Raw genomic sequence first — 237,399 nt, 5'->3', positions numbered from 1 at the left:
TTCCGAGTCCCTGCTCAGCGGGGAGCTTGCCCCTCCCCTGGCCCCTTCCCCTGCTCCTGCTCTCTCTCTCTCAAATAAATAAAATCTTTTTTTAAAAAAAGAATTATTAAAAAACTCTTACAAAATGATGGAACCCCCAAAATTGACCTCACTGGTGGGAATGAAAAAATTATCCCAGACCTCACTAAGAAGAGACTTTCCCGTTCTTGTTTTTTTTTAAGAGTTCATTTTTTAAGTAATCTCTACACCCACCCAACATGGGGCTCAAACTCACAACCCTGAGATTGAGAGTCACATGCTCTACTGACTGAACCAGCCAGGATCCGTGAGACCTTTCTGTTTTAATCTCAGCTCAGGGTGGGATAGCAGGATGGAGAACCTTCTGTAAGAGTTCCTAACCACCAGCAATAACCAGTCACATGCATTTGTGGTTGAAATTCATCCTGCCGCTGAGGCCCTGAAACCCTTAAGCTAACATTTAGTTTGACGTTGTCCTGGGTTGGTAATGTTCCTAGGAGCGTGGAAAAAGTGAACTCAAAAACTCTTTAGAGGGACATACTTTAAATGTAGACCTCAAAGAACGCCCATAGCTGAAGTTACAAAGTTTAGAGATATATAATAAAAAATCACCGAACATACAGAAATAAGCCACTGTGAGCAAGTCGGCAGAAAACAATAACCACAAGACTGGACCTATAGTTTGGGTCAAGTTCTGACTCTGGTGCCTGGGACTTAGCTCTGGGAAATGCCCTTTGAGGCTCCCAACCCAGTTCTTAAAAGCACATGCCAGGGCCCCACATTGGCCTCTCCCCTTAGGATACATCCCCAGCTAAGAAAGCTGTTTATAAACCCTGGAAAAAACAAGCTCACAAGTGAAAATAATCAGCTATTTGAGGAGTGGAGTCACACCAAAAGAGACAATAACTGGAACAAACTGTACTAGTCAAACCAGAAGAGAACAAGACAAATCAAGAACTTAAAATAAGCATAATAAAGATCCTTCCCGAGATAGGAGGACGATAATCACAAATAAGCAGCTATAAAGAATCGAATGGAAATACTGGGTATGATATATGTAATAGTGAATAAACCCCACAGATTGGATAAAAACAAGAATGGCTACATAGCTGAAAAATGAATAATGATCCAGATCAGCTCAAGGAATTCTCCCAGAAGGTACTGGAAAGAGATGGAGAATATGAAAGAACATTTAAGAGATGATGATGACGATGATGATGATGATGATGATAATAATGTAAATATCTCTACAATATGTGTCCCAGAAAGAGAAAACGGATTTAGGAAAGAGAATAGTTACAGAAATCATAAGAACTTTCAAAAATTAAAGATAAAAAAGATTCCAATACATAGGTCTCATGGAGCACCAAACAGAATAAATATAGCAAAACAAAACTCTGACACATTAGAGTGAAATTGAAGAACATCAAAGACAAAAACAAAATTCTAGAAGCTAGAGAGAAGGAGCAGATAGCCCACAAAAGAGTAAGAATTAGACTGACATTCGTTTTTTTTAACAAACACTGGAGACGAAAAAGCAATCAAGTCATATTTTCTAAGTGATGAAGGAAAATAACTTAGAATATTATATCCAGCTAAACTGTTCTATAAATGTGAGGATGCAAAAATGGTAAGTTCAGACATGCAAGGCCTTAGAAAGGTCACAACACAAAGTCTCTTTGGAAACTCTCCTTGAGGAAGTACTTTTATACTTAATATACTTAGCTATCTACTATAATTATACGAATATACTAAGTACTCAATAAGCACATGAAAAGATACTCAACACCATGAGGCATTAGGGAAATGCAAATCAAAAGGAGGAGTACCACTTTATACGTACTGCAATAGCTATCATCAGAAAATGGAAAATAACAAGGGTTGGCAAGGACGCAGAGAAATTTAAGCTCTTCTATATTGCTAGTAGAGATGCAAAATGTTTCAGCTACCATGGGAAACAGTTTTGTGATTCCTCAAAAAGTTAAACAGAGAGTTTCCACATGACCCAGCAGAGTTCCACACCTAGGTACATACCCAAAGAAGTGAAAACATACATCCACACAAAAACTTGTACAGTAGTCCCCCTTATCCGCAATTTCAGTTACCCATGGTCAGCCATGGTCTGGAAGCAGATGATCGCCCTTCTGACATCGTCAGAGGGTGGGTAGTAGCCTAATGCTACATGATAATGCCTATGTCATTCACCTCACTTCATCTCATCATGTAGGCATTTTATTGTTTCATATCATCACAAGGGTGAGTACAATATAATAAGATATTTTGAGAGAAAGGGGCCACATTCACATAATTTCTATTACAGTATATTGTTATAATTGTTCTATTTTATTATTAGTTATTATTGATAATGTCTTATTGTGCTTAATTTATCAATTAACCTTTATCATTGGTATGTATGTATAGGAAAAAACATAGTGTAGATAGGGTTCAGTACTATCCACGGTTTCAGGCATCCTCTGGTGGTCTTGGAACATATACCACTTGGATAAGGGGGGACTACGGTACAAAAATGTTCATAGCAGCATTATTCGTACTATCCAAAATGTGCAAACGTCCTAGGTGTCTATCAACTTCTAAATGGATAAATAAATATGTGATATATTCATACAATGGAATATTATTCAGAATATAGATACCTGGGATATCAAACAACATTAGGACAAATCATAAAGAAAAATGAGGGACATTATATATTGGTGGAAAAAACAATAGATCAAAAAGATATAACCATAATGAACATGTATGTACCCAATAAAATTCATCGTTCCTTGAAAAATTAGTAAGACTGGAGATTGAATAAGACTGGCAAGACTGAAAAAGAAAAAGGGCGTGATGCATATAAACAAAACCAAGAATGAAAGAGGAAAACAAAGATACATCAAAGATTATAAGCATACAAAAATTATGAGTACATTTCTAAGAAATTTTCTGGAGGTGTTGATCATGTTATTGGTGTTATAGGGAGAGCACCTGATATAATCCAACTCATGCTCAACAGTCCCAGAACATTAGGAAAAGAACTTTTTAACTTCATAAAAACTATATGCCAAAAATCTAGAATAAACATCACACTTAATGGAGAAAATTGAGATAAGGAACAAAGGAACAAAGATGTCGCTTTCACCATTACTCTTTAATATAGTACTAAAGGACCAGTCTAATGCTCTAAGATAAGAATAAAGTGAAAGAATTGGGAGGGGAGATTATACTGTCATTTTTTTTTTTTAGTTTATTTATTTATTTACTTAAGCAATCTCTACACCCAATATGGGGCTCGAATTCACAACCCCGAGATCAAGATTCGTATGCTTTTCAGACTGAGCCAGCCAGGCACCCCTACTTGTCATTTTTTGTAGACTATATGATCATCTCCATTGAAAAGCTAATAAAATCCTCAAATGAGTTATTTGAGTAAGAGACTTTAGCAAACTTGTTGAACACAAACTCAGCTTTCAGAAACCAGTAGCATTCCTTGAGACCAGTAAATACTATTAGAATATAAAATGGAGAATAGCATACCGTTCATAAAAGCAACAATTGTAGAGTTCCCAGAAACCAATACATTAAAAAACCTCTATAGATAAAATTTAAAACTATAAAGTTAATAGAAGAAAGTGTAGGGGGATATCTTTGTGACCTAGGGGTAGGGAAAAATCTCCTAACAAACCCCTCAACACATACATGTAAACAAATGGATCAATCTGACTGTTAAATTTAAGATTTTCTGTTCCATAGGATCTCATCGACAAAGTTAAAAGAGAGGTTACAGATGAAAATATCAAACACATCTAAAACTGGTAAAAGATCGTTATCTACAACAAAAAGATAAAATGCAATTGAATAATGAGCAGAGATGAACAGGCAACTCGCAGAAGACTACCCATAGCCTTTCTTGTGATAGTGAGAAACTGGAGGCAATTAGGTACCTACCTCCAGGACACAGATATGTAAAATGTGGTGGGTATATACTGCGGAATACGATGAAGTGATAAGCAACACACAATTTGTCCACATAGCAACACGGACAAATCTAAGGAAAATGAGAAAAGTAGGAAACAGCAAGATCTATAGCCCCAGACCATTTGTATGAATCAAATGTGTATATGCACGAAATAACACTATTTTAGAAGTATACATGGATGGCAGGGGGCACCTATGAGATACAGGGGACTGGGGACTAAGGAAGGAGAAACTGAATTTATAATACAGTGAGGGGATGAGTTCTTGTACTGAGTGATGATGACCACGTGCTCTGAATTGAGGCCCCTGGTTAACGCATTGCGTGCATGTGAGGTACAATAACGCAGAAGTAAACTACATACAACACATTCATAGAGTTTGGAGCTGGAGTGACCATCTGGCCATGAAGAGAGAGCCTGAAGTTGTCAGAGGGCTATCTGTGAAATCTGACGCTTTGAATGCCAGCGCAGAGACAGGGCTAAATTTGACACTGAATCACTGGAGAAAGCTTCACCTACACGAGGCTTACCTCTCGACTACTCAGTTATATGAACCAAAAGATTCCCTTTACTGTTTTGTTTAACAGACTAGTTTTTAGAGAAGTTTCTCTTACTTTTTAAGCCAGGGTTTTGACATCTGCAATCAAAGAATTCTGTTTAATCCACTTCTGTACTTTAAGTATTAAAAAAAGAAAAGACTTTTTAAAAACACAATGGGCTTCACCTCTATAGTTTGGGAAATTAGGAGAGCAAGAGGAAGCATGAATTTAAGAAATGAATTTAAGAAAAAAGGCAGAAGAGAGAGAGAATAACAGCCACCATTAATTAGCTCGTATGTGCTAGGCACTATGCTAGGTGCTTTCCACATCTAGTCTCTAATTCAGCCGCGCCCCCACCATTGGGTATCATCACTGTAGAACTAAGGAAACAGGCTAAAAGGAGCTAAGCATCTTGTCTAAATTAGTGCCACAGCTTCATAGTAGGGCCTTGGGAACCCATCTGTCTGATGGCAGCCTGTTCTCCTTCATGCTACGCCACCTACTAGGAAAAAGATAGTGGGGAAATGGTAGAGGGACAGACCCAGGGACACAGAAGAGGTAAATATACAGACAGAAAAACCAAGCCACGTCAAGGCACATACTGATGGGGGAGAGCATCATTTTCGAGGTAAGGACCCTCATGACATACCAGAGGATACCGGCATCAGAGGGGGCTGTCCTTCGAAAAAGCTCATGATCTCACTTGCCATGTAATTCAACCCACGGTGCACCCAGACAGAATCAGCTCTTCTGCTTTGATTTCCAATGTTCAAAACCCTTTTAAACCAAACATTTCTCAAGAGTTTCTCAAAGCTTTACTTGGAAAAGAAGCAACATCAAAGATTCCAGACACTGACTTTCAGATCTAGTATGTCAAGTCATTATTACCTATGCCAGAATGCACTTCTGTCTGCGCGATGTGCGTCCACGGGATATTACAGTTTGCCTGGCGACAGTCATCTCAATGCTCATCAATTAAAAACAGATACAGTCAACAGTGGTGACACCACAAGCATGGAACCCTGTGAGCCGCCAAAAAGAACAAAACAGACCCCCACGTACAGATGTGGAAAAATCTCCAAGATAACTGAGGGGAAAAAAAGCCAGGTACGGTACAGCAGGGTATGTTTGCTAAATTTATGTTTAAGAGTCAGGTATATATTTATACTTATAACTGTAGAAATTGGTAGCAGTGGTTGCTCTGAGAAAAAGAAATAGGAACCATGGCTAGGAAAGACATGCTTTGCACTAAATGTATGCCCATGTACTTGGTACTTTTTTTTTCCAAGTGCAAGGATAATCTTAAAAAAAAAAAATGTTTTTTTTAAATTAAGTAGGCTCCTTGCCCAATGTGGAGCTTGAACTCATGACCCTGAGATCAAGAGTTGCATGCTCTACTGAGCCAGCCAGGTGCCCCCAAAACTCTTTATTTTAAATCAAGCAGTTCAGTGTGTCTTCCCTCCAAAACAGATCCAATTTTGGGATCTAGTAGGATCTCAGTAGAAGAAACAAGGTCTTTTCTTTTCCCTTCTCCCATTTCTTTCTCCCTTTTTTCAACCAAGGCCACCTGTTTTTTTCTTAAAAACTAACAAACAAAAAAACCGTTTCTCACGTCATCCACGTTTGTTGAAAATACTTTTAGGTGAAAGGATTGAGAAAAAGCACTCATACCACCACTCTTTCGATTTGGGAGTGTTAGGTCTTCCTGTATATTTTTCTGTGCCTACGTGCATTTACACTTGTAACTGCTCTTTCTTATTGCCTGGACATCTTGGCCATTCCTTATTTTTAAAAATTTCTATTTAATATTATTTTTATTTACTTAACCAATCCTAACATGGCATTAGGCGGTTTCAAACTTTTACATCCTTGCACAGAAATCTTTGTATAATCCATCTCCCTCTTAGAATCAACTTATAAAAACAAAGTAACTCCATCACCGACTTGTGTTGCCGCTCCGTGCACCCGTGTCCTACCAACCACTTTCCGGTCCCAGAGCTCAGGTCTGACACAATTTCCTGCCTACATGGACAGTGTAAAACTTCCTGCTCCATGTATTCTTCTATACTCCCTTGAAAAACCCCACCTTCGGGACACCTGACCTTCATTCAACTCTAGAAGATTGGTTGCATTTCTTTACCGGATTACTTGTTGGCTCTCTAAAGGTTATTATTCTGAAATCCTTAACTCCTTGAGCCAAGTATCTTCTTAGAAACTTTTCTAAAACTGCAGAATATAATAAATAGTAAAACAGAACCAGTTTGAATGATCAGAGCTAAGGCTTACTAGCATGGATTCTAAGTGACATGCCTATTATATAATTTGTTAATTGGAGTTACATGAAGAAAAAATTCCATGGTCAAATAAGCTTGGGGAAATTATAGATTTAAAAATATCTTGCTTACAGGGGCACCTGGGTGGCTTAGTTGTTTGGGCTTCGGACTAGTGACCTCAGCTCAGCTATTGATCTCAGGGTCATGAGTTCAAGCCCCGCATTGGTCTCCACGATGGGCATGGAGCCTACATTAAAAAGAAAAAAAATTTTGCTTGCAATAACACCTTTAATATGTTAATACACATTTAAAGATGGCGATAACATAGTTGAGTGCAGTCGAATAACAACAGGTATCTTTAGGGGCTATTACTTCCCAAGAACTGGCTTTGGCAAATCTGTCCTTAAAAGTTTTTTAGTAAAAGCACTTGCAGTCTATCCTCCTCCCCCATGCAGGGGGACCGTCCCTTTTAAAAGTTCTTCATCTTCGCGATAAAGCACCAAAAATACATGTAAGTAAAAGGAAAAAGAAAAAGCACTCATATAACCACTCTTTATATTTTCGGGTGTATGTCCTTTTTCGTATTTTCTATGCATATACACACATAAACCTGTAAATGACAAACTGCTCAATTTCTCTGACAAGTTGCTTTCTATCTCTTCATCCTTTCTCCCACTCCTTCTCCAGAGCTCTAAGGTCGACTTCTTTTTCTACCCTTTATCTTTTTAATACTTTTCCTAGAAGTCTTCTACAAGTAAGGATTTAAATGATCACTTCTTTTTTTTGGTCTTTATTTTTAAAAAATTTTAGAGTAATCTCTATGCCCAATGTGGGACTTGAACCCACTCCTCCAAGATCAAGAGTCACATGCTCTACCAACTGAGCCAGCCAGCTGCCCCAAGGATGGTCACTTCTGCAGATAATTCCCAAATCTGCATTTCAAGCCTTGACCCTGGTAGCATACGCACGCGCGCCCGTGCCCTATAACCCAAAGGAAGAAGCTAGTGAGCCTGTGTTCCAGGACTCCCAGGCTGGCTTCTACTAATCCCAGTGTACACCTCACACCAGCCTAGTCTCTTTCCTGCTTCTTCCTGACTCTGCTCAGACATTCCCTTTTCCTTCTTCCTAGCCAAATCCCACTATTCTGAGACCCGGCTCAAGTGCCACCCAATTGACAAAGTCTTCCCAGATCTCTCCAGTCCAATTTCTTCCCTGCTCGGAACTCATATGTCAGGCAGCAACGGACCACACCTTTGTGACAAATTTTGAACTGTTATCTTTTAACTTGTCATGAGATTGCAAAGTGTTTGTAAATACACTCAGGGTGGGGACCCTGCCCTTTACTTCTGTTTCTGATAGTGCCCAACACAGCACAATACAGACAAGATACTCAACCACTACGGGTAAGAATGAGGTATTAAAACCCAAGTTAGCCAAATAATACAACAGACACGAGAATAATATGTACATTCCTCTTTATTTAATACAACACATAACACATACAAAAAGAAAAAAACACTCATGTAAAAGTCCTGTCACAGAAGAATAGACAGGAAACATCTACACTGAATCAAATAAGGCTCCTGCTTTAAAACAGGGGTTTGCTAGCTACACCTGGAATATGAGCAAGGCTGTTGCAAAAAAAAAAAAAAAAGGAAAGAAAAAAAGAAAAGAGAAGAAAAAAAAAATTCCCTGCACTGAAGGAGTATATCCATGGGGCTAATTTACTAAATTCACAGGTCCATATTTAGGAATGTTTAAGCCCTCTCACATATCCAAAATTCATCAGGGTTTATGAAATGTGTGATTATTTTTTGGTTAAAAAAATTTACCTGTCCTTCTTTCTTCTTAGAAAATAGTGACAAGAGCTCTCTAAAAACTAGAGACCAGCAAACCACCCAGAGTTTGGAAAGCTTTACCACTGAAGTTCAAAGGGTGTGCAGAACAGAGAATGCAAAGGCAAGATGGCAGCGGGAAGAAGAATTTAACTTCTTGGTCATTTCCTGGCAGCCCATATTCAGTCACCCACGGGGAAAGACAAAATGGAAATACCCAGGCTCAGTGCAGGCTTCAGTAGCAGCAGTTTGTCCATATTCCTGCTCTAATCAGAGCCGGAAATTAAACAAGCACCAGTTCGTCTCAAAAGAGCCTTATTACAAACACACACACATACACACCCACACCCATTCACATGTCATCGCCACCCCCTTTTATTTAAATTTATTATTATTTTTTTTACTAAAATAATACAAAAAAGGGAGACAGGTAATATTTACAAAAATCCATGGCTGGTACAGTACATAATTTTTAAGACACACTAAATGCTACAATCTTTCAGGTCCTGAGATTATTACAAATATCAACTCAAAGCTGTGTTCAGGTCCAGTTTTAAAGGAGGAAAAAAAAATCCCAAAATATTAAGTCACACACTTATTTAAAATACAGTATATCCCTTCAAGTTAGCAAAAATGCACCTCCCTAGAAACAAATGCAAGACAGCCGTCAGTGCCCTTCACCCCGAGAAGCTGCAATTACTGGGGCTCCTTCCTTCAAGATCGGCTGTGGAACATGCTGGCATCTCTGTCAAGTGTGGAGGCGGCTAACAAAAGAGGAAGATGTGTACCTGGAGGGAAGTTCCTCTACGGAGTGAACATTCACTGTATCAGTAAGTCCTGTTTTCCCGTCTATTACCAAACAAAAGTCTTTCCCTTATCAAAATTCATACCACAAGTGTTGGAAATATGTGCTTACCCAGACTAAAAATCAGAATCCTTATTCCCAATCAGTTATAACAAATAGGTCTGCAGTCCCACAATAATTTTACAACTGCAAATAAACTTTCTTGCTCGTAATAAATGAGAGAAAACACCATCACTTAGTTACCTTGGTAGACTTTGATTAACATATTATTTGGGGCACAAAATTCTCACCAGCCAGAGATTTCTTTTCCTTTTCTTTTAAGCTTGACAATGTTTTAGTGAGCAAAATACAAGGGCAAGGCCCAGATCACATATTCTTCTTAAGGACAATTTGATAATTCTGATACTTTCTATAATAAAATTTTTCAATGACAGCCAACATAAAGGACAGTACAAAGCTTGAATCTTTTCTGTGGCTGGCCATAGATCAGAGGAAATTACGTGTAGGCTGGAAACCTGCCTCTACTGGTGGAGAGGCCCCTTGCTTATCGGAAGGTCTCAGATGGTATACGTAATTAATTATGTAGGCATAGCCAGGATTTAAAAAGTCGGCCAAAGATGGCCAACTTTCTAACTAACTATATAAAACAGCAATACTTTTATCAGCGGAGAATAACTTCTTTGTTTTTTAGTGTCCCTAGCCAAAATCAGGGTAATCCTTGGTAGTTTTGCAGGCATGGGAAAGAAAAACTCTTATGTGCTGGTCCAGGGCACACGAACCTTGCAAACAGCACAGAACAGCAAAAAAATGAGGAAAGGTTATGGCCGCAAGGACAGAGAGTACAAGATAGGTAAGGTCTGACAAAGTAAAGGCAGGTTGTCACACAGAAAAACAAGCCGACTGGCTGGTCTCGGTTACTGCTGACTCTTAAATGTGCTTAGAGGGTAGATGGAGTTGTTAACTTGAAAACAGAAATATTTCCAAGTTATCTTGAGTAATAGTTATCCTTTCTGTATTTCAATTAGGGTTCCATTAGTGCTCTATTATAAAATATTTTAAAACTAGATTTAAGATAAAATAGAATTATATTATCATTAGCAAAATGGGAAAAAATAATGTGCAGAGTTTTCTGAGGAACATAAAACTGGTTCTAAGAATTTATATGGCCTGTGTGACGCAGACCTTTGCAAAGCAGGTTTATTCCAGGGGAAGTATATGAAAATAAGCAAGGCAGAGTATTATGAGAAATAAGAGCCCTTAACAAAGGTCTGCATCTCTTTTGAATAACCTTGAAAAGTATCAAGAGGAGCCATGAATTGTAGCAACCACACTGTATAGTAGTAGAGAAATCTAGTTTTTTAATACAAGGGAGAAGAGAAAAAACAAGTCCAGTCACCAGTGAACTAACTTGATTCCAAATCCTGGACATATAGACCCCTTTTATTATACTACTGAAGTTTCTGAAAGCATCCTTGACCTGTTTGGGAAACAGTTCAGAAAACTGCTAACCCACTATAAATGGCAATATGTAAGAAAGATTCAGAAGTTAAAGAATTACAGTATGAAGAAATTAAAGATCACAAATAGCTACTTTCAAGCAAATGATACTTGGGGAGTATCTGAGAAAAATGTACTTTATTATCAAGTTGTTCAAAGGCAGTCTGATGATAATCCTACGAGTCCCTGTCAGAGTCTGTGCTAGGATTGGAACAGCGTCGGGACAGTGTCCTGGACTATGCCTGCAGTCTTCACTTCTGAACGCAGTGGAGACCCGGGAAAGACAGCCAGAGTGAGTGAGAAAAGGAGGTGAAAGTCTAACCTTTCCTCGCTGGACTCTGAACAAAATGCAACTGGTATTCTAGTGTAGCCATGGCTGACGAAATGGTTAGCTTAGAGCTCAAACTAGAGGTAAGAAGAAGGAAGAAAGAAGGAATTCAACATCAAATATTCAAAGCTATTGTTAATTAGAGTCTGACCAACTGTTCAGCTCTACAAACCTGAACACTGTGCCACAGAATCTAGAACTTTCTCAGAACTGAACACTGGGATGATTTCATCTTAACAACCCAAAGACATTCCATGATTCTCACTACAGTTTTGCACCAGTAAAAGGATCTATACTTAAATTTTTGAATACAAAGTTCACATTTTAGGATAGATGAACACACAAAATACCTGTTTTATGCTTCTGTTAATTTTCCCTAAAGGAACAAACACACATTCAACAAAATCCTTATGCCTTATTTCTTTGGGTAGAAGTCCTTTAACAGCTGTATTTGAAGAATGGAAAAAGAGGGAAAATGTGGAAAATGAGAGTAAGTTTATCTGCATAGTTGATATTTAGAGATTACTAACTAAGGCCTTATCTTGAAAAAAGCAAAGAAAAACCAAAAAGTGATTTTTAAGACAAAAACGTCCTACCGCTGGAGATTAAACGGGCCTTGGCCGATTGTGGGAATTAACCCAGATGCTTTGTCTGCTTGGGCCTGGTGCTTTCTCTTGACTCACGTGAGCTGGGTAATTTGTTCCTCACCCTCTACATTCTCTTTCCTGACCCTGAATATGTGCTGTAATTTAAGTCTTCACACACTCTCTAACAACTGTTGCTTAGCATTTAGCCCCAACTACAAACGCAGCATCCATTTTTCCTGTTGCTGTTGGTGTTTGAAATGATAAAGGAAAATTCTAAGTATCACTAGTTAACATGCCAGGATGAGAGGTGGGATAAAACGATCTTCATTCTTTCCTCAGAGATGGGCAAAACATGTTTCCTTCTACCCCACCCCCTCCCACCCAGCGTCCCAGCTAAGAAGTGAATCCTGCCTCCCCCTCCCAGTTTCCTGCCCAGCTGACTGTGTGTCGTGCCTGCCCCATCGGCACGAAGCTAGGTAGACCGGCAGTGACAGAACTGGTACACAACCTCTGATGTACAAGAATGAGGAGACGCCCGTTCATTCTTCGAAGGTTAAAAGCTTAGCTATCCACCACCAGACAAGTGATATAAGGAAATTAGACTGAGAAGATGGAAAAGGGAGGCAGATAAAACTTGCAGGATCATTTATCAACTCCAATAACCAATCATCCAAACTACCTAGCTGTAGCTCCACAACCTTGGCAAAAATCACACATGTTAACATCATAAAAAAAACAAACACAAACTACTTATAATTAAGAAACTTAGTGTTATTCCCCCCAACCCTTGTTAACCTGAAACTAACCATTTTAATCCCACCACAAATACGTTTAAATAATATGCATCTAAAGTAGAATTCCAGTGATCTTTCTTTAAACTTAAAAATCATATGGTACTTTTTTATACCCATCATAGGGAAACATTTTTTAGCCTCTGTGGAAAGATGGTAATACTTTTTTCATTATATAGGACATTTTAGAAAAACTCAAAGTATTTTTGAAATAGTAAAGTCTCTGATATCCCTGGGAGGTAGGTGAATATTATTATACCCAATTTTCTAATGGGTAATCTGAGGCACGAAGGTTAAACGATATTCCCCCTGTTAAATATAGTAATTCAAGAGTAACACGTCTGAGCTGAGGTGCTTGATACGCGCTTCGCTATCCGGTAACACCACCAGGAGCCGCTGCTCTCTGTTAGGCCCCAGTCTCCTCTTCCCAATTAAAATGTCTTTAAAAGGGGGCATTTGTTAGATATATTTGTACTGGGCTCTGAGGACTGGTTCATCTTAGTCTCCCTTTATGTGTCACGTCTGTTTTCAACAAGAAACAGATGAATCTTAGATACTGAAGATTACACTAGTCTGCTCAAGGGAGAAATCGAAATAGCCGTAAAATCAGATTAAGCCGAATGTAATTATCTGGCAAATGAAAAGAGAACTGAAGATCGCTCAAGAATGCTATAGGTTATATGAGTGTTTACATGAGTATCTGAAGACTAAGTTTATTAACGTTTTCACAGATATGCAGCTGTATGAATTCTTCGAAAATCATTTTCCAGAAGAAAATACGATGCACGTTTAATGTGGACAAAGTTAATAACTTCCTTCAAAACTTACTCAGATACAATAGCGAGCTTCTGACTCTAGCTCCCCCGCGTCTTTAGCCTTGCCTTCCACAGCGCACCTTTATCAACCTGACCCTCAAAAGACGCTTGTTATTCCAATGCTTTCTCCAATACTACTCCTGCCAAGTCTGAAGGGCAGAGAGTAGTGGGTTACATCCGGGGATCGTCAATGAGTCCACTAAATTTGCTTTAATGAAATAAATGACTTATTATATTTATGTATTTTTGTTAACTTCTACAAACAGATATTCAAAGGGGGAAGATAGCATCTCGTGTAAAGACAATTTCCCAATCTACCCATTTGAATTGACTAAAAGCAATGGAATAAACAAGCCAGAAGTTTTGCAAACATCGAAAGGGGTGTGTTTGGAAAGGATGCAATGGTACAGCAGCTACTAGTTATATATATATTACATATGTATACATATATATACACATATATATGTATGTATTTTACACATATATCCTTATACATATAAAGAAAAGGAAGAATATGACAGCATGACATGACGTTGGCAAGTTTGAGATTCTTCCTCCTGAATCCCCTGACTTATTGTGGCCTGTACTTAAGGATATCTGAGAACACTTTCAAGAGGGGGAAAAAAGAAAGAAAAAAAAGGCACTTAACAAAGACAAAGGCCTGAATTGAGCAGGTTTTAGAGGAGTAATATAAGCATTTTACCAGAGCTAAGAAATGATTTACAGAGAGTTTAACTTTTCCCCTTCAATTTTATAAAATAAAATTGCATAACATGTTTGTAATCAGTCATTTACCCACTACTGCATTTTTCTTCTGCTTCATTATTACAAAAGCAAAAAACAAAACAGAACAATCATACATGCACAAGAGAAAGTAAAAGTGCCCCTGTTGAGAACATACGGTCAGCAGAAACTCTAGTGCTGAAGCACAGGGAAAGTTCTCAAGTTTGGCCTGATTATAGATTTTTCCCACTCTGCTATTTCTAATTTAAAACAAAGAGAAACAAAACATCAACGAACAAAAAAGAAGCCAACACAAATTCAAAACCTACATGATAATAAAAAGAATACAGGGACCAGTGTGCTTTTATGGTACACTCCTAAAATAAAGTATCCTAACTCTACATATGGGTCAAGTTATATGACAAAAACCTCCTAGAGATAAAGAACTGTAAATCAGATTATAATCGACCAATACAGGCAAAGTTCATTGTACAAGTGTAGCAGCAAATACGATAGACAACTGGAGTTCTAGGAGACGGTCCCAAGGGACAGAGAGTTCTCACAATCAATGGCAGTTTGAATAACAGTAGAGTTTCCATCTCAGAAACTGTCGTGAACCAAGTAGAGGCGGGAAGGGGTGTGGTAAGGGCAACCGGAGAAGAAAGACTACAGGGGCCTGCCCTTTCCAACCCTGGGTAGTAAACAATTTAGATATGCTTTGGGAAGAAAAAAAAAAATCCTGGGATAAAAATCTTTTCCAGTAAGTTGTTTTCAAACAGGTGTCAAACCCACAGGATCCAAACATGTATGTGCCCGGTTCTTCCTCCTACCTTGGTGATGCAATAAATCCTATTCAACTTCTGTGATATAAAAAAAAAAAAAATGTAATTTGGGCTAACAACATCCATCAAAGGGGTGGTAGGCATAAAAGAATGTATGAACACAATCCTCTGATTTCCTCAGAATATCAGGATTTTGTGACTTCAGATTAACTTCACTTCTTTTTCCAAAATGTTTTTCTTCAGGCTGTTTTTAAGACCATGATTTCTTTTACCCTCTGATCTCAGAAGCATAGGAGAAGAATTATAATTGAGTTACAGTGGAATTATTGCTTGCGTTGATTTTGGAGGCTCTGAATGAGCTGGACACTTTGCTCCCAAACAGTCTCCAACTGAGGCTCAGCACTGCTATCTCTGAAGACAACTCTGCTGACCATTATTGCTTGTGAATACTGAGGATTAACTTGTATGTACAGTAACAGCTTATACATCAGTGAAGGCAATTTAAAACACAAGACAGTTGAAAACAAACAGCTTAATTTTCCTGAATCAAGAATCCCGCTGAGTGGGACATAATTAAGTGTGCTGATTATTTTTGCATTGGGGTGTTGCTAATGCGCTTCAGAAACACACATTGCTCTATATCCTTTCTGATTACTCACCATTTTAAAAAATAACATAATTTGACTTTTAAGTGCAAAAATACAGTATGAGTCACAAGTCTCTGTGCTAAAAAATAACCAATTTATATGTTTGTATTTAGTAAGAAAAACTGTAAAGACAGGTGCCCATAAAGTATGGACACCATTTTCAATGTTATGATCTAGAAAAGAAATAGTTCTGTATTTACATGTAGGAGCTCTCTGATCATACTTATCTATTAAGAAATAGAAGGATGCTTATTTCATCTGTACAACACAAAAGGGGCAGTCTTGATTGGAACGGATATAAGTTAGTGAAAATGTGGTATGGGGCTGAGGGCGGGATCTGGCAGCAGTCCTTACGGAATCAAGACTGAAGAGAATAGAATATCATCTCCATATATATGGACTTCTCAGAGCCAAGGGCCTCCAGATATTTTTACTGGTTAGTTATAAAATAATACTTGGGGGAAGAACTGATAATCCTGTTCTTCTCTAATGGAGACAAAAGAATCATCAGGGATCTTCACGTGGCATGATTCAGAACTGATGGATTTAAGAAACTGAAATTATTCCCGGACTTAAACTAGTAATGAATTTTTAAAAAGAAATAAATTTATGTATACACACAAACAGATGAATATATGCACAACTATCAGCAGGAAGAGAGATTATTAATACGCACTCGGACTCGTGGTGTGGGAAGTGAAACCAAGGCTAGCTTCCCAAAGGCAAACTCCTATACAGTAATAGCAAAGACTTTTTCTTCCAAATTAGATAAAAGCAACAGGTATACTACATTGGAAGAACTCAAGAATTGGGTAAGCTTCCCTAATTAAATAAACCAAACAACCTTTAATCAAACATATTCAATTCAAGGCAAACCTCTCGGCAGCATCCCTATATCCTTCCAAAGTATCTACTGGGGTTGACACAACATTCTTACTTGTTCTACTGGTAAGCTAAATTCTTAGAGGCAAATAATTATATAAATGATTCCTCTGAAATAATCCTTTGCCCTTACTGTAACAAGTTCTTGGAACTAAAGTTTTCAGTTACTTATTAACTTTTTGCTATGAAGCAAGCCAATGTGACTTTGAAGTCAAAATACAGGTAATACAGATCAGAATAGATCTGTGGTAACTCATTCAGTCCTATAGGCTATTTGGGACTTTTGCTTATAAAAGGAAAAAAGGGCCACGTTAATACACTTATTTGAATAAATTTAAAGGTATAGGGTAACTTGTAATGAAAACATGCAAATCTTGCTACTACCGATCTGATGCTGTTTTTTAGGTTAGTCTGTTACAAACGGATCAAGCTTATACCAATCTTGGGTACAGTTTGAAAACATTCAGAAGTCTAAATAGGGAGAAAAAAAGAGAGAGTGAGAGAAAGAGATTGACAGAGACAGGACCAATGATGAGGCAAAAAAAAAAAAAAAAAAAAAATCAAATGTAACCAAAAAGAACCATAAATTTCTCCCTTAACATCCTTTGTTGAATATGTATTTGCATAAGGAAGCTATAATAACTAAGCAGTTTTATTATTATCTGCAGGTTTACTCACATATCAATATTCTCAGTAAATATTAATAAAGCTGTAAGATCCCAAATGCTCCAAATCCATTTCACTACGCTGGATACAGGGAGTAAAAATACATTGTGATTGTTATAAAAAATAATCCCTTGTACACATAATGATCCTAATGTAATTCCTCCCTTTAAAATACTATCTTAAAAATTCCAAAAATATATATATATGCCATCTGAATGACCAATGAAGAGGCATGTGCAGTACACACTTACACCTGTCTATATCGATAATTAAGAATCACCTGAAGTACCACTAGCTAAAAGACCAGAAGTTGTGAACTGAGGGGAAACTGGGGAAATTTACAGTTCAGAGTGGTAGGCCTGCAAGGGCTAAGAGCACCAAAGTCGCAGCCCTACGTCAAAGATCCCCCATTTCTGAAGAGAAAAATGTGAACAAAGCCACATTTTAACATCAAGAATGGAAATAAGAATTAACCAGTCAATACCAGATGCACAAATCACCTGAAGAAGAGTTAAGTACCTGCTTCTGAATGGAAGATTTAATTGACCCTTTTACAAAAAGGGGACATCTAAGTTTCGTCTGTTAAGAGCAACAGGCTCAATTTCTTGACTTTTAAAAATCTCGATGATTTAATAATATATATCACTGTGCTAAAATAACTTTCCTGAAGCATCTTTAGTCCACTGATTTACACGGGGAGTTGCTACACACTGGAGAAGATTCAAGTTTGTTCAGGATTTGTGAGGGTATTTACTTGGCTACCGTCTGTATCAGACACAGGGTTATTAATTTGTGTGGCGAATTTGCTGCATAGTCCACTCAAATAGACATGATTGTTACTCCTGACAAACTGGCCTAATTCCAGATATATTGCCTTTTATTACGCAATTATGTCTACAAGTGTTCAGATCCAACCCCCAGGATGGATGGAGTATACCCAAATCCTCAGATTCCTTCTTCCTCCCCCAGGGAAAAATCAAATTTGTACTTCTGTGGGTTTGACAACTGAGTCTCTTTCAAGTCAGTTAATATGGTAACTTTGTCTTTTAGAGGAGACCAAAGGTCACTAACTTTGCACGAAAGCATTTCTTCCTCCTGCACCTGGCTTTACTCAAGTAACGTTCTCTTTTCTTTTTTCCTCCTCACCACAGTGCTTGGGACGAGAGAATGTAAACATCGACAGAACAGCAGCCCTATGACCACATGAGGACTTTCCCATCAGGTAGATTCCATCAGCCAGCTGAGTGTCTCATCTCCATTGCTTGCTGGGAAGTCACTGAGATTTCCGTGGTAATTTAGTGTCCCCTTTACTTTGGCCTCCATCTGAGAAAAGAGGTGTTTTATTGGCATGGGTTGGCATGTTATAAAAAAAAAACCAAAAAAAAAAAAACAAAGAGAACAATTAACTTTTAATTTCCATGTGAATGACATCGCTAAAAAGATAACCTTTAATATCTTACATGGTATAGTGTTACAGAGGCTGAGAAACATAAAGGAGATAAATTAACTCAACAAAAATGATCCTCTTATCTCAAGTGATTGTGGTTCAATTGGTTTTCCGTTGAAATACTACTTCAACAAGTATTTATTATCTATCTCAGAGCCAACTGTGTCAAATGCTGTGAGGATTATAAAGGAATATAAAAACATAATCCCCACATTTAAGGAAACTACCACATCTTTCGATTTCTTTAGAAGACAAGTCAATTCCATTTTCTTGCGAGTGAAATTAAATTTCTTGCCACAACATGGCATTTGATAATGAATTCTCAATTATTCAGGTAAATGAATGCGACACACTGGTTAAGTGAAAAATCCATCTGAGTCTTTGTTTTGATCCTAACCTGGAAAAAGTTCTAAGTGATAAGGAATGTCTGCTCCTGGGAACAATGGTTTCTAGGTTTACATATGGCTTTTTAACTTTTGTTGGGAAAATGTTGGTTACTCTATTTAACCTGGGCAAGAATAGAACACAATGAGCTTGAGAGCTAACAAAATGTAGAGAAAGTTTAACAGGTTACTGCCTTAGCAAGGACAATGAAGCCTCCTTCTCCTAGGCCTGAGAGAAGAAGTCGGGGGAGGGCATGAATGGTAGAAACACGCAGGTGAAAAGGAACAAATCACTGTACTATAAGATCAATCCTAAGGCTGGAGGAGACCACGAAAGTCACATTGCTAGGTTTCAGTCATGTGATATCTAAACTACTCCCATAAAACATAAAAAACTGCCCCTATTGAAGAAAAGATAGATCAATGAGACAGGATAATTGTTTCAAAAGCTGTATAAATAGAACACTAGTAAAATAATTTTGGTGACAACAGCTAAGGAATTGGCTTTTCCATTTATAATGAGATATTATATACTTGTGTTTGTAGAAACAATGATTTGACCTGAGGTGTAATTAAATTCATAAAATGGCAAGGTAGGACAGTGCTCAAAGAGGTGTTGGTAAATTAGCAAAATAAAATACTCACATTAACTGGACTGTGAGATTCTTTAGACCAAGGTTTGGCCCAGGGGCCAGATGTGGCCCACCACTGCTTTCTAAAAGTTTTATTGGAACCCAGCCACGCTTACATTAATGTTTTTGTCTATGGCTGTTTTCGCACTATAACGGCAGAGTTGTGTAGTTGCGACAGAAACTATATGACCAGCAAGGCTGAAAGTATTTACTATTTAGGCCTTTTTAGAAGTTTATATTATATATAAAATGACTATATAAAAGTTAGTCATTCTTTCGAGGGCTGAGTCTGGGGCAGCTTACCACTTAGGGCTTTTACAGAATTAATTATCACCTGCTGCCTTGAGATTGCCACACAGCTCCCATTTCTGCATGTGGCCAACTGTAAACTTGCTCAAAGAGCATTTTAAGTGCAGTGGCCAAAAAGAACCGTGAGGTCCCAGTCAACCTCCAAGGTTAAGAAGGCAGCTGAACAGTTATTTCTGTTGAAAAGATCCTGAACATGGTCTTCAAGAATACTATCGACGGTCCACCAAGGTCAACTGCTGGTAAAAGCAAGAACCTGGAGGCCAATATGTGATGTCCAATGTCCACTATCTAATTTCAGATTTCAGGGTGATCTAGCTGGCCTGCAAGTATCTAATGCAATAATTTGGATCATATAGACTGAATCACTGCTAAAAGGCATAAAAGTTTAATGGTTAAGAATACAGCCTATCAAGTCAGACTTCCCAAATTTGAATTTCAGCTCACTTCCTAGGATTCTCATCTTGGGCAAGCCGCTTACCTTCAATTCAGTTTCCTGATGTATAAAAATGGGGACCGTCACTGGCTCACTCATAGGCCTGTTACAAGGATTCAATTAGCTAATGCATGTAAGTAGTCACAAGACTACCTGACACTTAGTAAACCTTCAATACATGGGAACTATTACAATCACTGGACATGACTTTTGTACACTGTTTTATGAATCCTCTTCTTTGTCATCATTTCAATATAACAAACACACGTCTTAAAAAAGGTTTTTTTTTTTTTTTCACATGTAACAAAAGGTCTCATACCTATTTCCTTTTTCTTATAAGGAGTTTGTTGCTAATGAGGATTCAGTCATATGAAAATCTGTTTTTTCCAACCTTTGTCATCCTATTCAGTTTTCAGAAAAGATTTACAATCCAATCTATAAATCTACATAAATATTAAAAGGTGAAAAAATAGGTGGCTTTCTTACCATTGAATGTTTGCTGTAAGTGAGTAGGCAGAGGTGAGTGGGAAAGTGTTGCTGCATGCTGAGCTCCTGGCTGTAAACCCTTTAGTAAATCTGAGAGAAAAACAGACTTGTCAGTGATCTTCTTCAACCTAAGATTTGAGCCCTCTTAGATAAAAAATGAAAATAGTTTAATTTATCTAATGTAAGTACAGCCCCTGACTTCAGAGTCCTTCTTAAACTAGAGCACATACATTGAAAAATTTATATATATAAATGTATGTGTATGCAAATAACCCAGCAAATACGACTTCCTCTTATTATCACTTTCATTAAGATAGCAATGTGGTATAGATGATTCCTGTAAGAATTGCAAATAAAATCTGATTCCGATAATTTGACTTATAATCGAATGAAATAAACTGCATTTCTCAAAAAACAAAAAAATTCTGTTATCTTCACTAACTCCAAATGGACTACTCTCAATGAGTCTAAATTCATGAGGCTTCCTGTTCTGTCAAACCAGGTAGCCAAGTAACTAAAAGAGCCCCACTTACTCTGAGTTAGGCTATGGTGGAAAGCGGCTGAGGTAGATCCCGAGGTGGTTGTCACTCCAGCTGTGTCCGTTCCAAAGCCAAGTAGCTCCAAGGGAAACTGGAAGGGCATGGTCACTGGAACAAGGCCACCCAGCATCCCAAAAGGAGTCACATTTTGATTTGTTACAGACAAAGGTGATGTCATGAGAGTCAGAGGTGAGGCATTAGCCAATAATGACGCTCCTGCTGTGGACTGCAGAAACCAGGGGTCAAAATACATAAGAAATCAAATCTTTACCCTGAATTGATTTATTTTATTTACTATCCTCACGGGCGCAAGACTGTGTCCTATATCTACTCTAGCAGAAACGTTAGGAGACAGAAAATGAAGACTGAGGTGAAAAATATATTTCTAAGAGCTACCCATATTGGTTGTGGAATTAATTGTCTACTCAGCTCTTCATTGCCGGGTTAAAGTCCTTATTTTAACACCTGTATTAACACTCATTCATTCATTCCTCATCTCAGACTTCCACTTTTCCACTTTTGCTCCTAGCCGCTTGATCTGAACCACTGGTCATTAATTCCATACAATTTCAATCTGGTCTTTGAAAATGCTTGGTAATTTCATTGTTTGTTTTACCATCTTTCCTAATACAACCCATGTGGTTACTGTTCCAGACGATGACTCTCTCAGAGCCTATAACACAATACCCTCTGCTTTCATCATAACGCCTTAAAGAAATGAGGCCATCTGGACGTTCTTCCTCTTTCTTTATCAGTTTTACCTGCCTCTTCTCCAAAACTAACCATCTGATCTATGCCATGAATCCCCCTATGCCAAACTTTCTGGTACAAATATCTAGTATTACACCTTTTTCCAAGTTTCCTTTGCCTTGTCATATACAGAGACCTCATTTTTTTTTTCTTTTTTTTTTTGTTACAACCATAGTTATTCCTGGCTGTTCCTCAACCCCTAGAAACAACCTGACTTATTTGTATTCTTTTGTTAATCAAATTTACTAAAGGACACCCTCCATTCCCCACATTATTTAGTTTCTCCCTAACCTCTGAAGCTGGTTTCCATATTCACTACTTTTCTGAACTTAAAGACTCCTTACAGTAAAAGGTGTTTTAACACCCCTCTATCTGGGCTTTGATGCCATGTGTATGAGAAGTACCATTAAGCTAATTTTATTCTTTGAACAATTTTCTATTCAGCAATGATCTTTTCCCATTTTGACTTTCTTTTCTACATGTACTCATCAACGAACACTGCAATGAAATTGTCTCAGTATCGGATATTACCTATGATAGTTTGTACAACTATGAATTTTCTTTTGTAGTCTTTTCTTACCAATTCTAAGTTTCCCTGGCCAAAAATTTTACAGTTCTAAATTTATTCAAGAAAATTGAATTCTTCGAATATTTTTAGTGAGTAATCAATGTTAACTACTATCAGGTTTATTTTGTGTGCTCACTCCTCTTCCAGTAAACATTATTAATAAAGAGCTGATAATTTTCTTAGTTAATATATGAGAAAAATTTAAGTGATCTTCCCACATATACGCCACAGTACATACATTTCTTACACCTAACAGTCTATGCCACTGCTAAACCAAAAATGAAGAATACCCTCCAGAAGGCTTTGAATCTGGGTTTTTGCACTCCTCCAATAGGCTTCCCTTATCTCCTTTGTTAGCTCTCAAATATATATCCTCATCTCAGTTTCAATCCAGTAAATCTAAAAGATCAGGGAACAATGGCACTCGGATATGGAACACTCATCAACAAATGAACTCAGCAGCTCCTATAATCATGTGACCCCACCCTATATCTCAACTGTTATCATTAATAGTCTCATTCTTTCCCAACACCAGGGCTTGAAATCTTAGTTTGTAGGCATCATAAAAAAACGGACAAGATGAACTCACTGTCAACATACCCATTCTTTTTCTTTCTTTCTTTTTTTAAATCACCATTTTCTCCAACACTTAAGTACAAATCTTCATCACTTTATGCTTGGACTTGGCTACTTTTCTTACTTTCTAGTCTTTCCCTTACTGGCCAACCAAGATACACAAAATGGATACACTGGAAAGAATTACTAAGTTAGAAATAAGGACACTTTGAAGCAATTTGGATAGAAGGGATCCTGCATCAATTTAAGAATTAAAAAGAGTTTTTTAAAAATCATAGTTCTCTTGTAATCTCAAGATGATATGAGGCACACACTCCAAGACCATGTGTCCCAAGTGGAGCCCCCTAGAGAAGAACATTCAATACTGCTAATAAGGAGAACTCAAGCTTTTCTGGAGAAGGCTAACTGAAGTATTAAAAAAGCTGGAAAATGTAAATTAGGGCAACTTCCCAAATTAACTGAGCGATAAAAAATGATACCATGCCATAACTGTGTAACATTTTGTACTTTCAAAAAACTTCCATATCCACTTTTGTTTATAAAACTAAAATGGAACATTAGACTATCTAAATATTACACGGCATTTATAAGTTTCTCTCTCCCTAGAAGACGGAGACCTTTCAAAAGTCGGGTATCCTACTGTTGATGTCATTTGGAAATGTACAGGCGAAGCTGTCACACTGAAACAGACCAACAGTTCAGGAGAATGCTCCATAATCAAAAATACTTTCACGACCCTTATATTTCATTTCCCGGGGAAAATATGAAGGAAAACCATGCTCTTCCTGTGGTGGGCATTCTATATCTAATATATAGATATATAGAGAGATATCATTTTTCAAACCACATTTTATTTTGCTGAGTGCATCTACCCCCCATTCTCTACAACAACCAGAGGGATATTCTGAAATATAAGTCAATGAAGACCCTCCAATGGCTTCCCACTGCACACAGATTAAAACCCCAAGTTCTTATCGTGGCCTGCAAGGTCCTTCATCGCATGGTTGATTTCAGACCTCATCACCCATCCATCTCTCCCTAGTCCAGCCATGCATACCTACACCTCAGGCTCTTTCCTATCTCAGTGTCTTCACACCTTCCATCTCTCCAGCCTGGACTGTTTGTTCCCTCCTATCTCCAAATGACTAGCATGCTTATTCAATTTTCAGCTCAAATGTTATCTCCTGAAAGAGGCTGTCCCCAACTCCCTTATCTATGTTAGCAGCAATCACACTTTATCATATTATTGTTTTAATTTTTCATAGCACTCAACATTTTTTAAAATTTGTTTTATCTTTCTACCTGGAATATATGCTCCATGACGGGCGAGACCTTGAATATGGTGTTTACCTCTCTCCCCAGCACCTAGAAGAGTGCCTGGCACATATTAAACACCTCAGAAACATTTGCTTAAAAAGTGAATTATTTTGGGAATTATAAAGTGGCAAACACAGGATTCATAGAACGTGAGTAAGTTGAAAGGCAAGAAAGAAGAGGAAAGCCTTGGGCAGGAAGTTATTAAACAGAAAGTAGTAATAATCTGAATGATCTGAACCCAGAAAGATTTTAATTTCTGTTAAACTCAGGACCTGTCCTTTTCACTCCGCAAATGAACAGATAGCTGAAGATGTCTTTCAGACAGGAGCTGAATGTTTTGCAGGGACAGATAGGGAATCTCCTTTTAGTGTTAAGAGTGCTAGAGAGACAGGATCTAGAGGCCACGAGGTTTCAATGAGAGGCTATGTTAAAAAAAAACAAAAACAAAAAAGTCAAACCATAGGTTCTCCCAAAGTTACAAACAACCTTATTCAATTACTGACCTTTTCTTCTGTCAAACCAATAAGACAGAACAAAAAGGATCAGATCTGAAGGCAGGAACAATAAGGCCTTCAAATCATAAAGTCATTTCTGAAAGGATGAAAACCAGAAGGAAGTAGTTAACTTTTTGGAAACACAAATTTTGCCATACAGCTTCCCTGCTGACAAATGAATTGGTATGCTAAATATCTAGGTTCTCCTGGGATAAATGATCAAATGGGGGAGGGGTGGGGGGGGGTGGCAGCAGGGCGGGGACAGAACTGAGAGACTCTGGAGATGACAAAGGACAGAGAAAGATTTAACCTTAAATTCAAAGTGAAGGGGGGGAAAAGGCAATTTTTCTTCAGGAAAAAAGCCAAAAACTTAAAATAAGAAAGCAAATGAAATCTTAGTTTACAATTTAGTTCAACAGAGACAATATTTGACATAGTCACGGATTTAACCAAGAGTTGTAATTTTACTCTTTCAGGAGAATGGCAAAGGTATAAACACAGCTAAAAGCTTTATCATGACAAGAAGTTAAGAGATAATAGTAAAATGAGTAAATTGTCTTCCATTCTTAATATTTAAAAACACAGAAAAAGCTATGAGAATTAAAAATAATTAATACTAGGAAGGAGGACCCATGTGGCAGGGAACTGGCATTTCTGTTATAATTCTCTCCTTCACGCAAATTGAAGATTTAGGTCAAACACAGTCAACATTCTAATAAAGGTAATACAAAGAGGAATGTGAACCGACTCCCAGACCTTAGTTATAACTTAAATTTTAACATACAATCCCTAATCAGTGGGGGGTTTTTTCATTTTATTTCTGATAAAAGTAAAATTAAACAGATAAAACATCAGTGAGTCCTAGATTTCAACTAGTAAAGCATCAGTTAATTGAATCTTGTTTTATATTAGAATTCTGGAATAAATGAATCCTTACTAAGCCTACAGTAATGGCAGACTGATGATCTGGGTTTCATGTGCTTATGAATACCAATGCTTAGCTTGTACTGAAGAGCAGAAAACATCTACAAACATACGGTAAAAATTCTTTCATTAGATGTTCCTATTCCACGTCAACAGGAAGCAGTAAAAAGAATACTTTCTGAGACAACACAATTCCACAAATCAACAAAAGTCATGTTTTCAAAAAACATTAGGAACCTAAGAACTAACACATCATAAAATGTTACATATTTTTTAAAAGCTTGTTATGAAGCAGCATATTATGTGAAACCCATTTTCTTGACAAGAATCCAAAAAAGTACCAGGAAAATATAAACAGCGGTGGGATGATGGGGGGGTTTTCTTTTTTGTGTAACTGCCTACAGTGAATACGTATTACTTTTTGGAATGGGGGACAGGGAAGAACAATCTTAAAGAAATCAAACTGGTCATGTGAAGGACGAATCTGACAAGTCTCAGAATACAAGGAATGGCAGAAAGATGTAAACAATGACAGAGAAGATGACATGGAAAGGACAGAGATGAAATATGAGCGATAAAGAGTTCTCAACCCAGGCCAAATGGATCAGAAATGATAATGAAATGCATCCCAGAACAAAATATTCTTGAGCTGAAAAAGCCACCAGGTATAAACTTATAGATAAAACCTAGCCATAATTTGAGAATACTTCAATTTCAAGGAAAAAGAGAAAATCTTACTAGCATTTAGGCAGAGAAAACACAAACAAGGGAACAAAATATTGGAATGGCCTCAGACTTTCCTGTAATCCTCAATACTAAGCAAAGGTCAGCGGAACAGTATTTATAACATTGGAAGGGAGACAGTGACCCAAGAAGTCTATATACTTTAAATGAGACATGACAGAAACTATCTGGTATGCCAGAGCTAAGGCAAAATAGGTTTTGTGTTAGTCTTCTTGAAAAGACTCCCTGAGTGAGGCACACCCACTAACTTTGAGATAAATTTAAATTAAAAACTCACAAATGGGGAAATGGTGGTATAAAAGGATTATCAACAGTAATATAACATAGAGAATTATATATGAGTAACTACAAAATTCATGCAAAATAAAAATTTTATTTGAAAAGACAAATGGCTAAAGGAAAAAAAACCCCATGAATGTATAATCTTGATTAAATAAAAAAAAATCAAAAAGTTGGCAGGAGAAAGGGGACTAGAGAGAGGGAGAAAAGAGACAAGTGAGGGTATGTTACACTCTTAAGTTACTGCTTTGTTCTGGACTTTGACAACGTATCATTTTAAATATGCATTATGTGTTTTTCAAAAATTGCAGAAGTTCGTATGTGCTACTTTACCGGGAAAAAAAAAAAAATTCACATCCCAACAAAAATGTCATCCACCAAGTATCCCCATCACTGTGATATCAACATCAGGAACATCCCTTGGCCATAAGCTGTAATAAGCTATTATGAACCACCTATATACGTGGTTATCTAACGGACTCACAGGAAAGATCACACAATCTTACACTTTATCCCATGAACGTATATAACATACATACCTGCACACTGGCTGTTACCACTGAAGACCCTGAGGCAGAGGATGGTCTATGTGGAGTAGACAACGGTTTAGTAGCACCCTGTGTTCCACTTCCTGTTCCCCCAGAGAGACTAGTCCTATTCGCTCCGCTTGAGTTTAGGTTGCTACCTCTGCTGGCAGGTACATTCACTGCAATTCCACTCAAGCTATTCTTCCCAACAGTTCCAGTGGATGAGGAATTTGTGAGCTTTGAAGGGGCCTGAAGATTTTTTGTGGATGGAAGGCCTGAAGTGCGGTTAGAGGGCAGCAAATTCAAGGTAGGCGACTGTCGGCTGAGGTTTATCCCACTGGGCTGTTTATGGACTGGGTTGTTACCGCTGGAGTGGCTACTCTGGGCTACTAGTGCATTTGGACTGGAAGAGCTTGGGGGTACAGAAGGCTTGGGAGTGGGGTTGGATTTAGAAATAAGTTTAGTTGATACTGAAGGCTTAGCTGACAGAGAGGGCTTGGGTGAGGCAGAAGGCTTAGGTGAGGGCAAGGGTTTAGGAGATGTGGCAGGTTTTGGAGATGCGGCAAGTTTGGGGGATGCAGCCATTGAGAAGGGAGATTTGAAACCCTGCGTGGACATCTGTGACACCATAGCCTTGGCTAAATAGTTACTGGAGGTAGTGGTGCTGGGTACTGTCCTAGAAACCAGGGGGTGGGACCCTTGAGAACCATTTCCAGGTGAGGGAGTAGATAAGGGAAGGCGGTACATAACTGGCTTATCCGAAGTCTTAATAAGCGGGGATGAACAGGCAAGTTGGGGATTATTACTTAATTTCACCACTGGGTTGGTCTGTGATTTACTAATGGTTGCTTGTAATGGAGACACATAGTTTTGTTGGACAGCTGAATGCTGGTGCACCTTTGTTACTTGCGTTAACGAAGAAGCATCCTGGGCCTCTGGTGTTCCCAGAGTATGAGAGGAGGCAGCAACTTGGGCTTGGGAAGAAGAGGACACATGGGTCTGTGAAGAGGAAGAAGCATGAATCTGACTTGACCTCTGCAGTCCTTGTTGAAGCAGCCTGGCTGGCAAAGGTTCCAAGGAAACTTTAGGGTTCTGAATTGAAGAACCAGCAATAAGGCCTGAAGAGATGCCAGTATGAGCTAAATCCTGGGGTTTCTTTGGTACTGGCCCTGTGTGACCAGCAATAAGACTTGATGAATGTGCAGTCTGAGCAGAATCTAGTTTTTTAGGAGCAGCCAGGGGCAACTTACTCATGATACTTGCTAATTTTTCTTCTCTCAGTCCCGGACGAGGTTTTGCAGTTGGCATGCTTATCCGCGAGCCAGCTGGAGGGCCTTTGTTCCCATTGTTGATAACAGCTAAAGCTTCAGAAACAAGATCCAGTGCCGGTGGATGGAAAGAAAGGTCTTCGTCTAGTGAGTCGTCAAGGCAGATCGTCTCCTGGGCTGGCGTAGAGCTAGAGCTGGTCGAGGCCACGGCAGATGTGCTAGAGCTCGTCGAGGGACCGCCAGCTGAAGCCACCAAGGATACAGGGGTTTTCTGGTCCTTTTTGGGACTACACTCCTAGCATAAACAGCATTATATTGGAACAAATTAAAGGATTAATAAACAATTACTGAGTATTAGTTTTTAAAGGACTAAGAATTTCTCACAATGATTAAAATTCTACTGGAAATCTTTAGACTGAAAAAACCAAAATAGTTCTGAAGATAGAGCTCTTGACTGAACTGTCCTCAGAAGCCAAAGCATCTGATACATTGCACACAGCTGCCATACCTTAGTAAGCTCTTCTAAGAAGACTTAAGAGCAAGCCAAAGGAACATTCATTTACTAGTCGCATTATTGGTGAAACCCTCCCTCACCCACCCACCTGCATCAGATCTTCAGATACTATTCCAAATCCACCTGTTCAGGGACTATTCTCTTTTTATTTTCCCTGTACCTAGGAGAAATTGTGCCTTTATCCTAAGACTCTACCCTTCTTCTGTAGTATGGTTTGCTAGGATACTGACCCTCTTTTTCTGCTCCCTTGTATTTCTGCCTCTGTATGCCCTGTCCTATAGCCACCCATAGCCAGTACATAGAGAAATGTACATAGAGTGGTACATCAAACTGGAATTCAATCCAAGCATACTTAAATTATGTCTTCTATTCATTATGGTCATTTGTAATTTATTCAACAAATATTTACTAAATGTCTACTATGAGCAAGGCACTGTACACTAGGAAAACAAGGTTATGGGAATTAAAATTCTGAATACCTAAGAGAATTGTGCCTTTTAAAAAAAATTGTTTCTTAAAATTCAAGGGAGAGAAAAAAGAATTAGAACACAGTTTAAAATATTCAGAAAGCAAAAGAATTAAAAAGTAACCGTTTCAGGGTGCCTGGGACTAATGTACCGGTTGGGCTTCCCACTCTTGGTTTCGGCTCAGGTCCTGATCTCAGGGTGCTGAGATCAGGCCTGCGTGGGGCTCCGAGCTCAGAGCAGAGCTCTCCCTCTCTCTGCCCCTCCCCTCCATCGTGTGTGCTCTCTCTCAAATAAACAAACAAATATCTTTAAAAAAAAAAAAAGCTGTTTCCCTTAAAAGGGAAATACAAAGTATTTGACTCATGTCATTTTTAAGATTAAGAAGAAATTAAACTATTACATAAAAAGCACTTCAAAGTTTTTTTGATTAGTTTCTTATAAACAAACCCAAATAAACCTAAACCCAAAGTCTTGAATTACACATCATTTACAACCACAGCACTTACCTTCACCATAGTGGGGAAAGAATGGAGAGGAAATGTCTTTACCATCACCTTCTAAGGTATTACAGTAAAGAAGCTGTTAAGAAGGCTGTTAAACTCTAACTCCCGCAGCAATTTTTCTAAGCTGTTATTCTAAAAGCCCTGATTGAAAACTCCACTGCCTCTCAAAATTCTGTAGTTTAATTGCATTAAGGTCAAATTGTCTGTTAAGATGAATGGGTAATACAGATGAGACACGTTTGCTTTGGCATGATTAGTGAAAATACCATTTTTATATAAAAAAAAGTACAGAAACTGAGGGTGGGGGAATGTATTGGAATAATAATGGTAGCATTACCAATATAAAACTGCTTTTTAAAGCAACTTTTTTTTAAAGAATAAACTGGTTTCATTTTTTACTTACTGTTTACTTACTTACCTATTTATTTATTTATTTATTTAAAGTTCTAGGCCCAATGTGGGGCTTGAACTCACAACCCTGAGATCAAGAATCATATCCTCTTCTCACTGAGCCAGCCAAGTGCCCCTAAATTAATTTTTTCTTTTAGAAGGATGTTAATCCACCCATCAGAATACTATATAAATTTATACTAGCAGAGATAATTGTCCAGGGTATATATTTGAGTCTAAAATGCAGGTCATCCCATTTATAAAATGCTATTTCAATCTGAATAAATGAACAGCTGTTTGGATGGATTGAAGGAACGGTGGTAAGGACAGAGATCCAGAAGAAGGGGATGGTGGGTGTGTACCAGAAAGGAAGAGCTTTTTTTCCTGGATACTTTTACTTTTCTCCTTCTTACTTTTCCGTATTTGCATTTTCTACTGTACTTCCTTATATTACCTTTATAACTAGGTAGTTGAGGGGTGGTAGGGTAGGAAAAACACAAATCAGCAATATAGTTTTTCCATTTGGGGAAAAGGAAACAGTAACTTAATCACAAAGACAAAAACAAAATAGGTAATTCCCCTATACCATCCTTGTCATTATTAGAATTCTGATAAATTTAATCATATGCTTGAATAAATGTATCAAAATTTAACCAACACTTTATGGCGAGTATTAGGAGTTTAAAAAAAGTGTCAAAGCAAAACATGAACTCAACAGATGTGATGAAATACTGGCTCAATATTATCTGGATTAGAAGACAAATGACGTAGGAAAGAAAAAGAGAACTATTTACCCTGTATTCAAAGAGCGTCTAATACCTAAAGTTAAGAAGGCCACAGAGTAACAAATACTGACCTTCTGGCCATAGTCTCTTAAACCGAGAAACTCATCTATTCAGAGAGATGAAGGCTATGGGGAAAGTCTAAAACCTAAAGGGTGTGGGCTTTCTTTACAATTTTACTTTCAAGTAATTACAATTTTCACTTCTATAGGTTACACGTGGTTCTTTTTCAACTCTGCTTTGTCTATTTTGGTATTTTTTATCCCTTCTTCTCCTTCTTTAAATATTAAACAAGTTGAATTCCTTTATGTTCTAAACCCGATAAATCCATCACTTGCCCTTCTCAGGGACCCAATTCTGTCGGATGTTTCTGCTGACTCTCACTTATAGTAACTTATTTCCTTACGTATTCTGTGTTTTCACATTTTTAAGCTCATGTTTGATACAGTATATGTCTGGTAAGCCTTTGGGGCCTGGGATAAAACTGCATTATTCCAGAAAGAATTTGATTTGCCATTTGCCCTGGGTTAATAACTAATCTAATACCTTTAAGTTATTTTCAAAGCTTAAGGATTTCCCAGATCTTATAGGCAGTGTAAATTAAACTCCTAAACCAGGGAAAATTCCCAGGAAGGACTTCCTTCCCCTAATCTAGAACTCAGGCCAAGACACCCAAGTTTCTTAATCTTTCTGCTGCTGAGTGGATTTCTTTTCTAGTCCTTTCTTTTACTAAAGATGTTATCCTTTGAAAGTCCCAGGTTTATGCAGAGTTTCAGTCTAATTCCTAACCTATTTAAGGCTAAGAAACCCCTATATGCTGTGGTCTGAGAAGAAATTAAAAAATAAACCATAAAGTGATGGATGAAAATCAGCAAATGCACCAAAAGGCAACCAAAGTTTCAGTGACAGACTAACACTCTGGCAGCTGCTTCTTTGTTTTGGGCTTTAGGGATTTCTCAATCTCAACTATGTTTTAAAGGATATTTGTTCCATTTTACAGAATACTTCTTATATTAGGTTAAATCTTACAATTTAATTCTTTGAAATACATTGGTTCTAGGATTTTTACAAAGTTTAAAAACACTCTTCTTAAAAGTATGGTACCTATCCACCTATGCCAAATAAATATATCCTTTGCATCTTAAGAATGTATTTCGACATTCCCCAATTATGACTAATTAAAGATTTGGTTCAATACTTACCTTCACTTTGGGTTTAGGTGCAGGAATCACCTTTTTCTTTGCCCTAAGACAAAAGATACAAAAGGAGAACATTTCAGTAGCAGTTAGGTTGCCATTAGGAAATTATAACATAATCTTGTCATTACATGGGTAAGTAACTTCTTACGCTATTTGGAAAACTCTATGAAGGAAGGAACTACATGTAAGTGCTCAGTTTATATGTGAATATATAGTAATATTTCCTCCAATTTCGATCAATAGGAAGAAAGGCCAAACCATTAGTGAAATATCAACTGTAGATAAAGGTTTTTAAAAAAATTAAATGTAAATACTCAAAATTTAAAAAAAAAAAACAAACCTCAAGATAGGGTACCAAAGCTGCCTAAGGAGATTCACTTCAAAGAACTGCTAAGAATTTATAATTATTTATAAGAAAACAGAACCTCAAGAAACTTTCAGCTCAAACCATAATTTGAGGAGAACCATTGCCAACAAGTTGTAAATGAGATATCCTTTTAAAAACAAAACAAATCCTTGTTTTTTAAAAAAAACTATTTTAGTATAAAAATTCAAATAAAAAATGTCAAAATGACAGGAAAAAAGGCAAGAAAAATGCTATGGAATCTTGAGACCTTTCGGAACCAGTGTGAAAAAGTTTGAAGACTAAAAAAATCTTATGGGTTCCATAATAAAAGTACTCAAATGTCTATTGAATAATTAAAGGGTTAACAAGCCAAAATTCCTCACAGTGAGTATTTCTACTTCACTCAGTTGAAATGTCATCCATTAAATTAACAAATATCTTGATTAAAACTGTCAATCTACAACTTCATTAAGGCAACAGTCATTTTCAAAATTTTTTGGATAAAAACCACTGGGGCAAAAGATGTCCAGGCCCACATATCCACAGATTCCACTTTCTTTTTTTTTTTTTCTTTTTTTTTTTTGAAGATTTTATTTATTTATTTGACAGAGAGAGAGAGACAGCCAGCGAGAGAGGGAACACAAGCAGGGGGAGTGGGAGAGGAAGAAGCAGGCTCCCAGCAGAGGAGTCTGACGCGGGGCTCAATCCCAGGATCCCGGGATCATGCCCTGAGCTGAAGGCACCCCTCCACTTTCTGATACAAAACACAAGTTAGTCATAAAGCTACTAAAAAAAAAAAAAAAAAAAACACCTGGGGAACCTCTTCCCTATGTAAACATCTACTTTAGGTTTAAAGGAATTATTTATACCTGAATTGTAACACATATGTGATTTTATAACTATGGGGAAATTAAAGGCCAGAAATATTACTGGCACCAATACATATGTATCGCCTGTCCCAGGGTAACTAAACCACCAGCAATAAACAAGAGCAAGAAAGCAAGAACTGAAAACCACAACCAGCTCAATGCAACTCTGACAGTATACTAACAAAGTATCCTTCCTAAGAGTTGTACAAATTTCCATTATAACTGTATACAAGAAGACGGAGAGTTTTGTAAGGCTACCCAGTTGTTAACCAGATCTCTAAGAATACTGAATTACAGTGAACCATAAATTCTCAGTAACTTGCTAATTAATATTTTATTAACTATTACTATACTTCTGTGCTACAGAGAAATAGCCCTAAGTTGTAGGTGAAAATGAAATTCTTGAAGTCGACCAGTATTCACCCAAAAAATATAACCACAAAAACCCCAGCATTTTACTACTGCCCATCAGGTTAAGAGACCTTTTTTTAGTAATCACATCACTAAGGAATACCCCATTTTGAAGAGAAGGGAAGGAAATGAAGAATAGGTTAATTTTGTGGAATAAAACACTCTGTGAGACAAGGTAGGGTAGGTATGTATACGAAACCATCTTGGAATGCACAAGGCTATAGGTTAGCTACGCTGATGGTCGCTAAGAGGGAAAGAAAAAGGACACCAAAGAACTGGAGGGAAGAAGGCCCAGGGACAAAGGAAACCATCTTACATGGCTCCTAACTACCAAATCTCAGGCCAGCACACATTCAGGTTTTTGGAGACTAGCCTGAGAACTATTTAACAGATAAATGTGTTCCCAGGTCTACACAAACAGTAAAAATGATTTTTTTTTAAAAGGCAGTAGTAAAATGAGAGATTGTCTAAATGTATGTTTAAGTACTATTTCACCTAGCATTTAATAAATAGCACTTTTGTTTACTAAAGCACATAATGTGAACAAAAATAAATGAAGAAATCTAGAGTCTGTTTTACTCACGGAGCAGAAGTAAGATGATTATGTACACTCCGGCTTTCCTTAAAAAGCATTCTGCAAAAGTTAAAAAGACATGATTATTTTTGTGTAACAGATAATGATAGCCACTTTCTCGTTTTAGTTGCATGGTTTTCAACAGTCTATTACTTGCTTATTTATCAAATGAAAGTTACTATGGCACAGAGTAAATTCGATAATCTATTTTATGGCGAGTTTCACAGCACATTTATTTATTTAAATCTTTAACAGATCAACAGGTGTTAAGACAGAACACTTTAGGATGACAGAGATAGCCAAGTCTATTAATTTTAACATTCTTAACTCTTTAAACTTTAAACTGGGCTACTCTTAATTTTTGAGATACCACTCTACATTGACTATTTTCAACAGAACCTAGGGTTGGGATCTCTTTTTCTACACTCTTTTGTATTCAGTTCCTTATCTTCACGATACCCATGTGAAGCTCCCCTCCCAAAGTTCACAACCATCTTCTCCTCCTCCCATTTCTCTATGAGCGAATTCAGGTGCAAAATAGAAAAACTGGTTGGCAAAAAAAAAACCAAAACAAAACAAAAAACACCCTTTATGTGTATCTGTGTATCTCCATGTCCACGTGACTAACTGCTTTGTCTTTTAAGTGCTTGAAGTTTTCAAGGCAGAGATCATCTGAGATGACTAGGTTCTTAGCAAAATGAATGTCATAGGTGTGTGTGTGTGTGTATATATATATATGTATCTTTAATAAGAGCGATAATAAGAAAGTAAAGTAAAATCTAGGATGTCACATTTCTTACCTTGCCTGCATCCAGCCCTTAGGCCACAATGGTTTCACCTCTGTCTCCATAAAGGATTTAAGATAATCCTCAGCGGACTGGCTTTTATTTGGCTCTAACTCATAGCATCCCAATTTGATCTCAACAAGGTTACATAACAAAGTTCTAAACAGATTAAAAATATATATTTATATATAAATCTGACTGCAAAATTGTGGAAAATTAAGCTTGAAACAGATTTTTTTAAAAGCACATAAATCTGACAGCAATAATAAAGATTATCTTAAGAATTCAGAAGATGACATGAAGATAAATCATTTCTAACACACATCACTCATTGCATGGCAGCCAAATCCCCAATATGAAACAATTTCCTTTGATACCTTTCATCTAGGCACCAAAGACTGAAAGGGATAGTCCTATAGCCGAACTTTCAACTTAGGGTACAGAAATACTGGTAAAAAAGATGACTGATTACACAAGTATATGGAGTACTTCACCTTCTGAAACCAGTATGACTTACTTACTTATTAGAAGATCAGCTTATAAAAAGTAGGATATAAAATAAAAGTGAGAGCACTCTAAGAATATCAGGATCAAATCAATATTCCTTTGAATGAATTTTTCCTACATACTAATCTTTGGTTGCTTCCAATCTACTCTTCCATTTACTGTATATTCTTTTTATTAGAAACCTTAGTTCTGCATTATCTATTTGGTTAAAAGTGAAGCCTTTGGTTAAATTTTACCTGATGGTGTCATTCCAGTGGAATTTCTTTCTTGGTCCTATGACACGTTTCCCTGGTTTCTCATCATCATCTTCCTCGGATCCATTTTTTTCTCGTTCTTCATCTGTTTGCAGCCTAAAAATGAAAAAGATTTCATGAAGCAGAGTTTTTGTTTGTTTGTTTGTTTTTTAAAGATTTTATTTATTTGTCAGAGAAAGAGAGAGAGCATGCGCACACAAGCAGGGGGAGCAGCAGGCAGAACAGACATGGGGAGAAGTAGCCTCCCCGCTGAGCAAGGGGCCCGACCCGGGACTCGATCCCAGGACCCTGGGATCATGACCTGAGCCGAAGGCAGTACCTTAACTGACTGAGCGACCCAGATGCCCCATGAAGCAGAGTTTTAACCCAACAGTGCCCATGATATGCTCCAGAGACACTTGTTAAATTGCTTGACTGAATGTTAACTCAAAAGGGAAAGTAAATGGGAATTCTACCTTTATACATAACACTTTGAAATGCGCTATAAATTGGTTTGGTAAATAAGATCTTCAAATTGTAACATAAGGCTATGAATACTTATCTTTCAGTTCAGAAAATATTTGTGTCCAACTTCAGTCAGTCAAATTGGTTGATGTGTGAAAGGTCTGACCAGTGCCAGCTCTTGCTTTGATCACAGCCATACACTAAATCAAGAGACCTTTTGCTTTTGACACCAAAGCAATTGAATATTGTGTCATTTAGAAAATACTCGACTACACCATTTCAGTGGTATACGCGGATTTTTACTTGGTGATAATGTCTACAACATAAGACCAATCCTTAAGAGCTAAAAATATTTCTCAAATGCAAAAGCCGGTCCAAATAGAAGAGGTACATACTTGGCACACTTAGCTTGACTACGAGCTTGGCAGTCCTCCTGGTATTTAAATAGCTGTTCAGGCATCACGTTACTAACAGCCAGTTTCAGTTTTTGCAGAGGTTCTCTTAAACGATCATCCTGAGGAAAAAATATACTAAAAGTTTTTTAAAACATATTTACAATAATTAAAGCAGATCCACAAAAGACACTGATTATGGATCTGAAATGTAAACATATATTTTTAAAATGTAAACATATTTAAATGTGGACATTTCTTTTACCACACTGACTTTTCATAATACACACTGGATATAAAAGTAGGATGACCATACTTCCTAGGCAGCCAACGAGAATCCCAGTTTTTGCTTGTTACCCCAGCATAATTAATAGTGTTCCTTACATTTAAAAAAGAAAAAAAAATTTTTTTTATTTGAGTTTAACTGACACACAATGTATTCCTTTACATTCTTAAAAACACCCTGGCCAACAAATTATATGGACACTTTAAGATTAAATAAAGAAGAAAATCTACACTGTGCAGACTACTACTGATTGATCCCCATTATGATGGGGAACCAGTACCACAAGAGGAGATACTGCTTTTCTACACTGGAACATAGGATTTGGTCTGGGTGACTACCAACAGGATGCTGACATCCTACTCTTTCCTTTATTGTTACTAATTGCGACTTATGATGCAAGTAAAAATGCAAAGTCAAGGCCAAAGAGAAAGAGGAAAATTGAAGACTCTTACTATTTTCATACATACCAATTAATAAATATTACTATACATATGACGGTGTGTGCTATAAAAATTCCATTAAAAAATGTGAACATCTAAATATCATGGTTCATAGATGATCACTTCTTAATTATGTAGCTGAGACTGTCTGGGAACAACCCAAATATCCATCAACAGTAAAATGAATAAATTAATTGGGATATATTTATAGAATGGAACACTGCACACACTGTACAGCAAATGTACTCCAAAAATGGAGCTCACAACATGCAAAGACACAGATAAATCTGAGGTACATAATGTTCAGTGTAAAAAAGCAAGCTGCAGATGAAAAGTATGGAGACAGTATGACTCCATTTATACAAAGCTCAAGAATGCAAATCAAACGATATAATATTTAGGGATTAAAAGTGTACATGATAAAACCATATAAAGAAAAGCAAGGGCTAAGATAAACATCTTCTTCTATAGCATACAGGGATATTAAATAACTTCAAACATCAAATCTGAAATGTTCCTTAGAAAATATCTTATAATGTATAAAAAGTTGCTCTCCTGCCTCTAGATCCTTTTTTACTGGTACCCATTTCTGTCATCTGAATATATGGTGGTAAGCTCCAACTGTCAATGTCTGAAGGAGCCCTCAGGCACAGACACAAAATCTGTGACCTCATGTAAATTTTATTTATTTCACTGCTTTCAACTGAGAAAAAATTCTCAATTAAAAAAAATTTTTTTTTGAGAGAAAGAAAGTGTGTGTGTGTGCACACATGTGGGGAGTTGGGGAGAGGCAGAGGGAAAGGGAGAAAGAGAATCTCAAGCAGGTTCCATGCCCAGTGCAGAGCCCGACAAAGGGCTCAATCTCACAACCCTGATCCCTAAATAAGCCAAAACCAAGAGTCAGAACTGTTTTATTAACAGTAGTGTAATACCTACAATAAATAATTCTATGTCTCTCAGATCACATAACTAGTGGTCCAGGGCACCACATTCATTCCCCATTAGAGCCATGGGGGGCCTTGGACAACCATGTTATGCTATGTGACTCCCAACCTCTGGCCAGAAAAATCTTGGTTGACCCAAGATAGTATAATCAGATTTTCTGACCCAAGAACTTGGATTGGGATGAGAGGGCTAAGTCAGTCTGTGTGTGTGTCTTTTCCATAATATAAAACCTTGAGAATAAAGTAATCTTATTTTCAGATGCACATAAAAGGATAAAAATGAGACATGGGGAGATGGGTAGAGAAAAACAAGAGTTAAACCAAATTATCAGTTCCCATCCCTTCCTGGCAATATTTTTAATATCATGAAATACCTTTATTAATAGAAAAAATATATATCCTCTTTTGTCTTAAACAGCACTTAAGTCCTTTTTCATTACTTGCAAGTTATAAATATTTTAAAAATATATAATCAAATAAATCATTAAGGGAAGAGTAATCAGGACAGTGAAGGTACTAAAAACCATATTACATGAAGTGAAGAAGGGGACATAGTACAGACTTTCAAAAACATTTCTGAAAGCTGTGAAGGTGACAAATGATTAGATTTATGAATGGACTCAAAGGCAGAATTAGGACCAATGGGGTGGAAAGCCCCTGGATTTGTCTCAGGGCATGGAAGAATTTTCTGATATTACGATGAAATATGTTTCTGACCAATGGAAGCATTCAAACTTGGATAATTACTTAGTGGGGTTGTAGGGGAGGAGAATCGAACAAAATATGGATGATTACACCAAAAAATCTCTAAGTTTACATGTAATCCTGTGATTCTTTCCCATGGTTTGTGTAATGGAGGTATGAACCTATCTGCATAGACCCACTTCAGTAATAAAAAAACTGAGTTATAAATCTTCAGATATTTGTGGAGGGCAAAGCTGTGTCAGCTGTGGAACTGAAGTTAATTTACCAATCGAGCAATCTATGCCTTAGAAAACATTCTCATCTAGACTTACCAACTGTTGAAAAGTTTTTTTGAAGAGATCCAATGTGCCTTTGATAACTCCTATAGTTATTCAATACATACAATAAGACTACAAAGCAACTAATATGCAAAAGCCCCAAATAGAAACCAGTATCTTTACAGGTGACAGGGCCTCAGATATGGATTATCATTCCTCGTCTTACCTGGACATTGAGATGTAACTTCTTTAGACGTTTTACCAGTGTTTCTTTATTGCATGGCACAAAAGCTTCAAGATGGGAGTAGACACCACTACGAATGACAGGGCCTAGTTCCTGTAGCTGTAACTCAATGCTGAACAAAAACAACAACAATTAAATAGTATAGAATTCCTTTTAGGCACCAACACAACCAAGGAGGCAAAGGCAGTGACTCCTCTCTCGTTTTATCTTTCCATGATTTCCTAGACAGTATTTTTCAAGGAGAAAATATAGAGAGAATTTATATAACCATAAATAAACTGGTGAATAATTTTTTTTTAAAGATTTTATTTATTTATTCGACAGAGATAGAGACAGCCAGTGAGAGAGGGAACACAAGCAGGGGGAGTGGGAGAGGAAGAAACAGGCTCATAGCGGAGGAGCCTGACGTGGGGCTCGATCCCAGAACGCTGGGATCACGCCCTGAGCCGAAGGCAGACACCTAACCGCTGTGCCACCCAGGCACCCCTGGTGAATAATTTTTTGATGAACAGGGGCAAAGTCTACATTTTTGGGTAAAGCACAGGAACTCTATTATTAACCAAAAGCTCATTTCCTCAGAGGGATATTCATATCCTTTCTCCCCCAATGCAATTGCTAAGCTAGAGAGTTACATAGTTTCAGTGAGTATAGAATATTTTTTCCTCAGAGGTGTTTGAAAAAATTGCAGATTTGGAAGAGGTGAAGCCCTTCTGGCTACACATACAGACTGTTTCATCCATCTTTGTCTCCCTTATTGTGCCTTCATTGCACAAACTATTCCAATTCTTCAGTTCCTGTTTCCATTTGTAAATTAGTTTTTTAGACCAAAAATAAATCGTTAAATAGGTATTTAACTTAATATTTAAAAAAAAAAAGGAAAAGAGTTTTAACAGCTGCCATATTCTCAGCCAGACAAGTCTACTAATAAATAACTGAGGTTTCTTCCAAGATGGAAGACACTAAATCTGGCAGCTGCTATTGTAGAAGGATAGGAACAGATGTTAATTTGAAGGCCAAGACCAAACTGGGGCTCTTGGCAACAAACTATGTTCAAATCATCACATTCTATTATAGGAGAAGGTGCAGATAGATTTAATAAATAATTTTCACAAATATAAGATGAAGCCAAAGATTCAATTAACAGCTTTTGGGGAAGAAAAGAAACACTCCCCATATCAAATATATACCTCACTTATAAGATACACTGCAATTTCAGAAACAACAAAATGTAGAAAACTATGCTCTTAGCACTGGCAATAAAAATCCTTGGTATTAGAGAAGTCAGACATGTATATAAATGGAGAAATGTTTAGAATCTATAAGAACCAGAAGGTCAAATGCAGAGGATCATATGGGAAACAATCACTATTGTCATGAGTTTTGTGTATAAACATCTGGTTAAATAATATTATGTGTGGATCTTTATTAAAAGTCTATAGACTCTGGGCAGGAGGCTTTCTAGGCTTGCCCTGTTATTAAAGATTGGTTGAGGCTGAAAATAAAATAGAAACGCTAAGTAGTAAGAGATTCCAAGTAAGAACAGAGTGACTCCATGACATACTTCTAAAAATCAGTGGTTTCCAAAGAGGGAGGAAACTCAAAAACACAAAGAGCTGACTCCCTGCTCCTAAGCCAATACTAAGTAAAAATTAGAGAAACATCTTAATCCTAAAGGTTAAGGATCATATCAGTCTATCACAGATATATACAAATTCCTACCTCACACATTTAATTTTTTTTCCCTAAGAATTCCAATCTTCTAAGGCCTAAGAAGTACCTAAAACACATGGTAACGAAAAGTCTGAATTTCAGTTATTTTCACATTTCAGAGAAATAAAGCTTCCCCTAAAGCAACAAACGTTCCCTGAGCCTGCCTCCTTCTATCCACCAGGTTCTTTTGCTTCTCCAAGTGAAGTCTACCCCCAGAGCAGATATCCATGCATGAAAATTACAATGGGTGGCTCTCAAACCTCTGATAATAAATTATGACCATGCAATCACTACAGGTTCTAAATGGATAAAAATATACTGGGACCATCTGCTGATAATGCATTAGACGACAAACACCGGGTTTTGTGAGTAAATAAGCTTGAAACCCACTATTATAGTCCTATCTTTACAAGGCTCTCATTTGCCTCTGAAGCAGCCTCCAAGAAACACAACGTAGGAATCCCTCGCTGAAGCAATGGTCAACTTTATAAACAAGATTCTTCTGGCTCAGGAATACTTAGTCTTACCTGTATTTTCACAGAATTCTAGAAACAAGTCATTTCCCCACAGTTGATACATGACATATCTTCCTATACCATCAACTACCTCTTTTTATTTTTTTTATTTATTATTTTTTTAAAGTAAGCTCTACACCCAATGTGGGGCTTGAACTCATGACCCCGAGATCAAGAGTCACATGCTCTACCCACTGAGCCAACCAGGCACCTTTCTCCCTCTTTTTAAAAAACAGAATATAGGGGCACCTGGGTAGTTCAATTGATTAAGTGTCTGCCTTCAGCTCGCGTCATGATCTCAGGATCCTGGGTTAGAGCTCCATGTTGGGATCCCTGCTCAGTGAGAAGTCTGCTTGTCCCTCTCCCTCTGTCCCTCCCCCTGCACTCATGCCCTGTCTCTCAAATAAATACGCAAAATCTTAAAAAAAAAAAAAAACCCAGAATATACATCTCATTCAATCAGTGTGAAAACACTAGTAAAAGAAAAATGACTAAGTCCAAGTGAATTCTGGAATCTTCCTGATTTCCTGAATTTTTCCTCAAGTATTCCAGATATCTCACCAATACTGTCCACATAACAGAACCACTGGAAACTAGTAAGTGAAGAAAGACTCAGGGAGCAGTAACCCAAGCGCAAAACCCAAAATAGCTCTTATTTTATAGCAAGAATTCAAAAGCCTGCTGATGTGTTGACTGATGATACACAAGAGGGATGTAAATCCCTCCTGTCCCTAAACAACTTTAGAGCATTTGCTGAACACAACTCAGGTTGGATTGGGATCACAGGCAAAGAGTATCAAGGCTTTGTTAGCAATGTATGCCCGAGGGAAAGGAGGAAATAGGGGAAGAGACCAAGCTGGCAAGTTGTATATTTGCTGAACCAAGTCAAATTCAATTAAGCAAAAAGAAAAAGTGTTCCTATTCCAACAAACTCACGACCTCTTTCTGCCCAGCATAAGGAAGCAGTGGTGAGGCAGAGCCAATACACCTGGATAATTTCATAGGAATTTACTACCCAAAATAATCATGTACCATGTGTCCTTAGATTAACTCAGTCCAGAGAAACAAGGGATGTTTGTTTAGGAAAGTAGAAACAGAGGCCAGGGGCATAAATAAGTGATTAAAATGGAAAAAATTAAACTCTGAACACTACGACTTTACAGAACTGGAAGCACACTCTGTGAAATAAAAAATAGACGGGTTCCAACAAAACTAGAGGATTTAAAGTAGACATAGGGAGGATTAAGGAAAGTCTGTCGGTGGGGCGAGGGTGCCTAGCTGGCTCAGCTGGAGGAGCACGCAACTCTTGATTTCAGGGTCATGAGTTCAAGCCTCACATTGGGAATGGGGCCTACTTTTAAATAAATACATTTAAAAATAAAAACTTTTTTTTTAAAGTGGGGAGGGGCAACTGGCCAGCTCAGTCAGTAGAGCACGTGACTCTTGATTTTGGGGTCATGAGTTTGATCCCCATGCTGGGTGTAGAGATCACTTAAAAAAAAAAAAAAAAAAAAAAAAAGCTTAAAAACAAAAACAAAAAAAAAGAGAGAAGCCTGTTAATGGAATGCTGATATTCTGCTTATCTGAGATGGTATGTCCCAAGGATGGTCCTTTCTTTCTCTCAGGGGAGAAAAAGCCAGTCCCTCTTTACAGAAGAGTAAAATTAAAAAGCACTGTCTCAGTCATAGGAAAAGGACCTGATCCAGTAAACTTAGGCTCTCGAGCAGAAAGAAAAAGCAGCCAGGCAGATTCCTGATTAGGGAATCTGGGACAGCTCTGGTGAGTAATGGTTACACTGTTTATTGAATCTGGGGTGTAAAAGGAGCTGAAGCAGGCAGGAAGCATTTGCCTCGCTTCCAGGCAGACAGAACCAACCTGAAAATCCCTGGCAAAAAATAAAGAATAGGAACAAGAAACTCCGCTGTCCCCATACCAGTAGCATACTAGTTCATATGTTTCATGGGTCCACAGGGGACCAAAAAGATTTTTAAGTACTCCGGAGAAAGAGAGACTGCACTTAACTAAAACAGTTATCAAGGGGAAAAAAACAAAAAAAGAAAATAGTTATCAAAGCAAACCAAGCCATCATCCTTTGTATCTTATGGGAAACTACCTCCCAATACATATTTAAAAGACAGGACTCACACACAGTATTGGAAACACTGCTTGTTTCTTTGTATATAATACTACCAAGCCACCAAGAGCAGGCACACATTATTTCCGTGTGAAAGGAGTAAAATCTGCTGCTTTCTCCAGGATTGCTTCTTTTACCCACTTCTGCTTACAGCCAAATATACACTTCACTTCTAAAACCAATGGTCAAAATTTACAAGCCAACAGGTTTACAAGGACAGTTTGCTAGATCACAATCTTAGAACCTGCAGCTTCCTTAGTAGTCAGCTAAGAGTAAAAACTGTCACTAATTTAAATACAATCTGTATCCCATCTCAGCCTTCAGCCTCCCCTTCCCATTCTTCCTTATGTCTTCTCCACACTGCCTCTCTCCCACCTCACAACCAGAATTTCTTCATTGAACTATACTTTCCATTTGGCTATAAATGTTTGTATGAATTATAATTAACCTTGCTAGACACCAGTGGAATTATTTTTCCCAAATCTGAATGAAAATAGAAGGAAAATTATACCAAATTTAATATGAATACTCAGAGCTGTTCCAGAAAGACATTTTCATATAAAGTGACAAAAAAATACATTTAAATCTAAAATAATATTCAACTTGTAAAGTTGTAACCAACTATATGTTTAAATGAGTTCTTACAGTTTTTTTTTATTTTTATTTTTTAAAGATTTTATTTATTTATTCGACAGAGATAGAGACAGCCAGCGAGAGAGGGAACACAAGCAGGGGGAGTGGGAGAGGAAGAAGCAGGCTCACAACGGAGGAGCCTGATGTGGGGTTCGATCCCATAACGCCGGGATCACGCCCTGAGCCGAAGGCAGACGCTTAACCGCTGTGCCACCCAGGCACCCCATGAGTTCTTAAAGTTTAAATAACTTTTTAGATTTTTTAATTAAAGAAGAGAATTACTTACTCCAGAAGAATATTATTCATATCCTGTGTAAAGAATTTTTTCCTTCCTTCTTCATCAAAAAGTTTGGCAGCCTAGAGAAACATAAGATTGTCAATATTTTCTTTCTTTTTTATCTTTTAAAGATTTTAATTTTATTATCTTGACAGAGAGGACGCGCACACACAAGCAGGCAGAGGGAAAGGGAGAAGCAGGCTCCCCGATGAACAGAGCCCGGGCTCGATCCTGACACCCCAGGATCATGACCTGAGCCCAAGGCAGACCTTTAAAGGACTGAGCTACCCAGGCACCCTGTCAACATCGCTTTCAATAAACACACTGTTTCCATATCTATTTACTAAAGAATAAGCTTCCTGAGGTTGGGGCTACTGTGATTTACTTCACTTTGTATCCTCTATACCCAGCTTAGTACCTGGCATGAGTAGGCAAATACAGAGTGTTAAAATAATTTTAGCATATATACCATTGTTTCCTATTATCTCTGTATTTAATTTTTCTTAATCCTGCTAAATTAACAAAATTATACATACAAGACTTTTTAGTGCTTTGGGTATCTTGTGTACGTTGACTATCCATGGGTTTATTAATTATTGCTGTGATCTCTAAGATAACAAGCAGATGTCTCAATTTCTACTGACAGTGTCTACAAAATATCTGATATTCTACACGTTATACTCATTACCATGTTTAATCCTAATGACAGCCAATGACACTGGTATGACAGCTCCCATTAAACAAACAAGGAAACTAAATCTGTCAGAGGTTACATGACATGCTCCCAAATCACTACTAGTAAGTGGTGGATCCAGGACACAGACCACAAGCTTTCTGACTTCAACTGTGCAACACTGCCACCCTGTACAAAGATACCTGGCTTACCACAGGTTCCACCTAATTACTAACAACAAAAAAAAAGTAGGCAAGGTTATTATCAAGGGATAAGCAAAAATTAATGCAATGAGCTTAATTTCGTCATTATGTTTGTCACCTCAACCAGAAGACCAGAAACCAAGTATACCAGCACACCCTACCATAAGCAAAATCTACTGGGAAAATCACAAACGATGTAGTTGAGGTCCATGAGATATAAAACATCAAGAAGCCTGATCTAATAATCTGAGCAAGCCATGTGCTGATTCTATCAGCCTACCAAGTTATTTGACAACTTTACATGCAATAAATAGAAGAAAATTTCTAAGACGTGCCTTAGTACTTCTTAGAAAGAACGAAAACTGGGTATGTGTAGGGGGTGGAAATATATGAAAGACATAAGGAAAACTAAACTTCAAGAAAGAAAATAAAAAACAGTCAACAGGTTGAACAGTGGAAGAATATTACAAAGTAAGAAAAGAGCCACAAGCAGCGATTTCTTATCACACAGACATAAGCATTTAAGCCAAGGATGAGTTCTCACCTCCTAAAGAAAAAATACCATCTCACATTTCAAAGAAAACATATAGAGAAGTCCAAGATACCAGTAAGTGAAATAAAAACTTCTTACTGATGATTTCCTACTAAGGAGTTAGGGAGCACCTGTATGAACCCTGGCAGGGCTATTACCGGGAGAGGAATAGTTTTGGGTATATAAGATATGACAAAGCTTTTACAAGATTATAACACACTCATTACTAACCAATTTTGTTTATTAAGTGAAAATGAATGGCATTACCACAGCAGACTGCCTACTATGGAGCTCCACGGTCCTGCCTTTAAATGCTGACTTTGAATCATGGCTCAGCCACTTAAAAATGATGTAGCCATGGGCAAATTACTTAACCTTTTGAACCTTAGTTTCTTCATCTATTAAATGGAAGAATACTACCTACCTCACTTGATTGTTGGAGGATTAGACTCACAGTAGGTAAAGTACCCAATCACGGTGCCGTCTCCTGAATGATAAATGCTATGTGAGACACCGCAGCACTGCACTCAATACAGAGTACAGGTTTCTGCTAAATAAACAAGAGCTATTATTTTTACTTTATTTTTTTAAAGATTTTATTTATTCATTTGAGAGAGAGAGAGACAGAGAGAGCACAAGCAGCGGGAGAGGAAGAGGGAGAGGGAGATGGAGAAGCAGGCTCCCCGCTGACCTGAGAGACTGACATGGGGCTCGATCCCAGGACCTGGAGATAGTGAGCTGAGCCGAAGGCAGAGGCTTAACAATCTGAGCCACCCAGGCACCCCAAGAGCTATTATTATTAATAATATCTTGCAAAATTGGATCACATCACTAACACTTTTTAAGACCTAGAAGAAACTAAAGGTTTTAGGGATAAGAAACATGGAATAGCAAAAAGCACATGCTTTGGAGTCAGGTGAACCCTTGTGGCTGTAAGTGTGGCTCCACCACTTACTAGCTGCGTGGACCTGACCAAGCTATTTAACCTAGCTCAAGTTTCTTAACCATAAAAAGGAAATAATACCTTTATTTCCTACGCAGAGTAGCTGAGAAGATTAAATAAAAAACCCACTTATTACCGAAACTACAGTATACTTTTCAAAAAATAAGCACAGAAAATAGCAAAACAATGAAAACAAAAGAGTAATAGAACAGGATAAAAAAGAAAATGACAAAGATCAATTATATAACAACTGTAGAAAGATAAAATCATTTGCTAAAAGAGAAAAGACTCAGATGAGGTCAATAAAGAAATTACATGCTGTCTGTAAGAAAGAGCTAAAATAAAGAAAATCGAAGAGGTTGAAGGTAAATGATGAGAAAAGCTGCACCATGTAAAAATAAAGAGAAAGGAGTCTACGGTTAAGTCAGACAAAACTAAATTCAAGGTAATAATAGCACCAAAAGTCACCTTCAAATGATAATCATCACAAAGATCTAGCCATCAAGAATTTTATGGGTCAAACAATAGAGCATGGCAATAAAGCAAAAATGATGTTAAACACAATTCATAACCTAAGAAATATTGGCAATGAGATATTTTAACAGACTTCTCTAAATCCTGGACTAATGAAGTACATTAAAATAAGTAAAAATACAGGGGAACTAAAATTAAGTCACAACTTTAGAAGAAATGCTAAAAAATAAAAAATGGAAAAAATAACAGAATTGCTAAATAAAATCTGTGGACCAGTTACTAGAAAAATTAGATAAACCGAATACTCCTGTAATCAGATATTTAAATTTCAGGAAAAGTTATGAGAAATAAATACAATATAAAGATGATTAGTAAATTTTAAAACACGACTTAAATTGGGTTACTATAATCCCAGGAGAAAGAAGCAAACTGAATAGTCCATACATTACCATCCCATTAATTATTTTTTATAATAACATTTGCAAATGCATGGATTAAAATCCAGAAAAATAAATAATTTAATGTTGGTTATCTCTGCTGGGTGTGGGGAATGTCAGATTATGGGGGATCTTTCCCTACGTATAATACATTTTGCATTGTGCATTTTACTTTTGCAGTCAAGGAAAAAATTGAGGACTAAAATATGGCATGGGTTCAAATAAGCATGCTAAGTAATCAAGAAGGGCATTTTAGGGGCGCCTGGGTGGCTCAGTCGATTAAGCATCTGCCTTTGGCTCAGGTCATGATCCCAGGTTCCTGGGATCGAGCCCGGCATTGGGCTCCTTGCTCGGACGGAAAGCCTGCTTCTCCCTCTCACACCCGCCTTGCTTGTGTTCTCCCTCTCTCGCTGTCTCTGTCAAATAAACAAATAAAATCTTAAAAAAAAAAAAAAAAAAGAAAGAAAGAAAGAAAAAAGAAGGGCACTTTAAACTAGGTTTGGCATGTTATTATTTTTTTAAAGATTTTATTTGAGAGCGTATGTGAGCACGAGTGAGGGGAGGGGCAGAGGGAAATGGAGAAGCAGACTCCCTGCTGAGCAGGGAGCCTGATGTGGGGCTTGATCCCAGGACCCTGGGATCATGACCTGAGCTGAACACAGACGCTTAACCAACTGAGCCACCCAGACGCCCATTGGCATGTTATTTTAAGTGAAAATACTATTTCCCTGAGATTAAATGGATAAGTGTGATGACATTTATCTGGATTTGCAGCTAGTTAATCAAAGATAATGAATCCAAGTCAATCTAGAGAGGTATCTAATGTGACATACTAAAGCTCAGCTCTCAAGTTTCTCCTAATGGGAACACAATGCATGATTACTAAACGTGCTGATTAGCTGGAAAAATCAATTATAAAATAGCTAGATGTCAATATAGTTTGGACCAAGTTCAGGTATACTTTTGTAATGTTATTATTTGCTCCTACCATCCCTTTATTGTCTTTACATGACTGTTTTTACAACAAAAATTGTATTTATGAACCTATGCTGAAAAATATTAATAAGATGAGGGACACCTGGGTGGCTCAGTTGTTTACGTGTACTGGGATCAAGACCCGCTTCAGGCTCCTCGCTCAGTGGGGAGTCTGCTTGAGGATTCTCTCCCTCTTCCTTTGCCCCTCCCCCCCACACTCACTTCTGGGAACATCCTCTTTCTCTGTCTTTTCAAAGTAAATCAATCTTTTAAAAAATTTATAAGATGAAATAAAATAATAGAACAATCACCCATATGATGCTATAATTATAGTTATACATATTTCTACTTAAAATCAAAGGCCTATGCATACAGCCAACACCTAAAAGTAAATATAGAAAATTATAAATTGTTTATATGGGTGCTGGGATTGTGGGTTATTATTTTTGTTTTATAAAAAGTATTTATTGTTAAGTTTATGTAGCAAATAAGAAACAAGGGGATTATTACACTTACTACACGGAGGTCTTCAATGCGTTTTTCAAGAAGGACCGGTAGACCCTCTGGGAGTGTAGGCACCACCTTGGGCATAACCTGAGAGGCATAGGTTGGCTGGGTGGTGTTTCCATTCTCTCCCCCTGACTCAGAGAGGGGGCTACCATCAGAAGCAGCATCCAGTAATCTGTCAAAGTCGAAATCATCTAGCATCTCTAGGGCATTTTCAGCTTCCTGAAACAGTTCATGTTCATTTGTGCCAACAAAAATGGGGAGGTCCGGATCAGCACTGTTCAGATTTAAGTCCGTGACATCATTTCCCAATGCTACAGCATTGGAGGGGGGTTTATGCAGAGAGGACGTCGTTAAGTTCACTGGGACTTTGGGGTTAGGCTCCTTCTTTAATGCATCCTTCTCTTTCTGAAATTTTCGTATCATGGCAGCTAGAGAAAGAGAATCTTTATAACGTTTCTTCTTTTTTTCGGACTTATGGGAATTTAGAGCCACAACTCTGTGAAGAAAAATGTCATCCGTTAGGCTATGTATGATTTTAAAGTTTAAAGCCCCATGTAAATAAGCAGGCACAGATCATCAAAACAACTCTGACAGGTGGAAGAGCAAATTTCTTATTAAATTATCCTTTTATCACACCATCTTCCTCATCATCTGGACTGTCAGTGAGGAAAGGTGGACAGGTAAATGGCCATCAGAGTGAAGAAAATGAATGGACTAAAGTTAACAGAAAGAAACAAAACTGAATGTAGCGCAGGTTTATGAGAGTATATGAAGTTAAACTTATTACTCTTTTTGGAATGTTCACATTCTTAAGCACTTCTATAAAGTGATCACCTAAAAAATTAACCAAGTAAAGAAATACACTTCTGAAAACAGAGTTGCCTTACGACCAGAGAAGCTCACACAAGTACAACCTCAAGCTGGTACTCCAGGTGGTTTGTGCTACAAACTGCCAAAGAAATGCATAATCTGTCTAGACCCTATTCTATCTGCTGCTACCTTCTGATCATTTTCACTTTTCATTCTGGGAACAGCTATGTGAGGCAATTACATATACGTAATTTTCTATGACAATGTTCTCCCTACAGAAACCATGGGGAAAAGATGGTTTCAGTTTAGTTATCACTTTCTCTAGACATCTTTTCTACATTCTATGGCTTATATGCTTCTATGCGCACTACAGAATCAAAAAGATGACCTGTACCTTCGAGGCAAGCCCACGTTTCATTTACTGTTATATACTCCAAACCACAACAACACCTGGTATACAACAGATACTTAATAAATATTTGCTGTATGAATAAGCTATGAATTTGAGAAAATGACAAGTTCAATAAAAAGGCATTACAAACTTTCCCAATGAAGCTTACTTGTAAATAATGAACTTTTAATATATGCATTAGTAATACACGTTTTTCCTTATTTCTTAATGACTCCGGGGTCACTAAAATCTCGTGCTTACAGGAGGATAAATACCTCCCTACATCAACTTTTTGAATACCGATGGCCCAAAATTCAGATGCACAACCCCTGGTAAGGAGGGGAAGAAAATCCAGCCTCTCATAGTTTCTGTCCCTTAATTCTCCAAAAAAACCATGGAGAAGCAAGAGCAACTGGTAATTCTATGAATGCATGGTATGAACGTTTTATTCTTACGGCTTAAGTCTTATGAGAAAGTCTACTTGATTTTTAGAGACAACATCATTACCTAAAGTTACAAGCGTGAAGAGCTAAATAAGTGACTTTTTAAATAGTAAAACAACTATAAATTGTTCACACAAAGACTACTGCCAATCCTCAGTCCTCTAATAAGCTTAGTTTTAGCACAAAAAGTTTAAAACATTTGTTCAAGGTTGATAGCATCTTTTCAAACTGGTTCTTGTTGGTTAAAAGTTGTAATAAGCAAAATACTTAATGAACTAATTTGTAAATCTGATCTAAAACACCGTGAGTGTCTAAAATGATGAGGCCTTCTACTTATTAATCAATAAATACAATATTAATTATTTAAAATCTAAGATGACAGATTGAATACAGAGTGTCGTAAGAGGTCAGATTGCTGTCAGACATGGCCCATAGACACAGGCATGAACATGGCCATAGTAAACTGAAACTTCCAGATTATAAACAATGGAAGACAGAAGGGACACCATTAAAAATTGTCCAGAAGAAGCTGGCTGCACGAGGGCTAAGGGATCCATGGGGCCACAATGAAGCTTGGAGATACACGGGTGGCTTTGCAAACAATGGTTCCTTTGTTGGTGCATTATTAAAAGGATTCAAATGGGGATTTGCTGCATTTGTGGTAGCTATAGGGGCTGAATATTACCTGAGTCCAAGAATAAAAATAAGAAGCATTACTGAAGAGAATACCTGGAAGTATCTTAAAGGCTTCTTCTATTTTTTTTTTTTTTTTAAGATTTTATTTATTTGACAGACAGAGACAGCCAGCGAGAGAGGGAACACAAGCAGGGGGAGTGGGAGAGGAAGAAGCAGGCTCCCAGTGGAGAAGCCCGATGTGGGGCTCGATCCCAGAACGCCAGGATCACGCCCTGAGCTGAAGGCAGACGCTTAATGACTGCGCCACCCAGGCGCCCCCTTAAAGGCTTCTTCTTAATGCTCTTATAAAAATTAGATTTCTTCAATGTAGGCTACTCGTCTGTGTGTTTTTCCCTTAAAGAATACTAGTAAGATTTAATAAAGAAAACGTGCAAAACAAAAACAAAAACAAAAAACCACGATGACAAAGCTTTCTACTTACTAATACTTAATACATATTAATATTCTTAAAATATAAGTTAACAGTCATTGACATTTATAAATAGAGTTATTAAATTAGATCTAGCTAAGCTGAATGAATTAATGCTAAATATATCTTTCTAAAAGGGCAGCGGGTCATGCTATGACCCTATGTTTAATTTTACGTACCCCAATTGTTTGGGTACTTTTTTCCTTGGCTTCTTCTCCTTTTCCCCTTCCTCTTTCCGCTTCCGCTTCTTCATTTCAATATCATCTTCTTTTATTTTGGGAATCTGCAAATGATAGAAGAATGTATCACTTATCTGAATATCAATGGTTTACTCTTTGATGTTCTCAATCTAGCATCCAGGGCAGTGTTTTCTCTCAAAGTTCAGTGTAGATTAGTAATGCTTGTTATAAATGCAGATTCTTGGGGTCTAGAGCATTGCCTGGTTTTTAAGAAACATTTTGGTGATTCTGGTACAAGTAAGTCCTTGGATCACACTTCAAGAAACACTTAAGGACACTGTGCATTTCCTAAAACAATATATACATTCCATAGAATTAGCTTTATAAATTACATCTTAGGAAAGGTAATGGCTTTTAATCATTTCTATACCAAGTCTTAACTTATCCTAGAAACGTACCCTTATCCCCCAAACAGTAGATTATTAGACCACATATGGAGAAAGAAGTTTTTTGTTTTCTTAAGATTTTATTTATTTGACAGAGAGAGAGGCAGCGATAGGGAACACAAGCAGGGGAGTGGGAGAGGGAGAAGCAGGCCTCCCGCTGAGCAGGGAGCCCGATGCGGGGCTCAATCCCAGAACGCAGGGATCATGACCTGAGCCGAAGGCATATGCTTAACGACTGAGTCACCCAGGCACCCCTGGAGAAAGAAGTTTTAAAAGAAAGTACAATTCTACCATGATGCAAGTATCGATTTCCCCTTATCTACATAATTTTACCTTAATGCATGTAAATAACTACAGATTCATTAAACAATGGTTAGCATTTTACTTTTCCTTATCTTCACAAGTAAACATAAAAAGTACACCCTATTAACTGAACATTCATTACTACTGCAATGCTGGATAAACTTACTTTGGGTGGCTTGTGCTTTTGGCTGTCTGTAATATCTTCTTCTTCAGTATCTGAAGCTTGGCGAAACTGCAGAGTGCCAGTGTTGATGTAAAAGCCTCCATACTTTGTTGTTAGAGAAGCAGGAACTAACTCGTCATACTATATTAAAAAAAAAAAGGTTTCAGATATATCCTATTATTAATTCTATAAATATATCAAAGAAATTCAATCACTATGTCAGAATCTTCCTTAAATCCTAACTATAAAACTGAATGCAATGAGGATGTTTGTGGAATAAATTTAGAAAAAGTTAGTATCTGGGATAAAAACGAGCCCAGATTACTCAGTATTTATAAAGAATGGAAATTCTGGAATAACGACACAAATTCTATCATCTGCTGAGAAAAATTTAAAGATCACTGCTACTATTCTTAATTAGTCTTTTTTTTTTTTGTTTTATAAATCTTTATTTATGTATTTTTTAAGTGACCTCTACACCCAATGTGGGGCTCAAACTCACAACCCAGAGATTAAGAGACCCAGAGATTAAGAGTCACATGCTCTACCAGCTGAGCCAACCAGGCACCCCAAGAACAAATGATTCTGATGAGAAATTGAAACAAGTTAAAACAGATGACTAAATGTCCAGGCAAAGAATAAATTTCATTTCCCACCATATCAGTATATAATTTTATTTATAAGGAGATTATAAAGAATAATAAAAATATAAAAAAAGAGTAATAATAAAGAATAATATTTCTTCTGTCTTAGCTCTACGCTTTTAGGTGAAAATTTTTAAAACAAAAATAGCATATGTGTTTAAAAAGGAAGCAGAAAAATAACTGCCCAGTTCAGTAAGCATACACTGTAATGAGCCAGGTACTTTGCTTGGAGCAAGAGATGCTAATTATCTAAACTAGACTGAAGGTCTGACCGAAAATATCACTTAAGCTGATGTCCTCTAAGCTTGGATTTTAAAGTTTATCACTTCTCACCTGATGAAAATGGACAAAAAGCTAACATTAAATGAAAGTCAATCTTCACCAAATGATGGAGTCCACAGTGGCTGAGAAAAAAAGGAACTACTTATCTAATAGAGCTAGATACCTGCTACCTGAGGTCCCCAGAACTCTACCTACAGGTTCTTCATATTTTATATTTTTAAGAAAGTCAGATTTTTAAGGAGAATCCTTTGCCATGGACAAGGAAGATAGAGAAGGTACTAGTTACTGTAAGAATATTAAGGCTATGTACAAAAATTTTGCTTTTAACCTGGATCCTTTTCAATTAAATGGTGAACAGAAAAAGAAAGAATTTCCAGTTTAATCATATTGAATCAAAAAGAAATGAAGTGGGGGGAAAAAAAGGAATGAATTGCTTTCTTGTTGCTTCACTTGATGGGCTACCATAAAGACCTACGGGTAAAACCTTCAGAAAGGGTCCAATACTATCTGTAAGCAAAGGAGTGATGTGAAGAGTAGAGAATTAAAAGTGAAATGACTTTGTAGTAATTATTTTTGAAAATGTGTAATTGTGACAAACACATCTGTACTTTTTGCTTACACTGCTTTATAATTTACAATGCTTCTTCATATAAATTATTTCACTTGGTCCTCCTGATACCTTTGAGGCAAAAAAGACAAGTATTATTCCCATTTTATAAGTGAAAACCAAATTTAGAGGTTAAGAACCCTGCCAGAGTAATTTTTTAAGCTTATGGTAGAAGCTCTGGCTGTATTTCAAACTATCCACTACACCAAGCAGGTTCTCCGACAGGAAACACATTCATCACTATATTAAAGGACAACGCAGGTGTATTCAACATCTGTATGCTGCAGTATTATACTAATAAGCTTTCCCTATCAGAACACTCTTCAGGAGAACAAGCTCTTTATGCATATTTAATTTACCCTTTTAAGTAGAACGTGTTAAGAAGCAAAGGAACACTGAACTTGAAAATCAGAAGGCCTGGATTTAGATCCTTTGCCAATGACTGGCAATTGTGACCCAGAGGAAATAATTTAACACCAATACTTTGGGGTTGTGTAACAGTGACAACATTACTTCAGAAAGTTCTACTGAAATTTAAAAGAAACAACCTAAATAAAAGTGTTATTCATGCCTGGTATTATAATTTATTAATAATAAAGAAAAACATTTTCTTTCAGTCTTTACAAAATCTGGCAATATCAGTGAGACTAAAAATAATCTTCACAAGCATTTATTTCCAGGTATTTATAGTAATAAGTAGTACATGATTCTGACAATTAATTAGAACCAGATTATTTTCACTCTCTATCAAATAATTACAAACAGTGAAAGCTTACTGGTAATACAATCAATGAAAAGAACAGAAAATCATTTGGTTGGATTATAATTGTCTTATGTTTGAATTATCTCATGAAAAGAACTCAATAATCTGTTAAAGATAACAACACGAAATTATTTGGCAAGTCAATAAACAAGCTGTATTCTATTCAACTTCCTCTTACAAAACAGGAAACTACCTCATCCTCTAAATGTCAGCAACTAATTCTAAAATTTTTATACAACAACTTATACCTACAAAATTTGTCCTTATTTATTAAAGCAGTAGCTTTCAAATTTTCTTCACCACCACCCAAGGGGAAAATACATTATACATCAAAACCCAGTGCATGCACACACACATATACACATTAAAAACTCACATAACCTACTATGATTTGCTATGATAGCTCCTATTCTGTTCTACTTCATTTTCATTAAAAATGCTGGCCACACTCTCTAAATTGATACATAATCCAATTATGGGTTACAAAAGTCAGTCTGAAAAACACTTTATTCAAATAATCTGCCTGCAGCAGAGAAAACTGGGTAACGCCAAAAGATTTGCTTAGAAATCTTTAGAAACCTCGTCAAGTCTAGAATCTAGGAATTTTGACTTGTGTTTCATATCAAGGTCAAGACTCTTAAAAACATTCCATCCCTTAACCTACAAAAACATTCCATCCCTTAACCTTTCTGGTAACAAGAAGCCTTCTCTACTCCAAAGGGCATTGTTAGTATTTTACTCCTATACACCAGGCTGTCTGGTATGGTAAACCAGTTTATGTCAGGACACTAAAATAACTTAGGAGTATGACAGGGTATCCACTATGCCTCCTGCTGGAAGTTCTACCTGTCACTCTTCTACCACTGTATGCCTTGTATTCATCTACATAACCAAGCAGTGTAGTAACAGGAAGAAGAAAAACTAATTTGTAGGTAGTACTATAATGCTTACCTTGGTGTCACTTTCTGTGTATTTTAAGTAATCACTTAACAATGCAGAGGATACCATAAGACCAGGGTTTAGATTACTCTAGTGCTCTGAGAAGAATGTAAGAACATATACCTTACCTACTTCCAAACACGGTATGCCCTCTTTCACTTGCTATGGGATCGATGGACTGCTACAGTCCTTAAATGCTTTCCTAAATTCCTTTTCATTTTATAAAAGAAAGAAGACTCCCGGAGAAAAGCTGTAGGGCTTGATCAAAACAGACAGGCAATAAAGGCTGGCATTCAATCATCACCAGTGTAGTAAGGGTTGGCAGCAAAAAAAAAAATGAAGTACATTTTAAAGACGTCTGCCAGATTAACTTCAACCCAGTAGCTCCAATCTTCAAGTTCATATGGTTCTTATCTAGAAGTCATTTGAAAATACACCTGCCCAAGTTTGGAAATATCAATAAAAATTCAAGATGTAAATACCCTTGATCAATAAATCCCACTACTAGAAATTTATCCTATACATGTATTTGCACTAATTACCTTACATATTTACTCAAGTACACAAAGATAAATGTACACAGATGCTCAACTATTTGTAAGCACATAAAAGTGGAAACAATTTAGATGTACATCAACAAAGGACTGGTTAGTAAAAACAAATACTGAACTATTTTAGTAACTTTATCCTTGACTTCTATCCCAAACAAAGAATTGCTGCTATATTAAAGATACATTACTCACAGCCTCTGAGTTATCAATAAATGGATCTGTCTCATCATAGCCAAAGCCTATATCAATTAAATCTTGTAGCCGATCCTTCCGGTGTTTACGGGGTTTCCCACCCTGCAAAAAACAGATACGTTAGACTGGTATCAATACTCGTGCTGTTTCCATAAACTTAAAAAACACCTGTCAGAAGAATTCCAAATAATTTCTGTAGATAATCCCCCCCTCCAAGAGGTTGAATTTAAGTCCCCCCATGCTTTGAATGTTAAATTGTGCTTAGGGCCTTGCTCTCAAAGAGTAGAATATGAAAGGGAGGGAACAAAGTAACTTTATAGTGAAAAACCTGGCCAACATGACCCCAGCCAGGTGATCAAGTTCAACATCAACAGGATAAATCATGTTGATAGCGTGTCCTTGATATGATGCAACAGCCCTTGATATGATGCAATAAAAATGGCACCTTTGTGATCTTCTCTCAAAAGCCTATAACCCCAGTTAACGAAAAACATCAAACAATCTAAACCATGAAGAAAACAATAGGCAAACTAAACTGAGGGACGTTATACAAATAACTGACCAGTATTCCTTAAAGCTATGAAGATAATTAAAAAGAAGGAAAAATCTGAAAAACTGTCATAGTCTAGGTTAATCTAAGGAGACATAAAAACTAAAAGTGATAGAGTATCCTGGATGGGGTCCAGTAACCAAAAAAGGCATTAGGGGTAAACTAGTAAAATCTGAATAAAACATGGAGTTTAATTAATTGTAATATAACAATGTTGGTTTGTTAGCTGTAACAAATCTACTATACAAACCTAAGATGTCATAGGAGAGAGTGGGTGAGAATTATATGGGAAGTCTCTGTATTATCTGTGTAACTTTTCTCTAAATACAAACTATTCACAAATTTTTTTAAACACCACAGAATTACACACATTAGACATATAAGAAAATGAAACATGAGTGCATGCAAAAACTGGTATATCTGAATAAGATCTGAAGTTAGGTTAACTGTATCTAGTCTCCCAGTCTTGGTAACTATAGTTATGTAAGATATTACCAATGTCAATCTCCTAGTCTTGGTAACTATAGTTATGTAAGATATTACCACTGGGAGAAACTGGGTGATTGCTACAAGGAGACCTCTCTGTACTATGTGTGCAACTTCGTGTGAGTCTATAATCTCTTTAAATAAAAAGTATTTTAGGGGCACTTGGCTGGCTCAGTCAGTAGAATGTGTGACTCTTGGTCTCAGGATCATGGGTTCCAGACCCACACCGTGTGTAGAGATTACTTAAATAAATAAAAACTAAAAAAAAAAAAAGAAAAAGAAAAAGAAAAAAAAGTTTTTTAAAAAGAAAAACAACAACTTGGGGTGCCTGGGCGGTTCAGTTGGTTAAGGGTCCAACTCTTGATCTTGGCTCAGGTCTTGATCTCACCATCGTGAGTTAGAGCCTTCCATTGGGTTCCACGCTGGGCATGGAGCCTACTTAAAAAAACAAATAAATAAGGGTGCCTGGGTGGCTCAGTTAGTTAAATGTTCGACTCTTGCTTTTGGTTTTTTGTGTTTGTTTTTTTTTTTTTAAAGATTTCATTTATTTATTTGACAGAGAGAGACAGCGAGAGAGGGAACACAAGCAGGGGGAGTAGGAGTGGGAGAAGCAGGCTTCCCGGCGAGCAGGGAGCCCGATGCGGGGCTCGATCCCAGGACCCTGGGATCATGACCTGAGCTGAAGGCACACACTTAACGACTGAGCCACCCAGGCGCCCCTCGACTCTTGCTTTTGGCTCAGGTCATGATCTCATGGGTCATGGAACTGAGTCCTGTGACCGGCTGTGCATTCAGCGCGTGTCTGATGATTCTCTCTCTCTGTCCCTCCCACCCCCACACTCTCTCAAATAAATAAATAAATAAATAAATAAAATAACAACAAAACAAATAAAAAAAAACCTGTTAGTGTACATTCCATTATTCATGTCATACTTTTTTTTTTTTTAAGATTTTATTTATTTATTTGAGAGAGAGAGTGCAAGTGGGAGAACACAAGCAGGGAGAGCAGCAGAGGGAGAGAGAGAAGCAGACTCCCCACTGAACAGGAAGCCCCATGCGGGGCTCCATCCAGGACCCCGGGTTCATGACCTGAGCCCAAGGCAGACGCTTAATGGACTGAGCCACCCAGGCGCCCTTATTCATTTAAGAAGTCTTTATTATAGTTATAAAGAACTTACTCTATCTTAGGTATAAATGTTACATGTATGCTAAAAATTATATATAAGCTTGTTGTAAGTAGTTTAAGTGAGCAGGACACCTACTAATGTTGTAGCACTACTAAAACAAGTGTTTAGTTCAGTCCCTAAGATTCATTTTAGATATTCAAATATACTCACTCGAATTTACCTATACTTTCTAAGCATCTTCCTAACACCTCCTGACCCCTGATTTTTTTTTAGCACAGGAATGGGCCATGGGGAAGAAGATGTTCAGAAAGAAGACAGAAAACAGTAAGCGGTAAGTATTCTGCCTACCAACATGCCACCATTGAACCAGAGTAAGTCTAGCAGAAAGCATGGGATGCAAGATGTGAATCTCTTATTTAGTTTCAATTCTCAGTGTGTAATCTTTCAACGTAAAGTGAGTCTAATGGTGAAAGATGGGTAAGTTTTGTGCAACATGGACCTTAAATAAAAACAAACTGCTCTATCTTATTTCTATACAAAGAAAGAAACTGTTCCAGTGTTTGATGAAAAAAGTGGTTATGTTGGACCTGCTGAGAGATGTCACCAATATGGTGCCATCCCTTTCTAAATAATTTATAAAAGTAATTATGACTAAATGTTATATTTGCATTACACTGAGATGTTAAAAAGCTAACCCCCATAAGCTATGACTTCACTGTATGCTTTTTTGGGGGACAAAACAACACACACCATTACCACCAAGAAAATCATCATGGTGTGAGATAAAGTAGTGGTTCCCATATTTTTAGATTTTACAAGTTAGGTAAATTTCAAAAACAATTTTGAAGACTGACACAACCCTTAATTTTGCTAAGTAGGGCTATTAAAGACATAATCTCACAACAACAATCCTTCTCAAGAAATACTCCTTGGCAACCTTAAACACATACACACATATGTAACATCTATACATATATACACATATACACATGTGTGATTACATGCAATACACATAAGAAATTGTTCTTATTTTTTCCATTTGCCAGGTCTGCAAACTGGAACCCTTACAACTAGGTTATAGAACTACAGTTAGAATCAGAAGTTAAAAAAACAAAAAAACCCAACAAAACCCCAAATCAGAAGTCAGGTGACAAAAAGAGGTATTTCTAGGATAGGAGTTATCCTGTTGAGAAAAGTCATATGCAAGCAATTAAGTACACGAGGGGCTGTTTCACCCAAAAACTAGAGAGCGAACTCTAAAAATATAAAAACCCAAAGATATATGAAAACTAATATAAAAATATCTTAGTACATGAAAAAACATAAAAACAAATGAAGAATGCTAGCCCTGTCACATATTAAATATATTTAAAGTTATGGGAGTTAGCAACATAAAAAAAAAGCCATATATGAAAAACCCACAGCTATCATCATCCTCAGTGAGTAAAAATGGAGAGCTTTTTCTGTATAATCAGGAACAAGACAAGGAAATCCACTCTCACCACTTTTATTCAACACAGTACTAGAAGTCCTAGCCACAGCAATCAGACAAGAAAAAGGAATAAAAGGCATCCAAATTGGTAAGGAAAAAGTAAAACTTTCATTATTTGTAGATGACATGATACCTTATACAGAAAACCCTGAAGATTACCAAAAACATACTAGAACTAACAAACGAATTCAGTAAGGTCTCAGGAAATAAAATCAATTTACAGAGATCTATTGCATTTTTTCCCTTTTTAAAGATTTATTTATTTGAGAGAAAGACAGGGACAGAAAGAAACAGGGCACAACTGGGGGGAGGGGCAAAGGGAGAGAATCTTCAATTCTTCAATCCCCACTGAGCACAGAGTCTGACATGGGGCTTGATCTCATGACCCATGAGATCACAACCTGAGCTGAAACCAAGAGTTGGACACTTAACTGACTGAGCGACCCATGCACCCCAATTTACTGCACTTCTATATGCTAAAAATGAAGCAGCGGAAAGAGAAATTAAGAAAACAATCTCCTTTACAACTGCACCAAAAATAATAAAATATCAAGGATTAAACTTAACCAAGGAAGTGAAAGACCTGTACTCTGAAAACTATAAAATACTGATGAAAGAAACTGAAGATGACACAAATGGAAAGATATGCCATGCTCACGAACTGGAAGAACAAATACTGTTAAAATGTCTATACTACCCAAAACAATATATAGATCTAATGTAAATTCTATCAAAACACCAACAGCATTTTTCACAAAACCAGAACAAACAATCCTAAAATTTGTATGGAACCACAAAAGACCCCAAATAGCCACAGCAAACTTGAAAAACAAAGCTGGCGGTATCACAATCCCAGATTTCAAGTTATATTACAAAGCTGTAGCAATCAAAACAGTGCGGTACTGGCACAAAAATAGACACGCAGATGAATGGGACAGGATAGAAAGCCCAGGAAAAAAACCCATGATTATATGGTCAATTAATCTTCAACAAAGGAGGCAAGAATATATAGAGGGACAGTCCCTTCAACAAATGGTGCTGGGAAAACTGGACAGCAACATGCAAAAGAATGAAACTGGACCACTTTCTTACACCACACACAAACATCCAAAATGGATTAAAGACCTCAATGTTGAGACCTGAAACCATAAACATACTAGAAGAGATCACAGGCAATAATCTCTCAGACATCAGCCATTGCAGCATTTTTCTAGATGTGTCTCCCAAGGCAAGAAAAACAAAAGCAAAAATAAACTATTGGGACTATATCAAAATGAAAAGCTTCTGCACAGCCAAGGAAACAATCAACAAAACAAAAAGACAACCTACTGAATGGGAGAAGATATTTGCAAGTGACATATCCAGTAAGGGGTTAGCATCCAAAACGCATAAAGAACTTATACAACTTGACACCAAAAAAAACCCAAATAATCTGCTTGAAAAATGGGCTGAAGGGGCGCCTGGGTGGCGCAGTCATTAAGCTTCTGCCTTCGGCTCAGGGCGTGATCCCGGCGTTCTGGGATCGAGCCCCACATCAGGCTCCTCCGCTAAGAGCCTGCTTCTTCCTCTCCCACTCCCCCTGCCTGTGTTCCCTCTCTCACTGGCTGTCTCTCTCTGTCAAATAAATAAATAAAACCTAAAAAAAAAAAAAAAAGAAAAAAGAAAAAAGGAAAAATGGGCTGAAGACACGAACAGACATTTCTTCAATGAAGACACACAGACGGCCAACAGACATGAAAAGATGCTCAACATCACACATCTTCAGGGAAATGCAAATCAAAACCACAATGAGATATCACCTCATGCCTGTCAGAATGGCTAAAATCAAAAACACAAAAAACAACTGTTGGCAAGGGTATGGAGAAAAAGGAACACTTGTGCACTGTTGGTGGGAATGCAAACTGGTACAGCCACTGTGGAAGGAGGTTCCTCAAAAAATTAAAAACAGAATTACCATGTGATGCAGTAATTCCACTACTGGGTATTTACCTGAAGAACATGAAAACAGTAATTCAAAAAGATATATGCACCCCCATGTTTATTGCAGCATTATTTACAATAGCCAAATTATGGAAGCTACCCAAAGGTCCATCAGTAGATGAATGGATAAAGAAGATGTAGTGTATACACACACAGAGGAATATTATTCACCCATAAAAAGCACGAAATCTTGTTATTTGCAACAACATGGATGAATCTAGAGAGTAAAATGTTAAGTGAAGTTAAGTCAGAGAAAGACAAATACCATATGATTTCACGCATACGTGAATTTAAGAAACAACAGAAATGGGGCGCCTGGGTGGCTCAGTTGTTTAGCGTCTGCCTTCGGCCCAGGGCGTGATCTCAGGGTCCTGGAATCGAACCCCGCATCGGGCTCCCTGCTCCGCTGGGAGCCTGCTTCTTCCTCTCCCACTCCCCCATTTGTGTTCCCTTTCTCGTTGGCTGTGTCTCTCTGTCAAATAAATAAATAAATCTTAAAAAAAAAGAAAAAGAAAAAGAAAAGAAACAACAGAAATGAACAAAGAGGAAAAAAGCGACAAACCAAAAATCAGATTTCTTTTTTTTTAAAGATTTTATTTATTTATTTGACTGAGAGAGACAGCCAGCGAGAGAGGGAACACAAGCAGGGGGAGTGGGAGAGGAAGAAGCAGGCTCCCAGCGGAGGAGCCTGATGTGGGGCTCGATCCCAGAACGCCGGGATCACGCCCTGAGCCGAAGGCAGACGCTAAACCGCTGTGCCACCCAGGCGCCCCCAGACTTTTAACTATAGTGAACAAACTGATAGTTACCAGAGGAGAGGTAGGGAGGGGGGAATGAAATAGGTGAAGGGGATTAAGAGTACACTTATCTTGATAAGCACTGAATAATATACAGAATTGCTGAATCGTTATACTGTACACCTGAAACTAAGAGAAACACGATATGTTAACTATACAGGAATTAAAATTTAAAAATTAAATTAAATTAAAAATAAATAAAGTTCTGGGAGTTATTATTAAAAATAAATAAAGTCCTGGAATAGAAGAATAAACATAAACAGACAACAATGTTCAAGAATTTAACATGAGAAAGGCAACATTACAATTCAGTGGAGAGTACGTCATAGATCAAATAAATGGAATTAAAGATACTTATATCATCTATCAAATTTTAAACTTTTTAAATTCTGGGAAAATGGAGAAGAAACAGGACTGCTCAAGCAGTGCTGGTAACAGTATACCATGAAACTTCTGGAAAGCAATCTGAAAGAATCTGCCAAGAATTCTGCCATACTTTCACACGGTCTTCTTTTGCTTCTTCTTTATTTTCCAAACTTTCTATGAAGTATTAATGTCATAACGGAAATACACTAAAATAATTTTTAAAACACTTTATTTGACCTGATAATTCTATGTAAGCTTATTTCGAACCACTACTTAGATTCAAGAATATCTGTTAAGAACTTACGCTATAGAAAGTAATATGTTGGGGTGCCTAGCTGGCTTAGTTGGAAGAGTATGTGGCTCTTGATCATGGGGTCATGAGTTCGAGCTTCATGTTGGGTGCAGAAATTACTTAAATAAAATTTTTTAAAGAGAAAGTAATATATTAAATATCAGAAAGAATTTAAATTTAAGAGAAAAAGACGCAGGAAGCAAGCCATAAGAGACTCTTAACGACAGAGAACAAACTAAGGGTTGATGGGCAGGATGGGCTAAAGGGTGATGGGCATTATGGAGGGCACCTGTTATATTAACACTGGCTGTTGTATGTAAATGATGAATTACTAAATTCTACTCCTGAAACCAATATTACACTATGTTAACTAACTAGAATTTAAACAAAAGTTTGAAAAAGAAAAATGAAATAAAATAGTGTTAATAGAAAAAAAGAATTTAAGTATGAAAAGTCCTGTCCTGAAGAAACTTAAAAGATGACAATCTACTCAACAAATTAACTAAGTACCTACCAAGTGCCAGTCTTCATGGATTTTATAGTATTGTAGACAGGAGAAAGATTATACAAATAATTACAGTAATGATAAATAGTAGAAAGGAAAATACAGGTGGTACTAGACCTTTTTAACAGAGGACTTAACCAAGGCTTTCCTGAGACGTTTATGCCCAAAGACGAGTGGAAGTAATCACTTGTGGAAGCCACTGAAAGGATTAGAACAGGGAAGTAACCTGACAAGATTAGTGCTTAACAAAATCATTCCTGCTATTGTGGTGGGGGATGAACACAGACAGGGAGATCAGTTAGGAAGGGAGAAAATTCAGAGATCTGCAAGAAAGTCCTAAGTTACTGGGGGCACAGAAGATATATTCAAGTACCAATGCTGCTGCTGCTGCTGCTAGCTACTACTCTCTGAGGGCTAATTTTGCATTAGCACCTATTCTTTTTTTTCTTAAGATTTTATTAATTTATTTGAGAGAGAGAGTGTGTGCACAAATGGGGGGAGAGGGAGAAGCAGGCTCCCCGCTGAGCCAGGAGCCCAACACAGGGGTTCGATCCCAGGACCCTGGGATCATGACCTGAGCCTAAGGCAGACGCTTAACCCACTGAGCCACCCAGGCACTCCACATTAACACCTATTCTAACTGTAACTACCTATTATTTCATAATTGACAAATGCGAAAAGCTAAAGCTTGGACATGGCAAATAAGCTGTCTAAGATCACAGGGAAAGTAATTGAGCCAATCTTCAAGCTCATGATTAGCTGACTTCAAAGTGTCATTCTATTAAAAGTTCTATAAAAGAAGGGTGCTTGGGTGGATCAGTCGGTTGAGTGCGGTTGAGTGCTGGACTCTTGATTTCTGCTCAGGTCATGATCTCAGGGTCGTGAAGCACTCAGCAGGGAGTCTGCTTAAGATTCTCTTTCTCCCTCTGCCCACCCCCCCACCAGCACTTGTTCTCTAAATAAATAAATAATTTTTTTTTTAAGTTCTATACTAAAAGTTATAGAATCTCTGCACTCATTTCCCCACTTGGAGACATCTTAAACTCAATACCAAGAACTGAAACCAGTGTCCCCACTGTCAGTCACCTCCAAATTAGCTTCTCCCATTTGACAGTCCCACTTTATTCATTCTATTTTTCTGCCTTAAAACTCCACTGTTAGCTAAAATTTAAAGACTGATGATACTGGAGCGCCCGGGTGGCTCAGTCGTTAAGGATTTGCCTTCTGCTCAGGGCGTGATCCCAGGGTCCTGGGATAGAGCCCCGCACTGGGCTCCCTGCTCTGCTGGGAGCCTGCTTCTTCCCCTCCCATACCCCCTGCTTGTGTTCATTCTCTCGCTGGCTGGCTCTCTCTCTCTCTGTCAAATAAATAAATAAATCTTAAAAAAAAAAAAAGACCGATGATACTAAATGTTAACAAGGATATGGAGCTAATAAGCTCTCCTACATGACTGGTGCAAAAATGATATATAGCCACTCTGAAAAACAGTTTGCCAGCTTCTTATAAAGCTAAACATACACTTCCCATATGACCTAACAATCCCACTCTTACTATTTAGTCAAGAAAAATGACAACATGTGTTCACATTTAGACCTATATGCTAATGTTCACAGCACCTTTATTCATAGCAGCCAAAAACCAGAAACAACCCAATGCCCATCATCCAGTGAATGGATAAACTGGGATACACCCACATAAAAGGATTACTATGTACCAACACAAGAGAAGGAACTGCTGATAACATGCAACTCATGAATTAATTCATGTTAACTGAAAGGGGCCAGACATAAAAGACTTTAAGACTCCCATTTACAGAAAACTCTAGAAATGGCAAAACAAAAACAAACAAAAAACCTACATGGACACGAAGTAGATCTGAGATTGCCAGGGACTAAGGCTAAAGGGACAGGATTACTTGTAGAGAGGTAAAAGGGAACTTTCTGGGAAGATGAAATTGTTCTATATGTTTGAGGTAGTGGTTATATGACTGTGTGATTTGTCAAAATCCATAAAATTGTACGATTAAAATGAATTAATTGTACGTACTTAAATTATCTTTCAATAGTGCTGATTTTTAGAACCTCCTCATGATGATTCCTACTTTAACTCTCTCACCACAAACCTCTGTTCATGTGAATATTCACATCTACAATTTCCATTCCACCTGCCATTGCTATAATGTCGGCCATTGTTTTCACTTAAATGTGATGTGTTAATTAGCCTCTCTTCCCTCATTTATCCTAACTTATCCTTCATATCATCTAATTAATATTTCTAAAATACCATTTCATATCATTTCCCTGCTCAAACTGCTTCAGAAGCATCTCAGCTATTATAAAATAAATCCAAAACCCTTAATATGGAATTAATTAAATGCCTTCTACATGCTGATTTAAACTACCTTTCCAACTTTTTCTTATCATTTTCCAACTTGGACACTTTGATCCATTCAATCTATCTGTCCACTTTTCTCCGAAACACACTTAAGCTTATCTTTTTTCTGCCTTCCCCTTATTGGGAATAATCTCTTACTCCTCTCTGAATTCTCCCACCCTCTCCAGCCAGTAAGTTTAAAATTTTTTCTCCTCGATGCTTTCTACTTAAAATCAAAATGATCTTTTTCTGTTCTCCTAACATATTTTTTGTCTAGGCACAGCTAGCTGCCTGTAAGACTTACCTAGGGAAAACTAAAATGTAAACAGGTTCTGTCAGAATGGGCACATTCACACATATGCAGAAGTACAAATAACTTAATGCATAACTAGAGAGATTTAGGAACACTTAAGTCTAGTCAAGGTGATCAGCAGTTACCACAGGAAAGTACAGCTGTTATTAATAGTTATGAGTCATAATCTAATATATGCAATAAAATGGCTAATTAAGTAAATGTAAATCAATGACAGTAAACAAAATGGCTAAACCTTTACTTAACGGTCATAGTATTAATCTGAGTAATAATCCTTCTCAACAAAGGATCTTACAAGTCTAAGATCTTCACCAAGCATCCTATCAATTATAGCATCATAACAATAATGAAGGCATAAATCACATATTCTATGATACATGCATTCAACATTAACAGCCATTTTAAAATAATGTGGTAGAATTATGTTTAATGCAGTAGAAGAATATTTAATAATATAGAAGGTAACAAAAGCATTTACCAAATGCTATGTATAGTTCAGGCTATTCACAGAAAAGGTAATATTCACTAAGCATTTGACAGTGTTCAACTTAACTGGTAATTGTGGAGATGACATTAAAATAACAAGATCTTACTTTTTTAATTCTCATATAAACAATAAGATCTCATTTATGAGAAACACAACACAGCAATATACGCCTACAGATGTATATTAAACGTTCAAAGAATTCTAACAAGGAGATCACCATGGTTATTACCAATAGGGAAGGGATATAACTGGAGGCAGTGGTGAAGAAAGATTTTGGCTTAATATGTATTCTTCGAACTTTTTTTCCTTTGGTAGGAACTGGAAAACCTGCTGGACAAATTGCAAAGGAGCTGTAACACTTTGAATTTGTTTTTAATAACAGGCACGTATCCATGTGTTACTTGGATGATTAAAAGGAATTTTTTAAAGTGCAAGAGAGCACATTCATAAGCATACAGTCATCTTCAAAAGCCCTGAAAGGATGCACATCCAACTACGAACAGTGGTTATGCCTGGCAGTGGGGTTACAGATGATTAGGAGATTTTTATTTTATTCTGTTTATCTGTATTTATATATTCTTTTACAGTGAACAAGATCTTTGAAATATGTAAATGCTTACATAAATACATCTCTAGGAAAAGAAACTCCAATGGTGGTTATCTCTGAGGAGGGAACTGGTTAGCTGGGAGTCAGGAATAGGAGAGAGATTTACTTTACATCATATTCCCTTTGTATCTTTCGAGTTTTTCTTAAGTATATGTATGACCTATTCAAGAATTTTATTTTCTTAGGTCTGGACCACCAAATATTCAATACCATTTGTGTTTTCACTCCGTATACGGTTCTGCTTCCTAGTCCCATTGTGGGGAAAGTGCTTTGGACAAGCTGTATTTGACACACTCATGCCCAAGTAGCTCTTTCCTAATTTCCTCCCCAATAGCCAGGGTTAAATAGCCTTTCCTCTACCTACCAATGGCTTTCTGCCAAAGCATTTACTGTCAGGCACACCACAGTTCCTTCCTTCATCACAGAGGCCACCAGAGTATAGTTTTCTGGCCTCAATTTACTTTTCCTCATCTCCTGGCCTTCCCTTGGCTCGCCCTTTCTGCCTCACCTCTTCTTTTCTATTCTCCACCCTGTAGTTCTCTAGTTCCCCAATTACGCTCAAGTCCAGTGATATGCAAATGGTATAAACTGAACCAAATGTTGGAGAGTTGCCAAAAAGACTATTCACAAATATTAAAATTTCACCTAAAGGAACTCAACATAGATTGGCAAAGGATTATATTAGAGTGTCCTCCCCACTAGGCCTTTTTTGAACTGGTCTCTTTTCCAGCAGCCTTAGCAAGGAGACTCCCTGCAGTAGTATCAGTCTTATTTGATAAATTCCCTGGACTGCTGCAGCTGCTGATGTTTCACAGTTTACACAATAAATGCCTCTGATAAAAACACAAAGTTTACCTTCCAAACTAAGAAAAGAAAACCTTGAGTTTTGCTACACCTAAAATGAAGAACCCCCTTTAAATCTATTTCCCTAGGGTACTGGTTTACTATGACTCAGAAGAAAATGACTTACTGAATCATTAGTACCTGTTTAACCTGATAATCAGTGTTTCAAGCCAATGCTGTCTGATTACACTATAAACACTAAGCTGGAAAACAAACAAGGGGCGCCTGGGTGGCTCAGTCAGCTGGGCATCTGACTCTTGGTTTTGGCTCAGGTCATGATTTCACAGGTCATGAGATCGAGCCCTATTGGCCCTGTGCTCAGTGGGAGTCCACTTGAGCATTCTCTTCCTCTCCCCACCCACTGCTTGCTCTCTCTCAAATAAATCAATTTTAAAAAGAAAAAAAGAAAGAAAAGAAAAGAAACAAGATGTTCTTAGTACAGGACCCCCTTCCCCAGTTGCCTCCAGGTAATAAGAAACCTAACTAATAAGCAATGTCCACTGATCACCTCTGGAAGACAGAGGAAGCATGATACTGTATGTTAAGACTGCAGTCTTATAACTGAGAAGAAAATATCTCTTGGTCACCAAGCTTCCCTATTTGTCCCAGCCCAGTCACAACCTTATCCTTCTCCACTTCTGTTGATTTCCTTAACCTACCGATAGAAAAGAGGAGAAATTTAAGTCAGTGGAAAGACAGCCAAGAGCTGACTTAACAGCACAGATACAGTATAAACAGATTTCTTTAATCACCACTTAGGATTTGGGCCTTCCTTCCAAATACCCTAAAACTGCTGATTCTCGATTGTTCCTAATGGATTTAAGGAAGTTGAAGAGAATTTGTTTAACTCAAAGAGGCCAAGAAACTGAAAGGGCATGTCATGGCAAGTGATTACAACTGGTAACTGCAAAAGAGAAAACTCTTACTTAAGAATTCTTCCTTGCCCTGTATTTAAGAACCCCTCCAACCTCAGTTTGTTTTAAAAGGTTATGATATACACAACTAATGAATCATCGAGCCTTACATTGAAAACCGGGGATGTACTGTATGGTGACTAACATAATATAATAAAAAATCATTATTAAAAAAATAAATAAATAAAAAAATAAAAGGTTATGATGTTTTTGCTGTATATGTAGTATCATACTACATATAGTAATGTTGTTGGCCTATAGAAGCTAAATACACTGGTACTTGTGCTTCATAAATAGAATTTATTTTGTGGTGGTGTTAACAAGTATTTATCCAAACTGTTTTACTCAAAGTCCTACCATGTTATCTTTATGGACCAGACCTAACATAAGACCAAAACATACAGAGGAAAACCAGCCAAGGAAGTTCCCAAGGAAGCACTAATCTCAGCAAGTGCAGATGATTGTCTAATATGAGTAACTAGAGAATTCTTAAACCTCCCAGAAAGAGTGAATAAATATTTTCTCACATCCACTTGCATCAGTCTCATATTTGAGGACACTTTTTAAACAAGCCATAATTATTTCAAGTGTAAAAGCATATTTCCTTTCCACTTGAGTAGTATTTACTGTGAAGAAGTCACTCATTGGAAATTATACAATTATTCCAAATATTGCCATTTTCTTATTGCAGTATTTACAGTATTATTTACATTATTTACAGCATTACTTCCAAATTATGGAAGAAACCCAAGTGTCCATCAGTAGATGAATGAATAAAGAAGATACGGTATGTGTATGTATGTGTACACACACGCACACACACAATGGAATATTAGGAGTAAAAAAATGAAGTCTTGCCATTTGGGACAACGCGGATGGATCTAGAGGATATAATGCTAAGTGAAGTAAGTCAGTTAGGGAAAGACAAATACCATATGATTTCACTCATATGTGGAATTTAAGAAACAAAAGAAACGAACAAGGGAAAAAAGAGGCAAACCAACAGACTCTTAACCATAAAAGAACAAACTAATGATTACCAGAGCAGAGGTTGGTGGGGAGGGAAGGATGGGTGAAATAGGTGAAGGGGATTAAGAGTATACTTATCATAATGAGCACTGAGTAAAGTACAAAAGTGCTGAATCACTGTATTATACACACCTGAAACTAATATAAAACTATATGTTAACTATACTGAAAATAAAATTAAATTACATTAAAAGATACTGTCATTCTTTAAAACATATCAGGACAAAATCAATTTTAAAAGCCATACAACAAGAAAATCAAGACTTTTTATAAATATACTTTGTTTTTGATTAAAGCAATATTAACTCCATTTGAACTGCTTTTTTTTTTCCAACTGCTTTACTTAGAAGACTTCTCAGAACTACTTTTTTACCATCAAATCTACCTTTATCCTCCCTTTTAAAATAAATATGAAGCTATTAGGGCTTTAAGAGTTTAAAATCGCATAGAATTAAGCATTAAATGTTGTATTCAAACTCTATACGGTAAAGTAAGTGAATTTTAAAGTCATAATGAGATTTCAGAAATGCTAATAAATGCTTGGCAGAATACACGTCTTCCTATTCCATAGGTCATTCAGATTCGAACGTCTTAGCTGAGCCACTGCTAGGCACCCGATACTGTGCTAAGCACTTTCATTTAGATTACTGAATTTATATCCAATTCCGGAATAGCATGACCTTTCAAGATGGCTGGGGTAACAGAGTGAGAAAAATCACTAAAAGAAATCTTCCAAACACCACAGGTGATCTTATACCCTATGCACTATAAGAAGGCTTAGAGAAAAAGTGCGAACCGCATTCATTGATCTACGGTACGTATGGCCTCAGAAAAAGGGTACACAATCTAGAAACCATCTAAGAACTGAGCTGGAAATTCAGGATATTCAGGAAAGTAGGATATTCAGCCTAAACATGTGGAGCCTTAAAATTGCCAATGAGGAAAAAAGAACACAAGCCTCTTTAAACTGCATCCTGCTTCCTTCCTATAGTAACCAACAAGAAAAATCTGGAGCCTATAGAGAAGTGTCCAAAGTTGGACTTAGCTCTGTAATAAGATTTATGTACAACAACCAATTTAGTATACTCTAGGTAAAATTAAGTACCGACTAGTTTTTCTTTTCCCAAGAAAATACGTAGCAATTGATGCTGAACGTGCACGGTCACGTTACCTGAAGAGTAACATAAGAGGAAACAAGACACAGGCAATAAAAACAGGACCGGATAGAGGGGAAAAAACAAACCATTCGATACCAGGTGCTGTTTTTAATAATTTTATACTCCCTATAATTTCTATTACTGCATTTCAACTACCAAGACCGTCTCAGTCCTTCTTCCCCAAGCAACTGCTGTAAGAGAAAGGACACGTCCTAGCTCCACAGTTCTCCTTCCCTCTCCCACAAGTGGCAGCCTGTTCCACTTCACACAACTCTCCAGCACAAGCAATGGCTACACATACTCAAGACCACGAGAAGCCCATAAACTTGCCTCCCAGGCCTCCAACACACCACTCAATTCATCGATAACATCACTTATAGACCCAGCCACCCCTCAGTGCATCTTATTTGTCCCCATATCTGGAAACCCCCAATAGTGTTTAACTTGCTCAGTTCTCTGAAACTTACTGCAAACACATTCTCCTCCACAATGGAAATGGCATGCCCTCCCACTTGTACCAACCACTCCACTCACAGAAGAGAAGGGGCAGGATATAAGTGTGGATGGACTGCTGAGTTAAATAAATTAGAAAAAAAAAAAAAATACTGAAGCAAGTATACCCATGTCTCCAAACTAGGGCTTGAGAGCTGGATGTGACCCACGGGTGTTCTATTTTATCCAGCAGGTGTTTTTTTTTTTTTTTTTTTTAAGATTTTATTTATTTATTTGACAGAGACAGCCAGTGAGAGAGGGAACACAAGCAGGGGGAGTGGGAGAGGAAGAAGCAGGCTCCCAGTGGATGAGCCTGATGTGGGGCTCAATCCCATAACGCTGGGATCACGCCCTGAGCTGAAGGCAGACACTTAACGACTAAGCCACCCAGGGGCCCCAAGCAGGTGTTTTAACTAGAAGCCAACATTTAAAAGTAAGAAAACAAAGAGGAAAATCCAGATTTCAGCCTTCTTTTGAGAAATGTAAAGATCTGGAAACCCTAAGGCCCGGTCCCTGCGAAGTGACAAGGGCTGGAGCTGAGTAGCAGCTGTCCTCTAGTTCAGATAACCCCCACCTTTACTGTCCACCTGGCCTGCTTCACTGGTGTTCAGTGGGCATCTTGGGGACATCTGAATTTGCTACTCCTGAACTACAGAACACTTAAGGAACTATTTGACAATAAAGTATAGTTAATAAAGATCTTCAGTGATGGTTTAAGAGTGATCTTTTGGGAAAACCTAGCACTGGACAAAGTGCTGGTCTTCTCCCAGGTCACTTTTGACCCAATGAGTTTCTTAAAGGATCCCAAATAATTTATTGTGGTCTTTAAGAAGTCCCTAATAATTAAGAAGAACCTGTAAACAGTGATTGAAGGGCTAAAGATAAAGGCCATTTGGAACAGAATGCCCGAACTAAACTAAAAGATCAAAATCCATGGGGTAGTCAGTTAACAGAGGTTAAAAAATCCCATACATGTTTATGTTAAAAAGAATTTATGACATGTACAGAGTAAGACAGAGCAGTTCTCTACAAGAGTGATATGTTTAAATAAACACTATTTCATATTTAGATAGCACTTTAAATATTTCCAACATTAAAAATCTATTTTTTCATCTGACGTTGACAAAACCCCTGTGCTATAAATATAAAGTTGGCTAGGCAGATCTTGTTTTCCCCTCACAAATACCAAAGCATAAAAAAGCCAAGAGCCTGTACTAAGGTCACCCAGCTAGTTAATATGGCAAAGACAGGATCAGAATCCAGCTGTGTTAACTCATAATCCTGTGCTCCCTCCACTAGAATACATTGTCACTGCCTCTTATCCACTGAATATCCTACAAAGGGTAGAAAAGCTATTCCAGGGATTACAGAGAAATGTGGTTCCACGGGAGACTGGAAGAACCCATTCAAGGACTCTGCACCAGAGTCTCCAAAATTCCTTCCAATTTCAAGAATGGAACTGGCCCTTCTACCCACTTTCAAATCCCCAGAGTCTTTGAATCCCATAGACACTGCTTGGTACTACATTTGTGTGTCATATGTATGTCTTGTCTTTCCATGTATTTTGAAAGTTCCAGGAGAGAGGAACTATCATGCCCCTTTGTACATCTAATGTAAATGCTCAAATACTTTTTTATACACAAAACTTAACAAAAAACTGCACCTTTTATTCCAAGAAACAAAGAGCTAGAAGTAACCTTAAGTGATTTTCAGAAATAATGATGAGGACATCTGAATTATAATACGAAGGAAACAAAAATAAGAAGAAAAGGTGGCTAGCTTTTGTTTTATAAGCCTCCAAGAATTAAGTCCTCTTTTTATCCCTGCCAAAAGAAATTTTTTAAGGGAAATGTAACCTTGGTAGGTTAACATTTTGCAAGATTTTACATACAATATTTAAAAGTTTCTTTACTTAAAATATACATATAACATAATACATAAGTAAAAATAGACACATAGACACCTGAATTTGCTATCCCTGAACACCAAAAAAACCTCAGTTGTTCAGAAGTCATCTTTTGTGATAGCCCAGAGCCTAGAGCTGGATGTGGCGTCTTCTTCCAGGTCACTTTTAGCTGGATGGTTTTCTTACAAGGGTCCTAATAATTTGTTATGATATATACATTTAATGCCTATAATACTCATGGCACATAAAGGCTTCATGAGGTAGGACATTTTAAATCTCTACTTAGAATGGAAATAAGAGAGAGAGTAGCCAAAATAAAAATATAGAGAAGAATTATAGCCCATTAATTTGAATTATAATAAGAACAACATTTTATCCTTGCACAATGACAGGGCCCGGAGATATCCCAGTTATCTGGAACTCAATTTTATACATCAACCAACTTCTTCAGAACATTGGTTTTTCCATGCCAAATATGAACCAAGGGCTCCCCAAGATGATTTAATGCTAACTCTGAGGCAACACATCACATACTGAATCACATTACTTATAGGAGCATATGCTAGGAATTTTTCCATTTATAAAGGACAATTCTAATCCTTAGTTTTAAAACTTACGCAAAAATAAGGACTCTAATGTAGTGCTGGAGGGAATGGAAACTGGTAACTTAGGAACTGGTAATTTGGTAATCTATACCCAAACTAAATAAACACATAAATTTTTTGACCTAAAAATTCCACTTCTAGGAATCTGTCCAACAGATAAACTTGCAAATGTGTGAAATGCCATGCTACTAAGTAATTTACTTTAGCACTATTTACAAGAGCAAATTTTTGGAAACAACTGAGATCATCTGGGGACTGGTTAAATAAATTGTGATATGTCCATACAATGGAATACCATGCAGCCCTAAAAGAGAGAGAGAGAGAAAGATAAGAAAGCTCTCTTTGTGCTGATAAGAAAAAATCTCCAAGTTAGAGTAACTGAAAAAAAAGCAAAGAGCAGAACTGCATCTTCTGTAGTATGTGTAAAAAGAGATGTTGAGGGGGTAGGGGGTGCCTGGTTGGCTCAGTCGGTTAAGCGTCTGCCTTCAGTTCAGGTCGTGATCTTGGGGTCCTGGGATCGAGCCCCATGTCAGGCTCTTGGCTCACTGGGGAGCCTGCTTCTCCCTCTCCTTCGGCCTCTCCCCCTGCTTGTGCTCTCTCTGACTCTCTCTCAAACAAATAAATAAAATCTTTAAAAAAAAAAAAAAGAGAGAGAGAGAGAGATGTGGGGTGGGGGTAATACATTACATAAAATACATAAATACATAAAATACCTCTGGAAGGACCCCCCCCAAAACATGCCTCTAGGAAGTGAGATTATGTGGGTGAACAATAGGAAGATTTTTCACTCTAAAATTTTTTAGTTCTGAACCATGTATATATATTGCCTGGTTAAAACATTAAATTTAACCAATGTGTTAACTTGTATAAAAAAGTCACAGGGGCACCTGGCTGGCTCAGTCAGTAGAGCATGTGACTCTTGATCTTAGGGTTGTGAGTTCAAACCCCATGTTGGGTGTAGATATTACTTAAAAATAAAAATCTTAAAAAAAAAAAAAAGCCATAGTATGTTAGGATTTATAATTTGAGAACATTATATTGTAATCAAACACTACAGTTTAACAACTTTTGCTACTCTTTCCATCAAAATACCCACCAGTCCATCCCTAAAATTATTATATCATCACAGAATATAAAGCCAGGAGAAGCCTTGAAAAATCTTCAAAGAAAGAAAACTGGGGCCCAAAAAGGTTAAATAACTTCACCAAAGGACAATTTGTAGGTGGTAAAGTACGGCCTACAACCTGACTTTCATTCCAAAGTATTCTCATATATTTCCCCCACCCCAAACATATTCATTAGCACAAGGAGCCAGCAACGGTCCACCAAGATCCCACTTGCATCTGGAGGATAACATAAATGACAGGGTTAGTGTAAGCTGACTTCCTATCTCTGTGAGATACTTTTCAATATTCACTAAGGAACCAGAAGGGGTCTTGTTTTTCATGAGTTATGCTTTAGCAAAGTGCCATGAAGTAAAGCCATAGGATAAAGATGGGGAAGAAGGGAGCTATCCTACAATCTCAATTATATTAGAAAATGTGAGAAAAATGTTAAGCAATGTCACATTCAGGTAATCAGAATTCACTTTTATATTAAAACAAATATCAATCTATTTATGGCATAGAACGTAAAATGTACATGAATGTTTAAGGTAAACAAGATACTTTCAAAGAAATTTCATGCTGCTGCTGATTGATTCTGATCCCAGAAATGTGTATGCTAGAAATACACACATTCATTCTCTTAAACTCGAAAGAGGCAGGAAGGCTTAAGAACTACTACACCAAGGGAATTAAAGTAGCCTTCTCAATGGTAGTAGGAAAGGCAAAAGATTCGAGCTAGACGGACCTGGCTATGCAGCCTGGTTCTTGCCACTGTGTGACACTGAGCTCAGAGCCTCAGTTTCTTCATTTGTAAAATGTGGTCAATATTACTTACTATGTAGTTTTACTATAATGATGGGAGATAATGTATGTTAAGCAAGCTGCCTGGACTCTAGAAGGAGTACAATAAATGATGGCTACTATTACAGCCATCACAAACCTATCAGAATCTTTGTCTAACCATTTATTTGGACTCATTAGGAGAACAAAAAAGGTGGGCAATGGATATTACAAGCCCTCCCAACCAGTCACCAGGAGGAAAAAAAAAAAAAAGCCAATAAGGTAAAATTACCTAAATGAAGAGGATATTATACTCACATATTTCATTTCAAACTTCTTAGCCAACATTTCCACTTCTTGCCTCTCTTGATGCTCATCATTAAATGGGTCTTCTGTGTGAATGGGCTTCTTCTGATTCAAATAGGAAAAGAAATAGAAGTATTAATATTACTTCAACCAGAGTTGAATGCATCCTTAAATTTAATAATTAGAGTCAAATTTTCCAAATATTAACAAATAAGTTAGAAGCATTAAAAGTAACTAGAAAGAAATGTTGGTTTGTAGCAAAAATACTTGCAGTTTTAATGGATTCTTACACATTCTCAGGTTTTTCGTTCATTAAGAACTCAACAAATTGTCTCCTCCTACAAAATGATCTATGGTCACCCCATCCAAAATAAAAAGGCCAAAAAATCCCCAAGAAAATTAGGTAAAAATGAAAATCCCACTTATAACTCTAGTTTGAGATCTTTCCCCCAAAAAACAACTGCTTTGGTCAGGAAATGCTTCTTAAAGGCTCTCCAGGTTATTAATTAGCATCAACCCTGAATCATCTGCCCTAAGCTATCACAGGGTATCTGTAGCTGCTGCAAACTTCTGCTGAGGCCCAGCATCAAAAGCTCAATCCACATCACCTCCTTCTTGTCCATGAATATTCACTCAGGGAGTACATGCTACTCTTAAACAAAGCTAGAAAAGTGAAAGCTGCAAACAGATTACATTATTGTGGTTTCTTCTAGCAGAGGAGAATGAAAGGTTAACATAATACATGGCTTTAAAAAACCACACACACAGCTAGGATCCCACATTCACCATCTATTTACCAAAACAAAAAGATAAATCACATCCTTTATTCAAGTTTACTATTTTAGCAGACACCTTTCCTATACATAAAGGTTTTCAATACAAAAAAAAAGGGAAAACAAGGAGCTGAATATGAATAAAAATGCTACTTGTATCTAATTATGGACAACTGACTTTTTAATCTAAAAAGGAAGGCTAGATGTTTTAACTGAAGTAAAATACTGGAAATACTGGATACAATTCGGCTGAACCTGAAGAAAAAACTGCAGAGGGGACAAAGATTTGCACACTTTGGAACTGACACATTTCATCCTGGATATGAAGGCTGAGATACAATTAGTCTAAAAATATGACAGAAAAATATGAAGAGGATGAATACAATTCATCAGACATAAGGCATTAGAATGAAAGGTATATTCTGAAAGCCTAAAAAATTAATCTCAGAATCAATGATTTAAATGATCTATTGTAATAAGTAATGTATTTACAGAATCCTTTATCCCAGGACTTACCAGTGGAAAAAATGTATATGACCTGAAAGGAATAAATAAACCAGGAGGAAGAGACCGATAATGAAATAAATACTAGGCATGTTCAGGAATAGCCTTAAGACTAAAGGACAGTGAGCAACCACCATGCCTTGACATAATCAACTGTTGCTTCATGTCACTGTGAAGTCCAAGTACTAGGTCCTATTACTGGTCTGCCCCATTTTATATGTGAAATGTAAACACATGGACATATATTTTTAATAAGAATCACCTTAAATCCCATTGTATAATGTTCTGTATAGACTTTATTGAGGAATCAAGAGTAAACCTCTTACTCTCCACAGTCTATAAAAAGCGAGTTAAGAAAAGTGACTCACTTTTCTCTCACAGTTAAGAAAGAAACCCCTACCCACAATCAAGGCTCTAAGTGAGTTTTATGTTTTTCAGGTGAAAAGATAATCTGGAAATCAGTGAATATCAAAATTACCAACTACCCACGGGCAATTACATTATAATAATTTTGTCCTTTGATGTTAACTCATTAACACCACCTTCCGGAGATCTTTCACATGTTATCGAAAATATGCAGTACGACAAGCATTGGAATAGCACAGAATTCTCTAACAGTGTAACTACATCGGCACTATAATCACTTATTCTTTTTATAGTAAATGCTCAACTAATCACATTCACAAGTGGATGTTCCAGTTAACTGATTTTCTGGTTTACTAAGAGTTAAGCAAAAATTACTTGCATATCAATTACTGGCAGAACTTACTTCTAAACCGTGCTATTTCTCTTCAGCCAGAAATGGTGAACAGATTAATCTTTGAGGACAGAGACGATTGCAGAGCCTCAGTCACCATCCTGAACCACCTCAATCAGGGCTTAGTAGTCTACAGAGATAGCTAACCTGTGTCCTTTTAACCTGACAAGAAGGGGTTTTGTTTTTCATATGTTGCCAACATACACTCATTTAACTGTGCTTCTCCTCATCAAAAAAATATAAGAGTATACAAAAAACTGTGATTGCATTCAGTTAATCAGGGTTTTACTCTTCATTTCGTATTTATGAAGGGGGATGATTTAAATGCACCCCAATATAGGTGGTATTCATATGCAAAAGATTTATATATACCTATACCTATCAACTAAAATCTTATTCAGTGATAGAGAGCTATTTCAAAATTTAGAATCTTTCTTTTCATTCTATACCATCTCTTTCCCTCTCCCCTTTCTACTAAAACTCTGTTACATAAGTTCTTCAATTACAACAACTCAAAATTTAGACTACTTTGAAAATATTATAACATCCTTAAAAATAACTAGACTCTCCTTGAGGGGAAGAAAAACCAAATTTGGGAATCGCCACTCTGTAGATCAATTCTATTGGTCTCATTTTGCTTTCTGTTGGTTTCTACTACTAGGATTTCCTTTCACGGAAATATGACAACTTCCTTTCATGGAAAACAGAGAAATGTCTTCTACAATTCCTTATATAACAAATATGTTCATTGGTAGTAATTGTTGGTAAATCTGGCAAAACTTGGTCGCAAAGGTGCACTGTATAAACAATAGATTTTTTTTTCGGAATACGACAAATGATATATGGCTGAACATACAAGAAAATCTGACCAATATACCCCTAAGTTGATAGTATAAACAAAAAATTAAACTAAATTACTTATCTTTCTCCTATTACATGAAACTAGTAGTTCTGATATTATCAGATTAGCAAGGCAAGCTATCAAAATTAACTTTTTTGTCATAATAATTACAAGGTACATATTATTAATTTATCATGGCATAAATATCATGGCATTAAGAGGATCATAACAGAAATCTCTGTATTTCTACCGTAACTCTCCTTTCAGTTCATTTTGGCAGGATCCTCTAAATTTAAACTATACAACTTTAAGAAATTTTGTTTTACTGAGAATTGGTATTGGTATAGAAAGAAGTACTAATATAATTACGTACAAGCACTTTGTGCATTAGCCTCCTCATTTGTTAAGTGGGGATAATGGCTCCTACCTCAAGGAGCTCTGCTGAACTAAATTCCATAAGCCATACACCTTACTTAGAACTGTGTCTAACACGCACACAGGAAGAATTCAGTAAATGTTAGCTACCATAATGTACTTTTACCCAAATATGAAGCTTTTCATCTGTAATTTATAAAGTAGGTTAGGGAGTAAAACTGCAGACTCACTTTGATTAGATCAAATACAATTTATTTGAAAAATGCTCCAATCTAGTATTTTCAAAATCCTTTTGGAAAAAAATAACATCACATTAATAAATAGTAGGGGCACTAAAGTGAGTCTGAAGAACAAAATGTGGAAATGGCCAAAATGATCTCTACCCTTAACAATTCATTTTGGTTGCAAACGTTTAGTAGTGATTTGACCACATAACAGTATTTGTAAATAATAATAAAAACATAAACTGGCCTTAAAAGAAATAAAATCCAGTGACATTGTTTAATATGATATTTTTAAACTAAAGAATCATTCAACTACAAAGACCGTTGAGAATGAAAACAAAACAAATGACTTTGGGAATCCATTAGACCGGTGCTAAAGCAAAACCTAATAAAGAGCATAATCTCTAAACAAGAGAGGAAACTGTTCTCTTGTTACTGTTACTCTATCATTTCACTTTCTAGTTTACTTCTAAAGATCACCAAAATCTACAATAAAAATTACAATTACCAACAAACCTCTCTCCAATCGCTGTTGTTCACCAGTTCCATCAAAGGCATACCTATATATTTTCAACAATTCCTAAAAATTCAAAGCAGCTTTTCATCATTCTCCAAAAATTACAATGGCCAGTGCAACATCACCCAACTTAGACCTATAAACTAATGATATACACTCAAATAAGAGAGTGTGACGGTGGGCGCCAAATAAAACAGGAGACACCTTCCCATTCAATTACAGTAAAAACAAACTCTAGAGAAAACAAAGCTAAGTAGGTGTACCAATACCAAGGTGAGAGAAAAATAAGTAACCAAATAACTAATCCGCTTCTTCTTCATTCCTGGAATGGAATCCTTAGTCTGAAAATTTTTAGACTACTTTCAAATACCCTTCAATTAAGAGAAATACCCCACGTTCGCAAGCACATCTCAGCGCCAAGCATAACAAATAGTGATGAAGAGGAAGATGATATGGAGGGGTTACACTATCTCGCTGCTTCGGATGGGGGGCGTGTCCCCCCGGGTTTTCTCTTCCTTTCTACTGGAACGACTGCTGGAGCTCCACAAGGAAAACCCAACCAGTAACTTGCAGAGCCCCCAAATATTGTGTGGGGAGCAGAAAGGAGTAAATTCTGAGGTCTCAAAAGGTGCAGAGGAAAACCAGCTCGGAGCGGCATTTGGAGACGACGCACGAGGCGGGGGGGGGGGGGGGGTTGGTGGAGCCGGGTGGGAGCCTTGGCCAACCCTGGGGAGCAGGGGAAAGCAGCACCAACCACTCGTCCACCCGCTCGGCCCCAGCCCCCTCCAGTCCACCCTCCCAGGCGACCCCAGACGCGCAAAGCGGGCGTCGGAAGGTGCGGACCACCGGGAGAGGAGGACGCGTCCTGAGGCTCCCAGGGTCTGGGGGGTGAGGGAGAATCTTCTGTACCCGTTGTTCTCCGCACAGCAGCAGCTCCGGGTAACTGAACTCCACGCAGCTCTCGTCGGTGGGATCCTTGAGCACTAGCTCCAGGCGCACTGTCTCCCTCGGCGGCCTCTGCTGCGGCTCGGCCCGGGAAGCCGACTCTCGCGGCGGGGGCGGCTGCAAGTGCAGCTGAGGGAGCGGCGGCGGCGGCGGCGGCTCGGGCCGCGGGGGCTCCCGCTGCAGCGACATGGGCGGCTCGGCGCGGCTGACCTCGCGCTGGGGGAGCGGTTTCTCCCGCGGCGGGGGCTGCGCGTCAGACGGGGGGGCAGCCTCCCGCGGGGCCGGCTGCTCCACCCGGGCCGGTTCGCGGTACGGCTGCGGCTCCAGCCGGGGGGGCTCGCGAGGGTATTCGGGCTCGCGTTCGGCCCCCGGGTAGTCGGCCTCGCGCCGCCTCACCGGTGACAGGCTAATAAACGCTACTCTGCGTGGCTCCGCCATCCCCACTGTTCTGGCCCTCTGCCTTCGCTCGAGCCGGCGCTCGGTTCTACGCCGAGTTGTTTGCCTGCCCGCCCTTCCTTTTGCTTTCCGTCGCTTTTCTTCCCTCCACCACCCTCAGTCGTCTCTGCCGACGCCACCGTGAGTACGGACCGTGCCCCCTTCCCCGCCACTATGTTCTGATGGTCTCCACCGCCATCGCCAGGGTCGCCGCAGCCGCCATGTTGGATCCCCCACATAAATAGAAGCAGGCCGCTGAGCGGGCGCATGCGCAGACAGGAGACGCTCGCGTCCACCGTCGTGGCTGTGGCTCAGTTTTCCTCTTTTCCTCTCAACAGTCGGGAGTCCAGACAGGTCAGCGGAAGTGACGTTATGGCAGGGCCGGTTTCCTTGGAAACGGAGACGCCGTCTGCGCCCTTCCTAAAAGGGAGGGGTCTGGGGTTTCCCGAGCTTCCCATTTGCACCCGGAAACCGGCGACGCATGTGGGGCTTAGCTAGGAGCGAGCCTCTGGATGTGCCTGGGACTGACCTAATCATGGCGCTGGGTCCCGTCCGGCATATACCTCCCGCACTCGGCTCTAGAGAATCGGGGTTGTCAAACAGGTTATTCGAGGCGAATACGGAGAAGGGGTTGAGGGACGGGAGGACCAACCGCAGTGCGAGCCCGCCCAGCGCCCCGCTGCCCGAAGTATCGAGGCAAGAAAGGAAATGGCTAACTCCAGCAGGACTAGCCCTGCGGCTTCTCTCCGCAGAACGCCACACTGACTCCCACAGGCCTCCCATTCCTAGACCGACTCCTGTTTTTCTCGCCCGGCCGCGGTGGGGAATGTGTGTGGTACAGTCGTAAAATGCTCAATACCGTTTTAAAGTTGGGTGATTGAACGAGTAAATGAACAGTTCTGGGCTCGCCCGTAAACTGTCGAAATTAACAGAAAACTTCTCAAGAGAATTTGGTGGTATTTTAGGGAACATACTCTTCGAAAGTAGAATGCTAAACGACCCATTTCGGGGGGAGGGGAGCCTTGTTTGGGAATGCCTTGTAGGCACACCTGCGATGAACTAATTGGAATTCAGATTTAAAAGGATGAGAGTTATTGCCCACTTTAATCCATTAAATAGAAAGCAAATTCGAGGGCCCGCGCTCTAAATCCTGAAGAGAACTCACTCCTGCTAATTTCATTAACTGGTTTAACATATTGATGACTATTTGATTGAGTCAGTGTGACGTCATAGACAAATTCTCGATTTTTTTTCACTTTATTTTTACTAGTTGTATGAAGATAGTGATGGAATGGTTGTCTCCAAAGTTCCCTCCCAGCTCTAAATTGCTATCATTTTTCCTTGGCGCTATGCTTATCTCCATTATCTTCTTTGTAGTTGCTCCCATTTTGATTCTGCACTAGTGGTCTCATTTCTTGGTTTTAGTAGCACTGAAGTGACGTTTCTGTCCCCAGTCTCTTCCTGCCAGTCTTGCAGTGGGACTATATTAATGCTTCTAAAATACGTGTGTGTGTTTTAAGATTTTATTTATTTATGTGAGAGAGAGGGAGGGAAAGAGAGAATCTGAAGCAGACTCTGCACTGAGTACAGAGCCAGTGAGTGGGCTCGATCCCACAGCCCTGAGATCATGACCTGAGCTGAAACCAAGAGTCGGACACTTAACTGAGCCACCCAGGCACACCTAAAACACGTTTTTGTTACATCATTATTTGTCCTAGATGCGACTTACCTACAAAGTAAATTCTGTACTTCATATAGAATGCATAGTCGGGGGCACCTGGGTGGCACAGCGGTTAGACGTCTGCCTTCGGCTCAGGGCGTGATCCCGGCGTTATGGGATCGAGCCCCACATCAGGCTCCTCCACTATGAGCCTGCTTCTTCCTCTCCCACTCCCCCTGCTTGTGTTCTCTCTCTCGCTGGCTGTCTCTATCTCTGTTGAATAAATAAATAAAATCTTAAAAAAAAAAAAAAGAATGCATAGTCAATATCCACAATTTAGGTCCGACAGAGAACTGGTGGTCTGTGGGCGAAATCATTCTGCAAGTGTGTTACTCCTCCAAAGTTATCTTCTAACTTCTAACGCATTGAGTGTTTTTCTGACTTTTGAACCACAGCTCAAAGTGAGAAATAGATTCTACACTGAAACCCAGTATGCACATGTATACATATCCGAAATACAAGTTGCACAAAACTTCGTAAAATGAAGAACAACAAAATTAATATAATATAAATGTATTTTATAACACAACGTAGAAACCAATCTTAATATAAATAGTACAGAAGCAAATTAGTAAAAGTTTTATTTAATGCCGTGGAAGTCTTTGCCTGTTCATAAGTTTATTCCAGTCCAGAATGCATGAGGACAATGCTGCATGTATATCTGGTCTACCTATTGAGCCTGATCTCTAACTTTATTTTTAAAACAGGTCAAATTGAAAATCCTAGTTCACATACATAGGCATTGTGGATAGTAACATGAATCCACTTTCTTCTTAGCAATAATTTCTTTAATCTTAATCCAACATAATGGTAAATTTCATGTGTAGCAATCATTTTTCTGTGTAAATGAGGTACTAAGCCACAATAATTTATTCTCTTCAGAGAACATCAACTTTAATTCAATTATTTAAGTTTTGAAAGCCAAATGAATCTTATATACAATTATTTTCATTTAATATTTCAAATTATCTTGTTTTTAAGTTTTCAATAATTTTTTGTATCTCTACAGTTTTACGATTGTATTTGTTGTCCCATCACTTGCAATTCTATTATAAATTGTATAAAGTTTTTTATACATAATATTATTATCCATTAATATAATAGATAACATATTTTATCCATTATAAACTGTATAAAGTTTTTTTTTTTTTTAAAGATTTTATTTATTTATTCGACAGAGATAGAGACAGCCAGCGAGAGAGGGAACACAAGCAGGGGGAGTGGGAGAGGAAGAAGCAGGCTCATAGCGGAGGAGCCTGATGTGGGGCTCGATCCCATAACGCCGGGATCACGCCCTGAGCCGAAGGCAGAGGCTTAACCGCTGTGCCACCCAGGAGCCCCTGTATAAAGGTTTTTTATTGACTTACATGCTGTTTTCTGATTGTGAATATATTTTTCTCCATACAGACAATAACTCCTCTATAAAATTGTCTTGCTACACATATCTGACACGAAAGTATTAAACAACTCGCAGTATTAGTACTCTCATCAAGTTGGAATATAACTGCAGAGTAATCATTGATTCTTCTCAACGTTCTATGGTAATTGAGTTGATGTTGTGTTATTGCCAGGAAGTATAGCTTTGAATTTATCAGCCTCTTTGACACCAAAAACATATGCACCAACATATTGAAGGAAGCAGTTTCTTTTTTTTTTTTTTTAAGATTTTATTTATTTATTCGACAGAGATAGAGACAGCCAGCGAGAGAGGGAACACAAGCAGGGGGAGTGGGAGAGGAAGAAGCAGGCTCATAGCGGAGGAGCCTGATGTGGGGCTCGATCCCATAACACCGGGATCACACCCTGAGCCAAAGGCAGATGCTTAACCGCTGTGCCACCCAGGCGCCCCAAAAGGAAGCAGTTTCTTAGCACTTAGCGTGAACCTTCTCTTCTGCCACAACTAAACACAAAGATTGTCTTTCTCATTAATATTTGTGAAGCAACTGAGAAATTGTGCCAATAACTTTACGCCCTTTTAAGAACATATTTTAGGGACTTATATGCTATGTCTTCAAATGTCCTTTAATTTTGAAGATATTAATCTTTCTTTTGCCAGAAATGCATTATCTTTCTCTTCTTTGAGTGAAATGTAAAGTCTGTTCTCTGATTATTAGAGGAACATTTTTTTCTCAGTATTTTCACTGCACTTCCAAATATAGCAGCTATGCCTGAACACAGCTCCTGTATTTTTCACTTTATTTCTTTTTCATCTAATAATAAAGCACCTTCTTTGAGAACAATTTATACTGATCTGATTAATAAATAGTACACACACACACACGCCATATATATATATATAGCGCACACATAAAACATCCATGATGACAAACCTTTCCCCGAAAATATACTTTAAGTTCTTCACTGGAACTCAATTGAAAAGTCTGGATTTTCTATCAGCAAATAAAATTCCCCTGTACATCATTTCACAAATCACAGGTAGTTGTGATAAATAAAATTAGACTGTACAATGTTATCTGTCCAACAAATCAACCCAGGAATTCCAGTGAGATAACTGTTCATATATCAGCTCTCCCTCCTGGACTCTAGCCTTGAATAAGGATTAGTGAGGTGCCCTGATACTTTCAATCCAATTAAATTCTGTTGTAGCCTATTTCATTTCTTTTTTCTAATGCTGCTTTGACCTTTAAAATTGATCTCATAGTCTTCTAACTGGTTGCAGTCACCAGTTTGAAATGGATAGCCACCTTAGCAGTTAGAGACTGAATAGGTGAGGAAAAATTAATTTGGGTGCTTTTAGAATTTTTTAGGGGCAGAGCACGTCTATCTGTGCATTTCCTTGAGAATTTGGGAAATCCTAAATACTCTTGTTCAGTAGTAAGGGCCTTTGAGGATGATGCAAAGAGGTCAAAGTCAATTCCTTTTGAATGCAAAGTCAGAGTATCTTTGCCTAAAATCTTAGATTATGTAAGACATTCACGTTTTCTAATTGTAATGCTATAAGATCAGGCATTTTGGGTTTTTTTGGTATAAAATATAGAACAACAATAAAATAATCCTGTGAGATCAAGCTACTCATACCCTTTTCATTAACAATTAACTATCTACACATCTTCAGCACGGCAATATGATAATTTTACAAACTCTCAAATTTTTTTTTTAAGATTTTATTTATTTATTTGACAGAGAGAGACAGCCAGCGAGAGAAGGAACACAAGCAGGGGAGTGGGAGAGGAAGAAGCAGGCTCCCAGCAGAGGAGCCTGATGTGGGGCTCGATGCCAGAACGCCGGGATCACGCCCTGAGCCGAAGGCAGGTGCTTAACGACTGAGCCACCCAGGCACCCCACATACTCTCAAATCTTGTGTTGAAGATTAATGTTCAATCCAGGGTGTGGTAACCTTGCATCTGTGGAGACATATACTTAGAGAAAAGGGGCAAACCAACCCCATTGTTTAGTGCTTCTGCTTTAGTGTTTTATCTTAGAGGAGGAGCAGCAGGGTTGTCCCCAGATTTTCGTTTCCCATCTTCTCCAAAATGAATACGATAAGATGGCTGCCTTTTGGAGTTGAACAATAGGAACAAGCTTAATTGGCAATAGCAGTGACAATCAACATAAGAAGGTAGAATGGACCACAGTTCAATGTTATGTTGATCCTTCTTCTGGAAGTCCTGTCAGAGGAAGACACATTTGAGTCAAGACCAGAATGTTCTGGGAAGATCTAAAGGAAGAATATAACAGAGGAAGAAAAGCAAGTGCAAAGTCTGCAAAGGGAGCAAACTTGGTGAGTTAGAAGCAAGGTCAGAGTGGCTAGAGCGCGGTGAACAAGCTGGGGAGAGAAGAGACAAATCTGAGAGGGAGATAGGAGTCAGCTTACACGGAATGGTGTAAGGAGTTGGGATTTTATTATAATTGAAACCAGAGCTATCGGAACATTTTAAGTAGAAGAGTAACATGATGTTAGAAGAAAAGCATTTCAAGAAAGTGGCTTGTCAACTGCCTGTTGGATGCTACCAAGTCTAGTAAGATGAGGACAGGAAGATGATCCCTGCACTTGGCAAAATGGAGATTATTGGTAACCTTGAGTTTGGTTTGGTTTGGTTTGGTTTTCAATTCAGGCAAAGAAGGCTGAATTAATCATAGTTGGTTTGTGGCACGTGACCATCATTGATGACCCTTCTCAAGCTCTCTCTCTCCTGCCCCTCTCTGAAATTTCATCTTATTATCATTCCTTATCTCCAATGACAGAAATTGTAAAGTTTAACTTTTTGTTTCTATGTGACTTTGTAAATATGTGGTTTTATACACTTATATTTTTAATAGTAAATTTATTATTATATATCTCATTCTGTTTCTTTTTCACTCAACACCGTGTTTTTAAGATCCACCCATGTTACCTGTGTGTAATAATAGATCAGTTTATAACTTTTTAAAGAAGATTTATTTATTTGAGAGAAAGAACAGGGGGGAGGGCAGAGGGAGAGAGAGAGAATCTCAAGCAGACTCCCTGTTGAGCACAGAGCCCAACTCGAAGGGCTCGATATCCTGACCCTGAGATCATGACCTGAGCCAAAATCAAGAGTTGGCCCCTCAATCGACTGAGCCACCCGGGGCGTCCCAACAGTCATTATTATTCTAATTTGCATTTCTCTCATGACTAAGGGAGTTGAGCATCACTTCATATACCTGTTTTTTTAATTTCCTCTTTTGTAAATTGCCTGTTTATAATCATTTTCCACTTTTCCACTTGTGCATTTTCCATTTCCTGTCTCTCTCTTGTTGAATATACAATAATTTCAAATCAGTGAGGGAAGAATGGGTTATTCAATAAATAGTTTAAGACAACTGGGTAGCCATCCACACGAGAATAAAATTGTATCTCCCACCTTACAAAAGGATACATTTCTAGTGAATCAAAGTTTTAAATGTAAAAAATGAAATCATAAACACTTTTGAAGAAATCAGCTGAGACTGAGAAAAATAATCTCACACTAGGGAAAGCCTTTCCAAGTACAACTGATAATTTCGAACATTTAAAACAAATTGCTGCAGGACAGAAAAACAGCACTAATCAGAATCAAATGACAAAAATGGAAACAATTTTGCAACATATTTCACAAAGGGTGAATTTCTCTGCTCTATAAAGAACTCCTACAGATCAAGGAGAAACAACAATAATAACTTAATAGAAAAGTGGAAAGATATGAACAGTTAGCTCACAGGAAAGGAAATTGAAACAACTCTTCAGCAAATGTAATGTGCTCAACCTGACTCAACTGCTGATTCAGAGAATATGTGCATTTTGAATTTGATAAATTGCCCTCCAAAGGAAGTATCAGTGTATATTCCACTAGCAATGTATGAGGGTTTTTTTCTTTTTTAAAAAAGATTTATTTATTTGAAAAAGAGACAGCACAAGCATGAGTGGATGAGCTGGGGGCGGGGAGTGGGGGGATAGATGTGGGGGAAGGGAGAAGGAGCAGAGGGAGTGGCAGAAAAGCCTGGCATGGGGCTTCATCCTGGGACTCCAGTATCATGACCTGAGCCAAAACCAAGAGTCTGATGCTTAACCGACTGAGCCACCAGGCGCCCCTACTTCTTGATAAGATGCTTAATTTTATTAATAATAAGGATTCAAGACCTTCACCTTTTCTCTGAGCTTTATCGCCAATCCAGTTTGAAAACAGTTTGGATATTCTCTTTTACCCCAAAATTAAGAGAGGGTTTTTGTCTAGATTTTTATTTGCTATTTGTTCATTTATTATTTTTTTTCCAGTTGGTTGGTTAAATTGTTTTTTCTTTTCCTTTTTGATGTTTAGGTGGCAGGGTTCTTAATTTTGTGGGTAACTTCGACTTAGACATTGTGATTTAAAACCTCCTTATTCGTTCTATTTTCGAGATGCCTGCTTACTAAGTTAACTCCTGACTTTGGTGCAAACAACTTCAGCATTCCATGCCTTAGTTTGCAAAATGCGAATGATAATATACATACTGTTTAAAGTTGTTGGGATTCAGTGAGTTAATACATGTGACGTGTTTTGACAGGTGGCTGGAGCATAGTAAACACTTGCATAACTGATTGATGTTATCTGCTTTGTGGCCTAATTCACAGTCAGCTTTACTGAATGTTCTATGGTTCCCTGAAAAGGAAGTTGTTCTGTTTTCAAGGCATAAGCTGTGTTAACAATGTTCCTTATTAGTTGTGATACTTAAGTTACCTATATGCTTTTCCTTACATTTTTTTCATTTCAACTGTTGTGAACTGGAATTTTTTACTACTACTGTCCTTGTAGCTCTTATCATTTTTGTTTGTTTAAAGATTTATTTATTTATTTAAGAGAGAGAGAGAGAGAGAGCGCACACACATGAGTACGAGAGGAGGAGTAGAGGTGGAGGGAGACAAGCAGACTCCCTGCTGAGCAGGGAACCAGATGTGCAGCTCAAATGAGGAACCTGAGATCGTGACCTGAGCTGAAACCAAGAATCAGAGGCTTAACTGACTTAAGCCACCCAGGAGCCCCTCATTTTTGTTTTTTGATGCTCTCTTTCTTTCATTGCATATTCATAACTGTTATATCTTCTGAGAAATGGACCTTTTATCATTCAAAGTGTGTTTGTGTGTTTCTTTGACTTGCTTAATGATTTTGACCTGGATTCAACCCTGTTTGGTTGTGACACCTGCTCTCTTTTATTTGCATTTGCCCAATTATACTATTGCCCATCTTTTTATTATCAACATTTATATGTAAACAGCAGAGTTAGGTTTTGCTTTGTGATCTAATCTGCCAATCTTTTTCTTGTAATAGGTGAGTGGAGCTCATTAGCATTTTCGACATGAGAGGTATGTTTGAGCATAGATCTGACATATTATTTTATGTCATGTTTTCTCGTTTAAACCTCTTTAAAAATCCCCCTTCAACTGACTTTTTGCTCTGTTTAGTGTATGTCACTTCTGATAATTTGGAAGATTTGTATTTTTGTTCTAATAAGATCATTTTATAATATGCTTAATCCTTAATTTCTTTTTGACATCGTCTATAATTCCATACTGTGACCAGTGATGAAATTTAGTGTTTTCTCCTTTTTTTTTTTTAAGATTTTATTTTTAAGTAATCACCACACCCAACATGGAGCTCGAACTCACAACCCTGAGATCAAGAGTCACACGCTCTAACCACTGAGCCAGCCAGGTACCCCAGTAGTTTCTTTTTCTTATACTTTATGTTTAATTTGGAATTGTAAAGTACCCTTATATACTATTTATTACTTTAATGATGCCTTAAAGATGAAATACCAGGGAATTACTACTATTTCCTACCTTTCTGTCAAAGTATGTAGTTACAGCTTTCATGTACATATCACCAATTTTCTGGTGATTTTTTTTTGTTCACCCTTTGACTTCCTTCCTTCCTTTTCTGTTGTGTTAATTTTCTGTAGACTCTTAGCTGCATTGTCCATTTGTTCGTTTGAGTTGCTCCTCTTTGAGGAAGACGCGTTTTCCTGGACCCGCTGTTTTGGTGAATATGCATATCCGGGGACCCCAGGGCCATGTGCCCACCTGGCAGGTATTAAGCTTATGACTCGAAGCCTTGAATTTACTCTTCTCCACCTCCTTGATGAGCAGCTGTGGAGCTGTTCACAATGATGTCTTCTCTGCTACAGGGCAGAGTGCTTCCTGCAAACATGGCTCGTCTCTACGATTCTTTGGTTTGCTCGGCTTCCTCTGCTTATTAGAACTAAATTGTAGACCTTTTTTTTTTTTCATTTATCTTTGTGCAATGAGATCTGAAGACAGCTTTTTGTCACACACAGCCTCATACATGGTCACTTTCTATCCCCCTTCCTCGTAATACTGTTGGATCAATGTTTGGTTGAATCGGTGTTCAGTGCTTATAGTTGTTTTTTTTTTTAAGATTTTATTTATTTATTCGACAGAGATAGAGACAGCCAGCGAGAGAGGGAACACAAGCAGGGGAAGTGGGAGAGGAAGAAGCAGACTCATAGCGGAGGAGCCTGATGTGGGGCTTGATCCCATAATGCAGGGATCACGCCCTGAGCCGAAGGCAGACGCTTAACCGCTGTGCCACCCAGGCGCCCCTCAGTGCTTATAGTTTTATGACCCATAAACGCTTTTTTACAGCATGACCCAGTACGTTATGATTACTTTTCCTTCCCTGCACATTTTAGTAATGATTGTCTCATTTCCTTCGTTTTCTGTGGAGCTTATCTCCAAGGTCCCTTCGCAGTATGGTAATAAATGAGGTATTCTATTTAATCTTGAATGAATCTCTCCTGGAGCCTCTGACCTGCTCTGGTCTGTATTGGTTGATCTCTGGGACTGTTGCACAGTGTCTTGAAGTACGTCCCTGTCGTTATCCTGGGCATTCCTTTCACCAGCTCTTAACCTGGAGTGCTCACTTCTTATACACTATGTCTTCTTGTTTCCTTAGTTTTTTCCCCCCGTGTTCTTGGTCTAGCACATGATTCGGGAGATAACTTTATGTTAGATGTACATGTCTGAAAAGCTATCTGTTCTACTACATATTTGAATTACAATTTCTAGTTGGAAATAATTTTTCCTCTGAATTCTTAAGGCACTGCAGCATTGTTTTTTATAGCTTTCAGAGTTGCTGCTGAGAAGTCCAATGCCATTTATGGATCAGATTTTTCTTTTTTTATCGATTGGATTTTTGACTGTTTGCAACTTGTGTCTACCTCCCCTCCCTGCCCCAGAAGCTTTAGTTCTTTGTCATCAATGCTCACTTTAATTTTCCTTTTTAGTTCCTCTGCCACCCTGGACAGATGCCCAGGTCAAACCCCAGTCTCTGAATGGTGGTTGTGACCATAGAGAGTGAGCATAAACTTTAACCTGGGATGCTTTATTAAAAATAACTTTATTAGGGGCACCTGGGTGGCACAGCGGTTAAGCGTCTGCCTTCGGCTCAGGGCGTGATCCCGGCGTTATGGGATCGAGCCCCACATCAGGCTCGTCCGCTATGAGGCTGCTTCTTCCTCTCCCACTCCCCGTGCTTGTGTTCCCTCTCTCGCTGGCTGTCTCTATCTCTGTCAAATAAATAAATCTTAAAAAAAAAAACTTTATTGTACAAAACCAAATCATCTCTCTATCTATCTGGTGCTTGTTACGTAACAGTATAAATTTGCCAAAACTCATAGGACTATATAAGTTCATATATATATATATATTATATATATCACATATATATTATATATATTTCATGATTTCCCCAATCCTTTCCCAAAAAGGACCTATGGCCATTTACTCAGGTGACAGGACACTAAGGAATACCCAGCTCTTTTGAGGACTATGAGACTCAGGGTCCTAGAATGTGCCATGACCCCACTGCTGGAGTGCAGGCACCAGATAATAAATACAGTCCTGGCCAAAGACCACAGACCCATCTAGTGGTCATTTTCCCTTATTTTAATGTATATTTAGGACCCACACACTTCATAATTAGAGAAATTCCAGTAATGGGTCCTCATCCTGTGGTATTAGAGCCTTTAAGGCACAGTGGAGTGTGAATTATTTTGTGTCAAATTAGGTGGCAACACATTATGCTTACTATGTAATGACACTGTGGGAGTGGGGAGGGAAGGCAATATAGGCCACGCGACCAGACAAAGCAGTCATTACAACCATCCCAAATCACGGGAAAACACTGGTCCAAAAAATTAGAAAATTTAAAACGATATTTCATCACAGAATTGCTTCACAAGAATAAATGAGAACGAGGCTTCAACCAAAGTACATTTCTGAGTAGTTCCTTTGTTAAACAAGCAAGGAGAGCCGTTTACTAATGGTGAGTTAATTAAATTCTGTTGGCTTGCAGCAGCTGATAAAACTATCCAAAGAAAATAAATTAGCCTTTGGCAAGAACGGTTGTTCAAAGAGCTGGGGATATTGGGAGTAACATTGATACTTGGAAAACGAGGTGAACGATTCAGGTGGTTTCTTGGGCTCTTCTCTCTGAAGTCTTCTTTGTCTGCCTCTTCAGACAGCCCCTCCAGCTTTCTTCTCACTAGTGTTGGTAGGGCCTAGCTTTTTACAGGACTTTACTTTTTTACTGTGATAAAAAAAAACCCCATAACATAAAAACTTAGCATCTTAATCATTTTTTAAGTCGTGTGAAGTATCTTCACATTGTTGTTAAACAGATCTCTAGAACTTTTGCATCTTGGGGGACTCAAACTATACCCCTTAAACCACTGCTATTTTCCCTCTCCCTCCAGTCCCTGGTAAGCACCGTTCTACCTTTTGCTTCTGTGATTTGACAGCTTTAGATACCTCATGTAAGTGGACTCATGCAGTGTGGAAGCTCAGTCATGTCCCAACAGTCGGTCTTTTTAAATGTTCCATCGCAGAAAGTTTCACTTGAGGCTGATAAGGCGATATTCTAGAGCAGGGCTCAACAAACCTTTTCTGTAAAGGTCCAGATTGTAAATATTTTAGGCTTTGTAGTCCAAGAGGCAAAATTGAGAATATTATGTAGCTACTTCCATGACAAGAGAGAAAACAAATTTCCCTAAATTTCTTATTGAATCTCCTCAGTAAATGCATCAACTACACTATCCCTTCGTTTCACTGCTTTTACAGTACCCACATTTTCATCCCAACATACACTTGTAATTTCTTTTCTTTTTTTTTAAATTTTGAGTAGGTTCCACACCCAACGTGGGGCTTGAACTCACGACCCTGAGATCAAGAGTTGCCTGCTCTACCAACTGAGCCAGCCAGGCAGCCCCACTTATAATTTTAAACACTTGAATAATATGTCTCAGCTCCACCACATTAGTAACTACTCCTTGGTCAAAAAACTGGCAAAGGAGAGTGTAATTATGTTTCTAGAGGAAATTAAAAATAGAAGGGCAAGTGTAATTATTTAATTGTACATAGTAGGAATGACCTGTACATGTTTAGGGAAGCAATAAGACTCCCTTGAAATTTTTGTGAAGCATGTAGTTATGTCTCAGTTGTAGTGCAGAGAACCTAATTAGAATCCCATAAACAATCAGAGATCACTGAAAATCCAATTTTTTCTTCCCATGAGGGAGTTCATTCACATAGGTAGACTGTGAATTTTTTATCTGGTTATATTTTGCCCTTTGCTTTAGTTGGTAAGAAGCCTAAAGATTAACTTCTGGCCCATCTTTAGTAATTCTGGTATGTACTTTTGTGTATGAACTTTACTCTTGGCTTCTTTCACCCTTAAATGCCTTCTATTTATATTTTGTAACATGTATTTTGGTAATTTATCTCAAATCTTTTCTGGAACACAGTGGGATGTAAATAACTGACCAAATAAATACATGGATATCTAAATGGATATACAAAAACTATGATGAATAAAATTAGATAAGATGTATCCACAGTTTAGGCACAGTTTAGGTTCACCTAGCAGTGTTCTCACTCCATACATGGTCTGTAAAGTGTGTCGCCTGAGGGGGGCAGCCTGAGTGGGGGCCCTGCTGCATCTGCTTCTTTCCTCCCTTTTGCCCCAGCCACCAAGGTGGTCCCTCCCTCGTTGTATATGGCATCTAGATTTTAAGAAGGAAGGGTTTTGATGCGACACAAAGTATAAATTAGACTGTATACTGCACATCAATACACACGCATCGGCTGGTTGTATTCATCTGGTGAATGTGTGCTGTCTTAGGTTCCTCGCTTAGCCCTGCAGTCCGGAGTTCGGGGTATGGGCACATCATCCGGTCTCCAGGGCTGCTTCTCTGACAGTCATCTCTAAACAGGCAGGATACTGTTTGAACATTATCATCAAATACCTATAAACCTCAGAAGTATTTTATAGGATGAAGAAGCAGAGATGACCATTTATCTAAATCAGATTCAGAGAATCCCAAATAGAGGAAGTAGTAAATCACTAATTCATTTTTGCCATTAGAAAGTGGATATAACTAGTGTCATCTGGTAATGCCCACTTGCTTTCCAAGATCCAAGTGTACCGAGCCTTAACGGAGGGAAGCAGTCCTTGGCTTCCACGTGCCTGGATGCACGTCACACACACTGCACACATGCTGGAAGCCGGGGCATCCTGCTAGTTGCAGGGTTTCAGGATCCATTCTGATGGCTGCTCCCCAGTGAGGCAGGAGGTGTCGATTTACAAGGGGCACAAACATTCCCATTGCCTTAAATCTTAGATTTAATTTATTTACTTTAGAGGGCGAAAGCGAGCATGAACAGCAGAGGGAGAGGGACAGACTCCGCACTGACTGCGGAGCCAGATGTGGGGCTCGATCCCACCACCCCAAGATCACGAACTGAGCGGAAATCAAGAGTTGGACTCTTAACTGACTGCCCCACCCAGGTGCCCCAACCCATTGCCTTATTTTCTCTCAACACTTTGTTCCTACTGCCATCTACAATCATACACTATCATGTTAAGTTGTATATACTCCGGTGGGACTGAGTTCCTTAAGGGTCAGGACTAGCATTATCTATCTTTGCACCCCTAGCTCCTAGGATATGCTTGGCACACAATAAAACAATAATTAGATGGGAATCAGAATTATATGAGGTCAGGTCTCACAAGTCCCTTGCTCTACCAGCTATGAAATGCTTAATTATTCAGTGAACAAGTATCAGTGAGCTTTCTTGTGCGAGGTATCGTACTATGCACTGGCTATAACACTTGTGAAATGAGCTATGACTCAGCAAAGAGCCAAACGTAATATGACCACGGAGGAACCACAGCCTTAGGGGACAAGGCTTCTATAAAAAATATCTACTTTCCTCTTTCATAAAGAGTACCTATGGAGCCCCAAACTTTATTTTTTCCCCTCCACTCTGGGGTCAAGAAAGGGGAGAAGGCACATGACATACCCAGGACCGGCATTCACCACGCTCAACAGGATACATAGTAAGACCAAATAATAAACTTTAATTTGAGTATATCACAGTACAATATAATAATTCCTTTGAAGTAGAAAAATAATTATAAATTTTTTCCATTTGCAAGTAATCTTTGCTATCAACTATAAATAGTACATGGATGTTCTGAACTGTACATATGACACTACATTCCTCAGCCTGCACCCTCTTCTCTCCTGTATCATCACATGTAAGAAAAACTGCCATGCCCAAGATTGTCGATTGGGACCCCGCCAACACAGTTCACAAGTAGCTATCCTTACTAACAGAACTGGATGGTATCCCTCTTCAACTAGTCCCTACGCTTTTTTGACTCACTTCTATAGATTAAAAACTCTTTAAAAATTAGTTTAAAATTCCAGGAATTGCTATGTTTGGAGTATCTGCTTTTCCCCAAAGACAGGAAAATGGCAGGGAGACGCTAGACTGTTAATTCAACAAAACCTCATTTAAAAGTAAATCACCATCAATGGAAAAGCTTATCAAGTAGAAGAAATTTGAAAATAATAGCAATCAACTGGAAAACAAATTTCATTGCCAAAAGCCACTGTGGTGTTCCGTCTTTTTCCACTACTATGTTTCCTAATATTTTAAGTTAGCGTAATAGGAATCACAAGATAATTCTAAAATTAGAGCAGGTTCTGCCCAGCTCTGATCCACCGAGTACCTTAGATGGTAAGAACCAACTACTGAAAACGGAGGAACAACGTTAATGAAAAATAGAAGCTTTGGCGTTTGAAAAAATGATACAAATTTGTTTTTCTAAAATTCAGTTATTCAGGCCAGTTTGTTTTGACTTGTGCTCTGAACTGATTAGATCTGGGTCTAAGATAAAAGGAACTGAAAGAACCCCTTGCAACTGTCCAGAAGGCAAAGGCTACCTGCAGTCACTGATCTCCTCTCCTTAGCTACTCCCCTGCCATGCTCCCGGCTCCGTTCTGTCCGGCTTCCGCGGCCACAGCACATGCGGGGGGCATACTGGACAACTGAGCCAGTGCTTCCGTGAGTTCTCTAAGCTGTCTATAATGCTTCAAGGAATTAGGACTTTTTTTCGGTTCTCATGCCAGATAGGGATGGCTCTACACTTTGTATACCTGTAACGCTGGGGACCTTAAACTCATAGGAACAAAATACAGGGTGTGGAAACAAAGGTAATCTGGTACAGAAAACCATGTATGTCTATTTTCTAAAAAATCAGTTGTGAGTCTAAAACTGCTCAGTTGTATAATAGGTTTATGTTGCAAGAGCTCAGAAACATGGGGCTGGAATATGACTTAGGACAGAGTCCAGCCATTAGGAGGTTCCTTAAAGGGCTCTGCACAGTTCATGCTTTATTATCATTATATTAATAAATAGCCACATTGCATATATATAATCTCTGTAGCCCTACTTTCAAAATTGATGTTTATTCAGCATGATATATGAAAAAAAAATCCCTAATCTGTTTTGTTCCCTAAAATAGAACAGAGAAGTGACTAATGCAATTTGTATACTATTTCTTGAATACTTTTAAATATACCACACAGATTTTTTTCACAGTACTCACCTTTAAAAAAACTCTAATACTCCTGTTACTTCACTGTAATATGTTATTTATCAGCAGAATGACTGCAAGAGTAATCCTCAAAGTCCATTATCCATGAATGAGTTTGATAAAGGATCTTACTGCCACTCTTAGAATCATATCACTATTTATAACCTCTGCTCTCCTGAAATTCAGAAATGCGTTACAAAATTCTTTATGGAATTCCCCAGTAAAATGGGATAATGTACAGTTGGCTAAGATGAAGACGACAGAATGAGGGTGACTCTTGAGCATTAAAGGCATTTGTTATTGCAGCGAGGGGAAAATGCCATGGGATGCCAATATTTAAAAAAATTATGCCATTCTCCTTAAAGTCAGTAAATTACGTAAGAGTTCTCTGAGTATTTTTGGAAGAAAGGCACCAACAAGTCCAAAGTCTTATTGCTAGTCGGATCATACAGGGGCCACAGCACGGACTATGGCACTTAGTTCAGCCAGGAGGCTAGTTCTAAGCAAGTCAGTCACTGATCTTGAGGCTCAAAGGGCAAGGAAGGAAATGGCAAAGAACAGAACCCTGCATCTTACATTGATCTTGAGGAAAATGATTTCCAATTTCACATCAAAGTGGTGACTGGTTCCCTAGGGCTCTGGAGCTGTTTTAGACAGGCACTCTGTTTTCTTTGGCCCATTTCTTCATGATCCGGATGATGTACTCCACTTGGGTGTTACCTGTGCTTCTCAGTAAATGGAGCACTTCTCGAAGTGTCTCTCTGAGGAAAAGATTGGAAAGGACAAAGTGTTTCAATACAGCATGTATATTAACAGGTAAAATAAACTCGTACTTGTTCTTCACATACTTCCAGTAGGACATCTTCAGTAATAGACTAGGTCACTGTGTATTCACAAAGTTATGAACTTCCAAGCCTTCTATTTTTACGGTGGCATAGTAAAATGGAAGTTCTTTTTTTTATTTAAACTCAACTAGTCAACATATAGTATATCATTAGTTTCAGATGCAGTGTTCAGTGATTCATCAGTTGCGTATAACACCCAGTGTTCATCACATCATGTGCCCATCACCCAATTACCCCATCCCCCCACCCACCTCCCCTCCAGCAACCCTCAGTTTGTTTCCTAAAGTTAAGAGTCTCTCATGGTTTTTGTCCCTCTCTGTTGACTTCCCATTCAGTTTTCCCTCCCTTCCCCTATGATCCTCTGCGCGGCTTCTTATATTCCACATATGAGTGAACCCATATGATAATTGTCTTTCTCGGATTGACTTATTTCGCTCAGCATAATACCCTCCAGTTCCATCCACATCAATGTAAATAGTAAGTATTCATCCTTTCTGATGGCCGAGTAATATTCCATAAAAAGGAAATTCTATGAAATCCTTCTCACTAACCCAAGTTTTATTTACTTATACTATCTATATACATGCTATTAATTTTTCTGTCCTAATATGACATAAGTATTGCTATTTCTATGTCTATTCCGTATGACTGTGTAGAAAGAGGGTACATCAAGGAGCTGGGTTCAAAGAGTTGGGTTCAAATTCTAGCTTCGTACTAACAAGTTGCTTCTCTGAGTCCGAATGCTCCTTTGTTTGGTAATCACCATAAACTGGGTGTCACTGCCATATTTGTAAAATTTTACAGAGCCAGAGGAATGGATGATTTCTTCAAGAAAATTAATATATTAATACGCATGGAAGACAGGAAAGTTCAGGGCCAAGATTTGGCAAATACCTAGTATTTAGGGGTTTTTGTTTGTTTAAGTAGGCTCCATGCCCAGTGTAGTGCCCAGTGTGGGGCTTAAACTCATGACCCTGAGATCAACACCTGAGCTGAGGTTAAGAATCGGATGCTTGGGGCTCCTGGGTGGCTCAGTCAGTTAAGCATCTGTCTTTGGCTCAGGTCATGATCCCAGGGTCCTGGGATCAAGCCAGCATGGGGCTCCCTGCTCAGTGGGGAGTCTGCTTTTCTCTCTCCCTATGCCCCTTCCCCAGCTTGTACTCTCTCTCTAGCTGGCTCACTCTCTGTCTCTCAAATAAATAAAAAATTACTAAAAAAAAAAAAAAGAATCAGATGCTTAACTGACTGAGCCATCCAGGAGGCCCCCCCAACCAATATTTATGTTTTAAGTAATTTAAATTTAATTAAAATTGAAACTCATGTTTTAAGTAATGCATACTAAAACTTCCCTATTGCCTTATCAAATGTATAGGTGACTGCCTATTGATCCTCTTCCCTAAGAGTTCATTTGTATTTTCTATGTTTTTTTTCCCTCAAGCATCTTCTTTCACCTAATCAAATTCTTTAACCTTGTATTTAGGATTGGAAGTAAATACAAGGCAGGAAGTAATTTTTGATAGATTTACTTATAAAAAATAATCACATCTCCTGTTCATTTACCAGTAACAAATACATTCCACAAAGTTATTTTTAGAAAACCAAATTTAGTTTTAAATATTTTTATTTTTGTTACAAGTGGAGCTGTATGCTATTTAATTTTATGTAATCTACTGTCTAGGTATTTCCTGGAAAATGGGAAGGCAAAAGAAAAAAAAAAGAATTATCAACCATACCCACCCCATTCCTAATTCTCTGAAGCCTAAACTAAAAGACATGAAAAAGCCAACAGGCAAAGGAAAGAGTAGAAGAGATTGAAAAAGACTTCGTTTATGAAAATGACTATTCATTTAGAGCCAAATATAGATCTTGCTCTTACATTTGAAAGCTATAGTATGCTCAGTGTCCCTAGCACACATGATTTAGAATGACCCGATTTTACAACATAAAAAATTTCTGGAGGAAAAAGGTCAGACAGAAATATGAAACATCTTAATCTTCTATCCATCATTGTAATTTTGGGTTTTCAGTAGATAGCATCCAAGAAAACAATTCTTTTCCCTCACAAACCAGCAAAAGAATAGAGGTAGTGTCCCTTGTCTGATTACTTACTTGGGTTCTCTTCCAGCTAAGATCATCTGGAAAATGCCCACACAGGCACCCCTCTTGCCTTCCCAGTATTCAGGGTTGGGATCCAGCCGCTCTAAGACATCAAAAGCTTTGGCTGAATAGTAGAACTGGCCCATCTGATTAAAAGAAAATATTGTGATAATACTTGTACTCAAAAGATTACACAGAATGAAACTAAATGTAAAGATAACATGAAACAGAACTGTATAAAAAAGTGTAAGGTTAGTGATACCATTTTCAGTTAGCAATTTTTCATTAAAACAAAAAGGAAAATCACAATTTGAGAACATGGTTTAATTTATATCAACTTACGTTCATTCAGTTTTCAACAACATAACATTTTTTTTTCTACATATAGTCAAGTTATGCTGTGATCAACACATTTACCCTTTCTTCTAATTATAGTGTAATCTTGATGATAAACTGATGATTGTGATTTGAGCAGGGTATCTTTCAGGTTTCCTCGATACATTCTGTAGATGACTATCATTCATTTTATGCTTATTTGATCATGTTCAACCCAAGAGAACACTACTTTCTCTGACCTCGTTCCTGAATTCTCAAAATGCCTAGATGGATACTACTACTCTAAACACCAAATCTTCTAAACGTTTAATTCATTTTGACAGACCTCTTTCCCAAATATACTACACATTTCCTTGGCCTAATAGAGCACGCCTAATACCATTAAATTCTGCTTAGATGAGTTTTCTTGATTGGCCATTATAAATGTAGTGTTGCCATTTTGCTGAAGGCTTCAAATTGCTGGGCAATCCCCCTTATTCAGGGTGGTTTAGTTACCTCTCCATTCCTGTGAACTGTTCTTCTAAACCTTTGCCAGTTTCCTTAAGATTTCTATTGCATTCTTAGCGTTTTTCTATCTTTCAGGGAAAACACAACTTTCCTCCCTTCAATTCAAATTATATTTGTACTTTCATTCATCCTTCCCTCATTTCTGCCCATTTCACAAGAAGAAGTGTTTTAACTCCTTTTCAAAGTTAATCCCTCTTCCTATGTTCTATTCAAATTACTTTTGGTGAAATAACAATGTGAATGGTACATGAAACACAAATGTACAGTTTAATGCCTATAACATGAACGCAAGTGTAATCACCACCCAGGTCAAGAAACAAGACATTGACAGCAAAACAGAAACTCTCTCTGTGTCCCTTCCAGACCACAACCTTCTCCTTCCCTCCAGAAGCAACTACTATTCCAACTTTTATGGTCATCAGTTTTTGTCCAAAGTCTTTGGCTTTTTTTTTTTTTTTTACAGTTTTATTTCCTATGTATATACCTTTAGACAATATAATTAAATTCTGCCTCTCAAAACTTTATATGAATACCATAAATATTCTTTTGTGTCTTACATATGTTAAGATGCATCTATATTGCTGGATGTAACTCTAATTGGTTCATTTTTTAGAACATTTTATTTTGAAATAATTCTAGATTTACAGGAAGTCATGAAGATAGTACAAAGAGGTCCCATGTACCTTTCACCCAATTCCCCAGTTACAGCTTACCATAGTACAATATCACGGTATTGAAACCAGGAAGTTGATATTGCTACAATGCGTGCGAATAGTTCTGTCATTTTATCAAATGTGTAGACTCACTAGCAAGATACTATCAAGATACAGAACTATTCCATCACCGCAAGGCTGTGCCACCTGTTTATAGTCATGTGCGCTCCCCTCCCTGCTCACCAGCCCTAAACCTCGGTAATCACCAATTTGTTCTACATCTCTACAATTTTGTCATTTCACAAATGTCGTATATGTATGTATATATATATGTATATATACATATGTGTGTATATATATATGTATATGTGTGTGTATTATATATGTATATGTGTGTGTATATATATATATACATATATATATATATACATATATATATATATATATATGTGAAATCAAGCAGTACAGGACCCTTTGAGATTAGCTTTTTTCACTCAGCATAATGTCCTTGTTATTCCTTGTTAATCCAAGTTATTTTGGCACAGCATAGGAAATAGAGTCAATGGTTTATAATAGCATATGGTTACAGATGGTAGCTACACCCGTGAGCACAGCATAACACACAGAGTTGTCGAAACACTATGTTGTACACCTGAAACTAACGTGATATTGTGTGTAACTACACTTCAATTAAAAAACAATCTGAGTTATGGGATGTCTGGGTGGTTCAGTAGGTTAAGCGTCTGCTTTCAGTTTAGGTCATGATCCCAGGGTCCTAGGATCAAGTCCTGCATTTGGCTCCTTGCTCAGGGGGGAGCTTCTTCCTCTGCCTGCTGCTCCCCCTGCTTGTGCGCTTTCTCTCTCTCTGACAAGTAAATAAAGTCTTAAAAAATATTTAAAACTCTGAGTTATTGTGTATACCAATAGTTTGCTCCTATTATATAACTCTCAGAAAGCAGGAGGGACCTCCACCCAAAGTTTGGTTTGGATGTCGAGTGATGATGCCACACACACATCAAGAGAGCATGGAAAGATTTCTTACTTACATAATTGAGGTCTGTGGGGGAAGTAGGGCAGGCCTCTCAAGCAGGTTCAAAATGGCCTGAGACAGCAAGGCAAGGAGACTGGCTGGGTTTTTATTGTGGTTGGTGGTGGGGCTGGGATGAGGTTCCGGAGCAGGAGCAGGGGCCTGTGTCATTTAAATCACCTAATGGTGTCAGAGAAGGGACTACCTAGCATTTCTTATCATTTTGTCCACATATGGGGCACAAGGGGAAGAGGGAAGGGTGAGGCTTAAAAGCTGTCAGCTATCAAACATCAAGAAATGGAGTCAGGCTTGTCATTGCCATTCCTGTTTATTAATGAGTAGTAGTCCATGCCAAACCAGTTTGTTTAACCATTCACTACTGAAGGACACTTGGATTATTTCCAGTTTTTGGCTCTTACAAATAAAGCTGCTGTTGACATTGGGAATATGTATTTGTGTGGACACAGGTTTCATTTCTCTGGGATAAATGCCCAGGAGGGTGGTTGCTGGATCATATGATAAGGTATGTCTGTTTGTTAAAGAACCTGCCTATTTCACAGTATGTGTTTTTTTCATCCTTTTACTTTCAACCTTACAACCTTTTACATTTCAACTTTGAAATGAGTTTCTCGTAAAAAGCACATAGTTGGGTTATGATTTCTTATTCACTCTGTCAATGTCTGTCTTTTAATTGGTATATTTAGACCATTTACATTTAATGCAATTATTGCTATGTTAGGACTTAATTCTGCCATTTTTTTCCTATTTGCTTTTTTTGTTTTTCCTGGATATCTCGCACATGTCTCTGTAGTTTGCGGCTGGAGAAAGACGTGATTGTGCAATTAGCACAGCGGAAGGGCAAAAAAGTCTGGGCTTGACCTCTCCAGTCTTGTATACATATCTTTTTCCTGCTTTTTCTATATTGTAATAAGTCTTAGCCATGAGTGTAACTTTGAGTCATGTGAACCCTTCTAGTGACTCACCAAACTAGTGGGTGGTCATGGGACCACTGAAACAATAGCTTATGCTAAACTGTTTTTCAAGGTCGATATCTTCCTTTGATCTTTACCCCATCTTCCTCTCATCTCTTTTAGGGTCTTCGTCTGTCAAAAATGTTCCTACTCTCTTGAATCTTTAATTTCTTTGTTCAACAGCTCCTCTGCCTAAGGATATACTCTTACTCCCTACTCTGAAAGAAAAACCTCTCCCTCCACCTGCAAAAATACTCCCCCACCCCAAATCCCTAACCCTGTTTTTCCTTTTAAGTTGGCAACACATTTCCCCCGTTATCCTTAGCTTTATTTTTTTATCTATCTATCTATCTATCTATCTATCTATCTACCTACCTACCTACCTACCTACCTACTGTGGTCTACACTCACTGAGTCTGCTTTCTAATCTCATTCTCTTCTCTACCCACTATTGTTTTCTCACGTCTCATACAGTTCCATCAGGTTGCAGATTTGACATTCTCCTCCCTTGGCTTTTGATAAATACGAACAAGAAAAACAGGCATAAAAAGCACCTTTTCCCCACTCCCGGTTCTTTTCTTTCCTTATGTCCATCTTCATCCTTTGTCTCTTTCACTGATTCTTCTATTTCTATTCCTTAAACACTGGTGTCCACGTGGTTCCTCATCTCATTCACTGGTTAACCTCATTCTCTCCCATACTCTGCTGCTGCTGCTACTACTACTACTACTACTATTACTACCACTACCACCACCACCATTAACTACTGTTAACTTTCTCTCGCTCTCTTTTTTTTTTTAGAGAGAGAGAGAGAGAGAGCATGCACATGGGTGGGGGGAGGGGCAGAGAGAGAGGGAGGAGAGAAGAGAGAGAATCCTAAGCTATCTCCATGCCCAGCACACAGGGCCAATCCCACAACCCCAGGATCATGACCTGAGCGGAAATCAAGAGTTGGATGCTTAACTGACTGAGCAATCCAGGTGCCCCTGTGTTAACTTCTAAAACTACATTTCTAATCCTGACCTCTCACATGAACAACTGAGCTCCAGGCTTGCCCTGATAATTTCCTACATGTAATATCTCTACCTGGAGCCCCAAACACACTTCAGATTTAATACATTTACAACTGAACTAAATTCCTCTCCGAATGTTTTCTTTCCCTCTGCCTTCACTAACTCACTTAATGTCACTGCCATCTACTAAGTCATGTTAAACATTTTTAAGCTTCCTATGTTTTAAAACCTTTTCCATTGATGGTGATTCACTTTATTTTAGTAATGATTCACTTTGAAATGAGCTATTATTAATTAATTTAACACTAGATTCTCTTTACCTAACATTTGTTTGTCTTTTGGGCAGGAAGAAATATTCCAAAAAAAGGAATTTCCAGAATTTGAGGCTAATTTGTAAAAAAAACCTTTTAATCTATAGGATAGGGCCGAAAAGTCCTCCCTCCTTCTCTCTGCCTTTCCAACTCCATACACACACACACACGCATGCACCTGCTCCCGCATACACACATAGAGAGCCAATCCTTTAGTAAATCTGATTGGTTTTTTATTCTCTTTTTCTGGTTCCTTTGTCTCTCCTGTCTACAATTTGCACCTAAGTATTCCCCAAGGTTTGGTTTGCAACTCTCTACTCTTCTCACTTTCCTTCCTTACCTGGGTAATCTTGTTTTCTAGGGCTTTAATTACTATTGAAATGGCGATGATTTCTCCAATCTATGATGTCAGAAGACATCTTTCTTCAGAACCAAGTTTCCAACTACCAGATGAGTATCTCTACTTGGATGGTATCTAAAGACTCGCACACAAGCTTTAGAAATCTAAAACAATCTCTCTAAATCATTGTTTCATATACATTGTTTCATATTTCATTTATATGCATACATACTTGATATACATATAGAACCCTGAAATGCTGTTTTATCTCTGAGTTCAGTTTGTTCATGAAAAGGATGACATTTCTTTTTCTTTTTTTAAAGATTTTATTTATTTATTTATTTATTTATTTATTTATTTATTTAAGTAGGTGCCACACCCAGCAGGGAGCCCAACATGGGGCCTGAACTCACAACCCTGAGATCAAGAGTCCCATGCTCTTCCAACTGAGCTAGCCAGGAGCCCCAGGGATGACATTTCTGATAGTTCTATGTGAATCCTCTTACCAACGGCCATTTAATCTCTAGGACACCTCTCCCTAAAAATTAATCAGTGTAGTACATGAAACTGATCTTCAGTTTTCCCTTTAGATCTCACTCAGACTCACCTTGTAGCAGTCATTAGCAATGAGCTGTAAGAGGCTAAAGGACTCGCCAGAGGTTTCCATCTTGAGATAAAGTTCCCAGGCTAGTCTTGGTTTCTTGTTCATGATATCTACAAAAAGAAGCAAAGCTTTTTGCCTCTTAAATATATAGGAAATACAATTCTGCATCTTGCTATTCTTTGGATTTGGTTCTATGTTCCAAACAGACAAAGAAATGGTAAACAGCTCCTATGCAGAAAGTTTGCAATGTTAACATTAAGCTGGTTCTCCATCAGAACTATACCATATGTAAAATACTTAAGTTAGAAGTCACATAATTATATCTTTTTAGATTGGGTTCATTTCCAGTAGTTCCCACTTTGCTCATCTGCTTAAAAGTCATGTATCATTCATTCAATCCTATTTATATAGTTTCAGCCTCACTTTAGAACATCTGATTGCTGAAATTTTCCCATGACTTTAAGAACTCTGTGAACATTTTAAATCCAGGTGGAAAAAAAGGAGCAAGAAAAGATAATGAAGGGGGAGAGACAGACAGACAGAGGTTATAGGCTATATAATATTAAAAAATCTTATGCGGGGCGCCTGGGTGGCACAGTGGTTAAGTGTCTGCCTTCGGCTCAGGGCGTGATCCCGGCGTTACGGGATCGAGCCCCACATCAGGCTCCTCCACTATGAGCCGGCTTCTTCCTCTCCCACTCCCCCTGCTTGTGTTCCCTCTCTCGCTGGCTGTCTCTATCTCTATCAAATAAATAAATAAAATCTTTAAAAAAAAAAAAAATCTTATGCTTTTGACATTTTATTACTTTTCAGGCCTGCATCATAATGAAAAGGTAAAATTAGCATAATAATATCATTTAACAAAGAACCCTGTAAACTGAGATTCTGGAAACTTTAACAGGGCTGATGGAAAAACTTGGCATCTTTCAGGACTGTTCATGCTAGGTCAACATTGTATGGTGGAACTAATCACAAGGTAAACATATGTAATACATGTTCAGTACCACCCTTACACTCAGTAGCATTAATGATGCTTAATTTCAGTGTTTACTCATTCTATGAAACATAATTAGAAATGTTCACTGTAATTTCCATCCAGAAGATTATGCAACAGAGAAGAAAAAGAGGATTCCTCTGTAACATTTAAAAGAAAACTCACAGCACCGAGCTAACCAACTGAGGTAAATGTAATCATTTTTCATCTTCTCACTTTGGATTAAAAGGAAAACCTGCAAGAAGAGGAAAGAAAAGGAATAAACACGAAGCTATTTTTGTGGTAAAAATACCATATCGGCTTGCCTTAGATTAATACTTAGTGTAGCCTTACAGACGGTCAAATTCTCTACAGGGTGCTAAGGAAAGGACAAAACTATGGTGATGTTGACACACTTCTCTCAGTTATTGATATCACAAGCTGACTGAAGAAATTTGGTAAGGATATAGAAGATTTGAACAGAATAATTACAACCACATAACACCTATTTTGTTCAAGGACACATGACCATGTTACTGGACAGTAAAGTAAGTCTCAACAAATTTTGAAGGACTGGTGTAATACAGAGCACACTGGATGACCACAATATGATTAAGTTAGAAATCAAAAGGAAATAGCTTGGGAAAGAATACACATATTTGAAAATTATGACACACATTTTAAAATAACTCACAAAGAAGACATAACGGAAGGCAGAAAATAATTAGAATTTGAATTAAAACAAGTGGAACAATTTGGTAAATAATAACAAAATTGAATTGAATAATTCAACTGAATTGCTTTGAATGATTCAGGCAAATCAGTCTATGAAGGTTGAAGTAAAAAATAGTGGTTAGCCTTGGGAGAAAGGGACGAACTCAAATAAGGCGATGAGGGGGTTTTTATGGGGTTAAGGTAATACTGTTTCATGATCTGAGTACTGATTATTTGGCTACGTTCACTTTAAAAATTCATCAAGCTATATACTTTGATTTGGATATTTTTCTCGACATATGTTATGCTTTTATAAAGTATAGCAGAAAAAGGAAAACAATAATATGGTTATAAAATCTATATGTCTATTTACATTGTACCTTTTAATGTAACCTAAGAACAAAGGAACCTTTCATAATCCTTTGTCCCTGAACATTTTATTTCAGTGAGAAAAAGATAACAATGTTTTTATTTTTATTATGCCTTTTCAAATTTTTATTTAAATTCCAGTTAGCTAACATATAGTGTAATATTACTTTCAGATGTAGAATTTAGTGATTCAACAGTTAACATACAACACCCAATGCCCAGCCCAAGTGCATTCCATAATCCCCATCACCCGTTTAGCCCATCCCTCATCCCTCCCCTCCAGCAACCCCCAGTTCGTTCTTTATAGTTAAGAGTCTGTTTTATAGTTTGCCTCACTCTTTTTTTTCTTTCCCCTATGTTCATCTATTTTGTTTCACTCTGGAAAATAGTATGGAGGTTCCTCGAAAAGTTAAAGATAACAATGTTTTTAAATAGAATCATTTGAATGCATCAAAAGCATGTACCCACCTCTTCACCCTCACTGGTATTGCCTGTTGCAGCTTTGGCTTGGGCATAATTAAAGTTAAAGATGTCATCATTGTAGAAGTAACTCTGAAAAATATCCCAAGAATAGGTCACATTGAGTATAACATACGAATATAACATATCGGTTATACTAGATAAACTCAAAAATAATTTTAAGAAATTAGCTGACACCATCAATGCCACTGTAGTAAAAGGGCCATCTCTAAAAGTATCTTTTTTAAAAAGATTTTATTTATTTATCAGAGAGAGAGAGAGCACACAAAGCAGGGGGAGTGGCAGGCAGAGGGAGAAGCAGACTCCCCACTGAACAGAGAGCCAGATGTGAGACTCGATCCCAGGACCCTGGGATCATAAGACAAACGCTTAACCAACTGAGCCACCCAGGTGTCCCTCTAGAAGTATCTTACTTCTGACACATTATATATAGTATTTTGTAGACAAACTCATCTAGAAAATTCTATACTGACCTTAAATGAGTTGAGGTAAATCAAGACATCATCAAATTGCTTAAGCAGAAAGAAACAGGAAGCCATGCACTGCCTCCCAGGTATTGTATCTGAAAGGGAATGGGAAAAGAAATCAGGTATATTCATGAAACTGAAAGTTCTCTTTAGCTGAAATTTAAGTTACTTTATAATTTAGAGATAGGAATGTATTCCAAGACATCTTTTCAGATTCTGAAATTATAGCTTCTATTCAGTGGACAAAACCTCAGCATAATGGAGGTCACAGTACTTGAGAGTGACCAATAGTCTCTCTTGGGGCTAACTCACAGACTCCAGAATGAACACACACCCTGCAGGCTACAGTACTCCTCAGATGTTTTTCCCAGGCTTTGAGTCTGTCATCAACTCTGACACGTGCACATTCAACTAACGTGGCTTAGTCTCCATCATCACTCATCTAAGACACTCATCTAGCACTTCCAATCTCAAATGGAGAAATAATTTGCCATGGAATCATCTGGTCCTGATCCTGACCAACCTTCTGTCTGTTACCGGATTTCTGTTTGAGATAGTAGAGAATTAGTATAGCCCCCACCCTTGCCACTTGCACTCCTATTCGTTCTTGCTCTGTTCAATTTTTCCCCCATAGCACTTATCACAGATATACTATATAATCTCTTTCTTTATTGTGTTTATTGTCTGTCCCACTAGACCGTATGCTTTACAAGGATGGAGAACTTGTTTTGTTTACTACTATACCCCCAACACTTTAATAAATTTTTGTTGTATGAATGAATCAAATGAAGAAAAGAAATATTATTCAATAAATGGTTTCGGTGAAACATCTGAAAGAAAATGAATATCCAGGGGTGATAAAAATATTTAACAACTAGTTCATCACAAATACTGTCCATCAGAATAGAAGCTAGCCTTAGACAACTGGTACAAATAGCCATATCAGTTCATACCGGCTAACTATTAGTGCTTTTTATAGCCCTTTCTGAAATCTAACACTCAATCCTGACTGATGAAGTAAATATTTTAATAATAAAAATGAAGCAACAAAACTACTGGTGGGAAAATAAGTAAATATTATATAACTGTGGGGGTACGAAAGCACTTTCTAAGCTAGATACCCATGTAAAATATCATTACAAAAATAAAACTTCAATAAGATTTAAATTTTTTACACGTGAAAAAATATCATAGGCAAAATTAAAAGGCAAATGACCCACCAGAAAAAATATCTATGACATGATGAAAGTTGAATACATAAAGAGCTCTTGAAAAATCAATAGAAGTTAACATTTCAAATAAAAAACAGAATCAAATTTTAAAAACTCACATGAACTAAAGATTACATTCATTCTCTTCTATTTATATAATCTCTCATCCCACTTTATCTGAGATGTTGAGAAAAGCTAATCCAATATTCTCTCCTATGTCTCTCCCACAGGACTTCCTACTTGATACTTTGATACTTTGCTTTCAAGCCTGACACATGTAACCCTGGACAGAGACTCAAACTTCACCAGTCAATATATGACCAACTTCAATTATGAATCATGTGAATGAGGACTGATTTCAGACCTACCACACTCACTCGCTGACCCTCCCACCAGCTGGAAGAACTGCTGGGCAATTTTCATATGGTCCCTCTGAAAAACAAAGCAGAGCTGAGATAGTTGATAGAAGCTGAAAATACTTTATTTGTATTACACTTTATGGTTTTAAAATATGTGCCAGGATTTAACATACACCCTTGTTTTACATCCTCTCCCAAACAAACTAATTCTTATTAGCATAAGCACTAGAGAATTATAACCTGAAACTAAATTAAAACCTACCGTGGGTCAGATAAAAAAAGAAGAAAAAAATCCAATCCCCAAACTCTATCCTAAAAGTAACTTCATTAAATGAACTCATTCATCTAGTCATTCATTCACACATCCAACAGACACTTACTGCTCTTTTATCACACTTCAGACCTTGTGGTAGGAGCCACGGTTATAACAAGGAGTATTAATTCAATACACTCATTCACTTATTCAATAACCATGTACTGCCTATCAGTACAGTGCCTAAGGCACTGTAGAGTGAGCTAGAGATAAAAATATTTATTCCTATATCCAGCTTGTTCCCAAAAGAACTTGATGTGCCATATTCAGATGAATAAGAACTTAATTTTAAACAGTTATGGTGTTTATAAAAGTCTTTGCCAAAGAAACAATTATCCCCATTTTACAGATGCCAAAATTATAGCTCAGGGGTGTGCAAGGTTAAACAAACTCACTGAGAATAAGAATGAAGCTGTGCAATGATTTGCAGTTATTATTAGATATAAATGCTGCTTAAAAATTGGGCTGTTAAAAGATGAAGCAGCAACTCTTAAGAGTTAAAGCTTTCTTTTTTTTGGTCTTTAAATAACCGAATTCTTTTTATAATGGAATCTGGGTTGGGGGATATGGAGAAAGGAAAGGAACTGCAGATGAGCCTATTTGTGAACTTGTTGGTAGAACTTTAACATTCATTTTGATCTCGTCCACACACTATAACCGCAACTATAGATTACCAGTGACTTCATACTCACCGAACCCATTTCCTGGCCAAGGGCCGCACTGACCACTCCTTTGAGGATATACTCCTGGCAACATGGAATAACACTAATTAATTTCCAAAGAATGTGTAGCTATGAAATCTCTTTCAAATTAATTTCAACTTAATGCTTTATATATATTATCAAAAGTTACCCAGTGTCACTTTTCTCTGTTCCATCCCTGGCTTGAATGAAAGAATTAGGAGACTTTCATTTGTTTTTCAGGAAAGTGTCCATATAACAGAATTTACCATATTTGTAAATTCACAATCTTAAGCAGAAAAACTCAGTGGAAACCTCGAGAAATTAAGTTTTATTTCAACTCAATGGAACAAATTAACAATAAAACATGTATGTAATAATTTTTATCACTTTATTAGCCACTGCCATTCTTTGTGACCACATCACATACATTATTTTCCCTTTCTAATCATATAATAACTTTTATTTGCTAATAATCCTTTTCCTAAAAAAAAAGTATCCTCTGATCTCCATTTGTAAGGTATTCTCTCTTTTGGAGCCCTGGAGCCTCACCTTTATCGCTTTCAGACTTGGCTCTATTCTTTAACAGACATCTTCCTTAGCAGCTTTATAAATTTTTTATGTAGGCACTATTTTTATTTAAAAGGGCTCATTAAAAAAGCAGTATAAAAGATGCTGAAACTTTTATACACTTGAGAAATATATCTGTTTAGATTTCATGGGGTCTAGAAACATTTCAGTCTTTCATTCAGTAAGTGCAATGTCTGTTACATGCTTAGTTGCACACAGTGTTGGAAATACAAACTGACACAGGCCCTGACTGCAAAGAGCTAACAATCCAGTAGGGGAGAAAGACAAGTTACAATTCTACTGGTGAGATAAGTTTCTATATCTTGTTAGTTCCATTAGAACTCTAGATTTCAGTTTTTTCAAGCCTCAACCCTTTGGAGGAAATGACCACATATAAGGGAGTTTAAAAACATTAAAAAATCCAGACTATTCATTCTCATATCGAAAGTCTCACAGGACATTCCTAGATCAACATATATGGTCTTTTCCGAGAGTCTACAAGCTGGGATCTTCTCTAATATGCCTTCCCACTAGCTTTCTGAAATTCTACTTTCAACAGAAGTTGGTTAGTAAAATGGTAACACATTTTCAATTACCTGAGGAGTAGTAGGTTCCAGATCCTTAATTAAGTTATAAGCTTCTTGTACATCATCTGAAATACAAGAAATAAGTAGCTATACTAGTCTGTATTCCAGCAAACCCTTCTAAAATAGTCCCGAAAAGGTAAGATCCTTCAGCATTCAAACATTCATGGGAAGTATGATTTGTTTCATCTGTCCTCTAACTCTCCATCAACTTCAATGTGGAGTAATTATCCTAAAGATAACCAAATATCTTAGGAAACCTGTAAGTCATGAAGCACCTAAAAAAATGTTCAAGCTAAGAATATGGACTGAGTATTATATAAAAATGGCATTGTAGTTATATAAGTAAAACGACTGGTTTTTTTTAAAAAGGCAATATATAATAAGTATGTAGGAGTGAAATGATATGAAGTCTGGGATTTGCTTTAAGATGTTTCAGTGGTAGTGGGGCACCTGGGTGGCTCAGTGGGTTAAGCCTCTGCCTTCAACCAGGTCATGATCCCGGGGTTCTGGGATCAACCCCTGCATTGGCTCCGGGGAGCCTGCTTCTCCCTCTGCCTCTCCCTCTGCCTGCCGCCCCCCGTACTTGTGCTTTCTCTCTCTCTCTGTCAAATAAATAAATAAGATCTTAAAAAAAAAAGACGTTTCAGAGTAAAAAGGGACAGGGAGAATGGATGAAAGAATGGCAATATTTTGAAGATTGTTGAATCTGGAATGAATATGTTGGGTGTTCATTTTGGGTGTTTATACTAGTTTGCTTAATTTGAAAAATTTTTTATAATTTCTAAAATATATAAGATATTTAATTCTTGTCCAAATGCCTACTTCTTTGTGCTTTCATATCAAATAGAACTGTTTGCAAGTTCATGTTCTTATTTTAATAAACACTTACATTTTCCTCGAGGAGGAATATGTTGTCTGGTTGGTTTCTACCATGCACCTAAAAAGGCCCACACTGTTAGTCCAAAGCTCATGACAGAGTGCAACCACCACCGCATGGCAGCTACTATCCTGTACTCAGAACTGTTAGAGCAAAGACTGCTTAGGCATGTGTCTAACAATTTTAACCTTACTTAGGGGCAGTAAACATCACATTCTCTTTGAATCATAATATTTCTCATAAGAAGCTGGAAGTACAAAGAAACAGAAAGGCAGACAACTAGAGCAAATAAAAAATAGTTGATGATAAAAAAAAAACCTGAAGAAAATGTGGATGTGCATTATACATAGAAAAAGAACCACAAGGAAGGGGAAGGAAAACAGTGGGAAAACTGGAATAGAACAGGTAGGGAACAGAAGACAGAAAAATAAGAGAGAGAAAGAAAACCAGAATATGGGAGAAGGTTGGAAGCAACAGAAGAGGAAAGAGAGGATAAAGAGAAAAGGTACAACAAATAAGCACCAATAAATTTGTTCTCCCCTATGAACCTGTTGTAAATATATTTTAGGAAGTATTATGGATTTTAAAAGTTAAGCAAGTAGTTCAATTAGAGGTTAAATGCTCTAAAATATCTCATTATAAGCAAGACCAAGACCAATTTTTCTTACCTTGACGAAGGTAGTAAATCACTAAGTTTAACCGAGCTTCAGGAATAACATCAACCAGGGGAGGCAAAACCTGCAAAGCCCCTTCACCTCCTCGGAAAACCACCTACAGATAGAGAAAATCTGTTATTACAGCAATAAGTATGAATGTATTTATTGGTGGAAATGTTTAATTAAGGAGTTGCCACTTATAACTGGGTACTCAGTTATTCTTTGAAAGGATGAATATATTTTTGAAGCTCTCAGTATACACACCACCTTGACCTCATTGAAAAGAAAGCTGTTAACTAAATTATAATAAGTGTAAGAAACAGAATAAAGGCATAAGCCTATTGTATACATTTCCTTTTCTCTTCATAAGAACTGCAGAAAACTCATAAAGTACCCAAATTAATAAAACTTTTTTCGAGACAGGTATTCTGTATCAAAAACTCCATGAAGGGGGTGCCTGGGTGGCTCAGTCTGTTAGGCAGCCAATTCTTTTTTTTTTTTTTTAAGATTTTATTTATTTATCTGAGAGAGAGAGAGAGAGCCTGCACAAGCAGGGTTAGGGGCAAAGGAAGAAAAAGAGGGAGAAGCAGACCCCCCGCTGAGCAGGGAGCCCAATGCAGGGCTTGATCCCAGGACCCTGAGGCCACTACCTGATCCGAAGGCAGAGGCTTAACAAACTGAGCCACCCAGGAGCCCCAAGCATCCAGTTCACTCTCTCTCTCTCTTTTTCTAAAAACAAACAAATGAACAAACTCCACGAAGGAATTTATATAACCTTTCTGAGCCTGTTTCCTCATCTCGAAATGGAATTAATAATGTCTACCTTTCAGGATTATTATGAGGATTGAATGAGTTAAAGTGGGCTAAATGTGTGGTACATAGTTGTAATTTTTAATTAACTCAGTAAATACTCATTAGCCCCTACTATATGCCTGGGATTGTAGTAAGCACTGGGGTTACAGCAGGAACTCCTGTTACACTCAAGTGGGAAGACAGCCTCAAACAGCAAACACATAAGCATGTTGTCATATGACAGTAAATGCTATAGAGAAGAGATCAAATAAAATACCATTCAGGACAGCAGGTCTGTGCACTGTTGTGTACCCACAGCCTAGCAGTGTCTGGCACGTAGCAAGTTGTTTCACAAATAAATACAGAGAAATCAAGGCCATCAGACATGAGCTACCTAATCTCTCGTTTCTTTTCTTTTATTTTTTTTTTAAGATTTTATTTATTTATTTGACAGAGAGAGAGACAGCCAGCGAGAGAGGGAACACAAGCAGGGGGAGAGGGAGAGGAAGAAGCAGGCTCCCAGCAGAGGAGCCTGATGCGGGGCTCGATCCCAGAACGCCAGGATCACGCCCTGAGCCGAAGGCAGATGCTTAATGACTGAGCCACCCAGGCGCCCCTAATCTCTCGTTTCTAATTCAAAAATATCCACTTGGTCACCTTTCTTGATTCTTCCTTGTCTGAGATATTCCCTTCTTTTTTTTTTTTTTAAAGATTTTATTTATTTATTTGACAGAGAGTGAGACAGCCAGCTAGAGAGGGAACACAAGCAGGGGGAGTGGGAGAGGAAGAAGCAGGCTCATAGTGGAGGAGCCTGATGTGGGGCTGGATCCCAGAACGCCGGGATCACGCCCTGAGCCAAAGGCAGACGCCCAACGACTGAGCCACCCAGGCACCCCATGAGATATTCCCTTCTTTTGCCGAGATTAATTCTTTTACTTGTCGTCTTCATCTCATGACTTTAAAAAATTAATTTCAATATAATTTACAGTGTTATATTAGTTTCAGGTGTGCAATATAGTGATTCAACAATTCTATATATTACTCAGGGCTCATCTTGATAAATGTAGTCTAAATCCCCATCACCTATTTCACCCATTCCCCCACCTACCTCCCCTCGGTAACCACCAGTTTGTTCTCTATAGGTAAGAGTCTGTTTTTTGGTTTGTCTCTTTTTTTCTTTATTTTGTTTCTTAAATTCCACATATGAGTGGAATCATATGGTATGTCTTTGTCTAACTGACTTATTTCACTTGGCATTATACTCTCTAGATCCATCCATGCTGTCCCAAATGGCAAGATTTCATTGGATTTTATGGGTGAATAATATTCCATTGTATCCACTGGAATCCATTGTATCCATTCTTCTTTATCCATTCATCTATCGATGGACATTGGGTTGCTTCCATATTTGGCTGTTGTAAATAATGCTGCAATAAACATAGGGGTGCATGCATATTTTTGCATTAGTGTTTTCATGTTCTTTGGGCAAATACCTAGTAGTGGAATTACTGCATCACATGGTAATTCTATTTTTAATTTTTTGAGGAACCTCCTTACTGTTTTCCAGAGTGGCTGCACCAGTCTGCATTCCCACCAACAGTTCACAAGGGTTCCTCTTTCTCCACACCCTTGCCAACATTTCTTGTTTCTTGTGTTTTTGATTTTAGCCATTCTGACGGGCATGAGGTGATATCTCATTGTGGTTTTGATTTGCATTTCCCTGATGATGAGCGATGTTGACCATCTTTTCATGTGTCTGTTGGCCATCTGTATGTCCGTCTTTTTTGGAGAACGTCTGTTCATGTCTTCTGCCCATTTTTTTTTTTAAAGATTTTATTTATTTATTTGACAGAGAGTGAGACAGCCAGCGAGAGAGGGAACACAAGCAGGGGGAGTGGGAGAGGAAGAAGCAGGCTCTTAGCGGAGGAGCCTGATGTGGGGCTCGATCCCAGAACGCCGGGATCACGCCCTGAGCCGAAGGCAGACGCTTAACCACTGTGCCACCCAGGCGCCCCTCTGTCCATTTTTAATTAGATTATTTGGGGCTTTTTGTTGTTGAGCTGTAGAAATTTTCTTTGTTTTGTTTTGTTTTGAAGTAGGCTCCATGCCCCGTGTGGAGCCCAAGGCAGGGACTAAATGCACAACTCTGAGAGCAAAACCCAAACTGAGATCAAGAGCCAGACACATTTAACCAACTGAGCCACCCAGGCGCCCCAAGTTGTTTAAGTTCTTTATACATTTTGGATACTAACCCCTTATTGGATATGTCATTTGCAAATATCTTCTCCCATTCAATAGGTTGTCTTTTTGTTGACTGTTTCCTTGGCTGTGCAGAAGTTTTTAATTTTGATGTAGTCCCAATAGTTTATTTTTGCTTTTGTTGTGCTTGCCTCGGGAGACATATCAAGAAAAATGTTTTATGGCCGATGTCAGAGAGATTATGCCTGTGATTTCTCTGAGGATGTTTATGGTTTCAGGTCTCACATTTAGGTTCTGAATCCATTTGGAGTTTATTTTTGTGTATGTTGTAAGAAAGTGGTCCAGTCTCATTCTTTTGCATGTAGCTGTCCAGTTTGCCCAACACCATTTGTTGAAGAGACTTTTTCCCATTTTATATTCTTGCCTCCTTTGTCGAAGATTAATTCACCATATAATTGTGTGTTTATTTCTGGGTTCTCTGTTCTGTTCTGTGGATTTATGTGTCTGTTTTTATGCCAGTACCACAGTATTTTGATTACTACAGCTTTGTAGTGTATCTTGAAATTTGGGATTGTGGTATCTCCAGTTTTGTTCTTCTTTTTCAAGATTGCTTTGGCTATTTGGGGTCTCTTGTAGTTCCATACAAATTTAGGAATATTTCTTCTAGTTTTGTGAAAAATGCTGTTGGTAGTTTGATAGGGATTGCATTAAATCTGTAGATTGCTTTGGGTACTATTCTGACATTCTGACAATGTTTGTTCTCCCAATCCATGGATCTCATAACTTTTAACTCGACCTGGATCTTGTTTCTATATTAATTATTCTATCTTCATTAGTCCTGGTCCTACTTCTCAACTTTAAATATACGTGAGGGTTTTGCTGTCTTGAAAAATCTTCCTCTTGGTGCCATTGTTCCCTCTGGATAGTGCCCTGTTTTTCTCCTTCCTTTCAATGCCACAGTTCAAAAGTGTGTGGCTTACTGCTTCAACCTTACTAATCTCTCACTCCTTAACTCCTATTCCCAGCACACTAGTGAACTTACTCTCACAAGTCATGAATTAACCCCTTTAACCAATTCAATGGATTCTTCTGTCCTCTTGCTCATTGATGTGTCTGTAGTTTGGACGCTGATAGCGGTAGCATGACCACGAAAGCATGATTTACTAAACACTCACCATATGCTAGATACTATGTAAAGTACCTTGCATACATTACCTCATTTAATCCTCACGAGAAAATAAGGCAGGTACTGTAATTTCCCCTATGGCACATATGAGAACACTGAGTCTCAATGATGCTAAGGGACTCACCCAAAGGTCCATAGCTAGTACATGGTGTAGCTTGATTTTGACCTCAAGTCCGACTGCAAAAGCCAATGCTCAGAACAACCATTTATATTGCTCAGTATATTTAGACTTTGTTTTAAACTAAAAACTATAAAACTAAAAACTATATTTAGGCTTTGTTTTAAACAATATGTGTTCATTGGGAAAAAATATATAGTATCACAAAAAGAAAAAGGACAATTTCATACTCTCACTTCCCTCTTTAATCCCACTCTCTGAGGCTAATCTCTATTTACTAGCTGATATACCCCCTCTAGTCATATATACATATGGTGGTTCTTTAGTCTGGCTGTACATTTTATCCACCTGGGAAGCTTTTAAGAAAAATACTGATAGGGGGTCCTGGGTGGCACAGCAGTTAAGCGTCTGCCTTTGGCTCAGGGCGTGATCCCAGCGTTGTGGGATCGAGCCCCACATCAGGCTCCTCCTCTGTGAGCCTGCTTCTTCCTTTCCCACTCCCCCTGCCTGTGTTCCCTCTCTCGCTGGCTGTCTCTATCTCTGTCAAATAAATAAATAAAATCTTAAAAAAAAAAAAAAGAAAGAAAAGAAAAATACTGATAGCTGAGGCCTAGCCCAAGCATTAAATAAGAATCTCGGGGGGGGGGGGGGGGTGAAGCCCATGCATCATTATTTTTAAAAACCTCCCAGCTGATTAAAATGTGCAGTTGTAAATGTCATTGCATTATCTAGGTGATCTTTCCTACCTCCCCTTTCTTATCTGGTTATTCTCCTTCCTTCAGCTCCTTAAATACAGATGCTCTCTTGGGACTATATTTATCACTGTTTTTAATCCTTTCTTCCATGTTTAGTTGTCAGGACTGTAGCTATCAATTCTCTTATGAAACTCCTAAATCTACTCTCCAGTCTTGATCTCTCGTCAAACTTGATTTCCAGAGTACTATCTCTAACACATCATTCTCCACAAAAATTTAAGTTGATAAACTAGATGAGAAGTGAAAAGAGGCAGAAGCTCATAATAGAAACTATCCAGAGAAAATTATATCTGTGATGGAGGCCTGAATTAGAGAAGGAATGGAATAAATATAAGACTTTGCCAAGAAAGAATCAATAGGATTAAGTGACCAAGCAGATATCAGAGTTAAAGGGGAGGAGAGAGTCTAAGCAGAATTGGTGCTAAAAAAAGGAATAGAGAAATTAGAAGGAAAAGGTGTAGCTACTACTAATGCCATTTTCAGATGAGGGATCTGAAACTCAGCAATATTATGTAATTTTCCCAGTGTCCCCAGGTGTCTGAGTTGAAAGCAGCTGCTCTGTATCCACAATATTGTATAATCAATTAAACTTAACCTGAATATGGATACATTTTTTTTTTATGAATGGCCATCATAGTCCAGTCTTAACCCTAACCACCTCTTTCCTTCTTCACTAAGACTTTCCTTTTCACTATGCTCCTGTGCACTTTCTGTTCGAGTAAGCTTAGCCTGCTCACATTTCACATATGTCATTTTTGTTCTAACTCTATATCCTTGCCTTCAATGAACCCTCTAAATCTCACTCATCCTTCAAAGACGAACTCGAGTTGGATTTTCAACAGAAAATCCTTCCCGTTTACTGTAACCCACAAGGAGGCATGTTTCTTGGTCTTTGCCAACAGAATGGACTCTTGGACCTACACTGCCTTGCACTTCTTTCTAAATGTTATGTATGTATTACTGCCCTCCCAGTAGGGGTTTCCTTGAGGAAAGGACCTGATATCTGAAACTTAATTTTCTCTCCTCCATAGCAAGGAGGAGTTCACTTGGAGTAGAGAAGTATTTGTTGCAATATTTCCCTTCATTCATCCTTCTAACTGCTGTGATATGACAAAGTAGGCTAAGACTTAATTCAGTCAAGACAGGAAATTGCTATTCACCAGATTGTGCCTGATGAGTTCTTTAGCAAATTCAAAGGAAGAAGAAGCGTTGTCCATCAAGCTTTTGAGTTCTGCCTGAAATTGAAAAAGGAAAGACTTAGAAAAAGGGCAAGTGTATAGTTCTTATACCACATATTTGCACAATGTTTTATAGTTTACAAAGAATTTAACATGCCATTTCATTCATTCCTCAGGATTAAGAGTCAGTGTGATTGTTAACCTCATTTTACAGATGAGAACATTGAGGCTTATAAACGATAAATGACTTGAACCTTACACTAAGCAGCAAGTCTGAAACTGGGGAGCCCACGTCTGAAGACTCCTACTTACTCTTTTCTTGCAGAGTCAAAAGTGATAAACGAGCTAAACTTTTGAAAACTGGGGTTGATTCTTCAATCTGACCATTCCACCTATATCCCAAACTCTCAAAGTCGCTCCTTTCTGCTGCATTGGCCTTTATTTACAGAGCACAATTAAAATACCTTCTCCTATTATTTATTAGACCTATAGATCTCTTCTGTATTCTCTTACCCTCTTAACTCCCTGTAGAACAAATGGTCAGCCATTTCCAGCATCTTCACTAACACCCTAGATTCATTTTCTTCCTCAACTTTGTTATTCCTACCTTGCCAATCTATAATTTTGAGTAATCTTCCTCTCCTCCTTTTCCTACTTTCATCAGTTAGGTAGCTAAGCTTCTCAGAATAAAATGATTAGATTCTTGATTGTTCTCACTAGCCACTACAAACTTGTTCTATTTGATCTCATATGGGATTGCACACTTGCCTCGGCAACTTTTTATTAATCCCTTCTCTTGTCCACAGCAGCAATTCCAAAGTGTTCGGTAATATTAGGCTAGATCAGCAGTTTTCAAGCTTTTTGATCTCAGGATCTCTTTTATAATCTTAAAAATTATTAAGGATCCCAAAGAGCTTTTGTTGATGTGGGTTATAGCCCACATAAATAGCCCATAGTACAATCTAGATTGTATTAGAAATTCAAACAGAAATTTTAAAGTATTCAATTAATCAAAAAAAATAATAAGCCCACTACACATTAACATAAGTATTTTTCATTTAAGAAAAGTGCATTTACAAAACAAAAACTTAGTGCGAAGTGTAGTACTGTTTTGTATTTTTGCAAATCTCTTTAACGCCTAGCTTAAAAGAGGACAGCTAGGTTGGCATGTCTGTATCTGCATTTGATCTATTTTGAAATTATGCTGTTTCTGGAAAGCTTCACTGCACACTTGAGCAAAAGAAAGTGAAAAGACAAAATCTTTTAGTATCGTGAGGACAGTTCTGATTTCAGGCAGGGCCAGCCAGAACTAGGGCTGGGCCAAGTGGGATGCCTAGGGCACAAAATTTAAAGCAGAACTCACTGCACATGAAAAGATGTTCAACATCATTAGTCATCAGAGGAATGCAAATCAAAACCACAGTGAGATTCTACTGCACATCCAATGGGATGGCTACAATAAAAAAGTCAGATAATAACTGCTGGCAAGGATGTAGAGAAATTGAAACTCCTATACACTGCTGGTGGGAATGTAAACTAGTGTAGCTACTTTGTAAATCAGTCTAGCAGTTCCTCAATTAAATATAGAGCTCCATATAGCCCAGCAATTCCACTCCTAGGCATAGACCCAAGAGAAATGGAAACACATCCAACACATGTCCAAAAACATGTATACAAATGCTTGTAACAGTCTTGTTCATAATAGGTCAAAAGTGGAAATGACCCAAATGTCCATCAGCTAACCAATGGAAAAATAAAATGTAGTCTATCCATAAAATAGAATATTATTTGGTCATTAAAACGAATGAAGTACAATACAGGCTACAACATGATGAAATTTATAAACATGCTAAGTAAAAGAAGATAGTCATAAAAATTCACATATTATGTATTACTTTTATATGAAATATCTAGAATTGGCAAATCTAGAGTCAGAAAGCAGATTTGCAATTGCTTGGGCTGGGGTAATGGGGAGCCAGTGATTGATGGAGTTTCTGAGGGGCATGGGGTTTCTTTCTGAGGTAATGCAAATGCTCTAAAATTGTGATGGTGATTGCACATATCTGTGAATATAATAAAAACCAACGAATCGTACACTTTAAAAGGGTGAATTACAGGGTCTGTGAGTTATATCTCAATGAAGATGTTAAACAATAAAACTATAAATGGAAGATATGGATCATCTTATCCATGTTAAGGTGAAAATGACCTTTCTAAAAGCATGACACTAATGATAGAAACCATGTAAGAAATATTCTGCATGAAACATATCCTTTTATATTCAAATTTTCTGTCCTTATATTTAAAACATATTTTAGGGTTTTGTCTTTTCAATCTAATTTGCCAATCTTTGTCTTTTAATTGAGAAATTAAACTTTTTAGATATAATATACTTATAGGGGTGCCCGGCTGGCTCAATCAATGGAGCACGCAATTCTTGGTCTTGGGGTTGTGAGTTTGAGCCCCACGCTGGGTGTAGAGATTACTTTAAAAAAAAATAAAATCTTAACAAATAATTAAATATAAGATAGTATAATTATAGATAATTCGGATTTGAAAAAGGCAAAACAAGAAGGCTTTTAGAAGATAATACCGGGGAGCCTGGCTGGCTCAGTCAGAAGAGCATGTGACTCTTGATCATAAGTTGGAGCCCCACACTGGGGGCAGACATTACATATTTTTAAAAAATAAATTAAAAAAAAAAGGAAAATAATACCACAGAATATGATCTTAGCCAGGAAATCATCTTAAACAAGATACAGAAAGCATCAAAGGAAAAGGTAGATAACTTTGACAATCTTTCTGTCTACAAAATCTGTGATAATTGTTAATATTTACTGAGAGTTTACCATATATATCAAGTTAGGGACTTCATGTATGTCGTATCATTAATCTTTATAGCAATCTATAATAAGTCAGTCTATTACTTTCCTTATTTTGCAGGTGATGCTTAAAGAGGTTAAGTAGCTCACCAAAGCCACACACCTATCACCCAGAAATGGAATTTGGGGTCTATCTGATTTCAAAGCTCCTGCTCTTAATCATTGCCCTGGAGGCCTTCCCAGTTTGGGGGGAAAAGTTCTTTTAACTCATTATCCTCTGAAACTAGCATTCTCTTTCCTTTCACCAGCATCTTACAGCATCCCTGCTTCTACTGCTCCATGATCTACTTGTCATCCCTCTGCCATAGCCTTTATGACAAATCCCAATCCAAGCAATTACTCACCCGCTCCTTATCTCTTTGTCATCCAGTTTCAAACTCCAATAATAATGATATCCTAATTACAGTAGGAAATTGTAGGAAATCCTAACTATGAAACCCAATGGCTTTTTTTCAATCTTTGTTTTTACTGACCTCTTTTGAACCTTCTTCTTTAAACACAAGTCTCTCTTAATTTCTTAGTCATATTAAATGTGAAGTCTTAGTATTCTCATTCAACCAATACTTAGTTGACACCAACTTTGTGTGTGCACTGTGCCAGATACCAGGACACACATGTCAAAAGACACAGTTTCAATCCTCAATAAGCTTGCCTAGATGAAAGATAACTAGGAAACCATCAAATAGCACACATGATATTTTATATATATATATCTACATACATACTTATATCTATCTATATCTATCTATCTCTATATATAATCACATATAAGTGAAAAGAAGAAAGTACCCCTAAATTTGCAGTTAAGTCAGTAAGGCTTTAGAGTCAGATAGACAAGGGTTTGAGACCTGAATTTGTCACTTGTTAGTTGTAAAACTTTGGGCAAGTTATTTAAAGTACCTCAAGAATTAAGTGAGTCTTTATAGATTAAGTCATGCTTACTACAGAAGGGCAGAATGCTATTGGTGTTTGTGGAGAGAATGAACGATAGAATATTGAACATATTACACAAATTACTACAGGAATGCCTGATTTTTAAGCAGTTTAATAGAATTATCAGCAAACACAAACTATATTCTACTGCTAACACGTCTCCCCCCAGAAGCTTGTCAGGGTACATCTGACATAGCACATAGTACATCTACTGCTGGAATACATTATAAAATTAATATGTAAACTGCACAGACATAATTTCAAATGAAAAAGCATGTCTTTTGGGGGATAGGAAATATAGTTTGGTGCCCTGACTTGCATTATGCTAGACCTACAGAATATTGGCTAACCATGCTACCCATACCAGACTATGGAAAGAACACATGCAGACAAAACATAAACATTTAATAGACTGGAAAAAATTTGGCAAATCCCCCAAGATTAACTCAAGGTAGAAAGGCAAGAATATACTTCTTTTATTCACTCCTACCAAAGGCCATAAACTCTAAAGAGATCAAATTGTGAACCGGCTTAGTATTAAACTGCTGACACTGGAAACCAGCCAATTAGGCAGACTCCGGGGACTCTTTAGTTGAAGTGAGTACACCCAAGAACGTATTGTACATAACATATAAATGGACAGCTCAGTTGCATACTAAGCGACTGAAGTGGTGGGCATTTGTATTGCCATAACAGACCACTTTCATCGACATAAGCCACAAAAAGTGAATCTGGGCCTATGCTAAGGACACATGATTTCCACTCCACCCCTCTCGCACAATTACTAAACACTGTTTCACTCAGGAGCTGAGTCTGCTGTCAGCTAAAGCATGGTAATAATGTCCATTGCTATTACATTTACACAGTGAAGTTTGCTTTGATAGTTAGTTTGCTGGTTTCAGTTCCTATCCCTCCTCCCCCAATGGCATGATGCCAGCTGGAACTGTTTTTTGCGCAAGGGTGGGATTTTAAAATTCTGACACGTGCACAAATTTTACATTGAATTTTGATGGTTTCTGACATCAACTAAAATAGTGGTTGAGGAAGTAATTTCCATGGCCCCCCACTCAGTTAATCTAAAAATAACCTGCATAGGGGCGCCTGGTTGGCTCAGTTGGTGGAGTGCGTGACTCTTGATCTTGGGGTTGTAAGACCGAGGTCCATGTTGGGTGTAGAGATTACTTAAAAAAATAAAATCTTAAAAAAAAAATCACCTGTTTATTACATAAACAAATAAATATCTGTAAACAGATATAGTATAAAACATGCCCTCTTTTTTTCTCTCTCTCTGTATATGTGTGTGTATGTGTGTGTGCATAGTGTTAAATAATAGGAGGTCCCATGTATGGCCTACTATGCACTCTCGGTTTCCTATATAAATAGAGCTATAGCAGAATTTATCCACAGGATTGTCAAGGAAACTAAATGATAGATACAAAGCCTTTTGCATAGTGCCTAGAAGTTAGCTAATTCCTAAGGATTTATAAAATGTTTACCACTATTGCCTCTTGGGAAACCCTGAAAGAGATGCTGAATTGTGCCAACCAGAATAAGGCATTCCAGGAAATGTGAATGCAATGTGCAAAGCTACGACAGTAGGAGAGCATGGTGTGTGGAACAACGTCAGTGGCTAGACTGGAGAGGACAAGGCTAGAGGCACGGAAATTATTTAAAGAACGAAAATAAGAGATGAGGAGTGCCCAGACTAGAGCAGTGGTAGAGGAGAAGAAAGGCTAGATCAAAGAGATATCTAGGATGCAGAACTGATAGGAACTGGTAGATGATTAGATAGGGCAGTGAAGAAAAAGACTGATGGAAATCCTAGGTTTGTGATGTGATTTACATGCTGGTGACAATGAACCACAGAGCCACAAACCTTTTAGAGGAAGAAGCAGAAGTGTTTGGTTTTGACAGTATTTAAGGTAAAGTAGAACACCTACGTAAAGATCATCTACAATACATCAGACACACAGAATTCAGAAATCAACATTTTTTTAGAATATCTAATCAATATAAATATTTATATATAGTTGATTCTCCTGGAATCACCCTGCCAATAACAAAGGGATATTATGTCAATCAGGAGTTACAGATAATAGAGTCTAATGAATAACCCAAAAAGTATAGGGTTATTCAAACTGGAATTAAGTAAATTAAAAAACACATTTCCATCACTACCTCAGCTGCTTTGCCGTTGTAAAGGCGAAAATGATTACAGGCCTTAAGATTGAGTGCGATGGTGCTATCAGGAATTTGCTGAAGGTAAACTGCCAGAACTTCTTGAGACACATCATAGTAATCCAACTTGTAGTAACATAGGGCCACATATACATTGAGGGCAAGGTACTCCCTATTAGATGAAAGAATTAAGGGTTAACAGTTTAAGTCTACTTCATAGTAAGGTTGTCAAACTACAAAGACTTTTTATAATGGCTCAAATGGATAGCCAGGCGAGGACGACATGAATTTGCCCTTTGAAGAAAGAAGGCAAGATATCATCAGTGCAATATTTTTCTTTTGTATTATAATATATGGATGTTTTGAGTTAAGTAGAATGAGAGATGACAACTGAAGGAGAGAGGAAAGCATCCAACTCCTACTGGTTCATGTTAAAAAGACTAAACTAACGTATGCTGTAACTGGGCAAAACTGTAAATAAGCATACACCGGACAAAGGCCGGACACACAAAGCAAGCACTCGATGACTGAGAAGGGGAATGGGTAGGGTGCAGGCAAACAAAAGGGGAGAAGGCAGGTGGATGAGATATTTTTGGGAAGTGGGAGAGATACCCAGTGGTCAGTGGTAAAGTTGGAGTGTTAATTCTTCTGAATGGTTTATTTCTAATTTTGTCAGCAAGTTCCCTACAACCTAATACAATATATTTAGACCATGCATTTTCAACAGGGGCCATATCATCCCCAAAGGGGTAAACATCCTTATGAAGAAGTGGAAAATCATACTAATTTTAAGTATAAAGAATAGATATATGTTCAGTACATAAATTGACATACAGTATATCTGTGGTTTTAAAATTTCACGAGAAGGGACTGGTGGGGGGTGGGAGGGAAGACCAAAAAGGCTCCTCGGAAGGGTGATTGTGAAATAAAAGTGGAGAAATCCTGATCTGGAGAATAAGGAGTTCTTAACCGGACCACATTATTAGCTAGACATATTTGAACACATGGTGATAATAGATCGAAAGGACACTAGGTCCTCAGCCAAACTAGTTACAGAAAAAGTTAACAAAATGAGATTTGGAGTGGACATGAAAGGACACAGACCTGTTATCTAGCAGTATTCGCTTATAAATATCAATAGCTTCTTGGTAGTGAGATCGCATATAGTGGATTGAGGCCAAACTGAGTTGATCTTCTGTGATATCCTGAAGATTCTGATGAAAGTTCATTAACTTCTTCTCATCATTAAACTAAAATTGTCCGAGGGAAAAAGACACGTAAAGATTCATGTTAGAGTACAGTTAATCAACTCCTATGGTACAGATTTTAACTCCTTCTCCTTCAGCCATTTTATTTCCCTTCAGTCCCTTGTCGTCTTCTCCCCTGTCTGTCCTTCAGAGAAAGAATGAAAACAGCCTCTAGAGGCATAGCCTTGACGATGGAAAGCCTTTCAATCACAGCTAATACCAATTACTTTACTCCTCCCCCTTCTTCTTCCTTTCTATTTTTTTCCTGTGTCTTTTTATCATTCTTCTTTGCTGTTTATAAGAGAGACATTTTGAAATATAAAGACACAATAAGGTAGAAAGTTTATAAGTATGTAAAGAGAGGGACACCTGGGTGGCTCATCTTAAAAAATATTTTAAAAAAGCATATAAAGAGGGGCGCCTGGGTGGCACAGCGGTTAATCGTCTGCCTTCGGCTCAGGGCGTGATCCCAGCGTTACAGGATCGAGTCCCACATCAGGCTCTTCCGCTATGAGCCTGCTTCTTCCTCTCCCACTCCCCCTGCTTGTGTTCCCTCTCTCGCTGGCTGTCTCTATCTCTGTCGAATAAATAAATATAATCTTTAAAACAAAAAAAGCATATAAAGAAATATAATAGACAAAAACTAAACAAAAGAGAGAGGTGTAGCTATACAAATATGACAAAGTAGAGTTTATGTGAAGAGAAATTTTTAGAGATAAAGAGAGACATTTCACAATGATGTTTCAATCCACTAGATGGACAGAACAATTCTAAATTTGTATGTACTTAATGATAGAGTCTGAAAAACATGTAATGCAAAACCCAAAAGAACTAAACAAAGATGGACAATTACACCATGAAATTTTTAAATGCACTAAGAATAATTATTTTCATATACTGCCTATGGATGATTTGATAAACTTTCTGTAAAATAATTTAGCAATATCAATTAAAAGGTTTATTTTTTTTAAAGATTTATTTATTTATTTTAGAGAGAAAAGGAATCCGTGTGTGTGTGTGTGTGTGTGTGTGTACACAACGGAATATAACTCAGCCATAAAAAAGAATGAAATTTTGCCATTTGGGACAACATGGATGGATCTAGAGAGTATAATGCCAAGTGAAATAAATTAGTTAGAGAAAGACAAATACCATATGATTTCACTCATGTGGAATTTAAGAAACAAAACAAATGGGCATAGGAAAAAGAAGAGAGAGACAGACAAACCAAGAAACAGACGCTTAATGATGGTACCAGAGGGGAGGTGGGTGGGGAGATGGATTAAATAGGTGATGGGGATTAGGAATGCATTTGTGATGATCACTGGGTGCTGTATGTAAGTATGAAAAAATTAAAAATAAATAAAGACATATATACATACACACATACAATCTAAAAGTTAAAAACTAGGAAACATTAAATAAATTATGATACATGCATACAATAAAATGTTATAAAAACCATTTTAAAAAGTCCCAGTATTGAAGACTATTTAGTGACTCAGGGATATGCTCATTGTATAAAGATAAATTTTTTAAAAAGCAGAATACAAAAAATATATATTCAGCATGAGTCTCATTCTGCAAAACAAAAAATGAACAAAATATAAATATGCATATAAAATAATTATCTTTATTTATTTGAGAGAGAGAAAGCATGGGCAGGGGGAGGGACAGAGGGAGAAGAAGACTCCCTACTGAACAGGGAGCCCAATATGGGGCTCAATCCCAGGACCCCAGGATCACGACCTGAGGTGAAGGCTGATGCTTAACCAATGGAGCTACCCAGGCACCCCTTAAAAATAATTATCTTAAAAGAAGACATAGGATACCAAAAGGTTGAAATGCAGTTACCTTTATTATTTATTTTATTATTTTTTTTAAATTTAAATTTTAGATAGTTAACATACAGTGCAATATTGGTTTCTGAAGTAGAATTCAATGATTCATCACTTACATACAATACCCAGGGCTCATCATAAAAGGTGCCCCCTTTAATGCCCATTACCCATCTAGCCCACCCCCCACCCACCTCCATCAACCCTCAGTTTGTTCACTATCATTAAGAGTTTCTTATGGCTTATTTCCCTCTCTTCTTTTTTTTAATCTACCCCCCTCTTCCCATATGTTCATCTGTTTTCTTTCTTAAATTCCACATGAGTGAGATCATATGGTATTTACCTTTCTCTGACTTACTTCACTTAGCATAATACACTCTAGCTCCATCCATGTCGTTGCAAATGGCAAGATTTCAATCTTTTTTATGGCTGAGTTATAGCCCATTGTATATATATACCACATCTTCTTTATCCATTCATCAGTCAGTCGATGGACACTTGGGGTCTCTCCATAGTTTGGCTATTCTTGATAATGCTGCTATAAACATTGGGGTGCATGTATCTCTTTGAATCTGTATTTTTGTATCCTTTGGGTAAATACCTAGTAGTGCAAATGCTGGATCATAGGGTAGTTCTATTTTTATTCTTTTAAAGATTTTATTTATATATTTGAGAGAGAGAGAGAGAGCGCGCGCATGAGCATGAGTGGGGGGAGGGGCAGTGAGAGGGGGAGAAGCAGACTCCCTGCTGAGCGAGGAGCCTGACTCAGGGCTCTATCCCAGGACCCTGAGATCATGAGCCAAAGTCAGACGCCTAACTGACTGAGCCACTCAGGCACCCCACGGCAGTTCTATTTGTAACATTTCGAGGAACCTGCATACCATTCTCCAGAGTGGCTGCACCAGTTTGCATTTCCACCAACAATGCAAAGAGGGTTCCCCTTTCTCTGCATCCTCACCAACACTTGTTGTTTCTTGTGTTGTTAATATTAGCCATCCTGACTGGTGTGAGGTGGTATCTCATCATGGTTTTGATTTGCATTTCCCTGATGATGAGTGATGTTGAGCATCTTTTCGTGTGTCTGTTAGCCATTTGGTTATCTTTTTTGGAAAAGTGTCTCCTCATGTCTTCTGCCCATTTCTTAATTGGGTTATTTGTTTTTTGGGTGTGGAGTTTGATAGTTCTTTTTAGATTTTGGATCTACAATGATCAGAAACATCATTTGCAAATATTTTCTCCCATTCTGTAGGCTGCCTTTTAGTTTTGTTGATTGTTTCTTTTGCTGGGCAGAAGTTTTTTTAATCTTGATGAAGTTCCAATACTTCATTTTGGCTTTTGTTTTCCTTGCCTCAGGAAAGGAGTCTAGTAAGAAGTTGCTACGGCTGAGGTAAAAAAGGTTGCTGCCTATGTTCTCCTTTAGGATCTTGATGGTTTCCTGCCTCACATTAAGGTCTTTCATCCATTTTGAATTTATTTTTGTGTATGGTGTAAGAAAGTGGTCCAATTTCATTCTTCTGCATGTTGCTGTCCAGTTTTCCCAACACCATTTGAAGAGAATGACTTTTTCCATAGGATATTCTTTCCTGCTTTGTCGAAGATTAGTTGACCATATATTTGTGGTTCCATTTCTGGGTTCTCTATTCCGTTCCATTGATCTATGTGTCGTTTCTGTGCCAGTACCATACTGTCTTGATCACTACAGCTTTGTAATAAAGCTTAAAATCTGGAATCATGATGCCTTCAGTTTTGTTTTTATTTTTCAGAATTGCTTTGGCTATTCAGGGTCTTCTGTGGTTCCATACAAATTTTAGATTGTTCTAGCTCTGTGAAAAATGCTGGTGGTATTTTGATGGGGATTGCATCAAATGTGTAGATTGCTTTGGGTAGTATAGACATTTTAACAATGTTTGTTCTTCTAATCCAGGAACATGGAATGCTTTTCCATGTCTTTGTGTCCTCTTCAATTTCTTTCACAAGTATTCTATAGTTTTCAGAGTATAGATCTTTTATTTCTTTAGTTAGATTTATTCCTAGGTATCTTATTGTTTTGGTGACAATTGCAAATGGGATTGATTCCTTGATTTCTTTTTCTGCTGCTTTGTTATTGGTGTATAGAAACGCAACAGATTTCTGCACATTGGTTTTATATCCTACAACTTTGCTGAACTCATGTATCAGTTCTAGCAATTGTTTGGTGGAGTCTTCCAGGTTTTTTACATAGAGTACCGTGTCATCTGCAAATAGTGAAAGTTTGACTTCTTCCTTGCCAATTTGGATGCCTTTTATTTCTTTTTGTTGTCTGATTGCTGAGGCTAAGACTTCCAGTACCATGTTAATTAATAATGGTAAAAGTGGACATCCCTGTCGTATTCCTGACCATAGGGGAAAGGCTCTCAGTTCTTCCCCACTAAGGATAGTATTAGCTGTGGGTCTTTTATATATGGCCTTTATGATGTTGAGGTATGTTCTCTCTATCCCTACTTTGTTGAGGGTTTTTTATCAGAAAGTATGCTGTATTTTGTCAGATGCTTTTTCTGCATCTATTGACAGGATCATATGGTTCTTATCCGTTCTTTTATTAATGTGGTGTATCACATTGATTGATTTGGGAATCTTGAACCACCTCTGCAGCCCAGGAATAAATCCCACTTGATTGTGGTGAATAATTCTTTTAATGTACTGTTGAATTCGATTTGCTAGTATTTTATTGAGAATTTTTGCATCCATGTTCATCAGGGATATTGGCCTGTAACTCTCCTTTTTAGTGGGTGTAGATACTATTCCCTCTTTCAATTTTTGCTTACTTATATTTTGTTTAATAGAATTAATGTGTAACTTCAATAATATGGAAAATTATTTTTAAAAAACCATTTTATGATGATGATCAAAATTACCACTATAAGCCAGGGGTGCTTGGCTGGTTCAGTAGGTAGAGAATGTAACTCTTGATCTTGGGGTTGTGTGTTCAAGCCCCACTTTGGATGTAAGCTTACTTAAAAAAAATGAAAGAAAAGAAAATTTGGGGTGCTTGGCTGGCTCAGTCAGAAAAGCCTGTGACTCTTGATCTCAGGGTTGTGAGTTCGAGTCTATACCCAAGATGTTGGGTATAGAGATTACTTAAATTATATAGATTAATTTTATAGACATAGATATCTATATAATTATCTATATAACTAGATAGATAATTATATACTTAAATATAGAGATTACTTAAATGAATAAACAAAAACTTTAAAAAGGGGGGCACCTGGGTGGCTCAGTCAGTTAAGCATCCAACTCTTGATTTCAACTCAAGTCATGATTTCAGGGTCTTGAGATCGAGCCCCGCATCAGGCTCCACCCCAGGTATGGAGCCTGCTTGAGAGTCCCTCTCTTCCTCTCCATCTGCCCAACGACCCCCACCCCCTGCTCTTGTGTGCTCTCTTTCTTAAAAAAAAAAAACAAACTTATTGCTATAAGGCAATTCTGAAAAGTGTGTATTTCTAGGAGTTAAGGTGTCTTAGAGTCTGCTTCCAAGACACAATACGATAGTTGAAACAAACTAATCTTAAATGACTACTACTTCAGAAGAAGTAAAATCTAACATCTCTTAATTAGTAGTATGAAGAACACTAAAGGGAAGAAAATCCTATAAAATTAATACCCATATTCTACTTGTTCTGGAAATATCGTTAACAAGCATTTCTAGCTCATCATCTTTCACTATTGTTTTTAATAAGAAGGAAGAAAAAATATTTTAAAAACAAAAAATGTGAAATGAGAACATAAATACCTTATGAGCCAAGTGGAAGAGGAGGCGGTTTTGAAGTCGGCTTTTTGGAGCTGGAAAAAAAAAACACATTCAAGCTGCTTATTAATTGTCACTGGCACTTAGTCCCTTGCAAGAATAGACATGGAACTCGGATAATCTTTCCAAATCCTTATTCTGCGTGACCCTGATATGTCTCTACTATGATATATATTATTTTAGTCTGGTCTCTACCTGCAGTAGCAGCAACAGCATCAGGAACCAGAAAAAAAATGTTCTCTTCTTTTCCAGCACTTGTTCTACTTGCTTCTATCATGGTGACCCACAGCACAGGACGCCACACACACAGTTCCAGTAGCAGCCCACTGCTGTGCTGTTCACACACTCACCAAACACTGGAAATAAAGTTATGTTTATCTCAACTCATGTAGAAATCCATGTCACTCAGCTGTTCTTCCAAGTATTCTTTGTCAATTCCTTCTGAAATCTACTTTTCTACAATTATACGGCCATATTTTCTTAAATACTAGCCCAATCTCTACTCCACAGATCTTCTAGCATGATAATCTGCCACACTGAAAGTCAACCAAGCGAAAAGGTTAATACCTTTCAAGCTCCAAATCCCCTTTGCACTGTTGAAGAATTTTCCTAATTCTAGATACCTAACCCTATACCTTTTACAGAAAAAACACATACTTCAAAGCATAAAAAAGAAAAAAATTATATGGAAAGATAGATAGCTACCTTGATCACTTTCAATGTGTCTAACACTATTTTAGGCACAAAGTCTGGAAACATGAGATAAATAAGTAACTTAAAGGTATAACTAGATTAAGAAAAACTATATTAGTACACAGGAAACAATTTGGGTACAAATCAAGAAAGGCTTCAAGTTCCTCATGATCCATGAATTTGAGCTGGACTAGTTCCCATATATGTATATATCAGTTAATTCTCTAAGAATTCTTATCCTGGAATATATTCTTCCCTAACGAATTTCCTAACAAACATTCCCTTGCCCAGTTTCTCTACATTTCTTTGAATTTAATTTGATTCATACTCTCATTATTCTTAATCTTTCCTCCCCTGTTTCTCTTTGCCCTATTCTTTTTTTTTTTTTTTTTTTTTTAGAGATTTTATTTATTTATTTGACAGAGAGACAGCCAGTGAGAGAGGGAACACAAGCAGGGGGAGTGGGAGAGGAAGAAGCAGGCTCATAGTGGAGGAGCCTGATGTGGGACTCGATCCCAGAACGCCGGGATCACGCCCTGAGCCGAAGGCAGACGCTTAACCGCTGTGCCACCCAGGCGCCCCTCTCTTTGCCCTATTCTTATTTGCAAGTTGATGTCCAGTTCTTAGACAGCTGTCAGGACAAGTAAAGCAAACAAAAACAAGTCTGGATTCTTCAAGCAGAAATTACTTGGCATCTCACTCAGAAGCAGGGAAGACAGGTATAAAATGCACCTTGCTAGGGCTTTGACAGCTACCTCCAACTTCTACAATAACATGAGTATCCTACCATGAGGTAGGATAACTTTCCCTTTTGCTTCTCTAATACTGCTTGTCTGCTGTAGCTTCTGTGGAAGGTGGGGGTGGGGAGAGGAAGCAGCAGAGAGATTAACTCTCTCTTTAAACATAAAGTTGCTTAGATCAAATGTTCTGTGAAGATTAAGTCTATTTTTTAGTTTTCTTTCCTTTTTTTTTTTTTAAAGATTTTATTTATTTATTTGACAGAGAGAGAGAGAGACAGCCAACGAGAGAGGGAACACATGCAGGAGGAGTGGGAGAGGAAGAAGCAGGCTCCCAGCGGAGGAGCCCGATGCGGGGCTCGATCCCAGAATGCTGGGATCACACCCTGAGCTGAAGGCAGACGCTCAACAACGGAGCCACCCAGGCGCCCCGTTTTTTTAAAAAACCATTTTATTTTTAAATAATCTCTATACCCAACATGGGGCTTGAACTTATAACCCCAAGATCAAGAGTCACATGCTCTACCAAATGAGCCAGCCAGGAGCCCCTATTTTTTAGTTTTCTAATTGCACTTGGTTTTTCCTCAATAGAAAAAGAATTAAATACATTTTAAAATCTCCAAAATAACTCATACCATTAATAATGAATACTGGATATTAAAAGGGGCCATTTTACCTTTAAATCCAGCGGCCTCAGCTTGTTTATACATTCCGAGAAAAAAGTAGGTACAGGCTAGGTTCACCCAGACTTCGGGATTGCAATTTTCATCTTTTGTTGCATTTTCATATTCCTGAAATATATATTAACCAGGGATTTCATTTTGGCAGTAAAGCAATTGATGAGCCATTCCTCTATAATGGAACAGGATCTCTTACTAAGATTGGGCAACTTCGCATTTACGGAATCCTATATGCTCCTCAACTATTCTGTACCTGAAAGGTTAAGTACCGAAGCTACAGCTCAAACTTACCCATGGGGGGCCGGGGAGCTGTCGTCCACAGTCTTCTTTTTAAAGATTTGTTTATTTGAGAGAGAGAGAGAGAGAGAGAGAGGAGATGCACACCCAGGGGAGAGGGGCAAAAGGAGAAGAGAATCAAGCAGACTGCATGCTGAGTGCGGAGCTGGGTGCAGAGCTGGGTGCTGGGCTCCACCTAACAACCCTGAGATCATGACCTGAAACAGAGTCCAATGCTTAACTGACTACACCACTCAGGCACCTTTCCCACGTGTTAAACTTGTTTTTTTTTTTTCCTTTTTAAAATTGATATGGGCTAACCAACTGCAGAAATGAAAACTAACTAAAATGTTTTATTTTGCTAACTTAAAAAGACAAAACAAAAGGGGTGCCTGGGTGGCTCAGTCGGTTAAGCCTCCAACTCTTGGATTTGTCTCAGGTCATGATCTCCCTGGTCATGGGATCGAGCCCTGCTACTGGCTCTGAGCTCAGTGTGGAGTCTGCTTTGGATTCTCTCTCCCTCTCCCCCTACAAATAAATAAACAAAATCTTAAAAAAAAAAAAAAAAAAGGAGGAGTGTCTGGGTGGCTCAGTCTGTTAGGCGTCTGCCTAACAGGGAGGGAGGGAGAAGCAGGCTCCCCACAGAGCAGAGAACCCAATGTGGGGGTCAATCCCAGGATCCAGGGACCATGACCTGAGCTGAAGGCAGATGCTTAACTGACTGAGCCACTGAGGCCCCCCCATAAATAAAATCTTTAAAAAATTTTTTTTAATTAAAAAAAAGGAAAACAAAAGATACCTTGTAAGAAATGCATAGGTTCAGTTAACTTAAAATCTGATAACCTTCATATACTACAAACATCAGTGCATTTTGTTTTCTGGCTTCATTTATTTGACTTAACATTTTAAAAAGGCATTTTCTTCCTGCCAAGAACACTTTCTGAGATTCACTTTGTCAACTACATTTTCCAATATACTCTTACTATTTACCAGTCTTTACCAGATGCCTTTGTTTCTTTTTCTTATACACTTGGGCTACTTTCTTTCCCCGCCATCTTTCACAAACACTACAAGCTTCTATCCATCCTTTTTGTATCCTCCCTTTGCCCTCACTGATTTTGTTGTTTTTGTTCTTCGTCATACCTCCTCATTATCTGATCTTGGACACTTTCATTTTGGTTATGCATGTTCTATAAATATCTTGAGACTACATTTAGGGGGAAAGAATATGTGGGAAATGTTTAAACTATTTCATTTATGCTTTAAAAACTGCTTGACAGAAGTCAACTATAATTTTATCTAGATTCACATTCCTACAGATTGCTCATTATGCTGTTTACAATGACCAAGAAAAATAACTTTCAAAACTCAACTTGCACAAATATAAAGATAATATAATCCTTCCTATGTCTAAAATTAATCAAGCAAAATAAAAATGAGCTTCTTTTGAGAAAAGCATCATGGAAATTTTATCAAAAGGGTTTATTTTTCTTCTTCTGAAGATTTCCTTAAGAAACACTAATATTGGGGTGCCTGGGTGGCTCTGTTGGTTCGGTGTCTGCTTTCGGCTCAGGTCATGATCCCCGAGCCCTGGGATCGGCCCGCATCAGGCTCCCTGCTCAGCGGGATGTCTGCTTCTCCCTCTCCCTCTGCCCCTCTCCCTGTTTGTGCGTGCACTCTCTCTCTCTCAAATTAAAAAAAAAAAAAAACTCTTAAAAAATACTAATATTAATATTTTGAACAAACTCATTAGTATATATATTAGTACATATCTAAAAGCAGAGAGTAAACAAGACATACATATACACACATGTATACATTTGAAGTATATATATATATATACACACACATATATACACACACACACACACACGCACACACACACACACACACACACACATATATATGTATACTGGAACTTATATACAAGATTTCTTTCTTTTCTTTTTTTTTTTTTTAAAGATTTTATTTATTTATGTGACAGAGAGACAGCCAGAGAGAGAGGGAACACAAGCAGGGGGAGTGGGAGAGGAAGAAGCAGACTCCCAGCGGAGGAGCCCGATGTGGGACTCGATCCCGGCGCGGGATCATGCCCTGAGCCAAAGGCAGACGCTTAACGACTGCGCTACCCAGGCGCCCCTATATACAAGATTTCTGATGCAATACATCAAACAAGAGCCAATGGTTGCCTCTGTTAACAAAGAAATAGGAATGGGAAAGGCAACCAGGTGATGTTTTTTCTTTTTACTTTGTTCCCTTCTGTATTGTTTGAATTTTACCAGGAGCATGTATCATTATAATACAAAGCTTAACAACTTTTTCAAAATCCTTGCGTTGTAATTTTTTTTTACTAACCTCCAAAGCTCTCTTGTAGTCACCCAGGTGAAAAGCACAGTATCCAATCCACAGATTCGTATCCTCTTCTTGTTCCCCAACATGACGTTTGAACTTCAGGTTAAAATTTCATTAAAGAAAAAAAGAAGGAAGGAAAGAGGAAGAGAGGGAGAGAGAAAGACAGACAGACTTTGAATAAAACCTCTATTTAAAAAACTGCTATGTTGTGGCACCTGGCTGGCTCAGTCAGTGGAGTGTGTGACTCTTAATATCGGGGTTGTGAGTTTGCACCCCACACTAGGTGTAGAGATTACTTAAAAATAAGATCTTTAAAAAAATTAGGATCAAACCAACCAACCAAAAAAAAACCCCACAAAAAAACAAAAAAACCCTGCTATGTTAAACTACTGATAAACAAATCAGCAAGGAAATCACAAGTAATAGAAGAAAGACAAAACTATTTAATTAAGCATAATTACTTTCCTTTTTTTTTTTTTTAAAGTAAACTCCACACTGTGCCCAACATGAGGCTTGAACTCATGACCGTACAATCAAGACCTGGGCTGAGATCAAGAGACTGATGCTTAACCAACTAGCCATCCAAGTACTCCAGCACAACTTCCTTCTAATTGTCACAGAAATGTATATTTTTTTGGATGTTGCAACAACTAACAGAATATACATTATATTTACTCGAGGAAGCATCATAAAATGCTGGAACAATTACTGCTGCAGAGCAACTGAAACAGCCTATGTTGAAACAGTGTGTATAACTGTATGATCTTAATTCCTTTCAATGTTAGGAATTAAGAGAATTTCAATGTTCGCTATATACCTTATTTGAGAAAATTATAGCACAGATAGACTGTTTCTTAGACACTCACTGGATGAAAATTCTGGTTCACTTATTATTTCTGGTTGAAAGAAACATATATTTTCAAATATTTCACATTTGTGTTCCTGTATTTACTGACACCTTATTCCAGAAAATATTTAAGAGTTATACCCATAACACGGGCACCTGGGTGGCTCAGTCGGTTAAACGGCCGACTCTTGATCTCGGCTCAGGTCACGATCTCCGGGTCCTGGGATTGAGTCCCACGTCTGGCTATACGCTCAGTGGGGAGACTACTTCAGGATTCTGTCTCTCTCCCTCTGCCCCTCCCCCCAATCATGCTCTCTCTCTAAAATAAAAAATAAACGAATCTTAACCAAAAGAAGTGAGTTATCCCCATAATTCTGGGGGCTATTAAGGAACATGAGAATTATGTGAAGTCTGAAGGTTAGAGAGATTAAGTAATTAATTTAAGGCCACCACAGCCAAGGAAGGTAGTAGCAGGAACCACCACAGCCCACTGACTCCATCACCTGTGTTCTTACCCTCCATGCTCTACTGCCTTCCAACTCACTTCAAACCTGTCGCATTAGCATGCACATTTATTCATAGGTATGACCTTTCACTGAGAATAAGCCATTACATTATTTTGTTACTCTTCAACAGGCTTACCAGGGCCTAAGAGAATTAAGGATATTCAGAAAACTGGCCTCATTTATATCCATTGTGAAAAAATATTTATGAATTCCCCAGCCAACAGAAGTCCTGTTTTGGAGGAAAGAAATGAGGCCTTGAAGGAGCAGTAAGAATTTTCCATTATAAAGGCTGATAAACCAAAAAATTGGTAAAAACAAACAAACAAACAAACAAAAACAATTAAATAGGGAGCCAACACATATTTATAAATCATTGCTACAGAACACTGGGTGCCTTGATTGTTACAAGATGAAGACATCCATTAATACTTTCTGGTCTAGGGTAAGAACTTACTCCTATAGTTAACTCCATAACGTTAGGAATCTTCCTTTCACAAAATGCTGTGGATTTGAGTACAGTACCTTAAGTCTGAAGAAATTCTTATTTGAAGCTCCCTGATTTTGCTTCAGGAATTGCCTGGCACCACAGGAAAGCTCATGAGACCCCCTTCCTCCAAAACCACAGCAGTTCCCATTCCCTTACATCGTGGCACTTTGACTAGCCCCCTAAGAATATAAGCATAGAACAGGGCTTCCCTGACAACTTAAAAGCAGTGTGGGATTACACAGTAAGGAAAATGTGGTCATTGTCTTAAGAAAGAGAAGAGAAACAGGGACTGATAAAAATTAGACATACACCTACCACTTAATCCACTGATTTACAGAGTCAGAAGGTCTTTCCAAGTCAACTTCCCCACTTTATTTTTTTAAAGATTCTATTTATCTATTTATTTGACAGAGAGAGAGTGACAGCATGAGTTGGGGGGGGGGCAAAGAGGGGGCAGAAGGGAGAGGGAGAAGAAGATTCCCCGCAGAGCAGGGAGTCTGACGTGGGGCTCAATCCCAGGACCCTGAGATCATGACCTGAGCTCAAAGGCAGATGCTTAACCGACTGAGCCACAGAGGCACCGCCAACTTTCGCACTTTAAAGATAAGAAAGCTGACACCAAAAAAGTCAAACAAGGTACTCGATATCAGAGCTAGTGAGAAACAGAAGACTATATATGGAAGACTGAGAAGTATATAAAGCTAATTAAAATAATTATGGTTGATAGATTACAAGTAATATAGCTGGAGTAGTGCTTTGGAGAAATGATCGGCACAACAGAACCAGGTTGTGCTGTCAAAACTCTTCCTCTCTTCATTTTTTGGTGCACCCCTTCCTTCTCCTATAACGTGTGATTCCCACAAGGCAGTTTCTCAAAGTGTAGTATCTTTGGACCACCTATATCAGAAGCACTTGGGCCACTTGTCAAAAATGCAGGTTCCTGAGCACCACCATAGACTGATTTTGAAAGAATCAGAATCCCTAAGGCAGGAGTCCAGGAGTACACATTTCAATAAGTACCCTAGGTAATACTGATGCATATTAAAAGTTGAGAACTATTGCCATAGAGATTCAAAGTATTTTCTGAAGATACAGTATTCTAGATAATAAGCATGAAGCATGGTGCTATTATTTAAATGGCCCAAATTTTATAACATATAATATGAATAAACCATAAATTGGTCAGGGGTTGGGATAAACTCTGTGTGAACTGATGCTACATTAAATGTCCCTCCACAGTTTTAGCTGAATTCACCATAGTGGGACTAGACATGATTAAAAGCGTCCCTCAAGAAGTCAGTCTATCTTTTTAGTTCATCTTTAATCAGGTCTATCATTGACACGGAATCTGCGATCTGTGCCTGACTAGCTTTACAGGAGGCCCCCCAAAAGCACCCGCCTGTTCCAAAAGCATAGCAACCAGCATTCACCCAAGCATTCATCCATATTCTGGTATCCACCTCCTAAGAAGCAACCTTCTTTGCACATTACCTCCAGCACGGTAATAGCTCCAGTAAAATCTCTTTGTGAAAGTAGCTCCTCTAGTTTCGGAATCTTCCTACCTTTCTTCTTTCTTTTGTCAGTGTGCGGGAGGTCCCCGCCTACAGCAGGTTTGGCCCTTGAAAGCATCTGTGAAAGAAGCAACAAAGACCCCATTCCGATGGTCAGTTTTAACAGCTCCAGGATGTGCATGTCAAATTCTTACCAACGAACCTCAGGCAAACCGGTTCAAACTCTCGGTAACACGTATTTTACTACAAGGGCCATCGCCCTGTACTTGAGCTGAACCCAATGGCATCAATTCATTCGAGCGGACTAAGAGAGGCTTTCGCGCAGCTTCTGTCATCTCAGCCTTTCCGCGGTCTGCTTTCCATCCCACGCGGAGCTTAGGTGCGGGGAAATGGAGAAGCAGCGGGAAGAAAGCTTCGAGGTGTTTACGGTTGCATCCCTGTCTCCCGTGAGAACAGGGGTAGGCAGGGAGTTCATCCTCCGCCGACACTTCTAGACTTCACCCCGAAGCGTGCTGGGAACCTCTTTTCTCCAGTCCTAAATTCTACTCAAAGTTCTCCCTCACTGCTCAGAGCCACTAACCATCTTGGCGTTCGTTCGGTGAGCCCCTTCCCCGGACGGAGAGCAAAGGCCCAGCCTCAGCGCCTCTCGGCATCCACACGTCTCTCTCCGTCTCCACGGCAACCCTGAGCGGGTGGGGTCTGGTTCGTCACGGAGAAGCGCTCTCAGGAGAACCCGCGCCCACGGCTTTTTGGTTCCGTCCGCTTCCGCCGCGGCAGGAGTGGAAGTTCTTCTCTTAGGAGGAGAGGCATCGTTCTCGGTCCTGGGAGCGAAAGTTTGTATCTCTATTTATGGGTTTACTTTAGGGAAAAAAACCGAATTCGAACGACATTCTTTTTCAAAGACGAGTTTCCTGGGAAAGTCATGTTGAGGGACCACTTCCGATTTGGACCGTATTGGGCTCCATAGCAACCCAGGGAGCTGACTGGCACGTGATCTTGGGCGTCGGGTCTCAGGGAAGCTTAAAAAGAATAGCTGAACCGAGGAGTTGGCGTTTATAGGTGGGAGTTCGCCCAAATACAATTTCGTATCTACATAGATAAACATAATAAGGAACTGTAATACATATATGTTGATTGGACGACTTAATTTACCTACTTTACTCCTGAACCGAGTTAATACGGCTGCAGGAGGATGAAATCACCGCATTGGGGAATGTTAGAGCTGGAAGGAATCTTAAAGAACATGCAGTCCAGCCTTTGTAACCGAACCGAACGAGAGTTCGTCCACCCGATGGACAGCACGCCAGTAACAAATGACACGGAGCTTTTGCGGGGAAGAAAGGCTATTTACTGATGTGTCGCCACCCAGGAGAAGGAGGGAATTAATGCTCAAAAGTCCCAAACTCCACAGTGCCTTACAAGCAGAGTTTTTAAAGGGTGAGAATTCAGGGTAAGGGTCTCAGGGCCTTGGGTCATGCTGATTGATTACGGATTAGGTCAGTTACATTTCTTTTCTTGATCATCTTATCCCCTCTGGCGTCTCCCAGTCTGGTTTCGGTGTGATTGTAGCGAGGTGGTCGTTCTGCTTTAGGGGCTTGGAACTGCAAAACATTCTGAGCAGTTTGCTTTGGTGATGTCATCTCTAGAGTACAAAGTTCTACATCCTGTAACTATCGCTAAGCTGCAAATTATTATTTTTTTCTTGCATACATGGCACATTATGTTTGTTATCTCAGCATCCCACAGACTTTTTGGGAGGCAATTTTATATTATTTCCTGAGGCATTTTTACAGGTTTCTTTTACAATAACTAAGGACTACATGGCTCTGGCCAGAGGCAGCTGTGAGCAATATGTCTAAACTGTGGGGTCTGTTGGCTCTTGCATCCCGACTTTCACCCTGAGGATTAGCAGACTAAGGAACCAACATCTGGAGCATTCTTCCAAGTGTATAGGTAGTTGTGGCATAGTTGAATTACATTAGATACCACTCTATACAACTAGCCCTATAGAGACTCATGTATACCATAAGCTCATAAAGGCTACGGATAGTTTCCTAGATTCTTTCCCATCCTCCTAATCTCCAGCCCTTGCCACTACCACCCATCACTTGGAGAATAAGTAAATGACTACATACCTTAATTCACTGATACATACACTTTTGTATACATGCAGATGTCCTTATATTCAGAGATGGGAACATGCATAGACTTAAGAAATGCACAAATTCACCAGCACTATACTTATATTTCTTTTGGTTCCAAATATTAGAAATATCTCTACTTTTGGTTGAATTTAAAGCAAAATTATTTTTCAGCTCTTCTTCCAGAAGTCGACATATTTTTGTAATTGCTTTATTCCAATATCATACAAATATTAAACTCATCCTTTTAAACCATATAATTCACTGATTTTTTAGTACAAGTATCCCCTGCTTTTTGAAAGTTCATGTTTTGCCACTTCACTTTTATGGAAAACCTGCAGTAGTAGCTGCTTTTGCTAACTGGAAGAAATCTGAAGAGGGTTTTCGCTTTTACAAAGAAAAGGGAAAATAGCATGCAGCATTTGTTTCACATCAAGAGGGGCAGCTCGCACCTGAGCAGCAAGAGTGGCGCTGCCAAGCTCCTTTACTGGGAACCACACTCAGCATCCCAGCAACAAGCCACCTGAGCTTTAAATTGTGTCTGTGAGCCTCCCTGCTTTATCTAGATTTATTCTGTGCATCTGTTAGCAAGATATGTCCTAAGGTATCAGAAAAGCCTAAGAGAGGTGATTATTTGAATCTAGGAGAACTCAAAAATTTTCCCATATAAATTAATAGTAATTGCTGCTGCTGCTTCTTCTTTTTTAAGATTTATTTATTTATTTTAGAGGGAGAGAGTGTGTGTGCCCAAGCAGGGGGAGGGGCAGCGGGAGGGAAACTCAAGCAGATTCCATGCTGAGCTCAGAGCTTGATGCAGGGCTCAATCCCATGACCCTGAGATCAAGACCTGAGCTAAAATCAAGAGTTGGTTGCTCAACTGACTGAACCCCTCAGGCACCCCAGTAGTAATTGCTTCTTTGCTTTAGGACATTTTAGCTTACAAAAGGTTTCACAGGAACACTCTATGTTTCAGATAGCGGGAGAACCTGTATTCACAGAGTTGTACATCCATCACCACTATGAGATTACAGAAAACATACATCATCCCAAAAAGAAACCCCACATCCATCGGCAGTCATTCATCATTTCCCTCCACCCTTTAGCCTCCGGCAACCACTAATCTATTTTCTATCTCAATGGATTTACCTATTCTGAACATTTCATGTAAATGAAGTCACACAGATTTCCACATACCATATTTTGAAATACTGAAAAATTTTAAGTCAGTCTAGCAAACTGTCAGGTAAAATGTTTTTATCCTCCTATCTTTTTTTTTTTAAAGATTTTATTTATTTATTTGACAGAGAGAGAGACAGACAGCGAGAGAGGGAACACAAGCAGGGGGAGTGGGAGAGGAAGAAGCAGGCCCCAGCAGAGGAGGCTGATGCGGGGCTCGATCCCAGAACACCGGGATCATGCCCTGAGCTGAAGGCAGACGCTTAACCGCTGTGCCACCCAGGCGCCCCTATCCTCCTATCTTGACAAATATACCATCATGAAGAAGGTCAGGTTGCAGTTTAGAATTCTCAGACTTCCCAGAATTCTGTTGCTGGAGATGGCAGTGTGGAGAGAGTCAGCCCTAGCCCTCAGCTGCAAGAGCACCTTGGCTCCATGACCTCTTTACCCCTGGTGAAGCTGGAGCCAGAACGCATAGCTCACAGCAGGCTCCTCTCACCAGGGTTTAAGGGCAGTATTGCCAGTAATGGTATAAACAACCCTGTAGGTCTTGCTCAATCTGTTAAAATGATCTCTGATTTCCTGAGTTTGGGATACTTCTTTAAGCCTCTGAATTCCCATCGAGGCTGTTTGAACTGTAGCTGTAATTATGAAGGGAAGAATATGGCCTATTGAGTGTACTTGAGAAGAAGCTATTATGCCCAACTACGGCTGAATTTAAGGTGTTATGAAACCTACGATAAGATAGACACACAAAAGCTGATTGCATGGGTAAGAGGCAAAGTTGGAACTGGCAACTTTATTGCAGTTGCAATAGAACAGAAGTTTCTGAGAGACTAAAAAAATAACCCAGACTGTGATGATGGTTGTGTGACTATGTAAATTTACTAAAAATGATGAATTGTACACTTTAAACAGGTAGATTTTATGATACATAAATTGCACCTTGCCAGATCTATGGGTTTTTAACAAAGATTTATTTATTTATTTTGGAGAGAAAGAGAGAGCACCCTGCATTGGACTCCACACTGGACATGGAGCCTACTTTTAAATAAATAAATAAATAAATAAATAAATAAATAAATTATAAATAAAAAGTTGGAGAGATAAATTATTAAAAATCAAATGGTAAAAAAGAAGAACCCTCAGCATTTCTGTTACAGAACCACAAAGACTCTGAATAGTCATCAGCTCTACTGAGTGCTATTAGTTTTGTTGTCTTTTGTTCACTAGTTTCACGAATAGTCCACTTTACCACCAAAAAGAATTTTTAAAAACCAAACTTTAGGGGTGCCTGGCTGGCTCAGTCAGTGGAGCATGCTGATTCGATCTCAGGGTTGTGAGTTTGAGCCCCATGTTGGGTGTAGAGATTACTTAAAAATAAAATCTTAAAAAAAAACCCAAATTTTATTCCACTCCCTTCACTAGGTGATCTGGGCTTATGGAGAAAGGACCTTGTTTGACTGCTCTAAGCAAGAGCAAGATGACTCTTGGATTATGCATTTGAAAATATACTCTTTAAAGAAATATGTTTTTCAATTGTTTTAAAATAACTTATTTTTTCTTATTACAAAAGTACTCCATACTCATCATGGAAATTTTGGAACATATTGAGAATTAAAATGAAGAAAATAAGTTATCTATAAATTTATAACCAAGAAATGACACCTTTTAACATTTTCCTTTTTAAAACGTGAGTTAGGGATGTCTAGTTGGCTCGTTCATTGGAGTGTGAGACTCTTGATTTCAGGGTTGTGAGTTTAAGCCCCATGTTGGGGATAGAGCCTACTTACAAAAAAAAAAAAAGTGATTTAACCAGTAGTAACAGGTAATATAGTCATGGCTGAGCTGCTGATAAATTGGAAAACTAGATAATAGGAAATCTGTGGGTAGTAATTGTTGAAATTAGGTGATGAGTATGTGTTTATTTACCATTCTATTTTTATATAGAACATTTCCATAATCAAATTTTATTTTTTTTTTATTTTTTAAAAAATTTTATTTATTTATTTGAGAGAGAAAGAGAGGAAAAGAGCATGCGGGGTGTGGGGGTGCAGAGGGAGAGGAACAAGCAGACTGCGTACTGAGTGCAGAGCCCCATGTGGGGCTCCATCCCATGACCCGGAAATCATGACCTGAGCTGAAATCAGGACTCGGGCACTTAACTCACTGAGCCACCCAATTGCCCCCAAAATCTAAATTTTAAAAGAGACATCTGTTTGAAAACTCCCAAATTCTTACGTGTGAACAAATTTTTAACTGGTATGAGTTAGAGACGCAGGAGTCCATATTTATTCCAACATGCAAAGTAACGTGCATTTATACCCATTAAAACTAAATGGCTTTGTCTATATGAGATTACTGAGAAAAATAATTGTCAACCTCTGATTGCTAATGTAATTATTTATTTGGTGGAGAGAGAATGGCAAATTAGAAAGCAATATAGGGGCGCCTGGGTGGCACAGCGGTTAAGCGTCTGCCTTCAGCTCAGGGCGTGATCCCGGGCGTTATGGGATCGAGCCCCACATCAGGCTCCTCGGCTATGAGCCTGCTTCTTCCTCTCCCACTCCCCCTGCTTGTGTTCCCTCTCTCGCTGGCTGTCTCTATCTCTGTCGAATAGATAAATAAAATCTTTAAAAAAAAAAGAAAGAAAGCAATATAAACATAATAAAATGTAAACAGGACAAATACGAGGGGTTGCGATCCATTGAGCCCTGAGAGAAGGGACTCAGTGTCAGCCCGCTGCTGAGGTGAAGAATCCTGGGAAGATTCCTTTCAGTTCATCCCCTACCGCTGAAGGCAGCCAAAAACAAGAGCTGAAGGTAACATAGGATCCGGTGCCCTTTCTTTCTTTCTTTGGTTTGTGTGGTTTTGAGTCAGCAGAACCTGGATTTAAACTCTGCCTCCCCTGTTTCCTACCTGTGTGACCTTGAGCAGGTTACTGAACCTCTATGTGTTTTAGGTTTATTCCTCTGTAAATAAAGGAAATAAAATCCACCTCACAGATTTGCTCAGGACTCACCCGAGATCATTTATAAGCAAAAGGCAGTATAACGTAGTGGATAAGTGTGTAGCCTCAGGAGACAGACTACTTGGGTTCAGTTCTTGGTTCTGTCACTTGCTTTAGCTGTGTGACCTGGGCAGGTAACTTCACCTCTTTGGACTTCAGTTTCTCACCTGTAAAAAGAAAATGATAATAGTAGTATCTACCTCCTAGGTTCATCGGTTATGAAGGTTAAATGAATTGTATATAGAAAGCATTTAGAATAGTGCTGGGTCGGGGTGCCTTGGTGGCTCAGTTGGTTAAAACATCCAACTCTAGATTTTGGCTCAGGTTGTGATCTCAGGGTTGTGGATTGAGCCCTGCATCGGGTGTGCTGGGTGTGCCAGTGCATGAAGCTTGCTTGGGATTCTCTCTCTGCCCCTCCCTGCCTCTTAAAAGTAAAATAAAAAAAAAGAATAGTGTGAGGTGCACTGTAAATGCCTTTATATATGCTTCAATCTTCATATTTTTTATTGAGATATAATTTGCATGTGATGAAATTCACTATTTTAAAATACACAATTTAGTGTTTTTTTAGTATATTCATAAAATTGTGCATCATCATTATCTTATGTTATTTTATTTTTTAAACGATTTTACTTATTTATTTGAGACAGAGAATGAGCGAGCAAGAGAGCATGAGCAGTGGAGGAACCGAGGGAGAAGGAGAGGCAGACTTCCCACTGAGCAGGGAGCCTGACGTGGGACTCTATCCCGGGACTCCAGGATCATGACCTGAGCTGAAGGTAGACGCTTAACCGACTGAGCCACCTACGTGCCCTCCATTACCTAATTTTAGAACATTTTCATCACCCTGAGAAGAAATCTTTACCCATTAGCAGTCACTCTCCATTCCCCTTTTCCCTCCTAGTCCCTGACAACCATTAATTATTTTCTGTCTGTATGGATTTGCCTATTCTGGACATTTCATAAAATGGAGTCATGCAGCATGTAGTCCTTTATGTTTGGCTTCTTTCACTTAGCATGTTTTTTTTTAAATCTGTTTTTTATTTTTATTTTTATTTTTAAATTCTACATCCAATGTGGGGCCTGAACTCATGACCCTGAGATCAAGAGTCACATGCTCTACCAACTAAGCCAGCCAGGTGCCCCTTTCATGTAGCATGTTTCTAAGGCTCATCCATGTTATAACATACACTAGTACTTCATTCCTTCTGACAGCTGAATAATGTTCCATTGTATGGACATGCCATGTGTTAGTTTAAGCCTTCATATTATTTCAAGCACATAACACGTAGTAAATGCTTAGAACCTGGTTGTCTTGTCACCTAGTGCCTTGGGGTTCAGGGCACAGCCTAAATTGTGTTCCATCCCAGGTGGAATAGTACCCGAGGAAGAAGCCCAAGCTATGAATACCCACCCGGATGCAGCCTGGTCCTGGGCCTCTCTTTGCCTGCCATGCACAGTGCTGCCTCGACCTTCCGTACACGAGTCTCAGAAACCTCAGGTTCCCTGTTCTCTCTCTCCAGCCACACACAACCTGGTAAGTGGTTCTAGTTCCCAGTCCCTCTCATCTGCCCTCTTCACTTAATCCATGGTTTTAGTTCTCCTCTGGACCCGTTTCCTTAAACTGTCCAATCACTTTGTGTTTAGGACTTTTGTTACAGCATGTGTTTGTGTATATTATATTAATTATCTATTGCTGCATAACAGCTCATCCCCAAACTGAACAGCTTTACAATCAATATTCTTTTTTTTTTTAAGATTTATTTATTTATATTAGAGTGAGCAGGGGGAGGGCAGAGGGAGAGAGAGAGAGAAGGCGGGAGAAAGGGAGAGAAGCAGACTCCCCACTGAGCGCAGAGCCCAATGTGGGGCTCGATCTCACAACCCTGATATCATGACCTGAGCCAAAACCAAGAGTCAGATGCTCAATGGACTGAGCCACCCAGGTGCCCCTATAATCAGTATTCTTATCACACATGGTTTCTGCCAAGCAGCTCAGCTGTGTGGTTCTGGCTCAGAGTTTTTCCTGAGGTTGAAGTCAAACTGTCAGCTGGGACTATACTCACTGGACATCTTGCCTGGAGCTGACGGATTCCATTCCAAGGGGCTCACCCACCTGCCTGGCAAGTTAGTGCTGGTTGTTGGTGGGAGGCCTTCGTTACCTGCCCCATGGACCTCTCCATAGGGCTGCTTGATGGTCCATACAACATCATGACTGGCTTCCCCAGAGGGAGTGATGGAAGCACGAACAAGGAGGAGGTCACAATGTTTTTTGTGAAGTACCCTTGGAACTCAGACTGTCATTTCTGTAATATCCTGTTGATTACACAGATCAGTCCTGTTTAGTGTGGGAGGGGACTACATACGGGTGCAAATGCGGGAGGAGTCAGCCTACTGCATTGGGCCACTGTCACCAAATCAGCCCCACCTCTGGATTACTACCGCCTATTGCATCTGCTTTCAGACTAGCGTCACCAGGTGAAGGTTTGCAGCCTGAAGTTCCTCATTTGAATACCACCAAAGCAGGAACTGTAAATTCATCCTCACGGAGAAAAATGGTCCTTCTCACGCTCAGGTTGACCTGTCCGCCTGCACCTACCTAAAGCCCCATCCCTTCCCAGTTCAGGAAAATCCCCTCTGCTTGCTCCATACCTTTGCCCTCCCCTGTCTGGTGACTAATGCCTCCCTTGACTTCCAACATCTCCTAGAGAACATCTGTTTGCCATGGACTTTGGACATTCCATCTGACTCAACCCTCTGATGTTTATGTACTTTTAATTTCTATGACTTAGCATAGCTGACTCACCACTGCCGGGTGCATATTTTGCTTCCCTCTCTGATTGGTGGTTCAGTTTTCATGTAGCCTGGTATCACACTAACACGCCCCAGCAACTGCAGCTTTGCACTCTCCCCAGATTTATTCCTTTGAAATGTTCACATTTACCCAGATCATCCACTAAAACAACAGCAATAAACAAGCAAACAACAAAAAAAATCTCTCTCTCTGGCTACCTGAATAATTTCTCACCCCTTCCCCCTGTCCCCTGTCCCTCCCCACTTCTCTCTTCTCCTTTCCTGTCAGTCCTCTAAAATGAGCTATCTAGGGGCACTCTCAGTTGGTAAAGCGTCCAACTCTTGGTTTCTGCTCAGGTTCCTGGGATCAAGCCCAGTATTGGGCTCTGTGCTCAGCGTGGAGTCTGCTGAAGATTCTCTCTCCCTCTCCCTCTCTACCCACTCACACTCTAAATAGATACATAAATAAAATAAATAAATAAAATGAGCTATCTTTTTTTTTTTTTTAAGAGAGAGAGCGCTTGTGAGCTTGGTGGAGGGGGGGAAGTGATAGCCCATGAAGAGTGATGTTGAGATGCCTAAATCTTTTTGGGGTACAGTAGATGAAAGGATTAAAAGAGTCAAAAAAGGGGGAGGGGACACCTGGCTGGCTCAGTTGGTGGAGGATGCGACTCTTGATCTGAGTGTTGTGAGTTAGAGCCCCACGTTGGGTGTAAAGATTACTTAAAAAAAAAAGATTCAGAAAAGTGGATCCGTTATGTTAGGCCAGCAGAAGACCCACCCAGGGATTAGGCTCAGAGGAATCCCATTTATCAGGGCTATCAGGAGTGCACTGGTGAGAGGGACGCTGACATCACTAAGAAGCTCGGTGGTGCTTTCCCTGTAGGACATAACTGATGGAAGGAGGGGCTGTCCTAGGACTTGGCTCACTGATAGGGATGGGGATGATAGGACCCTGATGTAATATACCCCACATGATGGCCCTTAACTACAGAAGTCAGGGGTTTGTAAATTCAGAGTAGCAGCCAGTGGTCCCGACCAGTGGCAAGTTTCAGAGATTTTGAACAGAACAGAATTTCCCTAGGAGGAAAGTAGATGGGTAGCCAGTGAAATACTGCTTCCCATGTATTATCCAAAAAGAACAAGGATTAATAAGCAGGACAGTGAGGAAGACAGTCATCCCAATAAAAGTTCACAATTCCTTGCCCAGTTTCCATTCCTGAACCTGTGTTCAGACATAGAAACCAGGGACCAAAAATGTGGCCAGGTCCCCAGGGAGAAGGACCTAAACACTATGGCAAGAATGAACTGTAATAGTTGCTCCAATCCTTCCCCAAAGAGATCTCAACATGTATATGGATGACAGAACACTGGGGAAAGGGAATGTGAGAAGGTGGAGGAACCGTAGAGTATCCTCCAAACTGGGAAGGCACTTTGAGACCAAAACATGCAGCAGGCAACTCCATATGGTTCACACAGAGTTTTATTCTGGTGACTTATGGACGGGGGGTCGGGCTGGTGACGATCCGAGGCTAAGCAGCTATTCTCTGCAAAGATTTAATTCATGGATTTTATAAAGAGAGGGGATGTGAGAGAGAGCATAGTGGTAGGATAAAAATGTATACATTAACATGATTAATTACTAACTGTAGTTATCCTCCTGGTATCTCTGTACTTCAGGAGGGGAATATTACGTAACCAATTGTCTTGTCTCTCTGTTAGTGAGCTGGGGACGGTGACAGATCTCCCAGTGCTCTCTCTGCAGGATGTGATCACAGAAATGTACCTCATTTTATAGGGGGCTAGGAACAAGTGGTGCTGGACTGGCCATTGAGCTGACATAGTTAAGATGGCGGGCCAAAGATAGAGTCACTCTGGCCATACCAGACATTTGGATGACTGTTGTGTACTAGGTCATAGGTCAACTGATACCCTGAGACCTGAAGGCCCCCTTGTTAGAATGAGGGCAAATGGATTCCTGAAAAGAACCAACTCATGGTGAGTCTTCTGGGTCTATGGACTCACTGGTTGTCATTTCCCTCATCCCTAAATGTGTAGTTGCGACTGACATTCCTGGAAGTTGGACTAACCCTCACATTACTTCCTTGTCCTGTAGCATACGGGTTATCACAGTAGAGAAGGCCAAATGGAAGCAGCTGACGCCACACCTGACCCCCCCCAGGCCAATATCGTATCCATAAAATAGCATTGCATTCCAGGAGTGGGGGGGCAGAGATTAGTGGCACTCTAAGATATTGCAAAGATGAAGAAATGTTGCTATCTCTGTTTAACTGGCCAGTGTTGACCTTGCAGCCACTGGATGGACCCTAGAAAATGACCACAGACTACTGGGAGGAAGTAATCTCGGTCAATACCAGCTGTGCCAGACATGATGTCTCAACTGGAGCAGAGCTCTGCAGCCTCAGGTATGTGGTTTGTGGCCACTGATTTGGCAAATGCATTCTTCACATCCCATTCAGGAAAGAGGATCAGACGTAGCTCATATTCCCAGGGTGGCTCAGTCAGTTAAGCTTCTAACTCCTGGTTTCAGCTCAGATTGTGATCTCAGGGTCATGAGATTGAGCTCCATGTGGGGCTCTGCACTCTTTGTGGAGTCTGCTCCAGGATTCTCTCTCTCCTTCTGCCCCTCCCTCTGCTCACGAGTGCTCTCTGTCTCACTCAAATAAATAAATAAGTAAAAATTTTAAAAAAGAGAAATAGTTCATATTCCCACAGAATGGATAACAAGCATTTACCGTTTGCCATAGGGCTATGTTCACTCTTCAGTCTGCTGTCGTGATACAGTCGGAAGAGAACTAGAGCATTTGGACTTCCCACGTAACATCACGTTGACCCATTACATGGATGATATTGTGCTGCTTGGGCAGGATGATCCTACAAAGATTTGGTGACCTGCCACTTCACCAAAGATTCTAGAAGTCTGATGGTCAGCAGCATGCTGGGACATTTCCTTCTAAGTAAAAGACAAGTTGTTGCATCTCCTATCCCTTACTGGAAAGAAGGAAGCCCAAAGCCTGTTAGGAATCTTTGGATTCTCGAGGAAACACATTCCACACCTAAGAACAATCCTGCTGCCCAAGCACTGGGTTCCATGAAAAGCTGTTGGCTGTGAGTGGACCCAGAGCAGGAAGTAGCTTCACAGTAGGTCCAGGCTGTGATACAAACAGCCCTTCCATTTGAATTGTGTAATCTAGCAGAGCCTCTAGTGTTGGGGGAGTCAGTGATGGAATAAATGTGGCATTTAATGCAAGTCCCAGTAGAAGAATCACAATGTAGACCCCTGGGATTATGGAACAAGCTCATGCCAACTGTGGTGAAGAATTACACTCCTTCAGAAAAGCAGCTCCTAGCTTGGCACTGGGCCCTGGAATAGGATGTGTCCAATAGGACACATCAAGTCATAAAGTCAGGCAGGCCTAGCATTAAAGCCATCATAAGATGACACCGGTATCTCTGGGACTGAGCACAAGCAGGACCAGAGGGTACAGGCAAGATGCAAGAGTCCATAGTGCTCATAGCCCACATGTCCATGTCACTCACTGTGCTTGTCCCCGCACCCCTGCCCTAGCTTACATCTATGGTCGTATGAGGAGGTCCCACATAACCAGTAAGGAGGAAGGAAAAGCCCAAGCTGAGGGTTATGAATGAACATCTCAGGATGCAGTGCAAGCTGAAAATGGTGGCTGTAGTATAGTCTCACTTGGGGGGAGGTCTTGAAAAACAGTGGTGGAGGAAAATCTCACCAGTGGGAAGAGCTTTGAGATGTGCACCTGGTCATCCACTTAGTTTGGAAGAAGAATGGCCCAAAGTTAGAACATCTGTGTGCTCATGAGCAGTGATGTGGCTGGCGGGTGGAGCATCAGAAAGAAAGACGTTGGAAAATCGGAGGCAAGAAAATCTGGAATAGAAGTATGTGGATGAACATATAGGAGTGGACACAAATGGGGTGTCATTTGTGTCACATGTTAAGGCCCATGAGTATCTATTACAAAAGATGTGCCAACTAGACAAAATAACTTGACCAATTAACCTAGGCAATCTTTGTCAGAGCCCCCTCTACCCTCACTGTTGCATATGGGTACCTGAACGAAGAAACTATGGTGGCAGAGATGGAGGGGAGACAAAAACCTAACAGCATGGATGGTCATTTACTAAAATATAGCTACTGCTCCTACTGAATGTCTAATCTGCCAGCCATAAAGACCAACGCAAAGCTGTCTTCCTTCAGGAGACCAAGGGGATGCTTGGTGACCTGCTGACTACACTGGGCCCCTTTTCTCCTGGAAGGGTCAGCTCTCACAGGAACAGACACTCATTCCAGGTATGTGGTTGCCTTTCCTGGCTGCAGGGACTCAATAGCACCATTCTCTGGGGGCTTAAATATCACCTGGTCTACACACATGGGATTTCACATAGCTTTGCATCTGACCAGAAGACCCTCTTTATGGCACAGAAGGTTGGGGAGTGGGCCCATGAACCTGGGGCCCACTGATCACATTACATACCTCACCAACCCAGAAGCTGCCGGATAGGTCAAGTATTGAAATGGCCAATAAAGATGCAGTTGAAGCTTCAGTATGGAGGCAATACACTGCAGTGATGATGTTTCCCCCAGGCCATCATGGTGTATGCCTTCAATCAGACAACTTAGTATGATGCTGTGTCCCCAACAGAAAGAATCCATGGGTTGGGAAACAATAAGCGGAATCCATGAGTGGCCCCAGGTAGCATCATTCCAGTGACCCAGTGGGCTTCTTTTTCCCTACAACTCTGGGCTCTACAGAGTTAGAGGTCTTGGTCCCCAAAAGGGGCACGTTCTTACCTGGGGCACAGCAAAGTTCCCATTGGACTACAAGTTATGGTTACTACCAAGCGCTTTGGCCTCCTAATGGTCAGAGACTAGAAGGTAAGATAAAGAATCCCTGCCTTATCAGAGGTCATTGACCCCATCAGTGGGAGGAGCTAGGGCAGCTGTTAGACAGTGGGGACAGACAGGGGTCTGTGTGGATTCTGGTGACTTCTCTGGGTGTCAGTTGGCACTCTTTTGCCCAACTGTGACTGTGAATGAAGACAAGAACAGTAACCGTGGCCTGAGAAGGTCCTTGGACCCCTTAGGCACTGGGCCTTGGGGTACTCACCCAGGGAAGCTAAGATGGGAGCTGAGGATGAGGAGAATTAAAATGGATAGTGGTGGGGAGCTATGATGAGGACCATTGTAGTGACAGAGGCTAGAGTTCATCCCATGAAGTTCCCTCTTCTAAGTTTCCTTTCAGGGTCAGTGGCCCCTGAGAGCCCCGAGGGAGCTGTTCCCTGAGTATGGATGGAGAAATAGAATCACGCGTTGTACAGGGTGGACTAGAGCGGACACAGTGTGTCACTCAGACGCCCCCGTCGAGTCAGGGCTTGCTGCCCAACTGCAAGAAGACATGTTTAGCTGAGAGCCTCCAGTTTTAGCTCCTTCAGGATCTGCTTGTGCTCACTCTCTCTCTTTGACTCAACTAAATAAAATCTTAAAAAGAGAGAGAGAGAGAGACCATGCTCCTCCAACTGAGCCAGCCAGGCACTCCCATTCTGAAGAATTTCTAAGTTGACAATCAAGTTGTATCATTTAAACAAAACCCTATCTGATCAATGACCCATTTATTTTACTTGGGAGAGTGTTGGGAGGAAACCTTTTTCCTCTTCCAACTTGGATACAGTGGTTGGAGATCTGCAAATTAACTGACAACAGACAGATTAACAGGAGAAAAGACAAGGTTTATTTTCACTTTGGGAGGTGGGGGGAGCTCCCAGTAATGGAAAAGTCCTGGAACAGCCAAACTTTATATACCTCAATTTAACAAAAGAGTTTATTTTGGGGCTTCAATGGGAGAGTATAGAAGGTTCTGTTGGGCTTTCTGATGTTAATGGAATGGGCAGCCTGTCTCTACCAGGCAGCTGAATTAGCAGGAAGCTCCCTTTGAAGGGGGTTAATGGTAGCTGTCAGGAGGCTCCACTTTGAGATAAGAGAATTTCAGATAACATTTCTTTATGCATTTTATGTAGCTCGAATGTTTTCACTTAAAAATAGTCTTTATACCGACCCTGGGGGTCCAAGAGGGTCTCCACAAGGGGTAAGGCCTTGTCCAAACATCTAAAGAGGGGAACCCACCTGTGATCTTGGCAAACGTCTAAGCCATTTGCTGTTGGGAATTAAGTGGTACCTGCGGCACCCCTGTTACCGATCGCAGGCAAGAAAGTGTCAAGAAGTGTTTCTAATAAAAGCTCTTGAAAAGGCAAAAGAAAAAAAAAAAAAAAAAAAGAAAAGAAGAGGAAGAGCAAGCACCGCTGTTTTTAAGAAGGCATGGTGCTGGGGGGGGAAATGCACATCGGTTCTGGCCGGGTGGACCACCATCTGGGGCGCGAGGGCCAGATATGGAGAACCTCGGGTAGCATCCAGGTTCCACCTTGATGGCTGTTTGCTCGAGTTACTTCCTCAAGTACAGATTGAGGATAATAGTATCTAACCCTTTGGAGTCGCTGACAAGATTCGCATATTGCGGAGGTAGGGCGCCCAGCTCCGCACGAGCGCTCGCTAGAGTCTGTGCTTTCCCGGAATGGGTGGGGTGGAGAACAGAAACCTCCTCAAGGGGGCTCCCAAGACTCGCGTCATTCGTCACTTGGGCTGGCTTATAAAAACTCCACCAGAGCCCCAGATCAGTTTTAGTTTCTCTTCTTTCGGAAGAAGCCTCGTCGAGCCCAGCTGGGGAACGTCACCCTCACGGAGCCCAGAAGCGTGCGAGGGTTCGGGCGGGTGCTGCGGTGGCCCGCAGTTCTGCGAGCGCCGTTCGCTTTCTTTCCATTCGGCTGCCGTCGCGGCTGACTTGCAGTCTGGCACGGGGATCGGGTCGGTGAGTTCTGGCCTCTCGACCCGGGGCCGAGCGGGAAAGCGAAACCGCTGGATTCAGCTAACGGCGGCAAGGAGCGCGCGCTCGCTGGCCCGGGGCGTGCCTGGCCGAGCACCGCCCGCGCTCGCCCCCGGACTCCTGTAAGTTTCGATTCTCCCCGGAGCAGAGTCCCGCGCCCCGGCCGGCTAGCGCAGCGCGCCATGGCGGACCCGGAGGTGTGCTGCTTCATCACCAAAATCCTGTGCGCCCACGGGGGCCGCATGGCCTTGGACGCGCTGCTGAAAGAGATCGCGCTCTCCGAGGGGCAGCTCCGCGAGGTGCTGGAGGCGGCTGGGCCGGACCGCTTCGTGCTGTTGGAGACCGGCGACAGGGAAGGGGTCACCAGGTCCGTGGTGGCCACCACCCGCGCCCGGGTCTGCCGTCGCAAGTTCTGCCAGAGACCCTGCGAAGACCTGCACCTCTGCAAGCTCAACCTGCTGGGTCGGTGCAACTATTCGCAGTCGGAGCGGTGAGTGCGCGGAGAGGGAGGGGTGGCGGCTGCCCAGGGCCGGGATCTAGGAGCACTGTCAGGGCTGCTGCTCCGCGAGGAGCGCGCCCTCGGGGGTGGGGGGCTCGTACCTCCAGCTTCGCGCCTCTGCTTCTGCGGGAGAGCCCCTGCTCCGCCAGCGCTTCTGCTTCCGGCGGTTCCTTGCGCCCAGAGCCTCCAGACCTGTCCTCGAATTTGGTTAACTCCATATCGCCCCGGGGAAGACCACGATTAACTCTCCACCCCCGGAGGAATACAGCTCTTTTGGGTCAGCCTGGGTCTAGAGCATTTCGAGGCAGGTTTGAGAACGAAGGAAAATGCCTCCACTGTGTGGAATCTTGAGTCTTTCGCTCCCTGCTACCGTCGTCCCCAGGCAGGTTGCGCCCTCCGCACCTGGATTGTCTGTGCCGTAGCGAGCTGGCCCTGCCCTTGGCCCTCCATTCCTAGCCGTCTCCATGCTCCTCATTATCACTTTTCTGATCTCCGACGCTAGTCCGCACCACCTGACCAGAATGCACCTCGTCAAGGTTACGGGTGAGGTAGTGTCCTCTGCCAGCACTCCTGCCCCAAGGTCTCCGTGGTTTCTTGAGCTGGTGACTGCCCGATCTTGGGACCACTTTGAAAGAGTGCGCCCTCTCTCTCAGGCAGCTGCTCCTGGGTTTCCACTTGTTCATTTTTTGCCTTCTAAATATAGTGTGCCCCGAGGTGTGGGTTAAGCCATTTGACCTGTCTTCCCAGTCTCTCCCTAAGAGAGCTCACTCCCTTGGGTTCAGCTGTCACATCTACAAAGATGGCTTCCATGTGTATATCGGCTGCCTCCGCCTTCCTGCTACATCTGGATTCTTTCTCTCTCAGTGTCCGGGCAACATCTGTACCTGAATAGGCTGCCAGTCAGTCACACTCATCTTCTTTCCTCCAGGGCAGGGGCTTTGGCATTGCCCCAAGCCCTTCTTCACCCTTCACAATACCTTCATCACCAAGCCTTTTTCTTGAAAGCTCCTATCCTCTTCCTGCTTGGTTACCCATTCCATCCGCTTCTGATTGAATGCTTGGTCAATTAGTGAATGATTCCCTCTGACCATAGTCTTTCTCCCCGTCTTTTCTGTCCCTGTGCACTTTTGCTGAATTATTTTTCTTGTTATACCACTTTTCATCCTTGGCCCCTCCTTAAAAACTTTTAAGTGGTGTCTTGGTGTCCAAAATGGTGGCCATCAATCTTTTGATCTTGTGCTTGTTAGCAAAAACCTTTGGATTACCCACCCCCATTATGTGTAGTAAAGCATTCAAAAGACCGGTGTTTTAAATGGATGAAGTAGAGGAGATAATATTTAAAACAATTTTTTTTAACGACAAACTTAAAATTTTTAAAAAGTGCTGAATGTGCGCCATTATTAAAAAAAAATACTTATTGAATATGTTGTGAGGCCCCAGTTTGAAAGTCTATTTCTAAGTTTTGGTAAATTATAAATGAGTATAGAGGGAATCCTCAAAGTCACAGCGACCCAGGAAATCTGGGCAGAGGAAAGGAGGGCAGGGGATGGAGGATAGAAAGGGAAGGAACATTCTGGTACTATACTGAGTAACAACAGAGTTGGAAGGATTTATCTTTTTTTTTTTTTTTTTTTTTTGGTGCTTTTCTGTTCTGTTACTAAAAATTCTTCAACTAGTGTTGGCTTTTAGTTTTAAATACATATATCTTTTATGTTTTAATTTTTTTACTCTAGATATTTTCAAAATATACTAAAGTAGAGAAAAGAGAATGATGAACTGCTATGTACCCATCATTTCAATTCAACAGTTTTCAAAATATGGCCAGTCTTGTTTCATTTATTTCCCCCTCCCCATCCCTGTCCCTAGTTCCTAACGTGTTATCTTAAACCAAATCCCAGAAATTATGTGTTCCATAAATTCTTTAGTATATCTAAAGGGTAAGGAGTCTATTTTATTAATGTAACCACAGTACAACAAGCACGAGTTTTTCCAGTTACAATTTTAATATAATCTAATATACAGTTGGCATTCAAATTTCCCTGATTGTCTTATAACAGGACTTGCATTTTCAGGAAGAAACCTGCAGAGACATAATCCGTGATTCTTTAAATATGTTACATATCCAATATATTTAGAACCTTTCAATTTCTTATATACAATATGCTTAGACACTTTCATTTAGTTTTGTTTTGTTTTAGAAACTTCAGTTTTTTTGTTTTATAAATATTATTATGGTATTTTTATGTGTGTGGTTTGAAACATCAAAACCATTTTTTTTTTAAGATTTTATTTATTTATTTGACAGAGAGACACAGCCAGCGAGAGAGGGAACACAAGCAGGGGGAGTGGGAGAGGAAGAAGCAGGCTCCTAGCGGAGAAGCCTGATGTGGGGCTCGATCCCAGAATGCTGGGATCACGCCCTTTCTGGGATCACGCCCTGAGCCGAAGGCAGATGATTAACGACTGCGCCACCCAGGCACCCCCATCAAAACCATTTTTAAACTCCTAAATTGGGTTGTTAACCAGCATTTTTATGTATTTTAAAAGGGGAGATTTAATACAGGGATAATTTGGTCTATTCAAATTTGGATGGATCCTTTGGGGAATTCATTGAAGTCTTTTTTTTTTTTTTTTCCCTTTTAGTGAAGTGACAAATTCTTCTTACATTTATTGGTCTAGTTGTATTTTTTATTTCCTTTTTCATCACTTTTGAATTAGAGAATTACAAATTTTTAATCCATTAAAGTGTATTGTGTCCTCATAATAGGGCCCTTGGGAGAAATTTTTTTTGACTCAAAACCTAGAAAATATGTTTTTTTCCCCAAGTATGTTTTAAAAATATTCCCCCCTTCTTAGAAATTTATAAAATCTTCTAAAAAAAAGTCTAAGGACTTTCTTTGTGGATTACAGGTTAATGGGATCTGTTGACCAGTTGATACTCATATCAATTGCCTGAGGTCAGTTTGCATTTTGCTGGACTTACAAAATTTCTTTTATATTGCTTTCTGTAAAAATTCCTTTATATTCATAGATAGGACTTCTATCTATCCTGCAGTTCTAGTCTTTCTTACATTGCTTTTATTATTATTTTTTTTAATATTTTATTTATTCATTAGAGAGTGAGAGCACAAGGAGGGGAGCGGCAGGCAGAGGGAGAGGGAGAAGAAGGCTCCCTGCACAGCAGGGAAGCCTAATGCGGGGACTCCATCCCAGGACATTGGGATCATGACCTGAGCCACCCAGGCGCCCCTCTTACATTGCTTTTAGCTGTGCACGTTAGTCAACAGTGCTTGCTTCAATGTGGGGTATTCACCTGTTCTCGTACATCGGTTTGGATGTTTCTGTTTGCTTTGCCGAAATATATGCCCACACATGAAGTTCTAATCCCAGTTCTGATGCAAACAATAACTACCATTTATCGAACAAATAATTATGTATCAAGCACTATGGTAAGCACTTTAGAGATGGTATCCAAGATAGTCTTTACCATGGCTCCTGAGGTAGATATTCTAAATCACGTTTTAGTATAAGGCAACTCAGGCCCAGAGCTGTTTAGAAATTTACTGAAGGCCACAGAGCAGATAGCTGGCAGAGTTGTTGAACCCAGATCCATCTGCATGATTTCTTAACTAGCTACTTCTGTGGTGAGGTAGCTGTGTGTAGGAGCTTTCGTTAATTCAAGTTGAGTGGGGTTTTTGTGTGTGTGTGTGTTGTGTGTGGTGTTTTTTGTTTTTTTTTTTTTGCAAACATGACTGTTTAACTGTGTGAAGCAGGCTGTCTAGCGTTTTCAACTGGCTTTGCGGTTTTTGCCAATGCGGGTGTTTCCTCTGGGCTCTTTCCTGTTTGTATGCCTTTCCTGTTTGGTTAGTTGTAACTTTGGGTGGGGTGAGTAGATGGGAAGAAATTTGATTGACTATTTAATAAATTGGGGGGATAAAAGTCCAAATCGCAAAGAATAATATTCTTTTTTTAAAAAAAGATTTTATTTATTTATTTGACAGAGAGAGAGAGAGAGCCAGAGAGCACAAGCAAGGGTGAATGGCAGAGGGAGAAGGAGAAGCAGGCTCCCTGCTCAGCAGGGAGCCCGATGTGTGGCTCGATCCCCGGACCTTGGGATCATGACCTGAGCCAAAGGCAGACACTTTTTTTTCCCCAGAGGTACACACTTAACTGACTGAGCCATTTAGGTGCCCGCAAAGAATAATATAACAAGCATTGAGTATTTATGTATATTCTGAGTATGTAATATAACAAAAGATATAAAAGATAATAAGCTTACAACTCACCTTGCAGAATAAAGAAATATTTATGCTTTTCATTTTTGCTTATCTTTTAAAGTAAAATAAAAATCATAACAGGCCGAAAATTATTTTCGATTTCCTAGTCTTGTTGCCATCTCTCCCCAGAAGCAACCTTTATCGGAATTACGGTGTGTGTTCTGCCCCCCCATGATTCTGTAATTTCCTCACGTACATATTTGTATCCATGTACAAAATGTAGTATTGTTTTATATAGTTTAGAATTTTTATTCAATGTTATGTTTTGGGGATCTATTCCTGTTGATACATAAGGATCTGATTTATTCATCTTAACAGCTGTATAGTATTTCATCCTGTGATTTATGGCACAATTCAGTACCTATTGCTCCAGGAATGGTCATTTGGGATATTTCCAGTTTTTTGCTGTAGCAAACCATGCTGCCAAGAATATATATGGCTCTTGGTGCTTCTCCAGAGTAGACAGATTATTAGGAAATGGAATTGCTGGGTAGAATGGTTGAACAGCTTCAACTCTTCCAGATTCTGACAAATATTTTCATGTTTGAGAGTCCCAGTTTCTCCATCACATGGCCAGCTGGCACTTGGTATTATCAGACTTTTTTTTATTTATGCCAATTCCAGGGGCATAAAATGATATTTATTGTTTCAATTTTAAAAGAACTTTCTCTTTAAAGTTTTTATTATGTGATAGTTAAGTCTTAATAAAAATATATAAAGCATCCTATGAGTTATCTGTGTACTCATGAACAGCTTCAAAAATACAATATTACCCATTTAACCCCCCCAAATTCTCTCTCTCTCTCTTTTTTTTTTTTTTAAAGATTTTATTTATTCATTCATTCAACAGAGATAGAGACAGCCAGTGAGAGAGGGAACACAAGCAGGGGGAGTAGGAGAGGAAGAAGCAGGCTGCTAGCGGAAGAGCCCTATGTGGGGCTCGATCCCATAACGCCGGGATCACGCCCTGAGCCGAAGGCAGACGCCCAACCACTGTGCCACCCAGGCGCCCCTCTCTCTCTTTTTTTAAAGTAGGCTCCATGCCCAGTGTGGAGCCCACCATGGGGCTTGAACTCACAACCCTGAGATCAAGAGTCGGATGCTTAACCAGCAAAGCCACCCAGGCACCCCTGAATTCCCTTTCTTGATCATCTCCCCCATCTTCGAGGTGATAGAGATAAATACTGTTCTTTTTTTCTCTTCAGCTTTAATAAGGTATCATTGACTGAGAAACATTGTATATACTTAAGGTATACAGTGTGATATTTTGTTTTTATTTTTTTAAGTAATCTGTACCCCCAAAGTGGGGCTCAAACTCCAGATCTTGAGATCAAGAGCCTCGTGCTTCTCGGACTGAGCCAGCCAGGTGCCTCTGTGATATTTTGATATATGTATACATTGTGAAATAATTTCCTCAATCAAGCTAATTAACCTATCTCCTCATCTGTTTATTCTTTTTTTTTTTTTTTTGATGATGAAAACGCTGATGATCAACTTCCTTAGCAAATTTCAATTATACATTATTATCATCTGTAGCCACTGTGGTATACCTTTGATCTCCAGAATTTACTCATCTTATAACTGAAAATTTGCATCCTTTGACCAATAGCCCCATATTACCCCCACCCCCCACTCCAGTTGCTGGCAACTGCCATTCTACTTTCTGTGAGTTTGACTTTTAAGATTCCACATGCAAGAGAGATCATACAATATTTGTCTATCTGGCTTATGTCACTTAGTATAATGTCTTTTAGCTTTATCCATGTTGTTGCAAATGGCAGGATTTCTTTCTTTTTATGGCTGAATCATACATATTCCTTTTTTTTTTTTAAAGACTTTGCTTTTTTGTCAGAGAAAGAGCACAAGCAGGGGAAGAGGCAGGCAGAGGGAGAAGCAGGCTTACCGTTGAGCAAGGAGCCCGATGCGGGATCAATCCCAGGACCCTGGGATGATAACCTGAGCTGAAGGCAGATGCTTAACTGACTGAGCCACCCAGGGGCTCCATACATATTCCTCTGTATGTCTATATATCTGTGTCTGTGTCGGTATCCCACATTTTCTTTATCCATTCATCTACTGATGGACGTTTAGGTTGTTTCCTTATCTTGGCTGTTGTGAATAATGCTGGATTGAACATGGGAGTGAGGAGATCTCTTTGAGATAATGATGTCATTCTTTTGGATATATACCTAGAAGTGGGATTGCTGATTATACAGTAGTTCTACTTTTAATTTTTTGAGGAATCTCTGTACTGTTTTCCATAGTGGTGTACCAATTTACAATCCTACTGATACTACTCTGCATTTGGTTTTTATTTTTCCCATACATTTATTATTATTTTTTTTAGTATATGCATGTATTTCTAAGCAATATTTAGTATTGTTTTCCATGTTTTCAATCCTGTAAATGTTATCAATACTAGGTGTGCAAATACTTGATTTATTTGCTTTTGTGTGCTCAGCATGATGATTCTGAGACTCACTCCTAATGTACAGAGCCCTGTTTGTGTTTCTGTACCATTTTGAGACCTGGACAAGATGGGCTTCTGCCCTGGGCCCTCTGCTTTACAGTCCTAGTTCTGCCTGTATTTTATGTATGTATGTATGTACATATGTATGTATGTTTTTTTTTTAAGATTTTATTTATTTGATAGAGAGCGAGAGAGCACAAGAAGGGGAGCAGCTGGCAGAGGGAGAAGGAGAAGCTGGCTCCCTGATGAACAGAGAGCCTGATGATGCGGGGCTTGGTCCCAGTACCCTGGGATCATGACCTGAGCCGAAGGCAGACGCTTAACTGACTGAGCCACCCAGGCGCCCCTCTGGCCGTCTTTTGGTTAATATTGCTACTCACTCTTTGAGGAGTCCATGGGGCCAAGGAATCGTGCCCGTCTAGCACCTGTAGTGCTCACTTTAATTCTAGACCATGCTCTGGGTTTCTGGAACCCTGCAATTCCCGGGCCCACTTCTAGGCCTGGATGGGCTTCTTCCCCAGGTCTTCCTACACGTGGCTGGCATGGTCATTTCCTGTGAATGATGACTCTTAACAGTGTGGGACACAGCCTGAGGTGGGAAGAGAGAAGGGGTGGGCCAGAGTTGGAAGCTAGGGCCAACTTGCTTCATTCTCTTGTATCTTATCAGAGAACTCGGAGGAGTCTCAGAAGAATTCACATGTGATTTTCCAGGTCATTTTGCAAGTATGTTTGTCAAGATAAGAAGACAGAACAAATTTTTTTTCCTTAAGATTTTATTTGTTTATTTGACAGAGAGCGAGAGAGAGAGCACACAAACGGGGGCGGGGGGGGGGGGGAGTGGCAAGCAGAGGGAGAAGCAGGCTCCCTGCTGAGCAGGGAGCCCCATGTGGGACTCCATCCCAGGACCCCAGGATTATGACCTGAGCCAAACGCAGATGCTTAACCGACTGCGCCACCCAGGCGTCCCCAGATAGGAAGACAGAATGTATTTCATTGAACCATTTTGTAGCTTCATTTTGTACTTTTAAATTTTCAGGCGCTTGGTGCACGGACCTCCATTTTATCTTGCCCTAAGTCCCACACGTTTTAGGAGAGGGACTGCTTTAGTTCTTTCAAACGTATGGCTTTCTTTTGTATGAATGTGTGCAATTTGTATACCAATTTTTATTATCAAAATATGGATTGTTTTAAATTTTTTGGTATTACAAACCATGATGCATTGAATATTATGGTATATCTCTCCTTGTGTACACGTGCAAGAGTTCCCTGATATCTCCTAGTAGATTTATCTTTAGTTTTATGAGATAATACCACATTGTTTTCCAAGTGTGTATACTGGGTTTTACTCCCATCAGAAGAATACGAGCATTCCCTTGCTTCATATCCTTGCCATTTAACAACATTGGCCTTTTTTGGGGGGGGTGGGGGTAGGTGGGGAGGGGTGGGAAGAGGTACATTAGCTTTATTGCTTTGCCAGGCAAAGGAGGCTGCAGCAAACATCCGCAGGCCCCCTGGGGAGGACCCATGATCAGCCCTTTAAAATTTGTGCCAGTACAAGCAATGCAAAATCGTACCTCACTGTGGTTTTAATTCTTTATGTATTTCTGCATATCTAGCTGTTTTAAGACCTAATGCTTATATTTTTGGTTTGTCTTACTTGGTGTCTAAATCTTAGCAGTTGCCTCTTATTTCCATTTTTGCATTTTTTTGGTCGTCTTACTGGTCTATTTACTTTTGCTTGTGATAGTCTTTTTTTTTTTTTTACCATTTTCAAGTGCATAGTTCCCACTTATCTTGATGAGCACCGAGTAATGGATAGAATTGCTGAATCACTAGAACAGACACGTGAAACTAATATAACCCCGTGTATTAACTGTGCTGGAATTAAAATTAAAAAAAAAAAGAAGAGGAATGACCTCCAAACTTGGGCGGGGGGGGGGGAAGTGTACAGTTCAACAGCAATAAGTACATTCATGATGTGCAATCATTACCACTCTCTGGTTCTAGAACATTCTGCTCAGCCCAAACAGAAACCCTACACCAATCAGCAGTCATCCTGTTCTCCCCTCTCCCTGCCCCCCCACCTTTAATCTACTTGTTGTCTCCATGGATTTGCCTTATTCTGGATGTTTCTTGCAAGTGGAATCGTACAATATTTGTCCCATTGTGTCTGGCTTCTTTCACTTAGCATGTTTTAAAGGTTTGCCTTTTACTTTTGCATGTTACATGTCATCTGTGTGGTGTATTTGCTGGGGAGGAGTCATCTTGGAAGTTCCTTCAGTTACTGAGTGTGCTCTGTCCTTGGAGTCTAGCTGTCAAGTTGATGCCACAGAGACTGTGCTGTTTTCTGTGACATCAGGGCCCAGAGGGGCGTGTGCCCCATAAGAGTCATTTGGGAATTTTTATTCTCTTTTTATTTTATTTATTTATTTATTTTTTAAAAGATTTATTTATTTATTTATTCAACAGAGATAGAGGCAGCCAGCGAGAGAGGGAACACAAGCAGGGGGAGTGGGAGAGGAAGAAGCAGGCTCATAGCGGAGGAGGCTGATGTGGGGCTCGATCCCATAACGCTGGGATCACGCCCTGAGCCGAAGGCAGACGCTTAACCGCTGTGACACCCAGGCGCCTCTTTATTCTCTTTTTAGATTTGCTTCATGTTTATTTTCACTTGGCCAAATCTGCCTTTCCATTTCTGCCACTTTCTGCAGAAATTAAGCTAAGAGGCGTAACGACATCATAAGTGATACTGTAAATCTTGATAAAATATTGAGTAAGGGACAAAGAAGCATCTGATAACAAAATATTTTTTACTCTTTACAAAATAGAGAGATGGCAGAAGTGAACAGAGAAAACAAATACAGGGTTGTTTTCCTTCCATAAAAGGGTTCTAATTTGCTTATTGCTCCTGACTGTATTTACTTCCAAAAGGTATCTTTGATCTTTACCTACAGACTACTCTGGAACTGACAAGGCCCCAGGATGGGGGTGGAAAAGGAGTTAAAGAATCCAGGAGGACCTAGGATTTCAGGCCCAGTGAGGAGTCAGTTTAAGCAGGTTGGAGCAGAGGAGCTGGATGCAGGTTTTGAGGAGAGTGGAGCCCTGTTTTGCCATCCTTTTTGCTCCTCCACACCGAGAAAGATTTTCATCTGTTTCAGACCAACTCAGAACATCAGGTCACCAAGGGGGCTAGTTTCCAAACATTTTGATTCTTCACCCCTCTCAGTAGAGAACATTTTGAGCATGTACTACGATTATGTATATATTTACTTAAAAATCACGTAAAGTATAACTCTTAATTTGAATATTAAATACTGACTTTTTTATCTTTTAAAAAACTTCAAAATCAACTTTCTTGAGGTATGATTTACATGCAGTAAAATGTACCTGTTTAAAGTATCCAGGGCGAAGAGTCTCAGTAAATGGATATACACCCATGTAACCATCACCATGATCAAGATACAGAAAATCTCTATGAGAAAAAGAAAAAAGAGAATTTCTGTTACTTCTAAAGGTTATCTCGTGCACCTTCTGAGTTAACCAGTTGATCCTCCCTACTTCTCCACCTCTTATAGCCCAGGCAATATATTTTTTTTTACTTTTTTAAGTTAAAAAAAAAATATATATATATAAAGGATTGTAACATTTTTTTCCTGTACCCTGAGCTATCAGTTCTGGGTAGCCCCTGGGGTATAGTAGGTGGCCAGCTTTGGAACAGTACTTCTCAAACTTTGATATGGATCTGAATCACTTGGGGGAGAGCTTACTAAAACACAGATTTCCACGTCACACATCAGAGATTCTGGTTTAGAAGCGGGAGGGGGTGTGGATTGGGCCGGGGGATCTGCTTTTTTACCCTTACCCTAAGGATTCTTTTGCAGGGGTCCATGAACCACACTTTCAGAAATAGTACCTAGGGGTGTGCTTCCTGGCAGACTGCAAAAGCAGGGTGTTACGTGGCTTCAGACTTCGAGGGTGTAAAAGGGAAATGGGATGGATTCTTTAGTGCAGAGTGAACAGAAATTGAAAAAAAGTATTGCTTTCTCCAAGGTTAGGGTGACCTGTTACTTTTCTATGATAGAACCACAAGACATACAGGAAACGTGGGGCATTCTTGCCACTCCATCAACAAATATTTATTGAGCACATGCTTTCTATGGCAAACAGCCTGTTCTAGAGGCTTCTGCCCCTTTCTTTCCCACTAAAGGAATCTTTAAGCCACCATTAAACAGCTTACTAATCTTTCTCTCTGGTCTATTTGAATCTTGCTCTTACCTTCCAAAGGGATTGCTGTTGGGGAGTATGGCAAGGGGAGAAGGGAAGGGGCCTGTGTGAAGAGAGGATCTTGGGGGCTCCCTTTTTCTAATCCTCAAGATTCTGGCACTACCACCACCACCCCTGAATGCTTTACTCTTCACTTCCTATGCTTTTTCTCTGTCCTGATGTGGACTTGGGGTGATGGTTCCCAAACTTTGCTGCCCATTGGAATCGCTTGAGGAGTCTTTAAAAAAAAAACCCTGAAGCCCCGTTCTCCCACCCCCACAGATTCTGATTTAATGGGTCTGGAGTATGGCTTGGGCACTGAGATTTTTTTAGAAGTCCCTAGGTGATTTTTTTTTTTTCAAAGATTTTATTTATTTGACAGAGAGAGAGCACGCGCACAAGCAGGGAGAGCGGCAGGCAGGGGGAGAGGGAGAATCAGGCTTCCCTGCAGAGCAGGGAGCCCGATGCGGGACTTGATCTCAGGACACTGGGATCATGACCTGAGCTTAACCACCTGAGTCATCCAGGCGCCCCTCCCTAGGTGATTCTATTGGGCAACACTAACTTGGAGCGCTGGAGATGGAAGGCATTGTCTGCAATAACAGAGACATGATTCCTGGGTGCCCCAGTCTTGGTGCAGTAGACTACACACAGGTCCTGGGTGCTGCCCCCCCAACCCCGTCCCCTCCCATCCCCCCGCAGGTCTGGTCTGCTCCTGTTGCCCTCTGCTGTCCAGAGTTTTGCAGCCAACCTGGTGCATTCCTGTCCCCGGGGCCATGGCCTGGTGCAGGTGCACCTGGAGCTCACCCTGTGGCCGCAGTTGGCTGGCCTTCTCTTCTTTGTACCTTGTGGGTTCCAGATGGTGCAGTGGTGGTTAGAGCCGGCCCCTTTCTTCAGCTCCAAGCTTCTCTTCGCCCACACAGTCCCTTATCCTGCTCCCGTGCTCTCTGTTGGCCCACTCTGATTCTCCCCATCTCACCAAGCCTCCCAGATTCACCGAGCCACCCCTACCTCTCGTAGCTTGGCAGTTTAACCTTGAACATCAGCGGTACAAACATAGGGAATGGGAGTCTCATGGCTTCGAAATAATACTTCCTTACGGTTGTTTCTGATTGGTGACATTTTCCTCTTTAGACCAGTATTCTCTAGATTTTATCTTTCACACGTCCTGGTTCCTTTTTCACCTGGTGTATATCATGGTGAGCTATTTCCTGTTTTCTGTACAAATCAACTCTCTTTGTTTTTATCAACCCCTGCCCACAAGGTGTTGGGGAGCAGGGGGGGTGAGTGGAGAAGGGGAGGGGTATTTTGAGACAAATTACTGTCAAAAAAACAAGACTCTCCCTTAGGTGGTTGGTTATCTTTTCCTGGTGGGTCTGGTTGAGGAGCCCAGAGCTGGCTCTGTGTTTACCAGCTTGGGAAGCACAAGGGCTCCGAAGTGACCACCTAGTTCAGGAACCTAGCTTAAACTCTGATCCAACGAGTCCAACTAGCAATTCTCAGCTCCAGCTGCACGGTAAAATCACCTGCCGCCCCTTGTCAAATTAAATCAGTCTCTGAGGGTTAGGCTTAGGTATTTCTAAACACTCCCCAGTTGATGAGTATGTGTAGCCAGGGATGAGAGCCACTCTACCGCCCAGACCTAGTCTGAGTTGCGGGGGAGGATTTATTGCCAGGGCTAAAATAACATTCTGTTCTGTGGCTGGAAGAGAAAAGTGAAAAGGTCATTTGTTTTTAGTCTTCAGCCAGAGATTCCTGAAACCGAGACAATTATGTTCTTTCAAGGCCATCTTTGCTCTTTTTATAATTTTTTTTTTTATGAAGTTATCATCTCCTCTCCCAACTCACGCTGTTTGAAGTTTATCTGCTGCAAGTGCAGGCAGAATTCTGCAAACACTTGTCTTCCCCTGGGCCGTTCGTAATGGTTTGTAGGAGAGCTCTTCTCTGCGCCGGCAGGTGGGGAGCTGTGCGCCAGCCTTCTGCAGGCCCAGTCGTCCTTCACAGGAGAAGGCAGCCTGAGTCTCCATCCTCCCAAGTGGAGCGGTGGTCCCAGAAGGCAGGCAGGCAGCAGCATCACCTGGGCACTCATTAGAAATGCAGATCTTCAGTCCCCACCCCAGACCTACTGATCAGAAACTCTGGGGGTGGAGCCCAGCAATCTGTGTTCTAGCAAACCTTCTGGACGATTCTGACACACACCAAGAGTTTGAGATCCAGCCAGTAGGTCCAGGGTGGGGCCTGAGAATTTGCATTTCTTTCTTTTTTTTTTTTTTAAGATTATTTATTTATTTATTTGACAGAGATAGATAGCCAGCGAGAGAGGGAACACAAGCAGGGGGAGTGGGAGAGGAAGAAGCAGGCTCCCAGCGGAGGAGCCCGATGCGGGACTCGATCCCGGAACACCGGGATCACGCCCTGAGCCGAAGGCAGACGCCTAACAGCTGCACTACCCAGGCGCCCCCAAGAATTTGCATTTATGACAGCCTCCCAGTGATGCTGGTCTGGGGACCTCACTTTGAGAACAGCTGGCTTAGAGAACCTGAGGAGGCCATGGCGGACTTTCACGCCCTTTCCAGGCTGAAGCCTCCTGGTGGATATTAGGGACCTGGAGCTGGGGCAGAGTGATCAGCAGAATGTGGAAAAGAAGCTTCTGCCACCCTAAACCTAAAACATGACCTCCCTTAAGCTCTAACGATGCCCGGTGCTGCTGAACTTGTCTCCCCAACGCCAGTCCTAAGACGCAGTTTCTATCATCTGTTGTCCCACCTTTACCAGATTCATGTGCATTTGCTCGCCTTGTACTCTGCTCTCAGTTTTCCATTGAGTGCTGGGGAACAGTGGTTTCAAGAAGGGCTTTTTTCCCCTACTTCTTTTTCTCCCTCTTTTCGGTTTGGAAAAGTTTTGATCTGCTTTTGTTTTTCCAGATTAGGTTTTGGGTTTTTGTTGTTGTTATTTTGTTTGTTTTGTTTTGTTTTGTTTGAGATCAGGGTTCATTTATCAGATCTTCCTCTTATTTGAGTTACCTTGGATTTCTCATTTTATTTTATTTTTGATTTCTCATTTTATCAGCCTCAGTTTCCCTAAGTAAAAAGTAAATTGCTTCCTCATAGGCGTACCATGTTACTTATTAAATAACAGATGCGGAGTTCCTGTCACTTACAACACAGGTAATAAACGTCGGTTTTTGTCCTCCTGACCTTACTCCCAAAGAGATGGGCACAAACTGCCCCATCCTGATGGCCGACCAATATGCTGAAATTGGGGTAAAGAGAAAGCGTCTGAGAAGTGGGGGGAAGTCTAGGGAATGTGGGAAGATGGAGGAGGCTGCTAGTCAGAGACCAAGGCTAGATATAGACGCTGCAGACTGAAGCCGGGTGCAGAGTGAGTGTCTCGGATCTAGAGGAATGAGCAGTTTGCCTGCAGCTGGAGGTGAGAAATGACAAGTGAAACTGAGCCTTCGGACAGGCTGCAGCAAGGACCCAGTGGCGCAGGGCCAAGCATGAGTGTCTTGGGTGAGCATGGAAAAGCCTAGAGACTCAGGGTTCCAGACAAAACCATTAGGCTGCCTGGTGGCCTCTAGTTATTTAGAGGAAATGTTGACGTCAGGGACCTTGGATATGCCCTCCTTCTCCTCAGCTAGGACAGGTAGGACCATTGCTGCATCTAGCTGTGACCTGGAGAGGGGCTGGGTCCTCTTCTGTGATCCTGATTTCTCTGTCAGAGAGGAGCCATAGTCTTGGCACTGGGGGCAGGATGTCTGGATTGGAGGCTAAAGAGAAAGCAAAGACTCTAAATTCCTTTCCGGTAACAGTTGTCATGTATCTCTGAGACAGAAGGTGGAACCTGTCTAGCGGTGGGGTGTTTATTTCACAGAGGTCATTTTCAGCTCCATTGCAAGGGAATCATTTTTTTTTAATTTAAATTCAATTAATTAACACAGAATATATTACTGGTTTCGGAGGTGGCGTTCAGTGATTCATCAGTAGCATTAATGGCACTGGCCAGTGGAGTGAGAGGCCTTACAGTTAATGAGTCTCCCATTCATCTGGTGATGGAGGGGCTTTCTGTCTGGGCTGGAGTCTGAGGACCCCTCCTGTAGGGGGGCTGGGACGAGTGATAAGGGGGAGTCAGTCCAGCTGAGGGCCCTGGGTGGTGGGGACTGCTGGGAGCAGTTATATCTGAAACCACAGAACCCCAAAGCAAGCGGAGGGAGCTGAAGTCGGCTTATCAAGGAGTGCCGGAGACACAGAAGGCCCGCCTGAGGAAATGGCTGGGATAGAGGCGTCACCAGAGCCCCATGAGCTGCCCTCGACTTCTCTGCGTAGCAAAGTGTACGGGAGGGCTGGTTGGGTTTTAAGGGCTCAGATGGTAGCAGACACAGTCATCGATTCCGTGGGTTTTGTTTTTTTTCTAAGAGGTGCCACAGCTAGATCTGATGGCAATTCCAGAGGGTTTCAGAAGTGCCTTACACACAGACAGCAGCATTTGAATAGTGCCATTTTATTTTTATTTATTTTTTTTAGTAATCTCTACACCTATCGTGGGGCTCAAACTCATGACCCTGAGATCAAGACTCACATGCTCTACTGACTGAGCCAGCCAGGCACCCCAAAATAAGTTACTTTTAAAGATTCATTCTTAGAAAATAACTTTTATCTAAATGTTTACATTTAAAAAATTACTAGCTTCAGTAAGATAGTTTTGCAAAGTCATTTGCATTTCTGCTTATTAGTGACAACTAAAAAATAGTGGCAACAGATAAATGTTTAATATTTGGGAAATGGAAGAAAACTATTAAAAGAAAGATTTTAATTCTCCATAAGAAAAATAGAACTTGAATAAATGGAGAGATAGTTTCTGTTTCAGAATCGGAAGATTAACGTACTTAAGGTGACATAATATCTGATCTAATTTATGGAGTTAACACAAATTAGATTCTCAATATGATATTTTTGTGGAAATTGACAAAACCGTAATAAAATTTCTATAGAGAAAATGATAGGTAAGCACACTAAAGGGGTTTTGGAAAAGGAGTAAACCAATGATGTAATAAATTACTCCATTAATATTTAAAATATGGTGCAAAGGAGATTTAAGTTATATTAGATTTAAAGCAGAACAGTAGATTGATGGGGCGCCTGGGTGGCTCAGTCGTTAAGCGTCTGCCTTCGGCTCAGGGCCTGATCCTGGTGTTGTAGGATTGAGCCCCACATCAGGCTCCTCTGCTAGGAGCCTGCTTCTTCCTCTCCCACTCCCCCTGCCTATGTTCCCTCTCTCGCTGGCTGCCTCTGTCTGTCAAATAAATAAATAAAATCTTAAAAAAAAAAAAGAACAGTAGATTGATAAAATCATAATAGACGTTCCAACAGTTCTAAGTTTGTTACAAGATTATCACATAATAGTCCAGAATTACAGAATAATAAGAAAGAAATCCTATTTAATATTAGGATTATTATTGAGGGGCGCCTGGGTGGCTCAGTCCGTTAAGTATCTCTTAATTTTGGTTCAGGTTATGATCTTAGGGTTGTGAGATCAAGCCCCGCATGGGGTTCTGCACTGGGCATGGAGCGCGCTTAAGATTCTTTCTCTCCCTCTCCCTCTGTCCCTCCCCTCCTCCCCCCCTCTCTAAAAAAAATAGGATTATTATTGAGAAAAGTTGATGTAAAGCATTTCTGTCCATTTCTGACACTATTTGTCATAATAAGCTCCAGATGTATTAAAGAATTGTAGTCGAAGGTATTTCTTTTACAAGTGAAACAATATATATTACAGTTACCCCACTATGGTGGAGGAATTAATTTCTGACGTATCAAAATTATGAAAGGCAAATTGGAAGGGTCTGATCATATAAAACTTTAGCAGCGGCAACCTTAATTAAAGTTCTTGGTAAAAAGGGAAAAAATGCAAAACTATTTGAAATAAACAAGGCTGGTAATGATTAATTTTTAAAAGCGTAAAGAACAATTATAAATCTGTAGGTCAGTAACCATTCCTACTATAGATAAACAGTTAAAGAATATGAACAAATAGTAAGGAAGTAAGGAAAGTAAGGAGTAGTAAGTAAAGAAATATAAGGATCAAGGCAACATTTGGGAATATTCCAGTGTCATTAGTAAATTAAGTGCAAATTAAAAGCATAAGTCTATTTCTTACCTATTGAAGTAGCAGAAGTGATAAAACTCCTTATTAATGTGCTTGCAGGGAAATAAACACACTCACAGATTGCTGGTGTGTTTCCTGGAGAGCCCTGGATCAAAATGAAACAAGCTGCCAAGAAAATTATTGTGTCCTTTGAGGCAGTACTCCCGAAGGAATAAATCCCAGGAAAATATTGTAGAGGATGGAAGGTTATTTGTACAAAGGTCATCGTAGCCATGCTATTTATATAGTGAAAATCCGGCCATGACCTCACTGCCTGGCAATTTGATGACAGTTGTGCAAACTAGAAAATGTTAATATCCCATCATATTAATAACTATTAAAACCATAAATCTGAGGACTTTGGCTATAATTGTAGGTAGCACATGTAAGTTAGAAAGTGTAATGAGTTTGTTATGTGGACACTGATAACTGCCAAATTACTTTTGTCTAATGAAAACGTTGCCGTCAGGGTTTCTCAGTGATCTGAATCGGTGCTTCTCGGACCTTAATGTCATTAAGTCATTTGGGGATGTTGTTGAAGGGCAGATTTTGTTTTGTTTTGTTTTGTTTGTTTGTTTTTAAAGATTTTATTTATTTATTTATTTGACAGACATAGAGACAGCCAGCGAGAGAGGGAACACAAGCAGGGGGAGTGGGAGAGGAAGAAGCAGGCTCATAGCAGAGGAGCCTGATGTGGGGCTCGATCCCATAATGCCGGGATCACGCCCTGAGCCGAAGGCAGACGCTTAACCGCTGTGCCACCCAGGCGCCCCTGAAGGGCAGATTTTGATTCAGTGTAAGTAGGGTGGGGCCTGAAACTCTGAATTTCTGACAAGCTCCCAGGCATGCTGATGCTCCCTCCTCTACCACTACACTTTGAACACGGAAGACACAGGTCTCTGCCCTCGGTTGGTAGCCACTAGTCCCAGGTGGCTATTCAAATTTAAATTAATTAAAATAAAGTAAAATAGAAAATTTAGTTCCAAAGTCTTACTAGCTATGATTCAAGTAGCCATCTTTGGAAAGCTCAGATCATAGAACAATTGCATCGTCATAGAGTGTGTTCTCTTGGACAGCGTGGACCTAGATCATCAGTGTCTTAAAATGCAGGAATTTCTGTCTCTTTTTTTCTGTAGAGTTGTTTGAAACATACAACTAAGAGTTTGTTCCATTCCTTTGTAGTCACAGATCATATAGGTATACATACGCTGGTATATAAGACACAGGAGAAATAAAGCAATGAATAATTTTGTATCATTAATATATTTGATAAAGGGGGGCGCCTGGGTGGCTCAGTTGGTTAAGCGTCTGCCTTCAGCCCAGGTCATGATCCCAGGGTCCTGGGATCGGGGCCCATGTCGGACTCCTTGTTCAGGGGGAAGTCTGCTTCTCCCTCTGTCTGCCCTCCCCACTCATGCTCTGTCTCTGTCTCTCAAATAAATAAATAAATAAATAAATAAATAAATAAATAAAATCTTAAAAAAATATTTGATAAATGGAATCTCTTTTCTCATTGACTTTTACTGTCAGTCCCTACACGTATTTTTTTTAGATGATTTTTTTTTTAAAGTAATCTCTGCAGCCAACATGGGGCTCAAACTCACAGCCCTGAGATCAAGAGTCATTTGCTCTGTGGACTGAACCAGCCATTCACCCCAAGTCCATAGATGTATTATACTAATTATTCTTTGCCCCACAGTGGGCAATCATTTCCAAGAAATTGATTTTAGTTTCTTTGTCAATTTTTTCCTCTAGTAATGAATACTAGAGGAGATAGTGTTTAAAGAAGTATTGCAACAATTTATAGATGTGTATAAATTGTGAGAGAATACATCCCTGGGGCACCTGGGTGGCTCATTCAGTTGAGAGTCTGGCTCTTGGTTTACGCTCGGGTCCTGATCTTGGAGTTGTGGGATTGAGCCCCCACTTCTGGCTGTGCACCTAGTGGGGAGTCCGCTTGTCTCCCTCTGCCCCTCCCCCAGGGTGCGTGCATGCGTGTGCGTACACATGATCACTCTCTCTCTCAAATAAATAAATAAATAAATAAATAAATAAATAAATAAAATCTTTAAAAACTACATCCCCTGTACCCCAACTTAGGTGTTTCATCAGTTTATACTTTTAAAGCGTATTCTCTAAGCAGAATTAGTTATCAAAGGATGTAGCATTGATAACCGAAAGCTCGCTGGATGATTTGTTTTTCTTTACTTCTGTGGTGTGGAAACACTGACAATTGTTGTTTTCTTCCAGGAATTTGTGCAAATATTCTCACAACGTTCTCTCAGAAGAGAATTTCAAGGTCTTGAAAAATCATGAGCTGTCTGGACTGAACAAAGAGGAACTAGCCGTGCTTCTCCTCCAAAGTGACCCTTTTTTCATGCCTGAGGTAAGTGATGAGTCCTTAGTTTAAGCAGCAGAGAGAATATGATTGGCAGTGTTGTGTCATGGATGTGTTGGAACAGGAGCACAAAAGACGCAAAGTTACCACCAGGCTCTGCAGATAGCAATCACCAGGTGCTTGTTGCTAAGGGACCTAAAGATTCCAGCAATTTCCTTCCTGTTTGAAGTGATCTGAAGGCACAGTACTAGGACTAATGGATGCTCTCCATATAGTAGCTTCCTGGAAGGAGATGGTCTTTGAATTGAGGTTTTGGAAGATGATAGGGTATATTGGTTGAGGGTCTAGGCAAAGCTGTTACACCAAAGAGACCCCCAAATTTAGTGACTTAAAGAAAATATAATTTTATTTCTCTGTCCCTCGACAATCTAGATCCAAGGTCATCAAACTATGGCCTAGGGGCCAAATCTGGCCTGCCACCTGGTTTTACAAATAAGGTTTTATTGGAACCCAGCCACACTCATTCATTTGCATATTGTCCATTCCTGCTTTCTTTTTTTTTTTTTTTAAAGATTTTATTTATTTATTTGACAGAGATAGAGACAGCCAGTGAGAGAGGGAACATAAGCAGGGGGAGTGGGAGAGGAAGAAGCAGGCTCATAGCGGAAGAGCCTGATGTGGGGCTCGATCCCATAACGCCGGGATCATGCCCTGAGCCGAAGGCAGACGCTTAACCGCCGTGCCACCCAGGCGCCCCCCATTCCTGCTTTCTTAACACAAGAGTAAGCTGAGTAAGTTTCAAAGTCCTGACCCTGCCACCGACTGCTTGTGTGATCTTGGACAAAGCAGGTAATCCTTCTGGGTCTCACTTCATTTGCTGTTGTGCATTCGTTCAACTAACATTTAGGAGTGCCTGCAAGAGGCAGGCACTGCGTTAAATCTTGGAGGCAGCAGTGAACAAGATACATTCCTGCCCTGAAAACCTCAAAGTGTTCACACTCTCTCGCTTTGCCTTGCCCTGTGAGAATATAAAAGCTTCCGGCAAACCTGACTTCCTGGTTTATAAGCTTGTAAAATTTAAATGTGCTTATTAAAGGCAGAAATGCTGTCGTTTGTCCTGGTCTAATGAAGGCCAGGAGCATTCTTACTTCCTTATTAAAATAGTCCTAGGATTGTTAACCAAAGCGTCATTCGTGAAGTTGCTAATTGTTCTTTTTCTGCCATAGCCTTGAGGACACTGGTTCTCAAACTTTAGGGAGCATCGGAATCACCTGGAGGGTTTGTGACTTCAGAGTGCTGAACCCCACCTCTGGCAGCTCTGACTGTAGAGACGGGGATAGGTCTGAGGATTTGCATTTCTGATACATTTCCACGTGGCCCTGATGCTGCCAGTCCAGGGACCACACTTTAAGCCCGAGATCACAGTGAACCAGGCTGATCTGGGTTGCTCAGTCTGTTGAAACAATTTATAAATGTTTTGATCTTTGGGATTCTTTTATGTAATGATTCGAACATTTGCAGTGCATTTTATATTTTGCACAACAAAATATTTTTTGTTTGCACAACAACATATTTTATTATTTAATCTGCTCAATAACTTGGGTTAGGTGGACAGAGCAAATATTTTCCTCCTTCACAGCAGAGGAAACAGAGGCGGGGAGTAGGTAATTCAGGTGAGGTCACATAGCTGGTTCTAGGGCTACGGCTGCGGACTTTGAAATCCGTTTCTTCCAGTCCTGCATCATACGGCCTGGCCTCCGTGACAGTACTTCAGTAAAAAATACGTATGCCCTCTTTTCAGTAAGAACTACATGTCAGCAGAGCTATTTACATAGAAATTGAAAAATTACCTTCTTGGGTTTTTTAGTTTTGAGACACCTTGTCATGTTCTGCCTAGCAGAGACAACAGCTGCAAGTAAGATCCACATGTCCTTTTTTTTCTTTTTTTTTGATGATTTTACTTTTAAGTAATCTCTACACCCAATGTGGGGCTCGAACTCACAGCCCTGAGATCAAGAGTCACATGCTCCACTGTCTGAGTCAGCCAGGCGCCCCCGACATGTCCTTTTAGTTGCAGAATGACTTGATAGCCTTCCTCTTTGGGGTTCCTTTGTAATGTAGGGCTCCCTTTGGGTCCTGTTTGGTCCTAATGTAGCTGGCCATGGCCATCTTCTTTTGGTTCTTCCAAAGGGTTATTAAATTCATGGTTCGTTTAGTTAGTTTGCATGCCTCCTCTACCCCAAATAAATCATAGTTGACTACAACTCGTCTAGATGGTAGAAGACACATGTATTTTTATCCTTTGGTTTATCTCTGCTTACTGCCAACATTTTTGTTGACTTCGGCTTTCCTTAATGGCTGTGTGGCAAATGCGGGAAGGTGTATTGTCTCTGGCTAGTGTTTGTTTCTCTCTTCTGCAGATATGCAAAAATTACAAGGGAGAGGGTCGAAGAGTGACTTGTGACAAATATCCACAGTGTGAAAGGCTCCACGTCTGTGAGCACTTTACCCGAGGGAACTGCGGTTATACCAACTGCCTCCGGTCCCATAACCTGATGGACAGAAGGGTGCTGGCCATCATGAGGGAGCATGGGCTGAGCTCCAGCGTGGTTCAAAACATCCAGGACATCTGCAACAGCAAGCATAGCCCGCAGAAACACGCTGGGCACAGAGGTAACTGCTTTCCACATTTTCTTTAATAGAAGGCACAGAAATAAACAAATCACAAGGGAAGTGTAACTTTACCTATAATCATTGTACCTCACCACGCGAAACTGTTGTTGCCTTCAGACCTTGTCTGTATGTATACATAATTTTTACTTCGTTATAATCATAGTATATATGTAATTTTGCAATTTGATTTTTTAAAATTTTATTTATTTATTTGAGAGAGAAAGAGAGAGTGAGCACGAGAGGGGGGAGGGTCCAAGGGAGAAGCAGGCTCCCCACTGAGCAGGGAGCCCCATGCGGGATCTCCATCCTGGGACTCCAGGATCATGACCTGAGCCGAAGGCAGATGCTTAACCGACTGAACCACCCAGGCACCCTGCAATTTGATTTACATGCTAAGTACTAACCACTCCCCCAGTTTGTTAAAGTGTTTATCATTTTTCTAAAAGCTAATTGATCAAGCTTTTTTTTCACCAGCTATTAGCATTTTGTCCCATTAAATTTTGTCGCAGTTGTTTTGTCACTTCCTGTCCATTTTTGTGCACCTGTGAACACTGACACGCACACACATAACATTTTTGTGGTTAGAGCATTTGAGGTATGCAGTCATCCGGAGCCTCCACGCCTGTGTATATAAGCACACACTTCCTTAAAACAAGGCCACTCTCTTCCATAGCCTCAATACTATTAATACAGGAAATCTAGCATTAATGCAAAAACCATACACAATTTAATTCACAGTGCTCAGTACTATTTCTTTAAAAATGTATTTATTTTTACCATTTAAGTTGTGTTAAGAGATAACATTCCCTTTTAACCATTTTTAAGCGTACAGTTCAGTGGTATTACATTCACTCTGCTGTCAGCCATCACCACCATCCATTCCCAGAACTTTTCCATCTTCCCAAACTGAAATTGCATACCCAGTAAACAATAACCCCATTCCTTCCCATGCCGGCACCTGGCAACTTCCTGTTCTGTTCTCTGTCTCTATGAATTTGATCTCTGCAGCATCCTCATAGAAGGGGAGTTATGTAGGATTTATACTTTTGTGATGAACTTATTTCACTTCCATAATGTCTTCAAGGTTCATCGAACCCATGTTATAGGATGTCCTTCCTTAAAAAAAAAAAGACGATATAAAAAATATTATATATAATTCTAAAAATGGGGTAAAGATATACCTAATAAAATTTACCATCTGAACCATTTTTAAGTGTTCAGTGGCATTAAGTACACTCACATTGTTTTGCAGCCCATCCCTAAACCTCCCTTTACCTTGCAGAACTGAAACTCTATACCTATGAAACAATACCACATTCCCTCCTCCCCCCAGTCCCTGGCAACCACCGTTCTTCTTATTTATTTATTTATTTATTTATTTAAGATTTTATTTATTCGACAGAGATAGAGACAGCCAGCGAGAGAGGGAACACAAGCAGGGGGAGTGGGAGAGGAAGAAGCAGGCTCATAGCGGAGGAGCCTGATGTGGGGCTTGATCCCAGAACGCCGGGATCACGCCCTGAGCCGAAGGCAGACGCTTAACCGCTGTGCCACCCAGGCACCCCTCTTCTTTTTTTTTAATAATAATTTTTTATTATGTTATGTTAGTCACCATACAGTACATCCCTAGTTTTTGATGTAAAGTTCCATGATTCATTACTTGCGTATAACACCCAGTGCACCATGCAATATGTGCCCTCCTTACTACCCATCACCGGCCTATCCCAGTCCCCCACCCCTCTCCCCTCTGAAGCCCTCAGTTGGTTTCCCAGAGTCCATAGTCTCTCATGGTTCATTCCCCCTTCTGTTTACCCTCTCTTCATTCTTCCCTTTCTTCTACCGATCTTCCTATTTCTTATGTTCCATAAATGAGTGAAACCATGTGACAATTGTCTTTCTCTGCTTGACTTATTTCACTTAGCATAATCTCCTCCAGTCCCATCCATGTTGCTGCAAATGTTGTGAAATCGTTCTTTTTGATGACTGAGTAATATTCCATTGTATATATGGACCACATCTTCTTAATCCAGTCATCTGTTGAAGGGCATCTCGGCTCCTTCCACAATTTAGCTATTGTGCACAATGCTGCTATGAACATTGGGGTGCATGTGACCCTTCTTTTCACTACGTCTGTATCTTTGGGGTAAAAACCCAGTAGTGCAATTGCTGGATCATAGGCAGTCACCGTTCTAATCTCTGTTTCCATGAATATGACTGCTCTAGGTACCAAATAGAAATAGAATTTTATGTGATTTGTCTTTTTATGACTCTGGCTTATTTTGCTTTGCATAACATCCCACTGTATGTATATGCCACATTTTGTTTACCCGTTCATCCCTGGTTGGATACTTGAGTTGCTTCTACCTTTGCTATTGTGAGTAATACTGCGATGAACATGGGTGTACAAATGTCTGCTTGAGGCCTTGCTTTCAATTCTGTTGGGTATGCACGATCACGTGGTCATTCTAGGTTTAATTATTTGAGGAACTGTCATCCCATTTTCACAGCAGCTCCGCCATTTTGCTTTCCCACCATCAGCGCACAAGGGTTCCACCTTCTCTACCTCCTCACCAAAACATGTTATGTTCAGTGTGTGAAGTGATCAGTTCTATTCCTTAATCATTTTCACATTGTTTAATGGATATTAACCCTCGGCAATTTTTTAAGCCTTTGTGAAATGGATGTGAGAGAGGTGAATTTTATAAAGCAAATAGAATATATAATTCTTGGACGCTATATTACATAATAAACAATTACACCTCCTTATATTTGAGAAATGCTTTATAATTAACCAGGGATTTTTCACCCAAAATATCTCATCATTGTTCCTGACAGCAAAGCTATGAAGAAAGAAAGGTGTATTATTAGCCTTATTTAATTGATAAGGAGATTGAGCTCAGAAATTGTACTTTTATTTATTTATTTAGATTTTATTTATTTTAGAGAGAGACAGCATGAGTGGGAGGGGCAGAGAAAGAGAGAGAGAGAGACAGAATCTCAAGCAGACTCCATGCTGAGTGTGGAGCCCAATGCGGGGCTCAATCCCAGGACCCTGAGATCCTGACCTGAGCCCAAATCAAGAGTCAGATACTTAACTGACTAAACACCACCCAGGCACCCCGAGGCTCAGAAATTTTAAATGACTTTTATTGCAAGCAGTCTTAAATCGTTTTTGCTATGAGTAAATAAAAGGGATGTTTCCAAGGCCTCACACCACTAGTTAGTGGCAGAGCTTATGTGTTCTGGTCCTTCATCTGGTGTTTTCTCCTCCCACATCACAATGCTCTCTGAACAGAGAAGCCCCTGGAGGGATGTTTTCTGGCGTAGTTTCCCAAGAAATTCATTGTACGTGAGAGAGATCTTTATTATCCCTTCTGGTTAATTTACTTAATTAACTATTTTGTTGGCAGGAGAAGGATGTTTGCTTTTATTCTATTACCGCTGCTCTCTGAGTTGGGAAGAGAAAGGCCCTCTTCCTCCCCCTTCCCCCACACAGTAGCACAGCTCATATGCCACACACGTGTACACACAACACACATACCACACATACACATACGTACCACATACTTGTACACACCACACACAAACACACATGCATTCACACCATACACATACTTCACACCACACATAACACACACACACATCTTACTGACAGACACATCTCACACACCAACTACATGTCACACTCAAGTGCATCTCTCTCTCTCACAAACACACTCCTCACACACGTATACCACACATGTACGTCTTACACACATATACCCCTCATTTATGCCCGCACATCCAGCATAACACACACCACACATAAACGTCACACATGTGCCTGTCCCACACGCACACTTCACACACACTCACAAACACGTGTGCTCACGCATTCCCTCCTCTTCCTAAGGAGTGTGACTCATCAGATTTCTTGAGAGAGGCTAATTCTTTTTGATATTTCTCACTTAAGCTTGGGCATTTGGAGACGGGATGAACTATGGAAAAACTTCTAGTTTAAATGAAATCAGAGCTTTACACTGTGGTTTTAATTAATTAATTAATTTATTTTTGTGAATCCTAAATTTGTTTGGGAACCTTCTTCACAATATGAGCAAATGTAAATGACTTGGAAAATCCTCCCTGACTCACTCCTGTGTGTGTCTCCGTTCATCATAGCACAGAATGCTGACTTGAACCAGAACGTAGTGGAGAACCGCACCTAAGAGTCTAGGGGCTTCGAGGTTACATCCGAGGCCCAGGAGAGAAGTCGAGAAGAGCCAGGGTCACTGTGACTCTCATTCTAGGCTGCGGGGTGGTGTTTCCTGCTCTGCCAACAAAAGAGCAGATTCCTTCATCGTCTTTAACACCCTTCTCAAGATTTTTACACACCAGATTGGGACACGTAATTTGACAGAACTCAGAGAGCAAACTTGGAAAAGCTGAGGAGGAACCGTGGTAAGAACCCAAACCTGTTAGCGCTCATTTTCCTGGTTTCGTTTTTCTTTTCCTAGCTCCTCCCGCCTATCGTAGAGATCCGGCCTACAGAGGAAGAAGCAAGAGCAGAGACCGATCATTTCAGGGCAGTACCGAATTTCTTCCATCGGCTTCGGGTCCTACTCAAAGGCCCTGCACACCCGGTCCAGATCAGATTGGCCACAGGCCCCCCCTGGATGACGCGCCCGTGGAGGACCTGGCCCACAAGTTCGTGCGTTTGGGAAGTCAGGATGGCCCTCAGCCTTCCCCCGTCCCGCCTAAGGCGGATAATCTCAGAGGAAGAGGTCAAGTGGGAGGAAGCCAGCGGTTTTCAGAGAATGGCGGTCCAGAGGATCTCTTTTATGGGAATCAAGGTAGCATTTACCTCCCTTCTGATTCAAAGCCTGCTTCCAACCGGAAGGGCCCTGCATCCTGGCTGAACGGCAAAGGCACTGGTAGAGAGCGTGTGTTTTCCCAGAGTCAAGCTGCCCCTGGCTCTCCTGTAGATCAAACACCCGACACCATAACCACCAGAAAGAGCACGGGCGTGCTTTTCTCAGACAGCATGAACGCCGAGGACAGAAGTGGGAAGCAAAATGTCCAGTATGTCCCGCTTTTTAATAATAACGTTGATGGAACGGCCGTAGATACAACTTCCACAAGATCTTTCAATTACAAAACCACAACCAGCAGACAGAGGGAAAAATCGTTACCTAGGAATCGGGACACCGGAGCCACTCACAGTAATCTCCAGACCACTGGCAAAATTACAGATGGTGATGATCCAACAGTGGGGTCTGTCAGCGGTCAATACAGAGAGAAGATGGTTTGGGCTAATAAATCTGTCCACGGCACACCAAATGGCACTAGTCAAGTTGTGGATGAAACAGCCGAAGTCAGTACAATTGGTGCCACTGGGTTTGACTTCACATTGACGTGTAGAGGGGATAAAAATGCGTTGTGCTTTGGAAGTCAGAGTCTGGAACCCCAGGTCCTGCCCACACCTCGGGAGACCTCTGTCCCCACACCGCAAGTCCGTACTCAGTCCAGGATGCCACCGTGTACATCGTCCTCGAGCAGCAGAGCTGCAGCCTGTGCAAGCCATGGTCAGAACGCTGCCCAAGTCCCGGTTAGCCCTGCCGCTGAGCTTGCAAGGACCCCAAGATGTGCTCCGTGTAAGTCACCAAAGGACAAAGGGGGCCCCATGTCTTGTGTTGGCCACAGAGCAGTTATGGCTGGTGGCCTCTCTGTGGACGTTCCCCAGTAGTTACTAAAGGGCATAGAGTTGGAGGGTTTGGTCAAGGGGTGGTACTGGTGAGGAGACTGATTCAAGTACCAACAGTCGAACCGTGTAGAGAAAGCTGCCACATTTACTGAGAACAGGAGTAGTTTGGTCATGGCTTAAACAATAAACATACCTCTCACATGACCCAAACATCCATGTTTGCTCTTATGGAGGGGCTGTCGAGGCTCTCATGAGCAACACACGAATCTGGAATTTTCTTGAACATGGTGCCAGTTACAGATACTCTTTCCCATTGTGAGATCAGGTATCTTGAATTTTGGTCTGAACACTAAGGTCAGCGTACGCGCATCTTCTTTTGTTTTGTAGATTCTGCGTTGAACGCTGAGAGTACCAGCTCTTCCAGGATGGCTGACTGTGGCTCAGAGGAGATTTGTCTTGACCATCTGTGTAGGGGTTGTCAAGTTGGTGAGTAACTTAAGAACTTTCTAGAAGCCAGCATTCACTGAGCACTTACTGTATATTAGGTGCATTGCCAAGAAACTTACATGCATCGTCTTTAAACTTCACATCAACCCTAGAAGCAGGTTCTGTTATTAACCCATTTTACAGATGTGGAAACTAGAGGCACCAAAAGGTTAGAGTAGCCAAGTTGGGTTTTGACTCTAAATTGCCCAGCCAGCCTGTGTTCTTGACCACTGCATGATATTATACTTTCTCCTTTTGCAGTTCACTTTTAGGTGAAATATTATACTTCATCAGGGACCCTCTTTTCATATGCTAAAAGCAAACAAACAAAAAACAAATCCAAAAAATAAAAGTATCCCAGCCGACACACTTTCACAGTTCGTGTCCTGTCCTTTAGGCGTCATGTCTCTTCTGGGCCGTGGGCCCTTTGCAGTTGGTCCTCACACATGTACTGAGAGTCCTGCACACCCGGACTGTCTGTCCTTCCGGTCAAGGGGCTGCACCTGTTCACTAGCCCACTCCACCAGGCTTCCACCAGAGCTGTGTCCCTTGCACCTATATCTGGGGCAGATGGCTGTCCTCCCAGTGTGATACCACCTGCTCACTTGCATGCCTCTGTCCCAGGTATCACATTGGATCGCCTCTGTTTGACCCCATAGTGGTCTTAGTCTCATTCACCTGGTGTCTGAAAAGGAAGATTCTGCCCCGTGTTCTTGAAATCCTAAGTCTTTAACCTAAATGTTTTTTTTTTCCTTTTTAATTGTGGTGAAATACACCTAACATAGGTTTTACTGTCCTAATCATTTTTTAACAAGATTTTATTTATTCGAGAGAGAGAGAGTAAGTGCACACACGAGTGGGGGGAGAGGCAGAGAGACAGGGACAAGCAGAATCCCCACTGAGCAGGGAGCCTGATGCAGGACTCGATCCCAGGACCCCAAGATCATGACCTGAGCTGAAACAGACGCCTAACCGACCGATCTGCCCAGCCGCCCCTACCCTAATCATTTTTAAGTGTATAGGTCAGTAGGGTTAGATTCCCATTACTGTTCAGCCAATCTCCAGAACTCTTTTTCGTCTTGCAGAACTAAAACTCTGCGGCCCTTTGGACAGCAGCTCTTTATTCTCCCTGTCTCCAGTCCCTGGCAGCCACGGTTCTAATTTTTGTTCTCTGAGGAGGACGACTGGAGGTCGGAGGAATCACACAGTATTTGTCTCTTTGTGATGCTAGCCTATTTCACTTTGTGTCACGTCCTCAGGTTTTATCCATGTGAAAGAGAATTTCCTGCGTGAGAATTTCCTTTTCCTTTTTAAGGCGGAATCATACTTTATTGCTTGTATGTGCCACATTTTGTTTATCCGATCGTCTGTGAATGGATATTTGAGTTGCTTCTACATTTTGGCTGCTGTGAATAATGCTGCTATCAGCTTGGGTGTATGCGATCTGCTCAGGACCTTGCTTTCACTTCTTTTGGGGTATACACCCAGAAGTGGAATTGCTGGATATTATGATGATTTGGTGTTTACTTAAAAATGTTGTTTTGGGGGGCTCCTGGGTGGCTCAGTTGGTTAAGCATCTGCCTTCAGCTCAGGTCATAATCCCAGAGTCCCAGGATCGAGCCCCACCTCAGGCTCCCTGCTCAGCGGGGAATCTGCTGCTTCCTTTTTTTTTTTTTTTTTTAAGATTTTATTTATTTATTTGAGAGAGAGAGACAGCCAGCGAGAGAGGGAACACAAGCAGGGGGAGTGGGAGAGGAAGAAGCAGGCTCCCAGCGGAGGAGCCTGATGTGGGGCTCGATCCCAGGACTCTGGGATCATGCCCTGAGCCGAGGCAGATGCTTAACGACTGAGCTACCCAGGAGCCCCGGGGAGTCTGCTTCTCCCTCTCCCTCTGGTCTCCCCCACTCGTGCTCTCTCTCTCTCTCCAACAAATAAACAAATAAATAAAATCTTTAAAAAAATTAACTTTTGTTTTGATAATTCTACGTTTAATGTTTCAAGAATCTGCCGCACCATTTTCCGTGGTGACTGCACCCTGTTTTATGTTTTCGGTAGCAGTGCACAGGGTTCAAGTTTCTCTGTCTCCTTGCCAACACTTGCTTTTGTTTTGTGTTGGTTTGGTTTTAGAGCAGCTATTCTAATGGGCGTGAGATACGGACTATCGTGAATGGTTATATAATTTTCAGTCCACTAGACCATGGGCAATGTGGCTCTGTGATTTTCCCTGGGATGTCTGAACCTGTCTCTTCTGGTTTTATTTTATTTTTAAAGCTTTATTTATTTATTTGAGAGAGAGAGAGAGCAAGAGTGAGAGGGGCAGAGGGAGAGGGAGAAAGAATCTCAAGCAGACTCTGCACCAAGCACAGAGCCCAACATGGGGTTCGATCTCACGGCCCTGAGATCGGGACCTGAGGTGAAACCAAGTGTCAGAGGCTTAACTGACTGCGCCCCCCAGGCACCCCCCCCCCCGCCGCCTCTTTTGGTTTTAAGTTAATCACACACCGGGGCACCTGGCTGGCTCAGTCAGTGGAGCATGCGACTCAATCTCTGGTTGTAAGTTCAAGCCCCACATTGAATGTAGAGATTACTTAAAAATAAAATTAAAAAAAAAGGAATCACACATCTTTTGAGCATCTCGAAATGGTTTAAACATAACAATGCAAATTTTCAAAGACAGAACTATTTTCTGCATTCCTGTATTAATGGGCTTGTGACGTTAATTCGCTGTCCAGCAAGCACTCATGTAATAGCCATTCAGAGCCCCATACCCGTCACGCAAAGGGGGTGTAAGCCACAGAGTGATGCAGGCCTTTCTTCAGTGAGTTTGTGATGGAGGCGGGCATCGAAACATCCCCTAATGAGAAGCCTGCATAACATAAGTAAATGCATAAGTAACATAAGTACCAGCTGGGGACTGAGTGCTGGCTAAGGGAATACAAAATACAAGTCAGATCAGAACAGAGTGAGGTGAGTGAGGGAATCTTTCTGGAAGAGCCGAATCTTAGGCCATGGCTTCAAGGAAATGCATACAGTTGTGGACACTAGAGAGCATCTCCAAGTACCCCTTGGGGGTGCAGAGGGGGTAATAGTACATTTACAATGATGTCAGATTTCCATGTGGATAAAGTGACTCTTTGGGGAGTGGGGAATTTTTATTTTCTGAGGTGTCTCTGTTGGTGACAAGGGAAGCTGACGGTATGGATGTGGGGCAGCGTGGGCAGGAACCAGCATGGGCAAAGGCGTAGACTGGAAATGTGCTTGCATGCAGGTCCTGCGTGGCGGGAAAGGCAGCCTTTCCTGGGGAAGGTCAGCAGTGAACTTAGTTGAATTGGTAAGAACCCCCACTTAACAGACCCTCAGACCTCCTCTCTGTCTTTGCAGAAAGTTGCAACAAAGTTCACTTCCACCTGCCCTACCGGTGGCAGATGTGGCTTGCAAACACCTGGATGGACCTCCAGCCCATGGAGAGTATTGAGAAGGCCTATTGTGACCCCCAAATCCGCATGTAAGTTGGTGGCCGGACTCTGGCTTGTGAGGTCCACAACATCATCAAAAGAAAGCACAGTGCTAGGCTTATGGCAAGAAGAAGAAACCATTTTCCTTCAGAATCCCATTCAAGTCTCATGTACCTCTTGAGATAAAAATGGCGGTTGCCTGCTGAGTTCATGAAGAAAAACATGAGCTAGATTTGAAGTCACAAAGAGCCTGGCAAATACTAGACGTTCTGGGACTGTTAGCCAACTCGTGTGATATAAACAGTGACACAGGTTTCATCACTGTGTCCTGCAGAAAAACACATTGCAGAGGTCAGTTTGGATTACTGCGAACTCACAATAGGACTATCGCAAGTACAGTGATTACAGCTCGGAAGAGCCTCTGGCTTAATTTTATGGCTGTAGAGCTCGAGTTGAGTAATTTCATATAGTTCTAGTGCAGAATTTTATTGTCTGCTTGAGCATTTTGTATCTTCCTTTATGTTTGCTCTTTTCTCTATCCTGGAGGTTTCTTAAGAGGATACCTTACATTTCTGTTTCTGCCCGGGGTCAACTGGGTGATACCACTCATGACCGTATTTATATGGTGCATCCTCGTTTTATAAAGGAAATTCTTTTTTTCTTATTCCCTATGCTGTACTTTTCATCCCTGTGACTTATTTATTTTATAACTGGAAGTTTGTACCTCTTACTCCCCTTCACCTATTTTGCTTCCCCCAACCCCCTCCCCTCTGGCAACACCAATTTGTTTTCTGTATTTATGATTCTGTTTCCTCCTCCTCCTCTTCCTTCCTGTTACAACGAAATTCTTTGCCCGGGTGGGGATGGGGCAGTCACATACATTCCAACGTTTCATAGTGAATTTTTGGTGAAGAGTCTGTGTTACTGCATTTTGCCACTAGAGGGTAGCATCAGCTGCTTTCTTGTTTGGAGGTGTGTTTCTCCCCCCTAGGTAAATCTGAAGCTGCTTTTCTCAACCTTAGCACTATTGACTTTGGGGGCTAGATAATTATTTGTTTTGGGGGGGCTGTTTGGCGGCATTCTTGGCCTTTATCCACTAGGTTCCTGTTGTGATAACCAAAAATGTCTTTCAACATTGCTGAATGTTCCCTGGGGGACGAAACTCTTCCTCATTGAGAATCACTGATTTAGGAGATGTTTCTTAGAGCAATAATTTTCAAACTTGTTGGCCTCAGGACCCCTCTACAGTCTTCAAATATATTGAGGGTCCCAAAGAACTTCTGTTTATGTGAATTATAGCTGTCCGTATTTACCATATTAAAAATCAAAACAGAAAAATTCAATATTTATGGAGTCATTGAAAAAAACAATAACAAACTCATTTATGGTAACATAAATACCATATTTTTATATCTTATGTAATTAGAGTTATATGTAATAACTATATAGTACAACTAAATAATAACCTGTTTTCCAAAACAAAACAAAACAGAATTCATTCAGAAGAATGACATGGTTTTATATTTTGGCACAGCGAATCTGTTGGAGAATCACACATCATGTAGCCCCTGGAAGACTCCACTGTGCACCTGTGAGAGTATGAAAGTGAAAAAGGCAAATAATGTCTTACTATTATTATGAAAATAAGTTGACCTTCCCGGCTTCCTGCGAAGGTCTCAGACCACATTGTGTAGCTAATTAAATAATAATACTTGAAAAAACCTGACCTACTGTGAGTTTCTAACATTGAGCCAATCATTTGTTTTGTGGGCCCACTTTATTCCGGCATATTGGCTGAGGAGAGAATATATGTTGTGAAATCATTAACTGTATGAGGTAGGTAACTTATCTACCCTCTCTGCATGTCAGTTTTTTCTTCTTTTGTATGTAAGACCTGGGGCCTTATAGAGAAAATCTGAAGATCCCTGTCAGCTCTAAGATCTTCAGTCTGTGCTTTCGTTAGGGAAGGCCAGTTTGTAGAAGATCAAGGTCACTGAAGTGTTCCGTTAACTTTAAACTTTTCCCTCTCAGCTTTTCTACTGGAAATGAAGATATCGATTTCCAGAAAATGACTTGTAATTTTAATCCTATCCGACGCCTCTCCACACCCTCGTCTGTCACAGCACTGACCAATTTTGTCTTTGCCACGAAATGGATTTGGTACTGGAAGAGTGAATCGGACAGATGGGTTGAATATGGAGAGGAGGTGAGTACCTCTCCTCCAGGAGGCTCTTGTTTAAACATGACACCTTCAGAAAAAACCACTAGTAAAATGTTTGATGTCTACATGGTTACCCATGGGGAGCAGACGGGGTAGTAGAAATAGTGCTTTCTCACGTTATGCACAGCTGTGTTTGCCTTTTTCTTGGTAAGCATACACTCTACTGTCATAAGCAGCAGCATCTATCAATTATTTACAAGGAAACCCTGGAGACCCGAGTTAGCCACACACCCTTCTTTCCGCACGATCAGGCACCAAGGTGGAACCTTGAGCTAGTGTGAGTTCGTAAATGTGCAGAGATGACTGCTTCCAGCCAGCGGAGAAGGCGGGGTGAGAAATCAACAGACTGATAGACGGTCACCAGGATTCGGCCAGGATCTGGATTCAGATGGATTCGAAAGACCGGGACTGGACGATGGCAGGCTTACCCACACAGGGACATGGAAACAGATGATAGAAGTTCAGATAAGCGGGGCTTGTGCCTAGGATTAAATTGAGAGACAGAGAGAGAGAAAGCGATGAAATCAGAGTGATAAGAAAGAAAAAAGGAAAGCAAGATGAGAGATTAAAATGAAGCCAAAGCCGGGGTGCCTGAGTGGCCCCGTTGGTGAAATGTCCAGTTCTTGATCTCAACTCAGTTCTCTATCTCATGGTCATGAGTTCAAGCCCCGTGTCGGGGTCTCTGGGTGTGGTACCTACTTAAAAATAAATAAATAGGGGTGCCCGGGTGGCTCCGTCGGTTAAGCATCTGCCTTCAGCTCACGTCATGATCCCGGCAGATCCTGGGATTGAGCCCCACGTCGGGCTCTCTGCTCAGTGGGGAGCCTCCTTCTCCCTCTCCCCCTGCCGCCCCCCCGGCTTGTGCTCTCTCTCTTTCTCTGTCAAATGAATAAATAAAATCTTTAAAAACAAACAAACACAAATTTTAAAAAAATGAAGCCAGAGCCAGAGTAGGGACAATGAAATGCCAGCAAGAGGTTTTATTCCGCATAGAAGTCGATGGGTCATGAGTTTGGCTGTGAGCTGCCCCGCATCCAAAGCACAGGGAGACACACCCTCTGTCACGGGGTCCCCCGTGCCTCTACGGGGAGAACACGCCAGCTGCTCAGGAGGAGCACTGCTCTTTTCTGTCAGTGGAGCCTGAGGGAAGCTCTCCTTTGGGGCCACCAAGAGGGGGGCATGTACGCTGCAGCCAGTGAGGTCCTCCCCGGGAGCCCTTCTGACTCGACCTAGTCCAGTGGTTTCCCCGCTGTCGTAGCAGCAGATCCGTGTCCGCAGACCATCGCTCACAGAACCCGAATGAACACACGGGAGTAGAGCAGAGCTGCCCTGTGGAAGTAGGAGAGGGGCTCAGAGCCTGGTCTCTTGCTCTCCGTCCCCCTTGCTCTTCTCCCTCCTCTGATGGCTTGCGGGACAGTATGGTGTGAAAACCCCCGTCCTGTCGCGCTCTGTCCAGGTTCTTCCTACGGTCGAGCCGAGGATGATATCCAAGTGCAGTTCTGCCTAAGTGATTCTGGGAGTTGACTGTGGAAATAGATATTACAAACTCAAGTTAATTAGCCTTGGTTAAAATAAAAACAAACTATAGGCCTCAGTGGTTCTTACATCAAATGCTTGCAGTTTTTGGTAAGACGGGGAAGAGGGTTGGAAAAGATTTGCATTCTAGTGACATCAGGGGTCCCAGAGACCAAGGAGAACCGTCAGTGGGGAATAGATGATATTTAAATGTACATAAGTCCCATTGTTCATGTTCCCTAGTAAAACATCAAGAAATCAAGGAACTTCTGAGAAAACTTTTTTAAAAAAATGATTTTATTATTTGTTACAGAGTGAGTGGGGGAGAGCACACGCAGAGGGAGCGGCAGGCAGAGGGAGAGCATGAGCGGGGGGAGGGGCAGAGGGAGAGGGAGCAGCAGACTCCCCGCTAAGCTGGGAGCCCGATGTGGGGCTCGATCCTGGGACCCCTCCTGGGGTCATGACCTGAGCCGAAGGCAGACGCTTAACCGACTCAGCTACCCAGGTGTCCCGTCTGATAAAACTTCTTGATATAAAGTTCTCCGTGGGACATTTGGTCTGTGTTAAATGCAAAGTTCTAGAATGTCTCCTGGAACTTCATGCAGACATGTAGAATGTTGTTGGATTCCTTTAAACTGTGGCACATGTTATTGGTGATGTGAATAAATTCTTACCCTCTCATATTAATTAGACCCATCATTATATAAATTGAGTTGGTTCTTTTGTTACTAAAAAAAAAAAGGAGGAAAACAGACCCTAGGTTTGATGTTCTCCTTGCTGTCTGTCCAAGTGAAATAAAAATTGGTGGTTCCAGAAGATTTGAACCACAATATCACGAGCAGCCTGGTTTCTTCCAGAGTTCAGTGTGTGTGGGTCAAGTCTGCAGCTCTTCGATGGCCTGGTTTGATCCAGTATAGAGGTTAGAATATTTGGAGAAAAGAGTGGACCATATAGCCTTCAGATAGGGAGAGTCCTGCCGGTTTTATTTCTTGCAATTGAATTTTTAACAAGAGTTGGGGCAACTGAAATTTCTGGGTTAGGAGCCTCCCTAGGAGAAACTGGGAGAACAGCTTTTGCCAACCAGGGGTCGGTGCATATGCTTTGACTGTGAGCTCTTTGGAATATAGACTTGATATTCTTTTATGGAAGTTCAGGTGCTTAGTCAGGACTTGTCCATACATAGGTGGCAGACAGGGAGACGATGTGGCATTGGGAGGAGGGATGGTTGAACAGCCGGACAGGTGGGCAGTAATGGTGCAGGGCGGAGTGACAGCAGGAGTGACAGCACGGGGACAGCACGAGTGACCGGAGGGCGCCTGGTGGCCGTGGGGTTTGCATCTGGCAGCACCTGCAGATCCAGCCCCTCAGAGACGCTGACTAGCTGGGAGCTGAGCTCAGTAGCTGTGACAGCTGGTGTTGAGGGGCTGGAGTCCATGGCCTGAGAGAACCGCCCAAGGCAAAGGCACCCTAGCGCTAGAAACCAAGATCAAGGCAGTCATGTAGGCAAGGGACAAAAGCCAAGGCCTGGACACTGAAATGGAGATACGCATTCAAGTCTTTTGGGAGAATAAATCACTGAAGGCCCCATCACTCATTCACTCCTTTGCTCCCGCAGAACTGGAGTATACAGTGTGAGGGAAGGGCCCGAGGAGGGACCAAGTGTGAGGCACGCTGGGCTGTCCAAAGGCTCAGACACTGGAATTGCCTCGCTCTGTCCAGTAGGACAAGCACCAGCCACTTGTAGTGGCTGTTTCGTTTTAATTCAATTCATTACATTTGAATAAAATGAACGCTTCGGTTCCATGGTCACACTAGTCACATTTAAGTGCTCTACAGCTACGTGTGGCATGTGGCTCTCAAACAGGAGAACAGAATATTTCCAGTGAAATGTTCCGGAAAGTTCCAGCGGACAACACTGATCTAGACCCAAAAGTCTGGTCCGGCAGCATTGGCACCGTGGGGGCTCTTTGACATGCAGAATTAAAAACCCTGTCCCTGAATCTCAGTCTGCATTTTAACATGATTCCCTATGATTCACACACACAGTGTGAAAGGCCCTGGCCTAGAGCTCGGTAGGTTCCGTGCAGCCGGGAACAGGGTCCTGTAGAGCTGAGCTGGCAGTTGAAGGATATGGGACTTTGGCTGCCAGAATGGGAGGTTAGGACAGAGATTCAAGTTGGCAGATGAGGGTTCCCAGAGGTGACAGGTCTGCCTTGCCACCCCCTGTGTTCGTAGGCATTTGCCCACGTCAGCTGTTCTTTGGGGTCCGGGAAGGGCGTGTGACTCAGCCCCGCATCATCTAATCATGGCAGTCTCATTTCCTGCTGCCCGATGAGTATGGCAGCCTTGTTTACAATCATCCTGGTAGATGATGTCCCAGCAGCTGTTGCAGCAAACCTCTTCGAGGTGTAACTGAAGTGTTGGATGCTGTTGTTCAGAAAGTTCCGCTAAAGGTAGCCTCCTTATCACTTCCAGCCGTTTGTCCTGGTTCTTCCTTCTGAACCCCATTCTCGTTTATTCCTGCTTTGCACTGTCTGCAGATATCTGAACCCAGCTTCCCAACCCTCACTGTAGTCCTCCCCAGGCTAGAGAGACCTGGTTCAGGCCCTTCTCCATCCAGGACATTCTCCTTGGAGGCTTTCATTGCGGCCCCCTCCCCTTACATCCAGCAGGCTCGTTCACTGGGGAAGAGGGAGGGGGTGGGTGTAGCTGAAAGCTGCAGAGCCCACAGTGTCATTAAAGGGACAGAGAACCCCCTCCCTGCCACCGGCTGGGAATTTGCTGTCATTAGCTTCTACATTCTAGATCATAAGGAACAAGTCTCTCTTCACCATTAAATATTGGGAACCCCTGCTATTAGGGCTTACATCCAGTCTGCCCTGGTCTGCCACCCCTGCATAGGGTGTGGACAGTGGAATGGTGGCCTAGCTTGTCTCCTTGCTAGAATCAACACGCTAGTGTTTACCCACCCAATTCTGAGGGTCAGACCCTTCGTACAGGCCTTGAGACCAGAGATTCTATATTTACATTTTTGGGGCGGTGTTCTTTGCCTCTTTCATTACAGCCACAGTGAGTGGCAAATCCAAGGGCTCTTTCAGTGTTGTTGACCAACTGGTGGGGGCAGTCCATTTTATTTGCTTAGCGTGGTTCAGGGCAGAGGAGAAGGGGGAGGTCATTTCCATTTGGACTGCGGTATGCTCATTGGAGCTTCCCGGTTTTTTACGACAGCTCGAAACTGCTTGCTCACACGTGATGGTGTAAAAACAGCTAGGAACGATGTTCTACGATGTTCTACTTCATGCCCGAGTGTTGGATTCTGTTAGGCAGCGAGGGCAGACGTGATTTCTGTACCATGGGTATAAGTGGCTCTGTACGCTTTGGGTCTTATTTTACAGAAGGTGTAAAAAGGACATTACAAAGAGCTTCATTTTTCAGGCATCCACCAAGCATGGTCCATTCCTGCAAGGTAGACTGTTCTCTTCTAGCGCCGTGATGGGGACGCCACAAGACAGTGTGACCTGGCCCCAGCCCGGCAGCCTTTACAGTCTGGTTTGGGAGGCAAGATGCATTCCTGTGGCAATCCCATGGCTAAAATACAATTGTATAGGATATAATGGTAGAGATTTCTTAAAAGCTTACCCGGAAGTGTCTTTACCTTTTGTTTTTGTTTTTTGTTTTTTTAATTAGGCTGACAGTCAGCAAGCTTCAAGCGTCGACTCCTCCTACCTGGAGTCCTTCTTCCTGTGCTATCCAAGGGGGATTGTGCCGTTTCAGGCGGGTTCGCGGAACTACGAGCTGAGTTTTGTGGGTAAGACTCTGCGCTTGGCAGCGGTGCCCGTCGTTCGGATCTGGCCTGCGGTGTCCACGTGGGGGTGGGAGCAAAGGGAGGTCATGCCGTACCGAGGACCAGGGATCTTTTCAGCAAGGCATGCGGTACGGTGGGGCAGGAGCCAGTGGCTGTCAAGAGGCCTGTGCTCGAACCTCGGCTCTGACAGCAGTAGAGACTTTGGGCCCATCGGTGTCTTCAGAATTGTAGAACCTTGCTGTTCCGTCGGGGCTTCATCATCTAGGCGATTGGTTTTATCCATTAGCTTTTCTGAAGACTTTGCCTTCCAGAATGTTCATTTGAGCCCCCCTGGAAAGGCCTTCAGCTTAGCTTCTAGCAGTCTGTGTTAGTAAGAAACCAGGGCAGGAACCGCCCTCCCTCTGAATGTGCTGTCCCATTAGCTGCACCCCTGGGACACTTCCCTGCATACGGTCAGATGGTTGCCCTTTCTCCATCAGCCCTGCAGGAGCTTTGAAAGAGATAAAGACTTTCTCGGGTCCTTGACATTCCAGGTGGTGCCTGAGGTTTGGGCCCTGTACCAATTACTGTGTCTTAAGTAATGTAGCTTTGAAAGACCTTTATACCAACTACTGTATTTTGGAAAGCAATCTGGTTCTGCATATCAAGAGATATTAAAATATGCTTGCTTTGGGGTGCCTGGCTGGCTTAGTCAGTAGAGCATGCGACCCTTCATCTCAGGGTCGTGAGTTCAAGCCCCATGTTGGACATGAAGCCTACTTAAAATTAAAAAAAAAAAAAAAGCTTGCTTTTTCATTCTCTTTAGAATCTTTCTAAGGAAATAATTCACCAGAAGGAAAAAAAAGCGATGAGCATGAAGATCTTTAGTAAAGCCTATTTGACATGCTACAGCAGAGGAACAGCCTGTGGGGGTAGTAGCATAGTGACCAAAGCAATTGGGGTATTAAATTTCGGTGGAGAACTGCTTAAAAATTATGATTATGAAAACTGCACAGTAAAAGCAAAATTTATGTTGTTAAACGAAAAAGGCAAAACTCCAATTTATGCCTTTGTGCCTTTCTCTTTAGCTGTTGTATTTCAAATGAAGAGTTGTTTTTTTAAAGAGAAGTTTTTTTTTAAAAAAATTTAATATGCATGGTAAATGCAACAATGTATGCATGTAGACCAAGACCAGAAGAGAATAGGAAGAAATGGACATCTCTTCTGTTGGGTGGTGAAATTAAGAATGGCTTAAATCAAAATTTTTTTCTTTGGTTTTTATTCTATTGTTTTGGCAATTTTGAAAAGGTGGGGGAGAGTGGAGAATCAATAATGTACCTTGTTTCCGAATCTGGAGAAATTTGACCAGCAATTTTGTTCACTTGGTTCATAGAAACTAGTTCAGAGGAGTTTGTGGTATTCTAGGTGATTTTTTCCTATTTCTTATATTCTGACATTCATTAAACTAGTATTGGAGTGCCGGCTCTGTTGCTAGGCACTGTTCTAGGTGTGGGCATTAGGCAATTTCTGAAAGTGGTAACAGCTCTGGGGAAAATGAAGCAGTGTGATGAAGAAGCCAGAGAATTGGAGGAGTCCCTAGGAGAGCATCTAGTTTTGTCCCGGGAGGAACCTTTGGAAGGAAGGGAGCAGCCCGTGCACACGGGAAGGAGGGCCCCCAAGAGAGGGAGGGGCTCGCCCTAAGACTGTGAACTGTAGACAAGCTGGAGGTTTCAAAGAACAGTGAGAAGGTCTAAGAGATGAGAGCTGCAAGAAGGTTTGGAGCAGAGTTGTGGCACCACCTCATTTTTTAAAAAAGATATATTTAATTATTTTGGGGGGGTGTGCACGCGCACGAGTGGGGAAAGGGCAGAGAGGGTCAGGCAGAAGGAGAGGGAGTAGAGCAGACTCCCTGCTGAGCTTGGAGCCAGACTGGGGCTTGATCTCTTGACCCTGAGATCATGACCTGAGCCAAAATCAAGAGTCCAGCGCCTAACCAGCTGAGCCACCCAGGCTCCCTGCACCATCTCATTTTATCTTTTGTTTATTTTTGTTCACTTTGCATCAACTATACTGAAGCATGATTGCTTCAATAAAATGCATGCATTTTTTTAAAGATTTTATTTATTTGAGAGAGAGAGAGAGCACAACCCGGGGGAGCAGCAGAAGGAGAGAAAGAGGCAGGCTCCCCGCTGAGCAGGGAGCCAGACGTGGGGCTTGATCCCGGGACCCTGGGATCATGACCTGAGCCGAAGGCAGATGCTTAACTAACTGAGCCACCCAGGCGCCCCAAAATGCATCCATTTTAAGTGTGCAGTTGGATGAGCGCTGACTTTTGCATGCAACTGCTATCCTGAAAAGATCTAGAACATTCCCATCAATCCAAAAAGTTTCCTCATGCCCCTTTGCAATCGGTCTCTCCCCACCCCCGTTTCCTCTCTGTCACTAGATTAGTTTTATCTATTCTAGAACATCATATAAATAGCATCTTGTGGTATATACTCCGCATGTGGGTGGCTTCTTTCACTCAGAATGTTTTTTAGACCCATCTATGCTGTTGCACGTACAATAGCTCTTCCCTTTCCAGTGCTGAGTAATACTTCATTGTAAGGCTATACCGTGGTTTGTTTTTATGCATTCACACTTAGTATTTTGGTTGTTTTCACTTTTTGGTTATTAGAATAATGCTAGTAGGATCATTTAAATGCAAGTGTTTGTGTGGGTGTAAGTTTTCATTTCTCTTGGGTGAGTACAAAGGAGTGAGATTGCTAGATCACGTAGGTGCTACATGTTTAACTTTATAAGGAACTGCCTAATGGTTTTGTAAAGTGGCTGTGCCATTTTATACTTTCACTAGCAATGTAAGAGGATTTACTTTTTTTTAAAAAGATTTTATTTATTTATTTGAGAGACCAAGAAAGAGCACCGGTGCGTGTGTGAGGGGAGAGGCAGAGGAGGAGGGGGAGAGAATCCCAAGCCGACTCCCCACTGAGCACAGAGCCCGATGCAGTGCCTGATCCCACCACACTGAGATCACAGCCTGAGCCAAAACCAAGAGTTGGTGCTCAACTGGCTGAGCCACCCAGGCGCCCCAGATGGTTTACTTTTTCAAGAGCTCCCTCTGACTGCAGCTTGGACCCGGGTCTGTAAGATGCATGAATGGAAAATGACATTTCACACTTTATAGACAAAAATCCTTCAAGATCTAGCTACCACATTCCAAACCCTAACCATTGATGACTGGTTTAGGGCAGCTGACCTGGATGATGTCTTGTTATCTGGCTGCCCTAGTCCTTCCCTTTACGATCGGACTTTGATTTACAGATTAGATTAATTGCGGACTGCTCGTCTCATTACATCTTTATTTTCTGGGTCTTAGCATCAGGGCAGTGAAGGATACAAGTGTTTAATCATGGCCAATTCCCATCCGAAAGGGTTTTCTCTATTCATACGTATTACAGTTCAGTCGTGAATATTTGCTGTGTGACTAGCCTACAAAAAGTAACAGGACGTCATTTTCTAGGACTAATCCTTGGTTCTTGTTTGTTTTCCTTTTTCTCTCTAAAGGCATGATTCAAACAAACCTAGCTTCCAGGACCCAAAAAGATGTTGTCAGAAGGCCAGCATTTATGTCTTACAAGGATGTGCAGCAGATTAAAAGTGGGTTCAAGTAAGTACTGGGAAGCGCTGCCTCCCGGCAGATGTTTGAGATGGTCAGCCACAGGTGTCAGCAGCTTACTCCTGAATCTGTGTTCTTGACATCTTCCTGCTTGCCTTACACAGAGGCTTCCTTAGCACTGTCTGTGCTCGTGAAGCAGGGCAGTGTGCCCGAAGGGTAGGCGAGCAGGAAGTCCACCTCTCCTCTGTCTGCTCATGAAACTCAGGAAAATCTACATCATTCATGAACGGTTTTGGAGATGGATCCCCCCCCCCCCCCGGGGGTGATACGTGGTTACATAAAACAGATTTCAAGGCGGGTGTAAAGTCAAGCAGGAATTTTTGTAGTTGATTTATACAAATTTTTATCCAAACAAGGTATATACATTTGCATTTGGTGGATTTGTCTTTTAAGGCTCTTAATCTATTACATTTCCCCTCATTTACTTTTTTATAAGAAACTAATAGCTGTGAATTGTCTGTAAAGAAGACTTTTTCTTCCTGGGTAACTATACCCTGAAATACAGTTTGTACAGGACAGACAGCAGGATTCTTCCCCTGGTGCCTCAGTGTACCTTCCCCCCATGCCTCGGTGTATCTTCCCCCCATACCTCGGTGTACCTTCCCCCCATGCCTCGGTGTACCTTCCCCCCGTGCCTCGGTGTACCTTCCCCCCGTACCTCAGTGTATTTCCCCCCCATGCCTCAGTGTACCTTCCCCCCGTGCCTCGGTGTACCTTCCCCCCGTACCTCAGTGTATTTCCCCCCCATGCCTCAGTGTACCTTCCCCCCGTGCCTCAGTGTATTTCCCCCCCATGCCTCGGTGTACCTTCCCCCCCGTGCCTCAGTGTACCTTCCCCCCGTGCCTCAGTGTACCTTCCCCCCGTGCCTCAGTGTACCTTTCCCCCGTGCCTCGGTGTACCTTCCCCCCCTCCCCCCCGCCTCGGTGTACCTTCCCCCCGTGCCTCGATGTACCTTCCCCCCCGTGCCTCGGTGTACCTTCCCCCCGTGCCTCGGTGTACCTTCTCCCTCTCCCCCCCGCCTCGGTGTACCTTCCCCCCGTGCCTCGGTGTATCTTCCCCCCGTACCTCGGTGTACCTTCCCCCGTGCCTCGGTGTACCTTCCCCCCGTGCCTCGGTGTACCTTCTCCCTCTCCCCCCCGCCTCGGTGTACCTTCCCCCCGTGCCTCGATGTACCTTCCCCCCGTGCCTCGGTGTATCTTCCCCCCGTGCCTCGGTGTACCTTCCCCCCGTGCCTCGGTGTACCTTTCCCCCGTACCTCGGTGTACCTTCCCTCCCCTCCCCCCCGCCTCGGTGTACCTTCCCCCCGTGCCTCGATGTACCTTCCCCCCGTGCCTCGGTGTATCTTCCCCCCGTGCCTCGGTGTACCTTCCCCCGTGCCTCGGTGTACCTTCCCCCCGTGCCTCGGTGTACCTTCCCCCTCTCCCCCCCGCCTCGGTGTACCTTCCCCCCGTGCCTCGGTGTACCTTTCCCCCGTACCTCGGTGTACCTTCCCCCCCTCCCCCCCGCCTCGGTGTACCTTCCCCCCGTGCCTCGATGTACCTTCCCCCCGTGCCTCGGTGTACCTTCCCCCCGTGCCTCGGTCTACCTTCCCCCCGTGCCTCGGTCTACCTTCCCCCCGTGCCTCATTGTTTATTGTTTCACAAAGACGCTGTAAGATATCTTAATGCTCACATATTAGGTCCTCTGAAGGTTAAGCAGAAATCTAAAACAGAATGAATGCTTTTGCATTTTATTTATTTATTTGTTTTAAGATTTTATTTATTTATTCGACAGAGATAGAGACAGCCAGTGAGAGAGGGAACACAAGCAGGGGGAGTGGGAGAGGAAGAAGCAGGCTCATAGCAGAGGAGCTTGATGTGGGGCTCGATCCGATAATGCTGGGATCACGCCCTCAGCCGAAGGCAGACACTTAACGACTGCGCCACCCAGGCGCCCCTGCTTTTGCATTTTAAATCAATGGGAAAATCACATTCACTTACCAAATTATGAATAATGACTGCATTTTTTAAAAAGCATGATTACTAGTACATCTGTACCAGGAATATGCAGGAATATAATCCGAAATAAAGTACAAAGAAAAAATTCTCTGGGAAACCTTGGCTTAGTGGCTGGAATTTCAGGACAGAACTTGGGCATATGGAACAGGGAACGAAGTGAGTTCTTTCTCTTCTTTGTAGCTGTCAGCCGGCGCAGACCCGGTCAGAGCCTTTAACCTCGACATTGCATTCTCAGTGGGACTTTGGCTTGAGTGGATATAAGGTACTTGGTTTTTACTTTTTAGTGTGTAAATTGTTTAAAGTGGGGGAAAAGTACTTAGCTGTAAATGTGTGTGTTTGGATGAAAGGATGAATGGTTTCTGTAAAACTCTTGGGTCAAGATTCCAAATGGTAACTGTGTTACCTTCCCAGAGAGCAGCTGCCCTCTCTGGGGCACCTCATCGTCCAGCCACACACAGTCTCTTATGGGCGCATCCTTACAACAACCCTATGAGATAGATACCATCATCTCCGCTTTATGGATGAGAAACCTGAAAGAGAGTAAAAGCACCTCGTCTCTAGTTGGAGTTAAAAAGCAGGTTTCTGTGGGAGCATACACACTGCCTCACCTCATCACCTAACTTGGATGGGGCAAGACTCCTTCTGCATCACTTAGCTTCCACATCGTGCTCCAGCTTTGGGTGTAGGCCTCTCTGCTTGGGTGCCTTGCTCTAGCTTTAGGCAAGGAACTCACCAGGTCTTAAGAGTAAATCTGACACCTCCAGGGGGCGTCCCTTTGCCTTTAAGCATAATGCTAGCCCTAAGTCAGCCTGCACAGATGGGCCCAGTGCTGATGGGCCCGTGCCAGCGAGTTCATTACTAAAATGAACCTCCAGATGTGGAAACCCTAAACCAGCTTATCCCACCTGCTACCAGAAGTCTGGCAAGGATACTCCATGGCATAGGGGCCATGCGTGTGGATATAACATGCTTTAAATGTCTCCTGTTTCACATTTTACCTATTTTTTAAAATTTTCAGTTGTTAGAGATCGATAATCGCTGTCCGGAATATTCCATGATAAGTGAGTATTTCAAAGCTTCCATGAAAAATTTCAAGATTGAAAAGATAAAGAAGATCAAGAATACAAAGCTCTTGAACACTTTTGAAAGGTTGGTGGCCATGTTATCAGGTTTTGTTTTGTTTTGTTTTAACATAAAGTTTGAAAGGATCAGTTAAGAGCTATATTTTGAAACCTGTTCATTGGTTGATTTTACAGTCAAGAGTTTTTTCAGTGTCTGGATATTTTTTCATTTTGTAAACTCGAACTTCTCTCTTTCGGCTTCAGTATTACGACTCTTTGATTTAATGTATCTGTCATTTAAAAGTTCTCATAAATTTACTTTTCTGCGCCTGGTGCATTAGTGTTAGAAGCTCCATTCTGAAAGTGGGTGGAATCCAATTTTAAGATGATTAGACTTTATTGGGATTAATGTCATTAACCAGAGTGGGAGAGGATTGCTCTGGGCGTTAAGTCTCACATTTCCTCTATTAGGAAAAAAATGAAGATGAACAACAGAACGGAGAAAATCCTATTTTATGCAACAAGCCGCATGCACGTGGAGTCTATCTGTGAGAATAATTTTGACTGGATCTTACATGGAACTGGTGGTGAAACCAAATATGGAAAAGGTTTGTGCTGGAATAGAGAAGCCTAACTAGTAGAGTTATAACTCAGGGTCAGTTACGTGGTGTAAGTCATGATTTTGTACTAACCAGCATGTGCGGGCTCTTGCATGCATGGAGAATTAAGCTCATGTTAACCTTAATGGCCCAAATTAGAGTAGTACATTGACTTGGGACTTGAGTGCTGTATCAGCCCTGCTCCCGTCTTGGGTTTTTTGGGAGGTGGAAGGATGGAAGAGTCTCACACATGCTTTGACCTGTTGGCTACATCATCTGCCTTACTATTCACTTCTACCCATGGCTCTTCCTGACTTAAGTCCAACCCTGTGAAGCCACTACAAGTAGCCTGCCGTCGCCACTGATGGGTTCTTTTTTTTTTTTTTTTTTTTTTTAAGATTTTATTCATTTGCGAGAGAGCATGAGCGGGGGGGAGGGACAGAGGAAGAGGGAGAAGCAGGCTCCCCTGCTGAGGGGGAAGCCCTCCTCAGGGCTCCATCCCTGGACCCTGAGATCATGACCTGAGCCCCCAGGTGCCCCGCCCTCATTTTTTAATAAGATTATTTTTTGGTGTTGGGTTGTACCTTCCGTGTAATTCTTAAAATAAGCAAACACAACGAATCACTCATCGTAAGAGAAAAATTAAGAGTATATATCAAGTTTCAAAGTGGGCTCAATTCACACAATGAAGATTAAATTCACACACACTGCGGAAAGCAAGAAACCAATCAGTCAGCCAAAAAATATTTTTGAGTGCCTTCAATACACTAGATACTGGGGGACATAGCGTGAACAAAGTGGACATGGCCCCCACCAAAATTACTTCCCATCATTAATCAAATGATGGCAAATGTGTAACTACTGCAGAGGGAGTGAACAGGTCCTATGGACCCCTAACCTGCTGGAGAGGTGTTTCCAAGGAAAGGCACAGGAGGGTCATCTATGTTTCAGAGTCCCTGTGGAGAGTGAGCGCCAAGTGGTGTAAGATACAGTGCCACGGGAAAGAGTTGACACTTGACCCTGAGGGCATGGGAAGCTAATGAAAGAGTTTAAGCAGGGGAATGACTTGATGAGAATTTCATGTGCATTAAGTTTAAATGCATCAATAAAGGGGCGCCTGGCTGGCTCAGTTGGAAGACTATGCGACTCTTGATCTTGGGGTTGTGAGTTCAAGTCCCATGTTGGGTGTAGAGATTGCTAAAATAAATAAGTAAACTTTAAAAAATGCCTCACTAAAACTGACCCAGAAATGTTTGGAGAAAGCGGGATGACCACCTTGCGTGAAGTACGTCTCTCTTATGTTAGAACTCAGAGGAATATTTATCGTAGAAAATGGGAATATGGTACATACATGTTCTTAGGTTTTGGCCCTCATTGGCTCTGATAGTGACATGCATGGGTGTGTAGTCTGTTTTTCCTGTTTTGTACATGAAAGGGCTCTGAAACCCTTTGAAATGTATCTTGATAGTTTGATGGTGTTACTCACTGACTGTCACTTCTCCTTAACTTGACGAAAGAGGAGAGTTCCTGATAGCCAGGAAAAACCCCTGTGAGTGGTGTGAAACAGAGACTGAGTTGGAGTCTGCAGTTCTCACAGATGGGCAAGATGTCTGTCTGGGAACTGTGCCCCTTTTGCCCACGCCACCCTCCCTTGAGAAGGTGGTGATCCTTCTACCTGGCCTGCCTCCTGTTACCTGGAGTTAGAAGATGTTTTTGTGTTGTTCGTATTTATTTTTCATATCCATTTTTCACTTCCATCACCTGTGATGGTATTAGCCCTGGCTAGATAGATGGGTATGAACCACTGCGCCCATAATCTTAAAAAAGTTCAGGCAGTTGTTCTAATAGAGGCCAAGTGGTAGACTTCAGAGATACTGGTCCTCTCTGAGGGAAAACGAAGCCCCCCTCTTGCACATGTGAAACCTCTCCGGTTAGGCTGTTAGCTGCATGATTTTGCATATGACTGTGTTAAGGAGAGTATCAGGAGAGTGAAATGTGCCTGGGACAGTAGGAGGGCTCTGGGTTGCCTTTGATAAATTGGAGGCAGGAAGAGAGCATCCGATGGGAAATGGAGGATCAGAGAAGAAGGCAGGTTAGTCGGAGAGTTGATAAGAGTTGGGACACGGGAGCCAACCTGCTGAACAGTCCACACTGAGGATAAGAACAACATTTAGATAAAAGGCACTCAACTTCACAGTCAGAGGAGATGATGAAAACTCCGATTTGGATAAAAAGTGGAAGCAGGGTGAAATTAGAAAAAAAAAAAGCACATGTTTGGGGGCATAACTAAGCAAAGAAGGACCGGTCCTGGTTACAAACTGGGTTTAAGAGGCCGTAGGGGAGGCATATAAGGCTGGGGAACATACCTGGGATCCAGAGTGCTGCAGGCATTGACATATATAAATCTCCCCAAATCCTCAACCCAGGTACCTCCCAGTGGTTGGAAAGAAAGAAGCAAAGATGTTATTTTTGATAATATGAGTGGCTATGTAGAAAACCCAGAAGAACCCACAGAGAATTGGAATGTTGGTATTCTAGCCAGGAAGTGGGACACCTGCGTTCCTCTGCCACTGGACTCCTCTCCGTCATCCCTGACGGGCCCAGCATGCTGGAGCCCAGGATGCCTGAATAACCCAGTTAGAGCCAACTTCACACTTTGGGACTCCCAACCTAGAAGAAGGTCCCTTTCCCTGGTCTCATTCAGAGTTCTTTCTAGTTAATAAAGCCCATTTTTTGCAGTGCATGTCCAGATCCTTTGGTTATCAAAAGCTGACCATGTTTCTTTCTTTCTCCTTATAGATTCCTTCCAGTGATTTCTTATTCTCTCTGAGGCACAGAATATGTCTGGCTAAAATGAAAGATGGTTATATATAAAGAATTATAAAAAGAAAGAAAAAGCACAATATTATCCCATTATGTTAGCTATACTAAATAAATGAGAAAATGAATAAAGTAGATTACAGCATATTGTGAAGTCTAAATATGACCTCTAGGGCAAACAAAAGCTAGCTAGGTTAAAAAACAAGACAAAACAAAACAAAACAGTTGGGAGAAGAGTGTTTATGAAGAATGGAGATTGACAAAGCCCAGGGAGGCTGTGGACAGCACAGGACATTTAAGGTCTTGTGGCAATGACAAAGGATGAGGCTGGAGCTGGAGGGTAGTGTCCGATCCTGAAACACCTTGCAAGCCATGTGGAGGGGCGGGATTTTATCCAGGAGTCAATCACAAACCACCAGTGGCTTTGAGAAGGAAGTACCGATAACTCTGGCTGCATGTAAGAAAGGAGAGGCAGGACCAAGCCTATTGGAAGAAAGAGTAGGTAGGGAGGTCGTTTCAAGAGTCCAGGCCATGGGGTGCCTGAGTGGCTCAGTTGGTTAAGTGACTGACTCTTGGTTTCAGCTCAGGTCCTCCTGATCTCAGGGTTACGAGGTCGAGCGCCACCTCGGGCTCCGTGCCCAGTGTAGAGTCTGCATAAGACTCTCTGTCTTTGTCCCTCTGCCCATCCCCCCCCCCAAATAAATAAAGCTTAAAAAAAAAAAAGATTTCAGGTCAGAAATGAGGGTGGCCTAGATCCAAGTAGAAGGATGAAGGGATGAAGAGGATATTGGGGTTCAGGGAATCTATCACTCCTAAGAGGTGTTTGCAATAAGATGGAGTCCAAGTTTTAGGAGAGTGGGCTATAAGGTTGGATCTTAGGGTCGGCTCATTTAAGCAAATGTAGATTCTAGATTATATAAAAGTGATTTTTAAAAACAACTGATGATCCATTTTAAAAATCAGTTCTTTAGGGTAATGGTTACTCTTTTCTGAATGGTGAATGATAAAGATATCCTCCAAAGACCTAGAATAACTGTATAAAAAATCTTTTGTCCTTGGCTTCACTTGCTTTCATTTGGTTACCACTGATAAGCAAAAATAGCTGAATAGGGGTGCCTGGCTGGCTCAGGCTGAATAGGGGTGCTTGGCTTGCTCAGCTCAGGTGCCTGGTTGGCCCAGAGCATGGAACTCCCAATCTCTGGGGGTTGTGAGTTCAAGCCTCGCATTAGGCATGGAGCTTACTTAAAAAAAATAGTTTGGGGCACCTGGGTGGCTCAGTCGGTTAAGTGTCCGACTCTTGATTTCAGCTCAGGTCATGATCTTGGGGTCGTGAGATCAAGCCCCGGGTCGAGCTCTGCTCTGGGTGTGGAGCCTGCTTGAGATTCTCTCTCCTTCTCCCCCTCCCACCCCCCACTTGGTGTGTGCTCTCTCTCCTCTCTCTCTAAAATAAATAAATACATCTTTTAAAAAATAGCTGAATAATCAAATCAGTGCTGAGACTTATAAAGCCATATATTACAAAATAGGAAAAAATAATTTAACAAATATAAAAGTAACTCAGTGCTATTAAAATATGCACAGCTATCTCTGAATGTTGCAAATAGGTTTTATGGCTTTATCAAGCAATAACAATGTACACTCAAGAAAAATACAGATGAAATTTTTGTCTATTGATTTTATTCCATTTGCTTTAAGTCAAATATATTTTTACCAGTAACTCCATACTATTTATTTGACACCTTTTACATGCATAAGTGGAGTTCACTTATCTGGGAAGATTCACTTTCTGAAAGATAACTTGGAATCGGAAGGAGTGAACAACTGTGTTATGAGTAGCCTGAGTTGTTGTCATAAAATCCCTGTACTGAAGATTGTGTATGTTTTTTCTTGGGAGCCTCTCAGAATCATTTAGTCTTATTTCAGAACAGTGTTTTTTGTTTTTTTTTTTTCTCAGCCCAGCAAGTGTGGAGTGGGAGTAAAGAGACGCTAGAGGCGGGCAGCAGGAAGAAAATTAGCAGCTTTAGGTGGAGAATGAGAGGGGGAATGATCTGCAAGACGCAAACACAACTTAACGTTTCTCTTTCATACTGTGTATAGACCATCAGTATAAGAGTAAATGGCTCTGTCCCCCTCAGTAACTCAACAGGGCATCCCTAGTTGTAACACCATATATCAGAATTAATGTCTACATCTGACGCATCAGGAAAAGAAAGGGCAAAATGACTTGTTCTATTTTTTAAATCAGAGAAGAGTATATATTTTAGAAAGATTTCTTTACAAAATAGCTTAAATTGTTTAGAAGTTCCAGAAATTGACATATGAGGAGTGGCTCTTGGCAGACTTAGAAATGACTTATGACTGTACTATGATGCACAGGGATGGGTAGTGTGATATAGTTGTAGTGGGTGCCCATCAAAAGAGAAATAAAGAAGGCACAGGGGCACTGGGTTGTTCGGTCGCTTAAGCATCTGACTTTGGCTCGGGTCATGAACTCGGGGTTCTGGGATCGAGCTCTGAGGCGGGCTCCCTGCACTGTCGGAAGTCTGCTTCTCCCTCTTCTTCCCCTCTGCCCCTCTCCCCACTTGTGTGCTCTCTCTCTCTCAAATAAATAAATAAAATCTTTGAAAGTAAAAGAAGGTACAGCCTCTGTAGTCAGGATAGCCGAGTAGTATAGAATAGGTCTGTAGCAGGTCATCTGGTAAAACTGAGGAGCTGAAACTAGCTAGGAAGGAGGGTCGTTGGCAGTGACGGGTGGAGTGGGTGGCCCAATAGACTTGTGGTGGGGTGATGATTGTCGTTTGTGTCCTTGGTCATTTTCCAATTATCTACTGGCCTACTTTGTAAGATTATAAAAAGGTCCATATGGTCACTGTCTTTTAAATAAGCTTGTTTTGGTCCCACATCAGTAAAAAAACAAAAACAAAACAAAACAAAACAAAAAACAGGAAAAAAAGATGTGGAAAAGCAGTTCCAAGAAAGAGCATATGAAATATGCCAATAAGCATATGAGAAGATGCTTACTGCCGCTAGTATTAAAGGAGATGCTTATTAAAATCAGATTTTTTTTTGTACTTTATATCGACAAAAATTAAAAGGATAGTTGATATCCAGTGTTGGCAAGGTTTGGAGATATGGGACTTTCTCCATTGCTGGTTAAATTTTTAGACTGCTTCTGGAGTGCAGTTTGTAATATCTGTCTAAATCTAATATGTTCATGTCCTTTGGCTCAGCCATTATAGTTTTGCAGTCTGTTTTATAGAAATACTTACACAGGCTCTCAAAGGTATATTTACTAGGATGTTTTAAAAGCATTTATTTAAAGTGTTCTTGATAATAGCAAAAAAATAAAAGCAACCTACAGTTTAATCAATACAAGAGTTAAATTATGATACATCCATACAATGGAGTCCTGTGCAGCCACTGAAAAGAATGAGGTGGGTGTAATTGGGGTGACAGCAAAATTTCTAGGACTAGCGTGTAAAAAAATGCAGAACAGTTCCTACAGTATAATCCCATCAATGAACAAATAAAAGAACATCAAACCGTATCAGAGTAAATGTGTTATATATGTATGTGAATGCCTAGAAACAGGTGAGAGTATCCCCACCAAGTCAGGGACTGTGTTTGGGAGGGACAGCGGGTCGGGAAGTGGTAGCTCGGTGTAGGTGGACTTTCATTTCTTATTCCAAATAGCGTTGAACATCATTTACCCAGAATATCCAGTATCGGACCTAGTCAGCAAAAGCAGTATTTCTGGAATTCAAACATCTAAATTATAAAAAAGAAAAAAAAATCAGTAATTAAAAAATAAACAAGATAAATGAAAAAATATTAAGCACTTGTTACCATAAAGAAAATGAATTCATTTTACGAATTAACTTTTGCATAGAAAATCAGGATTTGCAAACATATACACATTTCTTTTTTAAATTTTTTAAAAGTTTTTATTTAGCATGAGCAGTGGGGGTGGGGGAAGGGGAGAGGGAGAAAGAATCTCAAGCAGACTCCTTGCTGAGCACGGGGCCTGACATGGGGCTTAGTCCCATGATCCTGAGATCTTGAGCCGAAATCAAGAGTCAGATGATTGACTGAGCCACCCAGGCGCTCCCAGATTTCTTTTTAAAAAGACAGAGAAAAATGGGGCGCGTGGGTGGCTCAGTCGGTTAAACAGCTAACTTTGGCTTGGGACATAATTGCAGGGTCCTGGGATAGAGCCTGGTGTCAGGCTCCCTGCTAAGCAGGAATCTGCTTCTCCCTTTTCCTCTGCACGCACCACCCCATGCTGTCTCTCTCAAATAAATAAATAAAATCTTAAAAAAAAAAAAAAAGAAAAAGAAAAGTATCCAGCAATGACAAACATGAAAATAGGAAATTTTAATTTGTTAGGAAAGCATTGTTGATCTGCTGTGTATAGAAACCTCAGTGATGCAGGGGCCCCTGGAATGCTCATTCGTGAAGCCCGGGTCTTTTGATTTAAGCTCAGGTCATGCTGTCAGGGTTGTGAGATGGAGCCCTGCCTCAGGCTCCACACTGAGAGTGGAGTCCTGCTTGGGATTCTCGCCCTCCCTCTGCCCCTCCCCCCACTGCATGCATGCTCTGTCTCTCAAATAAATAAATAAATAAAATGTTAAAAAAAAAAAAAGAGAGAGAGAGAGAGAGAGACCTCAGTGATAACAGGGCTTGTTTTACAGTTGAGGAGGAAGATAGATCAGCTGTTCTGAAAGGGTCTACCAGGGTCAGTTGTTTGGCTGTGCTGCGCCTCCCTCTTTCACGTTTTCTAGGACCCTCCCATTAGTAATAAATGACCTCTGTTCCTTAAAGTGTGCACAACAGAAAAAGGCCTCTGCTGGAGTATATTTGATTCATCCAGTTACAATTCAGCTCACCCTGCATGATTTGCATGAGTTGGGCTGCTGTGATATCACTTGGTCATTGTAGCGGGTGGCTCATGCCATCCCTGGGAGCTCCTTGCACAGTAGCAAGTTTCGGTTATTTCGGTAGGGTTATATATACTGGATTTAAATTTCCTTGCATAATAAACATTTTTTTTTTCAGTACAAAGAAAAGTTTTTAAGTATCAGTAAGGTGTTGCTACACATGCTTAGGGGACGCCCATCATCTGATGGTATGTAACTAAGCTTACAAGCGACATGCCTTCTTTCATAATAATTCTTTACCCTTTCTCTTTTTCTGATGATTTCTAGGAATTTACTTCACAAAAGATGCCATCCATTCCCATAAAAATTGCCAGTGTGATGCCAAAAACATCGTTATGTTTGTAGCTCGAGTCCTGGTTGGAGATTTTACTCAAGGAGAGATGGGAAACACCAGCCCTCCCCCGCCACCATATGACAGCTATGTGGACATAAGGTTGAATCCCTCCGTTTTTGTCATCTTCGAGAAAGATCAGATTTACCCAGAATATGTGATTGAATATACTGAACTAGACAAAGCCTGCGTGATTAGTTAGAAGGGATGAAGGAGACCATAACCCTTCTGTTCACTTACAGAGCCAGACTGCCCCAGACAATACATTTTTACCTTTCTCATCTAGTTATCAAATGCCGTAGATCAGTGGTTCCCAAACTTTGCTATACATTTGAATCATCTGGGAAGCTTTTTAACAAGTCCAATGTTCAGATTGCACCCCGTGCCAACTAAATCATTTTCTGGTGTGAGAGCTGGGCAGTGGTGTTTTTTTAAATCCCAAAGGATTCGAATGGTGTCATAGAGTTTGGAAATCACTGTCTTAGATATAACTGGGAAAGACGGGTTTCTAAAACATCTGTAACTGCAACAAGTTTCTCTCCCAGCTACTCTTCGTTTACTGTATGACATGGTTTGGTTTTGGTTAAATTGAAAGAAAATTAATTTGGGCAATTTGGGAGAAATCTAAAAATGCCTATGGAAGTAAGGACATAAGACCATCCTGCCTTGGATAGAAGATTATGGAAAGTTGTGTGTGTGTGTGGGGGGGGTTTTAGGAAAATGCTGGGCTGGGGGAAGGAAAGGTAATTTAAATGCCATTACAGATGTAACTCTACTGTACCTTTGTGGTAAAACTGAGTTGGGGCACACATTTCTTTATCTCTACGTTTATTTAGGGGACTCCATTCAGGTTGGTTCTCTGGAACGCAATGAAAAGAGCCGAAAACGGGGGCTCAGAGAGAAGCAGCCAGCTGGAGTTAATTGCCCCTTTGGGTTCTTTATATAATTATGGCAGAGTAGACATTTATATTCTAATATATGATTATAGAGAAGGTTTTCAGGTTGAACTTTCATGAAGTGTCTGTATTGTGGGGGGTCTGAGTTGCAATAACCAGACTCACAGAAGCATGACTGATAAACCTGAGTGCTATTGTAGTCGTTCGCTGTAGCAGATGAGGCTCACCAAGGAATTAGGAGCAAGGCCGTCCCTGCTGAAGGCTGGGCCCCTTAAGGAGGCGAGATTTGTTTCCTGGTGAGCATGGAATCAGGACAAAGAGAACTATGCCTCAAATAGGTCTTACACCTGCAAGGGGCTTCTTTTTTCTAAATATAACGGATTGTATGGAATTGTAGTACAGTCAGTTTTTAGAGCAGTTGAGGTTCCTGGACCAAGATTTTTTTCCTTGTCATGAATCAGGCCTTTCCTTCTAGTGTTCCTTTTCAACATTCTGTATCATTCACCAAAGTTTGCTGTTATAGCTCCTGCCAGCAGAGATGTTATAAAAGTTAATTAGTATTAGAGTTGATTTTATATTTGTCAGATGATAGATCAGTACAGACATCGCCACAACTGCTTGGTTTAAAGCACTCCACCAGTAACAAATGTATAGAGATTTTTTTAGGGCAGGGTTATTTTCTGGGAGGCTTGTCACAAATAGTTACTCTCATTCGCTTTTTTTTTTTTTTTTTTTTTTAATGGTAGTATGTTTTGGAGTTTTCATTCCGTGATCTTGGTTCTCACGCTTTCAGAGATGCAATTTGTCCAACTCTGATTGCCCATTAGACATCTCTAGTTGGATATTTCACAGACGCCTCTAAAGCAACATGTCCCGAATGGAATTCTCGATCTGCCTCCTTCAAACGAATCACCTTCTCCCCTAGTATTCTGTATCCAGAAGTCATCCTTGACTTCTTCCTCTCCTTCTCCCAAGCTGTTCCCAAGTCCAATTTTTCCTTCTTAAATATTTCTTTGTCCCCTCCTGAGTTGTTCTTTACTTAGCAGTAAGAATGGTCATATTTTAACATTTTTTACGTAATAATCCTTAAAAATACACATCTGACCATGCCTTTAGAATAAAGTTCAAAATCATTATTATGGCCCCACATGATTTCTCCCTTCCCTGCCCTCTATCATTTATTTTCTTCTACCCAAGCCACTCTGGCTTACTTTGAATTCTTTGGTACACCTTTCCCCTAGCTCAGTGGTTCTCAACGATCATGCCTTTTTTTTTTTTTGACAACTACATTGTAACATCTGCTTTATTATCCTCAAAGTACAATCCAATTGTGATATACTCTACCTACACATAATTTCAGAAATAAATTTAAAATTGACATTAGCATAAAAGGAAAATGAAAGGTACATTACTTGGGCACGACTATATTAGAAGACCTAAATAAGTCGTCAGATGTTTACATTTACTTACAATGAGCAAATTTACAAGAAGGTAGAAGATCAAAATTGACTTTATACAAAGTATGAGAAAATGAAAAAGCAGGGATAGGAGTGGACCTTAGAGTAAAAACTGGTGATGCATAACTTACTTGCATATGATAGTACTTGTAAGAGAAATATCGAAATAGCCTTAATTGAAATAAAGGTACTATGCAAGAAAATCTACAGACTGGCGACATGGAGAAAATGAGGAAATATTCTATTTTTTGCAGACGAGCTGTAGGTCATACAAGAATGTCTAACGAGACATTCAAAATTCGTGTAGGGTGCAGAATAGTTTCTTATTGTGAGGAACTGTCCAAGATATTGCAAGATGTTTGGCATACTTGGCTCTCATATACTAAGTGCCAATGGCACCCTCTCCTCCCCACAGTTACAGGGCAACCATAAACCCTATCAGATCTGTTCACCCTTTCCAGAGCAGTCACATCTTGTCACATCCCGTTGGTTGGCCTGAGAGGACTCCTAGGTGATACAATCTACTTACGCCCATGAATTTCTTTAAAAACCCATTTAACATCCCAACTCCATTATCATGGAGAAACAGAAGGAAAGAAATTTGTAACGAAAATAAAAGGAGTTCGGTATGAAATACTCAGGCATACTATGCTATCTATACGACCTCATGAAGTAGATATTTACTCCTACTTACAGTGAATAGGTTTGAATTTCAGAGTCGTTCCGAGGCTGCTTCTGAAAAAGAAGCACAGGAAAATGAAAGATGAGAGGTCTGGGTGACGCTAGGATGAAAATCAGTGTTCGGGTGGGTGATAACAGACCACTTCTCTGTGTGTGGTAAGGGAAAGAGCGCAATTGCTTTAACTGGTATAAGGGTAACAGATTGTCTGAGAGGGAAAAACGAGTGATATTCTCTCCAACGAGCTGTAGGTCCTACGTAAATGTCCAGCAGGACATTAAAGAGGCGAATAGGGTACAAAGTAATTCTTCGTTGTATGGGACTAGCCCAGTCACTGCAGGGCAGCATCTCCCTGGCTGCATCCACTCAGTGCCAGGAATAGTTCCCACCGGTTCTGAAGCCAACAACCCATCCATTTCCAAAATACCGCAGTGAGAACCACTGACTTAGTTAATGTCTAACATCCTCCGATTCGCTTACTTTTACCTCTCCCTCCGTAAAGAGTCATCCTGTGGAGTAGATGAGATGCTTGTTTCCCAACCCCCGGTCTTTAAAAAACTATGTGCCTTCCTTTGTTCATGTTTAGCATCTGTCCAACTTGCGGTTGGTTGTCTGCTTTCTGCATTAGAAGGCAAGCTCTTGGAGGGCTGAGTCAACCCGTCTTGTTCACTGTACCATACCTGATCCTTAGCTGAGTGTTTGATACGGGGATATCTGGGATACATTGTGTTGAATAAAGTAAGCTCAGCTGTTTACATTCCAGCCGTTGAGCTTTGAGTTGTATTTCTTCTTCAAGCATAATTCGAAACTATCCAATAAAGAAATATTAATTTTGCCCTGTTGTCTGAATTGACTGTATTTATTTCTAGGTATCTCCAAAAAGATAATCAGCTACAGACACTAATTTATTCAGTGGGGGCTAGTGGATGTGTTTGCCCCTTCTGGCTTTTTCATTCCAGGACTTGATGACCAAGGAGCTGTCAGTAAGAGGCAGCGTGGTGGTGATGGCGTAGCCCACGGTTGGTTGGCACATCTTTTGTCTTGGGGCTTAGAGAAGGAGAGGCTGGAAGCCGTGAATATGCCTTTCTTCCTTTGGTCGCAGGGGTGGAAACAGTCCCGCACAACGATAACTTAGCTAAACGGGTGGAAACACAAAAAGTTAAAGATACCCTATCAGTCCCTCCTTCAAAAGGTCTTCTCCACTCATTCTTTTTGAATCACCAAGCTTTGGATGGAAAGAAAGAGGAAGAAGATACCTAGATGACAACATAAATTTGGTTCAAGTGAAGGTAAAACCCATTGGATTTGGATCTCAATGTAAATAACGTACAGCCAATCCATTGCTCTCGAAGCACCCACATTCAAATACACAAAAATGCCAGCAAACCAAGCACGGGCGGATTGGATTTTTTTCAATAAGTTATTTGTTCTATTTGTTTGTTGCTTTGTCATCGAAGTCTCCCCATTTTTCAGAAATGTTTGAGAAGATTCTATTTAAAGTCTTAATTTTTTTGTTTTATGCTTGGGAAGAGCGGCCATTAGCAGATTTCTGTGGTGGAACTCCTCAGTCCAGCATATGGTGGAAGGAGAGCTGGGGGGCATCCATTTCAGAGTCCTACCTTTGCCACTGTAGCGATAACTACCACAAGGGGCAATGCATGCTCAGTGCTGACTATGTAGTTAGAGCCACTGGGGGCCACATTGAAGGACGCCGCTGGGAAAGAGCAGGGGAGAACAAGTAGGTTCCATTTAGAAGGTTATAACAGTGATATTAGTGCAGGTTTTTGGAGTGACTTGTTCAAAATCTGTGCTAGACAAGTGTGCCTGGAGTGGTCAGCACTTTGTTTAAGAGCTAGCTTCGGAATCTGAGTTGGAGGACATAGCAGAACTTAAAAGGAACTGCCTGAATCCTAAAAGCTTGACTCCTAAAATACCACTCCAATCTCATCCTTCTGTGTTTCTCTTTTCCAGTCTCTCGTGAATCTTCTTGTCCTCGTCACTCATTTCCTGGCATCTCCCCGTGCTCCCTGAAACTCTACATTCCCCACTAGTCTGCTCTGGGAACTTTATTTTTTTTTTTCTCCCTTAACACGCTTCCTCATGAACCTCATTTATTCCCATACTTCAGTTATCACACACTTCTGATTCCAGAATCTGGGCCTCTGCTAAGGGGTCAGATAACTTAGCCAAAGTTTTGAGGCTAATGAGAAACAGAACGAGCATTCCAAACCCCTGGAGTCTAGCTCCAGAACCCACGTATTAGCCACACTGCTAGGCTTCCTCTCTAAGGGAACGGTCCCTGCCCCTTCTCTCTGACTCCCCCCCTTCCCCCATTAACTCCTACACATACTCCTGGTCCCACCTCCACTCCTGTCAGAGTCTTGTTCTGGCTCTAAGTCTACCTCCCCACTCAAGTCCGCCATCTTCCTTCAAACATTGACTATGGACAGCCCACCCAGCACTCCTGGCCTGAGGTCTCTCTAACCTCTTTGTCTTCATCTTCACTTCCAGGAGTCCACATCCATTGCCCTACTGCCGTGAGAATTTCTGTAGAACCGCTCTTTCTGAAACTGTAAACTAACATATCCTACCTCCGCTGAGCCCTTTAGCTCTCTTGTTCTCACATTTCCTACGTCTGCTTTCTCCACATGCAGCCCCTTCTGGTCTTCCTTCCTTTCCTACCCCCAAGCCCATTCAACACCTGACTGAACCTTCAGTTAATACTTTCAATCATGCAGAATCTTTGACCTTATGTCCCATCCATTTGGCAAACCTAGCCGAGGATTCATCAAATTCTGTTCTGATAAACGACTACTTTCATTTTTATTTATTTATTTTTAAGATTTTATTTATTTATTTGACAGAGATAGAGACAGCCAGCGAGAGAGGGAACACAAGCAGGGGGAGTGGGAGAGGAAGAAGCAGGCTCTCAGCGGAGGAGCCTGATGTGGGGCTCGATCCCAGAACGCTGGGATCACGCCCTGAGCCGAAGGCAGACGCTTAACCTCTGTGCCACCCAGGCGCCCCTATTTATTTATTTTTTAACATGAGTACTTTTAGAGACAATTAGCAGAGCAGTTTGGATTAATACCACTATGCATGCCTGGTATTCAAATTTGGCAAATCCTCTGCCCGCCCACCTGCCCTCCCTGTCCATATTCCCCCATCCCCACAGGACAGCTGTGTTAGACCTCCACCAGCCTCCTCACATGATTCCACACCCATTCTCTGTTGGGAACAACACAAATGGCTGTTGGACCTTTTCTCCTTCATCTTAAGCCTACAAACTTGTCTTTTTATGTACTCATCCTTGCTTCTTTTCCTCTTGTCTAAATGGAAGAGGTATTTCTCCTTCTGTCTGAGGTTCACTCTTCCAGTGTCCCGTCCTCTCCCAGTTGCCTTATGAAAATCACCCACTGAATTATCACTCTTCTTAGCCAAATTTTCAACTTTTCCTTCTTACTGGCTTGTTCACTTGTCATATAACTGTGCTTGCCTCTCCTGTAATAAAACACCTCTCTCAATCTTACGTCTTCCTTTAATCATCATTTTATCACTACCTTACCTTTTCAGATAACTTATTTTAAAAAGCTGGGCTTTCCCATTCTTTTTTTCTCATAGCCTGCAGAAATCTGCCTTTTCTCATTATACCTCCGAAACAAACTTGCCTAGTTTATCAACACTTTTGTAGGGTAACTTCCTACAGCATTTTATAATGCTGACCATCTCCTTGAAACTTTCTCCTCTGTGTGTCCGTGAATGACTCTCGTTTTTCTCTACCCGCTCTTTATCGGTTTATGTCTTAGGCTGGCTTCCCTCAGAAGCAAACAGAAAAGGAATGAACGCAAGCGGTTTATTTGGGAGGTGATCCCAAGAAATACTGGTGGAGAAGTGGGGAGGTAAGACAGGGAAAGGAAGGCAATAGAGGGCATGTTAATGAGAGGGTTATAGCTGTGGGGGACTGGGGCTCAATGCCACTGAAGGACCTCTGGGAGACTATGGGACAGCGTTGAAGTTGTTCCACCTGAGAAACAATGCCCTGGGATATGTATCCACTACCCGGGAGGGAAAACTCTTCCTTTACCCTCTTAGGTTCAGTTTCCCAAGTGCAAATTTAACCGACAACAGACAGATTAACAGGAGGAAAAAAACCTCTACGTTCATCACATACATCTGGAAATGAAGTGACTCCCTAAATGGTTAAAGCTGGGGGGTTACATACTTTAGTAGGGGAGAGGAAGTGGGAGAAAAGGGTTCTGTGGGAAGAACAAATGGGTTTCTGGAGGAACGAATGAGATACGGAAGTTTGTGATAATGTTTGTTTATGCAAGTGCCAGTGATCTCCATTTTATTTTTTTTCTTCATGGCCATAAAACTTCCCCAGAGAAAGGATCTATGGCAGCCTCACTTCCAGAAATTTCTGCTTTTTGTGAAACAAGGGAAGCTCCAAGAAGGTTTCTTTCTACATCTGTTGAATCTCAAATGTCTTTAGTTTAAAATAATCTTCATAGCAACTCTGGGGGTCTGAGTGGGCGCCCATACCACTAATTCCCAAACAAGACTAGTCAAGGACTCCTCCTGGAATGTCAATGCCTTGGTAATTCCAGTGTCCCTCAACTGCTGGCAAGCTTGCTCCCTCATTGGGGACAAAGAATCCAGGTGCAAATGCTGGGTGTCACAAGGCATAGGCGAGGCAGTACAAGCTACTTCTGGTTTCCTTCTGATCTTTCTCTTCCTCCCCTTGCCTCCTTAACCTTGCTATTCCTCAAGGTTCTCTTATCCCACATTTGCTTTAGGCACTGTCCATTTTGCTGGGTGAGCGTATCAACTCTCACGGCTTCAATTACCTAACCATCTGATGTCACTCATCTCTCTTCCCCTCACCTTTTGTTGGCTCTACACATACGTATACAGCTGCCTACTGAGCATCTTACCTTGAATTGTCCATTGCAGACTCGATACCAAAACAGGTTAGCGTCCCTCAAATCCTCTTCTGTTATCCCTTATCTTGCCTTGCTTTTCTAGAAATCCATTCTTCTCTTAGCTGCCAGGGATCTTTCTAAAACACCTCTGCTAAATATGGCCAGGCGCTGTTTTTTAAATTGGGGGACAGAGCAATGAACAAGACAAACCAGGTTCCTGCTTTAACTGCTTGAATTCTACACATACATAAATAAAGAAGAAAAACTATCGTGGTAAGTTCCATGTAGAGACTGGGGAACTGCTTTCCATTGGGAGGTCCAGAAAGGTCTTGCTGAAGAGAAGACACTGCAGCTCAGAGATGAAAGACAGAAGGGAGACATCTAGAGCAGGGGAAAACATCCTGGACAGAGGGCTCCTGCCACTCCCAGCTGAAATTCCTTCCATGGCTTCCCAACGTCTTCAGTAGTAAGCTCAAATTTCCAAACGTGGCAGAGATCTTCTGGCATCTGGCCATTCAGTCGCCTTCCTCTTCAGCTTCTTTACATTATGTGACATCAACTCAACTCCATCCTCACAGCCGCCCTGTAAGACAGCTGGTTGAGTTCTTCCAGTGGGTCTTACGTGTCTTTGTACTCTGTGGCGGCTTTAGCAGAGGCTCAAAAGCTGTCCACGAAATGAGCAAGGTGTTGGGCAGAAAGGACCGCTGCTTAGTGAACAGGTCTAGACTGGTGTGGTCCAACAAAAATAAAGTGAGCCCCATAAGGCTCTTTAACATTTTCTCATAGCTACATCAGAAAAGTAAAAGAAACAGATGAAATTGTAAGGACATTTTATTTAAATATCATCAGTTGAGCATGATTAAGGAAGTCATTCACGAGACCGTTTGCATACTAAATCTTCGAAACCCAGGGTGCGCATCTCACACCGCATCTCAGGTCGAACTGGTCAGCACTGCAAAGCCTCGACAGCCACACGTGGCTCCTGGACCTGAGTCCTTCCGCCCCCAACTCCCCAGGGCCGCCCAGCGGCGCGCCTTCTACTTCGATACCTATTTCATCTCTGCAGTCCTTATGGGCACCCCGATTCTCTCATTTGCTGGCATGTCACGACTCCCCCACTTCCCAGGCTCTCCCGGCAAGGACCCCCCCTAGCCCGGCGGCCGGCACGGAGCAGGCGCTCGGTAAATACGGTCCCCGCCCGGGCCGCACCTGGGGGTGGCTCGCAGGCCCCCGCTCCCCCCCACTCCGCCGCCGCCGCGGCGCACCCTCCCCCCCAGGGCCGGCCCGGGAGCTCGGGGCCGGAGTCGTGGACGTGACTGGGAGGAGTCTGCCCGCCTCAGGTTTCCGTGCTCGGCCGCGGCCATGGCGGAGCCCACGGTGTGCTCGTTCCTCACCAAGGTGCTGTGCGCCAACGGCGGCCGCATGTTCCTGCAGGACCTGCGCGGCAACGTGGAGCTGTCGGAGGCCAGGCTCCGGGACGTGCTGCGCCAGGCCGGGCCCGACCGCTTCCTGCTGCAGGAGGTGGAGATGAGGGAGGGCCCCTGGGACGCCGAGGCCGAGGTGGCGGCCGGCGCGGGCGGAGGCGGCGGCGGCCCCTGCGCCTGGCGGGTGGTGGCCGTGTCCTCCGCGCGCCTCTGCGCCCGCTACCAGCGCGGCGAGTGCCAGGCCTGCGACCAGCTGCACCTCTGCCGCCGCCACATGCTGGGCAAGTGCCCGAACCGCGACTGCTGGTGAGGCGGGCGGCGGGCGCGGGGGCGGCGGCGGGGCGGTCACCGCGCGAGGGGCCGCGGGCCTGACGCGTCGGGCGGGCAGCGGGGCCCCGGGGAAATGAGAAAAGGGAGCGTGCGTTCGGCGCTGCCCCCTCCTCCGCTGCCCCCACCCCCGCCGAGGGCGGCAGGGAAGCCTCGTGAAGGGGCCCCGAGGGTCCTCCCGGCGAGGCCTCCCCTGAGCTTCCAGCGCCGCTGCGGAGTGAGGCCCAAAGTCGTCTCAATCCGGATTTCTTAACTACTTTCTTCACTACGGCTCGCCCTCGAATTTCAGCCCTGCCCGCAGGATCCTCCACAACACGGCCGGGGAAGTCAGGATTGGGACTTGGGAGTTCGTTTACTCCAGTGGTCCTACTGGAGGCTTACTGAGGACCCATGAGGCCCATGACCCTTTATTGAGAGTGCCCTTTCTTTCCACCTAACCTCAAAGTTTCACCGAAGTGACTCTGTGCGTTCCAGGTTCAGAAAGCCCGATCTAGAACGCCCCCGCCCAGAAACTGAGGGCTGGATGATTGGGGCGAGGTGTTTTAAGGCCGTCTCCTATCTCTGGTCTTCTTGGTTTACTCAGGCTCCCCAAAGCGGGGGTGGGGGGCACACTTTCCTCCTAATGTTGGTGGACTGTAGGGGTGGGCAGCTGTTTAGGGCGGAAAAGGCAAATACACTCACCTTCAGAACAACGGATGGCATCCTCGGCAAGGCAGGGGACTGCGGGGGGGGTACCTTTCATTCTAAAGCATCCCGATTTAAAATGAAAATGATCTTGGGAGGAGAGTTGCTTCAACTCAGCTGTCTTATTATCAGTGCTTACTTACTAGACTGTAGTATCTGTGGGTTCATGGAAACTTGTTTCACTTCACATGTGAGTTGAGAGCCACTGGAGGCCAGGAATTTGGGGGACTGGCCCCTTCTTCATCTGGGTCTCTGATCCAGAGCTCTGTGTTCTCCTAGGTCTACCTGCACCCTTTCCCATGACATCCACACACCTGTCAATATCCAAGTACTGAAGAACCATGGGCTTTTTGGCCTCAATGAGGCCCAGCTTCGGATCCTGCTTTTACAGAATGACCCGTGCCTTTTACCAGAGGTGAGTTGCCAAGAATTCACCCTCATGTTGTCTGCATGATGAAAGAAGTCAGGGGGAGAACATCAAACGTCTGCTTACAGAGGGCAGCGGGTGTATGGGTGGAGGTAATCGTGCAGTGCTGACCTCTATGGGGTCTCTGTGATTTTACCAGGCTTTGACACACAGGGAGTGATGGACATGTGTGGTAAAGAAATGGTGATAATAGTTACTAGTTTTTTAATTGTTTACTGAATGCTAAGCCATTTATATACCTTAGCTCAATTAATAACCTGTTCCCATTTTACAGGTGAGGAAACTGAGGCTCAGATACATTAACTTGCCCAAGGTCACATAGTACGTGGCAGATTTGAACTTAGGTCTATCTGTGAAGCCTGTGTTTTGTGAATTGCCTGTTTTTGCTTTTGCCTATTTTTCTACCGAGACATTTGTCTTTTTCTATTAATTTATGAGATGTCTTTAGTGATACCAATCCCTTTTGTGGTCACATTTGTTGTAAGTATTTTCCTCCATTTACTTTCTTTGGGCTTTAGATATTAATTTTAATTGCTTTGAAATGATTTAGTTCCAAATGCTTAACAACTGCCTATTAGAACTGCTGTCATGGTGAAATTAGCTTGTTTGTTTGTTTAGCTATACACGAATTTTTTTTTAAAGATTTATTTATTTTAGTGAGAGAGAGAGAGTGTGCAGGGGGCGGGCAGAAGGAGAGGGAGAGAGAACGTCAAGCAGACTCTGCACTGAGCGTGGAGCCCAACATGGGGCTGGATCTCACGACTCTGAGATCAGTACCTGAGCTGAAACCAAGAGTCGGACGCTTAACTGACTGAGCCACCCAGGTGCCCCTACACGAAGAATCTTTAAAAACAAAATAGTTGGAATCCCAAAAGAAAATATTATGAGAGCCCACCAGTTGAAAGTAGAATTTTCTACCCTAGCACCATGATGCTATCATAGACACTCAAGTTGCCAGAAGAGGAGTGGGAGGAAGGGAGGATGTTGGGAAAATCGAGGGTAGTTTGTGACTCTTGTCCCCTGTTCATGCTAAGGTATTTTAGGCCCTGGAAGGGAAGGGAGTCACAAGGCTGGAGGAATGAGCTAGAGCCTTTGGTTCAGGGGGCAGAGGCTGCCCTCAAGGCAGCAGAATCTGTATGCAGAAGACAGCCCTGGAGTCAGCCTGAAAAGCAAAGAGGTTTATTCTTGACATCCATCTCTTCTCTCATTTCTTGGGGCTTTGAAGCCAGGCTTGGTCAGTCATGGTTATAATAAGCCAGATACATTCCAACTGTGTTGCCAAAAGGATTCCAAGCAGCAGCTGGAGCAGGTTATTGGCAGGAAGGGAGAAGAACAAGGCAGCAGCTGGGTCCAGTCCTTCCTCTCAGAGAGAAGGGGCAATGACACTCCTAGTTACCTTTTAGTTTTTATGATATTGTTTGACTTACAGAAGTTTAACATCGTTACATTGTTTAACTTATTGAACCCTTTCCTTTATGGCTTCTGCCTACTGTCCTGGGTCCAGCCTCATCCTGTCACATCAGACTACGGCGGTGTTTCCTGAGTAGCCAGTGGGTTGGCTGCACTTAGGACAGGAGCCCACCCCTGGTCCTGTCACCCAGGACCGGAGGTGTGTATCATGTGGCACACAGTGTGGCCACTTAGGTAGCAGGGACCATGGACAAGCACCGTGAATGAGGCAGGAATGGTGCCTCACATCTCCTGTATGAAAATGCCCCATGACCCTTTTCCATCACTCTGAAAGACACAGTACATAATACAGATGTACCATTTAATAGAAAGACAAGAGGGACAAACATTGTGATCTTGTGATTTATAATGAGAAATATATTTGGTCTTTATCCCCATTCTTGGCAAAGAGCTCCTAAAACTCTTGGGATTTCCTAAATGACGAGAGCTATAAAGGTGTCTGTTGTTAAGTTAATGGTGATCTTTGGAAAGCCCCTAGGTAACCTAAGGATGGGAGCTGGTTGTCAGGAGGACCAATCCTGTGATTAGACAGTTTTGTAACTTTTACCCCTCTGGCCCCTACTCTCCCACCTTCGGGGAGGGCAGAGGGGCTGGGGATTGAGTTTATTCACGAGTGGCCAGTGTAATTTAACCGATCATGCCTATGTTATGAAGCCTCCGTAAAAAACCAGAAGGACAGACTGAATTTCAGAGAGCTTCCAGGTTGGTGATCACGTGGAGGTGCTGGGAGAGTGGGACCCCAGGAGAGGGCATGGAAACTCCACACCTTCCCCCCCATACTTTCCCAGGTGCATCTCTGCCATCTGCATGTTCCTGAGTTATATCCTTTTAAAATAAACTGGTCATCTAGTAAGTAAACTGTTTCTCTGAGTTCTATGGGCTGTTCTAGCACATTAATCTAACCCAAGGAGGAGGTGGTGAGAACCTTCATAGCAGTTCAGCCAGTAGCAGATGGCAACCCGGACCTGCGATGGGCATCTGAAATGGGGGCAGCCTGGTGGGCCTGAGCCCTTAACCTGTGGGATCTGATGTTATCTCCAGGTAGACAGTATTAAGATTGAGTTAAAATTTGTGGGACACCTGGTCATTGTCTGCTAAGAATTACTTGGTGTGTTGAAAGAAACACACATTGGAAATATGTACAATGTGATGCTGATACATTTGAAAACGTCAATGAAATGGACACATTTCTAGAAAAAATATAGCTCATCAAAACTGATCCAAAGGGCGCCTGGGTGGCTCAGTCGGTTAAGCGTCTGCCTTTGGCTCAGGTCACGATCCTGGGATTGAGTCCTGCATCAGACTCCTTTCTTGGCGGGAAGCCTGCTTCTCCCTCTGCCTCTGCCTGCTACTCCCCCTCCCCTGCTTGTGCTCTCTCTCTGACAAATAAATAAATAAAATCTTAAAAAACAAAACAAAATAACAAACCAAACTGATTCAAGAAAAAGTAGAAAGCCAGAATAGTCTTTATTTTTGAATGACAAAGCATTAAGATGAAAAATTTAAAACACCATAAAACTAGAGTATTAGTTAAAACGTCTTCTACAAGAAAACATTAGGCTCATATAGTTTTATTGTTGAGCTCTATCAGATTGTAAATGAATAAATTATTTTGATTGGGGGACTAGGTCTAGGATCTCTTTTTCTTAATCTCCTATGCATTCTTAAACCAGTATCATACGTTTAATTAAAGTAGTTTATATTTTAATATATGATGGTACAAGTCTCTGTGCCCATTACACTTCTTTTTCAAAAATTATTTGTTGGGGCACCTTGTTGGCTCAGTGGGTGGAACATGCGACTCTTAGTCTCGGGGTTGTGAGTTTGAGGCCCACGCTGGGTGTAGAGATTACTTAAACATAAAAGCTTAAAAAAATATTTTTTTCTTCAATCAATTGCCTTAAACAATATTATGAAAACATATGTGTCAAGTGTTGCTTCATTTCTGGACCAGGTCTGTTTACTGTACAACAAAGGTGAAGCACTGTATGGTTACTGCAACCTCAAGGATAAATGCAACAAGTTTCACGTGTGCAAGTCCTTTGTCAGAGGGGAGTGCAGACTTCAGAAATGCAAACGGTCCCATCAGCTCATTCATGCTACAGCCCTGAAGCTGCTGCAGGACCAAGGACTGAATATTCCGAGTGTTGTTAATTTTCAGATCATCTCTACCTACAAGCACATGAAGCTACACAAGATGCTGGAAAGTCAAGGTGAGACTATGAGAGGGAGACAGAGCACTGTGACATGTAGTTTTGACCGGGAAGTCAGTCTGGGGGCTAGCACCTCTATGGTAAGTTTTGCTCTGTCCTCGGGGAAACTTAGAACTGCCAACATTTTATGATGTAAAACTGTGGTTCTAACCAAAGGAGGGAAGGGATAGAGTTTATTTTCAGCGTTGTCAGCCAATAGCATCCTCCCAAGGGTTTGAACAGTGTCCCTCCTTGCTAAGCTGGGGGCCAGGAAGCAGGTACAACCGTCCTCACAGCTTCGTTAGGAAGAAAGAGGAGGGAGGTGGGGCAGTGAGCAAGAAAGGGAAGGAAAGCACAGGAATGGCTTTCTTTTATTGAATTTGAATTAAAGCGTTTTCTTCTTTCTTTTTCTTGAAGTAATTAACATATAACGGATAAGTTTCAGAGGTATAACATGATTCGATATTTGTGTATATTGCAAAATGATCACAATAAGTTGAGCTAACGTCTGTCATCATAAACATAGTTACAAAGTTTTTCTTGCAATGAGAACTTTTAAGGAAGTATTTTCTTTTGGGGCGCCTGAGTGGCGCAGTTGGTTAAGCATCTGGTTTTGGCTCAGATCATGATCTCAAGGTCATGGGATCGAGCCCTGCGTCAGGCTCTGCGCTCAGTGCAGAGGATGCTTGGGATTCTCTCTCCCTCTGCCCCTCCTTGCTCTCGCTCTGAAATAAATACATAAATCTTTTAAAAAAAGAAGGTATTTTCTTTTTCAATTGTTAAGAAATTTTAACCATATGACAGAAAAATGTGAAAAATAGAGAGTAGAGATGTAAATTGCATATGATTCCACTCACTCTATCCATAAGCATTAGTACCTTTAACTACAGATCCTTCGCTCCTGTTACTCTACAAATACTAGTCCAGTTGTGGTCACAGTATGCATTAGTATCTTAAATTTTCACTTCATACAACATCATAAACATCTTCCCATATTGCTGCATAGTGTCTCATTTTTTAGGGTCTGCAAAGTGTGGTCTGGTGTGCTTTTAATTACAGTGCATTCAGGTTACTTATCCTATTAGATTTGCTTGTAGCTGAAAATCAGTTTCAGTGGGAGGTAGGCTTAGGAGAATTGTTGATGGGAAAACCAAATCAGCAAAAACAGAGTCTCCAAGCTTTCGAAACAAAGTTTTCTTTTGCCTTTTTTTTTTTTTTTTTAAGATTCTATTTATTTATTTGTCAGAGACTGAGAGCACAAGCAGGGGGAGTGGCAGGCAGAGAGAGAGGGAGAGGCGGACTCTCCGCTGAGCAGGGAGCCCCATGTGGACTCAATCCCAACACCCTGGGATCATGACCTGAGCCGAAGGCAGACGCTTAACCGGCTGAGCCACTCAGGTGCCCCTCCATATGGAGTTTTCTTATGTTGGGATGGTAGCGGCTGACTTCCTGTGCGGGTGGTTTGGAGGTAGTGTCGGAGGCTGTCTACGGGACCCTGAATGATGGCAGGGATCTTCTACTCTATACTAGTACAGGGCTTCTCATTACCTTCATCTGGTCTTGTTTAGTGGGTCTTTCCTAACTGAAGTCTCTCTTAATTAAAGTCACTGAAATAGTGACTTTCTGCTCTGTGTGTGTGTGTATGTGTGTATACGTGTGTCAAATAAATCCAGAAGACACACACTCTCCAAATCCATCGTGTTGGGACTTTCGTCTGCGATCTGATTAACAGAGCTGATGCTCCCAGCATAAAATGAAGTTGAGAGCAATGAGAGGGGTGTCTCAGGAAAGCTCGTCTCTTTCCTCTTCTTTTTAGATAACGCAGCTTCTTCTGCTGAGTATTCCCAGGGTCTCGAGAAACCAGGAATACACGTGGCTGGCCCTGCAGAGGCCAGTCCTGTGGCTCCCGTCCCTGCTCAGTCAGCCAAGAAGCCACACACAGGTAAACCGTAAAGGACGTCCGTGAAATAAGAAGCTTGTCCAGCTGGAAGGTCTGAAAACGAAGCTTCTATTGAGCTTTATTTGTAAGTTCCTTCATTTAATCACTTATCAATAATGGTCATAGTAATACCTACCTCACACGTTGTTGTAAAGATTAAAGGAGACGGAGAAGGGGAGAACATCAGGTTGGGAGGATAACACTGGGGATGGGTGGTTGGGGACGTGGTGGGACGTTGAGTAGGCAGAGAGGGGAGGACGTGAGTTTGGTTGAGGTCAGTCCAGGGCAAACTCTGAAGATGGCAGATTCTGCCTGTGGTCCCTGACAGCTCCCCCAGGCTGGCGGGAGCTCCGAGAGGAGCCGGTTTCGGCTGACTTGCTCCGTGATCCAGCCAGTGTTTTTCTATTCGTCCACATACACGGTTTACACAGTGGTCGTCAGAGACTATGGACACTTTGTACTCTTGTTTTTTTCTTAATGTTTCATAAGCATCTTTCCCTGTTCACATTTTATCATATATAATCATTTTTATGCACAGATACACTAACATATAATCACTTACTTAACTACTTCCCTTATTCTGGATACTTCAATTCTTTCTAACAAAGTTTGAATAGAACTCTTTTCTTAAAATCCTCACAATATTGAATTTTTAAATTTATTCTTTTGCTTAGCTTCTCGGTGCTAAATGTTACTGTCTTTTGATGTGCATTTCTTTAAATACATGCAAGTGAGTATTTTTCTGTGTGTGCACTCTCTGTAGGTCTCTTTTGTGTGTGTGCGTTTTGTGCCTGCCCTCCTGGGGCCCTCCTCCGTGCTGATGGGGGATGGCCCTTCCTTAGGTTCCTTGATTTTCATAAAAAGTCCTACCGTGCTCATATGCTCTCCAGCTCTCATGGATCCCTCCACAGAGTTTATAACTGTTGAGTGCTCACCAAAGATTTCTACCTCACTGTGTCCACTCTGCATTGCTTCTTAAATTTTTCGCCAAAGCCCCTCCGCTATAGTGTCGTTCATTGATTCCTCAAAGTTGTATCCATTCTTTCTGTGGATCTGGAGGGACCATCAGAAACCTATATACCTTGTCTATTTCGTGTTGACTTTCCTCCCTTCTCCCTGTCCCCACCACCTGGCTTTCTTCATCCAGTTACACTTGGATGTTTGCTTCTTTGTTTTCACTGAAGGGTACCGCAGAGAAGCCGCGTTATGACGTTTTTTTCTGTGTTCGCTGTTGTGATATCCCCAAATGTCGGTGTGTAAAGTGGCTTTTTTTTTTTTTTCCATTTTAACTTTCCTGCAGTAACACAACATTTGAGACATGGGGACAAGGGAGTGAGTTTTTCATAAAGCTGAATTAATTTAATTTAGAACAATGTTTTATCATGAAATGCTGTCTTCTCTATTGGGGGAGGTGTGCCAAAATACCCTTTTCAAAGTGAGAAATAGCTGTGTTTTCTCCTAATGGACAGTGAGAGTCATGCCGCTTCTGTGAATCTTTTCACTTTGGTTGTCCACAACAGTATTGCTGAGGGTCCTTATGTTCTGTGTACCTTGTTTCCTTTTTCCTAATTCTGATTTCTCCTGGTGCTAATTTTTTTAAAAATTATTTTTACATTTTATTATTATTTACGTTTTATCCTTTTACCATGTGTATTTTTGCTGTAAGCCATCTTAAGTTCTAAATGGAAACAATGTAGGGTTCACCTGTATATCCTCGACTTTTACAGTGTTGTGTTCTTTTTGTAAATTCTATAGTCATGCTTTTATATGCATAAAAATGATCCTCTGTAATCTTTGTTGCAATATTTTATTCAATTCTATAATATTTCACTTAAAGCTTAGTTCTGTTAGTATCCATTCTGTGAAAATATTTTATATAATCCCACTTGACCCTCGTTTTCATCCCATGATTCAGCTGTTAGAAAGCCATCACATTAGAACTGGAGGTGAGTTTTCCTTGGTCATTTATCAAGGCTCTGAGGTGAGGCTGCACCTCGATAGGCTCGGCAAATCCAACATGTCCTAAGTGAAATGATGAACTTTCCGACAGACTTGTTCCTCTTTTTTTATTTTGGAGTGTCACCCCCTACCGACTTAACCCAACACCCTGCAAATTGCCCTATACTCTTCTTTCTTCTGGTTCCTGGTATCAAACTCGTTACCCAGTGTTGGAGATTAGTTTCCCTTCAAAAATCTCAAATTTGTATCCTTCTCTGCCCCTTTCTCTCCATCCCAGACACACTGACTTCTTTCTAACCCTCATCACCTCTTGCATGTGTTGCACGAGATGGAGGATTCAGTAGTTTTCCAGCCCTGGCTCGTGAGAGTATTTTTATAGGAGGTGCTACGTAGCCCCCTGCTCTCCTTCAGTGATGGCAGTCCCGTTTTAAATTTTTCATAAAATAGGCTTTTATGGATTTCATTGGTCTCCTTCCTACCCTTCTACACCCCTGCCTTCCATCCTGTGCCCGGGTGATCTTTTAAAATGCAGACCTAATCACATTGCTTTGTTCTGCCATAACCTTCACTGGTCCCCATAATGCAAGGTAGGAGTCATAAACTCAGATGCTTTCTTGGATGAGAAAGGGGAGCTAAGTGGATGATGTGAGCTGGATGTAAGAGAAATGGGGGGAAGGAGGAAATGTCATAGCAAGTTGTCCCATCTGAGTGGGGCACCTGCCTCTTGTGCCCGTGTGGGGATGTGGGCCCATTTTGTCATGTTGTCTAGTTAGTTGAAAAAACCAGATCCGGATTTTATGATAAATTTTCAGATTTTTAAATATTGGCTTTCGATTGAGTTTTAAAGATACAGACCCATATTGTGTGTACTGACCTATTTGCAATTTTTGGAATGTGCCGTTTATTTTATGACTCTCTGTGTTTGTAAATGATGTTCCCATTAAGTGCCACTCTTTCCCTCTTCCTGCCTCAAAACCTGGCAAAATCTGATTCTTTAAAATGCTAGGTTAATCTTTTCTGACCCCAAGAAGGGCAGTTCTTTTAGGGTTCTCAAAGTTCTAGCATAACACTTACTTTGCCATGGTTTCCGCTTTTATTCCCTAGCTTTGAGCAAAAACAAAACCATTATTTCTTCTTTTTGGACATTTGACACTTGTCCAAAAAGAAAAATTTTTTGAAACATAATGAATCAAACTCTCTGTTTGAATCCATGGAATCAATATCATATTGGTCTTCATTGTTCTTTTTTTCTCCCCACATATATATTTTTCATTTTCAAAAAGTCTTTTTCGCCTAAGGAATGTATCTTTTTGGTGCTTCAGTTTGAATCATCTAGGTCTAAAATTAACTGTTTAAGACTTATGCTCGTGATACTAATCTTTCCATCAAGGAATTTAGTCTCTTCATTGCTGATGGGTTCCTTGATTTCTTTCATTATAGTTCGTTCTTATTTTTGTCTAGCCTTATATATCCCTTATTACATTGGGTTTTTTTTCTTGGTTGCATCCATCTGTATTGCTACTCTGTATGGAATCTATCATTAGAATGCTATTGATTTTTAAAACATTTGTCGTTTGTTGAATTATCTTTGTTCTAACAGTGTTAGATGCCTTTTTGTTTCTTCTAAATATAAAATCATACCTGCAAAAAGATTTGTCTTTTCTTATGTATTTCTGTTTTGTTTTGTGTTAAATAAAATTGTGGTTAAAAGATTTTTTTTGATATTTCTTCTTTAAATATGAAGTTAATTGTTGGTTTTAAACGAATGTTCTCTATTTAATAAGGGAAATTACATTTATTGCTTGTAGAAGCTTTTAGTAAGAATTGGTATCTTTTGCATAATCATGTAATTTTTATCACTTAAATCACCTAATATGATTATATTACTGGTTTTACTATATTAAAACATTCTTAAATTCTGAGTAACTCTACGTGATTATGGCATATGCTCTTTCAATGTATTGCTTTTCCCTATTTGGTCATTTTTATTATAATTATATACATCTATACATTCATAAATAAAATTCATTTATATTTTATATGTGTATGGAGGGATTTCCTTTTTATTTTTATTGCTAAATGCTCAAAGTATACATTTTATTCTAAGTGCTATTTTGGGTTCTGCAAATTGATTTATAATGTCATTATTATTTTTAAATTTTTTTTCCTGCTTTATTGAGATATTATTGACATATAACATTGTATAAGTTTAAGGCGTATAAGGTGATGATATTGATACATGTATATCATTGTGAAATGATTATCACAGTAAGTTTAGTTAGCACATCCATCACCAAACATTCATTATTATTTTTAAAGTAATGTATTACTCGGAGTGCCTGCATGGCTCAGTAGGTGTGTCTGCCTTTGGCTCAGGTCATGATCTCAGGGTCCTGGGATCGAGCCCCACATTGGGGTCCCTGCTTAGTGTGAAGCCTGCTTCTCCCTTTCCCTCTGCCTCTCCCCCCACTTGTGCGCGCGCGCGCATGCGCACACACACACACACACACACACACACACTCTCTCTCTCTCTCAAATAAATAAATAAAGTATTTAAAAAAATAATGTATTACTGTATCCTTGAATTTCTCTATTCTTACTTAGCAATATTTTTCTAAAATATTTTTTTGGAAAATATAGTAACATACCATTGTGGAAATTTGGGAGAATACAGGAATGTATTCAGAAGGTAGCAGTATTTCCCCATAATACCATTGTGTAGTACTGTTCTGTGTTCTTTAGACATACTACCTTGTTTAGTCATCAAAACAGAGGTGACTTAAATCAGCTCTGCCCTGACCTAGGCAAAAGAGGACCCTGCCTTGGGCCTCTGCTCTAATAGGTTTTCTCTGCTCATGATTTACACCAGTCAGACCCCAGGGAAGGAAAATGCTTCTCTGCGTCTCTTATCCTACGTCCTCATCGCAAAACGTGATTGCTTCTTAACCCTGTGCAGGTCTGTGGGTTGAACCACTGCCATCATTGGAAACAGATACAGTTTTGGACTTCGTGGAAGGTTTCTGTGGTGGAAACGTGTGGGTAAGCAAAAACAAATAACTTGTCAAGCCCTGTCTTTCAGAGAGTACGGACACAATAGATTCTTACAAAATGAACTATCTTCCCCAGCGGTTTCCAGTGTCTGTTTTCCCTCCTCTTTGTCTTCTAATCAGTAGCTCTGGGGGTACCCGCAAATTGTATAGTATTTGCTGCAAGTACACACGGCTGCAGGGGAACATTTTATACAGTGAAACAATTCATATTACTCTTCAGTATTTATATAAGCAGTTTCCCATGTACCACATGAGAGGCAGGATTCAATTCCTTCAGTTAGCAAGTACATGCACATCCAATGTGGTATTGGACATATGGTTTTATGTCTTTTACAAAAATATTCTTGAATTAATTACATTTTCAAAAAAATTAAATGGAGAGTTAGACTTCAGCTCAGGATGTAGAAAATCACAGGAAAAACCAGCTAACCTATAAAATTGTAACTTTTCTTGAGCCCATAAGAGACTGGTCATAAGTCCAGTTCACTGAAATCCAAAAAGTCACAAGATCTGTGCAGAGAAATGTGACACAGACATGCTTTGACAGAGCATGGGGGAGAGATGGACCCCTTAC

General features: G+C 40.4%; 4 protein-coding genes, 2 long non-coding RNA genes and 1 pseudogene across 11 annotated transcripts; 5 read left to right on the top strand and 2 right to left on the bottom strand.

Moving 5' to 3' along the window:
- Positions 1-8,265: 8,265 nt before the first annotated feature.
- UBN2 (ubinuclein 2) lies at positions 8,266-83,875 on the bottom strand. Of its 4 annotated transcripts, none has more exons than XM_026511869.4 (17): positions 83,402-83,875; positions 78,514-78,606; positions 57,989-58,090; positions 54,014-54,151; positions 53,099-53,202; positions 50,177-50,666; positions 45,433-45,503; positions 40,137-40,266; positions 37,282-37,400; positions 36,425-36,538; positions 35,697-35,840; positions 34,906-34,956; positions 32,700-32,742; positions 27,586-29,136; positions 21,389-21,620; positions 20,856-20,945; positions 8,266-18,488 (listed from the first exon to the last, which is right to left on the bottom strand). In XM_026511869.4, exons 1-17 carry the CDS (start codon positions 83,873-83,875, stop codon positions 18,439-18,441), a joined length of 3,996 nt encoding a protein of 1,331 aa, XP_026367654.2. In that variant the 3' UTR covers positions 8,266-18,438. The 4 variants fall into 4 exon arrangements, with proteins under 4 accessions (XP_026367654.2, XP_026367660.2, XP_044244578.2 ...); XM_026511875.4 differs by having other exon boundaries at positions 78,514-78,603; XM_044388643.3 differs by lacking the exon at positions 35,697-35,840.
- On the top strand, positions 52,239-52,534 carry LOC123001718 (NADH dehydrogenase [ubiquinone] 1 beta subcomplex subunit 3-like; annotated as a pseudogene).
- Positions 83,876-83,936: 61 nt separating the features above from the next.
- On the top strand, positions 83,937-108,375 carry LOC130542131 (uncharacterized). The gene is made up of 6 exons (XR_008956471.1): positions 83,937-84,013; positions 88,737-89,334; positions 92,357-92,391; positions 92,647-92,740; positions 92,988-93,115; positions 108,110-108,375. It is a non-coding gene; the product is annotated as an uncharacterized LOC130542131 (long non-coding RNA).
- IFT56 (intraflagellar transport 56) lies at positions 98,444-144,825 on the bottom strand. 2 transcript variants are annotated; one of them, XM_026511864.4, is made up of 18 exons: positions 144,711-144,825; positions 144,111-144,248; positions 140,783-140,875; positions 138,148-138,262; positions 136,027-136,076; positions 130,274-130,419; positions 129,170-129,341; positions 123,159-123,233; positions 116,961-117,063; positions 115,425-115,480; positions 114,271-114,324; positions 113,275-113,338; positions 111,702-111,790; positions 111,217-111,300; positions 109,852-109,921; positions 108,696-108,802; positions 102,943-103,076; positions 98,444-100,749 (listed from the first exon to the last, which is right to left on the bottom strand). In XM_026511864.4, the coding sequence occupies exons 1-18, from the start codon at positions 144,711-144,713 to the stop codon at positions 100,638-100,640; spliced, it is 1,665 nt and encodes a 554-aa protein (XP_026367649.1). In that variant the 5' UTR covers positions 144,714-144,825; the 3' UTR covers positions 98,444-100,637. The 2 variants fall into 2 exon arrangements, with proteins under 2 accessions (XP_026367649.1, XP_044244564.1); XM_044388629.3 differs by lacking the exons at positions 140,783-140,875; positions 144,111-144,248; positions 144,711-144,825 and adding an exon at positions 136,237-136,397 and having other exon boundaries at positions 138,148-138,216.
- A 7,008-nt stretch (positions 144,826-151,833) lies between these two features.
- Positions 151,834-156,327, top strand: LOC130542130 (uncharacterized). Its single transcript, XR_008956470.1, has 3 exons — positions 151,834-151,994; positions 155,564-155,676; positions 156,019-156,327. It is a non-coding gene; the product is annotated as an uncharacterized LOC130542130 (long non-coding RNA).
- A 3,596-nt stretch (positions 156,328-159,923) lies between these two features.
- LOC113264867 (zinc finger CCCH-type antiviral protein 1) lies at positions 159,924-219,266 on the top strand. Its single transcript, XM_026511851.4, has 13 exons — positions 159,924-160,666; positions 180,077-180,212; positions 182,585-182,837; positions 187,331-188,467; positions 188,905-189,003; positions 192,385-192,508; positions 194,490-194,664; positions 199,882-200,002; positions 203,543-203,645; positions 205,832-205,913; positions 206,670-206,800; positions 207,184-207,320; positions 215,336-219,266. Exons 1-13 carry the CDS (start codon positions 160,359-160,361, stop codon positions 215,599-215,601), a joined length of 3,072 nt encoding a protein of 1,023 aa, XP_026367636.2. The 5' UTR covers positions 159,924-160,358; the 3' UTR covers positions 215,602-219,266.
- Positions 219,267-224,683: 5,417 nt separating this feature from the next.
- On the top strand, positions 224,684-237,109 carry ZC3HAV1L (zinc finger CCCH-type containing, antiviral 1 like). Of its 2 annotated transcripts, XR_008956338.1 has the most exons (5): positions 224,684-225,083; positions 226,068-226,203; positions 229,640-229,898; positions 231,694-231,901; positions 236,732-237,109. XR_008956338.1 is itself a non-coding variant. In XM_026511849.4 (4 exons), the coding sequence occupies exons 1-4, from the start codon at positions 224,716-224,718 to the stop codon at positions 231,828-231,830; spliced, it is 900 nt and encodes a 299-aa protein (XP_026367634.1). In that variant the 5' UTR covers positions 224,684-224,715; the 3' UTR covers positions 231,831-235,812. The 2 variants fall into 2 exon arrangements, 1 of the variants encoding a protein (XP_026367634.1); XM_026511849.4 differs by lacking the exon at positions 236,732-237,109 and having other exon boundaries at positions 231,694-235,812.
- The last annotated feature ends 290 nt before the right edge of the window (positions 237,110-237,399 follow it).

Source organism: Ursus arctos, unplaced genomic scaffold (assembly GCF_023065955.2).
Source record: "Ursus arctos isolate Adak ecotype North America unplaced genomic scaffold, UrsArc2.0 scaffold_3, whole genome shotgun sequence".
NCBI lineage: Eukaryota > Metazoa > Chordata > Mammalia > Carnivora > Ursidae > Ursus > Ursus arctos.
The sequence above is the reverse complement of the archived record's forward strand: the minus strand, read 5'-3'. Positions and strand labels throughout refer to the sequence as shown.

Coding starts and splice junctions, on each gene's coding strand:
- UBN2 (XM_026511869.4), bottom strand. CDS start 83,875: ATGGCGGAGCCACGCAGAGTAGCGTTTATTAGCCTGTCACCGGTGAGG. Junction 78,607..83,401: donor TGCTGTGCGGAGAACAACGG/GTACAGAAGATT, acceptor TATTTGAATCAG/AAGAAGCCCATTCACACAGA. Junction 45,504..50,176: donor GCATTGAAGACCTCCGTGTA/GTAAGTGTAATA, acceptor ATGTTTCTCTAG/GCTGCCAAACTTTTTGATGA.
- IFT56 (XM_026511864.4), bottom strand. Junction 114,325..115,424: donor TGGAACCTACTACTCCTCAG/GTAATTGAAAAT, acceptor CCATGTTGCCAG/GAGTATATCCTCAAAGGAGT. Junction 113,339..114,270: donor TTGGCCAGGAAATGGGTTCG/GTGAGTATGAAG, acceptor TTTGTTTTTCAG/AGGGACCATATGAAAATTGC.
- LOC113264867 (XM_026511851.4), top strand. CDS start 160,359: ATGGCGGACCCGGAGGTGTGCTGCTTCATCACCAAAATCCTGTGCGCC. Junction 182,838..187,330: donor GAAACACGCTGGGCACAGAG/GTAACTGCTTTC, acceptor TTCTTTTCCTAG/CTCCTCCCGCCTATCGTAGA. Junction 189,004..192,384: donor GTGTAGGGGTTGTCAAGTTG/GTGAGTAACTTA, acceptor CTGTCTTTGCAG/AAAGTTGCAACAAAGTTCAC.
- ZC3HAV1L (XM_026511849.4), top strand. CDS start 224,716: ATGGCGGAGCCCACGGTGTGCTCGTTCCTCACCAAGGTGCTGTGCGCC. Junction 225,084..226,067: donor TGCCCGAACCGCGACTGCTG/GTGAGGCGGGCG, acceptor GTGTTCTCCTAG/GTCTACCTGCACCCTTTCCC. Junction 226,204..229,639: donor ACCCGTGCCTTTTACCAGAG/GTGAGTTGCCAA, acceptor TTTCTGGACCAG/GTCTGTTTACTGTACAACAA.